We start from the raw sequence: 239482 nt of genomic DNA, 5'->3' as shown, positions 1-239482 counted from the left end.
TGAAATTTAGGTAAAAATTAAAAGGGAAATATTTTAAAGTGTAGGTAGGCACCTGTATTCATGTACACACAGATGCACACACACTTAAAATAATCACTGTAAATATTTTATAAATAGAACTAAGAGTGTTTCACTTTAGTATGTTTTAAAACATCCTATTGTATAGAGGTTCACTCTGCTAGACTGTGTTTCATTTGCAGAAGTGTGACTTAATTCTGTATCTTTTCAGCTTTCCTTTAATGCTTCTCCTTTGTTCCCTGAGTTTGTTCTGTTTAATTTCTATGTTTAGAATTTTTCTGTTTGCCTATATGTAATTGATTTGTAGTTTCAATTCGTTATGGCCTAAGAACATGTAATTTCAATTCATTTACTTATGATTCATCTGTTGGCCAAATATTGTTCTATTTCAGACACTGCCTATGGACATGTAATAGCATGTGTTCTGTCATTATTGAGTGGAGTCCTCTGTGTGTGTTTCCATCCTGTTCACTCACTGTGCTGTGAAAATCATCTGTGTCTTTCCTGATTTTTTATTTGTTAATTTTGTTGGTTTCTGAGATGGAAATATTAAAATTCTATTTCTCCCGTTTTTCTTGTCAATGAATTTTGCATTGTTTCAAAGCACTGTTGTTTAAGGTGCTTATTTTAAGGATTACTATTTTGTTCTGATAAGTCAGTTTTTTTAAATTATTGTATAATATCCCCTCCCCATAATCATTTCTTCTGAAGTTGACCTCACCAGATAATATAACCAGTACTGTTTTTTGTTTTTTTTTTTTTTTTGTTTTTTTTTTTTAGAAAAAGTGTTTGGTTGGATGAATATTTTCTTTGCTTTTGAGCATTTTTATCTCCAATTTTATGTGCCATTGAATTGGAAGTTTTGTATAAGAAGCAGTTTGTTGGATTGACATATTTAACCATTTATATTTATGTGTAGATTTATTAGCACTGAACACTAACATTATTTGTTTTTTTTAATTTTTGTTTCTCTTTTATTTATTGAGATAAATATATTCTGATATAATTTTATAGAAAATATATATTCTGATCAAGTTTGCCCTCCCATAACTCCTTCCTCCCAGATCCTTCCCACCAACCCACCAACCCAACTATACATTTATAGTGTTTCCAGCCAACTGTGTTTCATATTGCTATAACTCTGTTTGCCTCTATACCCCATTTAATATAGTTATTTGTTTTCTTGGTGTTTGTTTTTCATTAGTTTTGGATTTATTCTGGATGCTAATCCTCTAGTAAATGTATAATTTTTATTCCTGTGTTTTTGCAAACAAATTGACTCCCTCTCCTATATTCAGCACAAAGAATGTTTAATTTAGTCTAATGAAAGGAAGATCCTACGCCTCTTCTGGTTTTTCATGATATTTTTCCTTTCAGTCTTGAAATTTATTCAAACATTTTATATTGTCTGAGAAATTCTGTATTTGTTAAAATGTGGACACCACTTTTTCCTTTTTTGTATTGTGTCATACTTCAGTTTAAAAATAAGAAAGGCTGTCCTTTGCCTATGTGGTTAAAACATGGGACAGGATGGAAAAGATTTTTTTAAAAAGCCAAAGATATGAATTCATCACTGCACATGTAACCCACAATACAAAAGGGCTTTTACAAAAGCCATATGTAAACCTATAACTGTAGAAGATTCCTCCGACAAGCACATATATACCTATATAAAGAGTTTAAGTGGCATTACCCTATGATGGAGGATGGACAATACGCCAAGATAGTACATACAAGCAAACAAGAACCTCAATACTAGTAATGGGTCGCCATTTTTTTTTAGTTGTTGGCCAGTGGAGATTCAAAAATCTCTGAACATAACCCATTACTGTTATTGTTCTTGGCTATTCTCTAGGACTTGAGAATAAGATTGTGACTGAAGACACCACAGGTTTGAGTCATGCAACACTAGAAATCAAATGAATATTTCATCTCTACTGCATAGCTTTTATGGTGCTAGGAGGCACAAACCCCACCAAACTACAAAAATGACTCTCTTGGTAAGATATAACTGCTACTGAAGTGATGACAATATGAATGTTATAGGAGCAACCAAACACTTTCTGATCAGATTCAAGGAGCACTGCAAGATATGAAACCCATAGCTGACACATTGGGAAAATGACTGTGTTTCCAGATAAGTCAGAGGCCTGTCCAGGGAAAATCTAAACATACTCCTCATGGCTCAACATTGTATTCATGGATCAATGCAGCTCTCAACCCTCATTAAAGAAGCTTCTTTCTATAGTAGATGACAACACAAGCCCTCACAACTGGTCAGTTTACAGAGAGTATGAACCTTCACAGCACTCCTTCCTAAACAGAACATCTATATCAAACCCTTTCTCCCAAGGCTCGGGATCATTGAGACAGATGGAGCATAAAGTTTGTAATAGTCACAGACAGAGAAAATCTACAAGAAAACAATGTTTTCAGATACACGTGCTAGTTACACGTATGAAGGTAGTGATTGTGACAGTGTGCACAAATCCTGTGCAAAATAAGTCAGACAAAATCCGAACATGGAGGGAGGAAAGAGACCACAAAATCCTACCTATCAGAGGAGGAGCTAACATTTGGTAGATACTTCGAGAGTCAGTTTTTTTCAGGTAAGACCCCTGGTAGGTCAACCAAGCAACAGCTCAGATCCTATAAACAAACAAACAAAAAAAAAAGTTGTGGTTTGCCAACTCAAAGAGTTCAATAAAGAAAGGGAAAACAGAAATTTTGGTGGTTAAGAAGGCAGAGAAAAATACAAGAGTGGATAGAAGGGGATGAATAAAGCTAAAATACCTTTTATGGAATTCACAAGAATTAATAAAATATAAAAATTATGAATTTGTATCAAGAACTAACACAAAATGTATCCCCTTTGAATTTTAAATTTTTAATTGATGCAATAATTATAGATATTAGTTTGTTTCAATATTATGTTTTATTTGTGCATACAATGTGAAATGAGGCTAGAAAATAAACCTAGCTTTTAGTTTATGAGAGAATATAAAACATAATCATTTATTATAGTCTGCATTTTCTTCAGTTTATTTTGTAGTTTATTCTTGTTGTCTACCAGAAGTTCTGCACCCTATGAACTTTTGTTCCTCTCTACTTGCCCTCGCCCCGTACCAGCCTCTTGTAATCACCTTTCTACTTCTGAGTTCTATCCTTTCATTTTTTTCAAATATCATATTTTAGAGAAACCACTGTGTATCTGTCTTCATGGCTTATTTCACTTAGCGTAACGTTGTCCAGATTCACCTATATTGGTAAAATGAAGAATAGTCTCCCTTTAGGGATGAGCAATAACCCATCACAAGTATGTCCAGTGGTGCACTTCCCATATTTTCTTTCTAAGTTAATCTGATAGAGATACTTAGGTACTTTCCTATCTTAGTTTTAATAAATAATGCTTCAATGAGCACAGGAATGCAGAGGTTGCCTTGGATTATTTTACAATGCCCTCAGATACATTAGAAAGTCATATAGTAATTCGATTTTTAGTATTTTGAGGAACCTTAATGTATTGTTTTCCATGACGATTATAAATTTATTCCTACTAAGAGGCCTCAAGGATCCCTTTGCTCCACACCCTCCTCAACACATTCTAACAGTTGTGAGGTAATGTTCACTGTCATTTAAGTTTGCATTCCTTTGATGAAGTATTGATAAGTGTTTTCTCCTAGATATATTAACAGTGTTTTGATACTATTGCTTGAGGTCCTTCACACATTCTTTTTTTGTTTTCTTTTTTATTTTTTTAATTTATTTTTGCTACATTTTTTTAAATTTCTATTATTAGTTACATTTTATTAACGCTGTATCCCGCTCCCTCATTCCCTCCCAATCCCACCCTCCCTTCCTCTTCTCCTCCCTGCCCCTTTCCAAGTCCACTGATGGGGGAGGACCTCCTTCCCTTTCATCTGACCTTGTTTTATCAGGTATCTTCAGGATTGGCTGCAAAGTCCTCTTCTGTGGCCTAGCAGGACTGCTCCTCCTCGGGGAGGGGGGGGAGGTCAAAGAGCCTACCAATGAGTTCCTGTCAGAAATAGTCCCTGTTCCCCTTACTATGGGAATGGTTTTATTTCTACTAAGTTGCTTTTGTTCCTTACTGGGATATAAACCTCTCTTTCTAATGTTTTCTCTAGATCCAAGATTTTTGGATTGGCTCTCTAGAACAGAATTCTTTGCTATGTAAGAAGTTCTTGGTTTGTTGAAATCCCCCCCCCTTTTTTTTTTATTGTTGTTGCCTGTGTCTTGGGGCCATATTGAAGAACTCTGCCCATGCCCATCCGGAAACACTGACATATGTTTTATTCCAGTTTTACAGCATGTATCTTGCGTTTGACTTTTTAACTCATTTTGGGTTATTTAAAAGATAATTTGGGTTGCTACAGTTGAATTACTATTATTGCCTAAGTTTTAGAATCACCTTCAAGAACTGCATTCATGCCTATATCAAGGGGCATAGACATATGTTTTATTATAATTTTGCAGTGTGTGTCTTATGTTTGATTTCTTTTTTTATATATATTTTATTTTATTTATTTTTATTTTTTTATCAGTTACATTTTATTAACTCTGTATCCCAGCCGTGTCCCGATCCCTCATTCCCTCCCAGTCCCTCCCTCCCTCCCTCCCTCATCTCCACCGTGCCCCTTTCCAAATCCACTGATGGGGGGGACCTCCTCCCCATTCATCTGATCCTGTTTTATCAGGTATCTTCAGGACTGGCTGCAAAGCCCTCCTCTGTGGCCTAACAGGACTGCTCCTCCCTTCGGGGGTGGGGAGACCAAAGAGCCAGTCATCGAGTTCCTGTTAGAAATAGTCCCTGTTCCCCTCACTTTGGGAAACCAATTGGTTACTGAGCTACCACAGGCTACATCTGAGTGGAGGTTCTAGGTTATATCCATACATGGTCCTTGGTTGAATGTCAGTCTCAGAAAAGACCCTGTGCCCAGATATATTTGGTCCTTGTGGAGCTCCTATCCTTTCCCCATCAGACTAACTCCCCTTCTTTCTTATGATTCCCTGTACTCTGCCAAAGGTTTGGTCATGAGTCTTTGCTTTGAAAACACTGCTAGTTAGAGTCTTTCAGATGCGCTCAGTAGACTCCTGTCATACGTTCAATGCACATCCCATCTGTCTTTCTAAATGAGGATTGATCATCTTACCCCATGTCTGCTCAATTGAATGTTTGATTTCTTTAATCCATTTTTAAATTAAGTTTTACAGATGTTAGATAAGGTTTCACTTTTATTCTTCTACTTGAGGATATTTTGTTTGCCCAATATGGTATATTAGGAAGACTGCCCTGTGTAGCCCTATGTATTATAGGCAACTTTGTTAGAAATTAATTGACCATAAATATATGGGTTTATTTCTGGGTTCTTTATAATATTTCTTTGGTCAGTTAGTCAATTTTTATAATAGCCTCAAGGTATTTTGATCATTGACAGATGTGTCTAACCTGCAGCCTACCAACTGAACATAACCAGGATACCTGTGGTTGTGGCCAATCACATTTATATATCAAAATATCATGTCAAAATGAAAATGGTTGGACACATTGCTGACAGCTTTCCAGTAGACATTCAGATCAGTTAATAAGATGTCTCCATCTTTTGGATTTTTATTCATCATGACTTTGAAGATTATTTTCAATATTGTTTTTCACTCCATAAAAATTTTGACTTTTTTCACATAGTTTGGTAGAAATTTTCATTGGGATTTTAATAGTGATAACACTGAATTTGTAGATAACTGAATAATGTGAAACATTTTAATTGTTTCTCAAATATTAATATAAATTCTTTTAAGAATTACTAAATTATAATTCTTCAAATCCAAAAACAGGATATTTTCATTTATTATGTCATATATATTTTGTAATAAAATGTTTCAACAATATTTGATAGTTTGTGGTATATGGACATCTAAATTCACACTTAAATATTTTGTGGTTGCTGTAAATAGAACTGAACTCTTTATTAACTTTTTCAGACAAGTTGTTATTACTATAAAAATTAGTTATATTGATATTGTTTTGTTTATGGATATTTGTAGTACCATTATTTATAAAACACAAATATATAGAGATAATTCAAATGTCATCAGCTGATGGACTGATGGTTATAATGTGTTATTTCCATACAACAAGAATTATTCAGCCTCAAAACTGTCTGAACTAGTAACATATAGTGCAACATTAAGACATCATAGTAAGTGAAAGAAGCCACACATAAGCAGTCCATGTTGTGTTACTTCATGGAGAATGTTCTGGACAGGGAAATCCAGAGTCTGAAAGTGGTCTAGCAGTCGCCAGGGACTGGACAGAGAAGAGAAAGGGGAATGACTGGGTAAGGTCATGGATTGCCTTCAGCGTAATGAAAACCTTCAGGCACTAAACGGCGATAATCATTGAACAGTGCTGTAAATGTTTTAACAACCCCTGAACTAAGTACTTTAAAATCAAGACAAATGACATGTGATTTGTTTCAGGACACACATATGCACCGTGTTATTTTCAAGGAGAACAATATTAAATTAGAAGTAAGACTTTTTTCTTATATTTGACCCTGCTTTAAACAAATAAAAATGTTCTCCTGCAAGAATTTAAATGATTTACTGAAATTACTCAGTTATACGAAGAATCTCTTTACTATTCTGGGTAGCTTTGCTTTGCTTCCACACTGTTTTTCATAACATTGAACAAAGGAAGAAATAAAAACTTTCTTGATTCCTCTGGCTCTCCATAGGATTTTTAAATGTTATTTTGCTTTTATTTAAATAGTAAGTTTTAACAAATATCCATGGATTTCTCCTTACTTAACAGATGAGGAAATCAACAATAGATTTCATGTTTTCACCGAATCGAAAATTTTTCACAAATTTGATTATGTTTTTCTAAAGCAGAGATTTTATTACTTCTTTTTACATTTGAATGTCCATTTTTCCTGTCCTGTCAGATGTCCTGCTGATATGATAAATAAGAGTGTGAGAGCCCATAGGCTGCTCAGTTTCCAACTGGGTTCCCTAGTAAGGGGTACAGGGGCAGCTGTCTCTGATATGAACTCAGTGGCTAGCTCTTTGAGTACTTCCTCTTGTGGGGTTCAGCCTTGCCAGGTCACAGAGGAGGACAATTCAGCCACCTTGATAAGACTTGATAGGCTAGAGTAAAATAGAAGGGGGAAGGAGGGCCTCCTCTATCAGGGGACTAGGGAAGGGGCATGGGAGGAGAAGAGGGAGGATGGGTGGGACTGGGAGGAGATGAAGGAGAGGGCTACAGTAGGGAATAAATTGTAATAAATATATAAATTAAATTTAATTTAAAAAAAGAAGGTGAAAAATAATACTGCTTTTCATGTTCCTCGTCATTTAATGAAATGCTTTCAACTTTTTATCATTAATTATGGTGTTTACTAGTCACATATATTATTCACCGTATTGAGTGTTTTTATGATGATAGGATATCGAATTTTGCAAATCCTTTTTCTGTAACTATTGAGTTAAGATGCTCACTTTTTAAAACTTTTGTTCTTTTAATGTGGTGTGTCATACAGAAAAAGTTATATATGCTGATTCAACCTTAATTTTCAGTGACAAATTCCACTTAATTAGGGTGAATGACCATTCTAATGTTGGTGGCATTTCTCTATGAAACACTTGCAACGTACATTCATGTTAATTGTAGACATAGATGAGCAATTTTCTTGGCTTGTACTATCTCTGAATTTCATATCAGAAAATTTTGGTGTAATAAATAGATCTGGTAACATTCCCTGTACTTAAATTTTTGGAAAGAGTTTACAAAGGATTGTTATAGCCAGGAGTGGTGGCACACACCTTTAATCCCAGCACTCAAGGAGGCACAGGCAGGTGGATTGCAGATGAGTTCAAGGACAGCCTGGTCTACAAATTGAGTCCAGACAGCCAAGACTACACAGAGAAACCCTGTCAAAATAAACCTGAAAAAAAAAAAGAAAAAAAAGATTGTTATTACTCCTTCATGGAATAATTTGTCCTGAACTTTTTATATTAAAATGCATGTAGAGTATAATCAATAGAAGCCATATAACAAACTTGCTATTATTTTTCCCAGTGTGAATCACATTTTAATTTTTGAGGTTTTTTTTATTATTTTTCTTTGTGGGTTTCACATCATGCATCCCAATCCCACACATCTCTTTCTTCCTTCTTACCCACTCTCCACCCTTGCAACCTTCCCCCAAATGGGGGGGGGGAGGAACTCCCAATGTAAGCTGTCCTGTGTCACAGTGTCCCACACTGTTGCTGGCAAACATCCATAGCATCGACTCATCAGTCTGGTACAAGGCTCCTGGCTTCTGCTACACTATCAATACTGGAACCTCACCGGGACTCCTCTCAGATATCCTGTTGTTGTTCTGTGTCATGGAGATTCTGTGTTTTGGATCTGTAGAACAGGCTCCTTTATGCACTCTAGCAGTTCATAGATAGAGTAGATACCAAGGTGGGCAAATTCAAAGCCCTGGATCTGGGCCTGAAAGGTGTTTGACATAGTCAACCAATCAACTCTCCCACACCCACAGCATCAGGGTGAGCTCTCCTGCCCTGCCCTGGCTGGCCCAGCCAATGCCACTGTCTCCTGCCCTCAGGGCTGGGTCATCTGCACCCATATCAGCAGGGCCAGCTCTACTGTGCTGCTGCTGGGAGAAGCAGGATCCACTCTTCTGAGTGGTGGGGAAAGCAAGAGACAGGGCCAGTTTTCACACTCTCATGGCCTCAGGACCAGCCCTCCCACTTACCATAGGTAGTATTTTTTCCTTGTCTACTCCACTGCATAGCAAACAAGAGTCAGGGTCCTCTCTTCTGAGCTCACATCCTAGAAGGCTGGCATGGTGTCAATCCCTATGTCCAGGGCAAGCTCTACTGTGTTACCCAAGCAAGGTGCAGGGTTTGCTTTCCTGAGTACTACAGCGGGTGAAGGACAGGAACAGCTTTTCTGCCTGCAGTAGGTAGCAAGGAGCAAGAGGTGGTAGGGCACCTCTGCCATACCCATTTCACTTCACAGAGGATAAATGGCAGGGCCAGGTTTTTCCATGCTCACGCCCTCAGGGTTAGCTCTCCCACACCCTTACCACCAGGGTCATCTCTAATGTGCTGTCCAGGTAGGTGAGGTGCCAGGTCGGATCTCCCTATATGCTTCAGCTTATGAGGGGTAGGGTCATCTCTCCTGCTCTCATGGCCCTAGGGCCAGCTCTCCCACAATGCCCAGGCAAAGGGTGGAGCCAGTTCTGTAAAACCTTCATACATCACCATGTCCCCAGGTGGCAGCCCAGAACAAGGATGTCTGCCTGGCCTTTGGGGGTAAGACACCCCTGCTGCAGGAAGGCCAAGGACTCAGAATGGCCCCCAGTGGCAGTGCAGGCTAGAACCCCACCATGGTCCCAAGTCGTATCATCAGCTACTCACATCAGGCTGTTCCTCACTACCCTTAAGTCTCCAGTTCTGCATCAATTCATTGTGCCCACATCCTTCTGTTTCTCTTTCTCTTCCATTTTTCCACCATTTAGTCGCTCTTCTTAGTGCCCTGGATCTCTGAATGTCTAGATCATCTTAAGAGTGGTCTTAGTATTGCTATGTGTTATGTATGCATTATACATATACTGGGCAGGGGTCATCTCTGCCATGGTCTGTCTGTATTCCAGGCCTGCAAAATATAGGAATGGTTGTCATCTCAGGCTAGTGGCCTATCCAGGATTCATGGCACCAAAATGGTGGAGACCTTGAGCTTGCTCCTAAAGTGGGCCGCCCCATGTGGGTCACTGTCTCTGTCTCACTCTTGCAGACAGTGAGCCAAACTCAGTCTGCAGGATACCAGCAGTCCAGTCTGAAGGCCAACACACCAAGCAGCAACATGAATCAGCAGGACAAGTCATCAAAAGCCTCAAGACTCAGTTGAATTGCCCTGAGAAATTCTCTGGAAAGTTTCTCTCTACAAAGTCAAGTGTCCAAACACAAAGAACAATGCGGAGATGCCAATCCAAAAAGCAATGCCTCACTGTGTGTCAGCTTCTTTCTATCTCCTTTCTTCAGAGTCCAACCATGGATGTTCTCAGCTGGCCAAAGTCACACCCCTCAAATGAGAGAGCTCACAGCAAAACATCATGTGCCCTCTTACAAGCCAGCCTCCAGGAAAACATCACATGACAAAATTGAGTCTTCAAAGAAGCCAGAAACTTCTACTTCATAAAACTTTATATTTAAAAAGCCAGCTGTGTCTTCTGAGGAGACAGGGAGGACAAGGCAGGAAGATGGCAAGGACGTAAGGTGACAGGGAGGGACTAGGGGGAAGAGGGGGTGGGGAAGCTTTGATAGAGATGTAAAATTAATTGATTAATTAATAATTAACTTAAATGGGCTATGGTACCTAACAGAATTCTTACTAGAAGATAAAATTATTAAGAAACATCTCAAAGTATTATCACCCTTAACAATTAGGGAAATGGAAGTTAAAATAAGGTCGATGTTTTATCTTGCTCCAGTCAGAGCATCTAAGATCAACGAAAGCAATTGAGAACAAATCCTGGCTGGTGAGCATGTAGGGAAAAAGAATTCTCATTCACAGTTGATGGTAACACAGTTGTAAACTGGCACGGAAGCATTAGACATTAGTTTGGAAGTTAAATCTACTGTAACCACCCCTATATCACTGCTTGTGATATGCCCAAGAACAGAACATCCTATCCCACAGATGACGTTGTTCATGCTTAGTTTATTTTGTTTTTTATCTTTGAGACAGGGGCTCCCTCTGTAGCTTAAGGTGGCATGGAATGTAGTACTTAGCTAACACTGGCCTTGTTAATTCAAGGTTGTTTTTCTTTCCAAATACCAAGATTAAGGGCATGGGATGCCCTGTCTAGTCGTGCAATACAATACACAGAATATGCCACTTTGTATCCATGTGTGAAAGAGCTACCAGAATTTGCCAAGTAATCAGTTTTAGTTGCTCTTTCCATCCTGCTTGGAGTTCAAGTTGAGGAACTTACTTGTCCTTTCAACATAGTGTTAATATATTCGAATTAAGATGAACTCTGAAATATTTAGGATACGTAAGATTCCTCAAGAGGAATACTAGTTTAATTAAAGGAGATGCATCGTTTAAGTCACAGTGAGCAATGAAGATTTATTTTTAAGGTGCTGTAGTCTTATTAAATATCTAGCATTGCCTTCACCTCACTTTCTGCTAAAGGAATCTCTGAGTTTAGCAAATTCATGCAAAGATTTTATTGGAATGTCCCCCAAGTACATTAAGCCAGTGTCTGTGTGGCTCTCCTCAGCAGCAGCATTTGATGCACACAGAAACTGTCTCATAAATAATGTATAATTATAAACAGGTGGCCATTTCATGCTCTCTTCACTTAATGCTATTCCCAAATACACTCTGAGAGAAGTAACTGGATACCTTCATTAGCTATTGATCTACACAGGAAGAAAATGTGATTAAAAGCTTTGCAAGGAAGGCATTGATTGCATGTGCATTAGCTTGAGTTGACCTGTATTATTTTCTGCAGAAAGCTATTGTATACTGTAGCAGTAATAAAAAAAATGCAGCACTAACCAGAGATGTGAAAACATCTTGAAGTCTCAGGAATCCAAATTGAGAGTAATACTTCAGAGAAAGTAAGAAGCCAAAGCTACTATCATAAACCTACTCTATAATTGGGTGATTCTGGAAAATGGTTCAGTCCTGACGTGTGTCTAATGAAGCATCTTGAAGGCTTTGAAGCCATTCTCATCTATTCTCTTAACGCCAATGACAAGAAGCATCATGTGACTCGCCGCACCTTCCTGGAATAACTATCATGGGTCTTCAGCATAATTATATTATCTTTTTATTATGTAAGATGAAAGTGGAGAACACTACTTTCCCAACCAGGGAGTGTGTATTGGATTTCAAATATCATATCTTTTGGATACAGCTCAATCAGCCAAGGTTGTCAGCACAATTATCTAAACTCAGTTGCTACTATTGGTTAGGATGAGGCAGAGACTCCTATAATTAGGTCACATGCTGAAGGTACAAAGCTCTTGACCCTTTGCACAAATATTCAACAAGAAACAGAAATGTGGCATATTGTTCTAACCATACCATGAATTATTAAATAGCACTTACAGGTATTTGTCTGTCTAACTGCAATGCTGTCTCCCTCTGTGTTTCATTTTGCTGTGCACTTTTGTATTTTGATGACAATTGTATTGGATAAAAAATTTATCAATCTTTTCTCTACAAAATTAAATGTTTGCTTATTGTTTTAATGATATTAAAAAATGTTTTCTTCTAGAAATTCCAGTCCTACAGTGCTGAAGAGTTTTCTATGATTACTCTGTTAGAGATTTGTTCTCCACTTCTTAGTTATTTCCTGCTCAATTTTTTTGTTTAGTGCATAAATAATAAATATGCCAATGATAAAAGACAAAAAAACCAACTTTGCGCTGTCATAGTGAAGGGCATAATCACTGGGGTTTTCTTCATTTAGTGATAAGGTCTGAGTCAAAGATTCCATTTATGAAGGTGTAACTATAATCAACATTGCTATCTCCCAGGGCAAAAGGAACAAAAATGCAAAAGAGAAATTGTGTTTAAACAATAAACACAATAATGTGTAATGACACAGAGGAGCAGGAGACAACAAAATTTAAGATTCTCTGCCCTACGTTAAAAGATTACTATAGATTGGACACATATACTATTTTATACTATGTTCCAAAGAAAGGATCAACAAATAACATGATAGCATGCTGTATTTAAGAGTGAACTGAAATCTAATGTGCAATGACATAAAATTCACATTGTTCAGCGGTCAGTATAGTATGTAGTTTTGTGTGTGTATGTGTGTGCATATGTGTGCACATACACAGTTTGGGTATGGTTGAGAGGCTGTCAAGGTCAAGTGTCTTCCTCAATTGATTTTTATTTGTTTTTGTTTTAAATCATACTTATGTACTTATTTAAATTTTCACACGTGTGTACACCCATGTGGGAATATGACCACACTGTAGCACATGTATGAATGTCAAAAGATACATTGCAAAAGGCAGTTCTCTTCTTCTATTATGTGGGACCTGAGGATTGAACTCAAGTTGTCTCGTTTGGCAACAAGTACCTTTGAGCCTCTGTGCCCTTTTGTGGGAATTCCCACTTTTTTTATTTTTTATTTTTCTGGAGCTCACGAACTTTGATTGACTAGTTGGCAAGCACTGGGGATTCTCTTTTCTCACCCACCCCAAAGCTCGGAGGACGGAGCACACACTGTGCAGGTTCCTTTTCATTTGTAGAGGTCAAACGCAGATGCTCATGCTTGCATGGCAAATGGTTTCCCACCAGAGCTGTCTCCCCAGGCTATGTCCAGCATTTCATTAAAACCGGAATTCACAGTAGAAAAGAAGCAGGAATGTCACTCTTACCCATAACAATTTTAGTCAAAACATAAATAACAAAAGAAGCCAATTATAACACAAAACTACACCTTACATATTATATAACTCTGGGCATGAGTTAGATGACACTAAGAATGTAAGAGGAAAAAATAGAAAATAATTTTACAACCCTGAAAAGTACTAGAGAGAGAGAAAAAAAAAACCAAATCTTTCAAAATGAGAAAATAAACTTCATGACTCTCCAGGATTACAACCTACAGAAAAGGTATATATATATATATATATATATATATATATATATATATATATATATTTTTTTTAAAGCCCTGCCTCAGTGATCTATTGACCAGTATGGAATAATCTAGGGATATTACTGACATGAAGATGAGTATTTTGCACACAAGCAAATGTTACCTAAATTGATTCTCAACAGTACTTTGTTACAGGACAGATCAGACAGAATTCTTCTGGTGGAGAACATGGCACACCAGGCTGAATCTGAATGTAAACAAAGGACTGGAAAAAATTGTGAGCACATCGCTATATGAATGACATATTTTTAAATATTTATAAAGTGATAAGTTTAAAAATCAAGAGCTTTTGGTGTTTTGTGGAGGACCTAAATTTTGTTCCCAGCACCCTGTGGCAGTCTACAAACATCTGCAAGTCTAGTGCCATGAGTTCTGACAAGCTCTCTGTCCTTCACTGGTACCAGGCTTGCAGATGAAACATACACATACATGGAAGAAAACTTTCATATATAAACAAAAATAAATCTTAAAATAAAAATATGACATTGCACAATGCTATTTACATTTCTAATGCACATACACAGGGACGCACACAGGTCACACAAAAAGTGACGGATGTACGTGAAGTAGCACAGTATCATTTATTGTCTGTACAAATCAAGGAAATAAATAGATTTGTGGAGTACCAGCTTAAAAAACAAACAAACAAACAAAAAAGTTGGATACTATGCCAACATAATGGACATGATAGACTCCTATCAATAAAAATATTTTAAAGGAAAACAGTTGACAGAATGAACAGAAGAAACAGAAAACAAATAGCAAAATGGTAGACTAGAGGCATACATTAGTTTAAAAGAATAATAATTAAATTAATTGTAAATAATCTAAACCTTATATTTTATTTTTGAAAAAAGCAATACAATCAGGTATTGTGACATATGCTTGTAAACCCTACACTTGGAAAGAAGATACAGAAAGACTATGAGCTGAAGACCAGCCTGAGGCTATGAAGCTAGTCACTGTCTCAAGAAAAACTAAGAAAAGAACCCTGTGGCCAAAATTTTTGGCTCTGTTGCTCTCCTTATGGAGTTCTTGTCCCCTCCAGGTCTTCCTATCTCCACCTTCTTCCATAAGATTTCCTGCACTCTGCCCAAAGTTTGGCTATGAATCTCAGCATCTGCTTTAATACCCTGATCAGTAGAGTCTTTCAGAGGCCCTCTGTGATAGACTCCTACCCTGTTCCCTGTTTTCTCCCTCTTTTGATGTCTATCTTGTTTATCTTTCTGAATGAGGATTGATCATCTTATCCAGGGTCCTCCTTGCTTAACTTCTTTAGGTGTACAGATTTTAGTATATGTATATTAGTATATTATATGTCCAATATCCAGTTATAAGTCTGTATATACCATGTGTGTCTTTCTGCTTCTGGGATACTTCACTCAGGATGATCTTTCCTAGTTCCCACCATTTCCCTCAAAAAAAAAATAGAGGGAAGAGCAGTTGAGGAAGAGATGAGTTATCAGCACTTGGCTTTAATACACACACACGCACACACACATGTTCAGGCACATGCATACATACACATGAACTTGTATTCAGCAAAACAGAGGAAGTTTTAAGGAGAAATAGACAACTGATCAGAGTCTTTACAGTCCTCCTCCAGTACTGAACAAGACTAGATGATCAGAAATGACAAGATGGGATAACTAAACCAAAGTGGAACAGGAGAAATAGACAACTGATCAGAGTCTTTACAGTCCTCCTCCAGTACTGAACAAGACTAGATGATCAGAAATGACAAGATGGGATAACTAAACCAAAGTGGAACAGGACCAACAGCTGCGGAGCACACACCCTGTCTAAGCACAGTTGAAGCAGTCTCTGAAATCCAGTATGTTATGTCACAAAACATTTAAAATCTTTAAATGTCTTCATGAGTTATTTTCTTTATATAAGTTCATGGCATACACAATTATACTTTTTTTTTCTTTTCTCATGTGTATGATCATAGCTTCTTAGTGGTACCTACATGTTGCCTCTTAGGATCCCAATACTATGAGAAGCAGAAATGAGGAAAACATGTACTTGTGCTGTCATATAAATATTACGGTGAAATATTAATCACTAACATCAAATATATAGTTACAGTGGGTGTTCATAGATGGCCTGAATTACAGTTAGATACATTCACTCTATATCAACACCATTAAGTATCTGTCGTTAAAGGAATTTGTATTTTGTAAAAAAAAAAAAAAAAAAAAAAAAAAATTACACCTACTGAGAGGTTCTTATAATTTTCATCATTCATTATATTAGATTGTAACAGAAATTTATTCATGTATACCATCCTTCATGTTGACCATTCTTAGATCCTCAGGATACATTATGTTTGATCAGGTACAAGATCCTTTTAACATTCTCTTGAATTTAGCGTGGATTCATTTGCTAGAAATATAATCAGGAATTTTGAATCCATGAACATATGGAATGCTGTCCAGCAAAATTATTTCTTCATAGTTCTTTTGTTTAAATTTGGTTTCTGACATTAAAAAATAAGTCTGTAAGTTATCACTGAAATTTTTGGAATAATTTGAAGTAGATCATTTTTAGATCTAATTTTTGACCTTTGTTTGGATTCATCTAGAAAGCCTTCACTGGTGCAAGTCTGATTCCTGCTACTTATGTTCTTCATTTCTTAACAGTGGAGCTGTTTCTCTTTTCAAGACATCTTTAACACTAGGGAATGGTATGGGCAGAGTAGGCAGTCTCACTTTTCACGGAACATTGGTTTATCTGACTGTACTTATTGGCAGCTCAGTCTCCATGTGGATCCCCAAGTAAGGGGAGCAGAGGCTGCCTCTGTCATGAACTCAATTGCCTGCTCTTTGATCAATTCCCCCTGGCAATGAGGCCTTACCAGGCCACAAAGGAAGAGGTTCCAGGCAGTCCTGATGAGATTTGATAAGCTTTGGGCTGGTGGCAATAGAGGAGAACTCCCTCTTTCAGTGGACTAGGGGAAGGGAATAGGGGGGAAGAGGAAAGGAGGGTAGAACTGGGAGGAGATGAGGGAGGGGGCTTCAATCAGGATATATAATGAATAAATTGTGAAAAAAATTCAAAGATAACCACACAGTGCATTAACTTTTAAATGTGTTAAGTATGATAGAACAAAGTTCAAAGTGTTATGATAGTATCAAGTGGGAAAGGCTGGACCTGGCCTTGGGAGCTGATAGTTTGCCTAAGCTGAGACTGATGGAAAGAGTAAGTAGACAAAAAGAGAATTGACCTTATGAGCAGGATGCACTGTGTGGATAAAGCTCTCAAAATTAAATTAAAACAAGTGTTTCATGTAGCAACTTTTCTTTAAGTTTTTTTTTTTGTTGTTGTTTAATATTCTTTTATATTCTCTCCTAGCCTTTAATTCTCCCTCCCTTCCAGCATCTTTCTTATCCTCCCTCATTCTCTCTATGGTTATTTTTGGTTACCTTCTGCTAAAGGTGGTAGCAAGGCATCTTCAAAGGATACAGTCTCAGAAGTAGTAGCCAACATTGAAACCTCAACTCTAGATTCTAGTATTTGTACAGCAACATTGTTTTGTTTTGTTTTCTTTCCTTTCAACTATTAATTTAACACATTTTGTCTTTGTTTAAGATAAGTTTGTATCAAGCATGTTTGAAAGGATGATACAAATAGGTAACAATAGCATTGCAATAAGGATTGAAGGGATTGTGTGCCAATGTATGCCAAGCTATAAACATTTAAAAAAACATAGCTACTCACTCATATAAACATACAATATAGAATAAACCCACTAAAATCTGTACACCTAAACATACTAAGCAAAAGAGAGGACCCTAACTAAAATGCTCAATCCCCATCCTGAAAGGCAAAGAGGATGGACATCCAAAGAAGAAAAAAACAGGAAACAACCTAGGAACTTGCTACAGAGGGCCTCTGAAAGCCAGAAGAAGAAAACAGGAAACAACCTAGGAACCTGCCACAGAGGGCCTCTGAAAGCCTCTGCCATGCAGACTGTGAAAGCAGATGCTGAGCCTGATGGCCAACTGACAGGCAGAGTGAATGGAATTTTATGTAAGAAGTGGGAAATAGTAAGAGCTGGAGAGGACAGGAACTCCACAAGGAGAGCAACAGAACAAGAAAATTTGAACACAGGGAACTTCCCAGAGACTCATACTCCAACCAAGGACTATTCATGGAAATAACCTAGAACCCTGACAATGTAGCCACTTCTGATGAGAACTGATAGACTAAGATCAGAAAGGAGAGGAAGACCTCCCCTATCAGTGGACTTGGGATGGGCATGCATGCAGAAAGGGGGGGAGGGTGGGACCGGGAGGGGAGGAGGGAGGGGCTTATGGGAGGATACAAAATGAATAAAGTGTAATTAATAAAAGTTAAAAAAAAATAGCTACATAGTCACATGTGTAGTTAATATTGAACATCACCACTGCTTTCATTTGGCTTTCTCCAGTATCTATGTAGATGTGGTTTTACTTAATCTTTGCAAATTCATTGTAGTCAGCTGTTATTGTTCTCATGATGAAGAACTAGAGCCTAGAATGTTTCAATAACCCTAATGACCACACACTTGGTAAACTTCCCTTGCCCCTAAAGCAGAGACTGTTTCCTTCACATGCTTTTAAAAAAATTATTTTAAAGCCTAAGTTTTACCTCAGTGGTATATCACTTACCATGTATTATAAGGGGTCCAAATTTCATTCTGAGCATTTCCAGAATTATAATAAGTAATGGAAATGTTCTTCAATGTAAACCATAATATATTTCCCTTTTTTCTTTATTCTTCTTCTTCTTATTATTATTATTAATTACACTTTATTCATTTTGTATCTCCCCATAAGCCCCTCCCTCCTCCCCTCCCGATCCCACCCTTCCTCCCTTTTCTACATGCATGCCCCTCCCCAAGTCCACCAATAGGGGAGGTCTTCCTCTCCTTCTTTCTGATCTTAGACTATCAGTTCTCATCAGAAGTGGCTGCATTCTCATCTTCTGTGGCCTGGTAAAGCTGCTCCCCATTCAGGGGGTGGGGGGTGATCAATGAGCAGGCCAATCAGATTATGTCAGAGGCAGTCCCTCTTCCCATTACTATGTAACCCACTTGGACACTGAACTGCCATGGGTTACATCTGTGCAGGGGTTCTAGGTTATCTCCATGAATAGTCCTTGGTTGGAGTATGAGTCTCTGGGAAGTTTCCTGTGTTCAAATTTTCTTGTTCTGTTGCTCTCCTTGTGGAGTTCCTGTCCTCTCCAGCTCTTGCTATTTCCCACTTCTTACATAAAATTCCATTCACTCTGCCTGACAGTTGGCCATCAGGCTCAGCATCTGCTTTGACAGTCTGCACGGCAGAGGCTTTCAGAGGCCCTTTGTGGCAGGTTCCTAGGTTGTTTCCTGTTTTCTTCTTCTGGCTTTCAGAGGCCCTCTGTAGCAAGTTCCTAGGTTGTTTCCTGTTTTCTTCTTCTTCTGATGTCCATCCTCTTTGCCTTTTAGGATGGGGATTGAACATTTTAGTTAGGGTCCTCTCTTTTGCTTAGTTTGTTTAGATGTACCGATTTTAGTGGGTTTATCCTATGTTGTATGTTTATATGAGTGAGTATATACCATGTGTGTCTTTTTGCTTCTGGGACAACTCACTCGGGATGATCCTTTCCAGGTCCCACCATTTACCTGCAAATTTTATGATTTCCTTATTTTTCATTGCTGAGTAATACTCCATTGTATAGATATACCACAATTTCTGCATCCATTCTTCAGTTGAGGGGCATCTGGGCTGTTTCCACCTTCTGGCTATTACAAATAAAGCTGCTATAAACATGGTTGAGCAAATGTCCTTTTTGTGTACTTCAGCCTCTTTTGGATATATGCCTAGGAGTGGTATGGCTGGATCTTGAGGAAGCGCTATTCCTAGTTGTCTGAGAAAGCCCCAGCCAGATTGATTTCCAGAGTGGTTGTACAAGTTTACATTCCCACCAGCAGTGGAGGAGGGTTCCCCTTTCTCCACAACCTCTCCAGCATGTGTTGTCACTTGATTTTTTGATCTTGGCCATTCTGATGGGTGTAAGGTGAAATCTCAGGGTTGTTTTGATTTGCATTTCCCTAATAGCTAATGAGGTTGAGCATTTCTTTAAATGCTTCTCTGCCATTCGATATTCCTCTACAGAGAGTTTTCTGTTTAGCTCTGTTCCCCACTTTTTAAGTGGATTACTTGTTTGCTGCTTTTCAGCTTCTTTAGTTCTTTATATATGCTGGATATGAGTCCTCTGTCAGATAAAGGGTTGGTGAAGATTCTTTCTATGTGTAGACATCCAGTTGGACCAACACCATTTGTTGAAGATGCTATCTTTTTTCCATTGTATGGTTTTGGCATCTTTGTCAAAAATTAGGTGTCCATAAGTGTGTGGGTTTATTTCTGGGTCTGTTTATTTCTGCCCAATCTGTAGGCAGTTGCTTTGTTTTGATGACAGTGTCCTTTGCTTTACAGAAGCTTTTCAGTTTCAAAGACTCAACAAAGAAAGAGAATTTCAGGCCAATCTCCCTTATGAACACTGATGTAAAAATACTTAACAAAATACTTGCAAAGCGAATCCAAGAACACATCAAAGATATTATCCACTATGATCAAGTAGGCTTCATCCCAGGTATGCAGGGGTGGTTCAATATACGGAAATCCATCAATGTGATCCACCATATTAACAAACTGAAAGAAAAAAACCACATGATAATCTCCCAGATGCTGAAAAAGCATTTGACAAAATCCAACACCCATTCATGTTTAAAGTATTGGAGAGATCAGGGATACAAGGCACATATCTAAACATAGTAAAGGCGATATACAACAAGCCTATAGCCAACATCAAACTGAATGGAGAGAAACTTAAAGCAATCCCACTGAATTCAGGGACAAGACATGGCTGCCCACTCTCTCCATATCTCTTCAACATAGTGTTGAAAGTCCTTGCTAGAGCAATAAGACAGTTGAAGGAGATCAAGGGGATACAAATTGGAAAGGAAGAAGTCAAATTATCACTATTTGCAGATGATATAATAGTATACGTGAGTGACCCCAAAAACTCTACCAGGGAACTCCTACAGCTGATAAACACCTTCAGCAAAGTGGCTGGACACAAAATTAACTAAAAAAAATCAGTAGCCCTCCTGTATAAAAAAGACAAAAGGGCTGAGAAAGAAATTAGGGAAACAACACCCTTCACAATAGCCACAAATGACATAAAGTACCTTGGGGTAACCCTAACCAAGCAAGTCAAAGACTTGTATGAAAAAAAAATTTCAAGTCTCTGAAGAAAGAAATAGAAGAAGATATGAGAAGATGGGAAGATCTCACATGCTCATGGCTTGGCAGGATTAACATAGTAAAAATGTCCATCTTACCGAAAGCAATCTACAGATTTAATGCAATTCCCATCAAATTGCCAACACAATTCTTTACAGACCTGGAAAGAAAAATTCTCAACTTCGTATGGAATAACAAAAACCCAGAATTGCTAAAACAATCCTCTACAATAAAAGATCCTCTGGAGGTATCTCCATCCCTGATCTCAAGCTGTACTATAGAGCAACAGTTATAAAAACTGCATGGTACTGGCATAGAAACAGAATGGTGGATCAATGGAACCGAACAGAAGACCCAGAAATAAACACACACTTATGGACACCTAATTTTTGACAAAGATGCCAAAACCCATACAATGGAAAAAAGATAGCATCTTCAACAAATGGTGCTGGTCCAACTGGATGTCTACATATAGAAAAATGAAAATAGATCCATACTTATCACCCTGCACAAAACTGAAGTCCAAGTGGATCAAAGAACTCAACATAAAACCAGACACATTAAATCGGCTAGAAAAAAAGTGGGGAATACCCTAGAACTCATTGGTACAAGAGAAAACTTCCTGAACAGAACACCAACAGCACAGGCTCTAAGAGCAACAATCAATAAATGGGACCTCATGAAACTGAAAAGCTTCTATATTTCCCTTTGTGCACATGCAATAATTTTAAATTTACATGCTGAGAAGAAACAAAGTAATAACACATTATTTTGCAGCTTTTTTGTCAGTTACATTACAAAATCAATTTACTAAGAAAGCTAAACAACTGAAAGAAAAATGTTAAAGAAAGTAAGTAATCAAAATTGAGACATTTTGTTTTGAATTTCTGAGACCTAAATGTCCTTGACAATACTATGTGGTGATGTGAATCATTTACTGGGAATGTATAATATGAAAATCTTCCACAATTTATGAAGTAGATTAGCAAAGCTACAATGAGCGAGTACCAATCATCTCAACCATCCATCACCATCCATCATCTCCCTTCTCCACTCCTCCTGAAGTTGCTGAGTAGGATGGCACCCCTGTATATGGAGCAATGACGGAAGAGGTTAGTAAAAGCAATCGTGTTCACTGGGACTCAGTCTCAGTGTCTCTCATGGCCTGTATTAAGTTGTAATATACCACAAGCTTTAATCACATGATAAAGTGAAGTGTAACAAAAAATAGTAACAGGGTCTCCAGACAATGTAGAGACAATGCTGGCCCAAAGTGGGTACCAGTTTTATAATGTGTTCCCCTGGTTCTCAACTTCTGACTTTCCTTCAGTGGAGATCAATAGTCTAGAGCCTTTCTGCAAACAGCTAGCTCCATTGTTTGGAAGGCTCTTCCTGTCTCCTTTCAATGCTCCTAAGATACTATCAATTAGCCAATTCATTCTTTGGCTTCCAATTCCTTATTTTCTTCCTTTAATTGAAGAGTCACGAATAATGCCAAAATCTATAGACTGCAGACTCTTTTCCTCAAAATGCCTGCAGTTTTCCCGTAATACTTTAACATGAGGGAATTGACTCTATTTGCTAAGCATTGCTGTGCAATGCTTCTGCTTGCTTCTCTTGCAGAGATGTTAAGCCAAAAGGTTGCTGTAGTGTTTCTTTGGAAAGCACTTTCTAGCCTGAATAGTAGAGAAGTTGATTGCCTTCCTCCAGGGACTCACAGGTGGTTAAAGCAAAAACAAAGGGAGGAGGGGGACACTTGTGCCTGTGTTCATTTGTTCATTGGATGTAGACTGCAATTACTGAAGAACTACAATCTTGTGTGAGGCAGCTCCCTTCAATGTAAGGCAGTTCCCAAACAGAATCTCAGATATAAACCAACAGTAGCCGTACTGCTTCTGACTATATGAGTCCATTTTTCCCCCGAGAGGAAGTACGGAAGAGCTCAGTTTCCTCTCTGTCCCTGTGATGTACCAGATCTGAGGAAGCACTCCATGTTTTCTCTCCTCTCTGTGCACCACTGTCAATATGAGTCTCTCAACTAACAAGTGTTCATCTAGGAAATGATTGAAGCTGGACAATGGTGGCACACACCTCTAATCCCAGCACCTGGGAGGCAGAGGCAGGTGGATCCCTGTGAGTGCTGAAGATCAAGATGATTTGCATGATTTGTATGAGCTAGCATGCACGGCTGTAGTTTTCTTTCATAATAGGAATGATGCTTCTAAAAAAAAATCTGATGATGACAAGGTGTTTTGAAACATTTGACTTATCTCTTTTTGAAAAGGGGCTGACAGTTTGGCAGGTAATATTCAGAACCTTTGATTGCTTCTTCCTCTTGTCTCATATTCTTTCATCTTCCAAGTACATCCTGACTTGTACACAGAACTGAAGTGTCTGAAAAGAATTTGTCATTGTGCACAATGTCCCCTTTGCCTGGAATTTCTTATTCAAACTCAGACACCAAATTCTTAAGCAACCTCTCTGGTCCAAATGAAGCATCACTTTTTCTGAGAAGCCTTTGTTGGCACTCAACTTACAATTACAATAAAATATGACACTCTGTTCAATAAGGATATTTTCAGATGTAGTGGGAATATGCAGACATCCTTTGTAGGTCAAGGAGGGTTTAGAAAATGTGCTATATAAGATCTTCAAATTGAGGTGGTCATCTGTGGGTAATAGGGCAAAATGCTCCATCCCAGCAAAGTGCAAGAGCACTGAACTGCCCACTGACTCTACCTCATACCTGTCCAACCTCAATTTTAATTTTCTCCCATCTTTTCCTGTTGTTGCAGAGGAGGCAAGAGGTCCCCAGGGATTAAGTATTTTTATTTGAGATTCTTTACTTGAAAACTAATTTATAGGTCTTGGAATTTTTAATCATATTTAGAGTTTCAGAATGAAAATTTAGAAAGAAACATGTGCAAATGCCTAGGTTCATTCCTACTCTTCCCCTGCTGTTGGGATCCTTTAAACGTACAAATATATATCTTTGATTTGTTTGTTTTTAAATAAAGAGAGACCAAGTTGATTACAAGATGAGAGACTTCTTGACTCAGGGAAGATTTCTGTATCTGCTGTGTGTATCTGAGTCCTGATTATATGAAAATGTTTAGAAAAAGCTTTTCAGTGCTAAAAGATTCCATACAATTATACAATAATCACAAACTACTGTAGATATCTAATGAGAAAGAAAATGGTGCTCAAATCATGTATGTAGAATATATAAACCGAAACTAACTCCTTGAAAGATTGTGGTCAGAAAGACTGTCTTGATGCCATTTGAAGATGAATTTTAATATGCGTTTGTTAGAATGTTTGTGCAATATATTTTGATCATATTTGTTCTCTTCCTTCAACTCCTCCCAGAACTTCTCTGTCTCCGTACCCACACTGCTGGGAAAGAGATAGTCAGTTTTCCCCAATGAAATAATGTTGAGTATATCAATCACAGTCCACGGCAGACCCCATGCCAGGAGTAATGCGAAACAAAAAAGGGACTCCATGTTTTATATGTGCTTTTGTTTAGTTTAATGAAGATAGGTCTGATTGCCAAACATTTCTGTCCAGGCTGTTAATTCAGCCTATGCTGGGCTACAGCTTTTGACCACCAGGTGGCAGTAAGTGGAAGTGTTTATCAAAGATGAGCAAGGGAAGTTTCGAGAAAAAAAAAGAATATCATGAATTCAAAATATATACAGTAGACTTTTGAGTTTGTACATTGGCATACAATTGAAAAAAAGTTAGCGCTCGGTAATTTTTTGAATATTTAAGTAACTAGGGAACTATGCTTGCACAAGCGTTCGTTGCTGGGATTTCTGTTCTGTTTAATTGACAAGAAAGAACTACAAGTCTATATATGGAGGTACGATATAACGTTTTGACATGTTTACAACATGGGATGTCAGATTAATTAATCAATCTATTTCCATATATGTATGTATACATATATGTGTATACACACACACACACATATATATATGACATGCTAGAATTTACATTATGAAGAAAGCATTTCTGATTATGTGCTCTAAAGTCAAGGTTTTACTCCCTTCTATGGCCACCATTCAACTAAGTATTCTTTGATAGCGTCTTTTAACTTCTACCAAGTCACATGTTTCAGTGAAATTAAACTTAGCTTTTCTTTAAGTCAGTATGTTGCATATATTAATAAAAGAACTAAAAGTGCCGAGGAATAAAATACACTGGTATAACTTAGCACGAGTGTTTCCATTTACACAGGAAAAGGACTAAATAAACGGACATTAAGGGACCTATCAGAGACGACTGAGGGCCCAGGAAATGACTTTGGTACTCCGCTCTCCAGATTCTGATGTGTGATATTTTCTTTAACATATTTAACTTCAGTCAACAGGTGTGTTTGTGAACAAATGAGCTGATGACAGGCTTATGTACCTAAGTTTATTGTGTTCTTCTACACAGATATACAATCCTATTTTCAACCCAAACAATATTTTCTGAGTGTGTATATTGTACTTATGAGACAGAATGGCGGGCTTCTCTCTAGAAATAACGTGCATCAGAATCAAACTAAGTCAACAGCTCTGCTCCTCCTTGACTGTGCCTTCAGGCAGATAAATCCAACGTCTTCTGATTTAAGAATAATGACTCCAAATATGCCGACTGACTCTACGATATTAAACTAAACAGTTAGGACACTGATGGGAAGACTGAAACAGAGGGGCTCTGACTCCTGTCGTGCCTGATATACCTCAGTTGCCAGCCAAATGGTTCTAGCTTCCTGGACACCAACGTCTAGTTATCTGGCTAACTTAACCAGTTAGCTTACCAGTAAAGCTAAAGTAAGCTTTAGCTTACTTCCTTGTAGAACATACCAGTGCCACTTGAGGAGTATATGTAAGAGAATGCCTTCTCATCATAGCCCTGGAGCAGAAACGGCTAATGATAAAGCAACAGCCATGTCACTCGTGCTGACCAATGCAATTTTGACTGTTATTTTACAGCTGCTAACCCCCATCCCTCTTCCCCTTCCCTTTTACTTCCATGCCTTGGCCATAGACCACACTACCACTTCAGTTCAAAGGCTGTGTAATATATGACTAGAATCTGTGATTTTTTTCTGTTGGTTACCTCACTTGGTTGCAAATAAACTCTTTTCTTTTGGCTGGCATCAAGTTAACCTTTCAATCAATGGTGTCCATGACCATGAAGGATCCAAAAGGACTTCTTACTCGCCCTACCCCAGATTTGGCTCTCTCCAGATTTGTCTCCTGGTACCAGTTGTCTACTTCTAATATTTCTCTGTGATTTTCTGTTTAGAAACTTACCTGGAGTTCAGGGTAGGCTATCTGGGCATCATTCTCCTTGATGTTTGCTGAAACTGTGTTTCATCCAAGCTATGCTCTGCTTCTTCTCTATGAGACTTAGGAATAAACTCCTTTCTCTGTCCTTGTAAGGAGACAAGCCTCATGTTTTATCCTCTGTGACAGAAATTATGAGTCTTAAAAGGAGTCAGTATTACATGTCAATGAGAAACCTAAAGAAAGATTTTATTTCTTTCTGCCAGTTTAATAAAGACAAATTTTGAAAAGTGCAGTTGTTTTCTGATTTGTAACTCAGATCTACCTTGACTGTGACCATTCTTTTGTAGTATGTCTCTAACAAGAATATGTGGGAGTAAATCATAGTCCAAAGAGGAGACATTTGTGTTTCTAGCTAGGGCACTGGAGTGTTGGTGGGGGTATTGGACTTGTATTCTTCATAAGCAGCTATCTGATTGAAGTTCCCAACAAGATATTTCTAGGGAATTTTCAGCATATCTGGAAGGTGAGCATAAACTCTATCATGTGCAACATCCCGCAGACCATATAATAACTAGCTTCTCAATTAAAAAAAAAAAAAAAAAAAAAAAGAGCAGCAACTTAGGAACTCACAAGGGATGCTCTGGGAGCATACATTAAAGACCAGTACATTTGTCATGAATCTCAGTGACCAAAACAAAACTAAAGCAGTTTTAAACAATTTTAAAAGCTAAATCTTTTATTTTTCTAGATTAAAGAATATTTTTGTATTCAGTGTGTATGTGTGTGCTCACGTACACATGCTACTATGTACTTATTAGTGCATACACATATGTTCCATGGTGTGTGTATGGGAAGGACAAAGGACACAATTTGAGATCCAGTTCTTTCCTTCCTTCATGAGTTGGAGGGGTCATAACCCAGGCCCTCAGGCTTGGCCAAGCCAGCTTTATCTGCTGAGCCACCTCAGCTCCACTTTTCTGAAGGTTTTATTGAAAACACTCTACTTGTGTACTATTATTTTTATATGACATGATTTACTATTCATCAACGAATACAGTCTTAGAAGATTTTAGTGGCAAGTAAGTTTATTTAAACATCAAAACTTCCAAGTTTAAATGTGTGATCATCTATCCAAAATATAAACATGTTTTGCTTTAAAGAAATGTAATAAATTGATAGAGTGTTTTTTTTTTTCCTGGATTTGATCTGTCCCATGAGTAGACTGCAGAGACAAAGAAACAGAGACTATATTTGTTTGTAAGTTTGTTTGTTACTTCTTTTTAAAAAATATTTATTTATTCACTTTACATCCCAATCAAAGCCCCCTCCCTCCTCTCCTCCTGATCCCACCCTCCCAGCCTTTTTCCCCTTTCCCTCTCCCCTTTTCCTCAGAAAAGAAGAGCTTCCTTTCCCCATACCAACCAATTCCCTGGCACATCAAGTTGCGTTAGGACTAAGCACATCCAGCTAGGGGAAGGTGATTCAAAAGCAGTCACAAAATTCCATGTCAGAAACAGCCCTCACTCCACCTGCTAGGGAATAGGGAAAGCACATGAGGAGGACCAACCTGCCCATAAGCTACATATATGTAGGGGGCTCTTTGGTTGGTGCTTCAGTCTCTGTAAGCCCCCCCCCCATGGGTCTAGGTTAGTTGCCTCTGTTGGTCTTGTGGAGTTCTTAATCCCTCTATCCTTCTATCTTTACCCTACTCTTCCAAAAGACTCCCCAAGCTCTAGCTAATGTTTAGCTGTGAGTCTCAGCTCTTTTTCAATCTGCTGATGGGTGGAGCCTCTCAGAGGACAGTTATGCTAGATTTCTGTCTGCAAGTATAGCAGAATATCATTAATAGTGTCAAGGGTTGCCCCCCCCAAATGGGGTGGGTATCAAGTTGAGCCAGTTGTTGGTTTGCTATTCCCTCAATCTCTGCTCCATCTTATTTTTAATTAATTAATTTATTTATTCACTTTACATCCCTGTCAGAGCCCCCTGCTTTCTCTCTTCCCAGTCCACCCTTCCTCCATCCTTAACACTATTATGTATACTCTGGTATGCTTGCAGACAGGAGCCTATCAGAGCTGTCCTCTGAGAGGCTGCACCAGCAAAGGTTCAAAAGAGATGCTGAGACTCACAACCAAACATTGGACGAAGCATAGGGAGTCTAGCAGAAAAGTGGGGAGAACGATAAAAGGACCTAGAGGTGACAAGAGCTTCACAAGAAGACCAACAGAGCTAATTAACCAGGGCCCAGAGGGGCCTGTGGAGTGTGAAACACCGACCAAGAACCATGAATGGACTGGATCTAGTTTCCGCATGTATGTGCAGCCAATGGGCAACTTAGGCTTCATGTGGGTCCACTAGTAAGTGGAGATGAGGCTGCCTCAGGCATGGCCACTATTGCCTGCTTTTGATCACCTCCCTATGACAAGCCCTCCTTACCAGGCCACAGGGAAGAGGACAAACTCAGTCTTCAATGTGACTTGATGAGCTGGGGTGGGTGTGTAGGGGGCCTACCCTTTTCTGAGGAATAGGGGAGGTGGGATGGAGAAGGGAGGGTGAGACAGCCTTTACTTTTAATTCCTTCTCCCAGTAATTTAAGTTTGATTATCATTTTTAAAAAAAATGCAGGACATAACTTACATTTTTTAATTACATAAGAACTAAATATATACCAAACTAAAACCCACAATCACAAAGACCCAAGAATTTGAAAAATCCATGATATTAAAAATGCCATTGTTGTTATTTACATCATAAAAAATTGTGGGGTTTTTTAAATTAATAACTTCATCCTTAGCAGAGAAAATGACTCCTAATGACATACTGATATACCCACAAATCAGTGACTCGATCAACTCACAACAGAGAAATTTCTACTGGCAGTAGATGGTAATTAACACAGAGACACAGAACTTAAAAATGTGCAGAGACTGACAGACACTGGAGCACTCATTCCTAAATGAGATGACATCATCAAGTCATTAAAATCCTTCCCTCAAGGCTCAGGAATCGATGTGAATGAGGAGGTAGAAAGATCGTAAGAATCAGAGGTGATGGATGATACTCTCAGGACACAGTGTCATCCAGACACAACAAGGCTGTTATGCATATGAACTCACAGAGACTGTAACAGCACTCACAGTACCTGTATCAGTTCAAGCCAGCTGAGTTCCCAGTACTGAAAGTGGGATCTAGACAAGGGGTCCCACTGCTAACCAAGAACAGAACACGTTTGCAATTGAAATGCAATGGTAAAGAGAAAACCACTGTGCCTTCTATTAACCAGACTTTAAAGCAGGCCCCACATCTGTGAGTAGTTGGCCAAAACAAAATAAATTCCATGTGTTCTTCCCTATGAACTTTCTTTTTTTTGGGTGGGGGGTTGTTTGTTTTTGTTTTGTTTTGCTTTTTTGCTTATTTGTTTGCTTGCTTGATTTTGTGTTGCTGGTCTTTTGTACTTGTTTTCATTTTATTTTTCATGGGTTATATTTGTTTTTCTTTTTGAAAGAGAGAAAGACAGTGCAAAAACATGTGGTTGGGTGGGTAGGGGGTGGGAATGATCCTAAAGGAGTTGAGGGAATGGGAAGAAGCATGATCAAAACATACTACATAAAAAAGTCTAATTCGAAATAAAAATAAATAAATTTAATACTTACTAAGTATGAACTCTCAAACAAGCCCACATTCCTACATCTAAAAATTGGATCACTGGGTTTTCTGTTAGTATCCTCAGCTTCACTTAAGTCCCCAAATTTTTAAGTACTCTTGAATCACATATTGGATATATAGAAATATGAAGAACATTGTATATTCTTTCTCAAATCTCTTTCGTTCTTAGACAATATCACATAGATGATCTGGAACTCATTACATAGACTAATGATATCCTCGAACTTCTGATCTTCTGGCTTCCATCTGCCAAATACTAGAATTATAGGTGTGTTCTACCATGCCCAATTTCTGTAATGCTGAGGTCTGAACCCACAGATTCATGCATGCATGACAAACATTTTACTACCTGGGCAACCCGGTCAACCCTTGTTTCATTTTTATTTTGTTCTGTTTTCTTGTTCTCCTATCATAATGTTCATATTTTTTTTTCTATTTTTGAAAGGAGATGTGCTGCGGAATTTATGACCTTATTTCCGTAATCATATTTTTGTTTTTGTTGTTTCTGGGTCTACTAGTATTGGCTGATGTTTATAATGGCTTTTTATCATATTTGCTTCTCTGTACAGATGGAAAATTTTGTACATAATTGGATGCCCATCAATGCAAATTGTACATTGTTAGATGCATTTTAAATGTTGGATAGTATCCTAGCTCCCATGTAAGTAAATAAAAATTAGCTGGTTCTTTTTAAGACTTGCCTTTAAATTTACTGTTCAGAACATCAACTTGCAACTATCCTCACAGTAAGATAAGACCCTTCTTAGGAACTGACCCAGTATTTCTCTCATTGTGGGTTCATTTTTTTTTCTCCTTTGAAAAGGAGGAACATAAAACATCACCAGCCCTTTGGGGGATATGATAATTTCTTAACTTGCTGCGTTGTGTCTTTTGCCTTGAATATTTCTGCTATCGTGTAATTTTAAACCAATCAGAACTTGCAGGGTATTGGGCTCCTGATCTCTTCCATGCTCTGCAGGCTTCCTCTTGGCTTGGAACTTCTATATGTTAAGACAAGGTCAACTTGCCCCCTCCTTCATTCAGTTGCTGGTTCCATGCTTCTAAGAGTTTGTTTGGAAAATACCTTCATATGCTGAATGGGTCCAAACATAGATTCACTTTGTTCTATTCTATGGGGAATCAATCTGAAAACTAATGATTTGTATAACCCTCTCCCTATTGTTTGCCTTAAGATTTCTTCTTGCAAGAATATGGCATCAGTAACAGCATTTTTCCATACAAAACTACTCTTCTAGAAGCACATCATGGTTATGAAAAGACTGCATGAAGGACCCACCCATGACTGAGTCTCCACGTGGAAAGAATTCTCCCTGAACAATTAAAAAACATTTATACTATCTAAATACCTACCGTATGAAAAACCAAAGCATATTTAATTTTTTGACAGGAGTGTTCTGGCACAAAATCCACACCATGTCAAACTAGACCACAAAACATCAGACGCTCACACAACTGGGATCCTACTTTTGTTTAGTTGTTTCAATTTGTATTATTTTTTTATTTAATGCTTCATCTTATGTTTGATATTCATCAATGAATTTCATATAAAATACTTGATGTTCTACTATTGAACACCAGTGTTTGCTTTATACACACACACACACACATATACACTTAAAAAAAAAGCAATAATTGTAATTTATGTTTTCACTCCCACAGAAGTAAATTCCCCTTTACTCCATTCTCTTTAAACAATATTGACAGTCTTCAATATAACCTAGTGTTAGAGTAATTGCCTAGAATCTTCATGATCTTATGTTCAATCTCAGTGCATGTGTGAGCACACACACACAAATACACACACTACCATGTACCAAATATTAAAATGTAAATTTTGTAAGAATTTTAATTGAGGAAAACTCTATACTACTGTATTTTAATTTTAGTAGTATTATGTAGAGGAACTCTAATTCAGAACATGGCTGTTCTGGCAAGAGATCACATCCAAAGACCTTCTAGGTCTGTGTGATCAGAGTGAAATACAAAACACACCTTTAATCCAGGAGACAGAAGCAAGCAGATGTGAGTTCAAGGTCAGCCTGGTATAGAGCAAGTTATCAGGTAAAGAAAAGTTTAGGTGGTACACACCTTTAATCTCAAACAAGGAAGAAAAGATAGTTTATAGAAGAAAGCACCCAAGTTTGAAAGTGATGTCTAATTGAGTGTCAGAAAAGGTAACAAATCAGAAAAAGATTTGACAGAATAGGATATGCCCAATTCTCATGAAAAGAGAGAGGAAAGGAAAGCTACTTAAAGGGCAACGCAGAGAGAGAGAGAGAGAGAGAGAGAGAGAGAGAGAGAGAGAGAGAGAGAGAGAGAGAGAGAGAGTTTTTCCAGGAAAGTTTTATGGAGAGAGGCTGAATGAGAGAAGAAGCTAGAAATAGCAAGCAAGAGAATGAGAAGGAACCAGGAGATTAAAAAAGATTGCTGGAATTAGTTCGAGGCCAAGCACAGCAATTCAGAGGCTGAGAGAAAAGCCAGGTTGAATAAATCAGTTGGGAGAGGAGTTTGAGCCAGAGCAGCTGAGTCGAACCAGCCAGCCCAGAGTTCAGAAAGAACAAGGGTGAGCTTATTAAGCCGTAAGTCTCAGAAGCAGAAAACATTCTAGGCCTGGGTAAGAGTGTATGGAAGCTAGAAGCTTCCAGGACTAGGTCTAGGGTAGCAGAAGGAGGCAGTAAGCCTCTGAGACAGCAACTGAAACAGGAAAATAAGTTCCTTTTACGTACTGTCTATTATTTTTATATTAAAACACAATATTATTCTAAAAGCACATTTACTTTCTAATTTTTCCATTATTTTGTTTTATTTTTAAATTATTACAATTTATTCACTTTGTATCCCAGCTGTAGCCCCCTCCCTCATGCCCTCCCAATTTTACCCTCCCTCCCTCTTCTCTCCCTATGCCCCTCCCTAAGACCACCTATAAGGGAGGTCCTCCTCCCCTTCCCTTTGACCCTAGCCTATCAGGTTTCATTAGGACTGGCTGCATTGTCTTCCTCTGTGGCCTTGTACAATTGCATTCTCCCCTTTTTTCATATGGCAGTATGTATGCATGAAAGCCATTAATTTATTCACATTAATATCTCATATTTTTCTAACAGAATCACAGAAGATCAGTTTTTATAATTCTTAGAAATTTAGTGGTCATTGGTTGATCAGTCAAGTATTCTCTGCCTTTCATAATTCAAATTTAACCCAACCTTTTTCTAAAGCGCTCTCCACAATGTCTGCATGTGGTACCAGCACATAGTATGGGGTGAATTCTCAGCACACACTGTAATGTTCAAAATAATATTCGAGGAGATACTCTGTATGTTTAAACAGACAAGGATCCATATGGCTAACAGGAAAAAGTAAGAATCACACAATATAGTCTAATAGCAACACATTACAGAATATTTGGAAAACCAAAAATAAATAAAGTAAATGATTGCGATTAATGTAAAGAGTTGAAAGATTAAAAAAATTAAGACAAATAATGAATTATACTCGTCATGCCTCCATGAGAACTCTTAGAGAGCTGATGTGCCCTGGGAAGAGTGTGTGGTCTTTTTTTTTTTTTTTTTTTTTTTTTTTTCAAGACAGGGGTTTCTCTGTGTAACAGTCTTGGCTGTCATAGAACTCAATTTGTAGACCAGGCTGGCCTCAAACTCATAGAGATCCGCCTGCCTGCCTACCAAGTGCTGGGATTAAAGGCGTGTGCAACCACACCAGGCTGAGTTTGTGCTTTTTTAATAGATGCTTGAAATAGAAAACTGAGAAAGAAATAGGTAACCCCCCCAAAAAAAAATACAAACCTGAAAGAAGGAATTGGTCATTTAGATCTCATTTTTATAAGCTTTCTACTCTGCAGAAGTCAGGGTTAGAAAGAATGATAATACAGCCCTGCAGACTGAACACTTGAAAAAGGCATTATCTGATAAGGGAACATTAGCTACAATGCACAGAGAACTCTTAAAACACAAGAACAAATCAACACGACTTATGAATGGGTATATATGGTAATGATACATGTTATCAACAGTATGAATGAGATGCAACTACACATCTCTTAGAACAGCTGAAATCTGGAACACTGGCACCACCAACAGGAGCAGAGACATTGGCAGGAACTCTCAGGGATGGGTGGTGGGAATACAAAAGATATGGCCTCATTGGAACAGTTTGCCATCTTCTTGCAAAATACAAATTAACGATCATATTCTTGGTATTTCCTGAAAGGAGTTGAAATCTTATGTACACACACACACACACACACACACACACACACAAATTTATGTAGTTATAGATGCTTTACTCAAAATTGCCAGTGCTGGAGAGCAATAAAAATGTGAATTGGTAAACTATGGTAGATCCAGTCTGTGGAATGCTCTTCAGAGCTATAAAGAAACGATCTTTTAAGTAATGTAGCTTCATCAGTTTTAGTAAAGGCAGCATGTTGGTAAAGATGTTGGTAATGAAAATATTCTGTGCATGTCTGGGAACAAGAGTACTTAAAAACAAACAAACAAACAACTCTCTGTGTGTTCTTCTCAGTGTTGCTGAGAACATAAAATTACTCTAAAATTAGAATTGCAAAAAAACTAGCAGTGTGACATTATCGTTTCTGTTGTAGTTGAACTCTTCCTACATCTGAAATCAACCAGGGAAAAAAGGTGACTTGTCCAGCACATGGTTCTGAGAATTACTGTCAAGTGAACTAATCCTTTAGAGTGCAATCTCAAAAATTAAAGGTTTTGTACCATTTCTAGCACCCTTTTGTCTATCAAGGGTACAGGATCCAAGTCCCCCTTACCTCCAACGCAGCAGGTCACACAGTTCTGAGGCTGCTCTTCCACAGTAGAAGATGTGGGAACAAGCTACAGTAGAGAGCCCACTGGAGCTCACCTAGCCTGGCCTGAACTTTCTGAAAGCTGGGTCCTAATACACACGCGTGCGCGCGCGCGCGCGCACACACACACACTCACACACACACAAGTACGCTCACCGGAAACTCACAGTCAGTGAGGCAGATTGTGTATCCAAGTGAGTAGCCCTAAATCTGGGAAAATCTTGACTGCGTCTTCTCCCCTCCCTCCCTCCCTCCCCCCCACCTAGACCAATCTCTACAGCTTTCAGGAAACCTTCAAAAACATCTATGCATTCTTTGCCTATCTAGAAGACTACAGCCTTTGCTTTAAAAGAGCAGGAAAAGGGCACAGCCTGAGAATGAGTTTTGAGTGCCATGACCCAGCTCTACCAATAGCAAAGCCTAATGGAAGGAACAGTTCTGGGTCTCAACTTCGGGCCAGGGGAGACACCTGGAGGATAGCGCTTCTTTGCACCCTCTCCCCAGCCTCCAGCCCTCAGCCATACTTTTGGAGGATTTTTTTTTTTTTTTTTTTTTTTTTATCTGACTTGGCCGTCAGGGCCACATAAAGTGGCTTCTCGGAAACATTAGTAGATTGCACTGAACAGGAGGGAAGGACGGAACTAAAGGGAGGAGGGGCGAAGTGATGAAAGGGCTCTTTTAGCTGCCGGCCTCATAGGTGCACACTGGCACAATACCCCACCCAGCTTGCTGGCCGACGATGGGAGGCTGCGCGACCCCCTCTTGTCCCTTCATCTAGAGCGCAGTACAGGAGCTGTGGCGTCCCCAGCATCACCGCGCCCAACCGCTAGGTCTCCGCCCTGCATCCTCCGCAGGGTTGGGAGGAGGAGGCGAGGGGTGGGGACCCGAGAGCCCAGGGAGTGTCAAGGAGGCCCAGCGACGCTGCTGGCTGTCGAGGGCGGGGTCGCTTCGTCCAGCATCCCAGGAACAGACTGCGCGCGGGCCTTGCCGGCGCTCCAGTGGCGACTGTTGAATTTCCAATCCTGCCCGGTGCTCTGGCTGGGCTGCGCTAGCGTGCGTATCCGTGGCTGGTAGTTGCCCGCACTCTGAGCAACAAGATTTCAAAGAAAGAAGCAAAGCAAGAAAGAAGACTGGGGAGAGAGGAAGATCAGACTCCGCAGGTGCACGCACCGGGTGGGCATGATCCGTGGGGCCAGGTCTCAGGTCAGTGAAAGTCTTTTCTTTTTTTTCCCCCTCTCTTGCTCCTCCCTCGGGTGTGGCGGAAAGAGGACTTAAGGGTCTTCCCTGTACTCCATTCAACTGCCACACCCACCTGTGTCCATTTTCACAGTAATTCGGATATAGCCACCAAGTATCGCGCCACCAGGGACACAGCGGGGTTGAAAGGGGTGGGTGGTCCGTGCAGAATGAGATCCAACTATTTCAACCACAAAGCTGCCCCCCACGCCCCTGCGGCTTCTGATCCTACCGGCTCTAGGAACACGCAAAGAAAAGGTAGCGATGCTTGATAGTCTTTTTATCTCTGTCTGCTCCAGTAGAATTGTTACATGGGTCTCAGTACCAAAGTCAGCTCATGCTTCTTGACTAGCTAATAAAAACGCGTGTGCTATATAATAGCTTGTGTGTTCAAAGATGAATACGTAAACCCAGCTTAGCTGACTTACCTGGGAATGATCAGAAAAGCCTCGCTTCCCAGAGAAGCCCTCAGATGCAGATAAGGGACCATCCCCTTTCTCAGTTTTAGTTCATTTTAACTTTGTTTGTAGTACAACTGAGTATCATGAACTCTTAGGATGAATTTCTTTCCTTTGCACACACACACACACACACTCACACACACTCACACACACAAAACACACACACACATATACACTCATATATATGCGATCCCAAAAGATTTATTAAACAAACAACAACAAAATATAATGCCATCTTTTTTAATCATAGCAAAAAGTTTTGCATGGTCTTTTTAAAAACAAAAACAAAAACAAAAAACATCCATCGTAAACTATCTGAATCCAGTGACAATTTTCACCAGAATGAGGTTTGGTGATTTTTTTTTTTTCAAAGCTAATTTAAAAAGATAAAGACCAAATTAGCATATATTTTTACGCAAATGATGGGATTTTCGGTTGCTGAATGTGAGTTGGTGTTGGGGCCTTTCTACCTAGAAACATTCTCTTTTCTAGTTCCTTTCCCTATGCACTCCAAAACAAAACAAAACAAAACAAAATAACAAAAAAAAAACCAAACATCTTTTTCTTTCTGTTTTGGTCATTTTCAAGCATTTAAACTAGACTTTTCATTCTTACAATTTAAAGTTAATGGAATTTCTTTTTAAAAAATATAATTTTAAAGCTACTTCTATCTGATCTTCATGCATGGCAGTACCATACCACGACTGTTAGACTAACTCAGGCAATAGTGGTGTTTGATGTAATGGAAACTATACCAACTGTTTTGACCATTGATGACAATTTTTTTTTTATGGTAAAATTTTAAAACTACAGTTTTCTTTTTTCCAAAGGAGAATTTCCTTTTAGAAGTAAACCATTGTGTAGCTGGTACACAGCGACCCATTTTCACTGAGGCTTGGGTATGCATAAAGTGTGCCTGGAGATCTGTGGTGCAGAGCTGGGCTTTCAGTGTACCTGCTGCTGCTAAGGAGAGAGCTGAGTCAGGTTTGGATGTCTGCCAAAAAGATCCAGCGCCTCCTTATCCTCCTCCCTAGGCCCGTAGGGAGCCGCAGGTCATCATGGGAGCTATCTAGTCTCAATGCTTCTGTGTTTTTCGCTACTTGTTGCTGAGGAGATCTGGCTGCAAAGAAATTCAGGGAAGGAATCACTGCGGGCTAGTCACTTTACTGAACACGCTCAGCTCACGTTGTCCAGAGCAAGGGGAAATCATTTTGGGTGTTTGGTAGACAATAAAATCATATTCGATCCACTCGTATTATATTTGCACATGATTACGAAGTGTAAAAAGGACTTACGTGGCATTTTTTTCTAAAATTCGTCATGATTCCACGATTAATGCAAAACGGACAGGTTTAGATGTCCCAGTGCTAATAATACTTGGTTTTTGCCTAAATAGCTGAGAGAAATTTCTAATGTTTTTCCAAATGTTTATAGGTGATTCACATTTCACTCATTGTACACATTTGTTTGCTCTCCCTCATGATCTCATTTACTTCTACCTGACTCTAGAAAAATCTACCAGTCTTCTCTCCCAAATGAATCTCTATTCCATAATACTTCTCCAATGTGTCTCATCCACCTGAATGTCTGTCTACACAGCACCAAGTTAGCTCATGCCAGCCTCATGATGGACTTGGACTCATACTTCAACCGAACACTTCTCTCTCCACTCCAATGATCTGCTTCTCTGTAATTTATTCCCCATTTAAATAGTATCATGATGTCCACTGCTTCATAACTGAAAAAAAAAAATTAAAATTAAACATGCTGTTACCAAGTAACAGCAACAGCAAATGCCTTTGGCATGCTGTTTACTCTCTAACTTCTCTGACTTGTCTCTTCATTCTAACCTCTACGATTTATCTTCCCTTCTTCCCTCTCTCCCTTTCCCCTTTGCTTCCTCCCTCCCCAACTCTATGTGTGTGTGTGTGTGTGTGTGTGTGTGTGTGTGTTCTTACCACACTAGTATCTGGGTGTTTTAGTACCTGGAACATTAGAAGCGATATTATAGTCAAAGGATATCTCAATCTCAAATACTCTTTCTGTTGCCTGTTGTCTGGTTTTTTGTTTTTGTTCTTTTCTCTGAGTAGTTTCTTCTCAAACATATCTCAGCTCAAAGATTCCTGTCTTCAGCAAATTGTTTTTGACACAGTGTCAATGCACATTTCTTTTTGATCCCTTTTATTCATGATTTCAGAACTATCTCTATTCCCTCTTGTAGTATTTGTTATTCTCCTCAGATATTTTGCAGAGTTGCACATTAAAATGAAAACATCTTTCCTATTGACCCAAACTAGCGCTCACATGAATAGTAGAGGGATTGTACATATTTACGTAAATCATGGTGCGTGAATATGTAGATTATTTTACAATAACGTTCATCGATAATTAGAATGCCTCATCTTATATTTCAAAACTGTAAGAAATCAAACATGTAGGATGTTTATAACTCTGTGCTATCACTTTGAAAAGGGCAAATATAAATATCCTCAAATGGTGCAGGCACTGATGTGTTCAAAGATAAGGAGATTATAATGTGTGCTTAGAAAGGCCATGACAATAAATGGATTAAAATATTTATTAAAGAAAAGCTGGAATAACCAAACTAATACGATTTTTCTATGAGTGGAAACTCATCAGCAGTGACGACCCTATCAGACAAGTCTTTAAGGATTTCAGAATCACTGAAGTCGTTGTTTAAGATATTAAAACACCAGTGTTAATACGTACAGAGACTTGTGTGAACTCAGGGCATGAGAGTCTGCTGAGATGATCCTGGAATTCCATATGATATTTTTCTTTGCTCCAGGTACTGGAGGAAATTATCTTACAAATACAAAGTACTTATTTAAGAAGGCTCTGAAAGAGAAGGGGTGGGTCATCAAACTGCATCACCAATATTGGGGTCAAGATCAGGGCTTCAACACTGATACTGCTTAATGATAGTGTGATACATAGAAAATTTTATTCAAACCCTGACTTTTTTTAATATAAAACAACTCTATCTCCTTTACATTTCAAGACTTCCTTAAAATTATTAAGTACATAAGGGCTGGAGTGATGGCTCAGTGGTTAAGACAACTTGCTGCTCTTGTACAGGACTCTAGTTCAGCTCCAGCACCTACATGGAGGCTCACATCTTTCAGTAACTCCAGTTCTAGGGGCTCTGATGCCCTGTTCTGGCTTCTAAGGGCACTGCAAACACTTAGTGCAACACATGCATGTAGGCAAAATGTTACACATAAATTAAAGCTAAATGTTTTTTTAAATAAAATAAGCAAACAAGTTTCAGTGTTAGTACTTTGCTGTGAATTCACTTAGCTTTTGGTTGAGTGACTGACTAGCATTGGTTAGTGTGTGTGTGTGTGTGTGTGTGTGTGTGTGTGTGAGTGGCCATTTACTTTGGGTTTTATTTTTCTCAGTTAAAATTTTGGCGGTGCCTTATCTTAAAGGAATACATATGTTCATGAATTGCCACCTGGTGTATTGTGAAATTTGTAATTAAGGAGACACGCTGTCATAACAAACGGCTAGAGTGGATCCGTGTACTACCTGAAGAAGGTCTTCCATTTTATGTATTGCAAATGAGCTAGCTTATTCTTACATAGGAATGTCGAGCATTTTCAAAACCAGATACAGTCAGATAAGCCCTTGGCATGGCAAATGGATCTTATATAATGGTATAAAATATTATATATGAAGATTTGTGAGAAAGCTTTAAAATATGTATACAGTGCTTTTATGGAATCTCGGAGATCAATTTTGCTGTGTTGCTTTTCTACAAAATGGAATTTCTTCATTGAAGATTTTACTTACTATTTCCTCTTTGCATTACTGGAAGGAAATGGCCTTCAGGAACAAAAAAAGCCATCAGCCCTTGGAGGCTAAAAAAAGTAATGAAATTGGATGGTTGAAACCATTGTGGGTGGCAAGGATAAATGCCAGACCATAATAAAGAGGGAAGGAAGGGAAAGACCTTGAGTACTGCCAGAAAACAGTCTGATAGATAAATGTGGATTGCCATAATGTATAGAGCTGAGTTTGCTCTTTCTTTCCAGCCTATGTGGAAATGGTTCTTTTCTATTTATTTAAAATGATAATTAATTTATTATAAATTAAGCACACTGTCATTGCTTATTTAATAAAGAAAAGAGAACTTTTAGATTTTAAGTGATATAACAGAAATCAAAGTACCAAATATTATTGTTAAAAATTACTTATAATTTTATTGCTAGTTATTTTGTGTGTCAAAGTTTGAGAGGACTGTGATTGTTCATAAAGTTCTTTAAATTTTAAAGAAAGTTTAAATTTTTACTTAGATTTTTTTAAACAAAGCTTTCTGACTCATTTATCCAAAAAATACAATAAAACTCAAATGTACCTATGATTTTTTCAACTTTATAATTTAGAGGAAATGAGTATATTTTCTAGCTGCCCTCCTACTCTGAAATAAAGAATGCCTTATTTGATTTTTTTTCTCTCTTTGCTCTATTTTCTTCTTTTAAATATTTGACATATTTGCACTGTATACTTCACTTTCAGTTAAAATGATTCAAACAAAATAATTGAGTTAGGAGGAAGATTAATAATATAAAACAAATGCATTAAGATATGCACACAAGAACATTTACACTGAGGTTTTTTTTTTTTTTTTTTCAAATAAATGTGATCAATTTATTCGCCATGAGGGAAAACCAACATGAACTAGACAATAATCCCAATGAGATACCAGCATTTAAAATGACTAAATTTAAGGCTGGTCATACCAAGTGTGGGTGAGAGTAGATGAGATGGAACCAGAATTGCCAACAGTGACGATGGCATGTAAAATGTAGAAACACTCTGATGTTTTGGCAGCTTCTCAGTGTGCTTGACTAGATAGATTTCTACCAAATCTGTATTGTGCCTGATGCCCCACATGGTGATTATTGAGGCTAGGGTTTGAGACATAGGTTTTTTTTTTCTTTTTAACTTTTTTTATATTAATTACAGTTTATTCACTTTGTATCCCAGCTGCAGCCCCCTCCCTCATTCTCTTCCAGTCCCACCTTCCCTCTCTCATCTCCTTCCATTCCCCTCTCCAACCTCCTCCACTTTCATCTGACCCTAGCCTATCAGGTCTCATCAGGACTGGCTGCATTGTCTTCCTCTGCCACCTGGTAAGACTCCTCCCCCCTCAGAGGAAGGTGATCAAAGAGCCAGCCACTGAGTTCATGTCAGAGACAGTCCCTGTTCCCATTACTAGGAAACCCACTTGGACACTGAGATGCCTGGGCTACATCTCTGCAGGGGTTCTAGGTCATCTCCATGCAAGGTCCTTGGTTGGAGTATCAGTCTCAGAACAGACCCTTGTGCCCAGATTCCTTGGTTCTGTTTCTCTTCTTGTGGAGCTCCTGTCCCCTCCAGGTCTTTCTATCTCCCTCTTCTTTCATAAGATTCCCTGAACTGTGCTCAAAGTTTGGCTATGAGCCTCAACATCTACTTTGATACCCCTGTCCCTCAACTGAGGAATGGATACAGAAATTGTGGTACATTTACATAATGGAATATTGCTCAGCAATTAAAATCAAAGAAATCATGAAATTTGCATGCAAATGGTGGGAACTGCAAAAGATCATCCTGAGTGAGGTTTCCCAGAAGCAGAAAGACACATGTGGTATATCCTCATTTATAACTGGATATTAGACATATAATATAGGATAAACATTCTAAAATCTGTACACCTAAAGAAGCTAAGCAAGAAGGAGGACCCTAGGTGTGATCATCAATCCTCAGTCAGAAAGGCAAATGGGATGCAGAGAAGAGGATGGAGAGAGAGTTTTCTCAACAGGGAACAAGATGGGAGCTTACCATAGAGGGCATCTGAAAGACTCTACACTGAGGTATAATGAAATTTGTTGTGTATCACATGCCAAGCTAGACTCCATGGTGAGTACCTAGGGCTTTTTTTTTTTTTTTAATAAAACTGGAATAATTTTACTGGCTGTAGTCCCTCACAATCTTGCTAGTTGCTCATGAAGTATACATTTTTAATCCCAAAGTAATTAGGATAAAATATAATATCTTTGAGGATCAATATTTTAGAAAGTCAAAATGAAGTAAATGTACATGTTCAATTAAATATCAACAGGTTAATCAGATAAAAGAAATGTTTATCATATTTCATGCATTGATTTAAATTCTATTAAATAATTATCCTTTCAAGTCAATTGGATAGTACTTTCTCAAGAGCATGAGATAAGAATAATGGATTAAACATAAATATGTTGTAAGTAGGATAAATAGAATGCTTTATTTACAAATTATGCTTTTACTTTCTCTGGTAAAATAAAGTTAGCATTCTTTGTAGAGAATTATAATGGATTCAGTTCTATAGAATAAAATATTTCTCAGTAAAGAATTTGTTTTCCACTCAACATAATACATGTTTTTTTTTCTTTTTAAGGACAATCAGTTTGTGAATTTATGATTACTTATAGTATATTATACATAACAGTAGCAGTTGAAAGGTAAAACAATCATAGTGTATTTCTTTATTTTTCATTCTTCCTTCATTTATTACATCCCTACCCCAGTTTCCCCTCTCTCCTTACTTTCTACATGCCCCCCACTCACATCTCTCTTCTCCTTCAGATCCACTCCTCCTCCATTTCCTTTCAGAAAAGGGCAGGCCTCCCAGAGATATCAACCAAACGTGACATATCAAGTTACAACAAGACTAGGCACGTCTTCCCATATGAAGGTTGGATGAGGCAACAGAGAATGGAAAGGATCCAAAACCAAAGGCAGGCAGAAGAGTCAAAGACAGTTTCCCTCACCCTCTCACTCTTTTGAGTCCCACAAGAACCCAAAGCTCTACAAGCATAACATATATGTGGAGAACCTAGGTCAGACCCCTTATGGGCTCCTTGATAGTCCCTGTCAGTTGATTCTGTCGGTTGTCTCGTGGTGTCCTTGACCCATTTGACTCCTATGATCCTTCTTCCCCCTCTTGTCAGGATTCCAAAACTCTGCTTAACGTTTGGCCGTAGATCTCTGCATCTGCTTGCATCAGTTGCTGGATGAAGTCTCTCTGACGATGGTTCTGCTGTATCATTTTTTAAAAAGCTGCTTTTGGTGCTATCCTAGGTCTCTGGGCTTCTGGTTCTACAGGCAATGCTCAGGCATGGGTTCCCTCTCACGGCACGGGTCTCAAGTAGGGACCAGTCATTGGTTAGTCACTCCCACAAGTCCTGTGTCACCTTTACTCCAACATGTCTTTCAGACAGAACAGATTGTAAATCAAAGGTTTTGAAGCTAGGTTGGTTTCCCAATTCCTCCACTGAAACCCTGGCTTTGTTGCAGAAGATGGTTGGTTCAGGCTCTGTATTACCCAATTACTAAGACGCTTAGCTAGGATGATCCTAAATTTCTGGGAATTTCCATTGCATTGTTTCAACCTCGCTCCCAAAATGCCCCCTCCTGATTCTAGTTGTCTCTCCCACTACTCTCTCCCTCTATCCCCTTGACCCCTCTCTCCCATTCACATCCCCAAAGGCCCCAAGTCCACCTATGAAATCAATTCTATTTCCTCTTCCCAGGGAGAACCACATGTCTGTCCTCAGCCTCCTGCCTCAAGCCCTCCTTGTTAGTTAGCCTTTCTGGGTGAGTGGATGGTAGTGTGATTATCCTTTACTCTACAGCTAAAATCCACTTAAGTTAGTACATACTATTTTGTCTTTCTGGGTCTGGGTTACCTCACTCAGGATTTTTTCCTAGTTCCATCCATTTTCAAATTTCATGATGATTATTTTTTAACAGCTGAGTAATACTCCATTTTGAAATTGTACTACAACTTCATTATCAGTTGAGGGATATCAGTTGATGAAGTTTCTAGTTTCTGGCTACATAATACATGTTTCCATGACAGAGTCTTGCTATGAAACCCAGACTGGCCTAGAATTCAAGACCCTCCTTTCTTACCTGCACTTCCTGTTGGCTGGGAACAGGCATATGCTACCACACCTAGCTACATAATCTTTGCCTTTTGCATAATCCTATGCAAAGTCCTTGGCCCCTGGTAATTCATGCAGAGAAAAGGGAAATGGCGTCTTCAGGGATCAATTGAGATCAAAGTTCTTATGATTCCATCTCATCATTTGACAGAATTTTTAAAATAATTATTAATAGAATGGCTATGCAAAGTACCTCTGTAAATCTCTATTATATCCATATTCTATTCCAGATCATTGTAAATCATTTTTATAAGATGCTAAAATCCCATAAAATATTGTTTACTATAGTGAAACATTTTTTTATTGATTTCTATGTTACTTCCTATGCAATTTAAGTTAAATTGAATGTGTCAAATTCGGTTTCACTCTCAGGAGAGTCATCAATATCTACTTTTAACATAAGGACTGAGATACAAACTAGTTACTTATATATTTGTGTGTATGGCTAAAGTATAGAATATTCAGCCATTTTACATTTACGCACATAGTAAATAGGCATTCAAAAGTAATTATCATCTGGCAAGCTAGTATATTATAATAAGGACATATTATGATTATACTTTAACTATAAATGATAACACATCTAAAGTTCATATTTGTATTTTTACTTTTAGGTAGACTATGATGGTTACTGATGAGGCTTTTTCCTAGCTGTTTTTAGAGGCGATGACAACTTTTCATTTCTAAATTAGTAACATTTTATTTTGAACACTTTTTAACATTCAGTTGATTAAGTATTTGGGTATAGGTCATTGGTAAATATATATGAATTTAGTAAGAAAATTCAGTAGAAAAAGACAGATGAATGGTGAAAATCAAGATACTGATAAATGTCTCTCCTCATTTCTGTCATGCTTCAGAACAAACACTATCATGATTCTGCATTCCAGCAGAACGTTCCGTGATGTGCTGATCTGTCAGACATTCTGCTTAACCCACTTTGTGATAAATAGCTACCTACTGACATTGCTGACATTGAATGGCCTCTGACCTCTGACTCACAATTACTCTGCTTCCATCCTATATGCTAGGATTGTGGGTCTGTGTTGTGTGTGTGTTGTGTGTGTGTGTGTGTGTTCTGTATATAGTTGTCAATGTGCATGTATTGAATGTGTGGTCACATTATATGTACATACATGCGCACTATATATAAATATATCCATGCATACATACATACTTACATACATACATACATGTATAAATCCTCTGGGTGTACATTTGTGTGTATATATGTCCATATGCATAAATATGTGTGTGTGTGTGTGTGTGTGTGTGTGTGCATGTGTAAACTAGAATAAACCTTGGGTGTTGCTTATCAGGTGCTCTGTACCTTCTAAAAATTTGGGTTTCTTTTTATTTGTTTGTTGGTTGTTTGTTTTGAGATAGAGTCTCTCACTGGCCTGAAACTCAACAACTAGGATAGACTGGATTTTCAGTAAGCCCCAGGATCCTCATGTTTCTAATGCTGAGATTTAAAACGCCGGCCACCACTGCAGGCTCACTTTAGATGGGTTCTAGCAGTCAAACTCAGGTCCTCATACTGGAAGGCAACTCTTTATCAACTGAGTTACATTTATAGCTGCACACATATTTTTTAACCTTAAAAATATTCACATGGCTAAAGTTTAGAAGTCACTGAGCCATTGGAAACCTGAATATTTTCTACATTTTATTATCATTATCTAAAAGAGTGACTGCGGCCATTTGAAGGGGACACCTGCAAAGCCCTGATGTTCAGCTCAGTAAAAATGAGACCATCCTATGTAAGAGTATACAGACACACACACACACACACACAAACACACACACACACACACGGATATATTTAACACAGAAAGATAGAAACACGTGATAGTTAAACTTATTATTCCATAAAAGCTTTTTAATACATAATGGGGTTAAAGTAATGTATATCTGCAATTAAATAGATCAAACCATATAATTACAATACTAAAGAAAAAGGAAAACTAGGGATAATGTTTATCTTAATGTTTATATTACACTTGAGAAATGCATTTGACTTAAACTAAAGTTGAAACTTCTCTTGAAATGTGAAAAGAGCTGCTGTATACTTGACATTTTTTCATGTTGCTGGTGTGGGATGATCTCATCACTGTTGTAATATGTTGTTTAATGTGGGAGAGTCGAGTCAGCGAACCAGAGGTTACTTTCAAGGTAGGCCTGAGTTGAATAAAAAACATTGTATCATGAAAAGGGACATGCACATGAAATGTGTGACAAAGTTCATTCCAAAAGGAACTGTAATAAAACACATGTGATATCCTGGTTGTTAGGAGATCAAGAAGTAGAGGAAATGAGATGACCTTGTAGATCTCAATGTTTCCAATGCTGAGACTTTTAAATATATTCCCCCATGTTCTGGTGACTCCCAACCATAAAATTATTATGCTACTTTACAACCGTAATTTTGCTATTGTTATGAACCACAGTGTAAATATCTTTTTTTGTTCTGATGGTCTTAGGCAACCCCTTTGAAAGAGTCATTCAGCCCCCAAAGTGGTCACAACCCAAATGAAATATGAGAACAGTTTTGTTTGGGGGAATTTTGTTTCTTGAAAAGTAAGAATTTAGACATTTTTAATAAATGGAATATCCATATTTATAATTCTGCAAATTGCTGCACTCAAATGTAGCCAAAATCACTATACTTATTCTCACAGTCAATTATCTATGTCAATTAGTGTTTCTTTAACATTAGTGATTCAAGATTACTTTTCAGAAATTTTAAAATATTTTTAGAAAATGAATTAATTTTACATTATGGTTTTAATAATTGTGTTTAAAAATTTTTCTTTTAGCATTTCTTATTAATAGAGTTCAAGACAGCCTGGGCCACATAGTGAAAACTTGTCTCACAAAACAACAGGGTTTGACTGTGAATTCTGTGGTATATCTTAATTTCTTAAGTGTGCGTGAACTTATACTTTGTCCATGAGATTGTCACAATTTATGAAAACTACAGTGAGATATCACCTCACACTTTGTAAGACATTACAAAAAGCCATTGAGATGAATTCATAAAGGAATTTGGTCTGTGCTTCCAAATGAGTACATTTTGCCTAGAAGAAATAAGAAATCAATCCTCCCACTTCTGCTAGTTTGGATGGACCTGGAAGACTTGCAAACTAAAATAATCTCGGAGGGCTTTACCCAGCATGATTCTGTTCACATGGCTTACCTGAAATGATTAGACTTAGGCAGGAACAGAAAATATGAAAGTGGTAGAGTGAGTCTGGGGGCAAAGCAAATTGTGAGCTGTTTTCTGTAGGTCTGAAGATTCCTCTGCAAGGTGGATGAGCTCTAGCTATCTGCTTCACAAGGCAACATGTGTAGTTAACAATTCAGTTACACACTTAAGAATTGTTTCAGGTTCTACAACAGAACGTAGTAGCATCATTGTTATACTGACATTCGTGAACCCTTAAGTTTGATGTACAGTTCTGAAACAAGCGGCAAACAAATCCATAAATCCTTCCCGAAGAATAGGCTGGAGCACACATAGCGTCCCAGCTGTTTCCGGGGCTGAGGCAGGAGTCTGGCTCATGGTTCTCAATTTGAGAACAGACTGGAGAACACGGTAAGACACTACCACAAAAAAAATAATATTGAAAGATTATATTCACACCAGAACAAAAAAGAATGGAAAAACAGCAACAACAAAAAAAAACCCACAACAACACAAAAAGAAAAACAGAAGGAACGTTGTGTGTGCTGATGGTACTAGTGTAAGTCTACGCACAGATCCAAACTTACCAAGTTATATTCATTAAAAATATAGCTTTGTATGACAACTAAAGTTTAACTTATTCATAAAAGGGAAACCATATTTTGTTCCTAAAGGCGTCCCCCATTAGTGTCATATATGTAATTGTTCCTCACATGTGTGTTAAATAAATGATAAAAATAATACTAAGAATGAGAAGAATAAGTTGCCGGTACCTTGGTACCTATGCTTAGATTACTTTGATGTAAATTTATGAAAAAATTAGCCATAGGCCAGGCAGATGGCTCAGGAAGTGATGTGCTTACCATGTGAGCTGTCCTCTGCAAGGAAGCTGTGGCCTGTGCCTCCCCAGACAGTCCCATTTCCTTTCAACGTTTTTCTTTTGAGAATTTCGTGCTTATGTAGAATGCAATCCGAAGACATCTAACCTCATTCCTCCTCGACAACTTTCTCTATATCTCCCCCAACATATCCCCTCCCAATTGCATGTCTTGTTTTTGTTTGTTTGTTTGACAATCCACTATGCCTATGCCAAGTTAGAGCTACCTTTCTTGTGCCTGGGTTACGGGGCCATCAACGAGATCATGGGAAACTAACCAGCACCCTATCGTCAGGAAAGAAGAGTTACCCTTCCTGTAGCAACTACCCACTGCCAATATCTTCTCAGTAACTGGTGGAACCTGTGGGCCATCTACATCATTGACTCTAGGCTATTATCCAGCTTAATCTTTTATAGATTTTGTATAGGTAACCACAGCTGTTGTGAGATCATGACCACAAAAGGACGTCATAGCTAGGAGACAGCATTTCACAGTCTACTCCACATCCTCTGACCTTTACATCCTCCCTATCTGTCTTCCTAAATGTTTTCTGAACCTTGGTGGTAAGGGTTTTAATGCAGATACTGGTCCCTTATTCTCACTACTTTGACCAATTTCACATCTTTCCATGAACTGTTATCTACTGCAAAATGAAGTTTCACTGACCAAGGTTGAGAGGAGCCCAGGTCTATTGTTATAAACGTAAATATTTAGAAAGAAGCTTGATGACATAGCCATTTAGCAACCTGAGAATAATATGGTCTATACCTGGGAAGATAAACCTCTGTTAATGAATTGCCTTGATCAGACTGACTTGAGAGCATGCCTCTCGGACATTTTCTTGATTGCTAACTGACATAGGATGGCCCATGTCACTGAGGATAGTGCTGACCCTAGGCTGTTTGAGCTGGACTATGTAAGAAAGGTAGCTGACATGAGCCTGGGAGCATGCCAGGAATTAATGCTCTGATATGGCCTCTGTTTCAGTTCCTGCCTCCAAATTTCTGCTTGAGATCCTACTGTTATCATTTCCTCCAAAGATAGACTGTAGTCTGTAAACTGAAGGAAGCCCCTTCTTCATCACATTGCTTGTAATCATGGTGTTGATGACAGCAACAGAAAGAAAGCTAGGGTGGAGTCCTACCATACAGTTATGGTGGGTTACAAAGGGCGATGACGATACCTGCGTTAGTTAGGAGACCTCTAGATCCCCCTGGCCACTACCACATAGGGAGGCATTCCTTGCTTTGTACTATGATTTTTCATTTAGGAGCCCATGTCTTTTGGGAAGGACATTGTCCACCCAAGCCAAGCAAGGCAATTCCATTCAAACTTCTTCTGTACATTGAATTTTGAACACAGTTATGGTTCTACACCAGGAAAGCACAGCACTTTCTGTTCCATTTTAACTACAACTGTACGCCCGCCCCGCCCCTCCCCCAGACCAGGGTCATAGCAGGTTTCTTTGGATGACTGAGTGCACATATTTTAACACATACTAAAGTTGGTGCATTAAGAAATGCTGAAATGCAAGTCTTTTCCTAAAAGTACAACATTAGCCGAAAGATTCTGAAAAGATGAACTCTGCATAGGAGAAGAAGACAGCTGAAACCTCCTAGGGCTAGTGATCAATCATTCAGCACCATTTGGCCAGTCTCCAGAATGTGCAGGACAGAATTTGGCATGCAGTCTGGTGCTGGTGCCACTGAGGTTTGCGGATAGAGATGCCCTGGCAGAGATCCTGCAGGGCTGGGGAGGGTATGCCCAGGCGTCTCAGGCTGGCTTTTAGAAGGCTTCTATCTGTTCTCAGCACTTGGAGTCTTACATGGTCTTTTGCTTTTTTTTCCTCAAGGATGTCTATGTTGAAAAACTATTCGGGCATTTCTGCAGACACTGTAGCCTGACTACACTGGGCAAAACATGAAGGTGTAATATTAGTTGTGAACTATAATAATAAATAACCCCCTTTCCCCATAACTGTATTATAAGAAACACAATAAATAAAAAATAAAGCCAGACAGGGAGACACGAGGAAAGAGGCAATTACTGAGACTGTTTCTCCAACCAAGGACCGTGTATGGATATAATCTAGAACCCCTGCTCAGATGTAGCCCATGGTAGCTCAGTAACCAAGTGTGTTCCCTAGTAAGGGGAACAGGAACTATTTCTGACATGAACTCAACTACTGGCTCCTTTACCTCCTTCCCACCCCTCGAGGGAGGAACAGTCTTGCTAGGCCACAGAAGAGGATATGGCAGCCAATCCTGAAGATACCTGATAAGCTAGGGTCAGATGGAAGGGGAGGAGGAGCTCCCCTACCAATGGACTTAAAAAGTTGGCTGCTTTAGACACTAAGACAGTATAAGAGTATGGCTAGGATTTGTGTATTTTGAATAATTTCAATGACTCCTGTTTAACATACCCATCAAAGAATACTTCTAAACAGTAAACAAACAAACAAACAAAATCACCCCTGTGTCTCCCCAGGCTTGACTTTCAGGAATGATTTGGAATCCTCATTATTCTTCTTCTTTACAAATTTCAGGAAATGTTTCTTAGACAATATATAGATAGATATATTGATTTGAATTTTCTTAATTGCTAGGGATGATGAATATTTTTTGAGATATTCCTTGAGCATTTTTATTTCTTCTTTTGAGAACTTTCTATCCCAAGTCCATTTTTTTTAAATCTGTTGGGGGTGTATGTGTGTGTGTGTGTGTGTGTGTGTGTGTGTGTGTGTGTGTGTAATTTGGGGGGGGGCTTCATATATTCTGTATATTACTCCATTCAGTGGCTTTCTCTTCACTTGATTGATTGTTCCTGGAGATTTTCAGTTTTATGATGCTCCATTTGTCAATTGTTGGTCTCAATTCCTAGGCAACTGGAGTCTTATTCAAAAAAAGTTAGGTACTCTATTTTCTAATCTGAGCTACAAAGAGTTATAACCAGGACTAGTAAAGCCTGTGTTCTCTCTCACTAAAGTTATAATCTCCATGAAACCCCAAAGCAAAAGGCTTTGAAGAGAATGGACTTTAGTTGTACTTTCCTGAGTAAACACTTAAATAATTTAATGTAAAAATAGATACTATATTGTTTCCTTAAGTGGCAAGAAAGCTAGAGTTGTCTACCACTTAGAATCTTCAGCAATAGAATCTGTGATGGATAGTCTTGCTTGCTGACCTGATACAACTGAAGAGAACATCTACTGAAGAATTAGTTGCCGTGACTGTACTAACCTATAAGCATGTCTATGGAGCATTTTCTTGATGGTTAATTGAGATTGGAAGACCTAGTCTTAGGTTCATTAAAAAAAAAAAAAACTCAAAATCTTCCTTTCCTTGGTTCTTCTAATTTTTAATAAAAAATCACTATTTTTTTCACTCCATTAATTTAGAAGGAAGTTTCAGGAAAAAAAAAATCTCACTGAAAACTAAAACCTGAAGGTTAGAGTTTATCCACACACACTGCTAGTTGTAGAGTTTAAGTTCCCCAGCCATGAGCTTCCCATTTAAGGGCTACCAGCAAATGAAAAATGGTGACTGATGAAATTCCAGTCACTAGAATAGAGTTTATAGTGCAATAAAACATAATACATAAACACCATTTCAAAATAAATTGTTCAAAGTGCTAATTAAAGTGGTGATTTTTAAGACTGCTTACTATTTTTTTTTTCTTAAGTGTTTAAGTGTTCACTTTCCTTCAGCATTCAAGCCTCCTGATATTTTCTGGAAAACAAGTTTAAGAAAGGATAAGATGCTTTCTCTTTGTGGGCCTTTCTCCTCCCTTTGGCATATCTATTGGTGTCATAGTTGTTCAGTTCACCTTCCAGCAGACAAGTTGGTGAGACTCTGTTGGTTCTGGGTATAGATTTCTGATGTTACCTGGTTAGAGTCTCACAGCAAACTCTGTGTTCGGCTGGCTCCTACAGTCTTCTCCCTCCCTCCCCCACAGTGTTCCCTGAGCCTTAAAAACCTACTTTTTGAAAATATAAAAGGTGATGTTTGACATCTAGAACAATACTGGAGAGCCATAGTGATGGCAACAATAAGGTACTGGCACAAAGACAGACATGAAGACAAAGTTTTTAAAGACGAGGAAACAAATATGAGAATGTATAACTACAACCCTCAAATTAACCATTACTGCACAATAATACTCGTTTCAAGATTTCATTAGTTTGAGAAGCACGGTGCTGGTTATAAAGTCAATTGTCAACAGTTAGAAACATATTAAAATGGTAATTGGTGATTAGTGTATTTAACTTACAGATGACATGCTTAACAGTTGAGACTGTAACTTGCTTGTTAGCAAACTCAATTTTCTTATTATGATAACGAGTTTTTATAATCCAGAAGGGATAAAATTCAAAAAATAGCAATACATGAAGATGGCCTTTCTTATGTCTTTTCCTCTATGAAAGTGTATAACCTGAACACTAGTTAGTTAAGAAAAAGATACTCAGAGCAATGACCATATTTGACAGAAATAATTGCTTTGAACATTGGGTTAGTTTATGAAACCAGCGTAATTTAAATACTTGAATTTATTGAAATAAATATTTAAATAAAATTTAAGAATTATATATGGTAATAACAAATGTGGGATCTCAAATAAAAAGGATGGGATATTAGCTAATAGGTATCATTAAGACACATGGTGAGCATGTGATTAAGGTTAAATTCAGATCACTACCTCACCAGTTGTTATTCCAGTATGTGTTTCAGAATAAAATAGAATTATAGGCCACCCTGCTAAAGGCACAAACACTTCCTGTCACGTTATTCATGAAAGGTATGAATTGCTAGATGGGATTTGGTAATAATTTCTTTTTCAGCATTAAAATTTAAATACAACTTCAACTCCACAGTCCTAGTCTTGGTTTTTGTTTTGTTTTTGTTTGTTTGTTTTGTTTTCTGTCTTACAACTCTCATGCAGGACAGTGAATGCTAGATAAGATAATGCAGCTCTGGACAGCAGCCAAAGTGCTGTATACTAAAGGACATGCGACCAAAATTTTAGTACATTTATACAATAAGAGGCTAGAAAGTTACTGTGTGGAGACATTACTCTGTAATCATTAACACAGAGATATTTTAAGTTATAGTTGGTTTTAAAGATCTGCTTCGTCTTTCATATTATGTCTAGGAATGTTTTCTTAAATTTTATGTGCACACCACATCCGTGGTTGATGTCCATGGAAACCAGAACAGGATGTCAGATTCTCCGGCAGTGGAGTCAAAGCTGGTTGTGAGCCACCACACAGGTGCAGAATTCATATCTTCTGCAAGAGCAGCCAAGGGGAAAAACACAGTTGAGAAGTGCAGAACTCAGAGGGGGAGGGAGCGACAGTGTTTTCTAGGGATGTGCTTATATTCCTGAAATAACCTGTGATTTAGAATCCAGCCTAGGAATCCAGCCTGGAAAAAGTTTAATCAGTATAAGTGAGTATCTTCTTATAATTGTTCAAAGTAGCTCAGGTGGAGAACAGTAGACTGTAGGAGATCCAGTATAGGAGATATTCTGGAGTGTATTGTTAACCAAATTTTAAAAATTATCAAGATTGAATGAGGGTATTTAATTAATTCATTAAATTGAAGTGAAATGTATTTTATAAAACAAGGTATATTTTCTCATTTTAAAGTTCATTTAAAAATATATGTATATAAATCATATATGTACATATATATGTTATATATGTTATATATATATATATTTATATGAGGTTTAATTCCTAAAGATACTCCCATGCTCTAACACACACATACACACATTCAGGTTTCTGCCTGTAAATATTTGTTTTCCATATTTTTGTTCTGGTGCAAACTTTAAGATAAAACATAAACCATAAAAATATTAGAAGAAAATACATGGAGCTGTTTTCAGAATCTCAAAGTAGAAATGTTTTTAATGGTGGTTATGCAACGTTCTGTAGCCACTGGAAAAAAAAATTCGTTTGTTTTAATTAATGGGATACACCAAAGGACAAAATTCACCAGTAACCAAAAGAAACAAAAACAGATAAATACATTTTCATCTCTTACAACAGGGGAAAATGTTAAATATTTTATTCTTTTGGTAAGCATTCTAAAACTGGTAATAAATTAGGGGACTATTTTAAAAGCAGAAGAAGCTACAGATAAACATTGCATGAGAAAAGAAGTAAAAATCAGCATCTAACATTATAAAGAGATGCCAATGTTACTCCCAAAAATGCTGCATCTGCTTTTACAGATTATTTTATTATTTCTGGTGTATTAGTGTTTCATCGACATATATGTCTATGCACATCCTATGTGCAGCAGCAGAGGCCAGAGGAGGGCATTGATCCCTTGGAACTGGAGTTAAAAGCAGTAAGTGTCTGTATGGGTTATGAGAATTGAACCTGTGCTCTTGACCATCCTTCAAGTCCCTGAAATCTGCTTTTAAATGGATCCCCATTTTTCTCAATTCATTACCATCATTAATTTGCTACAAGTTTGATTCTCTTTCATCTTGTCTTAGTAGTTAGCTCAAACCCTGCACATGTGATTCAGGAATTCCACTACAGTGGCATATACGTAGGTAACTTGGAAAGATATTTACATCTCTGTGTTTATTGCCCTCTAGTCTAGAATGATAAGACATTAGAAATCCATTATCTAATAATTAAAGTTTACACAATAGCACCTTTGAAGGTTTGGACGTAATGATTCCACAGATTCTTCCTTCCCATCCCCCCAAACCTAAATACTTCAATCATCTCCTGACTGTAGTAGAGACAGCTAGATCAGCCAGGGAATTCTCCCCCAGCGCTGCTTCTCTGAAACCACAGAGTCGGGAAATGTAACGAGAGTGCTCCGCTGAAGCAGGGCAAGAGCTTTCCTAATGGGTAGCTGTGAGTGGAGAAATCACATCCATTAGATAAGGTGATTAAAAATGCATCAGTCCTCTGGACGGGAGGCATGCAGCTACCACAGCAGCACGGGCCCATGTGCTCCATCTAAAAGGAACATGTTTTTCCCCTTTGATGTGTATCGTTTTTCAGTCCCCCGGTTCAGTTGCCGAAAGCTGCTTTTCATGAGAAATCAAACAACAGGTGGTTTTCTGTGAACTACAATGTCAAAGCAATTGTGTCTTGATAAAAATCAGAAGGGAAGTGTTTCCAGCTTGTTCGTCCCCAGCCTGCCATGTGGGCTTTTGCTTTGAACTGTGGTTGCTTTGTTTTGTGTCGTGTTTGAAGATAGGATCCATGTAGCTCCGGCTGCCTTCAAACATTAGGTAGCTGAGGCTAATACCGAACTACTGTTCCTCTTGCTTCTGTCTCCCAGGTGCTAGGATCCTAGTGACATAATGCCCCACCTAGGTCTGCTCCCTTTATGTTTTAGGCACTTCCTATTTCAAGCCATTTTGTTAAATGCTTGCCCTGAAAGTCTTTGTGTCCAAAAAGTAAACTTTTGAAAAAAATCTTAGAATTTAGTATCTTAATTATATGATTACAAAAAGTAGAGGTACGCTGAATGCAAATTAGCACTCCAAATAAACACCTTAGAATTAATGTTTAAAAATTTAGCCATAGGCCCTACAGACTATCAAAGCAGATGCTGAGCCTGATGGGCAACTGTTGGGCAGAGTGAATGGAATTCTATGTAAGAACTGGGTAATAGTAAGAGCTGGAGAGGACAGGGTCTCCACAAGGAGAGCAACAGAACAAGAAAATTTGAACACAGGGAACTTCCCAGAGACTCATACTCCAACCAAGGACTATTCATGGAGATAACCCAGAACCCCTGCTCAGATGTAGCCCAGGGCAGTTCAGAGTCCAATTGGGTTACATAGTAATGTGAAGAGGGACTGCCTCTGACATAATCTGATTGGCCTGCTCTTTGATCACCTCCCCCTGGGGGGGAGCAGCCTTACCAGGCCATAGTAGAGGACAATGCAGCCACTTTTGATGTGAACTGATAGACTAAGATCAGAAAGGAGAGGAGAACCTCCCCTATCAGTGGACTTGGGGAGTGGCATGCAAGCAGAGGGAGGAGGGAGGGTGGGATTGGGAGGGGAGGAGGGAGGGGCTTATGGGGGGATGCAGAATGAATAAAGTGTAATTGATGAAAAAATTAATAAAAAAGGGAAAAATAAAAAAATAAAAAATAAAAAAGAAAAAAAATTAGCCATAAAGAAATGTCACTATGAAAATAACATTTATAATTCCAGTAATTCTTTTCTTCTTTTCATGCTAGTCCACTTGCTGCTAGGCCTCTTAGAGCTAATGCAGACACTTATAATTTTTATTTAATGATTAATCTTTTTTCCCCTCCCAGTGTCCATCAGCAAACAAACTGGAAGATGACCAGCAGATAATATGTTTGCCACTCTTTCGTTAAAAAGTGTTCTCATAAAATTTAGTTTTATACCCTCATCTAAGGCAAGTCCCAGACAGCTCAACTTGATGTCTCAGAAGATAATAAGTTACTCAGAGTAATTGTCATTTAAATTATTCTAATAGTGATTTCCTAAACACACTCTCATACACAGCAATTCCCTTCTTCAAAACAAAACACCTCCCTATATTAATCTGTAAACCCTAAAGTGTATCAGGCATGAAAGGAGCTCTGGCCTTCCTGTGTTTTCTGAGTCAGTTGTAGTAATGATTCCTTTTCCAGGACCAAGGAGAACTAAATCTACTAAATAAGTAGATCTTAGTCCTGATGAATGACAAGATACACCCAGAGGGAAGAAACATTTTCATTGGGCTGTCTGATAATATCCCTGTTCACGCAATAATCTCCAATCATCCCTTAAAAATTGTAACTAGAAAAGAGATAGGAACCACCATACTTTATAATGGAAGGAAATTTACAGATGCTGTAGCTGAAACTATGATTCAGTAAAGGATTTTATGTTCAATGAAGCTTTAGTTTATGCAACAGGAGGTTGTTTAGAAAGCTGAGGATGGAGAATAAGAAATCTCTTGATTTACAAATCAGAGTAACCACATCAAATTAAAAGGTCCTATCATCTTTGAAGGAATATATTCCCATATATGCAACACAAGCTGACCCCAAGCCTTCCCAACTTCCCAAGAGCTGAGAATATTGGTATGTTCTACCATGGCTGCCACAAATATGCTGCCATAAATATGGCCACAATATGTTTATACTTTGTACTACCCCAGTTGTCTGCATCATTTTTTTTCATAAAATTGAATCCTAATTTGTCATATACAGAAGGTGTTCTCTGTGGGATTTGGCGCCCTCTTTCTCTGACATTAGAAGTAACTTTTAAAAAATACTTTTGTTACAAGATGGTGAGAAAATCCTCAGAACACTAATAAAATACCTAATTCAATGCAGAAATTAAAAGCAAATTAAAATGACATAGAAAAAAACTAAATATAAATATAATTATATTAAATATAAATATAAAAATAAATATAAACAAAGAAATTTCTGAATTGTGTGAGTTTTTTTCTTTTTGTATCAAATTATTTCTTATTCTTCATAAAGTAAGAACCAGAGACAAATTAATAAGTATGGTATTAGTCAGATGCTGTGTGCTATATTATCAGGTAATATAAGGTTGAATAGGGTGCTCATCAGCTGAAGAAAAAGCAAGGATGTTGAATCACTTTGGAGACTTAAAAGGAAGGAATGTGAAGCCAGCCTGGTCTACAAAGCAAGTCCAGGACATCAAGGTCTACACAGAGAAACCTTGCACTGAAAAACAAATCAAAAAACAAACAAACAACAACAACAAAAAAAAAACAAGGAAGGAATAACAGATGGCATCTTGAAGGATGACCATGAGTTCCCTCTGGGGCAAAGCCTACAACGCAGGCTCAGAAGTTTAGATGGGCTGCTGGGAGTTCATAGCTGGAAATGAGGCTCAGAACACAAGTGTAAGGCCTCTGTGGTAGCTCTCATATTCTCTGAGAACAGCTCTGCTGGCCTTTAAACACAGAAGTGACACGGTTGCCTTTTTTTAGTTGCCGCTCTGACAGCAAAGTATAGCCAATGGATCTGAGCAAATCTAGAGACTGGGAGATTATGATAGTTCAGAGACCAGAAGGGCTGACAGAGAATCAAATGAATTGACTTTGTGATGACTTAGAGAGTACAAGCCTTGAGGCCCCAAGAAATGAATGGCATTTACCAGTTCTAGAAGTGGCTACTGATAATCAGGGAGGTAAAAGAAGATGGAAAATTATATGTTGCTGAACTTCAAGGTAACGCGTAAGTAGAAACCAGCTGCTTTTCACATGTATATATTGATGCATTTTCTTTCTTGCTGTGTCGGAACCAATCCATACGGCAATCAATAACCAATTACACACAGACGAAAGTGATACATTACTCACTTTCTGTGCTTCATGATTGATTGCTGTCTGGGGTATGTTCTGAGAGTCACAGATCATCAGCATAGAAGTAAGAAGAGTCTTCTATGAATTTGCACTGATTTTTAGGTCTCCACCATCTTACTGGAGTATAAGGCCTAGTCCATATAGAATGCATTTGTGAAAAGTTATGAATTTACTGTGTTATGAATTTCTTTTCAGTTCTGAGATTTGGGTTAGCTGGAGGTCATGGATGCTGTTTGAAAATCTTACCCTAAGTTCTTAAGTGTTCACCCTTTCTCATGTCCTCATGAATCCCTTATCAGGGTCACTTTGCACCTGATCCCTTCAGTGTGGAGCTTATGAAGGATAGGCCTGGAGAAGAACCATCCATTAATTAACTTAGATATGTCAGACACTGATTCCTGGATTTACTTTTTTTTTTGTTTTGTTTTCATGTATTGATTACTTCACATACAGCCTTAATGTTTTAGAGCTCTAGAAAGAATGATGGATCAGTACCAGTAGCGCCACAGGCTTGCGTTCGGCATTAGTAGATTATGAGTCTGTTGAAAGGGAGATTTGAAACCACACAGAACTCAAGGGTTCTCATCGCAGCTCCAGGCATCCTACACAGCAGTTTAGTAGACCAGGAGAAACAAAAGCCACTTAAGCATGAAGTGCACGCTCTACTGGGAAAACTGACCTCCTAGACTTCATGACCTAGTGTGATTGTCTACATGGAAAAAAAAATTGTCTTTGGGTGTCTAAGTCTTTCTGAAAGCAAATACTTGTGAATCCCTGGACTCAGCACAATGCATTAACATTATTCCCATCTGTGTTTTTAAGGAGTCACTTGATTTCATAATATATTTTATCTTGAAGCATGAGTTGCACATGTATGTGGAAACCACAAAGACAAAAAGTGCAAGATCCTGGAGGAGATGAAGAAGGGGGTCTGGGTAAAAGTCAAGAGATAGAAACGTAGGAGAGAACACTACCTGAACAGTTAGATTAGTTTTCAGTACTAAAAAGTCTGTCTTCAGTTAGCACTCATCATACAAACTTTGTGAAGTGTGCCATACAAATAACAACACATTGACATGAAGAAAAGTGATAGAGACGTGGATAGCTTAGTCCCGCCAAACATTTCTTATTTAATTTTCCATTTAAAATATTCAGTTTTTTAGGGAAACAGAGTTTTACATAATTTGAATGTGAATAGTTTTTCTCAAAACTATCAGACAAGGACTAGGGATAGATAGAATGATTGGCTGGCATGGACAAGGCCCTGGGATTGAGTCCTAGTACTGCTAAAACAATAACAAATTATGAAGCAGGGATCTTTTTTCCTGTATTTTCTTGTCTGAGTTTCTCCTCTCTTGGACTTTTAACATATTATCAGAAATGATATGCCTTACCATGAAGTGTCATGTATCCCAAACCTGTTCAGAGAGTTGGATTCAGAACCTAGAACCATGCTATCTAAGGAACAATGGCAGGTCTCTTTGCATCTGCACCACATTTAGTAACTTTCCAGTTCCTTTAGGTGTTAAATAATAATGGATGTCTCTGCAGTCCCTTAGGTCACTAATATGCTTGGATTTGTTGTCAGGGTAGCAGCTGAACAATATCTCTCACAAACAGGTGATAATTTTTTTCCAGCTTGAGCGAGCATCTCACATTCATTAGGAGAAATGCCTCCAGAGGCCATCTTCATGACAAGATATACTTCAAGCAAGATACACTTCTTATGTGTAGTATAGTTTCTGTCCCATGTTCTTTTTAGCATTAAAAACCTTAGTATACCCTAGCACTTTGCTGAAATGAATAAAAGGTGTTTAGTTTTCCAGAAGCAACAATGAATGGCCTGTGAGAAATGCCAAGTCATGATGGGGTGCGCTGTGGTGAGGAAAAAAAAAATCCATGAAAATAAGACCTTTACCATTAAATTTTGAAATGAAGATTAGACCTGAGCTGTGAAAAGATCCTTACAATGAGCTCTTCAGTTTTTAAAATATCCTCTGATGAAACTCATTGACATTTAGGACAGGAGAGAGAATAATAGGTAGATTATCAGTAACTTTGCATTCCTGGTTTGTGTTTTCTATACAAAGTAGAGAGACAGACTACCTCCAGTGTGGCATAGCTTACTGCAGAGGCCCTGAGATGCAGGAATATGATATACTCATTACCTCTACTGCAAGGTAGTGTTCCCTGCCCTTTGGGAATTCTCAAGGCAGATGACAAAAGCTACCCCTTCTGTAAATCTTAGGAGCAAGGTCTCACAACATAGATCTTTCTGATATTATAGCTACGTAGTACTCAGCACTAAAAGGACTTTATGATGATGCTGGGGTCTTATTATCTGTTCAGTACCATTGAGTAGTATAATACTTCATGCTCATGTTTAAAGATGCTCTTCTCAGACATTGTGGTGGGGGAAGGATTTGGTAGTTGTTGAAAATAAAACTAATGAACCAAGTATAGCGGCTCATACCTGTAATCCCATGTCTTCGTTCTCTGCTTCTGTGGGAAATCCTCGTGAAGAAACCCTTATAAAGGAGATCAGTTAGTCGGGGCTTGCTCACAGTTTCAGAGGTCTGGTTTAGTATGACCATTGGTGTGGAGTTTGGCAGTAAGCTGATAGGAGGCGGTGCAACATCCTGATCCCCAGGCAGCGGGCAGAGGGAGAGACTGGGCCTGCCATGGGCCCACTCCCAGCAGCACACCACCTCCACACAGACCACACCCACTCAAACAAGGCCACACCCCCTAATCTCTCCCAACAGTCCACCAATCGGGAACGTAGCTTGCAAAAGTCTGAGCCTATAGTTTCAATCTCATTCAACCAACAGGCTCTCCTTGTGGTATGCACAGCTTGGTGAAGGTTCCTTTGTCACTGGCCAACTTTATAGGTTATAGACATCACAAGACAGTCACAACATTGTCATAAACATCCTTAAATATATCTCTTTTTCTTCGAGATAGGGCCTCACTATATATCACTGGATGGTCTGGACTCTATGTAGCCCAGGCTGCCATCAAACTCACAGATATACACCTGTTTCTGTACCTGGTGTGTTAGGACTTGAGACATAAATTGTCACATGCAGGCCTAGAAATTTCTTTAAACTATATAGTCTATGGAAGAACTTTGAGAGGCACCAGATTTAAAGTACTTAATATGTCTCAGTGGGCTCTCCTCTGTTCCTCTAATTGCATGAAGAGCTGAAGTCTCTATTCCTCTAGATGCCTGTATTACATGGAGGCTGTGATATTTTAGCTTCTGAAATAACTGGAGCATATTCACAATAAAATCAACTCAAATCTAATTTATCAATTTTCTGAGGTTTGAAATGTGGACAAAGCTTGCTTTTGGTGCATAGAGATAAAAAAAAAATGAAATGCTTACCAAGGTAACAGAGGCTCAAATGCTGTCAGACAAGAGCTTCTGGTCCACATCCAAGCAGAGAAATGGGGTTCAATGACCTCCTCCTACACATCTTGGATTGTATTATCACAAAGCACAGCTATGACATCAGGGATGGAAATTTCCACTTCTTATCTTGTTTGTATTTGTGTGACTACACAAAGAATTTTCAATGGGTTTTCAGAAAACACACAGAAAAAAAATCCTTAAAAGGAGATTTAAAATAAATCAGACTAATTTAGAAGATTAAAAAAGAAAAAGAAGAACAGACATTCCTAGTTCTGTAAAACATTGATGGGATGGAGAGATGACTCAAGAGTTTAGAGTATCAGTGCCCTTGCAGAAGACCTGGGTTCAATTCCCAGCACCAACATGGCAGCTGCCAAACATCCATTACTGCAGTCCCAGGGGAGCTAATGCCCTCTTCTGATTTCAGTGGGCACCAGACATCTACATGTGCAAAACACTCACACAGGCAAAACATATGAAATAAAATCTAAAAGATAATTTTAAAACACTGGTGTATGTGAAGTGGCTTAAGATGGTGGCACTTGTGTAGGTGAGGGTTACAAGCTTGGTTTTCTTTTCATAATAAAATATCACTTAGAAATCTGAGTTGGCATTAACCTATACTTCCGTTCTATACATCTAGGGAAGAATATGACAAAAACAAAAACATGTGCTTGTTTTGACCTCAACAACAAAAACATTACCGTATAATCATTTAAGTTAAATAGCATAGTTGTTCTCTGAGAGGCTACACCGAGCAGCAGATCCAAAGAGATGCAGAGACTCACAGCCAAACATTGGGTGAAGCATAAGAAGTCTTAGGGAAAAGTTGGAGGATGCTTAAAAAAAAAAAAAAAAAAAAAACTAGAGGTGATAGGAGTTCCTCAGGAAGAACAACAGAGCCAACTAACCAGGGTCCAGAGGAGCTAGCAGAGACTGAAGCACCAGCCTAGGACCATGCATAGATTGGACCTTGGAAGATGTAGCAGATGGGCAGCTCAGGCTTCATGTGGGTTACTTAGTATGGGGAGCTGAGGCTGCCTGCTTTTTGATCACTCCCCCCTGGTGAGGCTGCCTAGCTAAGCCACAGGGGAAGAGAAGGCAGTCAGTTAGTCCTAATGCAACTTGATGAGCTGGGGTGGGTGAGTTGGGGGGCGGGGTGCTCTCTTTTTCTGAGGAATAAGGGAGAGGGGAGAGGAAAGGGAGACAGGACCAAGACAAGAGGAAAGAGGGTGCTACAATCAGGATGTAAAGTGAATAAATGAATGAATTAATTAAAAATGTACCTATACTGTTTTACTTAGTCAGTTTTAGAGATTCCAGAATGTTTATTCAGGAGAACATTCAAATTAATGTTATGCTGAAAATGTGAATTCTGAAATCCAGTCCTCTCTGTTTGCTAAAATCATTTTTGCAATATAGAGATACAGGTCATTAGGGACATTTTCCCAAGAGTTTGACAATGGATGCATTAGCTGAACCTATTAAATAATGTTTGATTTAAATATTTGAAAGCATAATCTATGATATCAATAGTTAAATATTCATAACCCTGATGAACTATAGAACAGTTTAATTTCTACTTTTGTTTTAAAATTTTCCATTTTGAACATTTGAAGTATACATCTTTCATTTGTACTATGGAGTCTTAATTTAGAGAATGCATGTTCATCTATTGGGGCATGCTCACTTTTTTATTTTTATTGTTATTTTTTGTTGCTCAGGACAAGTAATTAAAAATTATTGGAGACTACAAATATTAAGCAGCTAGAGAATAAAGTCTTCACTGATGCTAGTAGATTTTTAAATGCATGATACCATAATTAAAGTTGGGAAGTTGAGTGGCAAGGATTGAAAAGATGACCATATGCTTATTATCATACTAAGAAAGGGACAGGAAACTAACTGCACTAAATGAGTATGGCTATAAAGCAATGGTTATGGCCATGTTTGTGCAGAAAGTCATTGTAACAGACCTCATCTCTATGCCAATGCCTGAATAGAATACTTCTACTATGAATCGAAATGTCTTTCATTTTTGCAAAAGAACATGAAATAATTTGACGAGAGTACCGAATGACTTTAAAGTAAGTACAATGTAGTATTATTACTAAAAGTGTTTTTACATGTGTTCATGTCTGCATATAGTTTTCTTCTGTGGCTGGATGACATCAGTGTTCTCCAATGTCAGGTACAATATCAACAGAAACACCTTTGTAGCAACATAGAGGAAAACTAGTAGTCTGCTATTATCTGATAAGTTTTCTGACACAATAGAGTTCATGTCTGGATCCTTCCTGTTTTGGGGTGGTATAATGCTGAAAGTATGTTTACAAGGGAATCTAATAGACTATTCTCTTTGTTAAGGGTTACACCTCCATCACTGTTCCTGACTACAATGACAAGTTACAGTTATTGATGGAATTGTTATGGTTCCTCTTCCTCGAGACACAAACTATTAGTGGGAAAGCAATAAGACAATATGTGGAGGAAACAGCAATTCGTGTCTGTGGTTATCCCTTTTTCTCCTTCTCCCTGCATTGTGTCATACACAGAAGCAGTGCAACAGCCGCTAATTATAGGAAACCTTCTAGACTTTTTGTAACTGGATCTATCATTTTTCCCATAGCAACTGTGAGCTAAGAGTTGGTTCCCAAACCAGGGCTTGTCCATTCCCTGGAGTTTTTACCTTGTCCCTCTGTGGAATCTTAAAACAAAGACAACCAAGTAGGTATTTAGGTATGCTTGTGACTTGGTACTTTTTCCTTTCTTTTTTTACTCCTCCCTCTTTTTGTCAACTCCATGCCTGATATTTCTAATTCTTTCATCTCAAGCACTGTCTACTGGAATGCTCAAAACTTGACTTCATACTTACTAGAACAGGAATTACTGGACAGCACCAAACTTTATAAATCTCCAAGCCTGGTGTCAACATTTGTTTTTTTTAAAGTATGTGTGATGTCTACTCATTTTCTCTTTCAGATCATTGGTATATGTGAAGGAGTTATGAAAACATAAGCTAAAATCATGTTATAGTTTATATATTATAAGTAGGAATTGTTAATTTGTGCCATTCTACTATATTCATAATAATAAAAGCATTTTATTTTCCATGTTCAATGATCTAAGTGTTCATTGCTTCCATAAATAGGCAAATTAATTATGAAATATTTCCAGAGGAAATTATTTCACAGATGATATATATACAGTACACACACATATATACAAATATGTTTATACATATATATGACTCCACAAACTACATGTATAAATATACATATATAGGCATATAAACATGTACATAAATGTCCATCAAAAATACAAAGACTTAAAGAATAAATACCAAATACAAAACTGGTACATGCTTGGTAAACAGGAGTATATCCAGAAACAAACATGGTATTATTAAAAGGCCACATATATGAAATCAGAAACTTTGGTTTTACAGCACAGAAACAAAGAATCAGTAGTGGTTGAAAGAGAGACGTTAAGACTGAACCAGAAGGGCGAGTGAAAACACTATTCAGAAAATGTACCTGTCCTTCTGTTAACAAGCCAACGCTTACATAAAATTTTGAGGGAAAAACTTGTATACAGTCAACTATAAATTATATTATATTTTATATAATATTATATACTATATTTTCTCAGAGTAAATAATATAAAGTTAAAACTCCCAGAAGTCTGTTCTTTTTCATATTTATAACATTTTTGTCTTCATTTTTATTGTGCGCACATGTTTCTCATGTTTTTCATTCCTAAAGCTGTGATATTATAGAACTAGAAAATGACTGGGTTCTTTCTTTTCTAATGTTGAGAACAGCTAAGTTGACTTTAGTTAAAGGATACAAAACTGCTGGGTAGGCAGAAGAAGGCAGCATCCTAAAGAGAGCACCTGGCTATTGTCAGACTGTGTTACAGGAAGGAAATGCTTTGGAAAAGAATTCCTATAGGCTGGAGCTACAGCTCAATTAGTAAAGTGTTTGCCTTGCAAGTACAAGGACATAAATTTGATACTCTAGAAACCACATTTTTAAAAATTTGGTGTGGTGATATATGCTTTCAGTCCCAGCTCAGGAATGCAGAAACAGGAGAATCCTAGAGGCTGGGTTGTCCAGGCTTATAACTTGCCTTGTTTCCAAGAAATCATCCAGGCAAGCCCTCCCCACCAACCCATGGTATTATGGGCTGTAGAGTTCCTGAGCATCCCAAGAAATCATCTCTGTAGCCAACCCCACCCCTAATGATATAGGCTGTAGTTTCTGAGCATATGAGAGCTTCCATGGCTGTAAAACATCTAATGCACATCTGCACATCTAATGCAGAGCCAACAGTTGAACTTCTGAGTTCCCAACTGTAGCCTGCAAACTCCCCAGATAGTAGCCTTTAATTTAAGAGAATGCCAAAGGGAACGCCATATGTATTTATAGATCAAGGTTCTCATTTGACATCCTTTCTATCATTTCATTTCACAGTGGTTATCTAATTTACATTTTGACTTATCGTGTTAAGGTTTTGTTGCTATGGTTTGTATTTAGATTTTTGTGGAGCTCAAGATAAAACCCCATGGCCTTGCAAACGTTAGGCAAGTGTTCTGCCACTGAGCTGTCTTCAGCCTGTTAAAAGTGATTTTTACATTAACTATTACCTCTTCTTTGCAATGGTAAGTTTTATGATAAAGAGATTTATGGACCAGCAACCAATTTAGATACAAGGAAATTTGATACTTTATTGTTAATAAACTTGTTTGTTTTAATCTAGAAACTTTTGTATAAAGGGTAACACTTTTATGGACCTTCTCATTAATCTTCCTAAATTTATTGCTCTTAGGGGCACGCATATTTGACAATACAAAGATATAAAGATGGGTTACACTTTAAGATAGTTCAAAGCAAATATTTTTTAATTAAAGTGAGGAATATACAAGTTAGAGATCATTCACTGTCACTAGAGGGCTATTACATAATGAGTTTTTCTGAGCCACATTAGATATCTGAGGGTCTGTGATTACTTGCTCATGCCCTTAAAGAAGTTAGGGACAACTTGCCTGTCATGTTAAATTTGATTTTTAAAGAGCAGTGGGCCAGCAATTTGCCTTAAACAAACCAACAAAGTGTGGCCTCTAGATTCTTGATGCGCAGGCATTATTCGATTAAATTTCTTGGGATTGTTTTATTTAATTACAAGAACAGTTCACCAAACAAGCTAGTCACTGATTGAATTTCTAAACTCAGGTCTGTCGAATAAAACCAAATGAGTCATCAGGAAAAATCTTCAGTGATTCAGATGCCAAGACCTTCATGACAAGTAAATATTCCAAGCCATGGACTCCCCTACTGTAAGCTTTTATACACACAGAAATCCTTCCCCAGTATTATATGTATGAATTTTTCTATACTGGACTGGGGAACAGCAGATTATAGTTTTAGTACTGGCTTCACTACCTATGACATAGTCAGATTAGACAAACCATCTGACCTTCTAAATGACACCTCAGTTGCCTGGCAAGTGGACTGAAAGGATTGACTTCAATTTCCTTTAAGTATTCATTAAATACAGAAGCAGTTTTCTGAGAGAATGGCACAAGCCAATGTAAATGATGAAAATAGAATGAACAATTAGCAAACATTACCCATAAGCATAGTTTTTACTGCTTATTATAATCAAAAGATCTTTAATGGAACTTTTCTAGAATGTTAATCAGCTTTTTCATTGTGCTAGTTCCCAAATGAAAACGTCATAAATTGCATTTGTGCCTTATTAAAAAAAAATGTAATTGTTACAACCTTTAAAATACTATAATACTAGATGATAAATATTAGCATGACTATGAAGTAAGATCATTTATGCTTGAGATAGAATCAATATGGAAAAAGTTCATAATCTAACTTACATTTGGTCATGGGAAATTTCAACAGGCTCTTGAAACAATGTTCAGTGTTTTCCCTTTAAAATGAGCGATGCATTTAAAAAGATTTCCTCATCTAAAAAGGCCAATGGTTCAATTTTAGTGTTGACTTTACTGAGTACTGTTCCTTTCAGAACGGTGAGTTTGAAAATTGCAGGCTGAGATTTGCATATCCAATCAAGATGGTTAATAGTTTTTGGGCCTCAGTGGGGAGTAGTTAATGTAGTCTTAGAGTGTTTCGATTTTCATCTGTAGGCCATAAAACGGCTTTGAGTGGTATATTATTTATTTCATTACTGTGACAAAATACCTGGCAAAAGCAGCTTCCTAAGTGCAGTTTGATCAACAATTCCAGGGGACACACATCCATCATGACAGGAAAAAGGTAGGAGAAAGAGGTGGCTGATCATGTCAGGCCCACAGCCAGGAGATAAGCATGATTAACGCTTGTGCTCGGCTTGCCTTCTCCTTTTTATTTCAGGCTGGAACCTCAGCTCATGAGATGGGTACCACCCATACTAACATGGCACACACCACAATTAACCTAATCTACCTAACTCTAGACAGACACACCCAGAGATCAGCTTCATGGAGAGTCAAGATGACAGCCAAGACTAATCATCGCATGGGAGACTGATAGAAAAGAGTCACTCAGGAAGATTCTTCAGCTTCGCTATATGCATTTGTATATATATGAGATGTTGACTCTATGTGGTATGTGGAAGTCTTATTTGAATGCTACCTTTAGCAGGGGATATGTACTTAAAATTCATCCTTATGTTATGAATAATAACAATAGTTCAAACTTACGATTACAGGGCTTATTACTCAGGAGTGAAGAGGTGAGGGCACAGGAGTAAAGATCTTGAGTTGAAGCCTGTCTGGGCTACAGAGAGAGATCAGAGAGGGTGGGGTTCAGGGAGGAGATAGACTGTCTCTGGGTTCATAGGAATAATCTAAGAATTCTCATGTAAGTAAAAGTTCCATTTTTCTGTGCCTCTGAGTGTCCTCTATAGAGTGCAAAGTTATGGTCCTTTCATGATTTGTGATAGTGTGAAAGTTGTTTGAATATGAGGTTGTTTTATAGCCTTCTGTTTTGTAAGTTTATAAAATATGGCCAAGAAGCGGAGAACAATTGATAGCGGAGTTCCTGACCCTAAATGGAACAGCCATGTCACCCACTCTTAGTCACTGAAAACATTGCAGAAGAGTGGGCAGAAAGAACCTAAGAGCCAGGGAATAGGAAGAAATATGGCAAAAAGAAGCCTGCACATGACACAGCCATTGTACACATGAATTCATTGCAGTTGGGGTTATCTGTACAGGCCCTCTTGTAATTAGATCAATTAACATTCGTCATGAATGAGATGGGAGTCCATGAGACCACTGACAGTTAAAGGTTGTTGGGGACGTGGCCGTCATTTTTGTCAGTGGGATACTACTGATAGGATTCCATTTTCATGGTGCTCAACCTCCCACACAGGCTTGGGCAAGTAATGCTGATTAAAATCAGTGGGCCACACACAGATAAGCTTGAAGGTGGGAGAGGGGGTTGTTGGGAAGAAGTGTTTCATTGGGGGAGGGATGTAGATGAGAGAGCACTGGGGCTAGAATGGCTAAAAATTGGTAGAGGCATGTATGAAACTGTCAAACAAGTAGAATATTAAATAAGTAACAACACAGTAGCGTGTCTGTCCAGCGTGCAGGGCACCTTATCCAGGACTTCATACACAGAAACTGAAAACATTTATTAAGTATCCTAATTAAAAAGTGTAACCCGTCTTTAATCCGTAATGTATTTTCATTTGCTTTTTAACCCTTCTCCCAACTGAATGGAGAGCCATTCACACCAGCACTCAAGCAACGCTTCCAGTGAGTCTCTGCAATGGGCTGACTCCTTTGAATGTCAGTAAGAACTCACACAATCTGCCTGCTTGATTGTCACTTGTCCTCCAACCTTGTGGTCTAAAATCCTTGTTAAAGTTTGAATATTTGATTTGAGGTTAAAAAAAAAAAAGGTGGGAGAGCGGGATTTTACCTTCTCTCGCCGGAAGTTTTAGATAAGCTGGTCCTGCTGGTTCCATAGCGAGGCTCCTCCTGGGCTGCAGCATCACGGCAGCACAGTGCAGTGGGACGCCTGGAGAAGAGATGCAGCATAACGAGATCTGGGAGTCAGGGAGCATGTTTGCTCCTGTCATGCTAATCTACTCTTTTCCCCTCTCCTTATTATTTTGTGAGAATAGGTCTGGTTACGTAGTCCAAAGTGCTAGTCTTACAATTGTGATCCTCCTGCTGCAGTCTACTGAGTGCTGGGATCACAGGAATGAGCTGTATGGTACCATGCCATGAACTTACTTTGAAAGAAAGAGGGGTCCCGCCAAGTACATTAATTTCATCCAAGGGCAGCATCCCCAATAGCTTGATTACTACCTGCCTATCTTAAAGTTTTGCCATTTCCTATACCATCGTGTTGGTGAGTGAGCCTTTGGCCTATAAACTTTTCCAGAAACCAGAATGAACCACATCCAGCTCAGAGGTGACTGATAATCCAGAATTCCCTTGTAAAAACAGATTGGGGGATAAATATACATTTCCTGTTCAGTTACAAACAATGTACCAAGTTTATAAATATTTTGGTTTTTTATTTAAAAGAAAAGTATTATAAAATAACAATGATTTACCAAATAATTATTGATAGGCACCATTGCTTTTAAAAACAAATTCTGATATATTAAAAACTTCAGAAAAATCAGTGATTTAAATTAAACACGTTAGACAAGAAAATTCTGTTAGGGATTGTCATCAAATTTTTATATTTTCTGTGTGAGGTTTTCCATCTGAGGTAACCAGCGGTAGTGCAGGCTAAGTGACCCACTCAGGGGCCTCAGAATTAATAAAAGTGTGAGACAAGCCATGAATATGAAAGACTGAGGCTCACACCATTCTCTGTACTACATTAAGATGAACACTATGGTCCAAAAGATCCTGTGTTCTGCACTTTGCTTCTCTGAAATGAATACTAGACTATAAATATTTTAACATTCATGCTAATCTGATGCCATTTTAAGCTTTCTACATGGAAAGAAAAAGTCTCGCTAGGTTGCTGGTTGGGTGAAATTGTAGAAGTGTGATCAGAAGCTATTTGCTTAGAATTCAATGATGTTTTCATAGAAAGATTATGTAGTGTTTGCACAGTTGAACCAGGGGCCTATTTAACTCTTGATGAATGTGATATAGCATGCAAATAATACTATCAAACAACTATTTCTTTGGGGTTTATGAGTTTTAAATGGCATCAACAATCTGTGTGGACATTGCTCTGTATATAGGTTACAAAGTAGACTTGGTCTGACAAAAGTGACAGACATTTAAAATGTTTCCATAGAAGACATTAAAGTTTCAATAAAGCTTCTGAACCAAAAATGGTGTAAACACAGTATCCTGAGGACAGAGAAAAACAAAAAGGTGAAATGTATTGTGCTCCTTCCTTCCAAATTTAATTGACTCCAAATGTTGATGCTGATGTGAAGAAAAAGATAAAAGGGTTACTTTCCCAAAAAAAGAAAAATCACTGTGTCTTCCAGCATTTGGTTTAGACCTATCCATCCTCACCACTCTGTTCCTTCTCCTGTGAATGGATTTGTGTGTACGAAACCCTGCTCCAGAGATCAGGGAGCTTCAAGTTTCTGGAAGAAAAACACTGACTGTGCCTTTTTTCTTCCTCCTGACAATTCAGTCTTCAGTTAATTCATCAGTTTTGTTTTCTTGGAAGTGGCTAATAAACCCATGCACCGATATGTTATTAAGTCGCCCCAGATATGGAAGACTGACAGGAAGCACACATCATCTCAATAAGTGATGCTCCTCAATCAACTACTGGTTCTGAAATTCTGAACAACAACAACAAAAAACTGAGTTGAAAGTGAACTTCCACAATTTCAGACTATCTTCTCCAAGGGGCTTCATAACATTGGGGCAATGTGTAACAAAGAAAGTAAAGGAAGCCAGAAATTCCTAAGTAACTCCAGTTACTAGCATAAACATTTTCTGTAACATGATAACAGCTACTTTCTATAATGCATGGCAGGTGTGAATTTTTGCAATACTCCTACCAAAATTTCAAAACCTTATTCCTAAGATGAAAAACAACTGAAAAAAAAATCTAGACTGAGTGATATTTTTCAAAACTGATTATCTTCAAAAGAATCAAGAGGGCAAAAACAAAGACTTGTTAAAGATGAGAGAGAGAGAAGCTAGCAAGAGAGAACACTTTGAATAAAAAACTGTTGAAGCTCAGGTAAAGCCTTCAACTTAAATGGTATTGTTTTCCTAATATTAATTTTCTACACTTGATAGTTATGCTATTTTTACATAGGTGGTAACATTATAAAAAATAGGTAGCTTTATGAGAAGTTTTATACTGTCTTCCTATCTTGAATAACTAACGTTAATTTCAAAGTGAAGATTGTTTAATAAAACAAAACAAATGAACAAACAAAGAAAGAACAGTTTGAGGATATACTGCTTAAGGACCTGAATTCAGTTCCCAGCTTGCACATAGGGCGTCTCACAGCTGCCTGTGGCTCTACTTGCAGGACACGCCCTCTTCTGGCCTCCACAGGTGCTGCACATAACCCCACACGTCCACACATAAAGAGCCATTTAAAAACTGAAGTTTGTTGTCTGCCAAGATCCTTGTTGATCAAGAACACTTTATGTGAATATAAAAGAATATAAGTTGAGCTCCCCAGTACCCACATAAAAGGACAGGTAAAGGCACATGCCAAATATCCCAAAATTGTGGGGGAGAGACAAACAGATCCCAAGAACTCATGGCCAGCCGCCCTTGCCAAAACAGCAAGCTTCACTTTTATTGAAAGATCCTGTCTCAAAAAATAATGTGGAAAACAATACATGCTTACAGCTTCAACATGTGACCCATATATATATACATATACATATATATCTGTATATATATATCATATATGATATGTATGATATATAATATATAATGTTCCCATATATAATAAATAAAATAGTTAATAAAATCAAAGCTTGTAGAAGAGTCAGCATGTGCTGAAAGGACAGAAATGAATGTACACATGTGCCGCGGATGTTCTGTGATTTCAACACTTATTATCGTCTGCATATAAAGGATCTTGGAAGGTAAAATCAGCTGAGAGTTCTAACTCTCTTTGACCATGGAGAGGAAAAATTGCCTGCTTATGTCAACTTACTCCAGCCTCCTAAACAGAGTGACTCATAAACGTCGTTCTCTTCATAGGGAACTGTCACAGCTGATAGTGGCATGTGGGATTTATGGTTATAACTTCTACAATTCTAGACATAATCCTATATGCCTACCGTTGCTGCACCTGCTGTGTGTGGGGTGATCTCATCATATCGGGATGGGTGCCCTCTGCTTAGTGAATTACTGCGTAACTGCTGGGACTATATGGTGGAAGGAGAACCTCTGAGACACTCTACCAGCAAGCTTTGATGGACCCTGGGCAGAGGGCTTCCCAGGACTCCACAGAGCTCTCATCCGTTTGTCTTGCTTTGTGGGTTGTGATGCATTGATTGATATTTCAGCTCATCAAATTCTGTTGAAATCTGGCTTATCTTTGCTAGATGCCAGGAAGCTAGAAAAAGCAAAAGGTGAGAACTGAATACGAGACTTTCAATGTGCCACTAACCGGTGTAAAACTCCCTCAGATGTAATTAGGATCTAAGCCTGACTTCTCAACCGGCAGGTTTGGAGCCTTCTAATTCTGTGCCGGGATGGAGGCAGCCTTTTATATTTAGAAGCCTTCCAGGCTGCTATCCAGTCAACATCCATCAGTAAACACTTTCTCCATCCTCAATATCCCCACACAAGTTGGTAAGGTGTCCCATTTGCATGAGACAAGGCAGATGAGGTATGATTCATTTAATGATTTTATACTGAAACTTGCATTTTCAATGTACTCTAAATTTCCTGTAGTTACATATTAGCTCAATGAATTACAGAAGCATGGCAGTTAAATCTACTCTTCTCCCATAGTAATATTAACTTAAGTGACATCATTAGTATGAACATACACACATACACCTCCACACACTAGTCTGTCCAAAACTTATAATCTCTCCTGCAGATTGGTTTAAGGTATAGCAAAAAGCATGAGTTAAGAGCCAGTGGGACCTGAGGCTTGCCGAAAGGCTCAGTGGGTAAAGATGCTTGCCTCCAAGCCTGAAGACCTAAGTTTGGTTCCTAGAACTGACATGGTGGAAGAACAGAACTGACCTCTGTGAGCTGGTGTTCAGTTGACATTATCTGCAGGTTAGTTAAGCTCTTTCATCTTTACAAAGGAAGTAAGCTTTGAGCCAAGTCTTGTTTCTTACAAACTTGAGTGTTCTGAGTTTACATAGGCCTAGAAATAGACTCTCAAGTCACTCTGAGGCTTTACATTTCATATCTCATGATCAGACAAAGCCTAGATGACTGCTCTGTTGTCTGGAAAATCGAGATCACTGAGGACAATTAGACAAGAGGCAGGCCTGAGAATGGTGGAAACGCTTGAGGCCCACAGCAGGTGTGGAACAGTCTTAGGAAGGAAGAGCCATACAAGGAGTTAGGGGCCTGATTTCTCATCTCTCTGCCTCCCCAGACAAAGCCTTCCTCCGGAGTCCAGGTCAGGTGTCTTTCTGGGTGCTCTGGCTGCCCCAAGGTGGCACATTTCTGTGATTGTTTACCTGCCCACAGTCCCCAGTAGACTGTAAGTCCCAGGGGACAAGGACTAAAACAGTCTCCTTTTGTTTGTGTCCCTAGCATCTGGCTTTAGGTATGGTACTTAACAGCAGACTCTTAAAAATACATATTGCAACAAAAATATAAATAAATAAATAAATAAAAATAACAAAAAGGAAAACACCAACAAAAAATACATGACAAACTGGATGTGATACTTTTTGAGATGTGATACTAAACTTTTAAATGTATCTTTGTATTAAAAATGTCTATGCATTATACCTTAAATATAAAAAGAAAAATATAGCTTTCAAGTGTTGTTGGTGAGGCATGAAGACACCAGACTGTACTGAAGACAATTTGAGGACAGGGTCAGGAAGACCATAAATTCAACAGCATTTTATACCCAAAATGAAAGAAAAAGATGCAAAATAAACATTTGCTGAAATACCAAAAAAGTAGAATAAATATTTTAAAGGGATATCAGAGTCGCCCAACTTCAAACATTTTGTCATTCATTTTATGTAAAACTGAATGGTTGTGGCGTTAAATCAAGGTTCTGTCACTGTCTTAGCAACTTGTGTAATAAGGAACTGGCAATGTATATATCTCCTTATTATTCATTACTGCCTCAGTACTTGTCCTTAATTTTAAAACGTCTTCAAGGGGAATCCCTTTAATTTTACTAGCTGCGACTATGATGGAATTTAAAATAAATTTTAATGTCAAAAATTATCCTGTATAGTTTAACTGATGAATAGTCACTTATAGGTTACTACTTAATTTTTAGTTGCTAAATCCCTTGAAAAATAAGACTAATTTTTTTCAGATTTGAAGAGATTTTTAATTAATTAATTACAATTTTATTTATTTTGTATTCCCACTGTAGCCCCCTCCCTCTTCTCCTCCTAGTCCCACCCACTCTCCCTCATCTCCCCCTATGCCATTTCCCTAGTCCCTTGATAAAGGAGGACCTCCTCCCCTTCTCTCTGACCCTAGCTTATCAGGTCTCATCAGGCCTGGCTGCATTGTCTTCCTCTGTGGCCTGGCAAGGCAGCACCCCACAGAAAGAGGTGATCAAAGTGCTGGCTACTGAGTTCATGTCAGAGACAGTCCCTGATCCCCTTACTAGGAAACTCACTTGTAATCTGAGCCACCTATCAGTCCTCTCCATGTATGGTCCTTGGTTGGAGTATCTGTCTCTGCAGGACCCCCTTGGCCCCGGTCTTTTGGCTCTGTTGGTCTCCTCATGGAGTTCCTGTCCCCTTCAGGTCTTTCTATCTCTTCTTCTATAAGATTCTCTGCACTCTGCCCAAAGTCTGGCTATGAGTCTCAGTATCTCCTTCCATACCCTGATGGATAGGGTCTTTCAGAGGCCCTCTGTGGAAGGCTCATGTCCTGTTCCTTGTCTTTTCTTACTTCCAATGTCTAGCCTGTTTGCCTTCTGAGTGAGGTTTTAGCTTCTTCCCTAGGGTCCTCCTTGTTGTTTGGCTTCTTTTGGACTATAGATTTTAGTATGTTTATGCTATATTATATGACTAATAGCCACTTATAAGTGATTATATACCATTTGTGTCTTTCTGCTTCTGGGTTACCTCACTCAAGATGATCTTCTCTTAGTTCCCACTATTTGCCTACAAATTTCATGATTTCCTTGTTTTCAATTGCTGAGTAGTATTCCATTGTGTAAATATACCACACTTTCTTGTATCCATTCCTTACTTGAGGGACAGGTAGGTTGTTTTCAGATTCTGGCTATTACAGATAAAGCTGCTATGAACATAGTAAATCAAATGTCCTTGTTGAATGGTTAGGCTCTTTTGGCTATATGCGTAGGAGTGGTATAGCTGGATATTTAGGAAGCACTATTCCTAATTTTCTGAGAAAGTATCAGGTTTATTTCCAAAGTGGTCGTACAAGGTTATATTCCCACTAGCAATGGAGGAGGGTTCCCCTTTCTCGACAAATGTCATCCCTTGAGTTTTTGATCTTATCCATTCTGATGGGTGTGAAGTGGAATCTCGGGGTTATTTTGATTTGCATTTCTCAAATGGCTAAGGACAAAGAGCATTTGTTTAAGTGTTTCAAAATAATTTTTAAAGCCAACATTTAATACAAATTACATAATAAGGTAACTTGTGGACAGAGAAAAAAAACTTTTAAATTTTTGAAATCAGCTAGACATTATGTTAGCAATAAAACCAAGTAAATGGGAAAATAATTGAAGATAAAATGAAGGGATAAACACTTTGTTTACATAAGAAAATAGGTAAGCTCATTTACATACTTTACATAATTTCATAATCCATGAAATAATCATTACTACATTCATTGTTCTCTAGATTTTCCTCTATAACATCAGTTCATCTTTGCATATATGCAGATGAGGATATGGGGCATGTGGTCCAATCAATGCCTTCATTTCTTGCTACACGAGCACCCTTCTGTTTGAAATCTTTACCTTATGCAAGCAGAACTCTCTTTAGTGTTTGCATAGTTTAGTGCAGGAATGAATTCTACCACGTTGGTGTTTATGAAAAGGTTTTCTAAACAAAAGATTAACTAGTGAAGATACTTCAAAAATAAGTGTGTGCCGTAGCACAGGAGCAGAAGCTCCTCAAAACAGGGAGAGAGGGAAAGAGAGGAAGAGAAAGAAAGAGAGAGAGAGAAAGAGAGAGAGGGAGAGAGAGAGGAAAAAATGTTGGTTGGGTAGGGAGATGGGGAGAATCTGAAAAAAATTGGAAAAGGGGAGAAGAAACATGGCCAAAGTATATTGTTGTAAAAATTGTAAAATAATAAAAAAAAGAATAGATCAGCCATACTCCTCCTGGATGTAAACCTCAAAGGGTCTAACTTAGCCCACAACAGAGACGGGCCGCACATTCATGTTTGTGGTGGCACTCAGTGCAACAGCTAGGTTATAGAGCCCACCTGCATGTCTGTGAACAGATGGACGAGTAAAGAAAATGCAGTATCTACACACAACGGAGTTTTACTCAGTCATAAGGAAGAGTCAGATGAGTTCACATAAAGGAAAGCGGTATACAACTTTAAATTATTATATTAAACAAAATAGACAGGCTCAAAACAAAATTAATTAGTTGTTTAATCTTGGTGTGGAACTTAATTCAGGTATAATACACATTTAATGTTATATAGACAACATCATATAAAAAGAATGGGGAATATTCGGCTAGAAGAAGGAGATTGTCATGATTGGGAGGGAGGGCAAGAGACAGTCTTGGGTTAAGAGCGATATGAGCCCAATGAAAATGCTGGATTGAAATGTATCACTTTCATGGTGAAGATGCACTAATAAAAATAGCATAATTTTTATAAGCACAATGTAGGAAAATGCACATATTATAAAATATATAGTCTCATGGAATCCTCGGAAATAAAACAAACCATGTGCCTAGTTCCAGATAAACACACAGACTTCCACCACGATCAGCTATTTTGCTTCCCACTATTTGTCTGCAAGGCCAAGACTACAAAGTCGACAAAATCAAAAGAAAGGTCTACCTTGCTCCAGACTCTGTTCCTCTCAGGATATACTTCCCCAAAGGCAGGTAATTAAAGCAACTGCTTAAGTGAAGCCATGCCATATTTGTGGACAGTAGTTAAATGGAGACACGGACTGGCGACATTGCCCTTTCATCAGATAATCTTCCTAAGGTGCTGGTGAGTGATAATGAGGAGATAGTATTCAAGGAAGGAAGAGTTACCCTGACAAAACGGAGTCCTATGAAAGGGGAGGAGGTCCTCCCCTATCAGTGGACTTGGAAAGGGGCAGGGAGGAGATGAGGGAGGGAGGGTGGGATTGAGGAGGGAATGAGGGATACAGTTGGGATACAGAATTAACAAAATGTAACTAATGAGAAAAATAAAATTTAAAAAAAAAAAAGAGTTACCCTAATGAAATTGCCGTCCTGGTTAAGTCTACAGTAAAGACAATGGTTCTTTGATAAACAAGGTTATATTGGATTTGGCTTTTCACTTCTGGTGCCATTGTAAGGTTAAACACAAACTGAAGTGTTATATTGAGGAAAGCAAGGGTCACTTATAGATTGAAACAGACACTTTACTCCAAACAAGGACCCAATACCACTAATTCCTTTGGTACCAATATTCACAAGAGTGTCAAGCTCCATGCTCCATGCGTCTGTGTTTTAGTTCTCATTCTTACCTTCATCAAAGTGGAATGCTGCATTTCTAACCTTCTGCAATGATGCTTTTCTGTCGCTGGATTTTAGATACTACAAAAAAAAAATATGTGAAGGGATGGAGAAAAAATTTAACTGCAGTGCTGACAAAGAGGCTTCTGTGTTTATGATCCATTTATAGTGTATACTTGACAGAACACAGGAGCTGTCACTTTGCTCTGATCGTTTCAACAGGCACTTGGATTTCTGTAAAGACATCCTTTCTGAGTTAAACAGGTTTCTCTCAAATGTGTTACCGCAGCGCAAAATCCAAAAGATAACATTTGTACTTCGACAGCACAGTTAAGATGGCTTATGTAGTAAGATTCTAATTTAGTGACTTAAAATTATTTAGTGTATTTACCACAGATGAGTTAAGCTGTTCATATTCTAAAAGAAGAAACAAAACAAAACAAAACAAAAACGGAACCCCTAACCACACACTCGTTAGCTCACTGAACCACACAACTCTCAAGTGTAATTAGAACTCAGACATTGTGACTCCAGTCAAGTTCTGTTTATAAGATGAAAGGTCATTCATGACCCAAGAGGGTGCACTTATAGAAAATTATCTTACCAAGACTGAAGACTTAAAAAATTGATCAGCATTTCTAATGGATCTTCTATTGATCAAAGCAATGCTATTTGTATGACATAAAATATACGTATTTTCTGTATTAATCGTAACACATCTTAATTAACAATAGTAAAATATGGGATCCTGTATTAATTGTACCTTTTCTTAATGGACAGTAGTTCTGATTATGCATCAGATATCACAGATATACTTTAAATGACAGTAATGCAAACATTAATAAACCCGATCATGTAAACATGAAGCATTAACTGCAACACATTTTGTGTTGTGTGTTTTTTTTGTTGTTGTTGTTTTTTGTGTTTTTTTGTTGTTGTTGTTGTTGTTGAGAGAGGATCTTATGTAGAGCAGGCTGGCCTCAAACTTGCCATATGTTGCAGGCTGCCCTTGCACTCATGATCTTCCTACCTTGGAGACATGTACCATGGGACATTCATACTTTTGTATAAATTTCATTCTGTGATTTATTTTTGCACAAAGATTTTTTTTAATTCTATGTTGGAAAAGATTTTGTTTGTTTATTTTAACAGATCTTTAGGAATTTTGTACAATAGGTTTGACCTTATTCATTACCATCTCCTCACGGATACCCTTTTACTATCTATTCAACATGTGTCTTCTTTGTTTTTTATAACCTGTCAAGTACAGCAGAATCTCCCAGCATTACGAAATCTAGCCTGTAGGTACAAAGTTCCCCGATCAATACTAATTTGGTTTTTCCATGTTCTATGACTCTTGTTTGACTTGTCTTGAGGAATAGGGTCTTAAAGTCAAGTTCTAGTGGGTAACCAATAGCATTGTAATATCCTATTACGTTTGGGGGGGGTCTATACCCAATAACCCAACAAATAAATAGCCCATGTCAAGCACCAATTTTTTTGTTATTTTGTGGTACTAAGTAAATGCGTGTCCTGTCCACCATAGGGTAACTCCATTGTAACTCTTTTTATACATATGTGCATGTATTGTAGAAAGCTTATACAGCTGTAGGCATTATCTGATATTTTTTCTAAAGGCCTTTAGTGTTAGTTCTCCTGTCCTGTGATCATTTCTCTGCCATGACTTCCTGTCTCACAACTATTTAACCCTTCCTGGGCTTGCGCTCAGGTTAGTCTTCTGTGGCCCAGTGCAGAGTGCCAGTTTTCAAATTGGTTCACATAAGTTGTCTTCACCAAGTTCACATTTTTTTAATAACTTGTCCTGTATTTTGTTCTCTCTCTCTCTCTCTCTCTCTCTCTCTCTTTCTCTCTCTATCTATCTCTGTCTCTCTCCCTCTCTTTCCCTCTCCTTTCTTTTCCTTCCTTCCCTCCTTCTTCTCCTCTCTTTCTAGACATGGAGGAGAGGAATGAGGAGTAACCACAGGACAGCCTGAACATGCTTCTGTCTTGAAATTTCCTCTGTCAAACATACTAGTCATCTACTTTAAATTCAACCTCCTTTACTTTCTCAGACCAGGGACAGAATAAAGCCAGATTCCTGGCCAAAATTAGAGTACTCCTAAGCCCAATCCAAGGCAGTCATTTCTCCTTCTGAAAACCTCAGGATCCAGGCAGCGACTGGCTGTTTCTCTCAGCACTCCTCTTTTCCGAGCTTCCACCAGAAATGGCCCCTTTCTCTCTGCTGTATTCCACATTCCCCCGATGAACCACTTCCCAAGGTCTAAGAACTGCATGGCCAGGATTATCACAGTGAACATCCTGGTGTCTCAGGAGCAATTTTCTGTACTGCTCACTTTTCTCATGTGATCAAATGCTCGACAAATGGAAATTCAGGATTGAAGAACTGATTCTTGCTTAGAGCATGATGTAGCCTATCATGGTGGAAAATCATTGCTGGGAGCTTGAAATTTGCTGGCCATGTTGTTTCTATATTCAGGAAAAAGAGGATGAAGCTGGTACTCAGCTCATCTTCTCCTTTATATTCGGTCTGGCAGTTAAGGTGAATCTTTCCTACCTCAGGTGACCTAAATCAGAAAGTCCCTCACTGACATGCTCAGAGATTTAAGGTGATTCTGTAACTTGTCAATCACTATAAACCATCACACATGCTCTATTCTAACATAGGGCTTTTCTGATATTTTTTCTCTTGAAAACTCTATATTAAAAGTTCAGTGTATCAGTGTGGGTATCACATTAATAAACTGAATACCATCATATTATATTAATGGTATATATTATCAAGTTAGATTGTCTTCATTAACATTAACTTTGATATAATTTAAGGCCACTTTTTAAATGCTTCTAAAGACGTCATGATGCCTTGAAAATGCTTCAAAAATTGATGAAGTTCAGTCAAAACTTTACTCATTAAAAAGCATAACCGCTACTAAAGAAATGATGTTTTCAGAACAGTTTTCACTTGGCTACAGTGAGCAAAAATATAAAAGACATTTTATATTTTTTCTTTTTTCCATTGTTGTTTTATAATTTGAATCTGAACTAATTCTTTTCTGATTTTGAAAGACGTTTTTGTTCATTTTGCTTGTTGAACTACTTTTATAGGAATGGAATTTAAGTTACAACAGGTAAGGAACTCACTGGGCAGGATGGGAAAGGGTGTCTAACATAGCCTGCCATTTGCAATGCAGTCATTGTAAACTAATAACTAGTTTGTACTCCCTGAAATAAAGGATTTGCCATGCCTTTGTCCTAAAGTTATAACTACACAGGCAAGACATAATTGAAAACTCCAAAACAAACTTGCTGTTTAAATTTGTGAGAAAGGTTAAAAAAATACCTCCATATTAAAACATAAGATATTATATGCAACACATATGCTAGTAATATTAATTGCGAAACAAAATGGAAATTACCAATTTTATACACATAAGGTGAACCTAGCCCACCTGAACGACAATAGAGTTGTCACCAATCATTTGGTAATTACAATTTTAATTTCTACCATCAGACATCCTTCTAGTGCATTCAAAAGAACACAGGCGTCCAGTGAGACCTTTGCTGGTTATGACAGTGGGCAAGCACCGCCAGCACCTTTCCCCCATTCAGTCACTACAGAAAGAGTTAATATGGGAATCTACTTTCCTAATTTCTGTGGGAGTCACAATTTGGACTGTCAATGTCTAGCAGGATTCTCCCATAAATATTCTCTATACAAAAAGACTTTACAAAATCTTGAAAACTAAACAAATCTCTTAAAAGGTGGAATTTTTGCACTCACAGCTGTCTCTGATGTTTGACTTCTGATAAGCTTTTGGAGCAATATCCATTCCAGGCATCAGAGTCCCTAAAACTCTCCAGAGACCTCAGAGACTTGAGATATTTCTCTGCCTGAAGGAAGGGACCATTCTTGTACTCCATTCAGACTCCATTAATGATACTTAAATGCCTCTCAGAAGAGGAACCAAGAGTTGGAATGCACTTTCTTTTGAGCTTACGAATATTGATTAAGAGTGAAGCCTTGTGAGGCCACAGAGGAAGAGGAGGCAGCCAGTCTTGATGAGACCTGATAGGTCAGGGTCAGATAGAAGGGGAGGAGGTCCTCCTTTATCAGTGTACTAGGGGAGGAGCATAGGAGGAGAAGAGGGAAGGAAGGTGGGACTGGGAGGAGACAGGGAGGGGGCTACAGCTGGGAAACAAAGTGAATAAATTGTAATAATTTCTTTTAAAAAAGAAAGAAAAAATACATACCAAAATAGAAAGAAAGAAAGAAAGAAAGAAAGAAAGAAAGAAAGAAAGAAAATGTAAAGAGTCAAAAATCATAATGGCATTTCCTGAACCGCATAATTAGTTCTAATTAACAATACCTATAATATCTTCAAACAACTTTTAAAGCAATAATGTACCTGAATGAAATTAATGGAGCCACAAACTAAGTCTCTGGGCAGTCCGTACCAGAGACAATACTGCAGGGTCTACAGTGGCATTGTATGAAGCAGCTAGTAATGCTGTCAGTCCTTGACAAAGAGAAGTTGTGTACTTTGAATGTCAAGTTCTCAAGGCTAGCGGTAAATCCGAGATTCGAATCTCATCTTTTCCATCTCCAAAACTTCTTCTGAAGTCATGACATTAAATCACGTGTTTGCTGCTTTATGGAGATGTGAAATGTTTTGTGTTTAAAAGGCTAAGAAATTATTGTAAATTAAACTCTTTAAATTAATGTGATTAGTAGGTTCTGGTAGTAGAATTAATTGACTCCAGTGGTAAATTAAAACAGAGACCTGAAATGGGGTCACTGAACTTCTTGCATATGTGTCTGCAAGTAGAAAACACTGTTAGGTACTTTACACATTTTTCTATCCCATATGAAACAGTATGATGATTGACAGCGAGATGAATAATCCTATTTATTTCTCATTAGGAAATTGCAGTTTAAAGTGATGACATCATCTGAATAGAGCCACGGCTCAAAACCAGAGGGCCAGGATAGTGACTATGCAGGTCATAATTATTCTTCATCTGTCATCTCTGACACATTGTGGACTTTTATTTACCTAACACATGTGCACTTCAGGGTAAACAAATTGTTGTGAATAACTTTACCAATTTTATATTAGATAAGCAATAACCTGGGCCATGTATTCAATTTTTTTTTGAAAACTCAGAATTTAGAAGAAATTACAGAAACCAATGTAATGTAAAAATATTTTTTAAACATACATTTTTAAAGCTATGGCCAATAAACAACTGCTAAGAATGTGTGTTCTAGGGTTGGAGCTCCGGATAGATGACCCAATTCCAAGCAGTCACAGCCCTAAACACATACACACATAAGAAACGCTAAGTGTACATAGCAGGCTGTATTCACAAATGTGTGGGTAAAACAATAATAATTAAAGAAAAAGAGACCACAAATTTGAGGAGTCAGGAGGACATAAGAGCAGTTTAAAGGAGAAAAGAGAGGGGGTTAATGGTGTGATCCTTAAATGTGACATGCTCAAAAATGAAATGAAATAGGTATTAAAGTAAATAAAATAAAACAGTTTAAATAATCTACATCTTTACTTCTGAAGTTGAAAAACAATAAACACTTCTTTCACTGGTTCTGCTTCAGTAGGAAAATTTGTCATCTAGTGCTGAAAGTTGGCAATTCAGCTTTCTAAGATAAGTGCTGGAAAGGCTAAATGTATCTCCTGGTTAGTTTACCACAGCAGTGGTTCCCCTTTGTCCTTGCCCGTTGCTTGGCAACAGACTGCCTGAGGTTACATTATAGCTGACAGGTTTTAGAAATGATTGACTATGTGGGATAATCTGAGTTACAAGTCTCAAATGAATACAGAGAGAGTAAAAGACTCAAAGGTGGTCTTGCTGATGACAAACAAATCCAGTCAGTGGCACGAGTGAGGCTTAAAACACAGAAAAATTAAAATTAAAATTAAAATGTTCAAAAGCTTGCTTTTTTTGTTATCTTGCAGCTAAAAGTACACTAGGAGACCATGAGTACTTTGTTACCCATTTGCTCTTTTATTTTATCATTCTCTCCTCTCCTTTTTGGTCATCTGCTATATCCTTCTCTAAGCATTCTCTCTTTCTCTCTCCCTTTTCTCCCTCCCTCTCTCTTCCAATCATTTTTCCTTATTCCAACTTTTTTTTTTACCAAATGATAAAACAGATAGAGTTCCATATATTTGTCTTCTGACCTTATGATGATTATTATTACCCTTCATCTATATTTAATTATGTTATGTTTACCCTTTCTAACTTTAAAATGGAGAAATTTAAGATCCTATTTTGCTGGGGTCCAGCCCCAGGTGAGGACAGGGCCTGAAGAAGGGTGGTCGCAAGAGCAGCAAGGGACCAATGAGTCAGGACTGAGAAGTTTTACATTCTGACTGACTGGCAGTCTGGGTGCTTCTTTATTTACACAGAATTTAGTAGGCAGCGATAGAGGCATGTTGTTCCAAAACATAGATCATATTTTTGTCCCTGGGCATGTGTTCTAACTTCTGCTTAGTCATAAGTTTAGTCATTATTGATAATCCATGACAGAACAGAGTTATTGTTTACAATCATTTTCTCTCATCAATCCTACAAGGCAACTTTTAACAGTATTGAAGTTTCAAGAACATGTTTTACCAAAGCATGACAGCCTGTTCTCAGGCTGTTAGCTCTTGCAGTTTCAAAGGTGCTAGACAGAAAGCAAACATCCAATCTAGCCTGAGAAGTTTATCATATCTCAAGCAGTGGATTATCAACTTTTAATAGTCAGAGTGTTAATTGTCCTTAGTCCCATGAAAAGTCTTCAGGCCAAAGCTGCTGCAGTTATTACTTAATTTCTGCCATAATACAATCTTTATAGTTTATATATTTGTAGAATTTATTTATATATCTAGTCTTGTTATTTTTTTTATTCCTCGGTTCTATGAGACATTAGTGGCCCCATATGAGTTCACTTTTTCTAAGAAAGGGGGGTCTTAATATTTTATTCTCTTATTATTTATCCACACCATTTCTTTTTCCGTCAGTAGTCGGAAGAGGCTTTTAATCTGATCTGCTGCCAACTTCTCTAGCCCTCCTTATATTATTTAACCTTTTCAAGTTTATTTGTTTTGATTATTTTGTTCCCAAGCAAGTGCGAGGGGAGATGTGACAAGAGTACCTTTGAGTGAGAGCCTCATAAGGAGGTCTCTGGCATAATTATTTGAGTCACAACCTCCAGAGCATAAGGAAGACCTTCAAGTAGGGCCAGATAAATATATCTCTCTAAAAACAGGAGAGGTAGTATGTCAGGACATTCCTGGGAAAGCTAAGAAGCAGTATTCCTGGAAGAAGCCATAAGTGATTCATAAGTAAATTTCCATCAACCCACTATCCCCAAGTTGTACAAACAGCAAAAGACACCCAAGCATGTGACATAGAGATCAAGACCAAAAGAGTGGGAGACTGTACCACAGCGATTACATCACTGGGCTCAGCTTTGCTGAATCTTTGTCAAGCAGCTGTGCTAGCTTTATGGTTTTCTCTGTTCCCTTTAGATATAGCTGTACCACTATTTCTTATGTTTTTCAATTAAAATTCAAAAACTTATCTTTAAAGTGAATTTCTTCTACTTTTTACTAATAAACATTTCGGATAGTTTGTGCATTCCTACATAAATAAACAGATATTTTATTTTAAATGTGTCTCTTGGCCCAGTGAGATGGCTTGAGGAGCAAGGGCCCAGTTCGCAGGACTCACCTGGTGAGTGAGAAAACAACTGGCTCCTCCAAGTTGTTCTGATCTTCTTACACTCCTCAAAAACACTATTTTAAGTAGTTCTTAATGGATAGCTTCCATTATTAAATTATAGTCCTTAAAAGACAAAAGATTAGGTCCTTGCCTGAGAATTTTATTTCAGAATTATTGCTCCATTGTATGTATGTATTTAAGTTACACAGATAATTCTTGTGTACACTATGGTCAAGAACCATAAGGGAGTTAGGTTAACTGTGACATAAGCATGATGTGGAAGCCATACTTAACCACCATTCCTTGGTGATTGTCTCAAATGAAAAAAATTAAAAAAAGTAATATTTAGGAAAACATTAGGAATTAAGAGTCATTAATTCCAAATCAAAAATCTTGGTTTTACATAAGGTAGAATGCTTATATAAAGAAGCTGAACATGGGAGAATTAATAGGATATTGGGACATTTGATACTGTAGGAAGACATACATCCCACTACACAGCCACAGCTCACATCTGGTAAAGTCTTCAGCATTTCCTTAAGCTGAGACAGAAGAAAACACAATCTTCCCATGTGTTACTCTGTTCCCTTGGGATGTACTAATAAAATAATTTGTAAATTGTTGACAACTTGTCCTCAATTAGATTTAAATATTCTGATTATTTGAGTGGTGTAAATCAACAGTACTTTGAAAGTCCAATACAGATAATGGGTATTTTCTATAGAAGAAAATGCACGCTGACTACTTTGGCTCAAGGTACAGTTCATTGCTTCCTTCAACTCACAGCCTATTTTGTTTCCTTTAACTAGTATTGTAAAATTAAGAGATTTGCCTGGTAATGAACTCAGAGTTTTGTCTCCTGCCTCTACCCATTCCCTTCCATACTTTTTCAGCATTCTTCATATTTATAAAGACTATGCTGGCCTCATATTTTCATTAGCTTTAAGTATAATTTTCTATTTTTTTAATTTGAACAATAAAACATACATTACTGGTAATTTCCTCTTTTTACTCCATTTTAAGTTATTAGCCATTTGAAATATATTTACCTTAACTCACCTTGTTAGATTCATATTTTCAACAAAATATGCCTGAACCTCTTTCTATTTCCACTATTACCCAAACATATCTATTCCCACTGGTGTTATAACTAAACACTGTAACCAAGGAAAGTTATGATTCAAGATGGTAACAGTCCAGAGCTGAAGAGAGATTTATCAGAATGTAGCAAGCATGATTTTTGGAATAGGGAGCTAAAGCTCAGACCTCTGTAGTGAAAGCAGGAAGCAGAAGGTAAACTAGAAGTGACAGGAGTCTTTATACTCAAAGTCCATTCGTACATGGCATACTTCATAAAGCAGCAGTGCCACGTCTTTAAGCCAAACAGTGCTGCCAACTGGGGATCAAGTGTTTGGATGCCCAAGATTATGTTGAATGTCTATAAGATTAGGGAATCACCTCTTTTGTTTTTCCTGCATGTCATGCTCCTATCCTTTCAGCTTAAGCTCACTATCTCATTTTTTCCAGTAGCAGTATGATATGCTTACATACACATATCTGTCTGTTTAGTTACTACCCTTAAAATAAGTACAGTGTAGTGCTTACAATTCCTGTAAGCATTAGTTATTAAAACAGTGGCGAAATGAGAAGCTGATACTCTTGCTGAAGCTTAAAAATGCTTTTCTTGGACATTGTTGAAATAGAGAAAGAAAAAAAAAAACCAATCATTTAGATTTTGTAACTTGAAAACTACATCTAACGTAATTAGAACTTCTCTTCTACAATTCTATTAGATGGTCAAACGCCATGCCATATTTTTATCTATCCCCTGTTTGGAAAAATATTATTAGTTGTGAACAGTTTTTGAAGAAAAAAATTCTCTTCTTTTTATTAACACTATTTGCTTACCAGTCACATCTGAACTTTTCCTTGTATTCAAGGTGCTTTTTGAAATACTATTCAAGTCTAATAACTTGGGAGGAGGGGGGAGAGCAGGCTGGCCTTGAACTCAGAGATCTGCCTGCCTCTGCTTCTCTGAGTGCTGGGATTAAAGCCATGCACTGCCACACCTGGCTCAAGTCCAAATAACTCTTTACAAAAAAATAAGAAGGGAAAATAACTTTGAGTCTCTTTATGCCTCAAAATTTGTTATATTTTCTGTCAGACTTCATGTGAGGCAGTGTGGACATAGAAATTGACACAGACTATTTCTCTCAGTGGGTGAGAGGGAAGAGGGTAGTTGGGGAAATTTTAGTGGCAATCCGATGGTCATTTTGTGTAGTTATGCTCTGGTTTCTGGAATCTTTTAAATTTCCCAGTAATATGTACTTGAAAGAAAACTACATTTCTCAGTTCTTTTATTAGCAGTCTATTGAGATTTTATTTTTATCACCATGCCTTTAGTTATGAAGAACTGTATTATTATTATTATTATTGTTTTTGTTGCCTGTTTTTTATGTAGTAGATTTTTCTGTCCCCTCAAACTTCTCAAGGAGCACTAGTTTTATCCTTTTTAATATGTATAATATTTGTACTTTTTCTGTATTTAAGTTTTCAGTATATTGACCCGGGTCTACAGTTTTCTGTTTTGTAGTACTAGCGTATCAATTCATCACGTGTTGAATAATTTCTACTGGGGAATGAGTGGATTGCTTTTGGAGAAGGTTGTTTTTAACCTATGTGTAGGTGTAGATTTGTTTCCCAGCTAAGTCATTCTTCAAACGGCAGGGTTGTTCCAAGCTCTGTCTACATGTTTGGAATCCTGATACCTAGGCTACATTTTAGTACATATGTGCAAGGAGAAGCAAAGAGTATCCCCTCCTCTGGGCTCCACCTCGCTTCTAGCTGCAGTGGAAATCAACACTCTAATAATCCAGCTTAGTTTATTCCAAAATTAAGTTTTCAGTTCAGTTTAGGATTATATCAGACCAATCCATAGTCAGATAAAGAAGGGGTGACATCAAAAAGTGTGACCTGAAACATTGTTGAGTCGACAGTCCTTGGGCTAACCAATTTGTTTTCTTTTGTTCTCCCCACTTGCCGACTCTGATCTCTTCTGTGCTTTCTGTTTCCACCTCCTTATGGCATCTTCATCCTGTTCTTCAGACTCATGGACTCCAGGGATATTTTCCTTCTGGATTCCAGAAATTTCATGAAATTGCCTGCACAAAACCATCTTTGTCACTACACAGGGAATTCAGACCCTAAGGTGATACCCATATGAAAAAGGCCGTTATTATTAAATTAGAAGCTAGCATTGTATAACTAAAACTATATATAAAGAAAAATTGAAAAATGGATGGGTAGAAAGACAGGGATGATGCATAAATAGAAATATAATGGACATATAAGTAGTGAGTAGATGATTCTAGCGATATAAGAAAAGAATTAAACCTTTAGAATGCCTCCATATTTATTTAAACTTTTGGAAGTCCCAGGTACCAACATAACATATTTAGGTTTTCATTTTGGCAATTGCTTAAATAAACTTTTACTGTAAATTTAAGGATAAATGGATAAAATAGTATTTAAATTAAAAAGTATCTGTGGGTAATATTGTAATTTCAATCTAAAGAACATATGTTAATAGTAATGGCAAAAAGTATGGTGATGTTTTATTTCATAGTACCAGTTAAACTTAGCAGTGACAAATAATTTTTTATGTTTTGTTATAAAGTATCATTTTAATATAAGACTATGACATTTTCTCCTTGAGGGAGGAACAGCCTTGCAAGGCCACAGAGGAGGACATTGCAGCCAGTCCTGATGAGACCTGATAAGCAAGGGTCAGATGGAAGGAGAGGAGGACCAACTCGATCAGTGGACTTGGAGAGGGGCATGGGAGGAGATGAGAGAGGGAGGGTGGGATTGGGAGGGGAGTAGGAAGGGGACTACAGCTGGGATACAAAGTAAGTAAAATGTAATTAATGTAAAAAAATAAAAATTTAATTAAAAAAAGAATATGACATTTTATGGCATAAAATATTTCAAACAAAATGTGGATAAATTAATAGAAATAACGTTTTAAAATAGTCCATATGATTCGGTAAGATTGCCCAGAGTGTAAAATTGCTCACTATCAAATCTGATAACCTTAGTTTGATCCTCAGGACCTACATGAGGGAAGGAGAAAACTGACATCTAAAGGTTGATGTCCACCCCACACTGTGTGAGATACAACAGGTTTTAATATTTTACTAAGGAAACATTTGCACAAATAAATAAATACATTAAATTTTGTTAAAGAATAATTGATTCTTGTAGACCAGGGATTGCTTTTATTAAATACATCACATACTGAATGTATTTCTATAAGTTTAAAAATTTAGTTTAATATATATGTGAATGCAAATTTGCATTCCATCAATTATCCATTATAAGCTGTTTATAATTTATTAGTCAATAAAAGTACTCTTTAAAAGCTGCTCAGGTTTATGCTTAAATGTTTGTTTTGTTAGTTAATAAGGTCTGACTTTTGTATTGATTACAATTTTATATAATACAAAAGCATTTCAATACACATCTTCACAATTGTTAGAAGACATTTTACATTATTGGATTTGGACAAATTCCTAGAAGGGGAAGCATTTATACTGACAAATGTACTTCACATTAGCCAGTGTATTTAGGACTTTTCCTAGGTTTGCAAAATATCTTTGCAAACTGTTGTGTACCTTATTTGTTCATATTGTCTAGACATTTTATCTCAAACATCATTATTGTTTTATTAATACCTTTCATATATTAATAAACTATATCTGGCTTTTCATATTTTGGTTTTTATTTCTTTCCTTGTGATGTTTGACACAGGTAACTTGAAATGCTGATAAACTATTTGTATATTTATAGTCAGTTTGTTCTTTGCTGAGTTTTGCATTGTGATATACTATTATGTTAATACTTCATTAAAGAAACGTTTTCATCTGTTTTTTCATTGTATTTTCTTTAATTTTCTATATGTCTTCCATTTTTCAATGTTATTTCTGTCTTACATTCTTTTTTTCCTGTCAGTGATGTCTTTCATTTGATATTTTAAAGAGTTTCTGGAGGCCGGAGAGATGGCTCTCAGTAAGTAAGAGCACTGGCTGCTCTTCCAGAGGACAGAGGTTCCAGTTCCAGCACACACACAGTGACTCACAGGCATCTGTAACTCCAGCTCCAGGGCATCTGAGGCACCGTAGGCACACGGTATACCGCATGCCTTAGGCAAATACCTGCTCACATGAAGTAAAGTTAGCTTTAACACAGAGTTTCTGTACTTTTACATTCTTATTTCATTAGCGTTTTTGAGCTTTGCTTCTCTATTTAAATCTTTGCTCATAAATATCCGTTCTTAAGCTGTTCCTCAGTGATGAAAGTGTTCATGGCCTAATTACCCATATACCAGGAAGGAAGGTTGGAAGCAGCTGTGGTAACAGACAGGCTCTGTTCCAACACTGACATCTTTATGTTGAAGATTTCAGTTTTAGTCATGTTTCCCATTAAAACTTTTTCACCCAACCCTCTCCACAGCCTGTGGTATTATAATTTCCAGTGACATTCAGACTCCAACTAGACCTGCTCTTCTTGAAAGCAGTCTTATTTCTGGAACAAAATGAAGTTTCGCTTCCCAGGCTAGATGAAGATGACAGAATCCAATCATTATGTCTACAATTTCATTTTCCAGAAATGTTAAATTGGTACTTAATGTCTCCATTCTTTTGTCATTCATCACAAAAATGTTGCCTCTGGTCTTGCAAATGTTAATTTGCCACACACACACACACACACATACACACACACACACACACACACACATATATATATTACTCTCTTTGTATAACATTTGGTTATTAAGGAGCTTGTCTGCTGAAGATATGCATGAATAGTGAAAGTAATGATGAAAACAGGTGATAGATAGATAGACCATAGATTAGATAAATACATGCATACATACATACATGCATACATACATTAGATAGGTAAGTGGATAAATACATAGATACATAGATGGTGGATGGATAGATAGATAGATAATAGATACACAGATAGATGATAGATTACATAGATACATGCACACATACGTATATACATACATTAGATGATAGATGATAGATTAGATACATGTATACATACATATATACTTACACTAGATAGATAGATCAAGGGATAGATGATAGATAGATGGATAGATAGATAAAAAGATAGATGATACATAGATGATAGATAGATAATAGATAGATGATAAATACAGAGACAGAGAGATACATCAAAAGAACGGTGAAGGGAGGAGAAAGGAAGAAAATAAAATAAACTTATAAAAATAATGGAACTAAGCATAGCCATCACAAGTCACGACATGTATCTATTTCCATGGATTTTTATCAAGTATTTCTTGAGAGAGGAATAACAGAAGTCCTTACCATCTACTTCAGAATGTGCATAATCATTAGCTGTTCGGTCATGTTTACCAAGAGCCCACTGAAAGTCTGTGGAGGCTGGGAACCTCTGTCTGTACTGGTTCCAGAAATGCTGTGGAATGTCTTAGGCATTAAGGGCAATTGTACCCACGTGCCTACGTCTCAAATTAAATGAAAATAAATTTAATAAAGCTACAAACATCTGGATTCAGGTCAGCAGGTTTATGACGACAGTTCTACACACTGTACCAAACACACAGAGTCAACCCAAGAGCTAGTACAGTTAATTGACTATCAAGATATTTTTTTTTCACAAACAGTAATAATATTAACTCCTGGTGGCCATTCTTCCTCATTCATAATTGTACAGTTTCATAATTCTGAGTGTATAAGTATGGATGTGTTATTCCCAAATGCTACACTGCACAGCTTTCAATGTTTTCAGTCTTGTCAAATCTGTCTCTGCTTCTCCCTATCAATGTCTTTCAGTTCTTCATTGTAGCCAGTGAACAGAGAAAAGACCAAGAATGCAATTTATGTCAGAATTAGCCAACTTTGTGCCACAATTTGTGGCACATATGGCATCTTCTATTAATCTGTGATTATCTCCTGACATGGTCTTAATCCTCTATCTGTGTTTCTACAAGAGAGTGGAAAGATGATGTGAGCTACTCTCGTCATATTTGCCTTTAGTAGCATGAAGCTGAGTCTGTTTTTGGAGTGGAGAGTGTGCCTTTTTCACACACAAGTTTGTTGAAGACAAAGAGAATTTCCTCTTAATTCTCACACCTGTAAGTGTCTGCTATAATGAAATGTGCAGATCTAGTGTTTGGTGAGGCACTTCCTGTGAATAAAGATGAGTTACTAGTATAGGAAGGAAATGTGAGGACATGTGCCGTGATATGTCAGCTACCTAATAAACCATGAAAAGTGTCCCTCAGAAAAGCTGAATTTGTTCTACAAATCTTAAAACAAACTACATTCAAAAAGTCTTGTGTTGTGTTAAGCTTTTGAAGAAATCTGCAATTTCTGCGTGGCCTTAACTAGTCATACAGCAGAGTAAGGGAAGCTGGAGGCAGCTGTAGTAACAGGTAAGCCACACCCCAACTTTGACATCTCTGTACACCGCTGCAGTTTCCATTTTTATTAGGTCACTTTAGGACCTTGTTGTTCATCCAGCTCAACTTGCAATTTGCCCAGCTGCCTGAGGAGAAAAATATTCTACTTTGTCCTAATTGAAGCTTATTAGTTTGGCCACAGGAATAGGAGAAATCCTGGTTAAAAATAGTTTCAACAATCTCTTTATACAATTATATGCATAGTATTGTCATTACTACAATTCACATGAAGTTTACATTAGGCTTTTTGGGGGTGTAAAAAGAGCAGAATATAACAACTCTTCCTAATTTACCCTCTTTCTGCATGTGAGGAGGTCAGGAAATGAACAACTGGTCAAGTTTGTTGTTTGTTTTGTTTTTCCTTTTTTCTCTTTTTTTAATAATTTATTATTATTTATTACAATTTATTCACTTTGTATCCCGGCTGTAGCCCCCGCCTTGTCTCCTCACAGTCCTACCCACCCTCGCTCTTTTCCCCCTATGTACCTCCCCTAGTACCCTGATAGGGTTGGACCTCCCCTCTTCTATTTGACCCTAACTGGCTGCATCATCTTCCTCTGTGACCTGGCAAAGCAGCACCCCACAGAAAGAGGTGATCAAAAAGCCTGTCACTAAGTTCATGTCAGAGACAGCCCCTGCCACCTTTACCAGGGAATCCACTTGGAGACTGATCTGCCTATGGCCTACATCTGAACAGGGGGTTTAGGCCCTCTCTATGCATGGTCCTTGGTTGGAGCATCAGTCTCTGCAGGACCCCCTGGGCTTAGATATTTTTGGCTCTGTTGTTCTCCTTGTGGGGCTCCTGTCCCCTCCAGGTCTTTCGGTCTCCCCCTTCTTCCCTAGAGTTCCATGCACTCTGCCCAAAGTTTGGCCATTAGTCTCAGCATCTGCTTAGATACCCTGATGTGTAGAATCTTTCAGAGGTTCTCTGTGGTAGGCTCCTGTCCTTTACCCTGTCTTCTCCCACTTCCGACGTCTATCCTGTTTGCCCTTCTCAATGATGTTTCAGCCTCTTCCCTAGGGTCCTCCTTGTTGTTTACCTTCTTTAGGACTATAGATTTTAGTATGTTTATGCTATGTTATATGGCTAATAACCATTTATAAATGAGTATATACCATATGTGTATTTCTGCTTCTGGATTACCTCACTCAGGATGATCGTTTCTAGTTCCCACCATTTTCCTGCAAGGAAAAATTTCCTAGTTTGTAATTGCTGAGTAGTATTCCATTGCATAAATGTACCACACTTTCTGTATCCATTCCTTAGTTGAAGGACATCTAGGTTGTTTCCAGATCCTAACTATTATAAACAAAGCTGCTATGAACATAGTTGAGCAAATGTCCTTGTTGTGGTTGAGCATCTTTCAGGTGTATGCCTAGGAGAGGTGTAGCTAGATCTTGAGGCAACACCATTCCTAATTTTCTTAGAAAATTAGAACCAGATTGATTTTCAAAGTGGTTCTACAAGGTTCCATTCCCTTCAGCAATGGAGGAGGGTTCCCCTTTCTCCACAACCTGTCCAACATGTGTCATCCCTTGAGTTTTTATCTTAGCCATTCTGTTGGGTGTGAGGTGAAATCTCAGGGTTGTTTTGATTTGGATTTCCCTGATGAGTAAGGATGTTGAGCATTTCTTTAAGTGTTTCTCTACCATTGTATATTCTTCTATTAAGAATTCCCTGGTTAGTTCTGTACCCTGTATTTTAAATTGGATTAATTGATTTGTTAGTGTTTAACTTCTTGAGTTCTTTATATATTCTGGATATTAACTCTCTGTAAGATATAGGGTTAGTGAATATCCTTTCCCAATCTGTAGGCTTTCGTTTTGTCCTGTTGACAGTGTCCTTTGCTTTACAGAAGCTTTTCAGTTTCATGAGGTCCCATTTATTGATTGTTGATATTAGACCCTGTGCTGTTGGTGTTCGGGTCAGGAAGTTGTCTCCTGTGCCAATGAGTTCAGGCTCTTCCCCACTTTTCCGTCTCAGAGGTTTAGTGTGCCTGGTTTTATGTTGAGGTCTTTGATCCACTTGGACTTTACTTTAGTGCAGGGTGTTGTTATTACTTTTTCAAGGCAGGATTTGTAATATAGCCCAGGCTGGTCTTGACCTCATGATTTTCTGCCTTAGCTTCTGACATCATTGTGATGGGCCACCGTGCTGAGCACAATAAAAAGAGCTCTGATTCCTAGTACGGATAACAAAAGCCAATGTTTATGCTATCATTAAAGTCCTGAGAAAAGCATTCTTCATAACTCAAGTAAACACTTAAACATTTATATAATATTATACAACTTAATATATCTATATTAAGTAAGTATAGATATATTACATACAGATGAAAAATAAAGTTCATTTAAAATATTTTTTCCTTAGGAAATTGTCATTTTCATTTCACTTTAGAGCTGTGATATGTTAGCTTCAAACATTTCAACAAAGTAGCACATATTGCCTGACCAGGAATATTTTTAAAAAATCTTATTTTCTTATGATTATAGATAACCATTACTTCTTATATTTGAATCATCTGTTTTGTTATTTGTTTGTTAGTTTGTTTGTTTTGGATTTGCAAGCCAGAGCCACAGCTCTTGTGTATGAAAGGAAATATGCTCCCACCACATTAGTTACTTTTTTTTTTTTTTTTTTTGCTGTAGCATATACCCAAGAAGAAGCAAGGTTAAGGAAAGGAGAGTCTATTTTGTCTCACCGTTCAAGCGAACAGTCCATCGTGGCACAAATGTCATGGCAGCATGACTTTGAGGCAGTTGGCCACACTGTGTATATAATATGGAAGCGCAGAGTGCTGAATGCTTGATTTCCACTGGCTTTCTCCTTTTTATGCAATCCTGGATCCCAGGCCATGAAATGATACTGCCAACATTCAAGGAAGGTCTTCCCATTTCAGTTAATTTAATCTAGGTATTCCCTGACTCTCATACCCATAGACTACCCCAATATAGATAATCCCTCACAGTTGAGTTCAGGGTTTTGTCTCCTAGGGGACTGAAGGTTCTATTGAGTTGGTAATCAATGGCAATCACTGCCACCGAGTACACCCCTAGGATGGATGTTTTTGTCATCAGTTTTAAAATTGTCTAGAAGCCATGTAGTTACATTGTCTCTTTATTTTTATACAGGCCTCTTGGTTAAGGAGCTAAAGGGGAAATAAAACATACAGGATGAAAAGATGGCGTTGCTGCCTCCTCCAGGACCTCAGAGCTTTGTCCACTTCACGAAACAGTCTCTTGCCCTCATTGAGCAACGCATTTCTGAAGAAAAGGCCAAGGGACACAAGGATGAAAAGAAAGAAGATGATGAAGAAGGTCCCAAGCCCAGTAGCGACTTGGAAGCTGGTAAGCAGCTGCCCTTCATCTATGGAGACATTCCCCCTGGAATGGTGTCGGAGCCCCTGGAGGACCTGGACCCCTACTATGCAGACAAAAAAGTAAGTTATCGAGACTTCCATGGTAGAGTTCTGTTGATTTTGTTCCATACAAAATACACATGAAACTCAATGACCACACACCACGAGCATTATAGTAAATACATATTAGTGTGTTGAGAATATGCACGTTTTCTAGCATTTCATTAAACTGGTAGTGGCATCGGCATACTTATGAGATTTGATACACTTCTCAACACACTCTATAGAAAGTTTAGGTGTGTCAAGGTGTGTCATATTTTCTGTAGTTTTATAGTCATGGCTGTTCTTCTTCACATTGATTTGGCATGTGGGGTGCATGGGTGAAGTCAGATGACAAATGGGTGGAAGTCTTTTCTCTGCTTCTGCCATGTGAGGCCTAGGGATCAAACTCAAGTCATCATCAGGCTTGGTAGAAAATGTCTCTACCTGCTGAGCCATCTTGCCAACAATTCAAAGAAATTTTAATTTCTCTGTGTGTGGATATTAAATTTTCTTTAAAGTTTAAATGCAAACGAATAATACTAACTTAAATTATTATCCCTTAGTAGTCTGTTTGTTTCCTAATGAAAGACAGAAAGGGAGCAGGTCCAGAAAAGAAGGGAGATGGGAAGGAACCAGAAGTAGCAAGCAGAGCAACTGTAATCATGATACATTATGTGAGGAAAAATGTATAGCTTTAATAAAAGAAAAAAATATTTAAGACCAAAGTCATTTCTTTTATTTTTATTTTTAAATTTTATTTTTCATTTTTAAATTTCAAATGCAATATAACTTGATCTTGCTAAGACTGTGTAATCAGTAGTTTTTAATGTTAGTTTTGACTCCTTTCTTTGCCTTTTATGACACAATTCCTCACTGTGAATTTGTAGAAAGCCCAGTTTGTTGAGATAATGACTACCTGAAAAAATAGATTTCCCATACAAGTAAAAGCAGACTCATGAACTTATTCCCCCAATTTTGTGAAAAATATTTATTGTAGGAAATGTGTTTATGTCTGTAAAAGTCAAGAAACAAGACAACAGAAGGGAAAGATCAGTGCTTTTCCATTCTATGTGTCAGAAACAATGATGTGCTTAAGACTTAGTGTTTTTGAGCTCTCAGCGTTAGATTAGTTCAAAATTTTGAGTTTTAATATTTTACTTGTCTATTTGTTTAACTAAATACAAAATTCATGGGAAATATCATTAACCTGTACTATCTAAAGAAAAATCTTAAGGATTTTTTTAATTTTATTTTTTAATGAACTTTTAAAAATGAATTTGGTTAATGAACTCCAAGGTCTTTTTTTTTTTTTTTTAATTAGTGAAGAATGGAGCTCTATACAAGCATATTTTTTTCAGTGAATGTTAGCAAATACATTGTTTAACCATTGCAGTTATACAACTAAACTGCAAGAATTGAACTGAGATGCTGGAAGGAAGTTCCCAAGCTGGGGAGATAGCTCAGTCATCAAGGCGCTTGTGTTGCAATGATGAGACCCTGAGTTTCAACCCAGAACCCACATTAGAAAGAAAAATAAACATTACAGCATTTGCTTACAATCCTTGCCCTGGGAAGTCAGCGATAGGTGGGTTCCCTGGAGCCCACTGGCCAGCCCGCCTAGCAGAATCTGAGGGTGACAAGCCAGTGAGAGACCCTGTCTCATAAATCTAGGTGCATTACCACTGAGAAATGGCACTCGACTTTGTCCTCCGGCCTCCACATGCACACATTTGAAAGCATATCACAACCCGCAGGCGACTGTATGTGAGTACGCGCGCGCACAAACACACACACACACACACACACACACACACACACACACAAACATTACAATTCTGACATGCCTTAAATTAATGAATTTTTTTAAAGCCCATTTTGTGTGAACCATGACAATTCACAACACATTTTAAAGCGCTCCCTTTACTGTCATCAAAATCAGAGATAGATAGTTTCTACCAGATGTTTAAATCTGTAAAACAAAAGAGAGAAATGCCATGTTTACAGCTAAATGACAAATGGCTGTAATCATTGAAGGGCTATGACAAAGAAAAGACGTAATGTTTTGCAAGCTCCCTTGACCTATCCATGTCACTCCTCCTGGGCTGCATGAAGCTGAAGAGAGCTATGAGTGTTGTCCAACACATCACCACAAATACATTTACGACATGAGACTTTGGGGGTGGGTAACTTTATTTCAATGTTATTCCGTATGAACTTTATGGATGACAATGTGCTGCCACATTGGCTAAAAATCGGCCATGCCTATAAGTAATACATACTTGCGTATCGCTCAGTTCTTCACATAATGAAAATAAACAGCTTTGGAGTTCATTGGCCAGGGACAGACAGCTGCTTCCACGCATTGGAAGTGTGTGTAAAGTCCCAGGGCAGCATTTTTTCTGCCCTGCTCTACCCTGTGGAGGCAGGAACTGCTGATGGGAATGTGCTGGGTTTCAATGCTGGGAGGTCAGCTTCACCCTGTTTCTTTTTCCTCCTGCAGACATTTATAGTATTGAACAAAGGCAAAGCAATCTTCCGTTTCAACGCCACGCCTGCTCTGTACATGCTGTCCCCCTTCAGTCCTCTAAGAAGAATATCTATTAAGATTTTAGTGCATTCATATCCTTTTCAAAGCCTAGCTTAACAGTATATTAAGATGCTGTGTTTGCTCCTATATTCCAACTGAGACATGGGCTCTTCTGCACCTTGAAAGATCTTTATAGATTTCAAGAGACGTTAATCTTAAAAGGGAATGAGAGGATGTTCTGATAATTTTGGAATATGATAATTTTATTCAAAGAGACAAAAGTGCGATCTATGCACCCATTTCCATTGTTTTCTAAAGAAAAGTTTATTGCATTTCACCCAACGTCATCATCAGCTCCTCCTTTTGTGGTGTTGTATATTCCTTGACTGGAAGCTACCTTATTCAGCATGCTAATCATGTGCACAATTCTGACGAACTGCATATTCATGACCATGAGCAACCCTCCAGAATGGACCAAAAATGTAGAGTAAGTGTGAGTTAGCATACATTAAGGTTAAGTGATCATTTTCAAGCTTTGTTTTTCCTACCAGAAGTTGAGAAGTTGAGTCCATAAAACAGTGTAGTTTATTTTCCCAAGCATGCAATTTTATTTCAGTTCTTTTTTTTCCATGTTAACTCACTGGGAATAGGCTTGAATCATTAGATGCTACAGCGCTTCCTGTTCATAAATATGATATGTATCTGGTGTTAGTGGCTATGTTGTTTTTAGGCACTCTATTGGGATCGCCTAGGCAGCTTTAATAGCTATGCTCTCTGTCCTTTAAGTATCCATGTCTTCAGTGAGTGTCTGTGATAAGGATATTTTAGAGTTCCTGGAACTCCCTTGTGTAGTATAATCCATGAGTTAGTCCATATACTAACAGCAGCCTCCAGGAGATGCCTTCCTTTGATTAACCAGGGATAATAAACTGTAGAGATGTTAATGAGACATTATTTATTTCACAACTAATATTTCAATGGATTCCTTTACTTAGATATACTTTCACTGGGATATATACTTTTGAATCACTCATAAAAATCCTTGCAAGAGGCTTTTGTGTGGGAGAATTCACCTTCCTCCGCGACCCTTGGAACTGGCTGGATTTTGTTGTCATTGTTTTTGCGTAAGTACTCTCAATTTTTTGAACTAGGAAATTTTTGAAAGTTTCAGAATAATAGTCCAGTAAGAACGACTTTAAGAGAGTGATTTTTCTTGCATGTGATGGCTATACTTAAAGATAAACGGAGTTGTGTAGAAGCTAACAACTCAGTCAGATTTTTTCAGAAAGCATTGTTTACTCAAAGCATGTTTAACATAAAGATTATTTCTCTGCCTGCCCAGCCCTTAAATGGACAAATATTATATATGTATATAAACAGTATTAATTGGGTACACACTTTTCTTAAGATTTTATTTAAAAACCAAAAGTGTGAGAGAAGTGCTCGCAAGGATCATGAATGACTAAGGCCTCTAATTGTAAGCAGAGTGCCTGTATTCATGAGCTAGTAAGTATATTAAAATAGAAAGTTAAATGTTTCTGAGCTGTCACCACACATTGCTCTTACCATTAATATATTGCACAGCTACTGCATGTGCACTGTACTCAACTTTCAGTACAATTTTAAGTCATTCATATCTTTTTGAAAACTATCAGAAACCTTTTTTAAAGTCTCAGCCCTAGATAATTTCTTCTATTATCTTGAATCATAAAATTAATCCACGTCTATATGAGACATTCAGACAACTCAGCATGGTCTTACATTTCTAGTCTCAAGTTCTCTTGTACCTCCCCACCTCCTTACTTATAGGGTTCCCTCCAATAAAGACACTGTAGCTTCATTGTTGTCTATGGATAGGAAAATGGCGATATGGGTTCCTTTTTCATGGCTTCCCATTCTCTATTATTATAATTTACATACCATGGACTTCATCTCTTTGAAGTATGCAACTCAGTGTTTTTTTTTTTTAGCCTAATAACAAGTTTTACAGGCGTAACTACTATTTAAATTGAAAATATTTTCCTCACTCCAAAAAGAAATCCTTCACTTATCGTTGGTCCCCTCCATTCCCTGCTTGCATAGACTCTTGAAAAACACTATATTGCATTGGTTCTGTGGAAACCTACTGTGCTGAACATTTTATCTGAATGGAATTTGCTGTTTGGCTTCTTCTACATAGTCTACTGCTCTTGGTATTTTATAGGCGATTAAAACTCTGTATTAGTATTCTAAGCTGATAATGGAGCCATCTGACTATTTGATTTTTAAGTATATGAACAACATTAAAATGTAACATTTGTATTTTTATCAAATGAGTCAAATCATATACATGAGGTTATATTAGGATAGAAAAATACTTGCCAAACTACATATAGAAAATACAATACTTTGACTAACAGCACGGGTAAGTATTATAGACTCTACCTAGATTATGAATAACTCTGATTTAATCCTACAGGTATTTAACAGAATTTGTAAACCTAGGCAATGTTTCAGCTCTTCGAACTTTCAGAGTCTTGAGAGCTTTGAAAACTATTTCTGTAATCCCAGGTAAGAAGTGACTGGTGTGGAGCTTTAGGCCACTCAACTCCAGCTGTTTGGGAGTTTTCCTTGTCTGTGTGTGTGTTGTCACTGTGTTTGTGTATAAACTCCCTTATTACAGATATGTGACAGAGTTTGTGGACCTGGGCAATGTCTCAGCGTTGAGAACGTTCAGAGTTCTCCGAGCATTGAAAACAATTTCAGTCATTCCAGGTGAGAGTGGAGTTAAACACAAAGGCTGACTTTGACCTTTTGGAGAAAAGAATTTCCCTCCACAAGTCTAAGCAAATTGCATTCCTTCTGTTCTTACTGCAATCTTTGTTTAAAAGTCAGCCATTGAGTTTAATCAGCTGCATGGATCTTGGAGAAAGAAGATGAACAGTTGGCTTACATCTCCACTTGAAATTCTTCCTCCTGCCAAAGGGCCAATTTTCCACTTTTTCAGGAAGGAAAATTTCAACTAATCAGAACTTCATATACTTAAGAAAATAAGAAATATCTGCATGTTGACATTGCATGACATTGTTTTATCGCTTTCAACGAACTGTTTCTTATTTGAAAATTGGTTCAGTGTACCTTGTCACTCTGTGCTCTAATTCAGTTTCTCGCTTATTTGAGTTCATTATGTAGAAATGGTTTGTTTGACCAATGTTTACTGAATTAGCAGTTATAAAATTTTTATATTATAAGTGAACGTGGCTGCTATTTCAGCAACCACCTTGCTTAATGATTGAACCTGATGATTCTTTGAAATACTTTATTAGTTTTAACCACTTATAGTTCATAAAAACAAGTTGTACAGGTGCACCCTTTTGAACCTGGAGGCTTCTCTGGGTTCAATTATTTAAGGTCATTGACTTGAGTTAATGCATGCATTTCTAGCAAAGCTTGTGTTTTCATTTGTTTCCCATTCAGAGCCGTTATGTCATTATGAATGCCTTTCTTTTCCTCCTACGTTTTTAAGGTCTGAAGACCATCGTGGGGGCCCTGATCCAGTCTGTGAAGAAGCTGTCTGACGTCATGATCCTCACTGTGTTCTGTCTCAGCGTGTTTGCTCTCATAGGACTGCAGCTGTTCATGGGCAACCTGAAACAAAAGTGTCTCAGGGAGGAATTTGAGCAGAATGAAACGTTAAAAAGCATCTTGAATACCGTTGAAGATGAAGAAGAACTGAAGAGTAAGAATGCCCCTGTAGTTGCTATTAGGTAGAAATAACAACAAAAGTGTGACTTTCCTCTAGAAATGCATGGATGCTTGAATTTTTTTATTTTTACTTTTATTATTAGTTACAGTTTATTAACTCTGTATCCCAGCTGTATCCCGCTCCCTCAATCCTTCTCAAACCCTTCCTCCCTCCCTCATCTCCTCCCTGCCCCTTTCCAAGTCCACTGATTGGGGAGGACCTCCTTCCCTTTCATCTGACCCTGTTTTATCAGGTATCTTCAGGACTGGCTGCAAAGTCCTTTGTGGCCTAGCAGGGCTGCTCCTCCCTTGGGGGGTGGGGAGGTCAAAGAGCCTGCCAATGAGTTCATGGATGCTTGAATTTTAATAATTTTGAAGCTATTCAAATATTTAAAAAAGCTTGTCAGTACATGGTATTTTTATGTTAGAAGTGATTTTTTAAGTTTTTCTATTTCCTAGCTTTCTAGTAATTCTGTCTGCTGAAAAATGGGTTAGTTCCACAACAACTTTCAACAAGATAAAGATTTGAGTTGCTAGGGACCAATAATGATTCTCATTAACCATTGCATCTATGTATATGATACAGATTTTGTTCTATAGTTTTATTTATATAAAAACACTACAATTGTTTTATAATGTGATATTTTACATTTAGTTTATACTTAGAGCTGTAATATCTTATAGCCAAATTAGTGGCAACAGTGATAAAACTATCACTCTTAGATATTTGCCTGTTGATAATATTTATGTAGGTTTTTTTATAAGATAAAACAACTTACTCAGTTTTATCAACACCGTTCTTACACATAATGGTAAATTTGATAAACTTTATAGCTACTTCCTGATAGCAGCCGTTTATGATTGATAGAGTCAGCAAAGACTATCTCAGTGCAACTTCCCCATTGGAACGAGAAAGTGATCTGCACATAACCTTGGAAGTCTGTTAGGTACACGAGCGTATGCCAGACATCTCGCAAAATGTACACACTGCATGATCTCGGAATGGTTTCCTCTCAGACCATCTTTCACAGGAGCTATTGATGAACAAGATTTAAAGTGAAGTCAGGGCTTTGTCTGTCTCAACACCTGGACAGGGTCTGTGTGACAGTGCCTAATGTTAGGACATAAAACTCCTATCTGGTCTAGGGAGTGCAGAAGACAAGAAACCTTACCAGCTTGTATCCTTTTTGTGAAAAGGAAACTGGAATTTCTTAGGTAGCAGGGAATTTTTACTTTTTCTAGATTTTTTTTTTAATACTTACTAGTGAGATAAGAGCGAACCAAGCATAGGTATGACAGCAAAAGAGGATGTAAAGAAGGAGTAACATTGGTGCTAATGAGAAAGAAACCTCAAGTTTCACAGTGAAATACTTTATATGTATTTCATTACTGTCATAGTTTGGTTACAAATTAACTTTTTTTTTCTGCCTTTTATCGTTCTACAATCTTCCAGTTTCTGGCTTTTATAATCAATATCTTCAGTCTTCGATTTCCAGAAAATATTATTTTTCATTTATGTGCTCTAGAAATGAAAAATAACAATAAGTAACTCTTTACATTTACATTCATTTTTTAATTCAATTTTCAATTCTTAACCTAAATTTAACTACTTTAACATTTGTGCCATTTTTCTTTAATTCTGAGTATTATCCTATTCTGAATTCATAACCTGAGTGTCTTCAGACTTCAGTTAGAAGAAAACCTTCAAACAAATTTTATTAGAATTTGTTTGAGCAAAGAACGATTCATGAATCCAGCTGACTTGGGCATGAGAAGGGGCTTAGATAGTTCAGTCTATCAATTAGGCAAGCACTATTTACAGACAGAAAGTGGTCATGATTTAGAGAAACAGCTTATGAGTGACAGGTCAACATTTGTCTTCTATGGGCATGATGTTCTGCTGAAGTACGGCTCCTGTGATTGGTTAAGATGCAGCTGCTTGCTGTAAGGGTTAATTTAGTGATAGCCTGATTCTGTACCACATTTGCTTGCAGCTCTTTGTGTGTGGAGATAGTTAAATTTAATTTAACTGCCCTCTTTTAGAGAACCCTTCAATTTTCTGATTTCCATTTAATTGAAATCATGGACACTGCTGCATCTTTCTGTCACCATGACAACAGGATTTTTGGCCTCAATTTGGGATTCAGAATTCCCAACCTCTGGCTCCCTTATATTCCCTTATGCACTTGTTGTTTTTACATCTTTTTTTTTTTAACTATAATAAGGTCATTTGGTTTATAAGTGATCACTGCATAGAGGCAATTAGGATTTTTTTGAGAGAATATAGTACATAAAAGAAATTATTTTGATGTCTATAAGAATACCAAGGCGTCGATGCATGCTATATAATGGAAGTTCCCACAACTGAACTAATCAATATCTAGTATATATACATACCCAAAATTAGACTATTTTCAACCACTAGGTTGCTTTTTAACTTCTTATTCTTCTTGTATCTTCTGTTTATTATCTATTTATGTACTTATTTCTATACTGCTGGAGACTGAAGGCCAGACCTCACATATGTTAGGTGAAAGCACTACCAATGAACTATATCCCAAACCAAACTGTTTTCTTTCTCTTGAAACTGAAGTTCTCCCATTCCAAATATATTTATTATTGCAATTTATTCACAAATTTATTCAATTTGTATCTTGGCTGTAGCCCCCTCCTTTGTCTCTTTCCAGTCCCACTCTTCCTTCCTCTTCTTCCCCTATGCCCCTAGTCCACTGATAATAGAGGTCCTCCTCCCTTTCTATCTGAACCTAGCCTATCGGGTCTCATCAGGACTGGTTGCATTATCTTCTTCTGTGGCCTGGCAAGGCTGCACTACCCAGGGGGAGGTGATCAAAGAGCTGGCCACTGAGTTCATATCAATGACAACACCTGCTACAGATGTTTAATTTCTTCAGTTCTTTATGTATTTTGGATATTAAACCTTCGTCCGACATAGGACTGATGAAGTTCTTTTCCCAATCAGTAGGCTGCTGGTTTGTTCCATTGACAGAGTCCTTTGCCTACAGATGTTTTTCCATTTCAAAAGTCTCATTTATTAGTTGTTTACTTTGCATCTCAATTGTAGTCCCCATCCTCCATTTCTCCTGGTCCAAACTTCCTTCCCTCTTCCCCCCTACTCCTCAGGAAAGCCCTTTCCCCTACTAATCCACCAGAGCCCTTCAAGTCACATCAGGACTGAGCATATCCTCTTCAAAAGTGGACTGGCAAGGCAGCCCCACCAGGGGAAAGTGATCTAAAAGCATGCAACAGAGTCAATGTCAGAAATATCCCCTGTTCCCCTTACTAGGGACACACAAGAAGACCAAGTTGCAATGGGGTATATATGTATAGGGGTCCTAGATCCAGTCCATGCATGGTCCTTGGTTGGTGCTTCAGTCTCTGCAGGCCCCGGTGGGCCAAAATTAGTTGGCTCTGTTGGTCTTCTTGTGAAGCTCCTGTCTTCTCTGGTTCCTTTGATTTTTCTCCCAACTGTTCCACAATGTGCCCTGCTCTCTACCCAATCTTCAAGTCTCAACATCTGTTTCCATCCTTTGCTGGGTGTAGCCTCTCAGAAGATAGCTAAGCTAGGCTCCCATCTGCAAGCATAGCAGAGTGTCCTTGTTAGTGTCAGGAGTTGGCTGTCTCCCGCGGGGAGTTTCTCAGGTTGAGCCAGAGGTTGCTTGGACAGTCCCTCCATCTCTATCTGACATCTTGGAGGCGGGGTAAATTTTGGGTTTGAGTCTTTGTAGGTGGGTTGGTGTTCCACTTCCCGCCACTAGGAGTCCTGCATAGGTAAAAGGTGGCCTCTTCAGTTTCCATGACTCCTGTTACTAGGGGTCTCATTTAAAGTCACCCCATATCTTCCCTGGCTCTTACTCAGTTGTAGGTCTCCAGCTTGTCTCAGAAGTGCCCCCACCCACAGTCTCTCTTCTCTCTGTAAGCCCCCTGTCCTCCCGCCCTACTCACCCCACATCTGCTCCCCACTTTGTTTCCCCATCCCTGTTTCCCTCCATATTCCCTCTCCACATGTGTCTCTTCAACCACTTCTGCTATCTATTCTGTTTCCTCTACTGAGTAAAATTCAAGCATCCTCCTTTGGACCTTCCTTGTTATTTAGCTGCTTTGGGTCTGTGAACTGTAGTATGGTTATCCTGCACTGTACGGATACTATCCACTTATAAGTGAGTATATACAATGTGGGTCTTTCTGGGTCTGTGTTACCTCACTCAGGGTGGTCTTTTCTAGTTCCATCCATTTGCTTGCAAATTTTATGATTTCCTTATCTTTAATAACTGAGTATTCCATTGTGTAACTGCACCACAGTTTCTTTATCCATTCTTCAGTTGAAGAACATCTGAGTTGTTTCCAGTTTCTGGCTAGTACGAATAAAACTGCTATGAACATAGTTGAGCAAATGTCTTTGCTGTATGGTGGAGCATCTTTTGGGTATAGGCCCAGGAATGGTATGGCTGGGTCTTGAAGTAGTGGTATTTCTGATTTTCTGAAAAAGTGCCAAATTGATCTCCAAAGTGTGTGTACAAGTTCACACTCCCACCAACAATGGAGGAGTATTTCCCTTTCTCTACAACCTTGTCAGCATGTGCTGTCACTTGAGTTTTTGTTCTTAGCCATTCTGATAGGTTTAAGATGGAATCTCATAGTCATTTTAATTTGCATTTCCCTGATTACTAATGATGTTGAATATTTCTTTAGGTGCTTCTCAGCCATTCCAAATTCCTCTGCTAAGTCTCTGTTTAGCTCTCTACCCTATTTTTAATTAGATTATTTGTATATTTGTGCTGTTGGTGTTTAATTTCTTGAGTTCTTTAGATATTTTGTATATTAACCCACTGTCAAATGTAGGGTTGGTGAAGATCTTTTCCCAGTCTGTAGGAAGTCTTTTTTTTTTTTCCTGTTAACAGTGTTCTTTGCCTTACAGAAGCTTTTCAGTTTCATGAGGTCCCATTTATTAATTGTTGCTCTTTAAGCCTGAGCTGTTGGTTTTCTTTTCAGGATGTTGTCTCCTGTGCTAATGAGTTCAAGGCTGATTCCTATTTCCTCTTCTAATAGATTTAGTGTTTCTGGTTTTATGTTGAGGTCTTTGATTCACTTAGACTTCAGTTTTGTGCAAGGTGATAGATATGGATCTATTTGCATTTTTCTACTTGTAAACATCCAGTTAGACCAGCACCATTTGTTGAAAATGTTTTCTTTTTCTATTCTATGGTTTTGACTTCTTTGTCAAAAATCAAGTGTCTGTAGGTGTTAGGACACCTAACACCAGTCTGGGTGTTCAATTTGATTCTGTTGATCAACCAGTCTGTTTCTAGGCCAGGACCATACAGTTCTTATTACTGCTCTGTAGTACAGCTTTAAGTCAGGGATGAAGATACTGCCAAAAGTTCGTTATTGTATAGGATTATTTTAACTATTCTGGGATGTTTTCCCATATGAAATTGAGAATTGTTCTTTCAAGCTCTGTAAAGAATCTTTAGGTCTTACTTCAAAACTCTTTACACCACAAAACTAGAAAACCTTAAGGAAATGGATGATTTTCTCAAGAGATTTCACTCACCAACATTAATTCAAGATCAGGTAAACAGATTAAACAGTCCTATAACCCCTAAGGAAATAGAATTAGTCAACAAAAGTCTCTTGACCAAAAAAATCAGCCCAAGGCCAGATGGTTTTAGCACTGAATTCTAAAGATTCTTGGAATTTTCCAAGGGTCTCTTGTTATGTCACCCTTTTCATTTCTGATTTTAATTATTTGGATACAGTCTCTCTGCCTTTTAGTTAGTTTGGCTAGAAGTTTCTCTATCTCAAAGAACCTGCTCTTGGTTTCATTAAGTTTTTGTATCGTTCTTTTTGCTTCTAAGTTATTGATTTCAGCCCCGAGTTTGATTATTTACTGCCATCTGCTCCTCTTAGGTGTGTTTGCTTCTTTTTGTTCTAGAGCTTTTAGGTGTGCTTTTAAATTTCTAGTATGAGAAATCTCCAATTTCTTTATGAAGGCACTTAATGCTATGAACTTTCCCTTTAACATTGCTTTCATTATGTCCCATAAGTTTGGGTATGTTGTGCCTTCATCTTTGAATTTTAGAAAGTCTTTAATTTCTTTATTTCCTTACGTACCTAGTGGTCATTGAGTATGGAATTGTTCAATTTCCATGAGTTTGTAGGTATTCTGTTGTTTCTAATGTTGTACAGCTTTAATCCCTAGTGGTCTGATAAACTACAAGGGATTATTTCAATCTTTTTGTATATGTTAAGGCTCGCTTTGTGCCTGACTATATGGTCAGTTTAGGAGAAGGTTCCATGAGGTGCTGAGAAGACGGCATATTATTTCGTGTTTGGGTAAAATATTCTGTAAATATCTATTAGGTCCTTTTGATTCATTATTTAGTTATTTTCATTATTTCTCCATTTAGTTTCTGTTTTAATGATCTGTCCATTGGTGAGAGTGAGGTACTGAGGTCTCCCATTATTAATGTATGGTGTTCAACCTGTGATTTTAAACTATGAATGTGGGTGTTCTTGCATTTGGGGCATAAATGTTCAGAATTGAGATGTCATCTTGCTGTCTTTTTCCTTTGATGAGTATGACGTGTCCTTCCCCATCTCTTTTGATTAAAGTATTATTTTATTTGATACCATAATGGCTATTCCAGCTTGCTTCTTGGGTCCTTTTGCTTGGAAAAACTTTTCCAGCCCTTTACTCTGAAGTAATGTCTATCTTTATTGCTGAGGCGTGTTTCTTGTCTACAGTAGATTGATGTATTCTGTTTTTACATTCATTCTGTTAGCCTGTGTCTTTTTATTGGGGAATGGAGGCCATGGATATTGAGAGTTATTAATGACCAGTGGTTGTTAATTCCTGTTATTTTGATGTTGGTGGTAGTAGAATGTGTGTGTGCTTCCTTTTGGTTTTGCTGATTTATTCTCTGTATTTTCCTGGGGGTAGTTAGGAAAATGCCTTGGACTGGAGTTTTCCTTTAATTTTCTTCTGTAGGGCTGGATTTGTGGATAGGTATTGTTTAATTTTTTTTTTTTTTTGTCATGGAATATCTTGTTTTCTCCCTTTATGGTGGTTAAAAGTTTTGCTGGGTATAATGGTCATGGCTGAAATCTGTGGTCTCTTAGTGTCTGTAAGATATCTGCCCAGGCCCTTCTGGCTTTTACAGTTTCTTATAAGAAAGGTATAATTCTGATAGATCTTCCTTTATATGTGACTTGGCCTTTTTCCCCTCACAGCTTTTAATATTCTTTCTTTGTTCTGTACATTTAGTGTTTAGTTTCTTATGTGGTGGGAGGATTTTCTTATCTGGTCCAATATATTTAGTAAGCCTTTTGTATGTTTATAGGCCTCTCTTTCTTTAGCTTGGGGATTGCTTGAAAATATTTTCTGTCCCCTGGAGCTGGGAGTCTTCTTCTATTCCTATTATTCATAGGTTTGATAGTTTTATAGTGTCTTGGATTTCTTGGATATTTTTTGTCAGGAACTTTTTAGATTTAACATTTTTCTTTGACTGGTGTATCTATTTCTTCAATCATATCTTCCATACCTGAGACTGTCTCTTCCAACTCTTGTATTCTATTGATGATGCTTGTGTCTGCATTTCCTGCTCTCTTCCCTAGGTTTTTCATCTCCAGGATTGCCCCAGACTTTGTTTTCTTTATTGCTTCTACTTCCACTTTTAGATCCTGAACAATTTTATTCCTTTCCTTTACCTGTTTGATTGTATTTTCCTGTGTTTTCTTGGGGAAAACTTTCCTCCTTTAAGGGCTCTATCATTTTTATAATCTCATATTTAAGATCATTTACTTGAGTTTCAGGTGTGATAGTTCTACAGGATTTACTGTGGTAAGATAGCTGGGTTTTAGTAGTGTTATATGGCCCTGGGTGTTGCTGCTTGTGTTCCAAGGCTGTTCTCTAGCCAACTGTTTGTCTCTGGTGTTAGCAGACCTGGTTGTCCCTGATGGTGAGGCAGTTTGGGAGTAGGTGGAGAGAGCTCTAACTTGAATGCTGCCTGGGACCCTCATAGGCCTCCTCAGAGATGACAGACAATGTGGGTCAAAGCCTGCACATGGCTCACCCTGCTGGCTGTGTCCCAGGTAGACCAGGCAGATCAGGATTTTGATAGAGATTTCAGTCCTAGAAGTAGAAATGGGTGGGTGGTAATTTATAGATATCAATTAATGCAAGAGAGAGAGAGAATGGATTGATGCAGGAGAGATAGGGAAAAGTCAAGTCTTTGAGAAAGTGAAAGAGCAGAAGGCAGAGACATCTCTGGTGAAGGAGAAAATGAAGGGTAGTTGGTAGAGTCAATGGGAGTGTGATTAAATTCAACTTAAGTAGCTCTTCTTTTCTCCATCGATGTAGAAAATGGATTGACCAGCTGAGAAGTATAATGAAAAATGGAGAGGGGAATTCACATTGGGTTTTGAGGAAAATGCACTATAGGATCAAATTAGGATTGGATGATCAAGTCAAATTGAATATTATTTTGATAAAGAAATTCATTTATTTGAAAAGTAGTTGTCCACTAACTGAGACTTTCTCTTCCAAATGCAATCATTTGGAAGCAAGTTTGGAAAAAAAAATGGTGCCATTTTAGGTTAGGATTCTGCTAGGTTACTTCAATAAACAGAAAGATTCATGAAAGTTGAAATATTACTAAAGGAAGACAATAATGTGTGTTCATAGATTTGAGATGAACAATGCAAGAATGAATGTAAAGGTAGTTGCTAGATCATGAGAACTCATACAACAAATGGATTTGACATTCCTGAGGAGATGACTAGTAATGAAGCCCATACAGTAGTTTTCAAATGCTTTCTTTGTCTTACAGCAAAGCTGTGTCAGGAGATTTTCAAGATTTATCAAATATGCAAACTTACCGAATAAGAAAAACATAATTTATACATCTATGTTGGTGTTCGTCAGATACCCTTTGCTACTACACATGAACATAAACTCGTTGTAGTTCTGAGCTAAGTTTCCAATATCTCCTGAGCATTATTATAATCACAAGTCTGTGTTGGACTACAGAAGGATGTACTTACAGCTAAGAAATTAGTGATTTAAAAGTCTTTTGGATAACCCGTAGTCCTTGGCTTCACTGATACTGGGGTTTCTCCTGTCCTCATTTTCAGCTCTTTCCTCGTGCATCTGTACCACAGGGAACACAGCACATCTTGTGCAATGCTTTCCCAGCTTTCCCTGCTTAGTTTTCTCAGAATTGGATAACTCCCTCTGGCCTGGGAAATACACACTATGTCACCAAAGGCCAAGCCATATGCTCTGGCTACAGCTGCCTTTTTGAGCAAGAACAATTAGACCTAACCGCAGAATTATGCTTTTCTATCCTGCATCTCTGGTCCTGATATTAACAGAATGTTCTTTTTAGACTTATTAATTTAGATTAACTTGGTACATTTGTTATATTCATTTTTTGTACTTTAGTGAAAAGTTAAATTTTTTCAGCATCACCCATAATCTTCGGAATTATGTTTCGTTTTCTTTCTCTGCAAAGATAATTAATTTATAAAATCCCTTTTCAAAATGTAAGACTTCTTGTTTTCTGTTGTTCTTGTTGTTTTTCTACATTCGCAGTTACACAGTCATCACCACTACCTAATTTAATTTTTTTTTAATGCTTCCAAAAGGAACCACTTATCCATTGGTGGTCATTCCTCATTCTAAACACTATTTTCTAATTCCACGGACTGATCTATTCTGTATATTTAATGGGAAGAGGAAAAGGCAAGATCCTTAAGAACAGTTCTCCAACCCACAATGACTTACAGTCTTCAAATAAGTCCCACAGGCCATAGTTCAACCACATTTCTACAGTCAGTACAAGATATTAGTTCATGAATGCATTAAACCATTAGGCCACGACCTCATTATCTTATTGTCTTTGGAAACACTTTACAACACACAAAGAAATGTAATCTTTCTTTACATTTTACTTTAATCTCACCAGCATCCTTGATCACGTAGTGCTGTGATGAACATAATGGTGCTGCTCCATGTGCACATGTTTTGTTTTGTTTTGCTTTGCTTGGACAGAATCTCATGTGATACCTGAGACTGTGTGTACGGCCAGACTATTTAGTTCCAAACTGGACCTAAATTCACTATGATGATGACTTTGAACTTTTTTTTTCTAATTTTTATTTTTTATATTAATTACAGTTTATTCACTTTGTATCCCAGATATAGCCCCCTACCTTTTCCCCTCCCAATCCCATCCTCTCTCCCTCATCTCCTCTTATGCCCCTCTCCATGTCCACAGATAGAGGAGGTCCTTCTCCCCTCCCATCTGTGTCTTTACCTCCCAAGCACTGCACCCACTATAGGCATGCACCCACTATACTCAGTTTCTATAGTGTTGTGTATCACACTTAGGGCTTTATCTGTGCTGGGTGAGCTTTCTACTCAGGGAGCCATATTTCCAGGTCCCATATATATATATATATATATATATATATATATATATATATATTCTTAGTATGTATCTAGTGGTTAAATTAATGAGTCATGGTTCTATCAGATAACGAGTCATTTCCAGAATCATTTATTTTATACAATGATCACTTTCTCTTTTCAGCCCATTTCTCTTTTTCTTTAGAACTTAAAATTATATTCCCTCGAGGCCAATTAGCCTACAAAGTCAATGCTTATTTGTTTAGAAAGTATTGTAAGATGTTGTACAGGAGCACAGTGAGCTAGCTGCATTGCTGCACACTTTCATCATGACAGCTGAATTAAATAGCAGCCTGGCAATGTGTGAGTCAGGTAATCCTAGCACGCCTTCCTACGACTCAGCTCACAATGACTGCTGAATACCCAGGGTTGGTTTCCTGACTAGTCTTTAGATAATCTTACCTCAGTGAAATATCATGTAAGTTCATGTGTAAAAAATGGCATCGCAAGAGCCCAATGTAGTAGTCCATTCTTTAATCTCCATATTTAGGAGGCTAAAATAGGAGGATGAGAGTTTAAGACAAGACTGGGTTACATAAAGAGCTTTATGTAACACTAGGATACATGGCAAAAACAAAATACTTATAACAAAATCCCAATGTAAATATAAATAAATAAACAAATATAAAAAGGAAAGAAACTTTCATCATGACTTCAGTATCTTTATGTTGTTAGAACCATCCTCACTGAAGCATGGGATTTTCTTTAAAAGCTATTTATTAGAAAGTCTCACTTGTGTTTCCACTTTGAACTAAATAAGATGTGTTCCCATCCTGCTTGAATCCTACAAGTTAATCAAGAAGCCGGTGTGTAAGCCAGTTGATCACGCTCCTTTGAAATTAAATGATAGTTTATTAATAGTAGTGCTTACCCCTGAATGACTAATACAGGATGTATGGAATTCAGTTATTGCTCTCTATGCAAAGCCATACATGAGTTATGCAAGAACCACAGTTCACAAATGCAGCAGCTAAAGCAGTTAGATCATTTAATTGTATAGGAAGGAGTATATCAATACCCAGATATAAGAATATGCAAAAACCTCTTAATTCCATTATTGCTAGAAAAGTTTCATACCAACCAAATTAATGTTGAATTGAACCGAACGGGGATTTGAGCCCCTATTTAAAATAATGTCATTACATTCATGTATGGAGATGTCATAGTGAAACTTATTATTTTATAAAATTAATACACACTGACAAAAAAGCTCTTGCATTTGGAGTAATGATATAAGCTTCTTTAGTTCTTTATGTAATTTGAAAAGAAATCAAGCCACCTCCCAATCATAGCAAGAAATCTTAATACTGAATGATGAGTAGAGCAGGAAATCCTTTACCATGAAGAATGTGCATGAAGGACATCAGGGACGGTGATGGGTGAAAAATATGAGTTGGTGTCATTATTAAATTCTCAACATTTGGAAATTTCCAAGTCCTATAGATACTGATCTGTAGGTGAACAAGAAGAAAGTTTTGTAAAAGTAAATTGTCTTCATTTGCAGTATTACATAATTGATTCGTTTGCTTCACGGTTTACAGTTCCTTTCTTCCCTGTCTTCTCTCTTTCTTGTCCTCTCTCCTCCCTTTCCTTCTCAACTTTACTTTCTCTCTGGCAAACTTCCTATTATCTGCAGCCTTGAACACAAATTTCTTATAGCGATCATATAGAATGCATCTCTCCAGATCCCCAGCTGTAATTGGTACCTAGTAAATGGTACTGTGTTACCACATTCTCTATCTTAAAACACAGTTCACACATCCCCATTAACATTAGCTGCCCACTGTTTTCTATGTCCTTCTTCATGTTTAAGTGTTCTTGGATCAGTTACTACAATCTATCAACACATTGGTCACTGAGTAATCACAACAGTATTTTAAAACATCAGTGAATGGCTTCTTCATCAAATGCCATCTTTATAGAAAAGCCTCTCCTAGACACAGCTTTTCTTGTTGTTCTCATATATTTTCATTGGCAGTTATAACTTTCCATTTCTTTGAAAGGAGGGGTGAAGAATTTAGTTTAAATGAGAAAAAAATCTCAAGGTTTAAAGAAATTGTGGTCCATAGTAACTTACCTCTGTTGTCTGCATTTGTGGTAAAGCAGACCATTATGACAATAAGCAGAACCAAACAAACTGCTCATCTCATGGCGGCCAAAAGGTAGAAAAAGAGAAGTATAAATGTACAAAGGGACCAAGGACAAAATGGGCCCTTCAGGAGAACATCCTCAGTGACTTACATTATTGCCCCAACCATGCAACCATGCCCGATCCTCATAGTTCTCTGTTGCCTCTCATGATCTCATTAAGATTGGCTTTGCCTCTTTAGGTATACAGATTTTAGTATGTTTATCCTATATTATATGTCTAATATCCACTTATAAGTGAATATATACCATGTGTGTTTTTCTGCTTCTGGGATATTTCACTCAGGATGATCTTTTCTAGTCCCCACCATTTGCCTGCAAATTTCATGATTTCCTTGTTTTTAATTGCTGAGTAATATTCCCACTGAAAAAGCTAAGCAAGAAGGAGAACCCTGGGTAAGATGATCAATCCTCACTCAGAAAAGCAAATGGGATGGACACCGGAAGAGGGAGAAAACAGAGAACAGGACAGGAGCCCACCACAGAGGGCCTCTGAAAGGCTCTACCCAGCAGGGTATTGAAGCAGATGCTGAGGCTCATAGCCAAACTTTGGGCAGAGTGCAGGGAATCTTATGAAAGAAGGGGAAGATAGAAAGACATGGAGGGCACAGGAGCTCCACAAAGAGAGCAACAGACCCAAAAAAATCTGGGCCCAGGGGTCTTTTTCTGAGACTGATACTCCAACCAAGGACCATTCATGGAGACAACCTAGAACCCCTGCACAGATATAGCCCATAGCATCTCAGTACCCAAGTGAGTACCCTAGTAACGGGAACAGGGGCTGTCTCTGACATGAACTCAATGGCTGGCTCTTTGATCACCTTCCCCTGAGGGGAGAGCAGCCTTGCCAGGCCCCAGAGGAAAACAGTGCAGCCAGTCCTGATGAGACCTGATAGGCTAGGGTCAGATGGAAAGGAAGGAGGACCTCCCCTATCAGTGGACTTGGAGAGGTGCATAGGAGGAGATGAGGGTGGGAGGGTGTGATTGGGAGGAAATGAGAGAGTGGGCTACAGCTGGGATACAAAGTGAATAAACTGTAATTAATATAAAAAATAAAAATTGTTTAAAAAATAATGGCTTCACAATGCATTAATCCTCTTATGAGTGTAGAACCATTTTGAATCAACTAATAATATCCTAAAAGAACTAACTACTTCTGGCTCTGACCATTGAAGAAAAAGCCTTCAACATTATAGCTTTCAAAGAAACAATGAAAACCCAAGCCAGTTACTATCTGAAATAACTACTGGCGGATTGTTTTCCTACATACACCAACATCCGTGCATACCAGATAAAAGAAACTCTCTGACACTAGTGATTTTATCATTTTTATCTTCATAATCACTCACTGACCCATAAGATGTTTTAAGTAGATGTTTTATGAATAATACATGAGAATATAAAAAAGGATGAATGCTCATTACCAGAGATCAGGATTAAACGTTTGTATACATGTCTATATTCATGAACTTACTTGCTATATGATTCTTACAGTTTATGTTATGTAATGCTATATTGTTTAAATTCTTCCTAACAGAATATTTTTATTACTTGGAGGGATCCAAAGATGCTCTCCTTTGTGGCTTCAGCACAGATTCAGGGTATGTAACATTTGCTTTACTTTCACTTTAAATGTTGAAAGAGAAAAAATTTCATGCTCAATTAACTTGCTGAAGACAGAATCTACATTAATTTTCATAAATTTCATGGCTTTGACTTTGCTCATTTTATTTAACAATAAACACAGACTTTAAAATGTTTATAGCTTAAGAATACTCTGGATAGCCAGACTGACCGTGAGGTAAGGCTTAAATCAAAACAAAATACCAGTCAGAGGAATCTTATTATATATAAGAATTTCTTCTGAAACTCATTAAAGGTTGGTTGGCTAGTTTAAGGCCTTTCTTCTTGGAAAGAAGAATAACAAAAAATCAATATCTCTTTCCATCTCAAAATTCTCCATTGCCTAACACAACATGACTCCTGTGAAACTGAGTTCCACAGTGCACAGATCCTGTGGACTAGGGCAAAGGTATTTTGAGAACCTTCTGTTTACACAAACACCAGTTTGCTATTTCTTCATACACCCACCACCTTCAGTTTTCAGGGGAGTTTTGTTTCTGCTCTCCCTCCCATCAAGACATCTCCTCGTCAGGCTCTGGGAACTCTGCCAACCTCAGAATCAAGTATTGCCTGTCATAAAAACCCATCAGACAGTTTTAGGGAGTAAATAGTTTTAAAGCCACAAATCTTTATGAGCATTCACAAATGATCCATCGTGGCTGTTCTTGGTTTTAATTCACTCCAAGAATAACTCCGAGAGAAGCCATGTTGCCGGAGGCCTTTATATCAAACCCTATTGATTTGAGATGATGAACAAAATGTTGTCTATGCAATCTGCCATTTACTAAATGGTTCTATGGGCAGGGAGTGGGTTAATTGTGTTATTTAACATCAAAATCAATCTTAAGTTTTTGAGGCAAGGCATTTTGCTATTTCCAAGGGGGAAGAAATTGTACCTTTGAGAATTTAAGTAATTCAGCAAAATAGTCAACTAGTAAATGGTAGAATAGGATTTAATGCCCGTTCTTTCTAATCCCAGATTGCATGCTCTTAGTTATTATACAATACTGATACTAAAACGAGCCTTGCACTTCAGTGCTATGCTGGCATGCTCCTTACTGCATGCTGAAGATATCTGACCTATACTTCTTTTGTTCATCTGCAGTCAGTGTCCAGAGGGGTATGCATGTGTGAAAGTTGGCCGAAACCCTGATTATGGCTACACAAGCTTTGACACTTTCAGCTGGGCCTTCTTGGCCTTGTTTCGGCTAATGACTCAGGACTACTGGGAGAACCTTTACCAACAGGTAAGTGCCAACAGAGCACACGTCTCTGGAGGCCATCGGTGTCCAGTGTACACTGTTTCTGACCTTCCAAGCTATTGTAGTTTTCACTTTGTTTCCATGAAGAGTCTGGGACTCCTAGCCTGTGCATTATTAATGTAAGAGATGATTTATTTTGCTAATATTAAAACAAATAGTTAAGGCATAAATAATTTTCTTCTGAGCAGTGTTCATTTTCAGGTCTTCCATCTTCCTTAGTGTCTCTCCCCATGGAGTCCAACATAAAGAGCACAGAACACTGCAGTTTTCTCAAGCTGCCTTTGCACACTCACCACCTTCTAAACGCAACTGGCCTGTCTGTGCCAGTTAGACTCTCCTGCACTGTGCTCACCAGACTTTAGTTTTGAACCCTTATTTACAATTAAAGGCTCCGTTCTTCTCCAAACGTTCCTCTCCCTTGTCAAATACTTCCTGAAATACATCATGACCCTTTAAATATTTTTTAGGTTACAACCTCAAACCGCCATACTGTGACTGTTCATTCATCCACTGTAGCATGGATGTAAGGCTGTTCCCAATATGGGCTCTATGTGTTTACTACATATTCTCAGCACCCAATCCCCAAAATGGGATTGAAATAGTATTATATTATTCCATGTAATGGTGAAGTTCTTTTCTCTGAATTGCTACAGATCCTTCTTTTGGCCTTTTTTATATTTATTTTTGTGAATATTATAAATGTTTATAAATATATACATATCCTTTGTAGGAAATTGAGGTAATAGAAATAATTTGGGTTAGAAATGGGTTTTTGGAATGCCATGTTGCTGGGCTCATGTGGTCATCTTGCTTCCCTTGATACCTTCCAGTGTATCCATGGACACAGTCATGAACTACCGTAGCAGTTCCCAGACTTATAAATATAGAAAGAGGTCATTTTAACTCAAAATTAGAGACATATAAATAAAAACGCTGAGATAATTTTACAAAGGGAAGTCTAAAGATAGGCATATTGTAAGTTGATATGGAAACTAGGCTTTCTCACACAAAGGAGTAACCTTTGTAGAAAGTTAATGAAAGTCAAAACAAATGTTTCCATTGACCTAATAATTCCACTCTTAGGAATTTATTCAAGAGAAAAACAATCATGACAATAGAATGATAGAACAGGGAATTGAGTAGTTAAACATTAGAGATTTCAGATATAGATACTTTTTGTTAACATCTCTGCACTAATTTTAATTAATCTAAAAGTGCATTTCATGCCAAATCATAAACTGCATGTAAAAATTATTAATGGTTATGGTAGATAAAGATAAGTATCTATGAGGTCAATAAATAAATTCCTTCAAAAGGACAATCTATCTACATCAAAGTTTGAAACTATAACTTACACTTTTAAAAGAAAAAAATAAGGTTTTAACAATAAAAGGGGCTTGTTTCAAAAGTTACAAGATAGCATGTGAGCTACAGCAGTGATTTTAATAATGTGGAAAGTGAAGGACTGTTACTGTATTTAATATTATTGAAGAATCAGTTTTTAGTGCCAGTCTATTACACTGTTATATCTTTTATGCAAAAAAAAATTGTTTAATACTGATTTTCTCCAAAGTTATTATTTTATTTATATTTCTATAACATCAAATTATAAAAACATATTTTATTTGCCTGTTCTTTTTATACCAGTCACAATGAAAAACTGAGAAAAATCGTGTATTACTAAAATAACAATTTCTCTTTTTTTCTCCCTAGACTCTGCGCGCTGCTGGCAAAACCTACATGATTTTCTTTGTCGTGGTGATTTTTCTGGGCTCCTTTTACCTAATAAACTTGATCTTGGCTGTGGTAGCCATGGCGTACGAGGAACAGAACCAGGCTAACATCGAAGAAGCTAAACAGAAAGAGTTAGAATTTCAGCAGATGTTAGACCGGCTCAAAAAAGAGCAGGAAGAAGCAGAGGTAGTGTTTGTTACTACACATATGAAAGCAAAGAGGGAAAGGGGTCCTCTCCATGTAGGTTCTCCTGTTCTCTGTATATTACACATGATCTCCGCCAAAAGACCAAGAAGCAATTCCTGTTTTCTAAATCAATCACATCCTTGAGTTTCTAATGTGCTTGAAAGAATGAGCTCTAAACTGAGCTAGAACTGGCGCCTCACATAACAATCTCCCAGCTTCATAATAGATGTTTGAGATGTTGAATTAAGTCTATCACCCAGGATGCTCTGGCATGACAGTGTAAAAGAATGTAAAAATTGTGTGTACATTTTCAGCTATTATAGCTTTTTTGGCAACTTCATACACGGTACATTCTGATTGTTGCCACTCTAACCCTCTCTTACTGCTCTCCCCATCCCTATCACCCTATAATCCCTCCCTTTGCGAGTCCCTTTCCCACAGCCATCTTTTTTTTTTTTTCTTCCTACCCCACTGAGTTTAACCAGGGTCATTGTGTCCATAGATTTGCTACTAGTCGCTTGATCCTGGTCAACTCATAAGTGGGTAAAAGACTGAAGAAAATGCCTGCTCCTTCCACAGAATCCATCAGTAGCTTATAATACAAAAGGGAGGATGGGGCCGAATGAGCCCTATATGAATGAATGCTGACAGGCCCCGTCTTGTGCAAGCCCTTCGCTGGCAACCTCTGCTGCTCTGATACCATGATTGCATTGGCTGTGTCCTTCTTACAGCACACAATTTCACAGCTCTTATCCCTGGCTTCTGGGCTCTTACATTCCTCCTGTCCCTGCTTCAGTATTGTTTCTAGAGCCTTGGAGAGAGTGATGTGAATGTCTTCCTGAGGTCTGAGCACTCAGCTGTCTCTCTCAATGTCTTGAGCAGCCACACATCTCTTCATTCACCACCTTTCACTGCCAAGAGCCATTACTCTGCTTAACACACAGCTATTTGGGTGGCAGATTGTCACCATGTCAGTTTAACTAATTAGCATTAGTAAGTTCCCTGGTAGGGCTTAAGACCTCCTCCATGGGTTTTTAACTTAGTTGATTACCAGGCATGGATTCCATCTTATGAAGTGGCCCCATAATCATAAGAAAAATTAACTACAGTGTTAAAGTTTTTCTACAAGGTAGAGAGAAAAATGATCATTAACTTTTGTGAATGTTATAACCTTCAAATTAAGGCAGCTACCTAGTGACTACACTTATGAGTAGCATACAGGTGCTTGACAACCTTTGCAAAGACATACTTCCAGAGAAAAGGCAGGGAAGACTTTTACAAAGACAGATAATCTCAGAAGATCAGCAAAAGGTTTCCAACTTGTTATGTGATTTGAATAGTTAATCTCTTGAATGATTCTTAAATTAGCACAAGGCAATAATCCATGATGTGGAGAAACACTGTTGCATAAATATGTATAGCACAGCATTTTAATTATTTGAAAATTCAGAAATATGTTGCATTTTCAAGCAGTCCAAAAACATGTACGAGGATTCTGATAGCTTTGTGTCTTGACATTTTAGCCATCTCTAAAATTATGCATTTTCAGAAAATTCTGTCTTTAAGCTAAAACAATCATGGGTTAAATGATAGGATACAATTCCAATGTAAATATTACACAAATACACAATTGATCTGGAGAAATATGTACCACAACTCCTGTCTGGGGATAAGAATGGAAGTACATTTCTATTTTTCTTTTACATCTTATTTGTTAATTTTTTTCTAGTTTTCTTAAACAATTTGCCTTTAGTATAGCGAATTTCAAACACATAAACAGTGAAATAAGGTCATTCCCACTCGTTTCATTCTCCCCTGCTGTAACTCTCCTAGACTACCCTCTCATTTCCATGTCTATTTTTGTTAATAATCAGCTAAGTCTAATTGGTGCTGCTCATAGGTGCATGACCCTGGGGCCATCTTCTGGACCATGGGAAAACTATCAGCAGCCATACAGACAAAGAACAATGATTCTTCCTTCCCCAGCTGCCATCAACTGCCAGTAGCTCCTCAGTAAGGGACGGGGCCAGCGATTATCTTCCCCATCTCTGTGTGAATCTTGTTTGGTTCAGTCTTGTTACAGGTCTTGTGCCAGTAACTTCAGTTGGTATGAGTCTTTGAGTGTGTAGCCACATCCTCCCAGATGTCAGCATTTCATAGCCATGATCTCCATTCTCTGGCTCTTACATTATTTTTACCTCTTCTTCTTTGATGTTCCCTGAGCCCAGTTGTGTGTGGGAGGGGGTTGATAGATGTTCCATTTAGGGCTGAGCACTCAGTTTCTTATTCTCACCACCTAACCCAATTTTGCATTGTCTGCATTGACCATTTTCCCTTTGCAGAAGAATAAGCTCTCATGACCAAAGCTGAGGATAGCCCAAGTCCATGGAGTATAAACATAAATATTTAGAAGGCAACTTTACAGCATGCTATTTAACAAAATAACCAGGGAAGTCATAAACCTTAGGGTAAAACCTAGTGCTGTTATGTTATTTTTAAAGAACTTTTTTTTTCCAGTGAGGCAATACACAGACCTTTTATGATAAGTACAGCTAAAATTTTGAGATTTCACCAATATCTTGAGATAATCTCTGACCTTACAGTTTTTCTTGACATGTTAGTAACTTATTTTCATTTTCTGATACACTGCTCTCATTACACTGATTCCACTGGTTAAAGTGAGTTGCTTGCCTTTAATGCAAACATATTGTCTTAGCACACAGTTTATGTGAGTAAAACTTTAACACATAATACTTACATTTGCTTATCTCTATAGAAGTTTACAACATGTAAGAATTGAGTTGCACTATTGCTAATTGTCTGGAAAGCACAGTAACCTACCACAGAGGGCCTCTGAAAGGCTCTACTCTGCAGGGTATCAGTGCAGATGCTGAGACTTATAGCCAAACTTTGGGCGGAGTTCAGGGAATCTAATGAAAGAAAGGGGAGATAGTAAGACCCGGAGAGGACCGGAGCTCCACAAGGAAAGCAACAGATCCAAAAAATCTGGGCACAGGGGTCTTTTCTGAGACTGATACTCCAACCAAGGACTATGCATAGAGATAACCTAAGACCCTTGCACAGATGTAGCCCATAGCAGTTCAGTGTCCAAGTGGGTTCCATAGTAATGGGGACAGGGACTGTCTCTCTGACATGAACTGATTGCCCTGCTTTTGATCACCTCCCCCTGAGGGGGGAGCAGCCTTACCAGGTCACAGAGGAAGACAATGCAGCCACTCCTGATGAGACCTGATAAACTAGGATCAGAGGGAAGGGGAGGAGGATCTCCCCATCAGTGGACTTGGGGAGGGATATGGGTGGGGAAGAGAGAGGGAGGGTAGGATTGGGAGGGGAGGAGGGATGGAGGTACAGGGCAGATACAAAGTGAATAAACTGTAATTAATAAAAATAAAACATGAAAAAAAAAAAAGAATTGAGTTGCAAAGGTACTGATACTTTACTGTAATGTGCCAGAGGAAGACAATATGCCTTGCATGCTTGCTGGCCATAATGTAACCAAACATGCATCACTTCTTGTACATGTAACTACATGCACAGGGTGGTTACCTTGTAGCTTGTCTTTTCACTATTTGGAAATTACTTAAATGTTGGGATTGCCTTGGTCCAACAGGCTATCGCTGCAGCGGCGGCTGAGTACACAAGCATTGGGAGGAGCAGGATTATGGGTCTCTCAGAGAGTTCTTCGGAAACCTCCAGGCTGAGCTCAAAGAGTGCCAAGGAGAGAAGAAACCGCAGAAAGAAGAAGAACCAGAAGAAGATCTCCAGTGGAGAGGAAAAGGGTGATGATGAGAAACTGTCCAAGTCAGAATCAGAGGAAAGCATCCGAAGGAAAAGCTTCCTTCTTGGCGTGGAAGGACACCACCGCACCCGGGAGAAGAGGCTGTCCACCCCCAACCAGGTACTATGAACCCCACCAGGCCAGGTTCCACGGCCAAAAGGCAGGACAAGGTTGAACTCTGGGTGAGAAGTCAGGACAATGACATGCTTTGCCTAAAATACTACCCTCTGCTGGGCATTTATGGAAAGAAAAAAAAAAGCATATGTTTTTGTTTTCTTTTGTTTTGTTTTTCACTTAAGTTGCCATTTTCAGACAAAAGCTTGTTTCAGAATTGTCATATCTTCTCTAAGAAACATTTTTTCTAATAAAATGTTTCTGAAAACTGCTGTAGGGTTCACTCCAGAGATTAATTTTCAGTTATATTCAGCCAATCTTTTTAATTTCTCATTCATGATAAGAAGAGCAGGATGAGGAGGAGAGGAGGAAAGGAAGGAAGGAAGGAAGGAAGGAAGGAAGGAAGGAAGGAAGGAAGGATTTCAGAAAGGGAGGGAGGGAAGGAGAAAGGAAGGTGAAGGGAGAGAAGGAGGGATGCCAGTAGGCAAGGAGGTAGGGAGGGAAGCAGACAGGCTGTAATCTTAGACTGATGTCTCTGCTTCCTTCAGTCCTGTAGAGCAGCATGTACCACAGCACCAGGCAACCAAGTTGGAATTCCACCCACACCTTTGACACCCCCACCTCAAGCACAGAAACTTCTGCTTGGTTAATAAATGAATTCCTCTCCTATGGATTTTCCCTCTCCCTGTCTTGTGTTTCCACAATCAGATCTTCCTGTAAACCCACAAGATGAGCCATGGCTCCAGAGCTGATAAACATTTACACATTACACAACCCCACCCCTCCAACTATTGTCAAGACAAAAATGTGCATGCAGGTCCCTCTGCTGAATAAATATTGATGACCAAGAAGCATATCTTATGCAGATCACAGATTGGCTGTGGCTTGACTTTCTCAGCTTCCTCTACCTTCCTGGACTCTGTTTCCCTAACTGGAATGCTTACTATTCTGGGCAGACTCTCACCCTTTCCTCTAGTGCAATGCTACAATTTGTATTCCTTTCATGTCTTTTCTTTTTCCAAAGCCTGGCCTCAGACTCTATATAGCCAACTTCTGCTCTTCCTCCTTCTCCCTCTCCAGGGCTGGGATTATTGGTCACCATGCGCTGCTTATACAGGTCCAGGATTTGAACTAAGGATCTTATGTATACTAGGCAATTACACTACTAACTTAGCTATGTCCTCAATACAGTCTACTTCATACGGATAATTTTCTTCATTAATTTCTTTGCTCACAGCAGCGCCCTCTTTCCCCCTGTTTACCTCCCCCCCAATCCTACAGGCATCCCTGTGTCTGCTGCATCCTCCTAGCATGGTCCTCCATGCATTGCCCAGGATTGCTGCCACCATCTTTGCCATAGCTTGAATGTATATGACACTAACCCAAGGAAAGACAAGAGGGTTGTTCTAAGACAAAGTTCCTGTCATTTTCATTTTCCTTTGTTCCCAGTGCCTGCCTGCCACTTGTCCTCTATATAGCAAGCACTTATGGTTATTGACTTTAATTCTTCTAAATAATCTGCCCTAGGTTTTCATTTATGAAAAGTTTATCCCAGATAGGAGTACTGTGAAGGTTACAGTTTTCCCTTGTTTCCTTGGGAGCAAGGCATCCATCCTACCCCCCACCCCCCACCCCTGAAGTTGTATTAGTCCCTGTTTCTTACTTTCACTTGCTTTCAGAGCCTTTAGAGCACATCCAACTGCCCTCCAGTTTATAAACTGGTCAGTTCCCAGAACTCACCATGGAAGGAAACAACTGATATCCAGGCACATGCCTAACCTCAAGTCTCCCACCCGGTTTAAATAAAAAATTTAACGTTTCAATTTTTATGGAAACTGAAAATATGAAAAGGCTAAATGAGTTTTAGTATTAGGACTTGGCAGGTCCTTTTCCTGGTCTGGGGAATGGATTCTTCAAGTTAATGCAACCTTTATTTGTTAGAATTGGTCTTTTATAAAAGTACGTGTTGCTTTTATTCACCTGATGTAATTATCATCCCAAGGATTACTGCTAACCTAGTTCTGGTCCTGGAAGATTCTAGTCTCAATACATTCTAATCTAGACCTAGAACACTTTCAGCATCTGAAAGTTACTGCTGAATAAGCTCAGCCCTTATTGTTCTTCCTAAACTCTTGCTGGCTGGCTCAACTCAGCTGTTGTGGCTCAAATGCAGCTCCAAGCTGACTGATTCAAACTGGCTTCTCTTAACTTCTGACTGAATTGCTCTTCCTGGCCTCAAACTAACTTTGGCAATCAGTTCTGATCTTCTGGCTCCTTCTCTAGCTAGTCTGTGTTCTCCTGTGTCTAGCTTGTTCTTCTCACTTCACCTGTTTCTTCAGCCTTCTTTCGTCCTCTGCCCTGCTCTCCTTCAGTCTCCTCTTTTTCCCCGCTTTCTACTACAAACTAACGTTACCTTCATTGTTTGGGTTTAAGGTGTGTACTAAGGCCATGTCTGCATTTCAGCCAGATCACACAGACCCAGAAGGATGTGATTAGAGAAGCTATGTTCCTGGATTAAATTTTTTCTACACTCTTTTTGTTGAATTGCTTTTCTTTTAAATATGTTTCTCTTCTAAGAAAACACAGGATCACTGGTCTCAGGCTAAAAATTTAATGGCAATTTCGTGAAACCTGCTTTTAAACTTGTGGGAGCTCCCGCAGACACTGTCTGTCTTCTGTTTTGTCCGCAGTCACCGCTCAGCATTCGAGGCTCCTTGTTTTCTGCTAGACGCAGCAGCAGAACTAGTCTCTTCAGTTTTAAGGGACGAGGAAGAGATCTGGGATCTGAGACCGAATTCGCTGACGACGAGCACAGCATTTTTGGAGACAACGAGAGCAGAAGGGGTTCACTCTTTGTGCCCCACAGACCCCGGGAGCGTCGCAGCAGTAACATCAGCCAGGCCAGTAGGTCCCCCCCGGTGCTGCCGGTGAACGGGAAGAGGCACAGTGCGGTGGACTGCAATGGCGTCGTGTCGCTTGTTGATGGACCCTCGGCCCTTATGCTCCCCAATGGACAGCTTCTTCCAGAGGTGATAATAGATAAGGCAACTTCCGATGACAGTGTAAGGATGTTTTCCATAGCTCAGGCATGGCTGAGCTCTTACTCATGCATAAGTCGGTCTCTCTGCTGGGGGGGCCTGCTCTCTGGCCTGTGAATGGCTCTGCATTTGGTGATGCCTTCTCTCTGAAAACACAGCTTTAATCCATATCTCAAGCCTCATGTTAGGTGTTGTAAGGGCCCTTAGCTACAGCACCCAAGCCAGGCTGCTCACAAAAACAACCACTGTAACTCTGGCGCCAATAGTTCTGGCAGCCTCTTCTGGCATCAGTGAGTACTGCACACACACACGGGCCTAAGACGCACAACTACACGTACTTAAAAAGTTAAAAATAAATCTTAAATGAACAAAGACATTTTATATCTCGTGTTAGTAAAATAAAATATTTATATTTAGGTTATGATTACAAGTTTTCTAAAAATCATCACTTTAGAAAACATTTATAAAAGATGCCTACAACATACTTAATAGACTGACATTTTTAGTAGAAAGAATCCATTTCTGTAAAGAAACCTGGATCCCTTGTCATCTACTTTTGCTTATTTCAAGCTACCTAATATATGATTATTGAAAGAGACTCTTACTTGGATTGTTAATAGCAACAGAAATAACAGCAAACACATTAAGCTTTGCACCATCTGTATGAGATGGTGTATTACCATCACTGCAAACCGGATAAATAAAGCAGAAACCTCACATGTAACCATAGCTCATGAGCAGCTCTGACAGTTCCACAAAGGCCCTGTGCCCTCTTAGCCTCCATTCCAACTGCCTTTCCAAGGGGCGTTAGGTTTCTAAACTCGTATACAACTTAGAATTTCTGCACTTATTCTGCACTTAGGAAATGTCCCACTTTCATTTAAAATATGTCTTGTCTGAATTCTATTAATACAAAATATCTAAAAGACACTAAATAAAATAAATGCAAATTTAAAGATGTAACTGGTCTCACATAACAGTTCCCCAGTACCTCCAAATCACTGAAAGCTGAGGCAATGTCTCATTGACTAAGGCTTGAAAATCCAATTTTTCTGGTTCCTGGAGTTTCTAAGATACATATTTCACCCTCTCATTATGTTATGCTACATTGCTACATATTAGCCAGGGCTGCCATTATCCCAGCAAGTTTCCATCTTGTGTTACGCATTTATATGTTTGTGTTAGCAAACTGTGAGAACAAAGTTCCATCAAAGTCATGACCACACACACATTTCAGTTTGAAGAAACGTGCATGTGCTCTGGGGTAACTTGTAACCTCTATGATCGCATGGTACAGTGTTTGGCTTTCTGTTCTGCTGTTTTTCTTTGCAATTAGCATGTGACATTTCTATGAGATGAAGTTAAGCTTTGTCTTTAAATTCTGTTTTTAATGTGTTAAATGTTATGCAGTCTTGAACCTTCAGCCCTTATGCTCCCCAATGGGCAGCTTATTCCTATTTGTCATAGTTGAAGCTGATTTCAAATTTTTAATTAGTGTTTTATTCAAGAGTTTGCTTTTAGCAGAGGGAAAGAAATCCTAACCACAAAACTAAAAAGCTGAAGTTACAAAGCCTTAACAATAACAGATGTGATTGTTATAGAAGTCTGGCATAATGCTGTTTACACTCACACATCTGCTATTGCACACATACGCCTATATGGAAAAGAATTTGTATGGTCAAATTCTTTTTGATTTGGAAGAGAAAAAAAAAAGGAAATTAGAGAGTGTAGCAGAGAAAACACATCATGTGCCCGTATACATATATACAAACATGTTTTATGTATACATGTCTGATATGTATAAATACATGACTATATACAACTTTGCAACCTTATAAGTATATATTTATATGAATTATTAATATGTTGGTAAAGTGTCTACATTTATACCATAGCACATAGCACATACAACTAGTACATTACAGCTGTAAAGTTGTATAATTGTTTATGTATATTATGTGGCAGGGGTGTATACGTTAAAAGACCAGCTTACAGGTTTTCTTTTTTTTTTTTTTCCTAAAAATTTAATTCGGCTGGCATGCTTGGAAGAACAAGCATTTTCACTTAAACATGAATATGCCTGGCTTGCCTCAGCTCGTAGTCCTGCATGGCGATGATCTTTAGAGCTGCACCGTGGTCACCTCTTTGAGATGGAGCCTACACTCTCCATGCTGCTGCAGTTGCCATCAGACTTAGTCATCTTTTTCAAGCTGAGACTCTTAGCGCTATAAAGTATTCTTTCAGCTGTAAGAAAAAAATTCTTAAAGTAGTTTTCCTAAATGTGGGGATCACAGTAAACAATTGTGGGAATAGTAATTACAGAAACTAGAGTATGTGATTTTCCCCATTTATGCCCATACCTCTGCAACTCCAGTCTAGCTCTTTTCATCTCTGGCTTTTCCTTGGTAAATATTTGATTAAGTTGTATATGCAGAGAGATCACAATAGTGCTATGATGGAAAAAAGAGCTACTTTTTTTCTTAACTTTGAAAAAAGAATATGAGGAGAGAGCTTTTATTATATGCTTTTTACTCATGATGAATGCCCTAAGTCATTTCCTTCTTGATTCCAACTAGTAAGCAGCAGAGTCATCATTTGAGCCCAGCAATCATACTCTCTACTTTTAGTTAGTTACTATAGCTTCCCAAGCACAAGACTTCATTTCTATCTATGTTACATTCAAATTTTGTTCTTAAGATTGGAATTAGTCGCCTTTCCCCCTCCTTTAGGGAACAACTAATCAAATGCGCAAAAAGAGACTCTCCAGTTCTTACTTTCTGTCTGAGGACATGCTGAACGACCCACATCTCAGGCAAAGAGCAATGAGCAGAGCAAGCATTCTAACCAACACTGTAGAAGGTATGTGGTCATAATTTAAGCTTACGGCTTCTTAAATAAAATCATCATAAGCTATGGTCAACTTTAAAGAGACGTGTGAAATTATTCAGAATAATTCAAAGGGTATTAAATGTTGATTTTACCAAAGAGAAGTTAAAAAAAGCAGGTGAGTTTATATCACATTGTATTCCATTAAACCCTAGCAGAGCATTTGCTCATTCAAAGAAGAAGCAGGTTGTTCTAATTAACAAGCATCATCAAAATTTATGTATATATATATATATATATATATATATATGTGTGTGTGTGTGTGTGTGTGTGTGTGTGTGTGTGTAGCATGTATATGTTATATAAGTAAAAACTTTAATAAATGAACAGTAATTTTTACAAAAATGTTTTATCAATAGTAAGGATAACTAAGTGTTGTGAGTAATTGTGTATATGTGCATTTGTGGTTGACACTAAAGGTTTTCCTCTGTTGTTCCCCATGTGATTTGGGGGACAGAATCTCCCACTAAGCCTAAAGATCAGTGATTCAGCCTGACTAGCTGACCCTCACCCTAATGATTCCTGTGGGTTTATACGTATGAACCACAGTGAATTTTTTACCTGCATTCAAGGGATCAGAAATCTAGTTTTCACGTCATAGATCATCTGAACCATCTCCTCAGTCCTATGCTAGTGTATATTTATCTGAGAGGTTCACATATGTCTGCATCTGCTCATAAATGTCACTGCCTTTCTCTGCTTCATGTCACCAATAAATACATGGAACAAGAGTTGTACATAATGTGTTGGGCTTTCCAAGAAATAATACTTTTATACAAAACCTAAGCCACAGCTGGGTGTGGTGCTGCATGTCTGTAATCCCAGCACTCAGGAAGGCAGAGGCAGGCAGATCTCTGTGAGTTCAATGCCAACCTGGTCTACAAAGCAAATCCAGGACAACCGAGGCTACACAGAGAAACTCCGTCTCAAAAAAAATTAATAATAAACCACAATGTCTGTTCAAATATTATATTTTATTGCTGATTTCTACTTGGTAATGGATAAACTATACCAGTGAATGATTTCATTTTTGCTGTTGTTTTTGTTTTTTTGTTTTCCAGAACTTGAAGAGTCTAGACAAAAATGTCCACCGTGGTGGTACAGATTTGCTCACACATTTTTAATCTGGAATTGCTCTCCGTATTGGATAAAATTCAAAAAGTTCATCTATTTTATTGTAATGGATCCTTTTGTAGATCTCGCAATTACCATTTGCATAGTGTTAAACACGTTGTTCATGGCGATGGAGCACCACCCAATGACTGATGAATTCAAAAATGTCCTTGCAGTGGGTAACCTGGTGAGTTTTCGGGAGTGAGCTGTGTCCCCACAACTCTCTCCCTTGGGTGTCGTCTTGCCATCTCCTTCTGGTTTTAAACCTACAAATTTACAGCTAATTATGAAGATGTAAAATTTACCATATAAATAAAACGATATACCATTTTAACATACTTTTTCAGGAGTGTTGATTCCCATGAATAGCCACCTTCATATGTATTATCATTTCAAGGATTGCAATGGTTTTTAACTGCCTAAATGTCTGTTAACATTTTAAAGTTTTAAACGTTTTTTTAAAATACATTTTATAATCACATTGCACTTCCTGAATGAATACGTACTCGACATATTTTTAGGCACGCATAATAGGTGTATTATTTTAAAACAGTGGTGGTGAGGTACCCAGACCCTTGTGATCTCAAAGACCTCAGTCTGAATCCAGATTTTTGTCTCCTACTAGTTATGACCTTGAAGAAATATCTAGAACTTTTTGCTTTAGAATTTTTTTTTCTTCTTTCCCTCTATTCCTCTTTGGCAAAAGACAGAGCTCTGTGGTTTCTAATTAGAGATGGAGGCCTAAGCCATTCAAGTGAATGCCTTTTCCTGGGTTGACCAAAGCGCATGAGCTCAGAGGCCTCACCTTGCTTCCTATCTACCACCACAACCGCAGAGTGGAGAGCTCCCTGCTAATGTTTGCACGAGTCTTGAAAAGAAAAGAGAAAGAAAGAAGGGAAGAAAGAAAAGAAAAGGAAAGGTGGTTTCATGGCTTCTCTTTGAACCATCTTTGCTCAACTATACTCCGTGAAGCAAAGGGTGCCACATGGAGTGGCAAGATTTTTTTTTTATGTTACATTCTTGAGCCCTTTTAATACCTGCGTCTTGAATTAATTATGTTTTACAATACACTTTATGTGTCGGTGCCTTAGATATCTAACTTTATCTGCCCCATGTCAGTTTCTTCTGCATCTTTTCTTCTGCATCTTTCAATCTTCAAAAGTTGAGTCAACATGGTCATTATTATTCTGTAAGTAGAAAGAATAGAAAGGGGGACTGGATCAAAATTTCAGTATCCGAGTACATATATGATAGATAAATAGATATATAATAGATCAGATAGATGAATGATAAATAAATAGATGAACAAATAATTAGATAAATGATAGATGGATAGATGATAGATGATAGATAAGAGATAGATAAAAATTTGATAAATGATAAGCAGATAAATAATAGAATGGTGATAAGATATATTTATATGAGAGATAATAGATAAATAGATAGAGTAGAGGTAAATAGATTCTAGATAAATGAATAATAGGCATATGACAGATCAAATAAATGATAATAGATGATCAGATAGATGATGATAGCAAAAAAGGTAGGCAAGAAATATTGATGTGTTAACAAAGAATGATCGGTAAATTGTCAAAGGATATGTGTCTGGAATTCTAATAAGATTTTTTTTAATTTTTAAGTTTATTTATTTATTCACTTTAAATCCTGATTTTAGCTCTCTTCCTCCTCTCCTTCCAGTCTTACCCTTCCTTCCTTTCCCCCCTTCCCCTTTTTAGATAAGGGGTCATCACCCATGCACCAAAGGTCATTAAGTCCCATAAGGACTTAGCCCATTCTCTTCCCTTGCAACCTGGTGAGGAGTGATCAGAGAGCAGGCAACAGAGTCCATGAGAGAGACAACTCCCACTCTCCTTATTAGGGGACACACATGAAGCCTGAGCTGCCCATCTGCTACATCTGTAAGGATGCCTAGGTCCAGTCTCTGCATAATTCTTGATTGGTGCTTCAATTTCCACAAGCCCCTCTGGGATCTGGTTAGTTGTCTCTTGTCTGTTAGTTGTCTCTAGTCCGTTGGTCTTGTGGAGCTCCTGCCACCTCCAGGTCCTTCTATCCTTCCTCCCACTTTTCCACAAGGCTCCCTATGCTTTGCCCAATGTTTGGCTGTGAGTCTCAGCATCTGTTTTGATCTACTGCTGGGTGTAGCCTCTCAGAGAACAGCTATGCTTGGTTCATATCCACATCATTAATAGTGTTAGGGGTTGTTTCTCTCCCATAGGATGGCTAGACATTGGTTGGACATTTCCTCAATCTCTGTTCTATCTTTATTGCTGCAGATCTTGCAGGCAGGGTAAATTTTGGGTCAGAGTTTTTGTGAGTCTTGGGTGATTCTATACCTCCACTAGGAGTCCTTTCTAATTAGAGGAAGTCATCTTTAGTTTCTGTGATTCCTGCTACTAGGAATCTTAGCTAGAGTCTCTATCATATCCTCCCAGAAGCTTACCCTGTCTTAGGTCTCTGGCTTATCATTGAGATGCTCCTGCCCATGGTTTCTTATCTCTTTGTAGGCCCTTTGTCCTCTTATCCTTCTCTCCCCATGTTTGATCTCCACCCTCATTTCTCTCTGCATTCCCTCTCCTACCTTGATCCCTCTCTTCAGCCATTTCTACTGTCTATTCTATTTCAACTTCTGAGTGAGATTTTAAGCATCTTCCCTTGGGTCCTCCTTGTTAATCTTCTTTGGGTCTGTGAATTGTAATATGTTTATCCTGTACTGTATGGCTAAAACCTGCTCATAAGAGAGTATGTACCACATGTGTCTTTCTGAGTCTTAGTTACCTCACTCGGGATGATCTTTTCTAGTTCCATCCATTTGATTGCAAATTACATGACTTCCTTGTTTTTAATAGCTGAGTAGTATTTCATTGTGTAAAGGTACACAATGATGATAGATAGATAGATAGATAGATAGATAGATAGATAGATAGATAGAGTCTAGGTATGAAAGAAAGAAAGAGATGTATTAATAAAGAAAGATTGGTCAATTGTTAAAGGCTTATGACTCTGAAATTCTAGTAAGATTTTTTAAATCCTCTCTCTAATGATGAAACTGACATGAAAGCTAGAGCTTTTCAGTTTCTTGATGCTTGTATAAAAACTATAAGAAATACATGTCTTGCTTATAGAAAGAAGTGAGACATTAGGCCCTTTTGAAGTTTGTAACCTTATGTATGACACAGTCACAACTAAGTTAGTAGTCATTGTTACCATTGAGTTGGCTCTGTAGTTTCCAATAACAAACATATGTTGTTTCATTTAGGTCTTTACTGGGATCTTCGCAGCTGAAATGGTGCTGAAGTTAATAGCCATGGATCCCTATGAGTATTTCCAAGTAGGGTGGAATATTTTTGACAGCCTAATTGTGACGTTGAGTTTGGTAGAGCTTTTCCTAGCAGATGTGGAAGGATTATCAGTCCTGCGGTCATTCAGATTGGTAAATAGAAGCTAAAGATACTGTTATAGTCTATAATGAAGGGGTACAAGGTTTGTCTGGGGTTTCCTTTCTTTACCTCTATAGTATTAGTATTTAAAACTTTTAGAAGTTTGATTGATGGCAATATCAAGTCTTACATTTAGTAAATAAAGCCATTTACAAATGCATGTAAAGGGTTATAACCCGTGTTTAATTAGGAACTTGAAACTGTGTCCATTTCTATTTTAAGGTGTATTCTAATATGACAGAAACACTTTTAATCCCATATACAATGATGTATTTCACAGTAAGAAGCTTATTATTTGTAAGAATTTTATGCATATTATACCCATAGCTTTATGGGTTTAATAATTAAAGTTTAAATCATTGTCACCCAAATAACTATTCAGTCTAAACACATCAAAATTATTAAGAAGTAAAATTAAGGTTGAGCTTTGAATTTTAAAAGAACACCTACTAGGCAAATAAGATCCTATCAGAATCATCAACTAAAACTATACGCTATTATCATGATAGAAATGGCCATTTTGTGATAATTATAATTATAGAAAACAAATGGAAAGAAATTTTTGCCTTTAGATCCATAATAGTAATAAGAAATGTGAATTATACTGAAAACTTAAGACAGAAATGAAGAGTGGAAACAGCAAAAACTGTTTCATGAGTAACTGTCAACTTTGTCTTTAGCTGCGAGTCTTCAAGTTGGCAAAGTCCTGGCCCACGCTGAACATGCTCATTAAGATCATCGGCAACTCGGTGGGCGCCCTGGGCAACCTGACCCTGGTGCTGGCCATCATCGTCTTCATCTTTGCCGTGGTCGGCATGCAGCTGTTCGGGAAGAGCTACAAGGAGTGCGTCTGCAAAATCAATGACGACTGCACGCTCCCGCGCTGGCACATGAACGACTTCTTCCACTCCTTCCTGATCGTGTTCCGCGTGCTGTGCGGAGAGTGGATAGAGACCATGTGGGATTGTATGGAGGTCGCCGGCCAGACCATGTGTCTTATTGTCTACATGATGGTCATGGTGATTGGAAACCTCGTGGTACGTAAGAGCTATCCACATACTTACATTTTCTATTTCGGTTATTCTTTGTTGTTATTTCTGTAATTTTAAAATTAACCTTTATTTTAAAAACAAAATAATATCTTTTAAGCTCGTTGGCCAGTGAATCTGTAATTACATTTTTCAAAATTACCTCCTAGAAAAAGTCCTATTTTATAGCTTTGTCATATGAATTAAATCTGTGGTTTTCAAACCCCTGAAAACACTAAATCTCTTCAGATATGAAACTATGGTGGTAAATACTGCGTGATTAAATTAATGATTGCAAACTAATAGAACAAGGCAAATGAGAACACTGGTTTTAATTCCTTACAGTCATAAAACTAGCAACTGGGCCAAACTCAGTTCAGTTCTTGCCTCTGTATTATACTTTGAGTTATAAAGAATTTTTATGATTTATAATGGTTAAAAAGAATAAATAAAGAATATTTTGTGACATATGTATATTGTATGACATTCAAATATTCCTGTCCATACAAAGTCTTATAGCATTACAGATATATTCATTCATTTACATTTTACCTATGGTTGCATTTATGCTCAATGTTCAAAGAGAGGAACTAATTAAAACTCCATGTCTTACAAAGTCTCAAGTATTTATTGTATAGCCCTTCAAAGAAAACTCTACCACCCACTAGTTTATAGCATTTCTTTCAAATAGCAGTCTCCTCTATTTCCAGTTAGTGTTTTCTTGGCTTCTGATGGCTTGTTTCATATTTATACTGGTTGGTAAAGTCTCCTAGGCTTACAAAAAGAGAAAATTAGATAAAGCGTGCTTTTATGAGCCACTCAACCTGCATTTCAAACCCACTGGACAACAAATCACTTGCCAGCCATATAGTAAGTACATTCACTCCCACTGGCTTTGGAACAAAGTTACTAAATATTTTTGCCCTTGTAGCCTTTATTAAATAATGAACAGATAATCTACCTTCATCATTCATCAAATCACACACTAAATAAAAACATGTTAAAAGTATACAGAGTGAATTATACAATGATAATTCTACATGCTTCCTGCACAAAATTAATCATCATGAAATGCCATTCTGTAATTCTTTATCACCCTCATTTAGTGATAATATATTTCTAGTGTGATATAGGTTAATAAATCCTTCTAACATGTAAAAATACATATCTCCTGCCTCATCCTCCTGAATGATGGGATTACAAGAATACAATGCTGTGCTTAGCTAAAGAGCTTAAAAGTTTTGCATCTTACTAGCAAGCTTTATTTGTATGCTTTAACATACAAAAATTTTGACATAAAATAGTGAAGATAAAAGCTGCCTGTCCTGTAGCCCTTGTCTACAGTATGCTTTGTGATATGTTGGAACCAAGAAAAATGACACAGGAAAATCAGACAAGAAGTGGTGATCATAAACTGTGATATGATAGTAAAGAAAATATTCTCACAGTAAAGAAGTTCTGTACAGATACTCTAGCAAAGCTTTTGAGTCAAACCTTTGAAGGAACACAATGCACTATTTAGGTGTGAAAACTGGTATGACAGGAATGCTTTTCTTTGAGAGGAAAAATAATTTGTGCCAGAGCTCACCGGCAAAGTCAAACAATACCTGAGGAGGGAGTGAGGATTGAAAATAAATAAATGAAGCAAGACACAACGGATCAGTTTGAGAGTGCTGTCAGTAAAAACTGCCACCGCCTGGTTTATTCCATGGCTCCTTTCTTTAGAACAAAGCACAACTACGCAAGGAAAGGGCTCCCGGAACAGTCAAACTTGCTTTCTTAGACCACCTCTCTGTGCTGTCTCCAAGGTTGCACAAACAAGTTAAAGGAGCTTGGCAAAATATCATGTTATTCTCAAGGTAAAGGCCAGGGCAGAAACATGTTTTTCACTGAATGCTCAATAACAAAGCAGCCAGACAAACAAGCCACAGTTTGATAGTAAAACCTAAGTGCACATTAAATCTACATGGAACTCATTATGAATAACTTGTTTATCACTCACAAAGTATCAGTTCCTTTCTGTGGTGCAGACTTCCCAGACCCTAGCTCTCAGACACTGGTTGATGTGGACAGCGAATGCAGACTTCATACTTTTTAAGAAGCACATGCACCCAGGAGTGTCTGCTGGTACCCTGGGTGAAGAGCAGAAAGATTATGGACTCCAGCTCACTGGTGGGAAGGACAAAGGAGGTTTTCCTACGAAGTGAGTTGGCTTGACCTATGGTAGAGTGTGTTCCTGATGTTAAACGAGGAACATTTTTTACAGCCCAAGGAGAACTAGAGAGAGAGAGAATGTACAAGTCTGTTCCCAGATACATTGTGAATGATAATATGAATGTTCTCAAATTTGTTATTACAAAAAAAAACAAAAGGAGAGGAAGATATCCCTGGACTGACAAATACTATGATTTGAGCCCAAAAGAGTTAGCAGAATTGAAAAGTTTTTCACTCTCCCTGAAATAGATAATGCCCATCAATACACTGTCAGAAAGCCCCTAAACAAAGGTGTGAGTCCCATAACTAAAGAATACAAGATTCAATGTCTTGTTACTCTACCTGTCCTGGAACACATGCATTGATATGTTGCTCCGGATTAAAAATGCACTACAAAAAATAAGGAAGAGGCTGTAGAATAGGCTAAACATTTCACCAAAGAAAAAATTCCAGAAAGAGATTTCCAAGAGACCTAGGCTGCGCTGTCCTTGCTGAGAACTTCTACTTCTGAGCATGAGTCCAGTCAAAAACAAGTCTTTAAGATCAGATAATCAGCAATCAGACCTTGTCAGGGTGTCCTCCTTCCTGGGGGCTGTCTCCCACCATCCCATGAAGTCCAGAGGGGCACAGGACAAGAAGCCTGCTTTGAAATGGCCAGCAAGCACTGTACAGGGATCACATACCCAGGGAACCACTTCACGAGTGAGTTCAACTTTAAATCCAGAGAACAAAGGCTACATATCCATTGGAGAGTGGGTGGGCGCTCCAAGGATGAGTGTACATAATTAGTTGGAACTAGACCCATTCAAGAATGCTTGATTTGCATTAAACAGCATGCTCCTAACTTATGAATGGGAACACAGTACCTAATTATCCTATAGCCACAGGGAGAGGAGAGCTAACAGGAAGCTGTGTCAAAGGCCATATATCAAATACGGGAAGGGGCATCTGTGTCTAAGGACACCCTCCAGATAAAGTCAGACAAAGAGCAAGAGGCCCTGCTGGGAGAAAGGGAGTTATGCACTTTAATACCAAGCTCAGAATGAGGTTGTAGTTCTCCTAGGCCAGATAGCCATTCTGAGCTTGGTATCAGTTTCATTGTCTTACATTAATTATGTTCAGTGTGCTTAAATCAGGACCTGAATGGTTAGCAGAATGACAATAGTCAGTTGTTCTTATGCTATTTTTTTCCCTTTGAAAGTAAGTTGTGAAATTACAGGTGAATTGAGAGAACCTTAGAGATCCGTTAACTGGCACACATTACAAAACAAAAAACAAACTGGTAAATTTCATGATAATGATGAGGGACAATTCTCTGCTTCTCATGGTAAATCATCATGAGTTTCGCTCATGCTCTGCTGCCCAAGTCTCCATGCGTGTGTGTGAAGAGAGTATTGAGACCGCTCTGAGCTGTTCTTACCAGGTCATGAAAAAGTGCTTTGTCTTTTTTGATTGTGTCATTGCATTGCAACCTGTATTTCTGAAAAGTATGCCTCTTTGTATTTTCTGTTTTCCCCACCCCCATCTGCCCCGCTATAGGTCCTGAACCTGTTTCTGGCTTTATTGTTGAGCTCATTTAGTTCTGACAATCTTACAGCAATTGAAGAAGACACGGATGCAAACAACCTCCAGATCGCAGTGGCCAGAATTAAAAGGGGGATAAACTATGTGAAACAGACCCTACGCGAATTTGTTCTAAAATTATTCTCCAAAAAGCCAAAGGGTTCCAAGAACACGAAACAAGCTGCAGATGTGAACAGGAAAGAAAACTATATCTCAAACCGTACGCTTGCTGAGATGAGCAAAGATCACAATTTCCACAGAGAAAAGGACAAAATAAGCGGTTTTGGGAGCAGTATAGACAAAAGCTTTATGGATGAAAATGATTACCAGTCCTTTATTCATAATCCCAGCCTCACAGTGACAGTGCCAATTGCACCTGGGGAATCTGATTTGGAAAATATGAACACCGAAGAACTTAGCAGTGACTCAGATAGTGACTACAGCAAAGAGGTAAGGCCACTTTACAGATATTGTTGCACCAATAATTTGTAGATGAGCCACCATTTGAGATGTTTGGCGTTCTCAGGTCTAACATTGGCTATGCAAAGAGAGAGATCGTGGGTGTCGTTTTAAACAGCTTGATGACTGTCTGGATAAGATTTTCTTGCTGGTGCTTAATTGATCTCACCCTGCGTAGCTAACAGGATCTTCCCATCCTCCACTTCTTTCTTGTTGCCAGTGCTGCAGTTAAAAACTCTTAGTCTACGCCCTGTCGAATTCCTTTGTCATCTCTATCATTCTTATCTTTGTACTCACTACCTGCCAATGCCAACTACTCCCTGCACTTTTCATCTACTCCATGCATTAAAACTGATTTCACTTTAGTTCATTCCTTTTCATGTGCTTACCCTAAACAAAGACCATGGTAGAGTCATCCGTGGCTTCCATAGTCTCCTGAAGTGTGTATTGCATGGAAGGCTTCACAATAGAGACTGAAACAGATTTGAACACCTGTGCTCTCTGCTTTCCTGCAAATCCATCCCTAATACTTAGTACAGTTTCTTCTATGCCATAAAAGCTTTCTACCCGTGTGACTTTGCTTGAGATTTCCTTCTGTGAACAAAATCCTGAATAAATCTTTAAAACTTGAATTTCAAATTCTTCTTCAAAGTCATTAGTTCCTAAATCACAGCTCACATGATTAAATGCAAAGTTCTCCAAACACTTACCTGTTGAGTCCTGCCTGATCTCTAGTCAAGAGAAAATCATCTAATTTTGAGGCCTACATAATTTTATATCTCTCTCTATTTATTACTTAGATATAAATTGTTTTGAGAATTTTTATGGTACATTAAATGGCACTGTGAGCTCAGAACAAAAACTTTAAAAATACATTTGTGTCTTTTCCCACCTCAGTCTATGCATACCTAAGTAAGTCAAAGTATGTGCTGAACTATATTCCATTTATGTCAAATATAATAACCATAATTCATCATTAATTATTGCTTGGAAATGATTTCCTGTGATATTTTTATAATTTTCTGATTTTATACATATCGTAAATTATTGGAGTCCAGCTTCTACAAAGTGAGTCCAGGACACCCAAGTCTACACATAGAGAAACCCTATCTCGAAAAAAACACAAAACTTTAATTTATAGTCAGTGTATCAAATATATTACATGGCATAGTAATGGGCAATTCACAGTCATATATTCAGCCAATGTAGTACATTTACATGTCACTACAATCATTTATTGAGTAAACAAATGATTAAATGTATTATTAATATATATCACTAAGGAAAATAATTCCCTTCCTGGTGGCCAGGTCAGGAAGAAAACCCTTTACATATATCTTTTATATGGAAAACTATTACAAAAAAAGGACTAATTTCAACTTGTAGAAAAAAATTCAGCAGCATGTCTCTAAGTTTAGTCTCATAGGGAAAATGAAATTCACTCAATCACCTGTTTTTCTCCCAATAACAATGAAAGTTATGAAGTTTCAATTGCTCTAAAATAAGCCTAAAATCCTAGTTGTCAATGAAATTTGCCAGTCAGGAAAGTCAACCAATGCCATATGAAGTTGCTTATTAACATCCAGGAGGATTATTTTACCCATGGTTTTAACCTCTTCTTAACCAGATTACATGCTGTCAAAGGCCATCACAAATAAAGACACATTCAAAGGTGACAGGGTGATGAAACATAGTTTTATTTTGGGGGAGAGAGGGGTAGGTGCACTTCCTGTAAATGCATTTGACTTGGAAGAATGTATGTATAATTATGGATTTAAGAACTGGTCGGTTTAGACTATGCTTTGGGACATCTCAGCTGCATCCAAATGAAGTTGAATGGTAGGTATCAGGAAACATGTCTAAAGGGAAAAGGAGGAGCCAGAGTTTCAGAACGGTTGGAATCGTGTATGCTTAATTGTGTCAATCATTGGAGGCATTCATACAGAGAGAGCTCTGGGAGGGTCTGATTGAGAATGTTCCTAGGAAACACCTAACAGCTTTAAGATGTAAGAAATGTCACAGTGTTGGACAGAGGGGCATGTTAAGCTGCTGCATTTGTAGCGTCCTTCTCACCTGCTCCTAGCATAGCCCTTGGAGTAATCTCAACTTAAAGCAAGGCTGTCTGGCCAGTTTCCGGCTCTTAACCGGATGCAGGCTCCTCCTCTGCCCTCCAGGAGGAGGAACATAACCCTGGATGGCGCAGCTCACTTATGACACAGTTCTTTATACAGAGGAACTCAGCCTTTGGCAGCTGGATCAATGAGTGACTCATCAGAAGAAAGGATCTGAATATAACTCCACAGCTTCTATAGTGATCTCCTATGACACCGGAGAGGTAGATGCAGAGAGACGGAGAATGAGACACAGAGAGAGACAGACAGAAAGACAGACAGGCAGACACAGAGAGACAAAGACACAGAGACACAGAGGCATAGAGAAAGACAGGGAGAGAAAGACAAACAGAGAGACAGAGGGACAGAGAGAGAGACAAAGAGAAAGACAGGGAGAGACCTAACAAAAAGGTAATCCATACACTAGTCAATCTAGTTCTTATGGTGCACATTCCTTTTCAACGTAGATAGTAGATATAATGTCCACACATGAAATTGACTGAAACTCTGGAAGACTAATAAGGTATGTTTGCTGTACATGTTTCTGGAAACTTTTCAGTTTGGATGCCAAAACCATATCACAGTCCTACAGGACATAGAAAGGCAAGATGGTAAGCAGGAATAAAATGACCTTCAGTTATTCCCCTGCAACAGTAAAACTCAGGATCAAATAATTCTGTTATAATGGAATTCAGCATTTGCTGATTCATTGTGAGGCTAATGTTGCACTCCTAATTGCAGGTGAATCTTAACTCTGAGCTTAGATTCCAACTTCATAATCATTCTTAAGCATTATTTTCTGTTGGCTAAAATCTATTAACTTATAACAACCTTATTCCTTGATTTAATGAACTGATTTTTAATCTTTAAATATATTTTCCTCAAGACAGCGTAAGTCTGCCTTTTCCACTCATTATTATCAGTGCACACTATTTAAAAGCCTAATATGCATGGGTATGCAAGGATAATTGTGTGTTATAATACTTTACCTCTATTTTCATGTAATCATTAATAAATATGGCAAACTCCTCTTAAACAAGTTCAGGCCCTGATATGTGTTCTGAGGGGTAGCCCTGGGGTTCTTACCCTGACTTCTCAGGCTTATTGATGAGATTGGCATCAGAGAAGCATCCCTGAAATGAACAACATTGGCTTTGCAGCTTCTCCATTGTCTTCATAAAGATTTGACTCATTACAGAAACAGCATAAAAGTGATTTGGCCAAATAGTGTGGTGCTCTAACACACACAGATAATGGATACAATTAGGAGACATGTATTTGCATTATCATGTCTTACTGTTCAAAAATACAATATAAAGTCACTAAGAAAATAAAAGTTAAATTTACTTCTAGAATCAGAAAAGTACATAAAATAAGAGTATTTGAAGTTGAAGAATAAGAAATTGCAAATATTCAATAAATTTTATATTCAAAGTTTCATATATATTCAGTATGATATATGAAAAAAATGTAAAAGACAAAAACCCTTTACAATTGCTATATTCATTTCAAATGCTTAAACAGTATGTAACTAACTATAATTATTTCATCTATTGCATTCATGTACAACATGGAGCATAGATTCATATTTTCTATATATGCTCAGCATAAAGACAGGCATATTGTTTCATAAATTATAGTCATTAAATATTTTAACCTTTTTCAATATTTGATTTCCAAATTGACACTAAAAGTTCATGTAATAATCAAATAATTTTTCATCAGCTCATCAATTAAATATTGATGTGTGAAAATAATGAAATAATTTTAACCTGGCAGTTTGCAAGTGAGATAAATATACAGGTCATTACAGCACAGGCAGGGTTAGCACATTCCTGTAACAGGACCCTTTCATGTCCCACTGAGGGTCTCCAAAATAAGAAATCCGTGTCTTAAGGCTGGAAGAGGGAGCCCTTGGGTCGAACTCTGACACACAGAGGTAAATTCACTGGCTGTCTTTGCCACAGAAGGAAATTGCAGGCCAAAGAGCAAGCCCTCACATTGCTCACCTAATTTCCCTCATTTATCCCTCCACTCCTTCTTCTACTCCGGATTTAAGCCTGAAAGCCATCATCTCTGAAAAAGAAAATATGAGGTGCATGCCTGATATGAAATACATTCATTTTATTGATTTGATAAAATGTTACTTAAATGTGTGCAGTCATCAAAGTTAAATATTTTATATCCACTTACTGGAATTTTTTTCATTGTTATTAAGTCTGTATCTCTTTAGATTTTATCAAAGTTTTTTTTTTTTTTCCTCAGCCTTTCATTAAAGGGTAGTTTATATTTTCAGTTTGTATTGAACTTTGTAAAGTATAATCATCCTTACCAGAAATGCTCTTGACTGACCAGATTTCACTGTTTGTTAGTGTGTATTAGCAAGGAGCTGGCATTTGATTCTGCCGTTCATGCCTCAGTTCCAGAAAAATCAATCACTCTTCTACAGAATTCGACCTGGATCATTTCTGTTGCTCAGATTGGCTCCAAACCCTTTGAAAAATCTTTTCATCTTTATTGGGCAATGAAATATTGGTCTGAAATATCTAAATCAAGATTTTGTATTCTTTACACTTTGATAGGTTTAGAAGTACTGCTTTCCTGCAGTGATGTTTAAATTCTTGACGCTCATTAAACATGACAACTAAAAGTAAATTGGGACATATTTATCGTAAGAGTATTTTTCTCAAATTATATACTATTACTCTCACCTAAGCATATAATCTATTTTTAAAACATTGATCGTATTGAAGGGCAAATATGAAAATTGCTTAGCAGGTGATAGTGTATATGTTTATTTGCTGAATAACAGAATTATATAACTGGATAATTATTTTTAAGCCCACTTGAATGACATTTTATGTTTTTGCTGTGTTCCAAACATATTACCCAATGGTGACTACGTAACATGTATTTCAGACAAATACTTAGTTTCTGCTTGCAGGTATAAGAGCTTTCACACTTTGAGTCACAGTTGACTGCTTCCTCGTACTGCCTTCCTCAGCTTCCGAAACTAACCTTCTCACTTCTGCAGGGGTAAAACCACAGCAGAACTCCCCAGGATACCGCTCTGTGCTTTAACTACTCAGAGGCACATGTGACCACTTTTGCACAGGTTACCTAAAACGTCATACGTATATGATATTTTTTCAGTGTCTTGCATGCTGTTCGGCTACAAAATCTCTCTGCCTGATCCATTTCAAGAAAGTAGAAAAAGCATAATGATTGTTCCATCGATGATTCGACGTCACAGCATGTCACTGGGATTATTCCATTTGTTTTTGTGACTTTCTTGATTACTCTCTTGATATATCTTTCATATCCTGAACTGATTTCAAATGCATGACTAATACAATTTTATTGGATGGATTATAAAAGTAAGATACAGTAGTAACATACTTTGAAGCCATATTTCAAATAAAAGCCACTCTCAGCTTTAAATTGAGTAGGCTAACATTTAATAGAACCCCAATTTAGTGGGAGAAATATGCTAGCTATAAACATTAAAACCATAGTAGAAGAGGATTGTTTTATTTATAGCTCTGTATTCACAGACCCAAAAATTAAAGCTCAGCATTTTGGCTACATTTAGAGTACACACAATGTATCCGAGCCCCAAGTCTAAAACTTGAGTACTTTTGAAATGATTTAGCATTGACTAGCACTTTAGTCTTATAACCAATTCAAAAACTTAAACAGGCTTATTCATATTTAAATACCGTCAGTTAAATATCAACAAGCAATGCCTAGCAATGAGAAATAAGTGTTCAAAATGTTTTATTTAATCTCAGAAGTAATGCCACTCAGCAATGAGAGTAGACTCTGATTCTATGCAGGTTTCCTCTGAATCTCATTTTAAGTGGAGAAAAAATGAGCTCTACAGCTCTGTTGCAGGAGGATACAGATACTTTTGCTAAGACTATGAACAATGATGTAGGCAGCTTTACCTAATATTTCTAAAACATGTAATAAAATATCTTGTTCTGACATCAATTAATGTTTATTAATTTTAGTATAATCTTTCAAAACTGAGTATTAAAGTCATACTAAGAATCTTGTCTTATTTTATAATCCAGTTCATAGTTTTACTTTATGTCATTGTAGAAATGTTTGTATTATTTGTTGTCCACTGTGCAATGGGGAAAGCAAAATGTTACCATGAATTAGTTAGAATCTAGAGACAATTTACAAGGAAAAAGAAAAAAAAATTAGTAACAACAACAAAATACCCTGATGTTTCTGGGTACCTGAATTTATCGTTAGCAGTTTTTTTTAAATAAAAAGCATTTTCCACTTTCAATTGTTGGTGATTTGAACACATTGTTCTGGAAGAAAACCATTTCACAATGTAATAAATGTTTTTCAAGTAGATCATGAATGAAAACACACATATATACAATACCACTTATATAGATATACTAAAATATAAAATATTTCAAATTTTTTAGGAATACACTTCCATGTATTTACATATGTACACAGAAATATGTATGTTGGATACATATATGTTATATTATGAACTCATAATTTTTTGCCAAAACAATGTTAGAAAAGTCATAGTACATATCAAGAAACAATATTCCTGTTACTCTGTCATTAAGTTGCTTGTTTCTCTTCCAGAGTACCTCTGTTGAGTTCCAAGCACCCATGTCAGGCTTCTCACAACTGCCTGTAACTCCAGCTTGGAGGATTCAATGCCCTCTTCTGGCCTCTGCACTACTATACACAAACACAGGCACACACATATACATATAGATTAATGATTAAAAATTCAGACAAAAGTAAAAAGTAAAAGCTGAGTCTTTCAGTTGTAAAGAATTGTTTGGAATGTAGTAATTTAATGGAAGCTGCCTTTACAAAAGTTAGGAGAGAATATATATTTTTTCATTCACAAAAACTTTGTACTGTATATTGTGCTTTCAATATTGGCAATTCACATGATGAGAAACTGATAATTACTCTAGGCTTTGGAATTTTTCCCTCCTGATTTTCATTTAGGAAATAGTGAAATTACAAACAGATATATATTTAATTTTCTTTCTGATTTGTTTTGAATTTATGAGCAATATGTAAAGAAGCTTGAGGCTTCAAATCTACACCTGGAACTCACACCCTGTCTTCAAGTTTGCATAGTTGACATCCTTGCTAAACCTCTTGGAATTTTTCAACAGGTGTCCATTGTGATAATCTTTACTAAAAAAAACTTTTGGAGTAATTTCTATCAGTTGTCATCATGGTCTTTTTATGATAGCACACAGAAGCCTTAAAAACTTTGTTAGGGACTGCTCCTCCTGTCTTAGTTAGAATAAAGCTCTAAAATCACACGACAAGATCTAGACAAAAATTATTCAGCCTTCAAACTCCTTATGTTTCCAAATGTTGCCTTTGTTTTTCCATGACTTTGACCAAGGCCTTTAGCCAAGAAATTTACATATACAATTTGTTTGTTTGCAACAATATACATATATACATATATTGTTGCAATATACATATATATAAAGATATCCATATCATTAAAGATATGCTTATTTAGATGCAATCAAATGATTCATATGGATTCTGAACTTAGTCATCTAAGAAATGAGATTGATCTAATAAATGCTCTTATTTGTTGATATAATACCACTCCTTGATTTTCAATTTGCTTCTCTCAACCTTCTTGCTCCCCCTTACACACTGTTTTCATGTCTGGGTGAAATAAATTTGCCAGGCTCTGCTCCTTAAAGAATATATCTTTTCTTGTGTGAAGAAGGCATGAAAAGTGTATCTGTTCTAAATGCAGCCTCATTTGGATGTTTTCTGTATCCATGCTCTGAGAAATATTGTTGTTGAGTTCTAGGTTTCCTGAAGTACATGCTATGTCTTTCATGGTTTCCTGGTTTTGAGGGAAAGATTGATGGTTATTCTTGGAAATTTATAGAAGAAGAAAGAACCAAGTAGCATTGACTGCTGTCTGTTTTATAATGAAGCAGCCTTTTGTGCTATCTGTGTTCAGGGATAAATTTGATAAATATGTCTGTGATCAACGTAGGGAGATTTTTTAATATGGCATATTTAGCGGCTCTTTACTTGCACCCAATAGTGAAAAACATGCTTGAATACAATAAAAACAGATAGTAATAAACATTTTGATTTCATCATGATTTCAATAATATAAGGGGTTACTTTTATAGCCATACAAGATTACAGTGATGATAAATATGGCTTTACAATCACTATTTTATAGATGCCCAGAAAAATATATGAAAAGACATAAAAAGAACATGGATATATAAAGGGTAGATAGAAAGATAGATAGATAGATAGATAGATGACAGTTATGTAGATAATATAGATGTAAATGTAGATGCAATTATGGGTTTTACATTGCCTACCTCAAGGAAGTTGAGTCAAGAGCTTTTTGTGTAATTTTTAATCAAGTACATTATTTTCATAGAAATAAAAGACAAAACCATTAAAATACGTTTATAGTTAAAGTCATAGTTTAAAAAAGAGAATGCCAACTCTGGTCCACTTTCTGGTCTTAGTAATTTTGAGTAGATCTTGATTCTGTGTTCTCTTCATTTAGCTTATAAATAAAAAATATCTTTGGTTGCAAAAAGACAAATAATGAGACAGTATATCGTTCACATTATATTAAAATAAAATGAAATATCCCTAATATTAAATTACCAACATTATCTGATTCATTTTTCATATCTAACTTCCAATAAAACTTTAAAAAGTGGTAAGTAGTAGCAACATAAAATAATCACAAGATTATAAAAAATAAGACAAAGGTTGGAATAATCTTTCTGTATCATAAAAATAAATAAAACAAATTTAAGTGTTTAAAGTTAGAGTGATTTTTAGTGCAAGATATAACTTTTATTATATGCCTCACTTTTTGCATGTAAATATATTTTATAGGACCCTATGAAATGATAAAGTTTACAAAAGCTGAATAGATTAGAATAAAAACTTTGTATTTCTAGACCATACACATTACATATATGTATTTTATATAAAGTACCTAATTAGTTTCTGTGTGGATGAACAATACACTCAACATAAAGTTAAATATTGATCATAATAATTTTATTTTTTATATGAATTAATTACAATTCATGTCTGAAATCATGATAATTTTTATTCCACGGAACAACAATACTGTGTAGCTATTACATCTGACCCAAACTCTAAATTTAATTGACAGACAATCAATATCAAGAGAAAGAGGCACTACATAAAATTACCTAAAGCTTTACTTGCTTATAATGTAACTTTGGGTAAATATTTATTAATGCTCTTTTGTTGAAATTAGTTTTCTCATGCAATGTTTTTGATCATGGTTTTTTCCTGTGCCTACACCCCAGTAAGCTCTGCAATGTGAGAGTTAATTGGCTTTCACTGTTTAGCCTGTAAAAATTCTGTCAAAATGCAAATTGGGACAGTTTTATTTGAAAGTTGCTACCAGCTGAAGAAAAGGCGTTCTAACTACAGTCGTTAATAGTTTGACTTAACATGGGGAAGTGCTCCGTATTCTGTTGTCAGTAATTTTTCCCACTGCCTCGTGTCCAAATGAAGGCCACAGATTTCCATCACAGGGTGCAAGGATGAAGCCTGTTCCAAAGAATCATGGGCTTGTCTTTGGTTCCTTTGTGGTAGTTCACCTAAGCTTTGAAATAAAAAGTAAATTAAAAAAACCTGAGAGCATCAGAAAATTGTAACAATGTACATTTAGTACAAAATGTTGGCATTGTAGAATTACCATGATATAAATATTAATCATTTTAAGTGTTTCCTGAAAACTACTATTTGCTGTACTGGTGTTTATTTTGAAGCATTAACTCCTATAGAATATTTAATGTAACTTGGGATAAGCCTTTATGAATGCTCTTTTCAATGAAATTAATTTTTTCATACAAGATATTCTGATCATGGTTTCCCTTCTCCCACACCTCAGCAAGCTCAACACAGTGATACTAAATATTTCTCTTTCTTACTTAAGGCATTTTAGGTTAATTTAACCACTTTCTACAACCCACCTTTTAACATAATTGTATACTGATGCCCTTTATAATTGATATTAATAATGAAAGCCTTCACCCAGTAGAAATAGCACATCTACTGAAGTCTTCATTTAATAAGGCATTTCTAATTCCTCCTTTGGTTATAAAAATGAATTAACCAATATTCCATCTGTACAACATACCAGTGCTGCTTTGATTGATGAATGCCTTGTGACAATTATAACACTGAGAATTCAATGTTGTACTCATAAAGAGAACCTCAAAGTCCATTTTAAAATTATAATACTTTAGATAAAACCTATGATGTTAATACAAATTTACTGACAAAGAATCATTGAAAATGATTGTTTTTGTTATTTTACCACCTGAATTTGCTTAAACCATTCTCCTGAACTTAAATTATAATCTTAACTGGTGACACACTGTTATGTTAAGTAGCAGCTTTCCATATTCACATGTTGTTCAGCAAATGAGGATGAAAAGTTAACTCTTCCATTGCTGTGAGGCTCCACCCTTCTATGAACCAATATTAGGAGGAATTTGGCTGTTTCGCTATAGCTACTGTATGTACTGTATCTAAAACCTTCCATGTATGTGTGTGTACATGCAGACACACTACTTGATCATAAAGTTTGGGAGGAGGACTTGTCTGCATTATGATCAGAACGATCATAATGAGGACTTCATTGCCCTCATGCGTGAGTCCGCCATGTTTAATTCCATTGAATTTTTGTTTCAGCACTGCATGTGGTACTCTCCTAAGTGGTCGGTCGCTTTTTTTGCCTTGAAAAACAATACTTTATGATGTTCTCTTTCACGCAGTAAAATTTGATATTAAAATGGCCAGTGTTGGTATGGTCTTTAACGTTTGGATTCCAATACAGTTTATTTTATAGTTGTCTTGTGTAAATACTTTCTATCTATAGTATCCTGCTACCTATTCTGTTCTAGAAATAAAAAGACCTTATTTAGATATTATTGTACATTTTTTTTAAAAATCCCAACTAATAATTTTTTTTCTGGCAACTATCAGCTCTGTCCTTTTAGGCATGCAGGATTAGGAACTTGACACTTGCTTATTAATGTTCCCAGAGATCAGTTTTATCCAAAAATATCTACACACAATTCTAAAATAATAACAAATGTGGCCAATAATTACCCAAATTACAGTTAGCACAAAATGCTCCCTCTTGCCAGCTTTGTCCAAATGTTTACTTGCTAGCATTATGTAATTTCCTTTTTGCAGGATGTGTAGATAGAAAGATTAATTTTACATGTGCCATAGGGTAAATCTGACCTCAACATGTGTTTCTATGTTTTTATACTCATCATGCTGTTAAACATTTTTCATAAAACTTTGCATGACTGGTTATTAAAGCAGGCTTAAATGTCACACTTGAATATTCACTAAATGACCTGCTTGGTGGGGATGGTGAATTCTTTTTTAGAGACGGCACCGATCGAGTTCCTCTGAGTGCAGCACGGTTGACAACCCTATCCCAGGAGAAGAAGAAGCGGAAGCTGAGCCTGTCAACTCAGATGAGCCTGAAGCGTGTTTTACAGATGGTAAGGGAAAACTGGAAAGCTCTCTCATTCACTAGTGTTTTGAGTTCTGTCTTCATCCGTGATGCTATCTGGGAACTATATGCCAAAGGTAGGTTTCCTGTCCTGCCAAGAAAGGCTCTCTAAGGGCCCCCATGTGGGTGACATCTACTGACAGTAAATTCCAATGTCAATGCCTCTTACTATAGAACTCTACTGGTGTAGGATCATGACACATGTCACCTTGGAGCCTCACCTCATATTGCTGGATATCTCGGGTTTCTGTTGCTGTGATGAAACACCATGACCAAAATTAAATTGAGGAGTGTGGGTGGAGATAGTACAGCTTACAGTTCCACATCACACCCCACCCACCACTGAGGGAAGTCAGAGCTGGAATTTACAGGTCAGGAATCAGTAGTTGATGCAAAAGTCATAAAGAAAACCTCGCTTGCTCCTCATGGCTGAGTTAGTGTATTTTCCTATAAAACCTAAAATCTCTAGGGATGGCACCACCCACAAGGGTTGGGACCCTGTCACATCACAAATTAATCAAGAAAATTCCCCCACAGGATTGACCACAGCTTTATCTTATTGAGGGATTTTCTCAATTGAGGTTCTCTCTTTCTTTGATGACTCCAGCCTTGTCAATGTGATGTAAAAACTAGCCAATACACTAGGGTATAATTTAACGGGACAGTTGTTGCTAGGGTCTCTTTATCCAAACATTAGAATGATTCATCAAGACTGAATAGGGTAAATACTTTGATATGGTTGACTGCTGTGTCTCCAAATTTATCCCTAGCCTAGATTCAAAGAGGATGCATAGCATTCCAACGTTATTTTTTCTTCCACTTCTCTGAGAGTAATAAAGTGTCTTTCTGTTTCTTTTAATGACCATGTTTAGTGCATCCCATAAGTACTGTCATACTGAAATGCCATTCTGAAAGTCAGAGAGGTTTAAACAATGGCTGTGGCTTGGATGAATATTTCTGTCCTGTCACTTGTTTAAGTCAATATGTGTATCCTTGGCCTCACTCTTAAGAGCTAAATCTGCTTAACAAGAGCCTGCTGGTCATATCAGATATTGCTTGAAACATCCCATTTTTAACATATTATATATCACTTCTGGGCCTATACTTAGAGAATACCCTGTAATAGAGATATTTGCAAACCATATTTATTGCTGATTTATTCACTGGATATATGTGAACTAAGCAACTCTAAAAACAAGTTTAAAAATTTGCAGAAGAATGGATAAATGAAGGATACATAATACTAATTGAGGTCATCCAATCAAAGAAAGAAAAGAAAGTAGGTGTTTATTCTCTCTCATATGCAGAATCTATTCAATAATATATATTAATGTAAACAAATGAATATTTGAAGACAGTATAACATTAATATAGAGGACAAAAAAGGTTAAGCATACAGTGATGAGGAAAGACTAGATGCAAGTAAAAACACACAGTTATGAAAGAGGATACAAAGCTAAAAGCCATGATTTTCTTTCTGGTTTTGGAGGTGAATGAGAACATAAAATACATTCAATACTGAAAGTATAAAATTTCATGTGACGCTCCAAGCATCCATTCTGAATACCTATCCTAACTATTCAGAGGATGAGTTGTGTAGACTTTGAGTCAGTTTAATTTCAATGTTTTATGTTTTATTTACTTGCAAGCTTTTAGCAATAAAGTTTATAAAATGTATATATATATGCCTAAAAGTGAAAGTTGATGTGACCTTCCTCACATATTTATATCTTCTTTCAAACTTTAACTCAACAACCTCATGCTCTACCCAATAAACTGGGTTGAAGCCTTACTCTCTTTCAGGCTCTAGTTCACAGAAACACAGAGATAGACCCAAATCTGAGGGGATTCTAGGACATGCTGAAATTTGAAGATTTCCTGAGTAAATTGAATCAGAACCTGAACACCCTGACCTAATATGGAAAGCCTGCTACATGCTACATTTTGGCTGTCTGTTTGTCTGGTTTTTTTGTTTTGTTTTGTTTTGTTTTGTTTTTTACTGAAAATAGATTTTTTTTTCTGTACAATATATTCTGATTACAGTTTACTGTTTGCTTCTAACGGTAACCCTCCTTACTCCTCTTCACTTTCTGCCATACTAAGCTTCACAGTACTCTCAGAATTTTCCAGGGATTTCACTCAAATTAAGACATTTGATAGTGTTTTAGGAAAGTATGCAATGCTATCTAAATAAGTATTATACCACCTAAATAAAAATCACAAACCGGGGGTCGGACAGCAGTACAGTCTTATATTAGTCTTAATATAGAGCAGAACTTTGACCATTGATAGACATACATTTTAATTGATTCATCCTTAACTGCCTTTGAGAGGGAGCATACTTTTAAAACCTGGAATTTCAGATTTAAAATAAAGTAGAAATAGCATGCCTATCATGAAAATATTGAAGTGTTTGCATGACGTAATGCTTATGAATTAGTTAGCAGAATACTTATCTTATTTTCCCTTTCACTTTTCTCAATCTTTTCAAGTATTTTAAGAGTCCTGCAATGGAACCTGTTGCTGATACACAGTCTGCTCATTGGATTACCTACACCAATGTTCCTATTAGAAAACAGTGACTTGCTCTTAGCTGCCACAATTTCCTTAAGAAGTCTCCTAAGACACTCATGTGTTAGGCTAAGGGGCTGGAAAGTAAATGTATCTCGACTACAGTGATACTCGTATTTTCTTTAAATATACATTAGATTTATTTTATGTGAGAAGCAAAGGAGCATTAAAACATATGTATTTTGTGTTTACAGGAATTAGTGCTGTGAAAAAAAAAAAGCCTTGGAGTTTTCTTAAGAGGGCTTATATAAGTACAAATATATATAGAGAGAGAGAAATTTCTCATTCTGTCAGACAGGTGGTAAGTGCCTACAGTCCCAGTCATTGGGAGGTGGAGGCAGAAGGATCAGGAGTTCAAGGCTTAGCTTCAAGTAACCTGAGCTATAGGAGACCTTGTCTTAGAACAAACCAAAACTAAAGGAATTCAATCAGAATGTTGGGCTTTTGTCTCAGCAAGTTGTTTAACAACCATGTGAAATTAAATCTGAACAACTTTTGTCAAGATTTCCCCTATCCAGTTTAGGACTGACCTTTACTTAAAATCTGAGTACGACTAGAATGAAATTGAGCTATTCAAGCAGTTTAACTCTTTAAACCAGAGAAAATTTTTAGAAAATGCATTTAAGCTCAATGTAATGGATTAGTTATGCTGTTTCCAATTTACAATAGTCATCTTATTCAGAACTTTATAAAAGTTGTTTCCAATTCTACAAAACACCAGTGAGAATACTTCTGTGGTTATTCTGAGGGTGTTAAAAATTTCTAAATACAGACCAGTTGTAGAAAAAAATATGTTGTGGAAGCATATTTCTAACAACTGGGTCTGGACACACAAAAGTGGACCGAGAAACAGTATCTCTTAAGTCGTGCCATGGAATGTGTCCGCTGGAGACTCTCCCCTGCTTCCAGGACCCATTTTCATATGAAGCACAGGGAAGCTACCTGGCTCCGCCTCTGAGCCATTAAGTCACTTCTTTAATCAATAAAGAATTAGTAAATGCCTGCTGTTCCTCATGGACACTTCCATGCGCTGGAATATGACAGAGACGAATAAACCAATATGCCCCTTACGTAACTAAGCATCTACAGGTAAATGAATCAATAGGGAAAAGTGACCACTAAGAAAGGGCTAGGGACTGTCATGTAAACAACATGGCTCCTGAAGACCTTCTTTATGAAGGTGACTTTTGATCAGTGCTGGAAGAAAATTAAGCAACCTATGCAAATAAATGAAGAAATGGTATTTTTGATGGGTCAACAGGGGCACTTCGCTGTGGTGAAATGCATCTAAGATTTGAGGTAAATCAAGGGACCAGTATGTGTTGAAAAGTTTGACAATGAAAGAGATAAAAATTGAGATGATAGACCTACTAAGTGCCACACCAGGTGACTGTAAGAGCATTGAAGGATAACAAGGATCTGCTTATTAAGTATCACAGCATGCAGTCTTAAGAGAGGACAGATAGGTGACAATGGCAGAATCTTGGCAATTTCTTGGAGGTTCCTGAAGAAACCTAAATAAGAGACGTAATGGAGTCTTAGCCTCAAATAGTTGAGTTTCAGATGGTGGGACTGTTAGATTCTGACTATTTTTATGGTAAGCCGGTGTCTTGTTGATGACTGGGAATGAGATGAGAAAAGGGGTAAGGGTGAAAGATGTGAACTCAGAAACCAGATATTTCCACATGAAACTTTGAGAAGAATATGCTTCCCAGAAAGGCAAATAGAGAAAATGCCAACTTTCACTGGAAACGACTTTTACAAATTCATGATGGTTCTGCAGGAGCTGTGGTAGAACCAATGCCAGTTCAGAATAGTGTTTGGCCCACAGGGAATATTCTACTGAGAACATAAACAGAAATCATAGGGAACACAAAAGCTGCTAGGTTAGGGCGGTGCTTCAAAGATGGGTGATTTTTTTTTTCTGTTGTTTGCCTCAAAGCCATTGATTCTTCTCCACTTCTTACTGTCACCTTGCTGATGCGGTTTTATCACTTGGCTTCTGTCTTCCTTTCATTTCCCTTTCTCCTCTCTTATGCTATGCCTTTTTTTTAGTGCTAGTCAGTTGTAGTTTTGTAATTCAAGACTTCTGCCTCCTTTCTTCCGTAGGTGTCATGATGCTGTGCACTATCCTTATGTCTTAAAAATGAATGAATTATGAGTATGACAAATTTAATTGTGGGTATGACATAATTTATGGGTCTACTTCTTTCTTTATTGTACTCTTTTGGAATTCTTCAACTAGTAAATTATATCATCAGAACCTGAGTTAAAGCATAGCCTCTTTTTCTTAAAATCATGGGTTTCCTGTTACTATTGTAGTTGGAGCCAGTTTATCTTTAAAATATCCTGGGCTCATCAAGTCTTTGTACAATGAATAACCCATTCTTACTTTACTAATAGAATAAGCAACTCCATTTGGTCTTTTATCTTCTCTATTTTGAAAGGAAATTATGAACAAAACATTTGTTTTAGAACTTGTAGACACTTTTAATGAGAGTATTAAAAAGCTTGTTTTCCTAATCAGTTTTACATTGATTACATTGATTATGCTGTGATATCCTACTGCAATCTGTCTTTAGATAGATTCTTTGCTACCGAGGATCATTGCTCTAACATGATGAAACCCAAACTACACTTTATGAAATGCATCATAGAAGCAAACTAATGAACCCACCCAAAACACAAAGACCCGACCCACAGGGACTCATTAGACTGTTTAGAGATGCCACCGTGTTTACGTTTAATTAATAGTCATTGTAAAGAGAAGGTATGATAACCTTGCTAACCAGCTAGGTTGGAAATCCCTGGGGATTTGCCTTTGCATGAAAGTCAGGCAGGCGACTGAGCACTCCTGCCTTAAATAAGACAGAAATTCTCCATGGTGTATTAACCCTAGAGGCAGTAATTGTGAGGTTTTGCCTCAGACAATATTTTCCTTACGTTTCTAATTATGATGCATTGTGTTTTCCTTTCCGTAGTTATAAAAAAAACAAACAAACAGTATTTCTTTTAATTTTAAGACAAGCAAAAGTATTTCTGAAGTTAGAAAATCTTGACTAAAGTTAATTTTTCCTCTAGCAATTCTCTTTTTAAAATTAATTCTGTTTTTTTTATTTTTATGAAGTTGAATGTTTTAATAAATTTTTAAAATTTGCAGTGATGATCCTCTGGCCCTTCGTTCATCGCTGCTCCATCACTGCAGCCTCCTGGCTTTCCATGATCTATACTTGCCACTTTTTCTCTGTCTCCTCCTTCCACTGGTCCCAATGATACTGAGGTCAATGCTTAGCAACTGGTTATCCAAGAAAAAAAAATGTTCGCACACAGCATTTTAGAATAAGAATTTCTGATATTAATGTGTACAAAATTAACAAATTTACAAGTCTAACTGTGTCTTATAGAGTGATATTGTTGAATTCTGCCAACTCTCTGTACTTGCGGTTAATGAGTAAGTATAATTCATGAGAACAAGTCAGCATCTTCATTTATGTTAGTTACTGAAACAAACATAATTTCACGCCTAAATTAATGATATCTCAATGATTTCTGCTGTCCATGTACACAACATGTACTTACTGTTTATCTACTTCATTGACACAAATAACGCAACTTTCTCCCAGGGACCAGGCTTACCCTACTTTTTAGAGGTTCAGTGACTTTCCTCCATCATTTTGTTATATGTACACACACACAGACACACACACACACACACACACACACACACACCAAGTCCCTACCAATGATTTATGACAATGTTCATTGTTTAAAAGTTTCGCCAGGCTGATTTCATACCATGGCTATGACCTTGCTCAATGTATGGCACACAGAATCCAAATAGCATGATACATTCCACATTTCAAAAGGGAAAGCCACGTAAAGCCTCAAAAGTAAGAGATAGGGAACAATAATTAGAAAGGGGAGGATTCTTTTTTTTCTACTTTTTTTTAGTCTAATTTTATTTTTTTATTATTAGTTATATTTTATTAACTCTGCATCCCAGCTGTATCCCGCTCCCTTATTCCCTCCCAATCCCACCCTCCCTCCCTCATCTCCTCCCTGACCCTTTCCAAGTCTACTGATTGGGGGAAGATTCTTAAAACTTACTACTTAGAAAGAACGTATTAAATTCTAAGTTTATTTAACTTAATCTCTAATAATGGTGAGTTTATTTTTTAATTTTTATTTATTTTTTATTAATTACAATTTATTCATTTTGTATTCCAGCTATAGCCCCCTTCCCTATCCTCTCCCAATCTCCCCCTTCCTCCCTCTACTCCTATGCCCCACTTCCAGTCCAATTATAGGAGAGGTCCTCCTCCCCTTCCATCTGACCCTAGTCTATCAGGTCTCATCAGGACTGGCTGCATTGTCTTCCTCTGTGGACTGGTAAGGCTGCTCCCTCCTCAGGGGGAGATGAACAAAGAGCCAACCCATGAGTTCATGTCAGAGACAGTCCCTGTTCCTTTAATTGGAGAACTCTCTTGGACACTGAGCTGCCATGGACTACATCTGTGCAGGAGTTTCAGGTTATCTCCATGAATGGTCCTTGTTTGGAGTATCAGTCTCACAAAAGATTCCTGTGCCCAGATTTTTTGGTTCTGTTGTTCTCCTTGTGGAGCTCCTATTCCCTCCAGGTCTTTCTATCTCCCCTTTCTTTCATAAGATTCCCTGCACTCTGCTCAGAGTTTGGCTTTTAGTCTCAACATATGTTTTGATACCCTACTGGGTAGAGTCTTTCAGAGGCCCTCTGTGATAGGCTCCTGTTCTGTTTCCTGTTTTCTCCCTCTTCCAATGTCTGTCCCATTAGCCTTTCTGAATGAAGATTGAGCGTCTTACCATGGGTCCTCCTTCTTGATTAGCTTCCTTAGGTATACAGATTTTATTATGATTATCCTGTATTATATGTCTAATATCCACTTACAAGTGAGTATATATCATGTGTGTCTTTCTTCTTCTGGGATACCTCTCTCAGGACGATCACAATTTAAAAGTTCTTTATAGCTTCCTAGGAAGTTATCACAAACTAGTATGATTCCAGCATACTACTAACTCCTGTCCCCGAGTGGTATTGTCACAAGATATCCCAGACGTGATCCCATTCTTATGTGTTTAATTTGTGTGACCTCATCAAATGGTCCTGACCTGTGGTATACTTATCCTAATAACTTCTGGCCCACATTTTCCCTCATACCTTCTGATTCACATCTCAAACATTTACCATACGCCATATGCTAGAAGTTTTACTGTGGTTTCTAGCTTACCATCTCACAAGGCAGCTAGCTCATGTTTTCTTCAGTCACTAAATCCTGCTGAGGATACGAGACAAGTGTCTTGAATCTGCTATTGCCCTAGTTTCTCATTACTCTTCCCCTGGACAAGGATACTGCATTAGATACTTGTAAGCTCTATGGTTTTGAGCTCCTCTTCCATCATTAGCACGATATACTATGGAGGATAACTAAATTGCCTATATCATTCCTTCCTTATAAACCATCACTTACTCCTCAACATCAATCTATACGATAGAATTCCTTGAGGCAGAATAAAATTGTATTATAATCTGTCCAACTACTCTAACCATGTGCAGCACTCTTATAATTCTGAGCTGTTGTCGTTCTCACAAAAGACTTTGCCTAATGCACTTTTTTTAATGGATCTCCTTCCAAACTCTTGCTTTTACTGAAACCAAACTCTTTCTCCTATTGACATATTGATGTATTTCAGGCTCTGCCTCTTCCAGGTAACCACTTCCTTTTCAATATGCAAGGTTATGTGGACTTCTTCCATTCTTCCTTATGACCTCTAAGTATCTGTGATTTTAGTTGCTCCATTCATTTATGACATTAATTTTTGTGCCTATTTAACCTAAATAAAATCAAAAGCCAATTCCCTGCAGAGAAGATACATCAAAACATTTGCTGTGAATGAATTTAATAAGATGAACATTTAAAAAAATATCCTTAGCTTTTCATAGCAAGATAGTTTAAATATAAGTGTCCCGATCCAGATCTTTTAAACTCGGGGCAGATAAAAATACATTTATTTGCATTTGCTAATAATCTTTGCCTTTTTCTCTTACTTTCAAGATTTCTTATTACTTTTCCCTATATCATTTTGAATACTGTTTCTCAAAATGTTTTATCTTATGTTTGTGTTTACTCCATCAAACTCCATATATTACCAAGGATGTTATTGACCTTCTGATCCTCTTGCTTGGATTACCAGTGGGCAGGTTCACCTGATTGTATGCAGTTCCAGGGACCACACACGGCTTGCTCTGCCAACACCCTACCTTCTGAACCACACTTCCAGTCCCTGAAAAAGTTTTAAATTCGGGAATAGAAGTGTGTTATATTACCTGTCAGAAAATAAAAAAAAAAAGCCTTGAAATTAATTCTCCTCCACTGTTACATTTGCCCCATTCATTCATTCTTTTCCTCATTAAATAATTTAAATGGCATGGAAGAAATCAAGAAATCAGAAAATCACAGGTACTAATCAATGCCACCAAAATGAGAACGTGATAGAAAACAGTGCTTTGCAGTATCACAGGATAGATGCAGGTGCAGGAGACCATTGTCCCTTATTAATATATTTTAAGCCATTACTCTGATTGTCACGGTATTGTACGCATGTTGTTCTTACCAGGTTGTGTGAGGAGATTTCCGTGCTGCCAAGTTAATGTAGAGTCTGGGAGAGGGAAAGTCTGGTGGACCATCAGGAAGACATGTTACCGGATAGTTGAACACAGCTGGTTCGAAAGCTTCATTGTTCTCATGATCTTGCTCAGCAGCGGAGCTCTGGTAAGTGAGCTAAGAACTGGATTCTTAGATTAATATCTTTACAAACACACACACAAAAAAAAAAGAAAGGTGAGTCTCACAGGCTTGGCTGAAGAGTTAATCGTTAGGCTATTGTGAATATGGTTCAGTCTGATTTTTTTCGTGGTGTTCTTGTCACTAGAATATAAAAAAAGCTACTGGCTTGTTTAAGATTTATTTTTTAATTGTGTGTTGCATGCATGTTAGAGTGCAAAAAGTGCCTACAGACACCAGAAAGGGGCGTCTGGTTCATTAGAACTGGAGTTACAGATGATTGTGAGTCACACACTGTGGGTGCTGTGAATCCAATTCAGAACTTCTGTAAGAACAGGATGTTCTTAACCTCTGAGCCATCTCTCCAGCCATAAAGTTACTGATCTTTGTGTGTTACCTTACATTTGTGTTCTGCCGTGTTGTTTGTAGTGATTATCAGCTTTGAGAGTTCTGTAGTAGAGTCTGTGAGGTTGGCTAGACAGAGAATCAAAATCATCTGCAAATAGGAATACTTTGCCCTCTTCCTTTTGCACTTGTATCTCTTTTTATTTCCTTCTTTTGTCATTTATCAAACACTGCATTGTAGAGAAATGGAAAGAGTGGACTGTGATCTTCCTGATTATAGTAGTAGTTTGAGCTTTTCTACATTTAGTTTTATGCTGACTAGAGGTTTATAATTCACTGTACTTATCATTTTGAGGAGTGCTCCCTGTATCTCTAGTCTCCATGACTTTTACCATGGGGTTTTGTCAAAGATCTTTTCTTCATTTATCAAAGTATGCATGTGATAAATCTGATCTGATTTATATGATGAATTTTATTTATTTATTTACATATGTTGAATCATCTGTGAATGATTACAAACAAAGCCAACTTGGCATGATGAATGATCTTTTTGAATGGCATTTGAAAATAATTTACAGATAATTGTTGCATTTATATTTATCAGGTGGAAAGTCCTGTAATTCATCTCTCTTTGATGTTTTTGTGAACCCTGTATTCTTCATATACTATATGAGAAGAGCCAGGGTATACAGAGCAATGCCTTTCTTAACAAGTCTAGTCTCTTAAAAATTCAAAATAGAGTGTGTTCAGGATATAAATTGGAATCCTATCTATTATATCTCATACCCTTAATAACTAGCAAAGTCCACTCCTTTATCTTATTCTAAGTCATATATGTGACCAATTACTTTAAGTTTAAAGTTTTAAATAAACTTTTGCTCAAAATGTTTAAAAAGGAAAATGACATTTTGGAAGAAGGCATTTCAAAATAATTAAATGAACCATGTGAAGAAAGGAAACAAGCTCTCAGTTGGTGTTTTTGCTCAAGTAGTTTTCTAGAATAGTATTTCAAAATTCCTGCCTGTAAAATAAATGCAAATAATAGCTATAATATAGCAAATAGATACCATACTTATAATTTTAATATACATTTCTCTTATTAAATTCTCAAACATTTCTGAAAAAGTATAAAATTTTGTCACATAACAAATAGGGACACTAAAAACAGAGTTTAAAATGTTTCTTTAAATGTCAAAGTCATAACTTTAAAACCACTTCTTTAACAGAGACAGAGGAGAACACACCAAAAAGCAAAAGCGATAAGCAAGTGGTAACTGAAATGAGGAGTAATAAAGCCTGAATTGCAAACCTTTCATTGACTTTGTGCTTCTTGGCCCTGGAAACTGAGACCCTGCAGCTGAGTCCCGGTGGCTGGTTCCGGGGCCAGTCACAATGAGGCCACCCCATCGGAGCACCTTATCTTATTGCAGAGACTCTGTGTTCCTCTCCTTGAGCCTGTACCCCAATTCTAAGAGTAGGCTTCTTTTTTGACACGGAACTCCTTCCGTCCCATGTTTTGGAGTCGTGGTTTTTGCTTAGACAGTTTGCATGAGTCCTCTAGGACTTGAAAATAGGCATTGAAAAATAGTGAGAACTTGACTGCTTCCTCACCCTCATCCTCTCCCACCTACCTCCACCTCAAAGCCTGCTTACTTTAAGAACGTCAGCCAGTGTTGTGCATCTTAGCAGATCTGCCCACTCTTTCTGACCTAGATTCTTGGATTGCCTCAGTATTGCTGTCAATGGTTGTGAAAATGTGCTAAAGATGGGTTTTAGGATATTGACACAGATTTTGTGTGTGTGGGGGGGGTAAGAATGAATCAAGCCCATGACCATGTGATATGATGTTAATCACCAAAGCTGTGTTACTTTGCTCTCATTTCTTCCAATAAGGTGAGTGGTGCTTCCAATATGAAGAAGAAAACTCTAGCAATTCAGATCTGTTTTGAGCAGCAGCCATTTTAAATGCCTCCATTAGTTCAACTCTATTTAAATTATTTCTCAAAGAACTTATGGCTATGACTACCTTATGGTTCTCATTTTCTTAAAAGTTTCTGAAGAGTGTAAGCACTACTTGCATGGAGTAAGAGCCCAAAAAGTCCCTAACCTTACGGGTGGGTATGAAGTAAAGAGTGATTACAACAGTTTACCAGAAGGGCTGACCTTGGAATGAGGTATGAAAAGGATCAGGACTCTTTCCATTTGAATTGAGAGAAAAGAAATATCCTTTTAGTTTTAGAGACCACATTCTTTCAGAGGATTGTGTGTAATTCCATTCTTTTGCAGTCTCTCTGCCTCTGGTAACAATGAAAAGATTGCTAAAACTAAATTTTATGCAGGAGCTGTAAACCAGAGGAAAGCCAGCCAAATTATTTTTACACCAGTGTTTTCTGTGATTCCTCACCACAACTGTATTTTCTGCTTGTCTGGTGAAATAGAAATTTTAGACTGTACATGAATTGAAATTTAAACGATGTTTCCACAGGCTTTTGAAGATATATATATTGAAAAGAAAAAGACCATTAAGGTTATTTTGGAGTACGCTGACAAGATCTTCACCTACATCTTCATTCTGGAGATGCTTCTGAAATGGGTGGCTTATGGGTATAAAACATACTTCACCAATGCCTGGTGCTGGCTAGACTTTCTAATTGTTGATGTAAGTATTTTAGAATAAAGTTTAAAGGATGATTTGTTCTAAGAGTTCTGTTTTCACCAATGTTTTCCTACATCATCATTTTCTCATCTTATTTTACTTTAAGGCCAGAAGTTTATGTTTTTAAGAATATTGATGTAGCTCATGGAAATATGTCTGTGATTAATAGAGCAGTAATCTTTCAACCATTGTAAATTCTCCTCCATACTAATCTATCAAATACTTGTAACCTGTTCTTGCCTATGTCCCTAAAAATCAAAAGAAAAGTGATTTTTAAAATATACATGATTTGAGACTGGAGAGATGGCTCAATGGTTGAGAGCACTGGCTTCTCTTTCAGATGACCCAGTTTTAATTCCCAGCACACATGTGGTGACTCAAAACACTCTCTGACTCCCATCTCAGGCAATCTGGTGATATCTTTTAGCCCTGTATGGACACTACCCATGCACAGTGAACAGACATACATGTTGGTAAAATACCTACAATATAGTTCAAAAAGTAATTTTCTTAAAAATGCACATGATTTGAATATCATTCTGGTTCACATTAACAAAAAAAAAATAAAGACCAGAGGATCCTTGAGAGATAGAAATAGAAAAGGGCAGATAAATGTTTCTATGAGAGAGGTTGCTAACTTTTCCATTAATTTCAGAGATGAAGGGGAGATGTTCAAGGAGCTGAAACCAGGTAGAACTTCTGGATGAAGTCTAATTCTGTGCTAGAGAGGGGGAAAGGCTAGGTCATCTCGTTCTTAATCATCACAGCGGAGAAAACAAAAATGAATCACTTTTATCGTTTTTTTCAAACTATCAACTACCACCCCCTACAGAAGGGCAACAAAGCATAGATACCATCATTAGTTACTTCAGTGAATTCAGAGAATATTTTAAGACTTGGATGATGGAAAATGCGTAAGAATACTTTGTTTAACGTTTTATTTTCAACAAAGGAAAAATAATTCGGGGGCTGAGGACAGAACTTGATTATAGGGTGTCTACCTACCGTATGTGAGGCCCTAAGTTCAACATTTTCAGCACAGAAAAATAAAAGAGAAGGAAATGGTAAACTTTTGCCTTTGTTTCCTTATTATTTTAAGTTGTTGACAATTTCATGTACATATATACTAACTACTCCCCCACTCTTTCTTACTTCCTTAGTTACCTACAGCTCTTTATGTAGGATTGAGGGCTAATGAGCTTCTAGCTTAGCTCCAACACAGTCCATTTTACTATATCCATTATTGTTGTCTTTGTTCAGTTCATTAGGCAGCCCTGTTAGTAAAACTTTCTGGTGTAGTTTTTTATATTCCAAGAAAATATATGTATTTAGGAATACACATGACAATAATTAATGAAAAAAAAGCCATGAAGAGAAGGGTTATATTCTTAATCCCACAGAAAAGACCACCAACACAAATTATCATGGCCAAATTAATTATAGCAATCAATTAATCAAAACAAGCTTTTTAAAAAAAAATTCATGTATATGGATTGTCTCTCCCTAAAAATGAGGATCAAGAGCTCATCATTGGACATGGGTAAGATAAGGGTTTTTACAGTTCAGGAGTAAGGGGTTTCCAAACGAGGGATTTGGCAGGCAAATAGGTTGCAGAAACAGAACCTAACAACCTCCTGAAACAAAGACTTGATTGCAAGGTGATTATAACAAGGTATTTATAACAACAAATGGTCATAATAAGCTTTTGAAACAAAGGCATGTTTGCTGTATCCTGGAATGCACAGTACAGAACCATTTGAGATTAAGGATACAGGGTGGGGGTGTAGCCCAACACTTGAGAAATATTTTTAACCATAAATAGATATGAATATAGTGTCTTTACTGTAAGATGACCTGCAAGTCTAAGACGCAGGCAGGCTGGTTTATTAATATGAGACAGCTTAGAGGGAGGAACTGGAAGGAAAAATGATTTAATTAGTATAATCTCAAAAAAATAAAAAAATACTTTTAAAATTTAAAAACCAACAAGGTATGTGTGAGAACGTGCACAGATGTTCCCAGTTTAACAGTAGGGCGCAGCCCTTCTCAGAATCATCCCATACTCACCATCAGAACAGTCAGTGCCAGTTTGAAGGACCGTTCTACTAGTTCATTAAATTTTAAGTAGTGTTTTTAGAATCGTTCTTATGAAAAAGAGAGCATACCTTATTTTCTTAAGTGGGAAATACGGGCATGCAAGACTGAATCAGTTCTGAAATGAGAAGAGGAGCGAGTCCTAGTCCGTACAGGTTATTAAAAATGCATGTTCCATCTAGTGAGGTATTCTGAAGTGACTAAACAAGGATGTCTGTTCCGTAGAGTTCACCTGTCTCAAGCAGCAGCACTGGACTTCTAAGAAAGGAAGTTTCTATTCTCTAAACCATTACGTAGACATTGGCCCAAATTCACTCCTCTCTAGAAATACAGAGTTTACTTAACATTGAATTGTCTTGTGTTGGACACAGCGTTCTCAGAGATAGTGCCTGCTGTCGTAAATGATCAACAGAAATTGCTCAGAAACTGAACACACTTAGAGATACAGATTTTGCTTCACTGAGGAACTCACTGTTCTATCCCAAGATGGATGTTGATTTCCTTTCTGCAAGTGTTCTTTCTTTTGAGATAATTCATGAAAAGGCACATACTGCTGAAGCGTCATCATGGTTGTTAGGCCGAAAGTGATGAAATTAATATATATTTTGGTTGTCTGTTAAGAAATGAGTCATCTAGCTTCACTTTATCTTCAATATTATTCAAAAGTCTTTTCATAAATTATTATAGACAGATCTTTGATGACAAGGTTGACAAGGTTTTTATAAGCAGTCTTGCTTTAAAATTGTTCCCTTCTCAGTCGTGAATCTTCAGATGGCTTCCAAATACAGGTTATACTCACGTTTAGATCTATTTAAGCTTTTAAAATAATTTTATTACAGCTCTGGAAGCACACTTAGGTAGGTTTCACTTTAATAGACAATTTGTTGGTTGCTATAATTACATGTTATATTAAATTAGATTTAATAAACAATTAGATAACCAGTAATTATGAAATACAAAAACAGTGTTTGCTGTTTCTATTTAGGTATTGTAGTAAGTAATCTTTCTTTCTTCCATTATTTCCTCTTTGGGTTAACTTTCCATGAAACCTATTTTCTTTCAAAAACTGCTTTCTTACCTATTAGAGAGAGGGATCTGACTAGATAATGTCATAAAGAAACTTACATTCTTCTTCTTCTTGCTTTCTCTTAGTGCAAGTTAGCATTTAATTTTCATTTCTATGTTTTGCTATTTCATTAAAATTGTTACAGAAAATGCCATCTTTTTGCAGGTATCTCTGGTTACTTTAGTAGCCAACACCCTTGGTTATTCAGATCTTGGTCCCATTAAATCCCTACGGACACTGAGAGCTCTAAGACCCCTAAGAGCTTTGTCTAGATTTGAAGGAATGAGGGTAAGAAAGTACTAAATTCTTCAATGTGAAATCCTTATAGTTTAATTACAGTTTGAAATAGTTGTAAAACAGGTATACAGTTATGACAGACTATCGCAATATAGATACGTGTTCATATACATAGACATGTGATGTGTTTATATATAATAAGTACACACAGAAATCTAGAGTACCTACTGCATAAAAAAGTAATAAATGATACTATAATTTTTCTTTTATATAATATGGGTGGAAAAATCATAGGATCCTAATAAATGGCCTCTCTTTTTATAATGGAGATTTTCCTTTGCTAGAATTTAATGCTGAGATCACTGTTAGTCCTGACACTTCCCATATAAACATCAAGAATTTGCTTCATCAGATGTCAAAGTGATTTTTGATTAAGGAACAAACTTAGACAGGGAACATAAGATATGATAAGAAAGTGAGGTGACACCAGCCATTATATCTAATTTCATGCTCAAAGGAATGATTCAAAAAATCAGTGGAATTATATCAAAATTGCATTTAAAGAAATCTAAGCCTCAAGAGATAAGTTCTTCTGCCCTATGCTGCATAACAGAAACAAAAGAGAGTCATCCATGCAAACAAAGTGACACAGACAATAACTACAGCCAACCTAGTTTTAAGGGCCGGACTAAATCATCAACTTCTCCATAATATCCAGAGAGGACAAGGCCTATATTGCTTAGCACAATCTTCTGTTCTTCATGAATGTCTTCTTCGGATTGCTGCCTGATTCCTCAGCCTATGCTCGGCTCTCACCTTGGAGTACTTCTATCTCCTGTTTTGATTTTTCCACTCACCAACTTCAGTATAGTAGTTATCAACACCTCTTACCATTAAATTGCACTTGACTTTTCCTTGTGTGCACAACACGAGATATAAAGAAACATCCTTTTACCTATGACCACATATCAAAAACTTTTATCATATTTTACTCATTTGCTTCTCTACTTGATTATCTCTGAGCAACGTAAAATGGAAACTAATGTGACTCATTCCCTTTAGATATATGAATATCCAGAAAGTGTCAGCATTGCTTGGGTATTTTTTAGAAATGTAGATTTCTAACTCAGCCTGGCTAGCTACCTCCAGAAGCTGAAAAACAGAATGTTATTATTTAGAGACTAGTCTATGCCATGTAATGAGACACCATCTCCAAGAAGCTATAGAGATGGCTCAATGTTAGATCACATGCTTTGCCTGGCTCATTGATGCCTGGTGCATGTGTGTGCGTGCACAGACACACAACACACACAAACCTCTCCAGGGTCCACTCTAGATCCTGACGAATAATAAAATCTGTATTTAACCAGCCCCAATTGAATATCAGAAAATGTTCTGATATTTCAGCCTTGAATTATTAGCTCTGTTGACTTAAGTATCACTGTAACCCTTAACTAGTCCATGCATTCAGTAGATGATTGCCAAGTATATGAGAGATCACTATTTCAAAAGAACTCTTAAACAAAACGCAAACACCATGAGAATGCAAAACTCCTATTCCATTCATGAACATAGATGCTATCTATGAAGATTCTTAACTATAAGTTAATTTTTGAGCATTAATAGACTGCTGCATTCATACTTATGATTGGCCCATGGTTTTGAGCAACATCTATTGAATTTCACAAACAGGGAACATGTTTGTCCCTAGAAGACTATTTCTTTTGCTTAGTAAAAAAAAAACAAGTCTACAATTTACAGTGTTTTTGGTGGTGGTGGTGGTAGTGATGGTTAGTGTTCATTTTTATAAGATAAGTTGATATAAATCAAAATATTTTAATATATTTAGAGAATGCAAATATTTATTTATGTTTACTCTGAAAAGAGAAGTAGTTCCTCAAGTGACAGAGTCACTTTTTGGGAATAAAGAAAACAGTACAAGTGAGACATTTGAATGCAAGTTTCCTCAGAGTCCACAGGGCTTTGCTCCTTCCCTATCCCATCACTCTATTAATACACATGGCAGCTGTTGTGTGGTGGTGGTGGTGGTGGTGGTGAAACGAGGGAATGAAGAGTGTAATGGTAAATCAAGCGTACCTCCTCACCAGTGAGAGAATTGTCCCTGGCCAGGGAAACAGCATTCTGAGAATATCCTATAATAGTTAGCACACAATGCTACAAGAATGACACAGGAGTGCCTGGGACAGTTTAAGAAGATCTCACCATGTGATAACAACAGCAGCCATGATTGTCAAGGAAAGTCAAAAGCCAAACCTCAGGAGGCACTTCAGGTGTGGGAGCTGTAAGTTTGATAGAAAGAGCTGAGTATGTTTGGCTTTGGAGCTAATGACTATAAGGTACAATGTGAGTGAGTCAGGGATAAGCACAGAAGGGAGAACAGATGGACTAACGATGGAGAGTTAAGTCTGATGGGGAGCTGGTCACTATAAACCCCCCTCCAGGCCTGTTCTTCCTATCCTTTATGGAGACCATCTATACAGAAACATCTGATAAAGTATGCCATGAAGAACATCCGTGAAGCTTTTCCTGTCATCACCTCATGCTTCCCTGGAATCTCTCCAAAGTAATTCTTATTGTTACAGTTGAGTCGTCAAAAAATCACCATCAGTCCACTGGCAGTTGCAGTGAAGGAGGTTCTAAGGGACTCTTTACTTATGTACCACAGGTAGCTTTAATGTCCATACTGGCTAAACACATTTACACCTATCTCTAATATGTCCTCATTTGGAAGTGTCTTGAAATCCTGCTTAATAATTTGAAAATTAAAAAGTGAACACTAAGCTCTTTTCTAACAAACTAGTCATAACTCATTTGTGATCGAATGTGAACTAAGGCTGAAGGGTGAAAAGAAAGACCTGTTTTTAAAGAATGAGATAATTAGGAAACTCTCGGGAGAGATAACTCCTCCAAAAGGTGTGATGTGGCAAAGCTGAAAGCAGTGAAATGGCTGGGTCAATAGCAAAGAAAAGCTGAGCAGCAGTAATGAAGGAGGCAGTAAAGCAAGCTGCACCCAGTGTTTGCTTCCGCTGAGGCCAGCACTGCCTACATTTGGCCAAGCACTTACCACTTACATAAGAGTTAATTTTAGAGTTAGAAAAACAGCTTTAAGAAAATTGCCTTCATTGTGTAGAATCATCACAATCTAAAGAGTGCAAGCCACTAAAAGACTCCTAACCTTAACTCAGCCTAATACAAACCAGTAACTTTACTGTATAGGAGAGTGAGCTTCTGAATGCTGGTGATACAAGGACGGTGAGACTGTAAATACACACATTATTTATTTTACCACGTTTGATTCTTGCTTTTATAAAGTTTGTAGATTTACGAATTTGTCTTAGCAGCATAAGGATTTTTGAAAAGGTTTTTTTTTTGTTTTTTTCATTTATTTAAAGTACAATATCATCGTGGCCATTTACTCTTCTATTTAAACTGGTAGCTTTACTGCCTTAATCATGAAACCAGTAAATCAAAAATCACAGGGCTTATGACACACCTTATATTGCTTGGCACAATAATGACCATTATATCAGCTATTTGGTATAGTCTTGTCTGTTGTTTGGACTTGCACCTTAAATCTGTATTGATGTCTGCCTAACATTTTCTGATCTTAACTAGATTTTCCTTTCTCTTGGGTATCAGGTAGTGGTCAACGCACTCATAGGAGCAATCCCTTCCATCATGAATGTGCTTCTCGTGTGTCTTATATTCTGGCTAATATTTAGCATCATGGGAGTCAACCTGTTTGCTGGCAAGTTCTATGAGTGTGTTAACACAACAGATGGGGCAAGGTTCTCTGCATCTCACGTTGTGAACCGTTCTGAGTGTTATGCCCTTATGAACGTCAGTGGAAATGTGCGGTGGAAAAACCTGAAAGTGAACTTTGATAATGTTGGGCTTGGTTACCTGTCACTGCTTCAAGTTGTAAGTGAATCCGTTCCTGAACACTTGGTACACGCTAGAAGGTCTAAATCTCTCTTTAAATATGCTACTAACTAAAAATTAAGATGCTATGTAATTTTTCAAATAGACTTATTTTTTTTCTTAGATCACATGCCCTGTAAGCATGACTAAAGAGCATGAGTTTCTCATAGTTTAGATTTATTCACCCATAACTCATGGTTTGATTTCACTTGAACCCCCATCGCTGCAACAGATAATTACCCTCCAAGTATTCACCATGGGACCTCTATGTTTATGTAACAAGGGAGTGAAGAGAATCTCCTAGAGGCAGAGAGAAGCCTTGAAAAATGGAGACAAATTGTTTTCTGTCCTAATGATAAATTTCTCTTCCACTCTTGGAAAATAAAAGTTAGTATGCAAAGAATACAAGAATTTGTAAAAATTTGAAAATCCCTAATTAGGAAAAAGTCTTAAAGAATGTCCTTTATAAAAACATTTTAGGCAGTTTTAACATGGTTTTTACATCTGAAATAAATGTATGTCCTGTTTTTTTTAATTATAGCTTTTTTATGTTAAATTGGTATTTTTAAATAGAACAAAATTAATCTGGTGTTACTAGTAAGTATTGTAAGATTAAATAGACAAAAATGTATGGTAATTTCAAAGCCTGCTTTTCACATTCAATTTCTGTAAATATATTTATAGGCAACATTCAAGGGATGGATGGATATTATGTATGCAGCAGTTGATTCTGTTAATGTAAGTATTGATCAACCTAAGTCTGTCTTAAAATGTAATTTTTTTAGTTTAGCTTTAGAATTTGAATCATACACACTAAACCTGTTAGAAGAAAAAGTGGGGAAGAGCCTTGAACTCACTGGCACAGGAGATAGCTTCCTGATCAGAACACCAACAGCATAGGATCTAAAATCAACAATCAATAAGTGGGACTTCAAGAAACAGAAAAGTTTCTGTAAAGCAAAAGACACTGTCATCAAAACAAAATGACAGCTACAAATTGGGAAAGGGTCTTCACCAATCCTTTATCTGACAGAGGGCTAGTATCCAGAATACATAAAGAACTTAAGAAGTTAAACACCAACAAACCAAGTAATCCAATTAAAAAGTGGTGTACAGAGCTAAAGAGAGAATTCTCAATAGAGGGATTTCGAATGACAGATAAACACTTAAAGCACTTAGAGAAATCTTCAGCATCCCTAGCCATGAGGGAGATGTAAATCAAATCAATCCTGAGATTTCACCTTACACCCATCAGAATAGCTAAGATCAAAAACTCAAGTGACAACACATGTTGGAGAGTATGTGGAGAAAGGGGAATGTCTTCCATTGCTGGTGGGAATGTAAACTTGTACAACCACTTTGGAAATCAATGTGGTGCTTTCTCAGAAAATTAGAAATAGTTCTACCTCAAGATCCAGCTATACCACCCCTAGGCATATATCCAAAATATGCTCAAGTACACAACAAGGACATTTGCTCAAGCATGTTCATAGCAGCTCTAGTCATAATAGTCAGAAACTGCAAACAACCTAGATGCTCCTCAACAGGGGAATGGATACAGAAATTGTGGTACATTTACACAAAGGAATATTACTCAGCTATTAAAAATAAGGAAATCATGAAATTTGCAGGCAAATGGTGGGAACTAGAAAAGATCATCATGAGTGAAGTAACACAGAAGCAAAAAGACACACATGGTATATACTCACTCATAAGTAGATATTAGCCATATAATATAGGATAAACATATTAAAACCTATAGACCTAAAAAAGTTAAACAACAAGGAGGACCCTAGGGAAGATGCTCAATTGTCATTCAGAAGGACAAATGCGATAGACATTGGAAGCAGGAGAAGACAGGGAACAGACAGGAGCCTACCACAGAAGGCCTCTGAAAGACTACTGATCAAGGTATTGAAGCAGAGGCTGAGAATCATAGCCAAACGTTGGACAGAGGACATGGAATTTTATGAAAAAAGGGGGAGATAGAAAGACCTGGAAGGGAAAGGAGCTCCAGGAAGAGAACAATAGAGGCAAAAAATAAAACTAAATAAAATTAAACACACACACACACACACACACACACACACACACACACAAACTGATCCCTGAGAACCCTGCAGAGACTTATATCCCAACCAAGGACAATGCATGGAGATAAGCTAGAGCCCCTGCACAGATGTAGCCCATAGACTCAGTATCCAAGTGGGTCCCTAGTGAAGGAGCAGGGGCTTTCTCTGATATGAACTCAGTGACAGGCTCTCTTATCATCTTCCACTGGGGGTGGGTGCAACCTTGCTAGGCCACATAGGAAGACAATGCAGCCAGTCCTGATGAGACCTAGGGTCAAATAGAAGGTGAGGAGGACCTCCCTGATCAGTGGATTAGGGGAGAGGCATAGGGGGAGAAGAGGCATGGAGGGTGGAATTGGGAGGAGAAGAAGGAGGGGGCCACAACCAGGATACAAATTGAATACATTGTAATAAATGATAATAATAAAAGAAAAAAAAAAGAATTTGAATCATAGCTCTCTAGTGCCCTGAGTATGGACAAATACAATGAAAAGTTGTCATCGTACTGTAGTCAAGGGCTTGGAAGGATAGACTTTAGAGGTGAACCCTAATATAATTTCTGGATCTGTTACATTGTGAAAATTCTACAATCAAATCTGAGCAGTCTGCTGAAAACATGAAGTTTTCAGCATGAAAGTGTCTCCCTCACAGGTATGCTGTGAGGATCCTCAAGGCAGCACTTAGAATAGGCTTGATGACCAATGAGCAGCAAACACTAGTTGGTCAAAATAAATGTGAAATTAGTATCATTTATAGTTTTTACTGTTTTATATTTTGAAACACTTTGAAATAAAGTCTTTGTCAATAAGCTTTAAAGATTACTATCTAGTTTTTTGTTCCTGTGAAATCCAGAAAAGACATTTTTTATAACCAATGGAAAAATAATAAAATGAACATGAATCTGGTATCATCACTTTCACAGTTTCATTTGGAAACTGAAGGTATGCTTTCAGTCATTTAGCTGGTGACTTGTCCTGTCAGTTTGAGATCAAGTGCTATGTATGATTAGGTCCTTTTTAAATCACTTGGAGAGTGTGTGTCTACAGCGTAAGAGTCTAAAACACTTGCTTATTACTGAACAGTTGTGCTTCTGGAATGCTAACTTATTCTGGGTTAGCACTGTCAGAATTACCTTGTCAACCCATATGAGACCAAAACTAATGTATCTTATTGTAAACATGCTATTGCTTTTTTTTTTCTATAGGTAAATCAGCAGCCAAAATACGAATACAACCTCTACATGTATATTTATTTTGTCATCTTTATCATCTTTGGCTCATTCTTCACTTTGAACTTGTTCATTGGTGTTATCATAGATAATTTCAACCAACAGAAAAAGAAGATAAGTATTTTAAGTGTTTACTTCATTGTACTGAAAAAGTATTATCTTGATATAAATTATTTTGCATTTTGTTTCTAAAAATAATTGCTCAAGTATGCATTTGCACATATGTATACTTTTACAATTTTGCTGTGTAAAATTTGTGTGTCGTAATTTTAAACATCATATTTATTATTCTGGTTTCTCTGATATTGCCTATAAAGGACTTGAACAAACATTGCACTAACTCAAACCAGTGAACTAGTTTGTTCAAAGTAGTTTTATTTATTTATTTCTGAACTGTTTTTGTTTTTTCCTGCTAACCATTTTCCCCCCTGTGGTGTATCTTATGATAGCACTTAAGTGACAGTCACTTATGATGTGGCTGCTAAACTCTGGTCACTTATGTTATAGCATAAGAAACAATGTAGCTAATGAAAGTGAGATCTGCTGAGTATGCATATCAGTCACTGTCCTGAGCTTTTGAGCTCGTGAATCCTCACATCAGCTATAGTTTCTTTTGACTGTCATAATAAAACACCACAGAGAGTATGACTTAAGACAACAGTAATTTATACCTCCATACATCTGGGTGTTAGAAGTTAGAAGTCCAAAATCAAAGAGGATTTTGGTTTTGTCCAGATTCCTGCTCTTGTCCAGGCCTCTAGGAGAGGAGTCATCTTTGTATCCTTTTCTCCCTCTGTCCTCCTCTAATAAGTGCCAGCCATACCAAGTTATGAACCTGCTCTACTCCATTTGATTAAACAACAATAGGCAACAACAGTATCTTTAATCACTATCACATTCTGGGATGCTAAGAATGACGATTTCCATATATATATTTAAATGGAATAAAATTCAACTCATAAAATCAACTATTATAGTTCTACTTATTGTTATTACAATGTCCTAGGAAAGAAGATGTGGCATTGGGGATTTGATGTACCTGAGAAGCACAAAACTCTGTATTTGGTTCCAGCATAAAAAGGAAGGAAGGAAGGAAAGAAGGAAGGAAGAAAGGAAGGAACGAAGGAAGGAAGGAAGGAAGGAAGGAAGGAAGGAAGGAAGGAAGGAAGGAAGGAAGGAAGGAATTAGGAAAGTAGAAAAGAGAAAGGACACAACAGGATAAATATTTGACTGTATATCAGACATCTAATAAGTAATACAGACTAAATAGAATTACGAATATACCTCCTATCTGTTAAATATTTAATCACCTCCTATAGTTCAACAACTATACTGTAGCTTCAGAAACTAAATATATGAAATATTGAAAAGTACAATGAGAAAATTTCCCCAAAATGCACAAGGGCAGCCAGGAAATCTATGTAGTTACTTATGTGTGGTATTTGATGTGCCCTTTGAAGGTCGGTGCAGCAACTGGGAGGTCAAAGGATGGACAATCCTTGTGAGGTAGAACAGAAATACCTAAGTGTATGCCTAACCCTAATGAAGGAGGCAGCCATTCAGGATGAATGCCAACTCACCCAGTTAATATGCAATTTATAGTTAACGATAAAAAAAACAAAAAAACAAAAATACATGATGTTTGTAGCTTTGGAAAAACATTTTAAAATCCTTATTACATATTATTTAATAGGAGCTGATGTGCCATTGAGTGTTCCAAGCAAGGAATAACATGCAAGCAGCACACTGATATCATTGAAATTCTGTTTTGTCTGATACTGCATAAGATTCCTGTGTGTGATCTAGAGGAATGGTCTCTGGTTAGCGTTTTAAACAGGTTATGTGACATTGCTACAGTCTAACCCTAGAGAATAGCTTTGTCATAAACTGAGCCCCAGAGTTCCTTCAGCCACAGATTATGAAACTGGGCTTTAGTAAAAGTGTCTGTGACTGAGGAAACCCATGTGAGTCCAGACTCTGTCTTCTCTGCTACATGAGCTGCTCTTAGAATATCAAAGTATTCTACCATGACAATGGTTAGTAGGGGAACATATTCAATGAATACATTTTTATAAAAGTGTCTACATGGCTGTTGTGGATCTCAAGAGAATAGAATCTACATCTTAGATTTCTTGACAATTAAATGAGTTACTCTGGTTAGGGTATCACCTACAGGAGAAGAGACTCTTAGAGAATTAGAAGAAGGATCACTAGAAAAAAGAGATTTTAGGTTGCAGCTTGGCACCTATAGATACATATGTGCGCGAAGAAGCAGCACACAGAATTCACTACCACAAGCACAAAGGTCTATTTGGTTCAAATCCTATATGTTATCATATTCAATGTAGCCTCTTAAATATTTTAAATGTAAATATTTTAATTTCAGTTTATGACTCTATCCACCCTTCTTAGAAATAAACACTTATTTTACCAGTTTTCTCAACAATCCATCACCTTTGTTAGTACTTTTTTTCATCATTAATACGTTCATGTGACATCTCAATCTCTAGTTTTAATCATAAGCCTATAACTGAAGGTGAGTGTGTAAGTTATGAATAGGTTTAACTTATGGAGTGGAAAGCTAGGAAGACGCAGATGCTGACTATAGATGTGTGACTATGTAAATGCAAAGTAGCAATAACTGCTTTTAATACCTACATCCTTATGAAAAAGATGAACAGCAACTACATGAAATCATCCTTCATTCAAAAATTGAGAGCCACAAATGTTTCAGATATAATATTTTCTTGGATTTCTAAATACTAACATACATAATGAGATATTGGGTTATGATGCCCAATCCTAAACAAAAAGACATTCATTTATGTTTCGTAGTCATGTTATACACATGGGATGAAGGTAATTTGGTATAAAATTTGAAGTGTATCTGCATTTTCACTAAGACCCAAGTCACTGGGCTAAGTATAGAATTCTCTGCTTTGAGTATCATGCCAATTCAAATTCTCACAAGTTTCAGAATTTGAAACACTTCAAGTTTATATAGACCATTTAAGGAGTGTTTCTAATTAGTTTTACACTAAGTGTTCATCATGTATGATTTCAGTTGACCTCTCAGCAAATGAATGGTGTATTTGCTCTATGAAAATATGATAACAGAGCTTTGGGGAAATCAAGAAACTTACATATGGACAGTAGTGATCAGACTTGATAAAACTCATGACCTAGTCTTAACTGATATACAATACAGCTTCAACATCCAATGAGCATTCAGATAGAACAGCCTGACCTATGGAATATCTGCATGGCTTTTCTAGGAGGACCTTTTGCACACAGCCTAGATGGTCTGTCATAAAACACAACAGTGGGTGGTTGTGGGTGGGAACATTGCAAAATTTTCCTCTGGGTTTTGCCACACCGATCAAGACATTGCAATCAGAATGTCTTTCTAGGAAAGCAACATCTGCAAGACTATTTGGGACTTCAAAATTCTTTTTGGCATGCTGCTATCAACTTCTGTTGAGTTTCTGACTTGTGAAACTAGTCAGTCACCACTAGTGAGCACTAAGGACCAAGCACTGGTGACATTAGCATAAACTCTGTGTCATCAGATGAGTACCAAAATGACATAAGGACTGCCGATCAACTAGGAAGGGTGAATAAAAAAATCTAAGAAAAAGTATGCCTATTGTTAGGCATTTAACCAATAAGAAAAAGCCCAAAATGGAGCTGAATCCAGGGATACAAAATGGAAGGCAAAATCAGGTCATCCTTAACTTCAACACCCAACATGTTAAGGAAGGAGTTGGAGCTTCAAGTCTCAGACATGAATCCCTACCACCCAGATTACTCTATATTATGCTATGACTTTGAAAGGGCCAATAGCAAAGACTAGTTCAGAGTCCTCGCAGTTCTGTGAAAATTGCAAAAAGCCTTCTGAAGTTAGCAAGCATCGAGAAGAAAAGCTTCTAGCCTTCCTTTCTGAGATTTGGTCTTGTCCGGTGAAAAGGTGTTTAAAATGTCACTATGATATCAGCTTCTTTTTCTGTTTAATATTGGTGACTGCATTCCTTTTTGTTTCATTATATGGTAGTCTGCCAGATCCCTCAAGACCAATCACTCAGAGCTTCCTTAATACCTGAACTTCACATGTATACTGTTGATATCCAATAAATAAATATTGAAACTGGGGAGGAATATTAAAAATCCAGTTCCTTTAAATAGAGATAGACATCTATGCTGAAATAAAGAACTGCATGCTCATTTCTAAAATTGTCTGTAATTTTTTTCTCTATTAATGAGATGGTGACATGAGGAAATAAATATAATGAAAAATTAGTACTATGTTAGTTGTTGTTTTGGAACCCTACTCCTCATTAGAGTCCTAAACATCAGCCAAAGCATGAAAGATGACTTTAAGTTTTCCTAATCTATCTATTATTTACCACATATATTTTCTAGTAAGAAAAATAACATGAGAAATAAAGCCTCAGCAAATAGGCTGAAATAGAACAGTTTGCTATATCCAAAAGCAATTGAGCCAGCCATGTTTATCTGCAATGTGTATGCTCTACATATGTGGATTATAGTATGGCCTTGTTTATACATAGATGATCCTTTCAGGCATCTTATGTATAGCTTTTAAATATGTGACAAAGTGAATTTCATCTCTATTTTTATGTATTTAATGTTTTCTGTGAATCAGAAACTAGAATTACATTTTGATTCTGGTTTTAACTAGATTTCTCTTTTATTCCTTTACCTTGGAGGTCAAGACATTTTTATGACAGAAGAGCAGAAAAAATACTATAATGCCATGAAGAAGCTGGGGTCCAAGAAACCGCAAAAACCAATTCCTAGGCCAGGGGTAAATACATATACATACATACATATATATGCATATATACATATATATATTAAATTTGTAATGTATTTTTACTCTTTTATAACATTTATTTATTTAAATTTTTGTACAATATATTTTGATTGTGTTTGATCCCAACTTCTCCAAGAACCCTTGTTTGTTTAATTTTATTCTGAATTCTGTCTCATTTTGGGCTTGTTTTGCAGAACAAGTTTCAAGGATGCATATTTGACTTAGTGACCAACCAAGCTTTTGATATCACCATCATGGTTCTTATATGTCTCAACATGGTAACCATGATGGTAGAAAAAGAGGACCAAAGTAAGTACATGACTAATGTCTTATACTGGATCAACGTGGTCTTCATTATCCTCTTCACTGGGGAGTGCGTGCTGAAGCTGATCTCCCTCAGACATTACTACTTCACTGTTGGATGGAACATTTTTGACTTTGTGGTGGTGATCCTCTCCATTGTAGGTAAGGCCATTTACTCATCAAATCTTAATTCTGGATGAAGTTTATACGTGTTCAAAGTAGTGTCTGGATACTTAAGATCTGTCTTACTTTCAAGTGAATTATCAGCATGAAAGAGCGAAGGTAATGTATAAAGAAAGCAATGTTCTGGGTCAGAATTCCGAGTTCAAGCTCCAGCACTGAAAGCCAAAGGTCTGAGTTTGTCAGAAAGAATTTCTGTTGAGATTAGTTTCCAGATGTGCCTCTGGGGGTATGCTTACAGGTCTCTATTCACAGATGTGTCTTAGAAAGCAGTAAAGAGTGTGCAATTATGTTTAGTTTTAGTGAAAGAGTTGGCTATGGCCATGCACACTTACCTGACATTCTCGCATTAAGGATGCTGTGACTCTGAACCCCTCTGTGTAATCCAGCACTAAGGAGACTTTGCCAGGAGGATAGGGAGTTCAAGACCATCCTAGGCTACCTAGTTGGGAAGTCTCAAACTTAAATAGATAGATAGACAGACAGACAGACAGACAGACAGAAAGATAGAAAGATAGGAGTTCAGAAAAGATAAATTATAAAATATGCTTATCAACATTGATAATTCTCTAAAATGTTGGTCAAAAATATACTTGAAAAGTTTAATTCAAAGTTACATTAAGAGTAGGATTAGAAACCTAGTAATATATTTACTGCGTATCATATTCTATGAGAAAAGTAAAAGACAAAAAGACTGAAATAATTGAAAGCTTATGCTTAGTTACAAAGGCTTAGTTACTGAATTATAACTTTTTACAGATTTTTTTTATTCATACGTATGTGCTTAATTACAAATACCGTTATTGAATTCTGGCTTTCTGAAGATTTTTTATTCACATGTGTGTATCTGTGTGAATGTATGTGATGTATGTGGGTGCCCACAAAAGAGGGAAGAGGGAGTTAGACCCCCTAGAGCTGAAGTTTCAGGCAGTTGCCAGCCTCCAGTTACAAGGGTTGGAAACCGAACTCAGGTACTCTGCACAAGCAGCAAGAGTCCTCATCCCAGCCCCAGTGGCTACTTACGGAAATCAATTTATAATTTTAATGAAACTATCAGTGAGCCTTTTATATGGTGATGATGTAGACTGAAAATACAGCACTGATAACAGTGTTTAAAAGTTCAAATGATACGGAGAAACTAAACACTAGACTTTAATATGCAATTAGTAATTTATGCAGGTTAATTACCATAAAAATCAAAGGATGGTATTTAAAATATGTGAAGCACACCTTTAATCTCGGCACTGGGGAGGCACAGGTTGTCAGAGCTTCGTGAGTTCCAGGCCTGAGTTACGTAGCAAATTCCAGTCCCTAGCCCAGGGCAGGGGCTGTATAGTCAGATCCTATCTCAAAAATATAAAAAATAAAAATGAAGAAAAGAAAAGAAAAAGAAAGTGGCTTTAAATTAGAAAATTGTATGAAATTTTTACACACATACACATATATATATTATTAGTAGGATTTAATTTATGTGTAGCTCTAGCACTGGGCCCCACTCTTAGCCCTGGAAATGGAATTTCAGCATGAGTGTGGGTAATCCTTTCTACTCAGAACACTAGCTTTAGTTTCAAGAAAATGAAAAATGTCTTACAGGCAAAAATAGAGAGGAGTGTGTCTATGAATTTAGCTAAGATTAAAAAATGTCACAAGCAATTGTTTGCTAACACAATGAATTAACTATAGAAAAGAAATTCTGAATTTATAAAGATGTCAGATGAAGGTATTTAGATTCATTGCATTGTGCCGCATGCATATTTAAACATTTCCATTTGTTTCCCTCCAATATAGGAATGTTTCTTGCCGAGATGATAGAGAAGTATTTTGTGTCCCCTACCCTGTTCCGAGTCATCCGCCTGGCCAGGATTGGCCGAATCCTACGCCTCATCAAAGGCGCCAAGGGGATCCGCACGCTGCTCTTTGCTCTGATGATGTCCCTTCCTGCTCTGTTCAACATCGGCCTCCTGCTTTTCCTGGTCATGTTCATCTACGCCATCTTTGGGATGTCCAACTTTGCCTATGTTAAAAAGGAAGCTGGAATTAACGACATGTTCAACTTTGAGACCTTTGGCAACAGCATGATCTGCCTCTTCCAAATCACCACCTCTGCAGGCTGGGATGGACTGCTGGCCCCCATCCTCAACAGTGCGCCCCCTGACTGTGACCCAAAAAAAGTTCACCCAGGAAGTTCTGTAGAAGGGGACTGTGGAAACCCATCAGTGGGGATTTTCTACTTTGTCAGCTACATCATCATATCCTTCCTGGTTGTGGTGAACATGTACATTGCCGTCATCCTGGAGAACTTCAGCGTTGCCACTGAAGAAAGCACTGAGCCCCTGAGCGAGGACGACTTTGAGATGTTCTACGAGGTCTGGGAGAAGTTCGACCCGGATGCCACTCAGTTCATAGAGTTCTGCAAACTCTCTGACTTCGCAGCTGCCCTGGATCCTCCCCTCCTCATCGCCAAGCCAAACAAAGTCCAGCTCATCGCCATGGATCTGCCCATGGTGAGTGGAGACCGCATCCACTGCCTGGACATCTTATTTGCTTTTACAAAGCGGGTCTTGGGTGAGAGTGGAGAGATGGATTCTCTTCGTTCACAGATGGAAGAAAGGTTTATGTCTGCAAACCCTTCCAAAGTGTCCTATGAACCCATCACAACCACACTAAAGCGAAAACAAGAGGATGTGTCTGCGACTATCATCCAGCGGGCTTACAGACGGTACCGCCTTCGGCAGAACGTCAAGATTATATCAAGTATATACATAAAAGATGGAGACAGGGATGATGACTTGCCCAATAAAGAAGATATAGCTTATGATAATGTTATCGAGAACTCGAGTCCAGAAAAGACAGATGCAACTGCCTCTACCGTCTCTCCACCTTCCTATGACAGTGTCACAAAGCCAGGTCAAGAGAAATACGAAACAGACAAAACAGAAAAGGAAGACAAAGGGAAAGATGGGAAAGAAAGCGGGAAATAGGGCTTTGTTTTGATATACTGTTTACAGCCTGCGAAGGTGACTCACTTGTGTTAATAAGACTCTTTCGTGGAGGTCCATGCCAAAGTCTTTTTACCAAAATATTCTCCAAGGCACCAGAGCCACTAGCTCTGATGCAATGAGACAGAGGGCGGCATTGACCCATGGCTATTTTTGCATTGGTAAAAGATTCTATAAGAACTGTGAGTGTATCCCGTAGGGAATAATCATCGCTGCAATCAAGGGTGACTTAATCATGTAACAAATCAGAAAACCGTGTCCAACATTTTCTCCTTTGCCTCCATGTCTTTTCTCTAGATTCTAATGAAACGTGTACCACATGTAAATATAGAAATTTGAGTAGACACACATACACGCACACAGACACAGTCACAAACAGGATTAGCGATGAGTTAGAACTCAACGCAACTTGCCTTTGGTTTGCAATGAAATTCCTTGTAAAAGTCATGGTAATTGGTAATGAAGGTTTTGTCAAAAGACCTTAATATTGGGGAGTCCAATATTATGGGAATCTTTACCCATAGAGAGTTGTTTATATTTTTGAGGTGCTGAAACTTATCCTACATTGCATCAAAAGCAATTTATATGTATCTATAAAATGTCATGGGATTGAGAACGTATGTAGGACACTTATTTAAGAAATCTCTTTCATTTACATAGATTATCGTTCACCTTGATTTATGGACATCATTAAAACTTTTCCTTCACATGATTCTCCCACATCAGTTGCTCATGGAACTTCAGACACACATCACTGGGAACAGCCAGTGTGACTTTCCCATGTCCTACTTTGTAAGTACAGTAACCACAGGCCTTGAAAAATGGTTTGAGATGTAAACATCACGTTTCTCAATATAAAAACATGAATATTATTGACAGAAAAATTAATTTACAGGGTTTTATTTACTCATATTTATTCAGTCCGGCTCCCCACCCAGACAGCTAATGACTCAAATGTTAATGCCAGTTGCCACATGTATCTTCTTAGGCAGTTTCGGTTTGTCCTACTTTATCTCTAAGCAAATTTAACGTTCCTTTTAATGAAATATACCCTGAAATGCAATTAGATACTTGATACCTTAGCACTTGTTTGAGCAGATGACTGGAGTACAGTGTATACTGCATCTCGTAAACACAATCCTTAATGTGTCTGGCAGCTTCCCAAGTTACAACGAACACCAGGCTTTTAATACCTGCTCACCAGGTGTTGAGTATGAATGAGACGGCATTCAAAGAGTGAGTCTCCTCAGCTTGCTTTGTTGCGACTAACTTTCCCCGTCATAGAATTAATCCTTTGCACCTCTATTATTTCCCCTGTAAATAACAAAGAAGTCACTTCCTCCTTAATTCTCTTAGTTTTCTTCTATGGCGTGAAATATATTTTTGCACTGATCAGTAAAATAGGCCTTATTAGGATATTGATAGACTTATCATTTTGAGAGCATGTTCATTTTGAGCTAGTTGTAATTGCCCTACCTAGGATTAGAAATCTACTTCACATTTTTAAAGCACTTGTTAAAATGAGTGGGCCTGACACATTCTCTCATAATTTTTATTCTGACAATGTGAAATCTTTCTTCCAACACATTATTCTTGCAGAGAAAAAAAAATGAGCTGTGTAAGTACAAACAGGTTTTATTTAGACGAATCTGAGGGAAAGTTTGAAGTAAATATGTAAGACATACTTCAGTTTTCTTTTGAAATTCAAAAGTAACACAAAATATTGAGATATTAAGTAAATAAAACACATGCTTTATTTCTTGCTCAATTGAAAAGAAAGGCTTAAATATCCCTAGAGAAATGAAGAAACATAGATAGAAAATAAGAAATGAAGAGAGGAAGAAAAGAAGAAACAAAGGTATAAGAAGGAGAAAAACAGATAATCATTCAGAACTTGTTCAAAATGTTTCCACACTATGGTGTATTGTCCAGTGTCCAATTGGAGGAGTCTCATTCCACACATGTGTCCTAAGGGACATAAGAAATTAAGTGTAAGACAAAAGGTTCTTTACATTTACATTTCATTATTAACAGTTTGGGAAGCTAGCATTTAATTTCTATGGAAGAAGCCAAGCAGTGCTCAGCTAGACAATATATAGCATTGTGTATCTGTTAAGAAGCTAAAATAGGTTTGGAAAATTCAATTAGGGAGCCAAACAAAACTTTCCATTTGTAACAACTTTTAATACATTCAATTAAGAAAGCAGTTTTACATTATTTTGAACTCCTAAAAATAAAACTATATTGCCCATTTTTATGGCTATATTGGTATGGATTATTTGTAATTTATAATTACTATTTCTACAATGACTAATTTTTATGTAAATTTAAAATAAGTTGACAGCTGGTTCCTCAACATCTTTTTTTTAGCATTGCAAAAATTAACTGATATAAAGTTTCTCTTTTTTCTACTTCATGTGGAACATATTTCATTCTGAACTATATATTTTAATGTGATATTAAGTTTTATACATACATGTGTTTATCTTCAAATTCATTACTTATGACATTGTATCAGTTAAAAATGGTATTTGACACTACAATAGCATTTAGGAAAATCTTAAAGCAAGCTTACATCATTTTTTTTATGTTGGTTAGTATTTGTACTACCTATAAAAGGTCACCCAATAGAAATTATTAGTCACATAGTCACTGCGATTCTCTTACCTATTGATGTAGAATGGTGACTACCCAGAAATATAAATTAACATTAAATAGTAGAAAGCATATGTGAACACAAATCCATGCACATGATTTGGGTGAAAACAGGAAAAATCTCATTTTACTGTTCTGCCTCTTTTCACTGTGTAAAAAGTATAAAAGGATCTGTGGGCTATTTCTAAATTTAAATTGTCATAATTTGCAATCATAAATGTGTAGCACGACTTTGTAGAATTTTGATAGTTTTATAAAAAAATTAAAAAATAAATGCATATGTAAATACAGCAGCCCATTCTAGCAAATTTATCAAATGTTAATGGAAGTAATGAAAGCAGGGACAGCTAAGCAAGGATGGTCAGTAATTGATTTGGATTTAGAACTTGTATTTGGAGCGATCAATTTTCTTATATGTTTTCACTATGTTATTAGTTTTCTGAGGAAAACAATAAAGAATTGCTCCCAGAATAATAAGTAGCCATGAATGTATGGATGCTGTTTACAAAATCCATAGACCCATAAATGGTCAAAATGTTTGAGTGTGTCAAAAAAATTATATTGTAGTTATACTTGAGACTGTTTAAAAGCTGTTAAATAGAATCTAAAATAAAAGTCATCAACAATAAGATTTTTATCGTGTTTATTTTGTGGCTCACTGAGAATAGCACTTTTAGGTGTAAATTCATTCCATCTCTAATAATAGTTGGCATTTTCCCTTTGTTTTTCTCTCCCTTCTTTGTCTTTGCAGCAAAGTGTCTTGTGTAATTGACTTCTGGATACAAAAGTTATGAATGCAAAGTCTGGAAGACCAACGTAATTCATTGAAACACACAACCAGTGTATATAGCAAAAATACTGAGACAGAAAGACACCAAAGGCAAACATTTAGCCACACACTAATGTATGTCTGTTTTTGTTTTTGCTGTAATATTGGAAAGCTGCATAGAATGCATGATCAGTAATAGTGGTGTGTGTGTGTGTGTGTGTGTGTGTGTGTGTGTGTGTGTATGTCAGTCATAGCCATTTACAGATTCCAAACCACAACCCTCTTGAATTTCCTGAATACATTATTGAACCTTTATTGACCTCAGTTTCTCATTGAAAATATGAGTGGGCCCTATGTCACACATGGTAGCAGGGGTAGGATAAGACAATCCACATGAAGTAATTAGAGCCATTCTTGACAATGCAGAATCAAAAACTGGTCTCAATGGTAGTACTAGGGTAGCATTCCATGTGCTCTCAAGGATTCTAGCAGTTCAGGCTCCATATATGTTGTACAGAACCACAATGCAGCCCACATCTGTGCTCAATAATGACAAATTTTCCTGTTTTGCAGGAGTATGTATAAGTATATTCCCAGAAGAGTTTCATGCCTTCTACTATAAATAATGACTATTTAGTGATGTGCTATTTACACAAATACCTCAAGTTTTAGATATTTTTTATGATTTGTGAATTGATCCAATCTTTTAAGAACAGAAAATTTGGACATTTACAAAAGTTTAAATCATTCCAAAAATGTAAATATTTGTATTAACTTTAGCTATGTTATTAATAAAAAACACTGTGTTTTACTTTAGCTGTGATCATCCAGTGGTTTTGATAATCTTAAAATTATACACAGTAAAAATATTTACTGTGTGTTGTATTATTGTATTATTATTTCAACCTTAGAAATAATATAATAGCATGCAAAACAGTTTCAAAATATTCATAGGGGACCTTTGTACTGGTAATAATATTTGTCGTAGCCACTCTGTAAAATAAAATTATAGGCATTGAATGATATAATCCATCCCACATGGCTGACTGACATTGATAGAAAGTTCCTCCTGCAGAAAAGCTCAGATCTTCCATGCTATAAATCACACCAATCCATAACTCAAGCAAAACGAGATGCAGCACTCGTGACAACCTCTCTCATGGGAGGAGGAAGAAGGGATTCTGCTGAGACAGCACCTGAGGAGCACAGCAAAGGAATATGAATAATTAATAGCTCTATGCAAGCAAGAGAGCAAACGTGCTTCACTAAGCTTCGTTCCCTCTCACTCTTAGAGTTGTCTTTCCAGTAGTGATTGATCTGTCTGGGAGAAGTTAGTCTGAAAAGATTTGATTAACATCTGTAACATTTGTGCTGTGCTCCAGATGGAAGATCAGAGCTAAAACTATCAGAAAATCTAGAAGAGCTGAGCAAAAAATGCCTTTCTTGTTCCACTTGCTAAATTGTCCTACATTTTTTTTTGTATTCTTATTGAAACAGAGTGTCTTTAAAGTTATATTTCACTTATCAAAATATAATTCTCTAAAATACTATTACAATGAATTTCTGCTTCAGGAAAATATAAAATAAATAAAACATAAAAAACACATCTTATTTGTATTAAGAACATTCTCCAATTACACAATAATTATTTCCAAATGCTTCTAAATCTAACCTAGATTTCTGAATGGTGGCTTAGCAAAAGCATTTTTTACTTGCAGTTGTTTGTAAATCCCAAGATGTAGTTTCTTCATATTTTTTAAAGTATATTTCCCATTGTGCCATCTGTTAAAAATCTTTAATGTGTGAATTTTTTCCAGCACTTGAGAATGGAAAGCATTTATATGAGAATTTTATCTCATGCACGTAAGAGGTCTGAGACAACTGTTAACACAAGAACTTTACCTTAAGGAGGCAAAAATATCCTTTGTTTTGGTCACCTTATACAATTACTCCCCACCGCCTTACCCCATCCCTGCTTAATCCTTTAATCTTTAGTGTCCCTCCATATTCTTTCTTTCACAAGTGTTTTACCAGCTGTTCTCCTTTTTAAAAAATGAGTTGTGAAGTAACCAGACTTCTATATGACTGTTTGTATGTCCTTAATTTTCCTCCATGATTGAACAATGTTGCTCCCAGAGAACATAGGGTCATTATTTGAAAGTAATGCAAGGTATGAGAAATTGTATATCATCCCTATGAGTTATTAATCAAGTAGACCACAGAGTCTCCAAAACAACACAAGACTATTGCCTTTGCCTTTTATTACCCACAGTGGCTATATGGTAAGGACGTATTGCTGAAGACACCAAGTAATTTACATTCTAAATATAGAGAAATCATTCTCAAACCCAGCAGGAAACTCCCTCTCTGCTGGCTAGTGCTGGCCCTGCTTTCATAGCACTAGAAAATGCTATGAAGAGTGCTGGGAATAAAAAAGACATAGATGGTTTTTACCCGGTTCTGAGCAATGCATGCTGTGATATCAACTCTACTGGCTAGTTATATGTCAACTTGACATGAGTCTTTTGGGAAGAGAAATTCTCACTTGAGAAAATAACATCGTAAGAGCAGCCTGTAGGCAAATCTGTAGTACATTTTCTTAATTAGTGATTAATGTGGGAGGGGCCAGCTCATTGTGAGAGGTGCCACCCACTGGCAGGTGGTCCTGGCTGTTATAAGAAAGCAGGCTGAGCAAGTCATATGGAGCAAGCCAGAAAGGAGCACTCCTCCATGGCCTTTGCATCAGCTCCTGTCTCCAAGTTTCTGCCCTGTAAGAATTTACCATGACTTCCCTCAGTGAAAAACTGTAATGAGGACCTATAAACTCAAATAAACCCCTTCCTCTCAAGTTGTTTGGGGTCGTGGAGTTTTACTAAAGCAATAGAAACCCTAACTAAAACACCAAACTTATAGTCAAAATGTGCCTGGTGTCAATAGCGTCATCACTGATAGGTAACTATTCTATTGGATTTGAAGCCTGCTCCACCTAAGGCAATCATAAGCCTAGTAATCCTGGTCAAAAGTCTGTAGCTGAGGAGGTCATAGACTCAAGGATATATCTTACACTGTTGTTTTGCCGAATGGCATGCTCTCAAAGTGCCTTCTAAATATTTATGTTTATACACATAGACCTGGGCTGCTCTCGATGCTGGTCAGAGTAGCTCCTTTTCGAAGTAGGCTTTGGAGAGACGTGTAACTGATCAAAATGCTGAGATGAGAGGCTCAAGCGCTCAGCCTTGAATGGAGCATCATCACCAATGCTCATTATGGAGGACAAAGTAAAAAGAGCTTGGGGGCTGGAGGTATAATACAGAGGAGCGCTGAGATGTGTTCTTCAGGACACGACACGGTAACTGCAATCATGGTCTTACAGGAGCTTGTATAACATGATGCCAGACAAAAATCTCAGCACACGTGGGTAGATGACAGCTGGCAGAAAGTAGGTATCCCAGGATAGCAGTAGATAGTTGTTGTGGAAGTGTGAATCATTCCCTATCGAGGATATGGTCAATAGTTGTTTTCCAATGCTCCAGTAGATGGCCTCACACCTAAGCACATCTGATCTTCTTGACTGGATGTAGTTAAGATGAGCGATCAGAAGCAAAAGACCTGAATTGACAAGAGCAATGCTGGGGGGTATGAGAGGAATTGTTGGGAGGATGGGGGTATGTCATATTTCATTGTTTACATGAGTGAAATTCTCAAAAATCTTAAAATGAAGGGGATGTGTGAGTCTCCATGCAGAAAACACCAGTGGTTAAAGCTAATCCCTGCCTTAAAAGGATGAGCAATCAAAAAATAAATAGATTCAAGCTGCTAATTTTGTGATAACTTGTTATGCGGTGTTGATGGCAAATACACTGTTAAACTGCAATGTGCTGGGCTCATAGTTTGAGAGTGGTGAGAAAATGGCCACTAGTGAAGGTTGTGTGTCTGTCTTGTTTGGATTCAGTGAAATGGCTGACAAACTGTGGAAGTGGAAAAAGGAAAAAGCAAAGAAAGAGAGAGACATACATTGATCTCGATCTCTCTCTCTGTCTCTCTCTCTCTCACACACACACACACAAACAAAAACAAACAAACAAAAAGCAAAAAAACCTCAAGTAAAGCAGGAGGCAGTCAGTCTTAGACATTTAAAGGGGATCTTCATCCCTGGTTACCATGCTTTTAGTATATACCACTTAATGTACTCTGCCCTGGACTTCAAGACATCTCATCAATTTATAATCAGAAGCTAAAGAAAGTGCTTGACTTTAAGTGCTATTTTCTCCCCGTCAATGAGAATATGGCATACACCTGACAGCCCATGTGTTTAGAATGTAAGTCAAAGGGAACTGTAGCAACATGACCCAAAATGTCACTCATGGGACATAAACATGTTTCCAAGTCAATACATGTCAGGGGGATGTAAAGTATATTTAACCCTTATAGCACCAGTTTAGCATGTTATATGATATAAGATGTGAGACTTACGAGTCAGAAGGAAAGAATACATTGTTTACAATAACAGAAGTAGCCAGGGTGTTGCTGTGTTTGTGTTGGTTCCCCTTTGAGTTAGTTCAGTGTCACAGTAAAACACCAGATATTGGGTAGCTGAAACAGAGGGTTTTACTTCTAGTAGTTCTGGGAGAGAAGAGTCTAACTTCTGAGTAGCTTGGCACTCAGGTACACTTCTGCTCTGAGCTTGTAGAGACCACCATTCTCATTTGGTCCTCATAGGAAAAGCAGCCAGCCCTGCTCTCTTCTAACAAACCTATTGTCCCCATGCTAACGATGATAGCATATGTATGTATAATGTAGCTGACATTTTCTTCTTGCTGAGTAATGTCGCCACCCATCCGCATGTTTTCCTACTAACCCTCTTCCCTGCCTTTCTATGATCCTGCACTGATATTTATTCATTTCACCTAATACTTGAAATGTAAATTGATTGACTTTAATTCTGGTTGCCGATTCCTAAACCATTGCCCCCTGCCCCAAACGACACCGGTTCATCACATGTTCCTCATTAAAACACAACACAATAACTCCTTGATTCCAACTCCTCCACTCACCACACTTCCAAACCTTTTCTCAGACACGTAGCCAAATATGTGGCTTTTTTCAATAATGTTATTTATGTGCTTTAAATATTGTGCCATTTCTCCCTTGAAATTCAGTAATACTTTTCTCTTACTATTATGATCAATCCTGTAACCCTTCGTAAACCTTTTTCGAGGTCTGTACTATTTTGCCAATAAACCGTATTCTGACTACAAGCCCTAGGCTATGCCTGCTTCTCTTGCCTTTATTTTACCTATTTTGCTATTGTATTCTGTTTGGATCTATCTTAAAATCTTTCCTTTAGATTCCCTTAACTATAATATAGCATGTGACTATATCAACCTGTATAATGATCAGAGGGAGATTTTCCTATGAATATTGATATTCCTTTGGAAATAGCATAACATAGCAATAGGAATGTATATGCCATTGTGCTCTGAATATACATAAAAATTTTGAGGCCAAAAAAAGGGTGTTTTGGTTTTTTTTTTTTTTTTTTAATGAAATCAGAAGGATGAATATATTTTAAAGTAAGAGTCAGAAGGATGATAAATATGGCACCCCTGGGAGAATGAAAGGAAAGTTACTGAGCAAATGTGTTGGCAGAAGATGTTTTTTGCATGTTGTTATGGTGGACCTCTATAAGGTTATGGTCTGGGAGACTTTGGCACTGTTATCACCAGGTAATTGTGTAAAAGAATTTTATTTTATTGCCTCCTGGCTGTATTTGTTTATTTTTATTAAAACTTTCACAACTGAATCCAGTTAAGTTCTGGCAATTTTCATACATAGGTTGTTCCTATAACACAGTCCTGGAAGAAGCGCTAACACATATATCTGTGCGGATCTGAATCACACTACTCATAAAATGAACAAACATGAGTGTCATAATTTTTCCACAATAGTTTTAAGAATAAGTAAGAAATGAAGACAAATAATATAAATTACACAAGAACAATTCTTCCTCAAAGTAAATATCTCTCCCTGAAGGTTCTCAACAGTCCCCTGCAGATTTTTGAGTTAGTTGATTCTTCGTTGTAGGGAGCCACCTGGTGGGTTGTCCTGTGTTTGACCACATACTTTGTCTGACTATTGAAGGCAGACAGACACCTCTTCTTACTACAATACAATAAAGATGTCTCTAGACTCTGGAGCTTTTCCTTGCGGACAAAAATCTTCTCCATGGGAGAACAATTGCTCTACGCTTTGTTTATCAATGGATGATTAACGAGTGACCTTTTCTAACCACAGAAGTGCAATTATGTTTAATTGAAGGGATTTTTTTAAACATTGTCTAAAAAAAGAACTTCTCAAGAAAAAGCTATCTTAGACTCTCAAGTCAATTTTTTTCATCCTTAACGAATAAGCGGTACTTTGTTTCATTACATATAGAAATGTATATATGTAGTTATATTTTCTTGTACTTTGGGTATTGAAAAGACCAGTTCTTCAATTTTCCCCACATGCATGAGACTTCGAATTCTTCAAAAGACTTTGCTTATTGCAATGTCTGAAAGATTTCTGCTTAGTAAAAAAAGATGTAATATGGCCTTCTGAGGTTTAGCCAGTGCTCTGAGTTAGAAATACTCATATGTATGCTGCCTCCAGAAAAAAAAAAAATCACACAGCAGACTTTTTTGCTTCATTTTGTTTTGTTTGGGGGGGTTGTTTTGTTTGTTGTCATGTTTGTTTGTTTGTTTGTTGATACAGTTTCTCTGGCTCTCCTGAAACTTAATCTGTAGAGCAGGCTGGCCTCAAACTTAAATATCCTCCTGCCTCTCCCTCCCGAGTGCTGAGATTAAAGGTGGGCATCACCACTACCTTATCAAACTTTTAATTCTTAATAGTAACTTCTTACTCCTAAGTGAGTGATTTAAAATTAATGATCATTTAATTTGACAGTTTGCATTCAAAGTCTTAATGAGTTTAGACTTTCACAACGTCTATAGAAATAAACTTCTAGAAATTCCGTTCTGTAAATAATGAAAATTACTGCAATGATTCAAACAAACATTTTCAGAACTCTGGCAATTAGCCGTGCAAAAGTTTTAGGGAAGCTGTTATCTTTGGGGAAGAGTGCTGAATTTCACAACAGCTTTAAAATCATCAGACAATGAAAACCCTAGACTCACCGCCTTCTGGAAGGACAGAACAAGCCTTGAACTCAAACACACACACACACACACACACACACACACACACAAATGTCGCCATTTGATCTATCTGGATCTTCTCTGAAAAACACATTTACAAGGCTGATTCAGATTATCAGCCAGGACAAACAGATTTATCTTGGGTGTGTTTACAATAACTTAACAAATCTTTTGTGTGAGGATATAATAAAAATAAGTTGAACTGTTTTAAGAAAAGCTATGAAATGAGATGGCCATGTTAGATTTTTTGAAGTTCTAGCTCTTTCTGGAATCTAAGAGGCCAAGTGCAAACACTGGCTGTGAGCATCCCAAAACAATACACCTGTCCGGAGTTGTCGCCTCTGACTGAATTGAGGTACCACATACAAAGAGAAAATGCAAGGGCAATAGATGGTTTCTCTTAGCTTTTGGAAATCCCTTAACAAACAGCAGAAGATACAAACACAAGAGAAACTGCACAAATCCAGCGACAGCTGGAAAAACAGATTTTCAATGCTGGTGAACTATATTACTTTAAATGTCTGTATTTTCCAACAACAACAAAGTTACGGAATAAGTTACCAGGGGCTTCGCTACGGAAGCAAATGACACCCTCACCCTGGACCAGTAAGTGCCAGCAGTTCTCACAAACACACAAAGACCAAAAGAAAAGCAAACAGCCAAGGTAACTCTCCCCCAGATAACCCCAGATTCTTTATTCAATACTTAAAATACATTCAAAATTCTATGTTTGGGTAACTAGATCAAGATGTGTTTTCAACGCTTATTTAAAATGTGCAAACTAAGTGTAAGTAGTTGGAACACACTGAGAATAAGTTTTCACCACAAAGGGAGTGTCGTAAACATACAAAGAATTACGAAGCAACTAAGAAAAGGCTCTTTGATTAAGACTAAAAATTTTAATAGAGCGACTCTAAAGAACATGAGCTATTTAAAGAGAAAGATTGTACTATAAGTGGGTCTACTAGGAATCTCTAATTTGAGAAATGGATAAAAGCCCCTGTAGAGGGCCAAGAAGTACACCAACACCTTAGAGGGAGAAAAGAAGGAGAAGGAAGAGAATAGGCAGGAAAATGCTGGGGGAAATTATGGATAGAAGATTCTTAAATCTGGTGAATACGTTTCAGAAGCTCAGTGAAATACATCAGGTGTTAGAGATCCACCTAAAGTGTGGATCTAAGACAGGATTCTGAATAGAAAGAGACAAGGATTTGTCACACACAAGGAACACTTGCTAACCCTAGCAGCTTACTTAGCATTAGACATCTTGAGCCTGGCTGTGTTGGCACACTCCTTTAATTCTAGCACTTGAAAGGCAGAGGCAGCCAGATCTCTGTGAGACTGAGACATCTTGGAGAGCAGAAGACAAAAGAACAACGTTTCAAAGTACTGCAAGACTCTCAGCTAAGATACCTATGCTCAGGAAACTTAAATACAAAACGTAAACATGAAACAGCTTTAAATATTTAAAAACTAAAAAGAATGTGTTGCTGACATAATGTAAGTACTGCTACAGGGAGCCTCCAAGATGAAATGCAAGAGCACTCCCTAGTAAGTTCAAACCACATGATGAAATAAGGATCCCTGGGAAAATTAATGAAGTAAATAATAAAGAACACCGATCAGAACATGGGGATTCACTCCTATAATCTCAGCACTTGGAAGACAACGGCAGGAGGATTGCCACAAGTATGAGAATATTTATTAAGTTCCAGGACAGTCTAGGCTACACTTATGCTCATACATGTTTTTGTTTGTAACTCCTCTATTTTTTCTACAGGATTTTAAAATACAAGTATATGAAGCAATACTTTTCAATGTATGCAATAGGTGTAAATGAGAATTATAATGGATAAATCTGCCATTTGTATTTATAACATCACAAAGAGAAGATGGAGCGAGACTGAGAGAGGCAAAAAGTTTGTATGCTATTAAAGTTATCTGCTCTTCCAGAAGACACGGGTTCAATTCCCAGTACTTACATGGCAGCTCACAACTGTCTGTAACCCAGCTCTAGGTGATCTGACACCCTCATACAGACATACATGCAGGTAAAACACTAATGGACATAAAATAAAATAAATAAACCACTTTAAAAAGAATAATTAAAAAAAGAAACTACATGAAGATTAAAATATAACAGTAGAAAATATTTTACACAAAAGAAAGCACTATAGGTGAATAAAAGTATTTAAAAGACCCAAGTCATTAAAAACATAAATAAGAAAATGGCCAACATACATCCTGTCTTACCAATACATTGAGATACAAATAATTTTTAAAATTATAGATATTTGAAAAGACTTGAGATACTAAAAGATATCTTCAAGGAAATGGAAATATAAGTAAGTCTTGGGCAGGAAACATGGCTCAGTGGCTAAGAGCATTTCCAGAGGACCAGAGTTCAGTTCCCAGCATCTACATCAGGTAGCTCAGCTCTAAGTCCAACTCCAAAGACTCCAACACCTGCTCTGGTCCCCTGTCGGCAACTGCAAACATGTGACTCACACAGAAAAACACACATGTGCATAAATGTAATAAAATAAATCATTAAAAAAGAACTCCCACATATTATATGTGAGAATATACATTTAAAAAACTACCTTGATATGTTTGTGACTCACAATGATAGGCGTGATATAGATTCTATAGCCATAAATTCTAATTATATATGTGTGTATATATACATATAAAGAAATAGATGTTTATGGTTATCAAAAATCCTCTCTGCAATTCTTTCTAGGTGCTTTAATACTTCCCGAACAAGAAAAAGTAAAAAAAAAAAAAAAAAAAAAAAAATTTCTAGTAACATCAAAAAAGCCAGCAACTTACAGAATGTCGAATATATATCCATCCAACAACATGAAAAAACTCACAAACATAATGAAAGCAGAAGTTAGAGTGAAGACTGCATATTGCATAAGGTAATTTATTAATTAATTTTATTTCTATATTTATTTATCACAATTTATTCACTTTGCCTCCCCGCTGCAGCCCCCTCCCTCATCTCCTCCCAGTCCCACCCACATAAAGTAATTTACGATGCTTAATGGCAGACAGATTATTTTGGGAAATAAATGTCAGGAGAGTGATACATTTTGAGCGGTTTTTGACCAAGGAGCATAAAAGAGAACTTTGCAGTACTTGAAAAGTTACGTATCTAATTTGCGTAGTCTAGCTAAACACGTAAGTACGGTGTGGGGGTTTGAGTGAAAATGGCTACCATTGGCTCACACATTTAAATGCTCGTTCAGCAGGGAGTGGAACTGTTTGAAAGAATAAAAAAGGTTAGCAGGGGTGAGCTTGTTGAATCGGATATGACATTGTTGGAGGAAGAGGATTGCTGAGGGTGGGCTTCAAGGTTTCAAAAGCCCTTGCCAGGCTCATTCTCTCTGTTCTCTCTGTTTCTCTCTGTGTCGGTCTGTCCCCTCTCTTTTAATCCTCTCTCACTCACTCCCTTTCCCAGTCCTCTACATCCTGTATTCCTGTAGCCCTGCACCACTGCCCCACCCAGCAAGCCCATGCTGAACTCAGCACATCGATGCACCAACAACGCAGTGAAACACTTCCTATTTACGCTCTTCTCATACCACAACTCTGCAATAAATAAATAAATAAATAAATAAATAAATAAATAAATGTTACCCACGTATCAGAAACCGGAAATAACCCTGGTTACCTTGTCCAAGAGACTGCCCTGTGAAAAGGACAAAGCAGGACTTTCCACTCAGGTCTCTCTCTCACTGAGGGATTGCACCTTTCAGCATGTCTGGCACTGTAACTCAAAGAAGCAACGGCAACAAAAGAGTTTTGAAAACTAAAATAACAGTTTAACAAGCACGCGCTCTGTTATGTGTTGAGCTACTTCTCTTTCATGCATTTTTTTAAACCTTTAATTGATGCTCTGCTAATTTCACATCAGGTACCAAATCCCAGCCATCTCCCAATCCCTTTGCTCTCAGCCCTTGCAACCCTCTCAAAAAGAAAAACAAACAAACAAACATCTAATCATGGAAGCTGTAGTGTGTCACAGTGTGTCCCTCTGTAAACCCTCTTTTCCAAACACTTTCACTTGAGAATGTTCATTGAAGTGTCTCCTTGGTCTGGTTCGAGGCATCTGGCTTCTAACACTCTCAGTGCAGGAGCCTCCACAGGACTCCTCTCAGATATCCTGTTGTTGCCCAGTGCCCTGGAGATCCTGCAGCTTTGGACCTGGAGGACGGGCCCCTTCGCACACTCTAGCAGTTCATAGATGGGGTAGATGTTAGGGTGGGCCAACTCAAAGCCCTGGATCTGGACCTGAGTGGCAACAGAGCTGGCCAGCCTGCCAGCTCTCCCACACCCACACCACCAGGGTGAACTCTCCAGCCCTCCCCCAGTTAGCTCACCTGGGCAGCCAGCAAAGGGCAAGGCCACATTCCCTCTCTCTGGCTGGCTCATGCATGGCCATGCCACCAGGCCCGCTCTACTGTGCTTTCCAGGTGAGGTGCTGCCTGCTCTCCTGAGGGCTTCAGCCCCCTGTGCCAGCTCTTCCACGCTGCCCCAGTGAGGGGGGGGAGCCAGCTTTGCACAGTACACAGTGCTCAGCCATCAGCAAGACCCACACCAGGGATAGTCATGTATCCCGACCCCCACTGCTGTAGTGCTAAGGACCCAGACATGGCCCTCGGCGGCAGCACAGCTCAGGACCTCGCCATGGCCTTGGGTGGCATCAGGCTACTCACATCAGGTTGTTCCTCACTACCCTTGAGTGTCCACTTCCGCCTCCCTTCATGGAGCTCACACCATTCTCTCCTCTTTCTCTCCCATCTCTCCACCACTTACTTGCTCATTGTCACAGTGCCCAGGGGCCTCTGGGTGTCTGGGACCATCTCAGGAGGGAGGGATGGGGGTCGGGGGAAAGCTGCTTCTTAATAGCACAACAATTTTCTAAAGATTGTTTCTTCCTCACAGATTATGCATAATTTATTCCTATCTACGGAGCATATGAATCGTTGGAATGAGATCCTTAAAATAGAAATTCAGAGAAGGATACACCAAAAAAATCTTAGAAATGCTCTGTGTACTCTGTTATTTCCATTCTTTGTTAGTTTTCAATTATTAAAAAAAGAAGAAATCTATACTTTTAATGCCTTAGACATCAAGGAGCCCAGACTGAAAGAAAAGATACTGAGAAAAAAAAAAAAAAAAACTCCAAGTGATCTTCCTGTGACTATAATAGCCAGAGGATATGGTCCTCTGTCCTCCCTTTGTCCATAAGTATAGGTTAGCATGGAGAGTAAATAAAGGAATTGAAAGAAAATTTCAGGAAAATTTAAAGTCACAGGGAATTGACATTGATGGTTATAATGACGTTGGTGCTTACCCATGGTGCTATAAGAAGGGAAATACATTATCTCCTGTTTTCAAATTATATTATCAGACTTCCTGTTTGTGTGAAAACTCCAATGAAGTAATATTAAAGGAGGTGGAGATTGTGGCCCAAGCTCCCCGTCCCAATACTTGGGAAGTGGGAGCTTTCACGTGTTTTTTTATTGTCAAAGGTAACCAAAGATATATTACCTTCTCTTCTAGAACTTGCCTCTCACAAACAGAAGCAAAGTGTACATCCCTATTCTTTGTCAACCGTCCAACATCATAACAACATATTAGTCTTTGTACATGAGTAATATATTATCACTCATTAGGCAATAAGTTAGTACTGAGAGAAATCATGGGTCTAGTGTGGCCTATATGCTTCAAAATGCTTTGTCTAATGTCTCCATCTGCTGGCCTGTGAGTAGGTTTCAACACGAAAAAACGAAGTCAGCAGAAGAAAAACACTCAAGACACCCAAGGCTGACCTGGGATGTTTCAGACCCAACCAGTAATGTGTATTATTCAAATACCGTTCTTCTCTGTTTAGCTCTTGTTTTTCCCTCTTTCCATCATGAGTAAGCTTGTTACTGGTAAATCTGGTTTCTGAAACTATGTAATAATAAACGACAGTTGATTCTGGTTGGAGAAAATGAAGTCAGTTTTCACATTCTGTAAAGAAAACGATGTAATATGTCACAAAAAAAAGCACAATTGGTTTCACACTTTTATTTCACACTAAACTTCTTTTCCTCTCAGGACTCTTTGTTATCTATTTCACTCATCTTATGCTTCTAATTCTGCCATAGATACTACTACTTCTTTGTCCCCTGTATTTCCTTTGTTACCCTCTTACCTCTTGGCATTCTTTCCAAGACACTCAGGTACCTCCTGTTGCTGCCCCTGTAACTTTAAGCAGATTTGCTTTTCCCACGGTTTTTCAGTTTTTTCAATCCAAACTTTCATCTTATTGGGGACACATTTTATGGAATTTTTGCTAAAATAGGAATGAAAAATTATGGAAAGCTGCCATAACCTGCTAATTAAGCTTACCATCTACCAGAAAGGAAGTTCTTCAGTAGACCTGGACCCAGTAAGTATCTTAGAACTTCTGAGGTTTATACACCTTTCTATGATAAATCTCCACAAGTATGAGTAGAAGGAATGTGTCTCAGTGAAATAGAGGCAATGTGGGATAGATATAAGCCCACGGCTAGCAACATCCCCAGAGAAGGAAGGTGAGAGCTTTTCATCTAAATGTTATATGACAATCACATCAGGAGCTGAAATCAGACAAACGTGCTCACTCTCACAATTCTTTTTTATACTCAGCCTGAAACCAGTAATCTAGATCAGAGAAATCAGGCAGGAGAATGAATCAAAAGCCACCTGTATTAGAAAGGGCCAAAGAAAATAATTTTAACGAATCATTATTTTTCACAACTACTTCAAATGAAGTTGTGAGGAGAGTGTTGGCTACAATCGGGATTTCACCAGAAATCCACAGAGTCATCGCTGATATCCCATTCTGTAGAAGCACAGCACAACAAAAACATTTCAGAGTCTAAGTAACACCAGTATGCCTTTCAGTGTCAGTCTCCTGTGTCCATATTCACCACCAACATCTCAGCCGAGTTTCTCATTTCCTCACGTTGTGCATTGTACATAATGTTCACAAATTAGTCTCTGTTATACCTGGTGCCGGTATGGGTAGTACTGACTGAAGATATTTAATCTGCTCCTATTTCAAACAGCATAAATAATAATCCAGACTGATGATTCTGTTACTCTTCGATTATAAACTAACTTCAGTTCGCTTTCTCATCTCTGACCTCCACAATTTCCGCATCCAATCCAGTGATCTCATTCGGTCCTGCTAGCCGGCATGTGTTTCTGCATCTGCACTTTGCCCGTGTTATATCACCAGTACCGTGTCATTCTTGACACCTTTCCCACTGTCAGTCCCAGCCTTCCCAGTAATTGGGGTACAACTGCAATGGAAGTTTTGGTTCCTTTGTAAGTTCTGTAAATATGCTTTCATTTTAATCCCAAGTGTGGGATTTATAGTTTGTCCACACTTATTAATTGTGTCATGCAGAGCATGACCTTTGCCTACTGACAACAGCCTTCCACGTACAGCATGGACAGAGCTGTGGTCTAGGACTCTGCGAGTATAGATATGAGAGCCGAGAAAGAGGGGGTATGGTGCCCAGTGTGGCATTTGGTGTTGGCATGTGGGGTGGAGCAGTTTGGAGAGACCACAGACCAGAGACCAGAGACCATGTGGCATTCTGGTGCAGACAGACAGAGAGAAATGCTTTGGGGTGCCGGGACATGGAGGAGACTGCTAGCTGTGTCTGCAGTTGACGGAGGTTTTTAAAGAGCCCTAAAAAGTGCTTTGACCCTTTCAGGGTGGGGATTGAACATTTTAGTCAGGGTCCTCTCTTTTGCTTAGTTTGTTTAGATGTACAGATTTTAGCGGGTTTATCCTATGTTGTATGTTTATATGAGTGAGTATATACCGTGTGTGTCTTTTTGCTTCTGGGACAACTCACTCAGGATGATCCATTCCAGGTCCCACCATTTACCAGCAAATTTCATGATTTCTTTATTTTTCATTGCTGAGTAATACTCCACTGTATAGATGTACCACAATTTCTGCATCCATTCTTCATTTGAGTGGTTTCTGGGCTGTTTCCAGCTTCTGGCTATTACAAATAAAGCTGCTACAAACATGGTTGAGCAAATGTCCTTTTTGTGTACTTGAGCCTCTTTTGGATATATACCTAGGAGTGGTATAGCTGGATCTTGAGGAAGTGCTATTCCTACTTGTCTGGACATCAGAAGAAGAAGAAGAAAACAGGAAACAACCTAGGAACCTGCCACAGAGGGCCTCTGAAAGCCTCTGCCGTGCAGACTGTGAAAGCAGATGCTGAGCCTGATGGCCAACTGACGGGCAGAGTAAATGGAATTTTATGTAAGAAGTAGGAAATAGTAAGAGCTGGAGAGGACAGGAACCCCACAGGAGAGCAACAGAAGAAGAAAATTTGAACACAGGGAACTTCCCAGAGACTCATACTCCAACCAAGGACTATTCATGGAGATTACCTAGAACCCTGACAATACAGCCACTTCTGATGAGAACTTATAGACTAAGATCAGAAAAAAGGAGAGGAGGACCTCCCCATCAGTGGACTTGGGGAGGGGCATGCATGCAGAAAGGGGGGGTAGGACCGGGAGGGGAGGAAGGAGGGGCTTATGCAGGGATACAAAATTAATAAAGTGTAATTAATAAAAGTTAAATAAAAAATTAAAAAATAATGCTTTGACCCAAAATAGCTGGGAGAAGTGAAGGGGTCTGGGGTCCCTCTCTCCACTAAGTTTTTTTTCTCTCTTACTTAGGCTTGGGGGGGGTTGGTGGAAGGAAGGTAGAGGCCTAAACACCCCAAATAAAGGAGAATTTTAAAAAGGAGCTCTACATGCATCCTTTGGGGACCGTAACGAGCCTGGGGTGCCGCCAGGATATGCTGCTTAAAAGGGCAGTTTTCCATCAGGAGAGGAGCTTCTTGGAAGGCATGGCCAAATCAATATCACAGGAAACAGACAGATCTCAGATTGCGTGGAAGTGGGAGAAACAAAACCCCTGAGATTCGATCAAATGACAGATTCAGTCAGGTGATCTGAGGAGACAAAAAGTCAAGAAAACTCAATTCAGCATGAATGGGGGAGTATGGCAGCACCCACACTTCACAGTTATGTTCAGTACTGTGATGATGTGTCTTCCACTCTTGCCCTCTTCTGACGGTATAGCATGCTTTGCAGGGTCGGAGGACATCAACTAGGTGCCTCATCTTTGTTGAGTTGGTTCAGTATGATATCCTCCAGGATCTCCTCAGAGCATCTCAGTACATGGATGGTGTAGCTGCCTCTGCCATCACCACATCTGTATCCTTTGATCTGGCAATGAATCCGGTAGTAGCCTTATGTTGTATTTGTCTTGTAGTTTTATTTTACCTCAGCCTTTATATTTTTATTAAACTATGTGTAGTTATGTCTAATATGCCATGTTTAGAGTCTGAGATTAAAATGTTCTTAGCTATGGAGATTATGTTGCATTATGTCAACCTCTTAATCTGTCACAAAAGTATGTATTTTTTATAGGTATCTAAGCACGTGTAGCATGAACAGAAACTGATGTGTTTCTTCAATTTTCTTTTTAATTGGTCCTAAGATACAAGATAGTATCAGTTTTTCTGTAGGATGGACCCTGAAAGTGTTCTTACCCCAAAGAATTGTTTTAGATTGCATAAGTGATGTTTATGAAATTCCATTAAAATAACCAGTTATTCTCAAGAAAATGATGTATCTCAGTTAAAGTTGTTCAATGATAGGCTGGAGAAAAACCTCAGTGGTTCAGAGCACTAGCTGTTCTTCCAGAGGACCAAGGTTCAAGTCCTAACATGCATTTGTTGGCTCACAGTTGTCTGTTGCTCCAGTTCCACGGGATCAGATGTCCTCTTCTGGCTTTCACAAGCACTAAGCATGTACATGGTGCACGGACATATACACATACAAAATACCAATTCACATTTAAAAAAATAAATTTAAGAATACCCAGTGACAAGCATTAGAAATCAACTAAGCAAGTGCATTAAGTCACATGGCTAATTTTAACTTAAAATTCGAGGGAAGTTGACATAAGAAGAAGAGGAAAAAATTTTGAACTCTGACAGTCCAACTTAGAGCCCAGCAGAGATTTGTCACCAAGGGAAACAGGTTCTGGCCACTTTTTCTACCTTCACTTTCAGCTTGCTCTGTTTCCCAGTGTTGGGAGACAAAAGCTGACATAAGCAGAATCGTTCGCTTTTCTTCTTTGGCGGACAGAGGGCAAAACATCTTGGTTGCCCAAAAATCAGCAGAAGTGGTCTGTCCACTAAATCTTACCACTTGCTAGAGGACAGCCACCGAAGCTGACCTCCCCATAAAGAACTATAAGAAGAACCCGTGAGGTTCTGAAGATCAGCATTCATTCTAGGGCACATAATCTATCATCGGTTTATAGAGATATGCAGGTAAAAGGGACATGATCCAACTGGACTATTTCAACTGGAACCTTATAATAAACCTTATCCTTGAGGCGAGACTATTTCCACAGAAGGAGTATGAGTGTGGAGACCGAAAGCATACATATCTGAGCCAACCAGAGGTACCCTCAGTGAGCATGTGATTAAGCTCAGCTGCCTCCAGGACTGACCCTAACTTTACTCAGACGTATTTTGAGGCCACATGTTTTTAAACCCTTCTAGTCCACAATTATATGAGTTTTGTGTGAAGAGGTATTTCACAGTGGAGGAAAAAAAATGAACAAGACATGGCCACTTGTACCTGACTCCAACATCTAATGGCCAACCTTTTCTAAATCAAGAGACATTAGTATGACATAGGCATGGCTTTTAAAACAAGCACTGCCAAGGTAAGTTGCCCAGATTCTCATCAGGTCTTTCCAATCTCCAAAGAGCTTAAAAATATGTCTCCTTTTTTTTTTTTTTTTTTTTTTTTTTTTTTTTTGTTCTTTAGTATCTGGATATGTTTGCAGTCTACAAAGTATTTGGTAGCTGAATTTTACTCCAGAAGAAATTTTTTTAAAAAACCTTAAGATTAAGAATGATAAAGTAAAAGCTTTATGTGAACACAGAATAATTTACAACTACCCCACCCTTACTAGTGGGGCCTAAATCTCTTCTATTTTCTTGGAAAGAGGGCGAAAACTTAAGTAAGTTACTTTCAGAGTTTAACACTTCAAAGAATATCGTTCTGAGATATTATCCAGAACTGAGGAAGATGTCTAACATTGCTAATGAATATAGTAAACCTATGATATAGGTTAATGATGGAAGATAATGACAGAGAAAGACAGGAAATATTGCCATTTCATTTTTCTACACACAGATCTTAGTCAAAAAGTCGGGAAGATTTTCTTACAGGTAGAAGAGAATCAATAAACAGCAGGCCTTGTTTTGTACTCAATAAATGCAAAGTCATGAACCTGTTCTCATTTAAAAGGCAAAGTGGCTTCCCCACTGGAGGAATACACATCATTACGTTGTGGGACCATGCAAATCAATGAATCATTATCACACACATGGAGGTCAGTCGGTAAAAGCGGTATTCATTCAGTACTAATCTCTTAGGGAGGATCATTTAATTCTTGTGACATTTTACATCTTGGATTGAGGGCACTAGGAAAGAAGACTGAGTTGTGTATATTGTTTTATGTTCTACTAAGGATCAGGTAGGGCATGAAGCTGCATGTGTTATTTTCCTTTTCTTATTATTAACACTTAACACGCAGTTGAAAGGTGCCCAGTGCCAGTGCTTGGAACTGGACACAGGTTCTCTGCAGAAGCAGCAAGTTTTCCTAACTGCAGAGCCACCTGCCAAGCTCTCTTTCCTTTTCTAACACTACACAGAGAATAAACAGAAATCTCTGAGACCTGCCTCACAGCATGAAGCATTTCACAGTCCTTGTGTGCTGAGAAGAAAACGCAGAACCATTAAGGTGTAGAATATACCTTGCCAACAGCCAAACCTAAAAGTCCCATGTTGCACAAATAGAAAATGTCTAGTGTCTTATGAATATTTTCTTTGCTACAAAAGCAACACTGAATACTATAGACAGAAACATTGGTGAAACGTTCCCCAAGCCCCAAGATCGCTGTGCTGTTGGCAGACACTGAAACACTAACTGTGATCTTAAGCATATCCAGAATGTGGTAGTTTTTGTACCAAAGGGAACATTATTGTGTTTATGAGACCATCTTCAGAAGTTATTAAACCAGTATGGAAACTCCACTGAGCACTTTATACCACAGGAGAAACAATTAGGGATGTATTTGTGTGTGTGTGTGTGTGTGTGTGTGTGTGTGTGTGTGTGTGTGTGCCTGCATGAGTTTGGAGCAGGTTATGTGCATCATGTGTATGTATACAGGTATCCATGCAGGCCAAAGGAGAGGGTTAGACCTTTTGGATTTGAAACCACAGGTGGTTGTGAGATACAGAACTTGGGCACTGGAACAAAATCTGCATCTTCCACAAGAACCATAAATGCTCTTGACTGTGGAACCATTTCTTCAGTCCCCAGATAATAATAATAATAATAATAATAGTAATAATAATAGTAATTATGATGATGATAATAGAACCCTGTGCAGATGTTTATAGTATAACATCATTTCTTCTAAGAAAAACGTCCCCATAGATTCCAAATCAATAAGTAAAGGCACATAAAATTATTTTCATGGTCATGGGAGGTGCATAAAAATCTCATTGTAATCTCCATAGTTATAGGCATTCCCGACCAGAATTCTTATTTCTAATATTTCTTGCAGTCATTTCTTTTTTTTTTTGGTGTTAAACATTATAAGTTATCTAAGGGATGACTGGAAATATGTAGGCATATACTCATAACTAGCAAGCAAAGAGCAAGGATTGGCCTACAGATTTTGGAAACTGAGGAGAATCCAGAGGGCAATTATATATGATTACCAGGAGATGACTGCTTGCCCTGAGCACTGCTCTAAGAGCTGAAGAAAATGCACATAAGCTAACTCACCTGTGGTGTACACTATATGTGTGTGTGTGTGTGTGTGTGTGTGTGTTTAGTGAGTGCTATGAGATATGCTTCCAAATTTTTTAAATGCTAAAAGAATAAATGAATAGGCTAAATTTGAATAATGGTAAATTCTAATATGAAAGAAAGAATGGATATTATGAATGGGAGAACAGGAAAGGGTTCAATTGAACTGGCTGCTGGTGAAACACTACATTGAAGAGATCCTAACCAACATAGACCAGAAGGAAGTCAGAGAAAGTACTGTCAGTCCTTTCACATAGGCATGGGTGTTAACGACTGTGAAGAAGAAGGCTCGTGTGAATGGCAAAAGATGACAGCAGAGGCAGGCTGCACCAGGTAAGCTTTGTATAGTGGGATAAAGCCCACGGTTTTCACTGGGACTGTTATCAAGTGAGATGAAATAATTCATCTGTATTTCGAGTGATCACACTGGCTACTAACTAGAGTGAAAATGTGGCAAGCCAATAAGCAGGGATTATAATCATAAAGCTTTTGCAATTGGCTAGACAAGAGAGGCTAAGATTTGGACTAGGGCAGCAACTTAGATAAGGAGAGGAGAACAGTTCTTTCATATGACGTGTTTGATGTTCTGGGGGAATGCTCTTTATTCACAGTTTTATTTTATAACCATGAACTGCTGATCACCATCCCACTTATTCGATGAGAACAGAGACATAAAACTATACTCCAGAGCTTACAGTGCTACAGTTGGCAGAGCCAACTGAAACCCAGTCAAGATCTGCCTGTGGTCTGTGATGCTGACACTCTGCAATGGCTATGCAATGGAGACTTACTAAAAATAGTGCTTTCAGAAGCATATTCTTATTTTGGCTGATATAGTTGACTAATCTTCAGATACTGAAGAGTGATACCAGAAAATACAACATTCACATCTGCTTTATAAACTAACTATAGAATCTCCGATAGCCTCAAAACTTAAAAGTTTAGCATTTATATCTTTTCCAGCCAAATAGGTAAATGGAATAAAAAGTGTTTACTCTTTCATTAATCACTATAGAAAGAAATATTCAATTTGTTCAAAGGGAATTACAAATTTATAAAAGTAGGCATTTGGAGAAAATTACCTCACAACAGAATACATATGTACGATTAGGTCTGGTGTTATTTATCTGTAGCTAGAATTGTATGCCCATAAAGGAACAAGCTTATGAAAATACCTGAAAGAGTTTCACAGCTAGAAGAAACTTTAAAAACAGAGAGGATGTCCTGTGTTCTGGACAGGGAGATATAAGAAAGCTCTTAAGTGTTCTGTGGATGAAGATGAATCAGCAAGACCTGGTCAATTTTCTGAGTAAGTTTACATTTGGACTCCCTGACTAGCTTAACTCAATTTACCAGCTGCAAGATCAAGAAGAAATGGTGCCATTACAAGAGGGAATTTTTAGTTTACTTCTAAGCCAGCAACCACCTCTGTATATTTGACCTTCCGTGCCAGACAGTGCTTGTTCTTTATAGGGAAGTTGAACCTTTGCCAGTTCCAGTTACGTGCCTTGCTATCTCTCACTGAAGGTCACTTAGGCCAAATGTGATTGCACCATGAAACACACTTCTGTACTTCTCTGTAAAGGATCTGTTATTATTCATACTTCAAGATTCTTTGCAAACCCAGCCAGGAACAAAAGGAAGAATCCTTTCATAGTCTTTGTTATCTCAGTAAGTTTATTTGGGTAGTTGGTTTGGATATTAAGTCTTAGCTAGACTAAATGCTGACCTGCAGATCCAGAAGAAAAAAATTCCCTTGCTTTCAGAGTCATTTCAGAGGAAATGACTTGAATTATGTGGCTCACAATCAAAGTGTCTGTCTAAGGGATAAAAGTGGGAAAAGATTGTGTTTACGAAATAAACTTGAGAAGATTAAAATGCGTTTAAGTTCAGTCTGTTAGCATAAGGTTCTTAGAGAATGTATACAATTTATCCTTGTTCATCCAAATGCTGATTTCTCTACCCTCTATGTGGTTTCAATCCGGACATTGCATTGTGATGCTTATTCTAAGCATCACCTGTCTCAACTTTGTGTAAACATGGCAACATTTGTTCTCTGTACTTTCAATAAAAACAACCAGCCAATGTTGTGCAATGGAGAGAATGGTGGGACATCCTTGTCCGGGGGAGTTGGAGAGGAGAGTTTGGCAGGAGAGGACTTGGAACCATGAGGAGAGATGAACTAAAAACAAGTTATGACTAAAAGAGAGATATGACCAAAAGCAAGTATAATTTGCAAAATCTGAATGGTAGGAAATGATGCGGGCTTGGAGGTTTAGAGTGGAGTAATCATTGCCCAGCATTATACCCTAGTTTAACTAAGTACATCCTAGTCTCTGTGTGGTAATTTGGGCATACAGCTGATTTAGGAATAACCACTGTTTAACTAAAAGATAAATCAATGATACATGTTGATAAACAACAATATCAGTCTTACTATTTTATTGTTTTGTGTGATTACACACATTCACAGGCAGAAAATATATTCAAAGTTATATGAGAAGATATTTAACAATAAAAGCAGGATGATTTTTAGAGTGGGTACTCCCATGTTACATTACCTTCTTGCATAGTTTCTTGATAAATACTAGCCCAAACACTAGCAATCAATATGGACTAAGTAAAAATGTCAAGTCATATAATTAGATACTTCAATGACAGGGTGCAAAGCCCTACCAAGACTAAATTCATATAATATTCTTAGAGCAATGACATTGCTTAGTTATAAAATATCACATATAAATCATTTCTTTAATGAACTTTGTCTTTTAACTTTCACTTAAAAAAAAAACAAACAAGTGTCCTTTGTCATTGAAGATGCCAAATAAGATACATCAACAGAAATTAATAGGCAATAGAACCTGATGAATTCTCCTGGAGAATATTTCCATGATGGAAGCTTGGCAGCTGTCCTTGCGATTAATCATGATAATGCACAAACCCTTAGCTTTGCATAAACTGTCCTATTCCTTCTTTTTGGAATATCCCTTTCCTTCAAACAGGATCAACTCTATCCTCTTGTGAAATATCTCCACCTCCATTTCTCTGTTCAAATCTCATTTTCCCAAGACCCCAGACTTAGTCCACCAAAGGGCAAAGCAATCTTATTCTTGTTTAAACTCCAATTATTTTGTTCTTTTCTCTAGTGGTAAGTTTTGCATGATATTGCCCATTGCTTATATAAACTACCAAGAGCCCAAGTATTCCAAAATGATTGACTCATGTGCTTCTAGAAGATAGGAGAAGTGATTGATTATTAATGGATTTTCCTTGCTGCTAGGTAGGAAGGATATACTTTAGACAGTTACATCGATAGAAGCAAGGATACTTGAAAATACAACCACTGGATTGTTAGTGAAAATGGATGCTGAAAGTGATATTCCTTAGTTAGAAGGAACACTCAAACATCCTAATTTTCATGAAACAGAAAGGGGCTAATCATATAAAGCAAACAAAATATTTTCAACATGCTTGAATCTGATTGTTTACCTGGTTTGACACAGATTTCATCTGGACCATTGGAGATCAAAGTTCTGATGTTTGTAGGGGGCATTAAGAGGGATAGAGGTGAACATTATAACTAACTGTGACATCATTATTGAATAAATCTCCCCCAATAAGCTCAAGTGTTCATACCAGATAAACATTACTGTTCCTGCAATCTTGCAAAATTTGTCTTGATACTAAGTAAACAGAATCACAGATAAAATATAGTCAAGATGTATTAATTCTTGGAAGAAATATTTTTCTATTTCTGTTTTATAAAATAAGTGTGCATTGCGCAGTTGTGGAAGGTCGAGAGATGGTTTAATAGTTAAGAGTATGATATGTTCTTCCACAGGCCCCCAGTTTTATCTCTAGCACCCACATGGCAGCTCACGACAGCCTGCTAACACCTGCTTCTAGTCTCTGAGGGCATGACATGCATGTGGTACACACACAAAAATGCAGGCCAAACAACCACACACATACACACAGAGGAGTTATAAAAAATAAAATAATGTCATCTGTTCAAAAGAGAAGTTACATGGTTGGTGGACAACATAGTCAGCAAGATACTTGCTTACATAAGGACATGAGTTCAAATCTCAGAACCTAGACAACAAAAGATAGGTTTATTTACTTATGTTACAGTAAAAAAAAATGAGTGTTGGACTACATATTATTTAGTATTATTTGCTCTACAATTATTTTGGTGATATTATTTAACCCACAATCATAAATAATAAGACACAGACATCGCTTAGATTTTATAGTTGCCTTATTATATTGGGCCAGGCAGATATTTCTATCTACACTGACTCACTCAATAACCTCACCATCCATCTCCCAGCCTCCATCCAATGCCATCTGACTTAACCATCTTTATCTGGGCTACCTTCCATCCAAAATCTTATGAATACTTGTTTTTATTCTGCATCTGGGCCTTTCCACGACATAGGAGTCCTTTCTCCAAGCCTACGTGGTTCCTTCTCCACACTAACCCATTATGGCATCTTCCTTCCTCCTCTCTTCCCATCCATTGTCTCCCAGGATTCTTCTGTCTTCCAAAGCTGGAGAACCTTAGCCACACCTACCCTATTCTGCCCTGCCCATGTACAGGCCATTTAATCAGCCAATCAGGTATGTCTTAGGCAGGTTTACACAATAAGGACAGGTATGTCTGGGAGGAGCTTGAGGGCCAGCTCCTCAAGATCAACCCCCCAGTCTTAGTTGAGGATTTTACTGCTGTAAAGAGACACCATGGCCATGGCAATTCTTATGAAAGAAACATTTCTTTGGGGCCGGACTACAGTTTTAGAGATTTATTCCATTATCCTCATGGCAGGAAACATGGTGGCACACAGACAGACATGGTGCTGTAGAGGTAACTGAGACTTCTCCATCTGGATCAACAGGCAGCAGGAAGAGAAGATGAGCCACTAATCATGGTTTGAGCTTCTGAGATCTCAAAGAATGACACCCAGTAATACAACTCCTCCAACAGAGCCATACCTACTCCAACAAAGCCACAGCTCCCAACAGTGCCGCTTCCTCTCAGCCCATGGAGGCCATCTTCTTCAAACCACCACAATAGGCATAGCAGCATATGCTCAGAAATCCAGTGCTTGGGAAGTGGAGACAGGCAAATCCCTGGACCAGTCACTTTAGCCTGCATATGATCTCCAAACCACTGAAATATGATGCCTCAGGAAACAAGACAGAAGACACCCGAAGAAGGACCAGCAGGTTGACTTCTGGCCCCTACACACATACACATACACCTGCATGCAGACACACACAGACCTACATGTGCAATGCATATATGCAAACACAGGTACACATACACATATAAAATTACATCCCTTAATGTTTTTAAACATCCAAGAACACAGTATTTTGAAATTATTTATTATATAAAACATAATTTACTAGGACCCAATGATTATACATTAAACCACTATTGTCTTACATTAAAGACTGGCTTATGCCACTAAAGGAAGATAACATATTTCAATATGTTTTCATAATACATTGTCTTTAAAAACATTAGTTCAAAAAATTCATCTTTTTCATTATTTTCCATGTTAGATACACAGGACAATAACCAAACCAGTGTTTCTTCAGTCTCTGGGTGCTATGATTTGTTGACATGTAATGTTCATTGTTAACTGAAATTAGGGGTGATTTTGTCATACACAATTAAGTGTGCTGATAGAATAGTTCCTCATAGGTGCAAAATTGCTCACATTTGGAGTCTTATTGCCAGTCTTGCAGAAAGAGCAATGCTTTCAAATCGGAAGATATTTGCAGCTGCTCATTTAGCTCAATCACTTCTAAGATTGCCATCCCCGAAATAAAAAGCATCTTGGGACTAATTGTTGCTCACAATAATATCAGAGCATCACTTTGCTGACAATCTCTTCATCACCATTTTATGAGTCTGAACCAACCACTGAAATTATGAGCGTCAATCAAAATTCCAAATGGGAGCCTGAGATTGCCCAGATTCTGTGCAGTACTTTCTAATAGAATTTGATTCTCTCCACAAACATTTTCAATTCACATCTGTGTAACACATGGTAGTAGCATCCTACCATGCAACAAAGGTAGAGAAAACACACAAAGTTCCATGCGAGATACTGTCTGGACTCTAACCTCACAGAGATACATGATCAAGTTAGTAAGGGGGTTTTCAAATGTCACACTTGTGGTAAGAACACCATTTTCTAAGAGGCAGATGAAATGTGGGGTTTGTAAAGAATTAAACGTGTTCATCTAAGTACACATGTTGACTAGCGCTTCTTTGTCATTGACCAATATTATTACCATCATTTTGTTGTTGTTGTTTTCTCACTTATAAAAAAGAGAAAATTAGGAAGAGTTGGCTGAAAAGGTGTAGAGGCCAGCGAGGACAGAGGATGCCAAGAAAACAAGTGCCTCTAAATCAACAGAATCAAAGAAAATATGAAGTCACAGCAACTGAAGCAGCAAGCACAGGGCCTGCGCTGGTATGCACCAGGTCCACTGTGGCTATGTTATGGCTTCCTGCTTGATATTCTGATGAGATTCCTGCGTGTGTAAGTGAGTGGGTCTCTGTTTCTTTTGCCTTCTCTTGGGCTCTTTTCTTTCTTTTTGGTCTGTCTTCTCCAACTTTGATGTGATCGTTTTTGTTTTACCTTATTATAATTTTTAATATCTCTTAGAAACCCGTTCTTTTCTAACGAGACAGGAGATAAACAAATGATGAGAGGAAACCATAACAGAATATATTATTCTAGAGAAGAGTCTGTCTTCAATAGAAGGAAAAATGTGAAAAATTAAAAATAATGGGACACAAAGAAAAGGAGTCAACACACAAGTCACCATATAGATGTTCTAAATTTTTTCTACATAAAATACAATTAAATATTTTTTATAATCCAGCTGTGCACACAAAAGAAACTTTGGTTGTTCATTTCAATCCCACTAAATTTCCATTTCTTTGATTCTACTCATAAAGATATATTTGCTGGCCAAATTTTACAGTAAAATAGGTATATGGCCTCGGACAAGTCACCTAATTTCTGCAGGGCTTTTCTCTAAGTGAAAAATTAGTGGATGAGAACGGGAAAGAGATCAGGCAAAAGGGGTACCTAGATCACCCTAGATTACCCAGTTCTGGTGGCACAGACTTTATTAAGTCTTCACCCACAGGAGTGCTGGTTTTCAGCAGAAGGGATGTAGTTGGTTTTCAGCTCACAGAACTCCACATCAAAATGCTTCCTGTAGTGTCCTGAACTGCCAAAGCTGGGTTCAAAGTCCTATGCCTTAATTTTGAACTCTAACCCAAAAAGACTTTGCAGAAGCAAGGTCATATGGCAAAGAGAAGACAGTAAGCTGAGATTTTGGAGAGACATACAACTCTTTCCCTTTTTGCTTGTTTTAAAGAGTGATGAGATAAAAGGTAGTAAAATAGACTTTATAACCATTACAAGGTAATTCCAGCAGTGAAACAAACAAACAAAAAAAAAAACTGGAGATATTTGGAGGATCTAGCACCGCTTATAGGAATCAGAGACAAGAAATTAATTTAAAGAATGATGTCATAAAGACACCATTTACTTTAAAAGGTAAGTTATTTTAATAATATATAGGACATGCTTTTAAAGGGACTGCCAATATTAAGCTGAAGGGAAGAATATTTAAATTTTGTATATAAAAAATCCAACAAAATATGCAGAGAACAGTCCTATTGGATCTGCTACAACAATCATACCACATACCCATTTTTTTTTAAGGTGGGCTTTCACTATGTACCCGAGCTGACCTAAAATCAGTATGTTAGCCAGGCTAGCCTTAACTCTAGATTCTCCGGCCTACATCTCCCACAGTCTTGAATTACAAGTGCATGTCCCAAAACCCACAAGTGCCTGCTCTTAGGACTCTCTTCCCCCTAATCAGTTGATGTGTCCAGCTGCAATATTTGCTTCATCTTATTATATTTTATTTTGTAATGTTTTGGTGTTATCTCTTAGAAGCCTGTTCCTTTCTAATGAGAGAGAGAAAGAGAGTGGATTAAAGTGGGAGGGGAGGTGGGGGGAAACTTAGAGGAATATAGGGAGGGAAAATTATAGTCAGGATATATGTATGAGGCAAGATCTATTTTCAATAAAAGGAAAATGTAAAAAAAAATTATATCATAAAAATGAAACAAAAATATATATTTGTTACAAAAATCATCACACATAGACACACACACTACTGACTACATCTGGATTTCAGTAAAGTAAAAGCTAGTGTAATATACAATTGTTTATGGAGAGATTATTACAAGATGATTGTGACTTAGCTTCAGAAGTCAACTGTCTTCTCTATAAAAATCGGTTTTAAGACAAACTAAGAAGATACAGATTTTTCCCATAAAATTAGAAATCTCACATTCCAGTCTTCCCACAACCCCTGTAATGTAGAAAGTAATGGTTTTTGTTTTGTTTTTTTTTTAATAGACTATCCTTCTCATTCTAGTGTCCCATAATGCCAAATGACTTCTGACCTACAGCAGTATTATACTTAAATTGATGGGAAATAGAAATATCTCCATAGGTCAGCTAGGGGAAGCTCCTCTTTTGCAGTCTAGTTGATTTTAACAGGTAAATACGGAGACTGGGAATAACCAAGAATGATAGTAGCATCTTTTCTAAGTTAGTGAGACTGAATTTTACTTATTACAGAGATCCTGAGAGGTAAGATTTAATTCAAAATCCATTTATTTGCCCATGGTAAGATTATATAAACAAGCCTTTGAACAACTGTATTTGAAGGTTATAAAATGAGATGCTTCAGGGGTAAAGAGATTTCGCAAAAGAAGGAGCACATACTGCACTTTCATTTCAAATAGAAGCATCCACACCAGGGGTCTGAAGAGTAAACCCCTACAACCCCAGTTCCAGGAAGTCTGACATCTTCCAGCTTCTGTAAGAACCTGCCCTCACATGCATGTACATCCATCACCATACACATACATACAATTAAAGATAAAATATTTTTTTAATGAGAAACCTCCGTGTGCTTTTCGAACTTAAGCCGTGCTGAATGTGTTAAGATTTTACCAGCAATCAAAACTATGTGGTGAGGAGAGTGTATAGGGAAGTATGGCGGTCAACTTGTCAACTTGACAAGTATCGCCAGGAGACAGACGGCTAGGCATGCCTGTCTGGGAATGGGCTAAGAGGCGAAGAGCTTAGTTAGATGGGTGCTTTCATGGACTGGGGTCCAGTGCTGAATTTAAAAAGAAGAAGAAGAAGAAGAAGAAGAAGAAGAAGAAGAAGAAGAAGAAGAAGAAGAAGAAGAAGAAGAAGAAGAAGAAGTAGTCTGGTTGAGCAGGGACATCTGTCACTCTTTGCATCTGACCTTGGAAGTCCTGTGACCAGCTGTCTTAAGCTTATGTCATCAGGCCTCTTTATCGTGAAAGACTGCATCCCTTCTAACTGTGAACTGAAATTAACTCCTTAAGTCCAATCTTGTCATGTGCTTGGTCACAACGAAAGCAAAAGTAGCTAATACATGGAGAAATACCACATTATCCTTAAAAGCAGAACCCACGTTTTACTGGCATGTGGCAGTATCTTTGCAAAAACGTTATTCTGGACACCCTGTAGAAGTCCCTTTTCACAGGTAAGCACCATGAGACATAAGTCAGTCTCAAGATAGTCCTCTAATAATGTCCTTGGAGAAACAATTGAACTGTTGGTACCTACCATCTAGTGTTTCCCACTTCGTTTTACCTACATTGTAGTTAAGATGTCAGTGGTGAGGCAGCCATGCTGAGACCATGAGGAAACAAACAAGAGGTGAAGGGTCGGAGTACAGCTCAGCGGTACAGGGGTTGCTTAATGTGTGTAGCTGCGTTTGACACCAAGCACCATAAAACCAAACCAGAACAGACAGGAGGATGAAAGTCATGGGTTGAGGACGGTTGAGAGGAAGAAAACTGAGTGTTTGCTGGACTGACTCTGAACTCTTGCTTCTGTGGAAACCTAGATTCCATTGATAAAGCCAGTGAATAGCATATTTTATCTTATGCATGGCCAAACCCGTACTGCCTTGATCCAATAGGAGAATCTCTACTTTAAACATTATAAGAACAGTTTGTAAACAAAGACTTCAGAAGCATTTGCATAGGTGATATTAAATTAATATATTAATGAATATTTTAATAGACAGTTTGAAATTACTCGCCAAAGAACGCAACTAAGTCATGGTAGATGTGACTCCCAATACATGAATAAACATTGTGAACCCTGCTCATCCCACTCAGCAAACATTCAGTGAGGTCCGGTAAGCACTGTCCTAATGGCAGAGACACGAGTGTTAAAATCACAGTTTCAGAGTACAAGAAGCTTAGTGTTTTTCTCCAACGATGTGAGACAGAACATTCTAAAAATGATATCTATTTTTCAGATCCTTCACTCCTATGTTTATTCCAAGGTCATTAATGCTTCAAAACACGGAGAAGCCTATTGCATAATTAACAGCGCATCATCTATATCAGTTAATATTCAGAATACAGCTGCAGACTTTGAAAATGTAATTCACCATTGTACCAGTATGTTCTTTAACATTCTGGGGCAAGGAGGATTAGAAAATTTCTCATTCTATTTACTATAGCACTTGTTTTGCAAAAATTATAACACTGCAAAAAAAAAAGCAAATGTTTTCTGACATTACAGTCTGTCTGAGGAAAATATTAAATCTCTGTAAATCCAGCTCACATTCTAGCATAAAACAAACAAACAAAAACAATTATTTACTATACTGCGGTAGCAAAATACCCAGGTGAATTTGCGAAAAACCACGCTCTATTCACCCTTTCTTTTACATCAGCTTAGACACATTTAACTTTTTTTTTTTTTAATATCTGATTTCTTACTCAGGAGGAATTAGATCACCATGTTCTTTCATAGACTTACACTGTCTCATTTCCTCACCCTGGTGTTAGTGTGGTAAATTAACAGCAAACCCCCTAGCTAAGAACAGAACACTGTGATTATTTTTGAGTAGTGTATGGCTGCTTTCTATTTTTATCACTTCAAAAACTATACAGATTGGTCTGCAACCCATTATACATGAGTTTACACATAACTAAAAACTATGATGTCATCTTTTGCGCATATGATATCATCCTACTAAGAATAAGGATGGAAGACTGGATTCATAGTTTGTAGGTTTTAAGAATGTAACTTGTATTACATGCACTTGAGATAATTGATTGCAGTTGGCAGTGTACTTTTTTTTAATTGATGCTTAAAAATATTCCCCAGGTATCAAGAAGTGAGTCTAATAAGGACCATCTAGAAAGAAATAAAAACCAAAAAGACAAAATAAAACAAGAATTCCCTCACTTGTTTACAAAGTTTAAAAATGGTTCACTACATGCAAAACCTGATGAGAAAACTCATAACCTGTTTTTCAGTACAGACAGTAAAATTAATTATCATATCTGACATTTATCTGCAAACCACAGAGATACGTGCCTGTTCTTATCATTTGGGTAAAATCAGGAGTTAAAATACATTAAACAGTTTAACCCAACACAGTCTTAGTCTGATCTAGAAGAGTAATTCTGCAATCGTCTTGCTTACAAAAACTGTGTTTGAAGTATATGAACACTTCGCAAATATTTTTGGTTATTATTCTGCAAAGCAACCTACATCCCCAACTCTCATTCCATATCGCCATGTCCCTCTTTACTCACCACAATGAGTTAAAGGCAGATCCAAGCTCTCAGGCAGCATCCTTTGTGTTATCACAGGGCTTTACCATCGCCTTCACTCCAGATGTGATGGTTCAGGAGTTCACAGCAAGCAATTCCTCCTCTGGGGTTTACTGCACATTCCAAGAGAGGTACCTTGCACTTGCCAGAAGATTTAGCTTTTATGCTTCTGGTCATTCTTCCCACCCACAAAATGAGACCTATTTCTGGGCTATTCATAACTCTCCTTCCAAAATATTTCAAAAAGGAAAAGCAAGAGAGGGTTCATGATTTCCATGCAAAATCTCAGCCTGCCCGCCTGCTTGCTGCTGCCAATACTTCTTACTCTTGCTGGTGATGACATCCTGCAAGCTCCCCAGCACTGATGCTTCGTTATGTAAGTCTGTCTAGGTCAAGTGTAGGAGACTCACTACTGGCCTGTGGAAACTCATGGAACTGTTTCTTCAGATTAACACTTCAGGGGCTATGGAGGCTGCAGGAAGCTGAGCTTTAACTACATACATCTTTTTGGGGTAAATATTTTTTTTTGCATGATTTGGTGATTTTTTTTTAAATACTTTGGTCCTGGCAGGTTCCTGTCAGCCAGGTTGAGAGGTGCAGGTAGGCATTACTAAGTGGTTCCACTTCTGTCAGCATGCTTGAATGAGCGTTGAAAGACTTGCATTAAGAAACGAGAGAAAATATCATTAATTAAAATTTGCTTAATCAAGCATATTTTCTATGGTGTTGATTTGATGGCTAAACCAAACAGGGTCCTTTGGTCTGAGACGTTGCAGGAGAGCAATGTTAGATCAAAAAGATTTACTGCAGTTCTCTCGGCTGCGCTGACGAGCTGCCCTTGTCTCTAACTGTGAATTCGCTTGTCTTGGAAATGAGCTCTGTGTCTGCCGCACTTGTCTTTTGTCGCGCCTGTGTGTGACAAGAATGGAGCTTGAGTAACCTGGTAGTTAGGGGACTTCCGCACCTAATAAATCCTGCCTGCTTAGTCTGCCTACTTAGGGATGAATACTGCAGCAGTGTGAGTGTCATTTGATACTAGCGCTGAATGAGGTTGGGTTAACTGCATTGGGTCGGGAGGGGCTGTGCTTAGCGAGCTGGAGGGATGAAGTCTGGTAAGAGTAAAAGTGAAGACGGAATAGCACCTGGTTTTGCTACCAGGCTACCTCACTCTGTGTTCCGCTGCAGGAACTAGTTAGAACAGCAGACTGGGAGCGCACACTGCAGAAAACGCAGGACAAGAAGCAGAGTGGGACTGCTGCAGCAGTGTGGGATGGGGAGGAGATTTTAGTATAATTAAACCAGAGGTGATGCCAGCACAGGGTGAACCTCATTGAAAAAGATAGATGGATTTTAAAAGTTGGAGGTAAATGGAGCACATTTGCGTGTTTGGCTTCCCCTGTGTCCTTGGCAAACAAAGGGCTGTGATTTGGATTCAATGGCAGGCGTTAAGGACATAACAGTTTCTGTGAACTGTCTCCCTGATCTCCAGGGGCTGAGTTGAAAGTTGACTCTCATTTGCTCGGGTGTCTCCAACTGAAGCTAATTGTAGCGTGTATTCTGAGTAGACCATTGGAAACTGTCTGAAATTCTGTGCTTTGTTGAATTAAAAGAGTGAAAAATGAGTATTGTGGAAATTAATTTTCCTAGGTGTCATTTTCACAGTGATAGCCATGATTAACAAGAGAATGTTGATCACTTATGATAGACATGGACTGCGTTTGTGCTGTCTTTAATTGATTGAAAATGTGCACATTTTCCCAGATCATTTGAAGAGACAGTTACGGGTCCCTAAAGGCCTGATTTTGTATTACTGATGTCAATAGAAATGATCCCCATAGACACAGCTTGGCTTAGGAGCCCCAACAAATAAAGGTTACTCGATCTGGCAGAAATAAAATGTTAAAAATAAAGAATACATACATGATCATATTCATACATTTGGAATATAAAGAAATATTTATATAAAAGAAGGTATTTAGGGTACCATTCTCAACTTGCATATGTTTTTTCTATAATGTTGTCTCCATTGCTTACTATGAAACAGATTTCTTTTCAACCTTTGGGTTATAAACTTAAAAACTACTGATTTCATCCTTTTTAGATGTTTTAGGTTAGATCTAAATTGGTTTTGGTCCTGCCACTTTATGTGATTATATTTCTTTGTGTGAATTAACGTTAATCACTCTGTGAGATTAGGTGAAGTGAGATTACATGAAGGGTGAAATTCAAGTTTAAATACCGATGCTCTTAGGTCAACATTTCCCACATCCCCATCAAATGTTGGGTCAGTGGTTCTCAGTAGCAGCATCAGCATCTGCATGGAGCATTTTTGAATGCAGATCTTCAGGCCTCCTTGGAGACGTACTGAATTTGAAGTTCTCTGTGTAGATTCTAGCAGTCCATGTTCTCATAACCTCCAGGCCACTGAGAGATGCGTGAAGTTCCACTACACTGAGCAGTAATTTGGTCAAATATGAAAATAGTTTTTGTATTATATCTGAATAGGTGTTACATAATTAAATTCTCTGTTTTCCTCCTCATCTGGCTCTGCTAATGTCAGCCGTGATGTGTTTTAAAGGTTTGTGCAATTATGTACTGTATCTTCTATCTAATGTGTTCACAGTAACATTTGTTTTTCAGCAGTTCCGTGTCGAATACTAGCTCTTTGAAGCTAAATGGCATGATGGGACTGCACTAGAGGATTTTCTCTCCTGTTTACTCACACATCACTGGCCCTCTTTGATGTTCAGTTTCTGTAAAGTGAGTGGTTGTTTACTTTACAGTAAAACACTAAGGCAAGGCTGAGTCTTGGCCTAATTGGAATTTGTGGGGTCAAAAATTCTTAGGAATGGATCTATACTGTGCATGTCAGAACTCTGAAGATTATCACTGACCCCGACTCACAGGTAATGGAAGCAACCTTCCATCATGATGGGCAGATACACTGGTAGAGTCTAACAAATGTCTCCTAAAGGCAAAACTGTCCCCACATCCCAGTTTGAGTACCACCAATTTCAATTATCTTTTCTATGAAAAAAAAATATATTGTGTTACATTAAATAAGACAACAAATGTGTTGCTTCTCCATTTGGCAAATCAAACTGACATAAAAAGAATATATGCCTAAGTATATAATATAGCAAACTTAGATCTCATTATATTTAGGAAAGTGCAGGTATAATTCAATCAATCAGGTACCTACAGATCCAAACTCTGCAGGTACCTACAGATCAAAGACCTCTTTGTACTGAAGTCTTGCTTTCTGTACCTCCCTCTTCTCCCAGATGGCCCAGGCTTCCTCCACTACTAGCTTCTACCAAACATTCAGCTAAGCCAATGACTTTTAGATTTAATAGATTTCACTGAGGATGGGATTTATAGTCTCCTTTTTTCTGGATCTCTTAGCCCTGCTCCACCTGTCCTTGCCCTCTCAGCAACATCCAAGGGTTCCACATTTTCCTCATGTACCATGCACAGTAGTCCATCTTTCCACATTTTTTTAATCCATATGTAGAAATACAAACTCATTAAAGAACTCACATAACTGAGGACCTTCTGTTTAGGGCTATGCACCCCGAGGGAATAGATGGAATTCAAGTTCATCTTGCATCCATCCAAGTTATACTAAATCTCATAGTCTTTCAAATTGTACGGAGTCTATGTTAGGGCCTCAGAAAGTCACATGATCTCTTCACATGAATTCTATCTAAAGATAAAAAATAAAAAACTTAGCAATGCAGTCCAGACATTTTCTGGAATGAATACGTGTGGTAGAAACATACAAACTCTTTCTCTGTCCTACAGAACAAGACACACAGTATGTACACTGTGAATTAAAAATAGAACCACCACATGATCTTGGGAATATAGATAAGGTAACGGAATTTGGTGTTTAAAGGTGACTTTTGCATGGCCTCTTCAGAGTTCCTCACAGGAGCCAATGGGAACCTATCAAGAGCAAGAATCTGGAGGCCGACGGTGCTGGGAGTCTGACTTTCTCGAATAAAGTGGCTCTGTACTCTTTCTTGATTTTTTTATATGTATATAAACACGTAAAAACAAAATAAACAGGGCTGCCAAATTCTGTTAAAATTGTCTCATTTGGGAACATATAAGAGGTAGAACAGATGTCGGTCTTCCGTATATTATTTCCAAAAAGAGCATCGTGGTTACCTAGTATTGGAAAACGAGAAAATTGCAGCAGTAAAGGTGCTCTGGTTTCCAGTGTCCACATTCTGTGAAACTGCTAGAATACCTTTGTATTGATCAGTACAATTAGGGCAGAAAAGGTGCTGGTTTGTCCTTCCAATTTACTACATACTGTTCTCCTAGCACCCAGCCCTCTCCCACCCATATAACTTCTCTAAATTGGATTTAGGAAAAATTTAGCTAATCAGAAGAATGCTGCTATTACGTTATTGTCCTGTGGGGAAATAGAAGGTTCCCTCTGAGTAGCAGAAAGGAACAATTCACGCTTGGTTTTGTCTTCTTAGCAAACAATTTTCCTGATTTCAAGGTACACATAGCTCCAGTTCTCTGTCTTTGGCAAATGCTCTGGGCCCATGGGTTCTGGACCTCCATCCTCCTATCCAGCTCTAGCCATGTGCTTGGATCCGACCCTTTTTCTGTGTACACATGCCATCATTAGCTCTTAGAATACATTTTCTTCTTTCTCCCCCACCCTCTTTGAACTTCTAATAAATGTCTCAGGTAAATTTACAAGCAAAGTCAAGGCTTGTCCTGGACTTCCCCTTTCACAAAACAACAAAAGTGTGAGGGGGAGGTTACTGCCGGAGTATTAAATGGTACCATACCTTTGAAGGGAAACTGGTTGGAACCTACAAGTGTTTAAAAGCAAATCCCGAGACTGTACTGTAGAGAGAAACCTGTGTAGTGGAGAGGTGACATTCACATTATCCCTGTTTAAAATAGCGTGGTGTCTCTCATTTGAGGGCTGGTTAAATAAAATGTCAGTATTAGGTTAGAGTATCCGCAGCCATACACCATGAAAGGTTCCTTTAGGTTAACAGCAAAGAAATACGCTTGAGTTAATTTATACCGAACAGGTTATGTAGCTAAATAAAGCACATGGTATCATTATTGGAGAAGCACATTGCATAGACTTTGCGTACATACAGGAAGTTTCAGAAAATGTTCACACCTATTGCCTATGCAGAATGTGCTGAGGCAAAGAGAAAGTGAGATGCTAGTTTTTTTCTCTCTCTTTTACTTATTTTTCTCTTATACATTACATCCAAACCTCAGTTTACCCTTTCTCTTCTCCTCCCAGTGCTTCCTCCACCCACCTTCTCGCTGTCCCCTACATCATCCACTCCCCCTCCATTTCCCTTCTGAAAAGGAAGGTCTAACAGGAATATCAACCAAACACGGCATGTCAAGTTGCAATAAGACTAGGTGCCTCCCCTTGTGCTAAGGCTCCATGAGGTGATCCAATGAGAGGAAAAGGGTCACAAAAGAGGGCAAAAGAGTTCTCACTGTTAGGAATCCCACAAGAACACCAAGTTACTCATCTATAACATGTATACAGAGGCCCTAGGTTAGACCCATACATGATCCATGGTTTTTGTTTCAGTTTTTGTGAGGCCCTATAAGCCTGCGTTAGTTGACTCTGGGTTTTCTTGTGGTATCCTGGACCCCTCTGGCTCCTACAATCCTTCTTCCCCTTCTCTAGGATACACTGAGTTCCACCTAGTGTTTGGCTGTAGGTCTCTGAGTCTGTTTGTATCAGATAATGGGTAAGGCCTCTGTATTGACGATTATGCTAAGCTCTTGTCTATAAATAGAGCAGAATATCATTAGTTACCATCTTATTGACTTTTTTTCCCAGTTGTGTTTGGTCCTATCATAGGTGTCTGGGCTATCCAGTCTCTAGTTCCTGACCCTCAGTCAATGTCAGGCATGAGCTCTCTCTCAAGGCATGGGTCTCAAGCTGAATTAGTCATTGGTCTGCCACTGTCCCAATTTCTGTGCCTCCTTTATCCCTGCACATCTTGTAGGCAGGACAAATTGCAGGATAAAGGTTTTGAGGCTGGGTTGGTGTCCTAGTCTCTTCACTGGAAGTCTTACCTGGTTACGAGAGATGTCTCATTCAGGCTCTGTATCTCACTTCCTAAGAGTCTTAGCTAGGGTCACCCTAGTAGGTTCCTGGGATTTCCATTGCACAAAGTTTCTACCGTGCTCCCAAAACGCACCCCCATTCCGGTTGTCTCTCCTAGTCCTCTCTCAAACCACCTGCTCCTTTTTTACCCACCCCAAGTCTACCCACAATATCTATTCTACTTTATCTTCTCAGGGAGATTCATGCTCTCACCTCCTTTTGAGCCCTCCATGTTACTTAGTTTCTCCAGGTCTGTGGGACCATAGCATGATTATCCTTTACAGTGAATATCCACTTATGAGTAAGTACATACCAGGTCTGCATCGCTTCACTAAACATGAATTTTTTTTCTAGTTCTATACATTTGTCGGCAAATTTCATGATGTTATTTGTTTTCAACAGCTGAGTAATACTCCATTGTATAAATGTACCACATTTTCTTCATCTATGCTTCAGTTGAGAGACATCTAGGTTATTTTCAGTTTCTGGCTATTACAAAAAAAAGCAGCTATGAACATAGTTGAGCAAGTGTCTTCTGGTAGGGTGGAGCATCCTTTGGGTATATTCGCAAAAGTGGTATAGCTGGATCTTAAGGTAGATTGATTCCCAATTTTCTGAGATGTCCCAAGTAGTTGTACAAACTTGCACTCCCACCAGCAATGGAGGGTTCCCTATGCTCCACATCTTCGCCAGCACGCGCTGTCATTTGAATTTTTTATCTTAGCCATTCTGATGGTTATGGGATGGGATCTTAGTCATTTTTATTTGCATTTCTCTGATAGACAAGGATGTTGAACATTTTTTAAAGTGCTTCTCGGCCATTCTCTTTTTATATTGTTACCTCATTTTGTAATTAAGTTATTTGATGTGTGAGGTAGAGTTTGTTAAGTTCTTTATATACTTTGGAAATTGCCCTTTTTTTCAGATGTGGAGCTGGTAAATATGTTTTCCATTCTGTAGGCTGCTGTCTTGTCCATTTGACAATGTTCTTTGCCTTACAGAAGCTTTTCAGTTTCGTTAGGTCCTACTTATCAATTGTTGATCTGTAGGTGCTAGTTTTTCAAATGGTACTTTGTTTACGGATTCCTAAAAGCTATACCTCCCTTCCAACACCTCAACCCCAGGTACAGGAAAAAAAAAAGAAGGTTGTAAGAGAAAGGGGACACAGCCCTCTTTACGTCTACCTTGCTTGGTAAGGTCGTAGGACTCTCTTGAAGGCAACACCAATATGTGTCGTCGGGAAATCCAGAAGTCCAGGTCACCAGCAAACAGCAAACACAACAGCAGGACAAACCAGCAGCAAGCAGTCCTCCTCCAAGCATCCGCACTTTTTCTCCCCTCTGGGCTATCATATTTATGCCCCTCAAAGTCCTCAGAATTCAACTAATTCCAGCTGGCAAAAACCACACTTCGCATGAGACAATTAATAGGTCTGGACAAACTAAAATCTCCCATTTGGGATTAAAAAAAAAAAAAAACAAAACATGTTTACATATCAAAAAACAAAAGGTCCACAACATTGATCATAGTGCCTGCACTATTGGTGTTCTGTTCAAAGAGTTGTCTCCTGTGCCGATGCATTCAAGGTTCTTCCCCACTTTTTCTTCTATCAGGTTCAGTGTATCCATTTCTATGTTGATTCATTTGACCCCCTTTGACTTAAGTTTTGTCCAGGCTGATAGATATGGATCCACTTGCATTCTTTTACTTACCAACAATATCCAGTTGGATCAGCACCATTTGTTGAAAATATTTTGTTTTGTTTTTTTTTCCACTGTCTAATTCTGGCTTCTTTATCAAAAATCAGGAGTCCAGATGTATGGGTTTGTTTCTGAGTTGTTTGTTTTTTTTGTTTGTTTTTTTTTTTTTCCAATGATCAACCTGTCTGTTTTTATGCCTATGCCATGTGGTTTTCAAGCTCTGTATTAGAGCTTGAAATTGGGAGCGGTAATACCTCCAAAAATTCTTTTATTGTACAGGATTTTTTTAGCTATACTGGATTTTTTATGTCCCATATGTCGTTGATATTCTTGCCGGGTCGGTAAAATACTGTGTTGAAATTTTGATGGCTATTGTGTTGAATTTGTAGATTGTTTTTGGTAAGATGACCATTTTCACTATGTTAATCCTACTGATCCATGAGCATTGGCGGTCTTACCATCTTCTGACATCTTCATCAATTTACTTATCAAAGACTTCCAGTTTTTATCATACAAGGCTTTCACTTGCTTGGTTAGTTACTCCAAGAAATTTTGTATTATTCTGGCTATTGTGAAGGGTGTTTTCCTGATTTCTTTCTCAAACCATTTGTTTTTTGTAGAGCTGCCATTTTTTTGTTGTTGTTTTTTATTTTGTTTTTATTTTGTTTGTTTGTTTGTTTGTTTTTGTTAATCTTGTATCCAGCCACTTTGCTGAAGGATTTTATCAGCTGTAGGAGACTCCTGATAGAATTTTTCAGGTCACTTTCATATATAACATGTCATCTAAAAAAATAATACTTTAACATCTTCCTTTCTGATTTGTACTTCCCCTAATCTCCGTCAGTTGTCTTATTACTCTAACTAGAACATCAAGTACTACATTGAATAGATATGGTAAGAATGGGTGGCTTTGTCTTATTCTAGATTTTAGTAGAATTGCTTTGAATTCTTCTCCATTTAATTTGATATTGCCTACTGGCTTGCTGTATATTGCCTTTATTATGTTTAGGTATGTCTCTTGTATTTCTGACCTCTCCAAGAGTTTTATCATGAAGGAGTGTTGAATCTTGTCTGATGAGATGTTCATGTGGAGTTTTTTTTTTTCATTTTCTTTATATGGTGGATTACATTGAAATATTTTCATATGTTGAACCATCCCTGCATCTCTGGGATGATGCCTATGTGATCATGGTAGATGATCTTTTTGATGTCTTCTTAGATTCTGGTTGTGAGTATTTTACTGATTTTTTTGAATCAATTTTCATGAGGGAAATTAGTCTGTAATTCTCTTTCTTCATTGAGTCTTAGTATGGTTTAGGTATCAGGGTGACTGTGGCCTCACAAAATGAATTTGGCAATGTTCCTTCTTTTTCTATTTCATGGAATAATTTGAAGAGTATTGGTATTAGCTCTTGTTTGAGAATCTGGTAGAATTCTGCTAAAACTATTTATTTGATCTTGATTTAACTTTTGGTATCTATCAATAAAGTTATCCATTTCTTTTAGGTTTTCTAATTTTATAGAGTACAAGTTTTTGAGATATGACCTAATGATTCTTTGAATTTCCTTGTTGTCTGTTATTATGTCCCCCTTTGCACTTCTGATTTTGTTAATCTGGATAGTAATTCTCTGCCTTTTAGCTAGTTTAGATAAGTGTTTGTCTATCCTGTTGATTTTCTCAAATAACCAGCTCTTTGTTTCATTGATTCTTTGTATTTTTCCCTGTGTTTCTATTTTATTGCTTCAGCCCTGAATTTGATTACTCCTCTTGGATGTGATTGTTTCTTTTTGTGTTAAAGTTTTGATGTGTACTGTTAAGTTGCCAGTCTAAATCTCTCTAATTTCTTTATGAAGATACTTAGTGCAATGAACTTTCCTCTTAGTATTTCTTTCATGTGTCCCATAACTTTGGGTATGTTTTACCTTCATTTTCATTGAACTCTAGAAAGTCTTTGACTTCTTTCTTTGGTTCTTCCTTGGCCCAGTAGTCATTCAGCAGAGATTTGTTCAGTTTCCATGAATTTATATGCTTTCTATTGTTTCTACTGTTGTTGAAATCCAGCCTTAATCTCCGGTGGTCTGATAAGACACAGAGGTGGTTTCAGTTTTCCTGTATCTGTTGAGACCTTCTTTGTGATGGATTGATTATGTGGTCAGTTTTGGAGAAAGTTCCACACAGTGCTGAGAAGAATGTACATTCTTTCATGTTTGGGTAAAATATTCTGTGAAATCTGTTGTCTATTTGCATCATACTATATGTTGGCTCCATGATTTCTCTGTTTAGTTTTTGTCTGGATGACCTGTCCTTACAAATTTCTGTTTACCTTTTGTGATGTGTGGTGAAACAGAAATGTGGTGAGAGTGAGTATTGCAGTTTCCCACTATTAATGTGTGGTTTAAGCTTTAGTAATGTTTCTGTTATGAATGTAGGCGCCCTTGCATTTGAGGCAGAGATGTTCGGAACTGGGATGTCATCTTGGTGGATTTTTCCCTTGATGAGTTTGAAGTGAGAAAGTGTCCTCCACTTCTTTTGATTAATTCTGTTTGGCAGTCTATTGTGTTACATATTAGAATAGCTACCTCAGATTGCTTATTGCTTTCAATTCACTGAAAAAAAAAATCCAACCCTTAACTCTTAGGTAATGTCTGTCTTTGTTGTTGAGGTGTGTTTCTTGTATGCAGTAGAAAGATAGATCTTATTTTCATATCCACTCTGTTAACCTGTCTTTTTGTTGAGAAATTGAGACCATTTATATTGAGAGATATAAATGATCAATGATTGTTATATATATATATATATATATATATATATATATATATATATTTTAATATTAATCACAGGTTATTTACTTGGTATCCCAGCTATATCCTCCTCCCTCATTCCCTCCCAATCTCACCCTCCCTCCCTAATTCTCCTCCCTCTCCCTTTCCAAGTCCACTGCTAGAGGAGGTCCCCCTCCCTTTCCATCTGACTCTACCTTATCAGGTATCTTCAGGACTGGCTGCAATGTGTCCTCCTCTGTGGCCTAGCAAGGCTGTTCCTCCCTTGGGGGGTGGGAGGAGGTAAAAGAGCCAGTCATTGAGTTCATGTCAGAAATAGTTCCTGTTCCCCTTACTAGGGAAACCCACTTGGATACTGAGCTACCCTGGGCTACATCCGAGCAGGGGATCTAGGTTATATCCATACATGGTCTTTGATTGGAGAAATAGTCTCATAGAGGACCTGCATGCCCTGATATATTTTGTCCTTGTGGAGCTCCTGTCCTTTCCTGGTCATACTAACTCCTCCTTTTATCCTATGATTCCCTGCACTCTACCGAAGGTTTGGTTATGAGTCTCAGCATCTGCTTTGGTATGCAGAGGCCCTATGTGGTAGGCTCCTGTCTTGTTTCTTGTTTTCTCCTACTTCCCATGTCCATCCCATTTGTCTTTCTAAGTGAGGACTGATGATCAATGATTGTTAACTCCTATTATTTTGTTGTTGATGATGGTAGTGATAGTAATTGTGTTTGTGTGTGTTTACCTTTTTTGTTTTGCTGGTATGAGATTATTTATTTCCTATGTATTCATGGGTATAGTTAGACTCCTTGGGTTGGAGTTTTTCTTCTAGTACCTTCAGTCTGACTTAATATGTGGATAAATATTGTTTAAATTTGACTTTGTCATGGAATATCTTGTTTTCTCCATCAATGGTGATGGATAGTTTTGCTGGTAGTTGGGGCTGGCATCTATGGTCTCTTAAGTCTGTAAGACATCTGTCCAGACCCTCTGGCTTTTAAAGTCTCCACTGAGAAGTTGTGTGCAGTCCTGATAGCTATGACTTTGTATGTTACTTGGCTTTTTTTCCCTTGCAGCTTTTAATATTTTTTCTTTGTTCTTTATGTTTAGTATCTTGATTATTATGTGGCAGGGGAAATTTCTTTTCTTGTCCAATCTATTTGGGTTTTTGTAAGCTTCTTGTACCTTTATAGGCATGTTCTTTTTAAGGTTAAGAAATATTTCTTCTATAATTTTGTTAAAAATATTTTTTGGGCCTTTGATCTGGGCAACAAACTGGGAGGAGGCAATGGGGTACAGAAAAGGGTATCCACAGGGTGGATCTTTGGGATCCCAACCAAGGCCATCAGTGGGTCCTGAGTGCATGTGGGACTCTTACTTCTTCTAACTGGCTTGACCTGCACCTGAGCAGTGGATAACCCACATGAGTAAGAGTAAGTGCAAGATAGTGGGAGAAGGCAGCAGACAGGAGTGGGTAGGGTAAGGTGGTGTCAATTTGGACTTGAGTCTTTGGGCTCCAAACCCAGGGAGTGGAAGGGTTCAGAGGATAGGTAGGGCTCTTACCTTTTCTGGCTGATGTGGCCTGCACCTAAGCAGTGGATAGGGATGCTAATTAAAGAGCCACCATAGTGAACTGATTTTCAAACTGTTACTTCAAGACTAGGTTAGGAAAAAGTGACTCTGAATTGGAGTGAGAATGCCTAGGGAATGATGAGAAGGGCAGAATGGTGGAATTGCATGGTCTGGAAGGGAAAAGTCGATAGCATTATAATCATTAGAACACATGGGGCATGAAATCAGAAGGTCTATTAGGAGGAGGAAGAAGACCAAAGAGAGAGAGGAGCATGGTAGAGCAGTAAGGGGAACAAAAATATGAGCAAAATTTTGTGAGATGAGATGAATAAAATGTCGTAATAAAATTATTGCTTGGCAGGCCAGCTTAAAATGTACTTAAATTAAAAGAACTTAGGAGAAGTGTGAAAGTACTGGCTACTGTTGTGGGATATCCACCAGAGAAGACCATTTAGACATGGTTTTAAGGCAATAGAAAGTCTTTATTGGCCAACTGAAGACTACAGTTGGTGTTCGGGATCCCAGTGCAGTCCTGAGCCTTTCTCAGAGTGAGCTTTTAAGCACAAAAACCACTTTCTGAGCTGACACACCTCAGTTAGTAAGAACAGTTAGCCAAAAGCCGAACTACAGAAGCCAAAAAGCAAGGTGAGCACATTTAGCGACTTTCCTAGAACGGCAAACTTTGATGGATGAGGCTTTGTTTTTGTTGCGACAAGTGGTACTGTCTATGTGCTAAGTTTCATGGAGTAAATAAGTGATTCTCAACCTGTGAGTCACAACCCTTTAGGAAAGAATGACCCTTGCACAGGGGTCACCTAAGACTCTCCTGCATATCAGATATTTACACCACATTTCATAACAGTAGCAAAATTACTAATTACAGTTACGACGTAGCAACGTTAATTATTTTATGGTTGGGGGGCGTTTACCACAACATGAGGTGGTATTAAAGGAACACGGCATTAGTAAGGTCAAAAAGTATTGGCCTAAGTGGTACTTCCATCATGGCGTCAGTTGTGCTAAGGTCTCTAGTATCTGTTATAATGGTACTCTACCGCAGCACCCTTAAACAACAGTGTCTACAAGAATCACACGGGGCCTTTTGTCAAGTCGCACATTCTGGTCTGGTAATTATGGGCAAAAGGAAGTGGTCCACAATCCCAGCAAGCTCCTGGAAGATGGAGATGCTGTTCGTCCACGGCCACACTCTGGGCAAGGCTTTAAAGCTTAGAAAGCATTATGTTCTTGTGTGGTCTGTGTCTTCACAGATATACAGCAGAGCCAGAAGGCACTGCATTTTCAAAAAATGTGCTAAAAAGAAAAACACAGCATCCCTCCAAAATTCTGCTCTTTTAGCTTTCTTATTTAAAAAGAATGTAGACTTCTGGATACTAAACGCACTGACAGACTGAGAAGTACTTCTCCCCTCAATGTTTCTCTGGAATCTAGTTGATGTGTTCACTTGGAGAAATTATGCTGTCACGTGCTGTAGAAGATCTGAGATTCCAAGTCAGGTAAGAAGAGGTGCCATTTGATACTTTCCTTCCTGGCCACATGACTCCCATCACATTTGACAGAACTCTGGCTGTCATCCTTTTAGCTACATAGTTTTATCTTTGCAAAGATAAAGAGGATGGCTGAGGGAAAGAGACCAGGGAAGAGCCCAGGCAGTATATTAAAATGACTTGCTAGCATATCAGTGAGTATTTGGAAGTACAGAACAGAACCAAGCACAGTAACCAAGTTCTTTGCGATTCTCCATATGTCTTCTTTGTTTCTTGTAGTTTCGTTCTCTCTTCATCCTCTTGTGAGAGTGGATCTGGACAAATTACTTGAAATGCTGTAATGTGCCTCAATGTTGCCTCCAAAGCTGAAGCCTAATCCTTCATCTATTCGTCAGAGGGGTGTACAACTTACACAGGGTAGCACAGTTTTTCTTCTTTCCAGCAGGTGTATAGGTACATGCCTTCAGCCCTGGCTCTGTGAAAGGACAAGGCAGAAGGACCATTTCAGCCCAGGCCTTTGAGGGTAGACTAGACGAGATAATGATGTTGTCTCCTACAAATGTTTGTTTCCCCGTGTAAATATGATTTACTCACTAAAGAAATGTGAAGTACAGTTTACAGGTTTTACTTCGGATTTTAACAAAATTATAGACCCTTGGAACAATTTGCTTTCAGGTATCTTCAGGGCTCTCCTTGGGCCTGAGTGAAAGTCAGGAGTATTGCATTCTTTTTTTTTTAATTTTATTTTTTTCTTATCAGTTACATTTTATTAACTCTGTATCCCAGCCGTGTCCCACTCCCTCATTCCCTCCCAATCCCACCCTCCCTCTCTCATCTCCACCGTGCCCCTTTCCAAGTCCACTGATAGGAGGGAACCTCCTCCCCATTCATCTGACCCAGTTTTATCAGGTATCTTCAGGACTGGCCGAAAAGCCCTCCTCTGTGGCCTAACAGGACTGCTCCTCCCTTGGGGGGTGGGGAGGCCAAAGAGCCAGCCATTGAGTTCCTGTTAGAAATAGTCCTTGTTCCCCTCACTTTGGGAAACCAATTGGTTACTGAGCTCCCACAGGCTACATCTGAGTGGAGGTTCTAGGTTATATCCATACATGGTCCTTGGTTGAATGTCAGTCTCAGAAAAGACCCTGTGCCCAGATATATTTGGTCCTTGTGGAGCTCCTATCCTTTCCCCATCATACTAACTCCCCTTCTTTCATATGATTCCCTGTACTCTGCCAAAGGTTTGGTCATGAGTCTTTGCTTTGAAAACACTGCTAGTTAGAGACTTTCAGATGCGCTCAGTAGACTCCTGTCATACGTTCAATGCACATCCATCTGTCCTTCTAAACGAGGATTGATCATCTTACCCCATGTCTGCTCTCTTGATTTTCTTTTTTAGGTGTATAGATTTCACTGTTTATCATATCTTATAGGTCTATATAAGTGAGTATATACCGTGTTTGTCTTTCTCCTTCTAGGATAATTCACTCAGAATGATCTTTTCTAGATCCCACCATTTGCCCACAAATTTCATGATTTCCTCCTTTTTGATTGCTGATTAGCATTCCATTGTGTAAAAATACCACAATTTCTGGACATCTGGGTTGTTTCCAGGTTCTGGCTATTACAAATAAAGCTGCTATAAACATGGTTGAGCAAGTATCCCTTTTGTGAACTTGAGCAAATTCTGGGTATATAACTAGCAGTGGTATAGCTGGGTCTTGAGGAAGCACTATTCCTAATTGTCTGGGAAAGCACTAGATAGCTTTCCATAGTGGTTGTACCAGTTTACATTCCCACCAGCAGTGGAGGAGGGTTCCCCTTTCTCCACAACCTCTCCAGCTTCCTGAACAGAACGCCAACAGCACAGGCTCTAAGAGCAACAATCAATAAATGGGACCTCATGAAACTGAAAAGCTTCTGTAAAGCAAAGGACACTGTCATCAAAACAAAATGACTGCCTACAGATTGGGAAAGAATCTTCACTAACCCTTTATCTGACAGAGGACTAATATCCAGTATATACAAAGAACTAAAAAAGCTGAAAAGCAGCAAACCAAGTAATCCAATTAAAAAATGGGGAACAAAGCGAAACAGAGAATTCTCGACAGAGGAATATCGAATGGCAGAGAAACTCTTAAAGAAATGCTCAACCTCATTAGCCATCAGTGAAATGCAAATCAAAATGACCCTGAGATTTCACTTTACACCCATCAGAATGGCCAAGATGAGTATCACATTCTTACGTTCCTGGATTTCAGAACTTTGTGGTCAATCTTTACGAACTGTATGTAAAGCTAGACACAAGGATGGTCACTGTGTTTATTTTTTGCTAAACCAAATATTGGTTTAGTCCATCGCCTTTTTAAACAGTAACTTTTATTATATCCTCTATTACATTCATCTCTGTCAAAACACGAGTGAAAATCAATCATGGAATACCTAGAAATACTCTACTTGCTCCCAGTTCACTTCTTATGTGCTGGTGTCCTTGTTCAGTATTCATTTTCTTCATAGTTAAACTGGGGAGAAAACTTGAATGAACTTTTGCCATACCAAACTGTCCACATAACCTTGAACAAGTCATACCATCTCTTTGGATGTCATGTGTTGATATCCGAAATGATAACTCTCTTCTGGATAGTCTGGGAAATTTTTCAGCATCATAATTCCTTGATGTAGGGGCTGTAAGCTTCTACAGCCATCAAATTGGGAAGTAGAGAAAGGGAATAAATAGCTGATACACTTTTCTCTTTCCTGAGATGAAATCACATATTGTCTCACAAAAGAAACAACCTTAGTGAGGGAAAGCAGAAAATGGTCTTTGTGGTGGGAAACTTACCAAGAAGAAAGAATAAAAACTTTTCTTTCTTAACGAAGACACCAAAAAAGGAATGTAAGACTCTGGCTTCAATGTAGTGTATAATGTGAAAGGTAAACAATATAGAATGATATCTGGGCACAGGGGTCTTTTCTGAGACTGACACTCCACCAATGACCACGTATGGATATAACCTAGAACCTTTGCTCGGATGAAGCCCGTGGTAGCTCAGTAACCAATTGGTTTCCCATAGTAAGGGGAACAGGGACTATTTCTGATAGGATCTCAATGGCTGGCTCTTTGACCTCCCCACTCCCCAATGGAGGAGCAGTCCTGCTAGGCCACAGAGGAGGACTCTGGAGATACCTGATAAAACAGGGTCAGATGAAAGGGGAGGAGGCCCTCCCCAATCAGTGGACTTGGAAAGGGACAGGGAGAAGATGAAGGAGGGAGGGTGGGATTGGGAGGGAATAAGGGAGTGGGATACACCTGGGATACAGAATTAATAAAGTGTAACTAATAATAAAAAATTAAATTAAATTAAAAATAAAACAATATAGAATGGGAAACATTTAACACAAGTCCAGAGAGTCAGGCAAGTACAACAAGGATATAAACAACATAAAGTTTCAGGCTTCTTTTCAGTTTGCATTTTTGCATTTAAAAAGTGAACATGTTTTAAATTTAAATATGTGGGTTCAGGGTATTCTACACTAATTTCTTAAAATCTTGTGTTTTTCTTCATACCGGGTCTTAGATGCGGAATAATTAGAGCGGTCAGTGTTGCTACCAGTCTGAAGAATCACATGTCTGCTTCATAATGACAAGCTATTCATTAGAAGCACTCCTGTACAATTAACGGGATGTTTTCAGAATCAGTATGCAAGGAAGCATTTATTCTCTCACGCTTAGTTTTCAACTTAATGTATGACTATATTCCATGAAAGAAAACATACCTTTATTCCATAATTATCAACAAGGAGCCCACTTGCTGAGAACACGGGGAAAGCATTGGAGGAAAAGATATTTGACCTACACACTTGAGACATTGATTTACTTTGCCATAGGCAGATGGGCAAAGGCCTGCCAATAAGTACAAGTCATGAAAAAGATATACAAAAGGAAGGAAGACAGGTTTGTGCATTGAAAATAGCCTATCTTTCCATTGACTGATGTGAGATGGAGACTTCTCAGAAAGGATTTTGATTTTTTTGGCCTGATAGGGTGAATTAAGCCTTTATTATCCAGTACTTTCGAAGTGAATAAATTCAGAGTCAAATACCTGAGATATGACCAGTATTTGATATCTTCAGTGCTTGAAGCTTCCTTGGAATGAATTAGCTATTTTTGAATACATAGAGTGACAACAAAAGAACTTGGTAACAGAGACTTTACTTCGCCATTATCTTGTATATCCAAATCAGGGAAGTGCCAGATATTCTGAGGTTCTAGACCTTGAAACTGTGACATAATTGGGAACCCAGAGAGTTTTCTGGCTTTTGAGTTGTCTCTTCTTCTTCTTCTTCTTCTTCGTCATTGTCGTCTTTTTCTTCTCCTTCATTAGCTGTGCAACTTCATTGTCTAGGCACCATTCCTGTCCTACCTAGTTCTAAAGCTACGGTGAGAGAAGGCTGGTCCCATAGATGTCAGTCATGTCATGTTCTTTGGACAGGCTCAGCTAGGAGCACATAAACAAGACATGTTCATTCTAGCAATCAGGAAGGAGAGCTCTTGATAGGATTATTAAGAAAAATGCACGATACTGACATCTGGAATATGCTATTTGAATGTGCTAAAGTTTGTATTCGGGCTGTTACTATTTTTTTGTGCATATATTTCAATTCTAAGTACTGTTTGTACAGAGTTTACCATCTTAGAGTTGAAAAATATGCTTCATGGATCAAATGTTCCCAACTGTTGTTTTGTTTCTAACTTGCTGGTACCAAATGTTGGTCACTTGTCTCGCCGGCTTCCTTTTTTTTGGAGCTGGAACAGGAAGTTGACTTTTATAAAGAGAGAACTTCTCACTACGTGGCTGAGGCTATGGCTGTGGCCATGGCTGAGGCTGTGACTATTGTTGTAGTTGTCGCTGTGGCAGAGGCTGAGGCTGAGGCTGTGGCTGTAGCTGTGGCTGTGAGTGTGTGTGGCTGTGACTGTAGCTGTGGCTGTGGCCATGGCAGAGGCTGTGGTTGTCTCTGTGGCTGTGGCTGTGGCTGTTGCAGAGGAGGGTATGGAATTTCTTAACCCATACTAACTTTGAACTAATACTTGTGATCCTTTTGCCTCAGCATCTCCAGTTAAAGTGCTTGAAGTGTACAAACATCCCACCAGGCTAAAACTCTATTTTTTGGGCATGTCTTCCAAGTACTTTACCAAATGGGACATATTTCCAACCCTATGCCCGAAATTTTAGTCAGTTGCTTCCTTTCAATACTAAGAGTGGGGACCATGAGACAGACCTATGAACCCATAACCAAGAACTTGTAAAAGTTTTATAAACACTTTAATGAATTTTATATCCACAGTATTCTAGAACAGAGACTATTTGGTATGTTCCAAAGAGTAATGAATCCTGAAAGTGAGGGCCTTTTTTGTTTACTTATTTATTTATTTATTTATTATGCTTTACAAGTTATGTGGTCTTGAAAAGTCTCAATAAGGTTTAGAATGTCTTATTATTATCAATTATACAATGTGTTGCTGCTTTTTTATAAGTAATGTCTAATAATGTTTATTATTACCCCTATAATTATTGTAACCATATATCTAGCCTGCTATCACAATCAGTAAAAGACACGGACACCTGCTGTACTTTATAATTGCCTTATGTCACCTTGGGCTGGTCAGATAATTTGACCTATACTATCTCATATCTCCCAGACCCCATCTCATGCATCTGCTTGAACCATCCCTATCTGGATTACCACCCATCCATAATTCCAAATATTTGCTGATGTTCTTTCTCTGGATGAAATCCTCCATCCATGTTGGCCCTGGGCTTCTTTCTCCACCTCATCCATAGCTGCAGCCTCCTTCCTTCTCCTCTTCCTGTCTCCTACACAAGATCCTCTCTGTCCTCAAAGCCCTTGAAACCTAGCCACACCTACTCCATTCACCCCTGCCCATGTGTGTCGGCTTTTGATTGGTCAAACAGGAATAAGTTGTCAGGCAAGGTTACAAACATCATTTTGGCCTACTCATTTGGGCAGCAACCAGATCTTGGGGCCAATCATGAACATTAAAAAACATAGCACCAGACCAACCCCCACCACAATGGAAAGGTACAGGAATACCAACAGCACATGCCTCATTGTACTGTAGTAGGGAATAGAAAAATTAAAGACTGGTGGGGGATATTGTTTTTTTAAATGACAAAGCACATGTAGAGGCTTTCATCAGTACCAACTGTGCAGTGACAAGGAAAAC

General features: G+C 37.8%; 1 protein-coding gene and 1 long non-coding RNA gene across 7 annotated transcripts; one reads left to right on the top strand and one right to left on the bottom strand.

The window, feature by feature from the left end:
• Positions 1 to 35558: 35558 nt before the first annotated feature.
• Scn9a (sodium voltage-gated channel alpha subunit 9) lies at positions 35559 to 187597 on the top strand. Its single transcript, XM_060390322.1, has 27 exons — positions 35559 to 36025; positions 97543 to 97850; positions 100312 to 100430; positions 100736 to 100825; positions 101334 to 101462; positions 102797 to 102888; positions 103844 to 104056; positions 118236 to 118299; positions 119427 to 119568; positions 121297 to 121503; positions 125135 to 125422; positions 128107 to 128478; positions 131184 to 131313; positions 132402 to 132640; positions 135731 to 135904; positions 136592 to 136948; positions 140693 to 141166; positions 152747 to 152864; positions 162098 to 162252; positions 165095 to 165268; positions 168591 to 168713; positions 172323 to 172604; positions 173289 to 173342; positions 175881 to 176018; positions 180625 to 180729; positions 180933 to 181203; positions 183010 to 187597. The coding sequence occupies exons 2-27, from the start codon at positions 97593 to 97595 to the stop codon at positions 184200 to 184202; spliced, it is 5961 nt and encodes a 1986-aa protein (XP_060246305.1). The 5' UTR covers positions 35559 to 36025; positions 97543 to 97592; the 3' UTR covers positions 184203 to 187597.
• Positions 150337 to 219894, bottom strand: LOC132655915 (uncharacterized). 6 transcript variants are annotated; one of them, XR_009593872.1, is made up of 8 exons: positions 219548 to 219894; positions 183056 to 183235; positions 182452 to 182564; positions 181557 to 181682; positions 176944 to 176960; positions 163919 to 164172; positions 162095 to 162288; positions 150337 to 150943 (listed from the first exon to the last, which is right to left on the bottom strand). It is a non-coding gene; the product is annotated as an uncharacterized LOC132655915 (long non-coding RNA). The 6 variants fall into 6 exon arrangements; XR_009593870.1 differs by lacking the exon at positions 176944 to 176960 and having other exon boundaries at positions 219548 to 219893; XR_009593871.1 differs by lacking the exons at positions 163919 to 164172; positions 176944 to 176960 and adding an exon at positions 161631 to 161807 and having other exon boundaries at positions 219548 to 219891.
• Positions 219895 to 239482: the final 19588 nt, after the last annotated feature.

This window comes from Meriones unguiculatus, chromosome 8, assembly GCF_030254825.1.
Source record: "Meriones unguiculatus strain TT.TT164.6M chromosome 8, Bangor_MerUng_6.1, whole genome shotgun sequence".
In the NCBI taxonomy this organism is placed as follows: domain Eukaryota; kingdom Metazoa; phylum Chordata; class Mammalia; order Rodentia; family Muridae; genus Meriones; species Meriones unguiculatus.
This window is presented reverse-complemented; position numbering and strand designations above follow the sequence as displayed.

What these genes read in the sequence shown, in the direction of transcription:
- Scn9a (XM_060390322.1), top strand. Translation starts at nt 97,593, where the DNA reads ATGGCGTTGCTGCCTCCTCCAGGACCTCAGAGCTTTGTCCACTTCACG. An exon ending in AGATGAAGAAGAACTGAAGA is followed by an intron (nt 104,057 to 118,235) that starts GTAAGAATGCCC and finishes TCTTCCTAACAG; the next exon opens with AATATTTTTATTACTTGGAG. An exon ending in CAGCAGTTGATTCTGTTAAT is followed by an intron (nt 173,343 to 175,880) that starts GTAAGTATTGAT and finishes TTTTTTCTATAG; the next exon opens with GTAAATCAGCAGCCAAAATA.